This window comes from Leucoraja erinacea, chromosome 6 (genome assembly GCF_028641065.1).
Source record: "Leucoraja erinacea ecotype New England chromosome 6, Leri_hhj_1, whole genome shotgun sequence".
NCBI lineage: Eukaryota > Metazoa > Chordata > Chondrichthyes > Rajiformes > Rajidae > Leucoraja > Leucoraja erinaceus.
The window spans coordinates 71,911,792-72,145,386 of record NC_073382.1 but is presented as its reverse complement, the minus strand read 5'-3'; the positions used below and the strand labels follow the sequence as shown (position 1 = coordinate 72,145,386).

Here is a 233,595-nt window from a genome sequence, read left to right as displayed (position 1 = left end):
CAGAGCTCAGAGTGACCTCCATCTTGCAGAGACTGATTGAGGCACACCACTTCCTTGTTTTATAGTCCCTCCCCCTCCCTCCAGCAGGGGCAGCAGAGAGAATGGTGAATTTTTTTTAAATATTAATTTTTCTCTGATTTTTCCAAAGAGGATAGTTTATTGGAGTGGTTTGCAAGATTAGCATTAAGATTTACAAAGCAAACCAGTGAGAAATCACTGTTGCTCTAGATGCATAAGGATAGCAATTTGAAATGTTTAAGCTTATGAAGGATCTCATGAGTTGAAAGTGTAGATGAGTAGAAGTTGTTTACTAACCACAAGGAGGGTATTTGATCCATCGTATATCTCCATCAGCTCCCTGCAGGGCAATCCCATCAATCCCATTCTCCATTCCCATATTTCCTTGCAACCCTGTAACTTACTCGAACTCGTCTTTGATTTCTTTCACACTTACAAACACTGAGGGCACTAAGGGATACAGTAACCAATTAACAAACCAGCATGTTTTTGGGATGCGGACGGAAACACGGCATATGTGAGAAATCCACATGGACACAGGGAGAACCTGCATTCGCTGCTGCATTTTGCTGCCCATAACTAAAATGTATTCATTTATTTTGGGGATCTTGGTATTGCTGGCATCGCTAATTGCCCTTGAGAGGGTTGTAACGAGCTGCCTTTTCGAACTGCTGCAGTCCTTTTGGTGATAATATTCCCACAGTGCAGATACGGTGGGAGTTCCAGAATTTATATCCAACAAAGATGAAGGGCTGGTGATATACTTCCAAATTAGGATGTTGTCTGACTTGGAGTGAAACCTCCAGGTGGTTGTGTTCACATGTGGCCCTGTACTTCTTGTAGGTGTAGGTGTTGCTGTTGGCAGAGTCAGGTGGGTCATTGCAATACCTTTTGCAGATTGTACACTGTGAAGCTTCTTTGTGCTGGAGGAAAAGGGTATGAATTTTTAGGGTAGATGATGGGATTCCAATCATATGAATAGCTTTGGCCTCCATGGTGTCGAGGTCATTGAGAGTTACTGGAATTACCCTCAGAAGGGCACTTAGTGAATACTTCATCACACCCCTGACCTGTGTCTTGTAGACTGTGGAGAGACTGTGTAGCCTGCCTTTCGGCCAGCATTACCCAGCTTCTGACCTGCTCCGACAGCCATGATATTTAGATAGCTGTTACAGAGTTCAGTTCAAAGGATTCATGCATTCATCAGACCATTTCAAATCATTTATTGTTAATAATCCTTTTTGGACCACAAAAAGGTTAAGTAGAATACACTCTTTACAAAAAACCCCACCATTATTACCAATAAAGTCCAGCAAAAATAAATGCTATGATGATAAATATTAACAGAGATTGTTTAATGTTCAGTAGTTATTATATAAATACTTTTAAAAATTACATGACATACACATTTATATTACAATAAATAGCAATTGCATATCACAAATATTAATTTTATCGTTGAATTTCTTTGCTACATATCAGCATATTTTCTGGTGTCATCTTCCTATAGAGGAATATTCTCTCCAGTGGCAGCTGCTTAAGACTTCTACTGTCCATTGCTTCATTCAGGTTCCACATGGCAGTTATATGTGAATGATTAATTATAAAGCTATTTTTGCCAATCTAATATATTATTTAAACATTCATTTATAGCTAAATTAATTAGGTGTTAACACATTGCAAAAGGCTTATTTGCCATTAAAATACACAAAATAATCAGAATTTTTATTTTTATTTCATTTTGCCAATGATCACTTTCAAAAGAGCTATATAATTTAGAAAACATCAAACAGTAAATGTAGAGTGCAGAGCTGTTAGTTTCAAGATAAATATTTACAGAAGGTTAACCGTTATCTGTTGTAGAAACAGGAGCAAAGTCTATCATGTTGTGGAACAGTCGTTTGCCTGCTTGTCATTCCGGAATGCTCAATCGCTGAGAAATGAATGTTTATCCAGTCCAATATCATAAATACAGGCGCTTTGCAATTGTGAGCCATGCAAGAGACATATCAACAACTGCCTTTGTTCCCAAGCTAATCTCTTAATGCCACAAATCTTAACTGCAAACAATTAAAAAAAAATATTAGACCTTTACACATGTTTGCTTATAATTACACTTGCCCAAGAAGCCTTCTTGGCTGGGAAACTCTTGGCTGGACTAACGGTACAAAGTTTGCTGGAAGCAAATCACGTATCATTTTGTAAGTTTGGTTTCATGGGGAGTTAAATTTAACTTTTTACCATAAGGAGAACTATTGCTTTGAGGTATGAGCAGTTAGCTCTCATGTTTCCTTTCCAATCCCTATATTTTTTCGTGTTGCTTTATACAATTTTATCTGTAAACTTGGCAGATCATATATAACTTCTGTATCAAATATATGCTGAAATCTTTCCACAAAGGCATTTTCCTTTTCGAGCCTAAACTTCATTGCCCATAAAATAACAGTATCATCCTGACATAAATGATCAAAAGTCATTAAAAGTTCATTCAGGTATGGGTGACTGTATACAACATCAGCTGCCAATATATAATTATAATGACAAGTACCTGTGGGGAAAGTTTTGTCCAAATCTATTCCCCATTGAAGTTCTCTGACCTGCGGCAGATATTTGCTCCTCATTTTTGTATTTTGAGATATATTATATTGCAAGTTGTTCAGTAAATGTGGTAGATCTGTTGCTGTTACTTTGGAGCCTGCAAAAGTTAGGACATTTCGCAAGTAAGCAAATGCTAAATCAACAATAAAATTAAAAGATCAATTAAGCACAATTGATTATGTTCGTTATTTATGCAGGTAAGTTATGTTGTAATGTTCTACTTGTGCTACTCGAGAGTGTTTAAACTAGAGAGGCAGGGGCTAGGAACCAGAGTAGACGGTTAGAAATTGGAAGGGGACCCAAAACGTCATCCATCTTTTTTTTCCAGAGATATGGTCTGACCTGCTGATTTACTCCAGCACTGTGTCTATCTTCTATAAGATTCAAGATTGTTTTGAATTGGGAGAAGGCCAGACCTTGCATGAAGATGCTAAAATATGGAAAGATAAACTACAATGTTATTAGGCAGGAGTTCGGAAGGGTTCACTGGGAGCAATTGTTATTGGGTAAGACCACATCTGACATGTGGGAGTTGATTAAAGGCCAGTTGATCGATACTCAGATACGGTATGAACTTTGCATGACCAAAGAGGGGAACCAACATCCTGGCGGTCAGGTTTGCTAATGCTACACGGGAGGGTTTAAACTACATTGGCAGCAGGGTGGGGTCTCATACAGATCAGGGGCTGGTGAGAGATTAGGAGTTAGTATGGAGGGTGGTGTGGGAAAGGTTGGTGGACAAAATAGGCAGGTGAAAGGCGGAGAGAGAGGAAGGAGGGTTGGTTTAAACTGTACGTATTTTAATGCAAGGGGCCTGACGGGTAAGGCAGCTGAGCTCGGGGCATGGATAGGTACGAGTGACTGGGACGTTGTAGCCATGACAGAAACTTGGTCAAGGGAGGGGCAGGACTGGCAACTCAATGTTCCGGGGTACAGGAGCTTCAGGAGAAAGAGGGGTGAGGAAAAAAAGAGAAGGGGGGGGGGGGTTGCATTGTTGATTAAGGAGGATGCCACGGCAGTGGTCAGAGGTGACATTAAGGACGGTTCCTCTAGTGAGGCTTTATGGGTGGAGCTGAGGACCAAGAAAAGGGATGATCACCGTTGGGGGTGAACTACAGACCCTCAAATAGTCAACGGGAATTTGAAGAACAAATATGCCAGGAAATTGCAGACAGCTGCAGATCAAATAAGGTTGTTGTAGTAGGGGATTTGAACTTTCCCAATATTGACTGGGAAAATCATAGTGTGAAGGGTTTAGATGGGTTGCAATTCCTCATAAGTGTTCAGGAGAGTTTTCTCAAGCAGTATGTGGAGGCCCCCACAGGTGAGGGGGCAACGCTGGATCCAGTATTGGGAAATTGGGAAGGGCAAGTTAATGAAGAGTTTGTGGAGGAGCCTTTTGGGACCAGTGACCACAGTTCGATTAGGTTTAAGATAAATGTGAGGTTATCCATTTTGGTGGCAAAAACCAGGAAAACAGACTATTATCTAAATGGTGGCCGATTAGGAAAAGGGGAGATGCAGCAAGACCTGGGTGTCATAGTACACCAGTCATTGAAAGTAGGCATGCAGGTGCAGCAGGCAGTGAAGAACGCGAATGGTATGTTAGCTTTCATAGCAAAAGGATTTGAGTATAGGAGCAGGGAGGTTCTACTGCAGTTGTACAGGGTCTTGGTGAGACCACACCTGGAGTATTTTGCGTACAGTTTTGGTCTCCAAATCTGAGGAAGGACATTATTGCCATAGAGGGGGTGCAGAGAAGGTTCACCAGACTGACTCCTGGGATGTCAGGACTGTCTTATGAAGAAAGACTGGATAGACTTGGTTTATACTCTCTAGAATTTAGGAGATTGAGAGGGGATCTTATAGAAACTTACAAAATTCTTAAGGGGTTGGACAGGCTAGATGCAGGAAGATTGTTCCCGATGTTGGGGAAGTCCAGGACAAGGGGTCACAGCTTAAGGATAAGGGGGAAATCCTTTAAAACCGAGATGAGAAGAACTTTTTTCACACAGAGAGTGGTGAACCTCTGGAACTCTCTGCCACAGAGGGTAGTCGAGGCCAGTTCATTGGCTATATTTAAGAGGGAGTTGGATGTGGCCCTTGTGGCTAAGGGGATCAGAGGGTATGGAGAGAAGGCAGGTACGGGATACTGAGTTGGATGATCAGCCATGATCATATTGAATGGCGGTGCAGGCTCGAAGGGCCGAATGGCCTACTCCTGCACCTAATTTCTATGTTTCTATGTTTCTAAGGTATTTATGGATAGGGACGGAGAGGGTCCATGTGTTAAAATGCTCAACTGTTAAAAAGCGGTCAACTCTGTGTGGAGCTACAGGAGATGGGCAAGGTCATCAATGAGTATTTCTCCTCTATATTTATCGAGGAGAAAGACAGTAGGACGGAGGATCTTGAGGCAGTCAATGGAAGTGACTTGAGTGTAATCAGTGTTACGTTCAAAGACGTACTGAAGGTACTATTGTGTATGAAGATAGACAAATCTCCAGGGCCTGATCAGATATATCTGAGGACAATGCAGGAAACTGGAGAGGAAATTACGAGAGCCCTGTTTGAAATTTATGTCGTCCTTAAATACATGATTACATGAAACAATTTGTTTGTTTGTTTGGTTGTTTGTTTGTTTGTTTTTTTGCACAAAGTCCACGAGCATTGCCACTTTTCATTTCACTGCACATCTCCTATGTGTATGTGACGAATAAACTTGACTTGACTTGACTTGATGAGAAGTGCCAGAAGACTGGAGGATGGCAAATGTTGTGCCTCTTTTCAAGAAGGGCTGCAGGGAAAATGCTGGGAATATAGGCCGGTGAGCTTAACATCTGTAGTTGGAAAGTTACTGGAGAGTATTCTGAGGGATAGGTTATACAGGCATTTGGATGGGCAAGGGCCGATTGGGGATAGTTAGCATGGTTTTGTCGTGGGAGGTCGTGTTACACAAATCTGAGATTTTTTTGAAGACTTGACCAAAAAGGTCGATAAGGGCAGAGCTGTAGATGTTGTGTACATGGATTTCAGTAAGGCTTTCGACAAGGTTCCGCATGGTAGGCTGCTCTGGAAGGTTAGATCGCATGGGATTCAAGGAGAGATAGCTGAATGGATAGCAAATTGGCATCGTGGAAGGAAGCAGAGGGTGATGGTAGAAGGTTGCTTCTCAGGCTGGAGGCTTGTGACTAGTGGTGTGCCTCACGGTTCAGTGCTGGGCCCGTTATTGTTTGTCATCTTCATCAATGATTTGGATGAGAACAACTGGGCAAGATTAGCAAGTTGGCTGATGATACAAAAGTGGCTGGTTTTGCAGATAGTGAAAATGGTTGTGAAAGATTGCAGCAGGATCTTGATCAATTGGCCAGGTGGGCGGAGGAATGGTTGATGGAATTCAGAGAAATTGTGAGGTGTTGCATTTTGGGACCTCTAACAAGGGCAGGACCTACACAGTGAATGGTAGGCCTCTGGGGAATGTTATAGAGTAGAGGGATCTAGGAGAGCAGGTGCATGGTTCCTTGAAGGCCGAGTCACAGGTAGATAAGGTGGTCAAAAAGGCTTTTGGCACATTGGCCTTTATCAGTCAGAGTATTGAGTATAAAAGTTGGGAGGATATCTTGCAGTTTTATAAGACGTTGGTGAGACCGCATTAAGAATATTGTGTTCAGTTCTGGGCACCATGTTATAGAAAATATATTACCAAGCTTGAAAAGGTTCAGAGAAGATTTACAAGGATGTTGCCAGAACTAGAGAGTCTGAGCTATAGGGAGAGGTTGAGGAGGCTGGGTCTCTATTCCTTGGAGAGCAGGAGGATGAGGAGTGATCTTAAATGGTGTATAAAATCATGAGGAATAAATCAGGTAGATGCACAGAATCTCTTGCCCAGAGTAATGAGGACCAGAGGACAAATCAGGTAGATGCACACCAAGTATTAACTTTTTCACACCAAGGGTGGTAGTGTATGGTGGTGGTGGAACAAGCTGCCAGAGGGGGTAATTGAGGCTGGGACTATCCCGACATTTAAGAAACAGTTAGACAGGTACATGGATAGGACAGGTTTGGAGGGATATGGACCAAGCACAGGCAGGTGGGATTAGTGTAGCTGGGACAAGTTGGGCTGAAGTCCTGTTTCCACACCGAATAACTGACTCCATGAAAGAGATTTCAAATTTGGCCAAAAAGAAAAAGGATGCATGTTCAAGGTTTAAGAGGTTGGAATCAGATAGAACCTTTGAGGAATATAAAGAAAGGAGGCAAGAACTCATGCAGGCGATTGGAATGATCAAAAGGAGCCACAATATGGCTTTGGTGAGAGATAAATAAAATCCCAAAGCTTTTTATACCTATATTAAAAATAAGAGTGCAACAAGGGAGAAGGTAGGATCACTCAAGGATAAAGGACGGAATTTGTGCTTGGAGTTTGGATGTAGGTGAGGTATTAAACTCTAAGGAGAAGGATAGGGAAGACAGTGAGATCAGTGTGGAGAATACTAATATGCAAAGGAAGTTTGAAATTAAGAAGGAGTAGTATTGGGATTCTTGAAGAATATTAAGGTGGATAAATCCCCAGGACCTGATGGAAGGAGTCCAGGTTTATAGAGTGAGGCAAGAGCGGAGATTGTGGGTGCCTTGAAGAAGTTCTTTGGATCCTCTCTAGCTGCAGGCCCTCCCCCTTCCCAGTTCTCCCACCAATCTTACTGTCACCGACTACATTTCTATTTTTGTCCCGCCTACTCCCCTGACATCAGTTTGAAGAAGGGTCTCGACCCGAAATGTCACCCAATCTTTCTCTCCAGAGATGCTACCTGTCCCATTGAGTTACTTCAGCATTTTGTGTTTACCTTTGATTTAAACCAGCATCTGCAGTTCTTTCTTACACATCTTATAGATAAAAATGATGATGGGCATAGTTAGGATCGATAGTCAGATTATTTTTCCCAGGATGGAAAAATCAAATACTAGATGGCTTAGATCAATGGTTCTTAATCTTTTTGGCACCAGTACGTGCATATGCGAACAAAATACTGTATGTGGTATGTACCTTTGTTAGGTTCCTAAACATGGGCTCAACAGTTTGATATATTATTTGTGTCCCCTTCATGACCCCCGGCAAAGCCCCAAACGACGGGGTCACAACCCCCAGGTTAAGAACCACTTGCTTAGATTTAAGTGAGAGGTGCTAAGTTTAAAGGTGATGTGTTGGCACAGAGGGTGGTGAGTGCCTAGAATGTGCTACCGGGGGTGGTTGTTGAAGTAGATGCATTAGTGGCATTTAAAATACTTTTGGATAGGCATATGGATATGCAGGGAGTGGAGGGAAATGGGTTATGTGCAGGTATATAAGTGACGGTCTTGGCATCATGTTCAGCACAGACATTGTGGGCCAAAGGGCCTGTTCTTGTGCTGTACTGCTCTATGTTCTAACATGATAGTTGGATTCTTAACAAATCGTGTGTTATTGAAAATCATGTTGTTACGGCAATTATGTCAATAAGGGAACGGGGTTTAGGGCTTGAGAGTTTCAGACTTTCAATAACCAAGTTATTTTTCCCACAGTATTTAAAAAAATAAATGTCTTCTCAATAACAGTAAATTTAATTTTGTTGCTGCAAGCTAAAATATCAAAGGCTGCATGTTACGTTGTTTAATGTAGTATCATTGCACTAGTGTCAATAGAAGCAGACAGCAATTGTCTGCCCACAGTAATCATACACCACTATATGTGTATAGTGGCCACCCGTGGTTAAAGTAGCAGCTGTGTTCTAAGTGGTGTACGATGACTGAGGGGAGATTATATTTAAAGAGGTCTTATTTCTACTACACTGTTTAGATCCAAGACAGATCATTTTCTGCTTGGCAGTTTCCCAAGTAACCACTTTCAAGTGGTTCTCTAGTTCGTTATCAGAATCACATTTTTCACCAATTCAATCCAAGCAATGCAAATAATATCCCCTAAATGATCACTCGTGTAGTATCCAATTCATGTTATAGAAACACATATTATAGCACAGATACCTGTATGATGCAGAGGCACTTGGCTGGGTTTGAAATTCACCCTGTTCGCTGCATTTGTACATTTTGAATTGGATTATTTTACCCATCATCAAATTCAGCAAGACCCTTAATCACCTCTACCTTCATGGAAATGGTAGATATTCTCTTTATACTATAGGCTTCAATTTTAACAAACAAAAGCTATGAAACAATGCATGTAATTTCCTGCTGTGTACTAATGCCACTGAATCTATCCATTATGGGCCTGTCCCACTTACGTGTCCTTGGCACGCAAATTACGCGACCTCGTGCATGCGTTGAGCCGCGATGGTCCTGCGAAGGTCGGGCGCGATTACATGCGTACGCACAGCCGTCTGGAGCGCGTGACGTCATTTGAAGATGGACACAAAGCTGGAGTAACTCAGTGGGACTGGCAGCATCTCTGGAGAGAAGCAATGGGTGACGTTTCGTGTGGAGACTCTTCTTCAGTCTGAAAAGAAGGGTCTTGACCCAAAACGTCACCCATTGCTTCTCTCCAGAGATGCTGCCGATCCCGCTGAGTTACTCCTGCATTTTGTGTCTATCGTCATTTTTCTTGGCCCCGCTCAGGGAGTAGAAGTGGGGGCGGATCCGGACCACAACGGCCGTGAGCCCTAGGCCGAGTTCGGCGATGGTTTGCCTGCTTCTGCTGCTGTTGAAGGTGAGACGTTGCGTCGCGCCAGAGTCTTGGGCCTGTCCCACTTTGGCCGTCAGTTCCGTGACAGGCCGTTGGCGCGCGAAGATTTCGTTCACTACAAAAATTTCGGAGCCCACATTCCTCCGCGCTTCTAAGTGGGACCGGCCCCACGCGGGCATACGATGCCCATATACGCCTCAAGGACACGTAAGTGGGACCGGCCCTTAGTTGCATATTTGTTAATTTCCCCCCACAGGGTTCTGTATTCCCAACTAAATACAACCAAGCTGGACATATCACACAGTTGTTACAGAAATCTAGAGTTTGCCAGAAAAGTAGTTCTATTAGTTCGCATTAATTCTGTGACCCCTATTTACAGAACATTTTTGTTTGAGGTGCTTTTTGACGTTCTTTATAAGCTTCAGAAATTTCCTGCAGAAAATTATTTTCTCATTTGCATTAATAACAATCTGAACATGGAACCCTTAAAAACTACCTTTTATTTGTATCATTCATCTCTCACGTCATTTGTATTCCTTTGTCTCTCATTCCATGAAACCCCAGTTTAATTCCACAAACTTTAACTTACAGCCCACTCTCTACATTATACACTACTTCACGGTCACAGGAAATCTTTCACCATCGTGGTTCTCCCAAATGTCACCAGAATCTATGTATTCAAAATCCCCTTCACTGAGAACAGCATCTCTGCAATAACTCATTAAACAACATTAGCAACATATCCCAGTCTCCACCAGCGAGAAGGGCAATAGCAACAATACCATGGGAATACCATCTCCAATCCTTTCTTCAAATTTCACACAATTCTGATTCTGAATTTGACTCTGATTCCTTCATTAATAATGGGTAACAATATTGGTCCACAATGAGCCAACTGTCCTGTTATAGCCAGGACATCCCGATAATTGGGCTAAATTGGTTTGTCCCATACGGGACCGACCTTGTCCCGTATTTCACTGCTACTACTCGGGTCGAGGGGACTGTTGGGTTGGAGAGCCATGTCCGGCCCCGCCTCACCCGTCCCGACATAGTGCAGCCCATGGAGTGCAGCAGCAGCGCCTCGCCCGTGGCCCCGTCGATTGGCAGCCTGGCCAGCTGTCCGACCTTCGGACCTTCGCTTACCGCCGACACCACCGCCCCTGCTTCTCATGGTCGATCATCGGTTCATGAGTTGGATGGGTTGCCGGACTTTGTGCGTGACGTTGCGCGCCCCCGGCACCCGGGCCAAAACTCCTCAGCTGGCCCGCCGGCTGGGCTTTGTATGCAGTCCATCACCCGGGCCAACTCACCATTCACCCAGCCATGACCGAGTCGGTCAACCAATTGCCGTCGGGAATTTGTCCCTTATTTTGACCGTTTGTCCCTTATTTGTGAGTGAGAAAGTTGGCAAACATAGTTCTCATCCAAACAGTATGCCTACAAAGACCCTGCCTGAAATTTGTGGGGGGGGGATTGCATTACTTCTAGGGAGCCAGTGATTGGTATCTCAGGCATATTAGAAATGGGCATTTAATCCAATTCTCTAACTTCACTGATCTCGTGAGAGAATGGTAAAATAGATTACTTGCTCTTTTATTTTGCCCAAATGTTCCGACCTAACGTATAAAATTATTACCCTGTGCAATAATTTTAGATTCCATTCCCAAAATGATTCTCCATTTTAATTATTTTATTTTTAAAATAGAAATGGACTTTACTTACCGAGTACAGATGCAACAATTGACACCAGTCCTGTTCCTGATCCTATTTCAATTACATTTTTATCAATGATCTCCTTTGGGCTGTGTTCCAGATAATAGCACAACACCATGGCCTGTGTGATTCAGCAAACAAAGTAAGTTAGCTTATTTGGCTCTGTTTTATAACTTTTTCTAAGATTCCTAATTATATTAATGTTACCAAAGGTCCAGAAATTGGTGAAAAAATGGTTATTCTGAAATGTATTTTGCAGACTGTAGATAGAAGCTTAAAACGGACTAAAGTACCAGGCAGAAATTATCACATGGAAGATAGACACAAAATGCTGTAGTAACCCATCGGGACTGGCGGAATCTCTGGAGAGAAGGAACGGGTGACGTTTTGGGTCGAGGATATTTGGGTCACATATCTCGCATGAATATCAGCAAACAACTTAAAGCCGTATTGGTTTTAGAACTGATAAATATGCTTACTGAAGGCCACACGTATGCACCATAGCAGTCGGTGGTCTCTGTGATTTTGATTTCACATCCAGCAAAGTGAAAGATCTCCCACATTGTGTTTTTGAAAACATTTGGCACAAATCGTCTTCTCATGATTTCTGATGATATATCTTCATCTTCAAGCTTTGCTGAAGAAAATTAAAACATTTTAAACTTGGTAATAGATTAAAAGGGTCTCTGGATTTGTAGCAATTTATCCACCTATCACACAAACAGACATTAGGGGTTTTAAACAATTGCGAGAAAATCTGATACAATTTTAAAAAACACTTTCAAATTTATGATAATTTATGTTGTATAACTTTGCATATCTTTCAATAGTCATTGAATTATACAGCACATAAACAGGCTTTTCCCCCAAACTCATCCAAGTTGCCTACCTGAGGTAGTCTCATACTGTATGTCTGCATTTGCCGCATATCTCTCTAAACCAATACCATTAACATATCTGTTCAAATGTCTTGTAAACGTAATTGTACCAGATTCCACCACTTTCTCTGGCAGCTTGATCCACATACCCACCATACTCCATATGAAAAGGTTTTCCCACAGGTCCCCTTTAAGTTGTTCTGACCTCACCTTGAACCTATACCCTGCAAAAGGACTGTGACAATTCACCTACCCATGGCGCTCATGATTTTACATGCTTCTATAAGGTCATCCCCCACCTCCTATGCTCCAGAGAAAAAGTCCCACCCTATACAACCTCTCTTTAGAACTCAAGCCCTCCCATCGCAGTTACATTCTTGTGAATTCTTTCTGCACCCTTTCTAGCTTAATGGCATCCCTACAATTGCTCGGCAACCAAAACTGCACACGATACTCCAAGTGTGGTCTCACCAACATCTTGAACCATTGTAACATGACATCCCAACTCTTGTACTCGATGTCTGACTGATGAAGGCAAGTATACCAAATGCCTTCTTCACCACCCTATCTACCTGAGTCGCAACTTGTAGGGAACTGTGTACTTGTGCCCCAGGTCTGTGCTACAACACCCTCCAAGGCCCTGCCATTGACTGTGTAATTCTTGCCCTGGGTTAATTTACCAAAATGCAATACCAAGCATTTGTCCAAATTAAATTCCATCTGGCATTCCTTGGCCCACTCTTCCAATTGATCTAGATCCTGTTGTAATCTTAGAAAGCCTTCTTCACTGTCCATCACACCATCAATTTTGGTGTAATCTGTGAATTTAACCAGCTAAATCCAAATTATTATTATAGATTACAAATAACTGTGAACCCAGCATCGTTCCTTAAGACACACCATTGGTCAAAACAACTCACCCCTCCATCGAGAGAAACAAAATACTGGAGTAACTCAGCAGATCAGGCAGCATCCCTGGAGATCATGGATAAGTGACATTTCAGATTAGGACCTTTGTTCATAGAAATTTCCCAACACAAAACATTCTCCTTCCCCTACCATGGTCTGACTCCTATCGCCAATCAAATGATATATAAGATCTTTCAGCTATTAAATGCTTATTATTTGTAACACCGGCCTGCTTTGCTTTCAACATCAAGCCAAACAATATAGAACATAAAAGAATAGCATACAGAACTGAAGCAGTAGGTAACATTTAAATATCAATGGACAAACTATTAGTGATAAAAGGCAAATATTCAACCATCCATGATGGTCATTAGTGAAACACTCCAAATGTTAGACCATTATGCTTGAATGAATTACCCATTCCATTTATAACTCAGACTATTCTGTAATAGTACGTTCAATTAAAATATTGTCATTGGTTAACATACAGTAAGTACTGGAAACCTTAAATTACTACTTTTCACTTTAAGACCCACATTCATACCTTCTTTTTCTGTATTGTTCATGGCCAGAATTTCTAAATCTATGTAAATATAAAAAAAAGAGAAAATTTAAACACCTAGTTAAAATTGTCATATACTATCAAATACATACAGTATAAATACAATGTAAATTTTCAACGTTTAATTTTTTTAAGACATAAGCCCATTGTCCAAGCAAAAACAATTCCAGAAATTGAGAATTCCCATTTATTGTTGATTTGCCTGACCCTCCCAAAGACAGGCTCTCATACTTCATCGAAAGCAATAACTCGCTATCAAGCTCACTATAGAAGATTAAATTCGGTATTTTAGTAATGTGATATCTGTTAAACACTTCTCACTAACAAGGCATGCCATGATCTGTCAGCCCGAAGCAAAACCTGGCCTGCCAATTGACATCTCATCTCCCTACCCAGAGGATGCTAATTCCCATTGTTATTTTTTGAATCAGGCATACAAGTCGTAAGTGAAACCACATTTGGAGTATTGTTGGCGTTTCTAGTCACCCAGCTTTGAGAAGGATATCATTTCTATTACATTGGTGGCAAGAACAAGGCAGATTATTATCTGAATGGTTATGGTCAGTCTTAAGAAGGGTCTCGACCCGAAACGTCACCCATTCCTTCTTTACAGAGATGCTGCCTATCCCGCCGAGTTACTCCAGCATTTTGTGTCTATTAACTGAATGGTGTCAGATCAGGAAAAGGGGAGGTGCAATGAGACATGGGTGTCCTGTACATCAGTCACTGAAAGTAAGCATGCAGGTACAGCAGGCAGTGAAGAAAGCAAATGACATGTTGTCCTTCATAATGAGAGGAGTTGAATATAGGAGCAAGGAGGTCCTACCGCAGTTGTACAGGACCTGGTGAGATCACACCTGGAGTATTGTGTGCAGTTTTGGTCTCCTAATTTGAGGAAGGACATTCTTGCTATTGAGAGAGTGCAGCGTAGGCTCACCAGGTTAATTCCCAGGACTGCCATATGATGAAAGAATGGATCGACTGGGTTTGTATTCACTGGAATTTAGAAGGATGAGAGGGTATCTTAAAGAAACATAAGATTCTTAAGGGATTGGACAGGATAGGTGCAAGAAAAATGTTCCCGATGTTGGGGGAGTCCAGAACCAGGGATCAGTTTTAGAATAAGGGGTAGGCCATTTAGGACTGAGATGAGGAAAAACTTTTTCACCCAAAGAGTTGTGAATCTGAGTGGGCAGATGCATGGCAGATGCAGTTTAATGGGGATAAATGCGAGGTTATCCACTTTGATAGTAAAAACAGTAAGGCGGATTATTATCTAAATGGTGTCAAGTTGGGAAAAGGGGAAGTACAAGGGTCCTTGTTCATCAGTCAATGAAAGTAAGCATGCAGGTACAGCAGGCAGTGGAATAAAGTGAATGGCATGTTGGCCTTCATAACAAGAGGAGTTAAGTATAGAAGCAAAGAGGTCCTTCTGCAGTTGTACAGGGCCCTAGTGAGACCCCACCTGGAGTATTGTGTGCAGTTTTGGTCTCCAAATTTGAGGAAGGGCATTCTTGTTATTGAGGGAGTGCAGCGTAGGTTCACAATGTTAATTCCCAGGATGGCGGGGCTGTCATATGCTGAGAGAATGGAGCAGCTGGGCTTGTATACTCTGGAATTTAGGATGAGAGGGCATCTTATTGAAGCCAGGCACGTGCCGTCAGGGTAGGCGTGCCTACCCTGATTAAAATTATGAAATGGCAATTATTAAATATAAATAGTAAAGGCATGGGAGAATTATGCCTATCTAAGAGATCGATCTCTAAGGTAGGCATAATTCTCCGTGCCTTTCATCAGCAGCACTTGTAACACGGGAAGGTCTGTGCAGCCCACGTGCCGTCAGCGCTGCTGGAAGCCGTCAATTTCAAGCGGAGCTGAACGCAGCTGAAATTCTGCCTTTGCTGTACTGCGCATGCGCAGCGCCAGTTTCTTGGCGGGTTTTTCAAATATGGATTGCCATTATTTCAAGAGTATCTTAGGAAACAGAGTGAAGAATGGAGTTCATGTACCAATAACGTGGTAAGTATATTTCTTGGTGCTTTATGTTTTTAAATACTGTATTTCCCAAGGTGGGTGGTGAGAGCTCCTTTCACAGTGTTTGGGGAGTCTGGCCCGGGGTAAAGTTGCGGGGAGGGCAGGAGCGTTGTGAAGGAGGGGATGGTCAAAAGCAGTATAAGTCACTGGTGCTTTACGTTTTTAAATACTGTATTTCCCACGGAGAGCTCCCGCATTGTTTGGGGAGCTGGGGAGTAAAGTTGCGGGGAGGGCAGGAGCGTTGTGAAGGAGGGGATCGGGGCCAGTAACCCACATGCGACGCTCTGGGCACGGAGCCACCGCATTGTGGCGGGGAGCGAATTAGCTCGGGTGGCTGCGAGTGGCCGCCGGGACCGGACAGCCCCTTCTGCCGGTCCCCGCTCACCTCTGGCAGTGCTCTCCGTCTTAAAACCTCTCTCCTGCCGTTCGCCGGCTTCGCTCATATCAGCCGGTTCCCGCAAATCCTTAAATTCCAACTGCGCACTCAAGGGACCAATTGAAGTTACTCGGCTGTCGGAATTTAAGGATTTGCGCGAAGCGGCTGATATGAGTGAAGGGGTTTCTGGTCCTCAGCGGCCACTCGCAGCCACCCGAGCTAATTCATTCTCCAGCCACAATGCGGTGGCACCGTGCCCGGAGCGTCGTAAGTGGGTTACATATGAGCGAAGCCGGCTAGTGGCAGGTGAGAGGTGTTCAGACGGAGAGCACTGCCAGAGGTGAGCAGGCCGGCTGAAGTGGCAGCCGGTTCTGCTATCGGGTCCCGGCGGCCGGTCGCAGTCACCCGAGCTGCTTCCTTCCACGGAAGTGGCGGCCATCGTGCTGTCCGTGCCTTGAGCGCTGCGGCAGCTGTGAGTGAGTCTGACATGATCTCCGACCCCCTCCTTCTCAACACTCCTGCCCTCCCCGCATGTTTAACCCCTGGCACAGACTCTCCACATGCTGTGAAAGGAACTCTCCCGCCAATTAGACCCTTGAATTAGTTTTGTCATTCAATATGATGACAACTGATTCAACGTCCCAGTGTGCTCCCGTTTTTCCCACCATCTCTCCACCTGCCTTCATCCTCTGTCCTCCACCCATTCAGTAATTAAAAAATGAAGGAGATTTAGAAGCCTTGGGAAAATTTAATTGTGACTTATTTATATTTTTTACGGAGAGAACAATCTGCGCATGTGCGGTTTAAGATTTTTTTAAAAAGCCGGCTGACTGCCTACCTTGAGTAATTACTCACGGCATGTGCCTGATTGAAACATATAAAATTATTAAGGATTTGGACACGCTAGAGGCAGGAACTATGTTCCCGATGTTGGGGGAGTCCAGAACCAGGGGCTACAATTTAAGAATAAGGGATAAGCCATTTAGAACGGAGATGAGGAAACAATTTTTCACACAGAGAGTTGTGAGTCTGAGAAAATTCTCTGCCTCGGAGGGTGGTGGAGGCCGGTTCTCTGGATACTTTCAAGAGAGAGCTAGATAGGGCTCTTAAAGATAACAGAGTCAGGGGATATGGGGAGAAGGCAGGAACGAGGTACTGATTGTGGATGATCAGCCATGATCACATTCAATGGCGGCGCTGTCTCGAAGGGCCGAATGGCCTACTCCTGCACCTATTGTCTACAAAAATAAAATAAATAAAAAATCTGTGGAATTCTCTGCCATTGAAGGCAGTGGACGCCAATTCACTGTATGTATTCAAGAGATAATTGTATATAGCTCTTAGGGCTAATGGAATCAAGGGGTTTGAGAAAAAAGCAGGAATGGGGTACTGATTCTCGATGATCAGCCATGATCATATTGAATGGCGGTGCTGGCTCGAAGGGCTGAATGGCCTACTCCTGCACCTATTTTCTATGTTTCTATTAAGCTGGAAAGGGTGCAGAAAAGATGCACAAGGATGTTATTGGGATGGGAAGGCTTAAACTATGAGGAGAAATTGTATAGGGTGGGACTTTACTCTTGGAATGTAAGAGCCTAAGGGGTGGCCTTAACATATTTAGAGATATGTTAAATTACAAAGTGCAAAGATGAAGTAAGTCTAGAGGGCATAGGTTTAAGGTGAAAGGAGAAATGGGGCCTGAGGTGTAACCTTTTCACAAAATGAATGTTGTTAATTATGTGATCTGTAATGAGCTGCTCGAGGAAGCAGTACAGGAGGGTACAATTACAACGTTTAAAAGACACTAGACCAAGTGCAGACCCGTTGGGTCTGCTCCCCCAACGCAGCCGTTCCCTACCCATAGCCCCCACTGGAGACGTGGTCCTCCAACTCAAGCGCCTCAGGAATCAGCAGTGCGGCTGTTTTTAAATGGCGTCTTTGAGGCGAGATGCGGGCGCCAGCAGCCGTTATGGTCGCTGACGAGCAGGAGGCGACAAAATGAGTGAGTGGGGGGGGGGGTGAAGGATTTGATTAAAAATGTGTACATAAAGACGACGACATTTAATGAGTGGATACTTGGAATGAAAAGTGAAATCTCTACCGAAATGGAAAAAACCTTGGCATTTCTGGGTCGGGTGTTGGCGTAGCAACAAATCAAAGGCTGGTAGCCACAAGTCAGAAACACACACACACAGAGTTTTAAATATATACTAGACCAAGTGCAGACCCGTTGGGTCTGCTCCCCCAATGGTGTGATCCCCCAAACCAATATTCCACCATGCACCCGTCTCCTCCAATGGAACTGAAGCCGTTCCCAAAAGTAAGATTCCAGCCCTGCCCTGCCTCTAAAAAAAAATCCAATGGCACCTCCCCTGCCTGCTGCAGCAGTGAAAAGTTCAGTGTTCCTGTCTTGCAACTTTGTTTCGAAGTGTGTTGGAAGCTGACATGTAAATTGAGAAGCCTGTTTATTTTTGAAAGACTTGGGGGTGGGGGGGGGGGGGGGAGAAGGATTGGATTAAAAATGTGTACTTCAACACGACAAAATGAAATGAGGAGCGGATACTTAGAAAAAAAAGCGAAATCTCTACCGAAATGGAAAATATCTCGGAGATTGAGCGTCTGGATTGGGCGTGGCAATGAATCAAAGGAAGAAATGCAGACGGCAGCCGTACATGCAAATTAATCCATTCCGATTGGACATCTGCGAGCATCGGCCATTCCGATTGGACATCTGCGAGTATCGGGCACGAATCGAAAGGCAGGAAGGGCGCCGGTCGGCAGTCGGTCGGATGGGGCCAGAGTTTTAAATATAGACTAGACCAAGTGCAGACCCGTTGGGTCTGCTCCCCCAATGGTGTGATCCCCCCAACCCAATATTCCACCATGCACCCGTCTCCTCCAACGGAACTGAAGCCGTCCCCAAATGTAAGATTCCAGCACTCCCCTGCCTCCCTCAGCAGTGGATTTAAAAAAAATTCCAATGGCACCTACCCTGCCTGCTGCAGCAGTGAAAAGTTCAGAGTGTTACTGTCTTGCAACTTTGTTTCGAAGTGTGTTGGAAGCTGGCATGTAAATGGAGAAGCCAGTTCCTTTTTGAAATACTTAGGGGTGGGGGGGGGGGGGAGGGGGGGGAGAAGGATTTGATTAAAAACGTGTACTTCAACACGATGAAATGAAATGAGGAGCGGATACTTAGAAAGAAAAGCGAAATCTCTACCGAAATGGAAAATATCTCGGAGATTGAGCGTCTGGATTGGGCGTGGCAATGAATCAAAGGAAGAAATGCAGCCAGCAGCCGTACATGCAATTGAATCCGTTCCGATTGGACATCTGCGAGCATCGGCCATTCCGATTGGACATCTGCGAGTATCGGGCACGAATCGAAAGGCAGGAAGGGCGCCGGTCGGCAGTCGGTCGGATGGCCCCAGAGTTTTATAGAAATATAGATAGATAGATAGATAGATTTAGGCTGGTTGAGCTAGTTCCCTTCAGGGGATAAGAAGAGAGGGACAAGTATAGGCAAATGGGACTAGCTCAGGTAGACAACTTGGTCAACATGTACAGGTAGGGCTGAAGGCCTTTTATCCATGTGCTGAGGATCGGTTTGCCAGACACGGGTAGCCTGAACCCCACAATCTTGGAGAAGACACAAAGAGACTCATCAGCACCCTGTGTACCTGGTCTTCTTCTTATCGAGTCCACACACAAGATTAGAAGTTGTTCAGCACACACTTCTCAGCATCTGTATACAATGCGGTCTGCCTTGTCTCTTCTTGTGCTACTTGTGCGTGGTGGTGGAAAGGTTGGTGGAAACAGGGCCGCGACGTGAACGCTCTTTCATTGAACCTGGTGAAGAATGAGCAAGAGAACGACACCAAAGGTGTGTCACCCCCAAACCTAACCCTCTTTTTGATTATTGTAAGCAAGTGAGGAAGGAAGTGTCATTAATGGCAAAGCAGAAGCAAGAAGTTAAAGAATGGTTGGATTCCCGTTCTGGTCTTAGAGGTGGGTGACTCCCGCACAGCTAGTTCATGGTAAAAACTGGCCTCCTATATTATGTTATGCAGTGGAGATTGGGGGGGGGGTCAGTTGAATTATTGGTAGTATCACACTCCAAAATAAACAGTGTAATGGAACTGCATCTGGGAACCCAGAAGATGGAACAGTTAATGGGCCAATTCCACTGGCCATCCCTCAATACTGAGGTCTGGAACTTTTGCTGCTGATGCCCAGACTGCAGCAGATGGCATCCAACCCTCCACCTCGTAGTACCCCTGCCCACCATCGAAGTGCCCTTCGAGCGTATTGGAATAGACTAAATTGGGCAGTTTCCCAAGTCTGCCTGGGGTCATCAATATATATTTATCCTTGACTATGTGACCAGATACCTGGAGGCTGTCTCCCTGCGGAAGGCCATAAGTAAAGCCTTTGTTTAGGAGATGGTTCTCCTATTTTCCAGAGTCGGCCTCCCGAAGGACCTACTCACTGACCAGGACATCTTCTTTGGCCCCCGGGTGTCATGTGTGAGCTCCTCCGTGTTCACCAGCTACATCCCTTAGTTTACCATCGACAGACAGACGGCCTAATGGAGCCATTCACCAAACACTGAAGCACATGCTCCACAGCATCTGTATACAATGCGGTCTGCCTTGTCTCTTCTTGTGCTACTTGTGCGTGGTGGTGGAAAGGTTGGTGGAAACAGGGCCGCGACGTGAACGCTCTTTCATTGAACCTGGTGAAGAATGAGCAAGAGAACGACACCAAAGGTGTGTCACCCCCAAACCTAACCCTCTTTTTGATTATTGTAAGCAAGTGAGGAAGGAAGCGTCATTTATGGCAAAGCAGAAGCAAGAAGTTAAAGAATGGTTGGATTCCCGTTCTGGTCTTAGAGGTGGGTGACTCCCGGACAGCTAGTTCATGGTAAAAACTGGCCTCCTATATTATGTTATTGGAGATTTGGGGTGGGGATTGGGGGGGGGGGGGGGGGGGGGGGGGGTCAGTTGAATTATTGGTAGTATCACACTCCAAAATAAACAGTGTAATGGAACTGCATCTGGGAACCCAGAAGATGGAACAGTTAATAGGCCAATTCCACTGGCCATCCCTCAATACTGAGGTCTGGAACTTTTGCTGCTGATGCCCAGACTGCAGCAGATGGCATCCAACCCTCCACCTCGTAGTACCCCTGCCCACCATCGAAGTGCCCTTCGAGCATATTGGAATAGGCTAAATTGGGCAGTTTCCCAAGTCTGCCTGGGGTCATCAATATATATTTATCCTTGACTTTGTGACCAGATACCTGGAGGCTGTCTCCCTGCGGAAGGCCATAAGTAAAGCCTTTGTTTAGGAGATGGTTCTCCTATTTTCCAGAGTCGGCCTCCCGAAGGACCTACTCACTGACCAGGACATCTTCTTTGGCCCCCGGGTGTCATGTGTGAGCTCCTCCGTGTTCACCAGCTACATCCCTTAGTTTACCATCGACAGACAGACGGCCTAATGGAGCCATTCACCAAACACTGAAGCACATGGTCCATAAGGACTGAGGATGGGTACGTTCTCTTTGCTGTTAGGAGGGTTCCTGAGTCTTACACCAGATTTCCCTCGTTTGAGATTCTATAAGTGGCCACAGTCCGGGAGACTCCTTGACATTGCACAAGGAGCATAGGAGATATAAGCGCCTACACCACTCGCTGATTGAGAATGTACAACAAATGAGGAGAACATACTGGCAAAATAAGCCCAACGCAAGAAAACACACGGAGGAAGCCCAGTGAGACCAACAGATGAGCTACAACCCACCAGTCCAGCCCAGTGACCAAGTCTTGATGCTGATCCCAACTGCCAAGTGTAAGTTTCTTGCTACCTGACAGGTCCCTTGCGCCATCACAAAGCAGGTTGGGCCAGTGAACCAAAATATACAGTAGTGCGGGAGGAGGAAAAGAGAGCAGGTCTATCATGTTAAAAAAAAGTGATTAAAAAAAAAATTGTACAGAACCCCCCCCCTTGTCACAACATGGGCTGAGACATCTGAAGATGTCCAGGCCAGAGAAACCCATCATCACTGGAGACCAGCTCTATCCCCACCAGCGGAAACAGGCAGTTGAACTCGTGGACCAGTTTAAGGATGCCTCCTCGGTGTCTCCCTGGTGGACCTCTGTCATAATCCATGAGATACACACCAGCCCTGGAGTAGTTGTGTATCAGCGGCCCTACAGAGTCACAGTGGTGTGTGGTCGCACCATTGAGCAGGTGGTTGAGCAGATTAGGTTATTTGGCACAATAGAGGAATCGCACAGCCCAGGTCCAGCCCAATCGCAGTGGTCCCCAAGCCTGATGGCACATTCAGGTTCTGCAAATGATAACCAACGCCTCACCAATGTCTCATCGACTCAGGACAGCTAGCCCATGCCCTGAGTGGATGAGCTCATAGAGAGATTGGGTAAGTCATGGTATATTTCCAAATTAGACTTAACAAAAGCATTTTGGCAAGTCCCTCTGTCCCCCTCTGGTAAACAGAAAACAGTTGTTGTCAATTTGCTACACCTTATGGCAGGACACGGTCCTTCCCTTTGGCCTCCATGGTGCCCCCACCACCTTTCAGCACATGATGGACATTATCCCCCCCGCCGTTACACTGCCACCTACCCGGATTACATAGTCATCCACTGGGAGGAACACCTGCTCTGCCTCGGGTGTGCTACAGGCTTTAGGGTAGGCTGGGCTCGCAATCAACCCCAAAGTGTAACATCGGACAATCAGGGGCCAGAACCTGGGAAATCACATTGGCTGGAGCCTCCTTGAGCCTCAAGAAAAGAAATCTGTCACTGTGTTGGCAGCCCAAGTTCAAATAATCATTTCACTCAAGAACCCGAAACCTCCCGAATGAGCCACCCGCCTCCAGCTTCTGCCCCTACCTGTGGCAGAGTCCACAGAATGAGTATTGAACTTATCACCTCACACCTCGCTGATACAAGTCACTGAAGGACTGTCTGACAACTACACAGAAAGAAGCAACTGCTCCTCTGAGCGTTTATTAGCAAGCTTTAATCATTTTCCTGTTAGCATTTTAAAATATTGAAATCGCATGTCTGAATTTTGCCTTTTTCATATAAGCATCTTACTCATGATTAAATGTTCGATAGTTAATTATTTTCCTGCGCAGTTCAACGTACAACTCTTACCCTATTTATAGCACTCAGCCGCACATTCCACGCTAACCCAATACTTTTGTTGTTCTACACATGCTACTAACATACCTAAACCACAGGCTCTTTTCCTGCAGCACAGATGTCCTCCTCGTGTCTTCCTCACAAAACTTAAAAATATCAGAAGCTTCAGAGTTTGATTCAAAAGCACAATATTTGCTGGCAACTTCAGTGGAGCAGAAAACAAATTGCAGCAGCTGTAAGTTGACAATGTCATTCAATCCAATGTTATGAAGTGCCTACACTAAATATGGCAGTGGAAGCTCTTAGAAATGATCAGGTTTCCCCTGCAATAACTACACGATTAAACAAAATTTGAAATCAATTCACTGGATTAATCAGTCAGACTTTTTGTTGCAATTAAATGTCAAAGCTTATTCTTTTAAATGCTAAAATGGCAATTTTCCATTGTAATATAGTGCAAGGTTATTGAAATAGCTTGTGTGACTTGGGTAATCAGTAATAAAAATAAATCATGATGCATGAGGTAATATAAATTACACAGGACAATTTTACTTTGATGTACAGTTGGTGACCTTACATAAATCTTTGAAAGTGGCAGGACAGTAAAAGTCTGATTAAGATGTGTATAATATCACAGACTCTTTTTAAGGGTGCACAGGGGAAAAAAAACCAAGAAGGTTATGTAAAATCTTTACAAATCATTTATTGAGCTGGAGCTGAAGTATAGTCAGTTCTGGCAGAATGTTATGGTCTAGCAGAGGATGAGGTTAAAGATCTACTCAAGAATCATCAGGGATGAGAGACTGAGACTATCAGAATAATTCTGGCAGGGACTGGAAGAGCTGGACGAATTGCTTTGTAATAAATTGCTATTCCTTTATCATCTGTGGGCCTGAATCCAGACATTCTCTACCCAGCAGCAATATGCCTGTACCTTACCAGAAGGACTGTAGCAGTACATGAAGGCAGATTATCACCACCTTTTCACGGACAGTGATTCTGAAAAATGAATGTAATAAAATGTAAATGGGCTGGATGGTTTGGAGTTTGTAAAATGTGTGCAGGATAGTTTTTTTGCAGCAATACATTGAGGTACCTACTAGAGAAGGGGCAGTGCTGGACCTCCTGTTAGGAAATGAGACAGGTCAGGTGGCGGAGGTATGTGTTGGGGAACACTTTGGGTCCAGTGATCACAATACCATTAGTTTCAATATAATTATGGAGAGGGTCAGAACTGGACCTAGGGTTGAGATTTTTGATTGGAGAAAGGCTAACTTTGAGGAGATGCGAAAGGTTTTAAAAGGAGTGAATTGGAACATTTTGTTTGATGGGAAGGATGTGGAGGAGAAATGGAGGACATTTAAAGATGACATTTTAAGAGTACAGAATCTTTATGTCCCTGTTCGGTTGAAAGGAAATAGGAAAAATTGGAAAAAGCCATGGTTTTCAAGGGAAATTGGACACGGTTCGGAAAAAGAGAGAGATCTACAATAATTATAGGCAGAATGGAGTAAATGAGGTGCTTGAGGAGTATAAAGAATGTAAAAAGAATCTTAAGAAAGAAATTAGAAAAGCTAAAAGAAGATATGAGGCTGCTTTGGCAAGTAAGGTGAAAGTAAATCCAAAGGGTTTCTACAGCTATATTAATAGCAAAAGGATAATGAGGGATAAAATTGTCCATTAGAGAGTCAGAGTGAACAGCTATCTGCAGAGCCAAAAGAGATGGGGGAGATATTGAACAATTTATTTTCTTCAGTATTCACCAAGGAGAAGGATATTGAATTATGTGAGGTAAGGGAAACAAGTAGAGTAGCTATGGAAACTATGAGATTCAAAGCAGAGGAAGTAGTGACACTTTTGAAAAATATAAAAGTGGATAAGTCTCCAGGTCCTGACAGGATATTTCCTAGGACATTGAGGGAAGTTAGTGTAGAAATAGCAGGGGCTATGACAGAAATATTTCAATTGTCATTAGAAACGGGAATAGTGCCGGAGGATTGGCGTACTGCGCATGTTGTTCCATTGTTTAAAAAGGGTTCTAAGAGTAAACCTAGCAATTATAAACCTGTTAGTTTGATGTCAGTGGTGGGCAAATTAATGGAAAGGATACTTAGAGATAATATATATAAGCATCTGGATAAACAGGGTCTGATTAGGAACAGTCAACATGGATTTGTGCCTGGAAGGTCATGTTTGACTAATCTTTTTGAATTTTTTTGAAGAGGTTACTCAGGAAATTGATGAGGGTAAAGCAGTGGATGTTGTCTATATGGACTTCAGTAAGGCCTTTGACAAGGTTCCTCATGGAAGGTTGGTTAAGAAGGTTCAATTGTTCGGTTTTAATGGTGGAGTAGCAAGATGGATTCAACAGTGGCTGAGTGGGAGATGCCAGAAAGTAATGGTGGATAGCTGTTTGTCAGGTTGGAGGCCGGTGACTAGTGGGGTGCCACAGGGATCTGTGTTGGGTCCACTGTTGTTTGTCATGTACATCAATGATCTGGATGATGGTGTGGTAAATTGGATTAGTAAGTATGCAGATGATACTAAGATAGGTGGTGTTGTAGATAATTAAGTAGATTTTCAAAGTCTACAGAGAGATTTAGGCCATTTGGAAGAATGGGCTGAAAGATGGCAGATGGAGTGTAATGCTGATAAGTGTGAGGTGCTACATCTTGGCAGAACAAATCAAAATAGGACTACATGGTAAATGGTAGTGAGTTGAGGAATGCAGTTGAACAGAGGGATCTAGGAATAATTGTGCACAGTTCCCTGAAGGTGGAATCTCATGTAGATAGGGTGGTAAAGAAAGCTTTTGGTGTGCTGGCCTTTATAAATCAGAGCATTGAGTATAGTAGTTGGGATGTAATGTTAAATTTGTACAAGGCATTGGTGAGACCAATTCTGGAGTATGGTGTACAATTTTGGTCGCCTAATTATAGGAAGGATGTCAACAAAATAGAGAGAGTACAGAGGAGATTTACTAGAATGTTGCCTGGGTTTCAGCAACTAAGTTACAGGGAAAGTTGAACAAGTTGGGGCTTTATTCTTTGGAGCGCAGAAGGTTAAGGGGGGGACTTGATAGAGGTCTTTAAAATGATGAGCGGGATAGACAGAGTTGACGTGGATAAGCTTTTCCCACTGAGAGTAGGGAAGATTCAAACAAGTGGACATGATTTGAGAATTAAGGGACAGAAGTTTAGGGGTAACATGAGGGGGAACACCAGGGGGGAGAGAACTTTGGGCCACTGCTACACACCGTTCAGGAAAGGCTACAAGGCCGTTTCACTCCCTCCCCTAGGAAAATCTGACCACGCTGCTATTTTCCTGTTGCCGGAGTATAAACAGAGGATAGTTCGGGAAGCGGTAGAGACGAGGGACGTAAAGCGGTGGTCCGACCAGTCAGAGGCCATGCTGCAAGATGCACTGAGTGATGTCGACTGGAATATGTTCGAAGCAAGTTCCAGTGACGTCAGTGAGTTCGCGGAAGCAGTCATGGACTTCATCGCAACAATAACCGACAACATCGTCCCCACGGTAAGGGTAAGCACCTTTCCGAACCAAAAACCCTGGGTAGACAGATCTGTTCGTGTGGCCTTGAATGCTCGTACCGCTGCCTACAACTCGGGCTTGGCATCAGGAAACATGGACGTCTACAAGGCAGAGTCCTACCGACTGCGAAGGGCGGTGAAGGACGCAAAGAGAAGGTACAGGGACAAGATGGAGTTACAGATGGAGCAGCAGGACACCAGAAGCCTGTGGCAGGGGCTACGGATTGTAACCAACTACCGAAGCACCCCTCCCTCATCCGCATGTGCCGGCACCTCCCTAGCTGACGACCTGAACTCCTTCTACGCTCGTTTCGAGAGGGGCAACACCACTCCAGGTCTGCCGACTATCGACAATACCGACAGCGGGCTGGCTACCGAAGCTGAAGGGAGGAATATGCACACATTCTCGCTGTCCGAGCACGACGTGAGGAGGGCACTGACACGGGTGAACACAAGAAAAGCTGCAGGCCCCGATGGCATCTCGGGGCGAGTACTCAAGTCCTGTGCTACGCAGCTAGCTCCAGTGCTCACTACATTATTCAACCTCTCCCTGGACAAGTCCGTGGTCCCTGCCTGCTTCAAAAAATCCATCATTGTACCGGTACCAAAAAATGCCTCCCCAGCCTGCCTGAATGACTACCGTCCGGTGGCCCTTACCTCGGTAGTCATGAAATGCTTTGAGAGGCTGGTGAAGAATCACATCTGCGCCTTCCTCCCTCGGAACATGGACCCGTTGCAGTTTGCATACCGTCCGAACAGGTCCACGGACGATGCGGTCTCCCAGGTCTTGCACACCGCTCTCTCCCATCTGGACAGCCAGAAGGGGGGCTACGTGAGGATGCTGTTCATAGACTACAGTTCAGCCTTCAACACGATAGTCCCCACCAGACTGGCCGGGAAGCTACTGGAATTGGGGCTCAACACCTCCCTGTGTGCCTGGGTCCTGGACTTTCTCACCGCCAGGCCCCAGGTAGTCAAGATGGGAGGGAATACATCGAAGTCCCTCACCCTGAGCACAGGATCGCCCCAGGGTTGCGTCCTCAGCCCCCTATTGTACTCCCTGTACACACATGACTGTGTGGCTAGGTTCAGCTCCAATTCAATAATTAAGTTTGCTGATGACACTGTGGTGGTGGGCCTGATCTCAGACAATGATGAGAGGGCCTACCGGGAGGAGGTGGCTGATCTAGCACTCTGGTGCCAGGAGAACAGCCTCCTCTTGAACATCAAAAAAACGAAGGAGCTGACCATGGACTTTAGGAGGGCACATCATCCGAGGACGTACACTCCATTGAGTATAAATGGGGATCCTGTGGATAGGGTGAACTGTTTTAAATATCTGGGAGTCCACATCTCTGAGGATATGACATGGTCATCACACGCCTCAGCACTGGTGAGTAAGGCAAGGCAGCGCCTTTACCACCTCAGGCAATTGAGGAAATTCAGAGTGTCTCCGAGGATCCTCCAGTGCTTCTACGCAGCGGCGGTGGAAAGCATCTTGTCCGGGAACATTACCATCTGGTTCGGGAATTGTTCTGCCAAGGACAAGAAGGCTCTGCAGAGAGTAGTGCGTTCGGCCGAACGCACTATGGGAACTTCACTCACCCCCCTGCAGGAACTATACAACAGGAGGTGCAACTCCAGAGCAAACAAAATCATGAGAGACCTCCTCCACCCCTGCAACAGACTGTTCCAGCCGCTACGGTCAGGCAAACGCCTCCGTTGCAATGCAGTGAGAACGGAGAGGTTGAGAAGGAGTTTCTTCCCGGAGGCAATTCGGACTGTAAACGCCTTTCTCACCAGGGACTAACTGTACAGAACGTTTTTCCTTCTATTATTTATTATGTAAAATAATATGTGTGTTATGATTGTGTTTATAATTTGTTTGGTTGTTTTGTTGTTCCGCGAGCATTGCCACTTTCATTTCACTGCACATCTCGTATGTGTATGTGACAAATAAACTTGACTTGACTTTACTCAGAGAGTGGTAGCTGTGTGGAATGAGCTTCCAGTGGAAGTGGTGGAGGCAGGTTCGATTTTATCATTTAAAAATAAATTGGATAGGTATATGGACGGCAAAGGAATGGAGGGTTATGGTCTGAGTGCAGGTAGATGGGACTAGGGGAGAATAAGTGTTCGGCACGGACTAGATGGGCCGGGATGGCCTGTTTCCGTGCTGTAATTGTTATATGGTTATATGGTTAAAATGGAGGCTGAGTGGAAGGGGTGGTGGAGGTGGACGCAAAATAAATCTTTCTGAAGTGGGGTAGATCAAGAGCAGTTTCGCAGCATTTGTTCCACAGGGTGACCCCGCCATGAGGGGATTTGCTGGGCAAATATCTGCTCAAAACTCATCTTAAAAGTTCCATGTAACCAAATCATTTTTTGAAAGTGAAAACCAGTGGGTTTCTGAATGTTGAGTCAGGGATTGTTTTATTACTGAATATGATGGCCAGCCAAAACTTACATTCACAAGGGAGACATTTATGTTGCTCCCCGTTTCAATTACAACAAATACATTCTGAATTCCTACATGTGTTTTGCTTTGGCCACCGAGCACTGGAAAATGGTGCCCTGGACACACAGTGGGGAGTTTGTGGGATGCCATCTTGGTTAAGGAATTTGTGCAGGAATGCTCATTAGTCAGCATGCTATGGTGTTAATGGTACAATACTGTAATTATCAAATTTAATAGACTAGGCAAAGTTCTCATTTATCCTTGCACTAATAAACACAACATGAAACAGTACTCAAAGATGCCAAATTATTTACAGGTTAGTTGATTAGTTCTTTTGGCTGTGAATGAACGAGACACATTTTGGCATGTGGTAAATGGCTTTACCAGTATTGAAGTTATTTCATTGTTTATATAAAATCTTGAATCAAAATTGTTGCCAATAACTTTTCACTCACTCTCTCCAGTATGTCCTACTCTTTGTAGCTCTTTCTTTCCATTTCCCAGACATGCTCAAGAAGAAGTCCTCCCAAATATCCACATGTGGAAGTTAAAATGGTGAGTAAATGGAGATCCAGCAGGCCTAGTCCGTTTCACCGAACAGATGCTCTGCCTGCCTAGGCCCTTTACCTCCTTGTTTGCTAACCACTTTTAGCTTCCCTTTCCATACTGACCTTTCTGTTCTGGGACTTTTCCATTGCCAGAGTGAGGTCACATGCAAACTGGAGGAATAGCACCTCAGGAATAAGTGGGTAACTTACAACCCGACCAACATGTGAACTTTGAATTTTCCAGTTTTAGGTATTGTACCCTTCTCTTTCCTCCGCACCTCCCTGGGTGCACTTGCATTTCCCCTACTATCCCTCCCCTCCCTTTACCTTTCATTCTTCTCTCCTTACCCAACACCCTTTTGTCTCCTTTTCATCACCAGTCTTTGGCCAGCCATCTGCCAATCCCCACACCCTCTAACTTATGGGAGGACTTGGACTGGAGGCTGGTTTGTGCGATGGACTGGGCTGCACCCAGAACTTTTCAATTTCTTGTGGTCTTGGACAGAGTAGTTTCCATACTGAGCTGTGATACATCCGGATAGGATGCTTTCGATGATGCATTTGTAAAAATTAGTGAGAGACATTGGAGATATACTGATTTTGTTGTCAATGTGATTAGTCCAGGACAAACTATTGATAGGATGTATTTGGAGGAACTTGTAATACAACTCCATACATGTAGTACATCTTGGAATGCAAGTGACAATTTAGAATTTGGTCTGAGATGAAATTGAAGATGTCGAGCTACCACTAAATCAAGATGAAACTTGAAATGTATGAGTAGTATCTGATACCCTTGTGACATGAAATGGCACAGTGCAAATTATATTCTGTACTTTTGAACATGTTCAAGTTGCTTCGTGTTCATGTCCTCTAATTAATTACACCGTGTATATTTAACACGTTAGAAAGCATCCACATGCACAGTTGCTATTCCAAAGGTTTTCTAACGTGCCATCTTTTAATTTTAGATTAAACTACTATCAATTCACATTTTAAAGTGTTGCTTTACCTCTACAGACCTTTATGATGCAATAGCATTTATTGATCCTCAAATCAAACCAGCAAAATGGAGATGAGGAGCAGGGTTAACCGGAAGGTAGGATGGCTCTGCAAAGTGACAAATAAAGAAAAAACAAATTGTGAAAAACAGGGAACAGCAGATGCTGGTTTACACAACAACTGTAGGAGTAACTTAACGGGTCAAGCAGCACCTGTGAAGAACATGGATAAGGCATTTGCCAGAAATGCTGTCTGAACCGCTGAGATATTCCAGTACTTTATGTCTTTATTGAAAAACATTAGTTGGGTTAACTTTCATCCTTTGTAAAATTAGACATTGGTTTGTGATCACGATTGGCAGTTAGTTAAACTTATGATCAAAAAAGGGATATTAAAAAGGTACAAAATAAACCATTAAATATAAAATACATCTATTCAATTTTATTATAGTGGGGACTCGCAGGAGTCCAGCCAAAAACTAGCGGACACAATTTGTGTGCTTGAGACATGTTTTAATCGATAAGATACAGCTCCCTACTCCTCAAATGGGCACGGGCGTTGCCTGACCTTAAATACCCCCAAGGATCAACCCCGTGACCTGCGCCTCCCACACCGAGACACCAAACTCCTCCCTCCAGAGCCAAGGGTTCGCTCTGCCAGTGGTCTCCCACCAGGTGCCGCCACATGACCCCCCCATCCCCAGAACCAGTGGCACCGAAACGGACGGGACGCCGAATGAGGCGGCCAGATCGCGTAGATACGTGCCCTCACAAAGGGGACTTGCATCAATTTACTGGCGATGTGTCAGACGTCTGTCGTAAACTCCGAAATAAACGTTAGCTGGCGCTGCTGACAGGTGGACCAAGGATCTGAGACCTTGGCAAATGCGAAGGTCAGAATCAGAATCACACTGTATTCGCCAAGTATGTTTTGCAACATACGAGAAATTTCATTGTCCAGGTCAGTCATACAATTAAAACCAACAGATCAGTCAACAACACATTTTAACATGAACATCCACCACAGTGACTCCTACACATTCTTCACTCTGATGGAAGGCGAAATAAAGTTCAAGTCCTTCCTTTAGTTTTCCCGCGGTTGTGGGCCTCGAGCCTCCGTTGATGGGACGATCTTGACTCCCGTAGCTGGCAGCGTTCGGGCCCTCCGCATCGAGGCGATCAGCTCCCGCATCGGGGGGATGTCAGCTCCCCTGCGCCGGTCGATCGAACCTCGCGTCAGGGCTGGTCGAACATTCCACGACGTTGGAGCTTCCCGACAAGCCTCTCCCGAAGACTGCGACCTTTTGATGGTAAGTCCGCGGTGATCGCGATCCCAGGCAAGGGATCAGCTCCGATGTTAAGACCGCGCCCCGCGATAGGGCTCAAATTCAGTTTGAGGAGGCCTCCAGCTCCATCAATGGAAGGCCACAGAGCGCTCGGAGAATTTGATCCGAAAATTAATCACATCTCCAGCAAGGTAAGAACCTGAAAAAAAGTTTCCCCCAATTCCCCCACCCCTCCCCCTACATAATACAAACCGAAGAACATTAAAAACAAACTTTTAACACACTAAAAAATAACAATACAATGAAAAATCGATACTGCTGACAGGGCAGCCATCGCCCCGGCGCCCCTGGTGGTATTGAGGGGACTTATTTGCCATTTGCCATTGACTGACTGCTCTAGAATGGCGCCAACCGCAGTGTCCGAGGCGTCCAAGGTAAGGGCTGTTGGGGCCGTCAGCCCGCGGATGTACGAGCATTGTCGCCTGAGCCAAGGCTTATTTTGCCCCTTCAAACGCTGCCGTGGCACGCACCAAAGATGATCGGGATAGTGCGGATGCCATAAGTACGAATGGAACTGCAGTTCGCAGCAGTTAAGGGGGGGGCTCCGTTTACCAGCACGCGTGTCCACTCTGGAGGGGGGGGGAGAACGCTGACCGCCGCCCCGGTGTCCACCAAGAATCTGAGCCCCGAAAGCCGGTCCCAAACATACAGGCGATGGATCCTGCCAGCCAATGCGGTGACTATTGGCGGCCGGTACTGGTGTTTCCTGGAAATGAACATGGTTGGCGGAATTGGCGGGCCGCTGAACCCCAGCGTTGGTGGTAAAAACACATCGTTTTTCTTGGATCCTGCTCAGCCATCCTCCTCTCCTGTGCCACTTGTCTGGTTTGTGGCTCTTGTGGGCATGGGCCTCTTGTGGGCGTGGTCTTGGGTCACTGGACCTTTCAGGACGCTGAATCGATCTGGTCCAGGGATTCCAATGCACCTACTTGCTGCTGGTCGGACAGCCACAGCTTGTCGGCGCGCGCCTCTAGCCTAATCGGATCTTCAAAGCTCTCCCCCAAGAAGTCTCGCGGCAACTGCTGCAGATAGGTAAATTCAAACAGTGGGCAGGGCTTCCAGTCGCCGAGCCCGCCCATGTTGAGGGCCCGACAGGTGCGCTCCATACGGTTCGGCCATTAGATCTGGAGCAGCGGCTCCTTGAGGCCTGCGTACTTACCCATCGAGGTAAGGAACGACCCGACCGGCCGTCTGCTAATCCAGAGCGCTTACCACATAGTGGCAAGTAGGTCTCGTAGATACTCCGCGGATGTAGAACTGGGACTCGGCCTGTCGGAACTAAACCCCCGGCAGTGAGGTCCAAAATGTAGGTAGTTTCAGGGAGACTTCGTTGAGTTTGGCCTCGTAGGCGACAGTGGCGGAATGCATCTTCATACGAAAGTTGTGGACAGATGAGACGAAGATTAACTTATGTGGCAAGAGCAAAGTATGGAGGAGAGAAGGAACTGCCTAAGATCCAAAGCATACCACCTCATCTGTGAAACACGGTGGTGGGGGTGTTATGGCCTGGGCATGTATGGCTGCTTAAGGTACTGGCTCACTAATATTCATTGATGATACAACTGCTGATGGTAGTAGCATTATGAATTCTGAAGTGTATGGACACACCCTATCTGCTCAAGTTCAAACAAATGCCTCGAAAATCATTGGCCAGCGGTTCATTCTACAGCAAGACAACGATCTCGAACATACTTCCAAAGCAACAAAGGAGTTTTTCAAAGCTAAAAAATGGTCAATTCTTGAGTGGGCAAGTCAAACACACGATCTGAACCCAATTGAGCATGCTTTTTATATGCTGAAGCAAAAACTGAAGGGGACTAGGCCCCAATACAAGCATAAGCTAAAGATGGCTGCAATACAGGCCTGGCAGAGCATCTCCAGAGAAGACACCCAGCAACTGGTGATGTCCATGAATCGTAGACTTAAAGTAGTCATTGCATGCAAAGGATATGCAACAAAATACGAAACATGACTACTTTCATTTAAATTACATTGCGGTGTCCCAAACATTATGGTGCCCTTAAATGGGGGACTTAAATGGTAATTTCTACATGGTGAAACCAAAATGTATAAAAATGGCCTTTATTAAAATCTGACAATGTGCACTTTAACCACATGTGAGTTTTTCTATTACAAATCTCAAATTGTGGAATACAGAGACAAATAAACAAATGATGGGTCTGTCCCAAACATTATGGTGGGCACTGTATGTTATCGCACATTCACCTAGGCACGGAGGAACTCACACATCACAAAGAGAACATGCAATACCCTACAAACAGCAACCAAGGGCAGGATATAACCCGGTTCTCTGGCACTGCGAGGCAACTTTATCCTATGCGCCACAGTGTGGTCCGGCATAATGAATTACCAGTCCATTGCCTTAACCTCTTAGCCACTTTGCCTGTTCCATATTGCATGTGAGACAAACTTCATTATGCAAATAGCTTATTTTAGTGTCTACAAATCACAATTTTTCTCCATGAACATCTGAAAATGGTCTACTTCTATGTCATTATTAATACATCAGGCAGAGCAGCAAATCCTGATCCATTAGGATTGCCTTGAGAGCAACTGAATAAACTGTCAGCACTCCATCCATCAACATGGGTGAAGAGCCATTAAGAGTGTCTTAACCAACAAACGTTTGCAAACAGACAAGACTGCTTATAAAGGTTTTTTAATTGTTATTAGGATTGTGGGGGGGAGTGAGTTTTTGGAGAAAGGTAGGAGAAAGAGTAAGAGAGTGCATGTCAACTCCCATTGATAAGCGACTTGTAATAAAAAGATCTGAAAACAAATCTCCACAACTATTGCATTAGATTGCCAATATCCATAAAAATCAAATCAAGGAATAGATTTGTACAGCAACAGAACCAAATATTTTAATTGTATCATAACAAATTTTAATTGCATTACCCTCTGAACATCAAAAGCATTAATTTACACAGAAATTATCCATCAGGCATGGAGCAAATTGAATAACAAAGACTACTAACAGTCATAGTTTATTACCGTTACACTGCAAGAGCCAAATATTACCTCTGGCCGTTGTCACTTGCATATCAAATCTGTCAGAAGTATCAGAACCATGTTGCTTGCGTTCATCTGTGTTTTCTCTATTGCCAAACAGTTTCTATTTTCGAAAAAGATGTCCATCAACTACAGACCGATATTCCAAGTCAGTCAACATTGAAAAATTAAATTGCAGAATGTTACAAAACCTAAGAAAACCTTAGTCATTGAGTGTGTGTAAATTCAAATCAGTGGATTAGTTACAGTGCAACCCGATCTATTACTAAAATCAATTTTGGTAATTGCTCTGCCCTGCAAAAATGTATTTATCTTTTCCTGTAAACAGACGCAGCTGTGGGTTGATTTGTAGGAAGTCATTATTTTTGAGGGATACATTTAATAAATACAACACAATTTCAAAAGATATTGTCCTTTGCACATAATTCCATCGTCTGCAGGAAATGTCTTTAATCTACCCTGCATAGTAAAATGAAGTTTTTTTTGCACTCTGGTGAAGCATAATAACAGCCAATCATGTAGTAGTTTTTTAAACGATGGCATATAGCCAGAGGTTCGGGTAAATTTACAATTGTTTTTTTTAATTCAAGAATATGGCAAATGACAAATGTACGTGAATTTAATCCAACTGAGCAACTAGCGGTCTTTAAAACAATTTACCATCAGAACTTTAGTTTCTATCAGGCAAAAATTGGGATTTAACCTCAAATTAACAAGATGGATTTATATACCATGATTTATATGCCATGAAATGTTACCTGGGTGATATTTTCAATTGGCTTGAAATACAGAAATGGTTACTGGAATTGATACTTATTTTTTTAATTTTTGTTGTTGCTTTGTTTTAAGACCTTTCATCCTTTTTTTGTTGCTGCTTTGTTTTAAGACCTTTCCTTTCTTTGAAAACACAGGCTTGGCTGTCACTAGACTATCATCATTCTCTTCACTTGAGCTACTGCTGCAAGAGGCAGTTTTGTCTTCGGTTTTATCCTTTCTATCTTTCATCTGCTTTTCTGGAGATTTTTTAACAAAACTCGTGGTTTTAGGGTATTTTTTGGTGTTATATTCAAAACCACCCTCTGCAGAGTCAATTGACCTTTCAGATAGATGAAGCGATCCAATAAAACCTCCTCCGAGTGGTTGTTCTGCAGATTTCACTGGTTGCTTCCTCTTTCTGCACTTCATTTGGGAATTGCTGGATTTGCTTTTGGCTCCCAAGGCAACTTCTTGAGTGTCGTCTGAAGAGTTACTACTCCCCTCTGGTATATCAGCAGTTTCTTGTGCTTGTGTTGAAGTTTCTTCTTTCCTCAACATACAAGTCACAGCTCTGCGAAGTCTCTGGCTTTTTATTGCTTGTTTCTCATATTGTTCCACTCTGAAGAAGGTGTCAATACGTGGCTGTGACTGCAAAGGAAATTAAACGTTTTTAATAATCCAGAAAATTAAAAACTAAAATTGCAGTGGTATATGTAGGAATGCTAGAAATGGCTCCCTGAAAAAAAAATTAATATAGAAGAGAAAATGAATTAATTAAATTGGGATCTCTTGCAGAGCAGGTGGGATCTGCACAAGAAGGATGGGTTGCACTGAAACTGGAGGATTACCAATTACTTTGCAGTGAGGTTTGCAAGTGCTACTTGCTAAGGTTTCAACTAGTGTGGGAACCAAATTAATAGATGAGTGGGTGGAGTGATTGAGAAGGTGATAAGACAACATAACAAACCAACCCACCCCACCAGACAAGAGTCCTGAAGATAAAGAGGCTCAGTATGGGAATACATCTTGGACAGCTTACTGAGATGTGATTCCCAGGATTGTATTTCAGATTCAGATTCAGATTCAATTTTAATTGTCATTGTCAGTGTACAGTACAGAGATAACGAAATGCATTTTCGATATTTGGTATCATGATCTGTCAATGATACCATCATGAATTGCCGCCATGCCATGAAATGACTTTGCAGTTGGTTTTAAATGGTTGTGATTTTTTTTTAATGTCTTCAATAGTCTGGGCTATTTCAAAATATATTTAAATAGATTAAAATAAACAATGTAATTAAACATAAAATAACCTGCATTACCTATGCACACAGGGATGGCAGGATGCAATGAAATCTGATCTCAGGTTGTTTCAGGCTTTTACATTTGCAAGTGTAAGTGGGAGTCTAAAACAAGCTTGGCTGTGGGCTGGGAATGCCCCACAGTTCAGCTGTCCATCAACCTGGCTTGATCCCAATATGTCAAACATTATGGAGGAGACTACTTCAAAATGTATTTAAAAGCTGGAATGTGTGTTTCCAATGAACCCTGTGGGAACTTATGTCTCAAATTGTGGTAGAAAGTTCACAGTTGCATCCATTAAAGACCAAACAATCTACTTTGCATACAAGGCTGTCAGGCATAGGGACTCTTCCTTCAGTACTGGATTCGAAACTAGAACTCAGCGAATAAAGAACTGTAGTCAAACTCACTATGATATTCAAATCCTTTTGAGCTTCATTGAACTTGTGAAACATCTATGACAACCATGGCAAGTTCAGTGGACTTTACTGCCAAGGAAATATTTTTCAAAATATTGTCAATTGTAGGAAATATACCAGCCAATGTTCATAATCTAGCTTCTGCAAACAGCCAGATAATCTATTTTAGTGATGTTGATTGAGAGAAGAACACAAGAAATAACTTTTATATTGTTTGGATAGTTCATGGAGTCTTATATTTCCATCAGAGAAGCCATCATTTAAAATGTCATCTAAATGGCAGCACTTCTGAGAGTGTAATGATTCATCAGGACCACAGTGAACTTTTGTTCAAAGGTTTCTGGAATAAAACTGGAACCCACAAATTTCTGACCTCAAAGTGGAATCAATTGTATGTGTATTATCAATTAAACTGTAGACACCATAGGTATACCAAGGTTTACTGTATTAGCACCTAATATTACTGACCAGAATGACTTATTGGAATGAAACATTTCGTGTTCAGTCCAGACGTACCTGGTGGGCATTGAGTTGCTTCATTACAGGCAAAAGTATGTCATCAGTCTTCTTCCTAGTCCAACCAAAACGATTCTGACAAAATTTGCCAACAGTTAAAGATAATTAACAATGTTTTACAACATAAAATATATTACAAGGGTGATTGAAAACAACAAATAAATCAGACTGAACATGCTCCCCCTTCATATGAGAAAACTACAGCCTGGCAATGCCGAGCAAAGATCCTGCATTTTTCCTTAAATTTGTCAATGAGGATTATATTTATCTGTTTGTGCATAGTCGGGACTGCTGGTTTGGGTCTGTTTTCTTTGCGTTCCCTAATTAGCTGTTGAACTTAGTCGCTTAGGGATTTCTGCATCCAATTCAGATATTGTGGTGGGTCTGGAGTGACATATTGGCCAGAAGATATTCTACTCAAAAGAACACAGGAAACAAATTGATTCTTACTACAGCCTGGTCATATCATGGTCATTATTACAGGTTCTAGCCGTTTACTCCACATTTATTTAACTACTTTAATTTAAATTCCCCAGTTGCTATGGTGGGAATCTCAACCATTTTCAATACAGACCTCAAGAAATTATTTCTATATTTAGCCACCGTTCTACCGTATCCTTTACAAACAGCGGGGAAGGTATAGGAGGAAAGGTCAAGGGGTTGATGGATGTTGGTCAGTCGGCCATCGCATTTGATGTGAGCCTCTAACGTCTATGTAATGTTTTGTGATGGCTGAGACTTATGATGATTCAGTTTGTACTGGGGACTAAGGAGCATTACCAAGTAATAATTCATAGGGATGGGCAAGAACAGCTGCGGGGTGGGATGAGTTGAAAACAGACATTATCCTGTTACTGTTTCTATTCATTCTGGTACTCATTTTTTCCCAGCGGTCTCTAAGTCACAGGAGCTGGCTGAACACTATATTTCTTTTGGAAATCAGTTTTGCATGCCCAGGCCTTGGTTAAGCTATGCTTCCAATATTTTTTATCTGTACCTTGGAAAAAGAATCTAGAAACATTATATTTTTATATTTGTTTTTGCTATGCAGTTGACAAATGCAGCCTAGAAAACACTAATATAAGTACATCTAGTAAATAACGAGAATAACAAAGAAATCAAATCTGGTCAATACAAAGTGTATTAATTATACATATAAATAACCATTATACAAAAGGATATTCTCTAATCTCATCCAGGTCTGGTCTTCCCCAGGAGAGTGATCCTTTAGATTCATCTATAACTGGTTTTAGATATGCTTCTGCCACAGCTGGATTTGGAAACCCTGGGTTGATGTCCAAGTTACGCAGTTTTTTCTTCACTTTTGTATCATTAGGATTGTCTCGTAACTTTTTATTTTTCTGAGATTCAGTCCACCAATCCCTGAAAAATATTGATTGTCAAATGTTTTATACTCTTTGGCTGATGTCGCTTTTTCACAGAATGATCCCATAAATCTGGATCATATATACATTTGGATAATTAACACAATTCCATGAATTAAGGATGGGCAAAACTCCCAAGTACTGAATTCACAGCCTCACATATGCATAATGGGAATCAAATTAATTAAATTATAAAGTGACAATTAAAAATTCGTATTAAAAAGTCAATTTACTTTTGTAATTTGAAGTTTAACAATAACAATTAACCACATAAATAAAACTCTCAAGCAAGAAGCAGCCATATCATATTAGTTCAGTGCTGCCACACGATACAAATAGGAGAAAATGCAAAAGCAAACATATTTCATATAACAGATGGCATTTGTTATTATAGAATTATAGGAGTTTCTTTTAATAAATATTTGTACAATGTTCATTAAATCATTTTTTTTAATAGTGATTTATTTGCTTAATAAAAAGAGGTAGAATGCCATTTGCTGTGAATCATGAGACTACAAATAATACAGTAGGATTTTCTATCGGTGCTAGTTTACAAGATTAACATTTCCAAAAATTCCAATGAAAAGATCAAGATCAGAATGTTATTTATATCTATTACAGTCTAAGGCTGGCCGTTCAGTTGGTTCTAAGCAATTCTATTTAGCGCAGATTCAAAATCTTGTTTGTAATGAAATAGAAATAGATGATAAAATACTTGACGGAATACTTTTATGACTGTGGCCATGGATGAATAATGCCGATCGCAATGTTAATCTAGTAACCTGGAGTTTTCCAAACTAAATTTGCAGAGCTTAAGAAAAATAATTTAGAGTGCATTACTCACAAGATTAAAAATACTTAATAAATTCCACAGTGAGATAAATGTTACGTGCACAATTAAAGGAGTTAAGTTAATGGGGTCAAATGGCTTTATCACATTCTATTCTGTGCAAGTGACCAAACAAAGTAAACAGGATAAGATTTATGATAAATGATGAGCTATCCTACCGAATACGAAAAAGCGGCTCCAGTCCAGGCCCAAGGAATTCATTCAGCAGTTCCATTGCTGTTACATAACCTACACCAGGGATCCCCTCAGTGTAGTCACTGCCCAGAAAATAGGCAAGATTTATCAGCTTTCGTCTATCGAGACCTGAAACACAAGAAAGTTCACTGATGAAGAATGTAAATTATGTATTAATTAGAGATATAATCTTCACGCTAGTAACGAGGCTGAACCAACCAATTCACAAGCATGGTGCCATTTCCATCCTCAGATTGAGGTTTAGATCAACAAAAAAAATATTTCTGCTTTACTGCAGATGTCGGAAGACCAGGTGCTGGAAATATTCATTGTCAGGCAGTTTATGGGAACAAAGAAATGACAAATTCTGATGATTGATCTGCTATCCAAAATGTTAACCAGTTTCTCTCTCCAATAATGCTGCTGAGCATTTCCAGCACTTCCATTTATTTGGACTATATATCTTTGCCATCAAAGACTTTCATCTCCATTATGCTGAAGAAATGCTGTTAATGCTTCAGATCAGCTAGAGCCAAACCAGGCCTTCAACAACTCTAGATTTCATTATTCCAAAGCCCAGCTTGCCAGACCCCACTCTGTTTACTTCTGAAAACATGGGCTATTCAAAACCGTTGCCAGTACCCTAACTCGCACCAAATTTATTCCCTTTAGGATATTCATTGACTTGTGTCTCAGTTTTTAAATTCTCATTTTATTCGCAACAAATCTACCTGTTCCTCAATTTAGCTCGTATGCACCTCTAGGTGGTAATGAAAACCACACGTAGTTTAATGTCAAATTTGACTTGAGTTCTCATAAGTATTTTGGGGATATTTAAATCGCATTAAAAATCCATATCAATGTAATTGTTGGAACTACTAACCTAATGCAACTCAAAAAACACATTGCTGAATAATTTTAAAATTACAAATTTAGCTGGTTTGTGTTTAATATATCTAATCATAACAAGGTACTTTTGTTATTCTTAGTGCATTAGGTGTTTTTTGAGCAAGTCACTGTCCCAGGGTATAGTGGACACAGCAATTTAACAATAATAGTTAATTTTCTCTCTAACTCTCTCAGTTCTTCTTTGACATGAAACATTAACTGTTTATCCATCCACAAATACTACCTGCCAAATTTTACTTTATAAATTACTCATGTTTGTTTTCAGTTCACAATTCAAAAGAATCAATAATTTCTCCCAATGAATCCCTTTTCAAATAACAAGATTAATAAAGAATTACATTTCATCATACATTAATCTTCTGGAATTTTTTGAAGATGTAACTAGGAAAATGGACAAGGGAGAGCCAGTGGATGTAGTGCACCTGGACTTTCAGAAAGCATTTGATAAGGTCCCACAAAGGAGATTAGTGGGCATAATTAGGGCACATGGTATTGGGGGTAGAGTGGTGTCATGGATAGAGAAGTGGTTGGCAGACAGGAAACAAAGAGTAGGGATTAACAGGTCCTTTTCAGAATGGCAGGCAATGACTAGTGGGGTACCGCAAGGCTCTGTGCTGGGACCGCAGCTATTTACAATCTACATCAATGATTTGGATGAAGGGATTCAAAGTAACATTAGCAAATTTGCAGATGACACAGAGCTGGGTGGCAGTGTAAACTGTGAGGAGGATGTTATGAGAATGCAGGGTGACTTAAGACAGGTTGGGGGAGTGGGCAGATACATGGCAGATGAAGTTTAATGCGGATAAATGTGAGGTTATCCACTTTGGTAGCAAAAACAGGAAGGCAGATTACTATCTAAATGGTGCCAAGTTGGGAAAAGGGGAAGTACAACGGGATCTGAGGGTCCTTGTACATCAGTCTATGAAAGTAAGCATGCAGGTACAGCAGGCAGTGAAGAAAGCGAATGGCATGTTGGCCTTTATAACAAGAGGAATTGAATATAGGAGCAAGGAGGTCCTTCTGTGGTTGTATAGAGCCCTAGTGAGACCACACCTGGAGTATTGTGTGGAGTTTTGGTCCCCTAATTTGAGGAAGGACATTCTTGCTATTGAGGGAGTGCAGCGTAGGTTTACAAGGTTAATTCCTGGGATGGTGGGACTGTTATATGCTGAGAGAATGGAGCAGCTGGGTTTGTACACTCTGGAGTTTAGAAGGATGAGAGGGCATTTCATTGAAACATAAGATTGTTAAGGGCTTGGACACACTAGAGGCAAGAAACATGTTCCCGATGTTGGGGGAGTCCAGAACCAGGGGCCACAGTTTAAGAATGAGTACGTCATTTATAATGGAGACGAGGAAACACTTTTTCTTACATAGAGTGGTGAGTCTGTGGAATTCTCTGCCTCAGAGGGCGGGTGGAGGCAGGTTCTCTGGATGCTTTCAAGAGAGAGCTAGATAGGGCTATTAAAAATAGCGGAGTCAGGGGATATGGGGAGAAGGCAGGAACGGGATACTGATTGGGGATGATCAGCCATGATCACATTGAATGGCGGTGCTGGCTCGAAGGGCCAAACGGCCTACTCCTACACCTATTATCTTTTGTATTAGATAAGACTGAAGCAACATATTTCCCCGTTAGTTCCGAACACATGAAAATGGTAGATTAGTTAATCCTGCTTCACACTCACAACACTTGAGGAATCATGAACTGAATTTCCCCTACCCTCCTATCGACCACAGTCTCTCCATTTCTGCACACTTCTCTCATCATATAACAGACACAAAACTATGGCGAAAAATGTGGGCAAAAGGAGCTTATTAATTTCAGGGCCCTCGGGTAACTGAAATGTATCCTAAAGATCAAAAAGTCTAAAAGATTTTGCTCACCAAGTTGGTTATGAATATGGACGTACTGGTAATATTCCACATACTTATCTTGATTGAAGAAATTCTTATACACATGACGTGCTCCAAACAGCCATATATCACTGTCATCAGTGATGGTTCCACTAGTTTGATCAGTCAGATCCAAGTAAGCACATTGCGCTTCTGCCTCCGTGGGAGCAACAATATAAGGAATTCCAAGAAGCCGCAACAGCTCCTATAAGCAAGACCGAAACAAATCGGCGTACTCATTATTAAATTAAATCTTCACAACACATTGGCAATAGTTCAGCTCTTTACCAATTTGAAAATTTGCCATAAGAAAACCTTTCTACGTGCTGTAGAAAGTTTCTTGCATTATTTAAGCTTTAACTTTCAGCTTTACATCACTGAAGAACCCAATTGTGGGACTGGCAATTGAAATTTCTGGTGCAGTGATTTTCAGCAATGTTTTCAGATAAGTTCTGAAAACTAAGAAATCACACTGAAATGTGAAGGTTTAATTAATATATCAATGCTGACAGAAAATATTTAGCGTGTAGTATACTTTAAATTTATTGCAATTTTCTCAATTAAAAAATGAAATTAGTAGTAGGTAAATGCTTGTTTTAAGAAGGAAGATTGTATTTGATACTAGAAAATTTAACTGAAAAGCATTTTCTACATGCTCATAGAAGGTAGACAGAAAATGCTGGAGTAATTCAGCGGGTGAGGCAGCATCTCTGGAGAGAAGGAATGGGTGATGATTCAGGTCGAGACCCTTCTTCAGACTGATGTCAGGGGAGGGGGTGGGACAAAGATAGAATGGAGACAGTAAGACTAGTGGGAGAACTGGGAAGGGGAAGGGGATGGAGAGAGAAAGCAAGGGCCATCTGAAGTTAAAGAAGTCAACGTTCATACCGCTGGGATGTAAAGGGTACACCCCAGGGTATGAGCATTGACTTCTCTGCACTTCCTTCCTGGACTTCACTATTGAAATCTTTGGAATCTTAGACAAACGGCAGTTTGGGCTATACGTTTGTGCTCATCTTGTCAGTTTTTCAAAAACTGCTGATGTTTAAGCAGTGAGAAACAAGCAGTTTGCTGGTAACACGTCATATCTATGTTATTAAAAGTCTGATCATGACCACTTCCTGTTGTTCTGTATATTAATTTTAGAAAAAACGCTGCATCTTACGGCTGTGATTTTTGGCCATCTTATTCAGAGTCCCATTCCGCTGCGCAGGACAAGAGGATTTTTTCCCCATCAATGAAAAATAAAAGAGTTATTAGTGTTTAAAAAATGTTGAGATTCTCACTCCTGAAGGCCACGCCCCTTCCGGAGTGACTATAAAACCAGAAGTGCTGAGTGCCTCAGTCAGTCAAGATGGGGGAGCGAGAGGGTCACGTCTCTCAGTCTGAGCTGTGAATAACACTGAACACATGTCTACTAAACTGTGAGTGGTTTTACTGACCTTTCAGTGCCCTTAATGTGGTTTAAAAATATAGTTTGGAAATGCTGAAGCTGTGTTGCCTTTGGTTTGGAAATGTTAAAGCTGTGTTGCCTTTGGTTTGGAAATGCTAAAGCTGTGTTGCCTAATTAAAGTTGCCTTGCCTAATTAAAGTTGCCTTGCCTAATGAAATTTGCCTTGCTTAATTAAAGTTGCCCTGCCTAATTAAAGTTGCCTTGCCTTCTATATAATTAAAAGTCTAACCTTGACTACTTCCTGCTTGCCCGTTATATTGATTTTAGAAAAAAACGCTACCACGTACGGCTGTGATTTTTGTCCATCTTACTCAGAGTCCCCACCCACCCCCGCTCATCAGGTGCCGAGGATTTTTCCCGTTGATGAAAAATAAAAAAATGAGTGTTTAAAAAATGTTGAGACTCTCTCCTGTCAATCATGTCATGAAGGCCACGCCCCTTCTGGTGGGAGGGGGAGGGACTATAAAACCCAGAAGTGTGGGCGTGGCTCAGTCTCTGCAAGATGGAGGAGGGAGAGGTTACGACTCGCTGTCTTTAGTGGCCTTGCACCCTGCTTGAAATGGTATGAAACTGCACTTGAATTTGACGGCCTTGCACCATGCTTGAAGTGGTAAGAAACTGCACTTGAATTTGGTTGTGTCTTGCACCCTGCTAGAAATGGAATTTCAAGGAATAGCCGTGAGTCAACTGTCAGCCCACCAGCCGTGAGTGAGCTGCCAGCACAACAGGCTTGAGTGAATAAGTCGCCAGCCCAAGAATCTATTCAGCCCACAATGTTCATACTGGCCCTCTGGAATCCATTCGGCCCACAACACCCATACTAGCGCACCAGAAAGCCCCCCACTGGCCACCAATATTGGAATTGGTGGAGAGGTGGAATATTGCGTTGGGGGACCAGCCCTCCCGTGTGTTGCTGGGACCCAACAGGTCCCACTTCGTCTGGTTTCTTAATAAAATCTGGACCCTGGAAAATTGAACTAGATTGGATAAATCTGGAGATTGCCTGTTGTAGAAACAGGAGACATATTGCAAAACTGTAAAGATTTTAGGAGATATGAATGGCAATGAGTTACTTCAAATAACCAATGAAAAACAACACAGCATGTACGAGAAAAGTTGGTAATATTTAGCAAGTCGGGTGGAGAGTAAAAATAGTTAACTTTTCAAGTTAAGATCCTTCATATTGCAAAGAATGTATAACTGCTATATTCCAAGTTATTGTTACAAAAGCAACATCCACTGTTCAATTTACAGATAAATCACTGGTGCATCAAAGTTATTTTACCTGACTGTCCAAGTACATTTGTCCTGTGATTGTGGCTGCAACACGCTCTTGCTGTTGTTTCTGAGATTGTAGTTCAGACTGCTTTAAGAACAAGCTGTTTTCTAGTTCCTCTATATCACCCTGAAACAAGGAGGAAATATAGAATCCCAATTATATTTAATTTAATAAAGTTATTCCCAGATTGCACTACAAACTTGCGGATGATACTTAAAGTTGCTTAACAAACAATGTTTGGTCAATAAGTTGCTCCGTTTCTTAATATTTCCAGTGCATACACCAATTATGGCCAAGAACAAACAGCGACTCTGCAAATACGATACCTTTTACATTCAATTGGTAACTGGAATAGCAATGTTTGTGGAGACACAAGTGACTGCAGATGCTGGAATCGTGAGTAAAAAAAACAAATGACTGTTGAAACTAAATGGATCGAGGAGCATCCGTGGAGGGAAATGGACATCAGTCTGACAAAAAGCTCCTGTCCCAAAATCTGTCCTTTCCCCTGCACAGCTGCTGCCTGGCCTCCTGAGTTCTCCCGGCAGTTTGTTTGTTACTTAATATTTTCTGTGCATGGTCCAGATCCTACTAGAAACGGGTTGTGACCAATTTAAAGGGACTTCAGTCTAATAAAATGTTACAAATATGACATTTATTAAACTTTACCTGATTTAGTTCACTCCACTCATTTGCTGTGCTTTCTTCCATATCTGTCCATTTGGGCTGCTCTGGTTCTTCTTCCATATTTTTCTGAACCATTTTCTCAACTTCTTCTGCATGATCACTGATAACTGCCGATTGTTCCTCTTTAACTGTCTGTACAGTTTCTAAAGTCCCTTGCACATTGTCATCATCAGGCAGTAGTGTCGATTTAGTCACAGGAATCAAAGGTTTGAAGATATCGTGTGGCAAGAGCTCATTTTGCAATGGTGCTTCATTTGTGTCAATAACTTCAATAAAGCTTCCTGGACATTAAAACAAGTATCAATTTCTGGGACACAATATGGTAAAATATTTAAAAAAAAACACAATTAACTGAGGCTAATAGATTTCCCATTAATCCAACAATTGTACTCAGACAAGTGGAAAGTGATACATTTTGGGAAGTTAAACCAATGCAGGTTGTCAGGTTCCATAGTTCCAATCTATAGGAAGGATGTGATTAGCAAGAGAAGGTGCATAATAGATTGGCACGGTTATTGCCAGAGAGCTTGAGTTAGAAGAAGAGAATGGATAAGTTGGGATGTTTCTTCGGAGTGAAGGAGGCTGAAGGTTAGAAAATAACAATGCAAGGTCACTGATTATTTACCATCTTTTGCAAAATTACCCAATATATAAAACTACATTTTAGAAACAAGGTATCCCATCCTCATTGTATCACTAAATTAACCAAGCCTTTTCATCGGGATGAGCAGCAGTGTTTTATTTATGTAAATTACTACTTCAGTGATAATAGTGGCAGAAAGCAATATTTCAATTACCATGTTGTGAGATTACAGTAATATTGTATTGATAGTCCTTCTCTTCTTTCTTCCTCACATCCCTTAACAATTAATGAAGAGTCCTTACCCGAAACATCACCTATCCATTTTCTCCAGAGATGCTGCCTGACCCGTTGAATTACTCCAGCATTTGGTGTTTATCTTTGGTATAAACTAGCATCTGCAGTTCCTTTTTATTATATTTCCATAACATTTTATGTAGTTTACTTGGTTAGGAAAAAAAATTACCCTCAGAGTCACTCTGATCTTCATCCTTCGCAGAATTCTGGTTTCCAATGGATTCTTCTAGCGAGGCTCGTTTATCTTTTTCAGAAGAAAAACTCTTCAATTCCAGTTCTCCTTTTATCTGAGGAGACATTTTTATATTGTCCACAGACTGAATGCCCAGAGCGTGAGAAATTAAAGGCTGCTGTACACTTGGAATAATTCCACTGTTTGTACTGCTATTTTCTAGGAACATAACTGTTTCAAGAGGATTAATACATTGCCTGATGTTACTGTCCAAGTGCAACTCACCATCATTTTCAGTTTCCTGCACAAATTCAGAAGATTGAATATTTATCTGTTCAATTTTCTGTTTTTCAATAATCACTTGCATTATATCTCTGGTTGCATCATCATGATCTTGTTTGTTTGCACTGATGGGAGAAGATTTTGCAGCTGCAGGAAGTTTAGCTTGCATATTGCAATTTTGATCATTTCCAGATCTTATAGATTTCCTCTGAGGGGCCTTTGAACTTAATGGTAATTCAAGCAGCTCACAATCACTGTCAAATACCTCTTGATCTTCATGCTCATTATCTGAGCTTAAGCATCTGACAAGTTGTTTTGTAGTATTGCTGTATTCATTTTCTTGGTCCCTCTTTGCAATGTTTGTCACTTCAATTTCTTCTAAAGCTTGCTGGATGGCTCGATGTGTCCTTGGTGACATATTTACATTTTTGGAAGTACCACCAGCTGAATATAGAGAGCTACTGCACTCGGGTAGAAATAATTTATCTTCTCCAGACTCGAGCGCGTCATCTGAGCTGCTTTCTAACATGGCAGCTTCAATAGCCATCATTGTCCGTGGAGAAGGGCAATCATTTGCAGCAGCGTCATCATTATTCTCAGCTTTGGTTGTTGGAGGTGATGTGAGACTTGAATATTTAAAAGGCTCCCAACCAGAGTTTGAGGGTTCTTCTGTGGCAGTGGAATTAATAATTTTCTCTGGTAGATTTTGTTCATTGGTCTTTGCATCTTCACTATTTTTCAACTGGACTCCTGCAAGTTAAATTAATATTTGAAATTGTGTATGTTCTATTTAGATTTTTCTGTCAGACACATTAAAAACAATAATGCAGTCAGTTATCACCCATTAACATTATCTTTAAATAATGTCCTATATTGTTGTATAATAATGGAAACAATTTCAGCTTTCACTCCCAGCCAGTTCAACAAGCCTAATACCACCTGGCATCCAAACAATACCAATTGTGAAAAATCTCAAAGATGCTGTAACAAATATTCTGATTCACATCCCCAGATGGTGTGCCATCACAAACATTGTCAATTAAATTCTCTCCCTCAGTGGGCGGTGAAGGCAGGTTCTCTGGATGCTTTCAAGAGAGAGCTAGATAGGGCTCTTAAAAATAGCGGAGTCAGGGGATATATGGAGATGGCAGGTACGGGGTATTGATTGGGGATGATCAGCCATGATCACATTAAATGGCGGTGCTTGCTCGAAGGGCTGAATGGCCTACTCCTGCCCCCATTGTCTATTGTTTAAATCTACATGGAAATGATCCCTAAAAAGTGTACTTAAATTTGAAGTTAGTAGGTCATTGGGTAAAGACAAAAATAACACTATTGTGTGGTAGATGAATCTCTCCTGCCCTGAAAATTACACACTGGACGCTCACTCTCTTGTTAATTTGTGTTCTGATCATTTTCCTTAATAATTTTCACCTTTAATTCCATGTTGCTGTTTCAATCTTTATTTCATTTCCTGCACAATGACTTAATAAATATGTTACATTTCCTGCTTTGTTGCATGCATGAGTATCTAACCCGATTGATTAATCAGCCAGCCTGGTGCCTGCACTCTTCCTAGACTCTAGGGATTTCCTGTAGAAAGTGTTGAGATATCAAACTGACATTGAAACATAGCCTAATAAGAATTTGTGGAGTATTTATACAAAGGTAGTCAGTGAGTGTCACCCCTTCATTGCTGACAACAAAATGTGTGCTGCTGTTTGTAATTTTAATACAGATTTACAGAAATGTGAGGTGTTACATTCTGGGAAATCTAACAAGGGCAGGACCTACACGGTGATCTTAAAGAGGTATATAAAATCATGAGGAAGATCGGGTAGCTGCCCCAAGTCTCTGGCCCAGAGTAGACAGATCGAGGACAAGAGGACATAGGTTTAAGGTGAAGGGGAAAATATTTAATAGGAATCTGTGGGGTTCCTTTATCACACAAAGGGTGGTAGGGGTATGGAACAAGCTGCCAGATGAGGTAGTTGAGGCAGGGGCTATCCCAACATCTAAGAAACAGGTAGACAGGTACATAGATAGGACAGGTTTGGAGGAATACAGGCCAGGTGGGACTAGTGTATCTGAGACAGGTTTGAAGGAAGTGGGCAGGTGGGACTAGTGTATCTGAGGCATGTTGGCCAGCGTGGACAAGTTGGGCCTTAGGGCCTGTTCCCACGCCGTATCACTCTATGACTCTATGTTTCTAATTGCATATAAAAACACAATTTCTGGGACATGAATTCAGTATGCCTGATTGGATGTGTTATTTCAGTGACAAGTAATTGCACTCAGTATTCCTGGGTGGTGACTATTCTGGGGCTGACCAGACCCAAGTTTGTTTATTTCCATCCTCACGAAGCATGATAACAACCTTAATCCATTGTTCCCATTTAACTAACTGAAAGATAGCCATTGAATTGATGCTGCAACTAATTCCAATAAAGTGATGAGCTCTACAAAGATAAAATATAGAAAACCAAACAGAATGAGTTGTTAGTTTTAATTTTCTGACACCCATCTGTAATAAAATTTCACTTGATGCACCAGTAAAAAGGAGCATTTCCCACTGTCCAGTTACATCGGTACGGATAGATGTCATGCATTGGGAAGCATGTTGTTTGATTCTGGGTGTAAAGCAGTAACACGTTAACCATTAATGAAAATATCTATAATGAAAAGCCCAGATGTGCTTTTACCCAATAATTTATATAAATGTTAGTGATTCATCTATTTCACATATTAGCACTATTTGCTTTTGTATACATTTCTATGCATGTTGACACATGTATAGTTTTGCTGCAAAAAATAAGGTAGAGAATGGGAGGGGGAAGGGGATAATAAAAAGCTGACATTTCCTTATTATGTTTAAAAACATTCACTGATAAAACTGTGCAGATCCCAATTTTCTTTTATCGATGCAGTACAAAAGCAGCAAAATGTTTTTACTTGGGGAAACGATTAAAAGCTTTAATGAAAGAGCTAATTGACATCAAAATAAGTTAAATGAAACCGAACATTATTGATATGTAGGAAATCATTTGTTTAATCATATTCTCTGTACCTTTTATCAGAATGTAGTGTGAAGCATCCTCTGATACAAGCCGTCTGGTTTCCATATCCTTAATGAATCCCCCTTCATTATCACAGTCCATTTGGATTTCTCCACAGTATTGTTTGTTCATCTCTTTTTGAACACCTTGAATATGCTGGTTAAGTCTGTTGCGTTTAAGCAGGCCAGATAACTGGTACTGAGAAAAATCAGTTGACTGCTATAGAAGTAAGCACAAGATGATAAATGTGTTTAAACATTCTGATTTGAAAAATCGATATATTAATTATGTGTTAAATAATCAAGAATTATTCACTATATTTAAAGGTACTTTGTTGCAATGCATTCTGCGAGCTGGGCAACATTCTACATTTCCATGATCATCGTCTGCCTTGATCTGTCCTTTTCACACCTTACATGCTCTTTGTATGCCTTCCAAATCTGTAGTTTCCCTCTCCTCTGAAGAAGGGTCGCCACCCGAAACGTCTACCATGCCTTCTCTCCAGAGATGCTGCCTGAGTTACTCCAGCATTGCTGAGTAGTTTCAATGTAAACCATCATCCTACACTCTTATTGTTTTGGTAGGTCTGCAATCGGCATACCAAAATATTTTTTCCCCTCTTTTTCAGAAGGATAATACAGCAACCATTCTGTAAAGGCCATGTAAATGAAAAACAGTTCTCATTGTAAAATATCTATATAATTAGTAGTTAGTAGTTAGTTTAGTTCATTGTCACCAGCACCGAAGTACAGTGAAAAGCTTTTGGTGCGTGCTAACCAGTCAGCGGAAAGACTATACATGATTACAATCCATCCAGTGTACAAACACATGAGAAAGAAATAACATCTAGTACAAGATAAAAGTCCAGTAAAGTCAGATTAAAGATAGTCTTCAGTGAGGTAGATAGTAGCTCAGAACTGTTCTCTAGTTGTGGGTAGGATGGTTCAGATGTCTGATAACAGCTGGGAAGAAACTGCCCCTGAATTTGGATGTGTGCATTTTCACACTTGTGTACCTCTTGTCTGATGGGAGAGGGGAGAAGAGGGACTGACTGGGTGAGACTCATCCGTGATTATGCTGGTGGCCTTGTCGAGGCAGTGCAAAGTGTAAAAGGAGTCAATGGAAGGAGGGTTGGTTTGTGCGATTGTCTTGGCTGTGTACACAATTCTCTGCAATTTCATGCGGTCTTGGATGGCGCAGTTCCATGCTGTGAAGCATCCTGATAAAATGTTTTCCATGTCGCATCTGCCGAAATTGGTGTGAATTGCTGGGGATATTCCCAATTCCCTAAGCCTTCTAAGGAAATAGAGGCGTTGGTGTACTTCCTTGGCCATTGTTTCAATATGGGTGGTCCAGGCCAAGTTGCTGGTGATATTTCCTGTCAAGAACTTAAAACTTTCAACCATCTCATTGCCATTTAGCAGTAACATCATATCTGGATAAATTGTAAAATTGTATGAGAGTGTAGCCTCTTGGTGAGCAAGATAACTTTGTTGACCAAAAATGAAAATCTGCTGATAATATACGTTTTGCTATTGCATTTAAGTTTTGGATGCTTGTTTCTACTAGCAGTGTAAAATCCAGATCATCTAATTATTAGAAGGTGTCAATCTAAGTATTTTTGAAGAAACCCTGAACACCAAGAGCACCAAAACTATACCTTGTGCAGTGGCAGATTACTATATCGTTCAAGAGATCGCTCCGTTATGTCTCGAGCCACTTAGGAGAAAACATGGTATTAGGAGAATGTGGTTTTACGCATACGAGCTCTCCACTAGACTTTCCAAGCTTCTCGAAAGATAAATCTTCATAACACAGTCTTTTGATTAATAGTTTATTTATTGTTGAAGAAAAACAGTAAGATGCTCATCCAACCTTCTTCTTAGACTCGTACACTTTAATCTTTGTCAAACTCCAGCATATTGCTTTTTTTAAACGTTAGAAAACTCCTCATGTCTCAGCATAACTCCACATCTAGGAAAGCTCCTCATGGTCGAAGGATATTCCTTCCTACCATGTTGGCTCCAAAATTAAACTAACAAATTAACAGCTTCTCCACAAGAAACCCAGCAGCAAACACGCCTCCGACTACGTAATAAATCCCACCCACATAATTACAAGCTGGTAAAATTTAAAGGCAAATGCCATAATTTATGACACACAAAATGGCCACCACCTTGGTACATGTGGCAATAAACTAAACGGAACTGGTTCAAAAACCATGAAGAAGTCAATGGAAAGCACAGGCTGGAGAACAAAGCCACAATTTTACAATTTGGATTTCTCCAGCTTCTTTCACTGCAGGTTAGGTGTCATTAGTCTGATGCAAACATCCCTTAACAGCTGGCGTAATTTGTGTCACTGAGATTTGGTGACACACTGTAAAGATGAATGACTGAAAACCAAAACATAATATGAGCTGGGTTCAATGTAGAGTATAAATGGTTTATAGAATAATTCATATGGTTGACAGGCTTCAATTTTAAGTATAAACAAGACCAACTGGGACCCGTTGGGTCCCCGTCACACAGGATGCCTAGTCCCCCAACGCAATAATCCACCACTCACCCGTTTCCCCAACGGGAGGCCTGCTCCCCCAATGCAACCCATTCCCCAAGGCAATATTCCACCACTCACCTGTTTCCCCAACAAAATATTCCACCACTCACCCATAGTCCCCAACTGCGCAGTGGCTGCTCATTTCGTATTATTCAAAATTCAGTGTAGTGACATTAAAGTATATTTTTTAAATGCACCCTCCCTCCATGCTGCCAGGAATATACTTTCTAAAAACTTGCTGGGAGGACTGAGTGTTCCTCGATTGCAATTTTATTGTAACTTTGTTGCAAGCTGGGTCAGCAAGGATTTTAGCTGCTAAATTTGTCTTAAACTTGATTTTCTAAAGGTAAGAATTATGAATAACTTGTGAAATATAATACCAATCTGAACTAAACTTGACACAGACCACCACGGGACAATGGTGAGTAAGGTGCTGCAAACATTTTAGTGCTATAGTGTATCGTTTTGGCGTAGTTCCGGGATCACATGAAACCACACGTGTAGATAGATGTGTCCCTGTCACACGGGAGGCCTGGTCCCCCAATGCAATATTCCACCACTCGCCCATAGCCCCCACGGGAGGCCTGGTCCCCCAACGCAACCCTTCCCCAAGGCAATATTCCACTACTCACCCGTCTCCCCTACGGGAAGCCTGGTCCACCATCGCAGCCCATTCCCCAAGGCAATATTCCACCACTCACCTGTTTCCCCAACGCAACATTCCACCACTGCGCAGGGACTGCACATTTCGCCGTATCCAAAATTCAGTGTACTGTCATTTTAAAATATTTTTAAAAAGAGAGAGAGCTTTTAGGTTGCCTGGCGGGACTTTAGGTGGCTATTGGCAACCGTTAATTTTGAGCCCTGTCATGAATACGCATAGATAGAAACAAGATGAGAGTTTTAGTAATATATAGATAGATGGATAAACTAATCACTGAATAAATCTTAATGTAGCCTTTTCCTACACCATACGCACAAATAAATCAGCCTACCTGAGGCATTGGCTCCAATAAACTTCTTCGACGCTTGGCAAATTCTTTGAGATCTGTCAAGATTTCATGCCTCACTTCTGGAGGTAAACTTGCAAAGTCTTCTGAATCAATATCTACAGAATTAGGATTCTCAAAAAATTCATTCTAAAAAAGAAATTTGAAAATACAAAAAAATGATTTATTGATTATCATTTCAGTAAAGATTCAGGGAACATCTGAGTAGCCTTGACAACATATGATTTAATCAAGGAATCAGGCCTGTCTTGTAAAAAGCAGCATAAATAGTTGCATCTGCATTAACTAGTTAAGGAAACATCCTGTATAATGCTCCTACTATTTTGCAGCTTTCAAATTTTTTTTTGGTTCAGGATTAAAATATTTGAAAACATATGGAATTGGTGCTTTGTGTACGGAAATAAATTGGAGGACAGTATATGATACGGCTGGCTAACTGTTTTGGGGTCCACCAATATTTCCTCTCACCACACTTTATGATTTATCTCCTTTCTGCTAGAACACTTTTTCTGACCCACCTTTTTGGTTCTGCACTTGTCTGCATTATATCCCACCGATTATTTTCTCCTCTCATTCTTCCAATCACAGTTCTTTACAGGCCAGGTAGCTAACTAAAAAGAGAAACAGAGTTAATATTTTGGCCAAAGACCCATTGACCTGATATTAGCTCTGTTTTCATTTGTACAGATGCTGCCCAATCTATTTTCTGTTTTTAATTCAGACTGCTATCATCTGTCGTTTCTGATTTTCATTTTCTATCACACCTCTGCCCATTTTTCACTGGATATATAATTGTTTGAAAGCAAGTTTTATAATCAGTATATTACGACAAAAAAGCATAATTTATTTCTCCAAAACATGGAGCAATTGTTTCAAGGAAGATAAAGGTATCAAATCACCTGCAATAACCTTTCATTCTTCATTCGTTCTTTCCATTCCTTCTCAGCCTCTTCATCTGAGCTAAAAGTGAAGGATTACTCTGTGAGTTGTACATCAATAATACTAATAGACTAGTATCACTTTAACATTGCAAATACAAAACATAATACAAAATTAAAAAAGGGAAACTTTACTGCTGTCTCCATTGGATTGGGATGGTAAATTGCTGGATGTCTATTTGCTTACAGCCTTTCCCGATCAACTGCATCACAATGTATTGCTTTCATATTTTATGTATTCACACATTATGCATTCATAATATGGATTTCAACAATGAAACAACTACAACCAAGATAAAAAAAACTAACAAACCTGTTTTCCTCTTTCTGTTCCAAGGAAGGCAGAATAAAAATATCATCAGTTTCTCCTCTCTTCACCTGAGAGAGACTGGGAATGATGTCATCACTATTGACAAGAAAAATAGTAAGGTGGTTCTCAGAAACTAAATTCCAACAAGAATATTTTTGTTGTTAATGAAAGAAAACTTGATCTACATTTATTTACTGTTGAAATCAAAGCAATCCCAAATTTAAATGTTACTAGCCTTTTGCCTCCTGTTGCAGCTTTTAAGGCAAGCCTCTTCAGAAATGTTTTCAACAGCTTGTCTGTAGTTTTCTTTGTGTCTTTAACTGCCAGCTCCTTTCTCTTCCACCTATTTTCCTGATATAAATAATAACTTCAGTTTAACCAACATCAAGTATGTACTAATACTGAATAATTAAAGTCTCATTACAATGACCTATAATTTGGCAAGAGAACGGAAGGATTAATTGGTAAACATCAGTGTCAAAAGCATGGTCTCCATGATGTAATACAAATCTTATATCTATAATTGTTTTAATTTTTGTTATCTTCTCCAATTATAAATTCCTATTCTCACACTCATCGTGGAAAATATCCAGATAGCTGCCACCAGCAATGATAGTCCTGCAGCAATTTAGACACATCCAGCTTCTCAGCAGGAAAAGATCTTCACTCTAACCAAAGCTAAACAGTCATGAGTAAATAAATGCCAAGAATAATATGTACTGACTAAAGCAAAACGCTTGTGAAGGTCCTTTATTTTCCATAAGTGTGCTATTGTGGTGTCAGCTGATAGTGAAACCACTTATGGTCGACCATGCTTGCACACCTTCTTGTAGAAGGTTAGCACGTTCTATTCCTGTTCGCCTGTGCATTTACGAGTTTTGGCTGTTGCGTTTCGTTGGCCTGCTCGTTTTCCTTCCTCCGGTTCTGGGGGGGGGGGGGGGGGGTGGGTGGGTCCTGTGGCGTTAGCTGATAGTCGGACCACTTACGGTCAAACCCTCGTCAGTGGTTACGAGGGCTGTCACGTGACGTCATGGGTTAAGGGGAGTGTCCTGCTACATAAGCAGATATAATCTTGATATCAGGGGAGTGGACAGGTAGCTGAGCTCGAGACAACACCCTCGCTCAGCAGCAATGACAATATATTTGAGGTCCAAACTTGCATGTACGTCAACCACGTAATGTCTGAATAAAGCAACTATTTGTTCACCACGTTTGGTGCTGCTACACCATACAAGAAGGTTGAACTTGTCTTTTACTCTCTGCAATTGATGTCATGGGAGACTAAACAGCTAATATTTTAAAATAATTAGACCAACATATTATTCTTTTACAATAACATAAACACCAAATATTGCAAAATTGCATATGTAATCGATCATGTAAGAAAATCTTAGTAGATTATTTAGAAAACTTGGAAACATACTCCTACTAGGAGTGTGGTATACTTTCTGGTACACATTCCAATATTCTGTACTTTGATACAGAAGCACAAAATGAAACCTTTCCAGAAAGCAAGTTGCAGTCATCAACAGCAGTTCAAATTCAAGCATATTAAAGAACCTTCCTAAAAAACACAAGTCTTCTGAAAAGTCAAGAGCAATATTTTGACACAAAAGTATCATAGCTGATGTACTAGAACCAATGGATAGCAAAAAGTGCAATGTATCAATTTACTTCTTTATTTCAAATTTCAATACTAATTAAAATGACATACAAAGCATCAATCAAAATCAAACTATATTTATAAGGGGTGGGGTTAATGTTCCCTCTCAATACTTCTTATACACCTGCCATAAAGATACCTTACTTAAAGTTGACTAATTCTTACAGACCAATAGCAGAATAGTAGGTCATGATCACTGATAAATATTGAAATATGGTTGATTTTGTACCATAATTTCTTTCTTACGTGAAATCGAATAGGATCCTAAGTTCTGTACGTAGAAGATATTTTATGTTCAATCGTTTTGGAGAGGATTCAAAGGTATTTTATTGTCACGTGTACCAATTAAGGTAGTGATAGGATTCAATACAAGATGAAGTGAGAGTATAAATTCAATTATTTAAAATGTTTTATTAAGCTATCCAAAGTAGGTTATTAATATTAGACAATACTTACCAAAGTTTGCTTCTTCAGTAGTGGCATCTTTCCATCAAAAACAACCAATGGTCGTATTCGATAAAACAACAATTTACAAAGTCGATGGAGCAAAATCAAAAGGTGAGCATTTGGTATAGAATTACCATGGCGATCTCGTGCTCCCTTCACAGCCTGGTTTAACCAAATGCTAATATCTTGTAAAAATTGGTTAAGAAAAACTAGTAAAGCTTAAATAATATTAAATAAAATAACATTACTATTCACATTCACCTGGGAAAGCATTAATCATAGCAACACACTTCAAAAAAATAATTTAAAAAAAAATCCAACATTATCCTGAAATTCATATAGTGTAACACATACTACTTTCAAGCCTGGTTAGCTAGATCTCAAGGGAAATTATTTATATCTTATTAAAGCAGCATCACTTATTTCCTTTATTACTGAGAAAGTACACGAATTAAAATATATTTAATTTAAAATCTGCCTGTGGTTGGCTGCATATTAAACCTCCCCATCCTCTTTATATTGGTTTTCAATCCTCCATCTTTTACTTCAGAGAAGTAACGTATCTGATTTGATATTGTTTTTTTCCTTCTACTCTTTAAGGAAGAAAACCAATATCAAATCAGATGCGTTACTTCCACCTGATAATCTTACTCAAGTGAACAATTTAAGTATAAGAAATTAAAACTAAATGCATCTCATGTTTTTCATTCAGTCAACACTATAGGAAAGCTAAGTTAGATTATTATTATGGGCCATTCAGCCTGAAGAAAAGTGATTACGTATTTAACTGGTAAGTGACAGTGATTCAAGGGAGCAAAGTTGCAAATACAGCAAAAATATTATTTTTTAGCTTAGTTTAGTTTGGAGATACAACGCGGAAACAGGCCCTTCTCCCACTGGAATAAAATTGGCTCTTGCAGGACTGTTATGAAAAAAAGTTAATAAAAGAACAATTTTATTTCTGTTCCTGTTTCTTAACCCATGCACAAATGATATGGCTTTGCATTATGTAAAATTGTGACATGGGCCATTTTCTATGAATGCAACACTCTCAGCCCACAGAACATGTAGTGGGGTGGCACGGGAGACTCTCCTTACAACTCAAGTAAGGAAGTAAAGGATACCGACAGCAAGTATTTTTCCTTCAAGAGTTTCTGGTCTAGTTGGTTGTCCAGTACACTCCAACAGCTTCCACAGTCCCTGAACTCCCATAATGCTGCTTAAAGTTGTTCACGTCTCCAGGAGGTAAAAATTACAATTTATAGTTCATCATGGAAGGAAAACACTGCAACAGCAAGAGAGGTTTGTACTTGATTAGTATTCTGATAATTTTATGAGACAGTTACAAGCTTCCAGATATTCTATGTTTAATGTAGTACAGGTGCACAACCTTTTATCCGAAAGCCTTGGGACCAGACACTTTTCGTAATTCAGAATTTTTCGGTTTTCGGAATGGAAGATTTTTAGCGTAGATTTTAACGGCTGGCTCAGTGGTAGAGTGCTCGGCTCGTATCCGTAAGGTCGCGAGTTTGCGCCTCGATCCCGGCAGTTACTCGATCGCGAGTTTGAGTCTTCAATGTAGGTTTTTCTTGCAGAATAGGAGAGAATAGGGAGGGTTAGGCTGGGATCCTTCTCTGCGAGATGATCTTAGTGCGGGAGACAAGTGTAGGAGAGGTGTACTGACTGTGTGGGCAGAACTTTGGAAGTGATTGCCCACCATTCTCAAAAGCCGCTGTGTCTTCCTGTCCCTCCAACTCCAGAGGAATCCGCTCCCCGATGGGCCGCTACGGCGACAAGTGGCAGTTCGCCCACAGCCCGAGCTGCGCCCCCTCATCCGCAACCCGGGTTCCTCTGGAGTTGGAGCGGGGCTGGGCTAGAGTTGTTGCTGGCTGTGAGTCTCTGGGATCTCCATGCTTGCAGTGGGCCTGGGGGTCGGTGTCCCGATGAGAGGGCGCAGCTCGGGCTGTGGGCGAACTGCCACTTGTCGCCGTAGCGGCCAATCGGGGAGCGGCTTCTGGTGGTCCTGACGTCTCTCAGCTCCTGTCCAGGGGGATGGCCGGAGACGTCAGGACCAACAGGAACCCGCTCCCCGATGCGCTGCTACAGTGACAAGTGGCTGTTCGCCCACAGCCCGAGCTGCGCCCCCTCATCCGCAACCCGGGTTCCTCTGGAGTTGGAGCGGGGCTGGGCTAGAGTTGCTGCTGGCTGTGAGTCTATGGGATCTCCGTGCTTGCAGTCGGTGTCCCGTTGGTCCTGACGTCTCCGGTCACCCCCCTGGAATGGAGCTGAGACTGGGAACTGTACCGCCCTTGCCCCCTCCCTCTGCAACTGCAAACAACCCCACAGTTCCCAGTCTCAGCTCCTGCACAAGGGGGTCGCCGGAGACGTCACAGCCCGAGCCATCAGCTTCTGTCCCTACGGGGACAGCGCAGAGCGTGTTCCTCTGGAATTGGAGCGGGGCTGGGCTGCTGCTGGCTGTGGGTCTCTGGGTTCTCCGTGCTTGCAGTGGGCCTGGGGGTCGGTGTCCCGTTGGTCCTGACGTCTCCGGTGACTGGCACTAGCTCCGACGTGAAGACAGTGCAAAGCCCCCGCGCCGGTGCAATGCGCGGGGAGCTGGAGAGGGGAGGGAAGGGGTCACACACATGGCCGGGAAGCAGAGGGGTGTAGGTGGGGTGGAACTGAAGGGAGCGACAATTTGCTGCTGCCCGCTGAGTTAAAAAAGTTCCCACAGTGTATCGTGAGTCTACCGTGGGAACTTTTTAACTCAGCGGGCAGGTAGCAGCATATTGTCAATTATTAACCCTCCCGCGCAATATACCCTCACCTTCTCTTTTATGAATGGGGCTTTAGTTCCCCTTTCTTCGAGGACCGACCGGAGGTTCCGCTGTCACCTCTGCGGGCCGCCCTCGGTGAACGTTTTCAAGGACCTTTCTTCAAGGACTGAAAAAATGTCGCTATTCGGAGGTTTTCGTTATTTGGATCTTCGGATAAAAGGTTGTGCACCTGTAATAAATTGATCTTGAACAATTATCACATAACTATTTAAATGCATTTGGTATAGCAGACATGAAAAGTTAATTAAAAAAAATATCGCAGGTGCTTTGAGAAGTGCTTTAAAAATATGATGAACTACAATTTAAATGGCCCTATCCCCAATTTAAAAACTCACATTCTGAGCAAGCATCATTCAAAAAGATTCTTCATAAAAGTTGCTTGTTTTGTAAGCATTCATCGGCGTATTAAAAAATTGACTAGCTGGTTTGTGGGCTCTGGATAGCTCTACATTATCACCAACTGACCGTACAGGGAGCTGAATTGCAAACATTTACAATATTCTGAGCACAGATATTTTTTCTTTAATTCTTTGACAAGATGTCCATGGTCTAAACACTTTAGTAAAAGTCTCTAACCATTTACTTTGTCATGCATTGTCTGCTTGCATGTAGTAACCTCCAATGAATCTGTCAACCTTAATTAATCCCTCATCATGGTACAAATACCAAAACCCAGGAGCTCCGGAGAATCAACATTCTACAAATCAGAATATACCGTGTTTGACATGAAGATATGCAAATGCATTCATTCCAAGTGTTGGTTCCCCACACACCTGTATCATTGCAGCAGGGCACCATGCATTCCAAGCAAAAACAAAAGAAAACAGGAGGCCAGGCCATATCTGTGGAGGGATATGGACAAATGATGTTCTTGAGATTGGTCGAGTAAGGGGGAGAAAGCATGGTAAAGAGAAGTGAGGTGATGGAGTGGGAAATAAACTGGCATAAGTGGGTTCAAGTGAGCAGGATTATTTGGCAGCAGGATGAAAATGGATACAAAAGGATATAAAGGACATTTATTATCACATACACCAATTAATGTAGTGAAATTTGACTTGCCATTGCAGCACACAAATAAAGATAAGACACAACATCATTGAATTTAACAGTAAACGTAAAAAGATCCCCCCACTATGGTTCCCACTGTGGGGGAAGGCATCAAATGTCCAGCCCCGTCCCCTGTTCACCAATAGTCGGGCCTATTGAGGCCTCCGCAGTCGCCTCTATGGTAGCCCGATGCTTCAGACCCTCTCGCAGGATGGTGAAGCTCTGGTGTCGGGTGAACGCTCTCAGCGGCTTGGAATGTCTGGAGTGACCGCTTCCTCACCGGAGACCATGGCTCCCGAAGAACACGGGCCGCGCTGGTCAGAGCTCCGACTCTGGCGACCTCGTCGTGAGATCCCAGGCTCCGCGGTGTTTAAAGCTCAGCGCTGCCCGCGGCTGGAAGCTCCACAGACCGCAGCTCCGCGATGTTGGAGTCGGCGGTCTCAGCACTCCGGAGCTTACCGCACGGCGACCCGGGTAAGGCATCGCCCACTCCACCATGGTGCCTCAGCGCTGCGCCGCCACCGAAGCTGGCCGGTCCCGGCAGGAAACGCCGCTCCAGACTGTTGGTAGGCCACGAGGAAGGGGCGAAAAGCCGCATCTCCGACAAGGTAGGGACTGAGAAAAATAGTTTCCCCCCCCCCCCCCCCCCCCCCCCCCCCCCCCCATCTCATGTTAATTGAGTATATCCAGTTTGGACTGGCATTATAGACAATAGGCGCAGGAGTAGGCCATTCGACCCTTCAAGCCAGCGCCACCATTCAATGTGATCATGGCTGATCATCCACAATCAGTACCCCATTCCCGCCTTCTCTCCATATTCCTTAACTCCGCTATCCCTAAGAGTATCTAACTTTCTCTTGAAAGCATCCAGAGAACCAGCCTCCACTGCCCTCTGAGACAGAGAATTCCACACACTCACAACTCTCTGTGTGAAAAAGTTTTTCCTCATCTAGGTTCTAAATGGCTTACACTTATTCTTAAACTATGGCCCCTGTTCTGGAATCCCCCAACATTGGGAACATGTTTCCTGTCTCTAGCATGTTCAAACCTTAATAACCTTATACGTTTCAATAAGATCCCCTCTCTTCCAACTTTTCTAGAGTATGCAAGCCCAGCCGCTCCAATCTATCAACATATGACAGTCCCGCCATCCCGGGAATTAACCTTGTAAACCTGCGCTGCACTCCCTCAATAGCAAGTATGTCCTTCCTCAAGTTTGGAGAACAAAACTGCACACAATACTCCAGGTCTGGTCTCACTAGGGCCCTGTACAAATGCAGGAGGACCTCTTTGCTTCTATACTCAACTTCTCTTGCTATGAAGGCCAACATGCCATTCACCTTCTTCACTGCCTGCTGTACCAGCATGCTTACTTTCAGTGACTGATGAACAAGGAGCCCCTGATCCCGTTATACTTCCCCTTTTCCCAACTTGACACATTTAGATAATAATCTACCTGCTTTTGTCACCAAATTGGATAACCTCACATTTATTCACATTAAACAGCATCTGTCATGCATCTGCCCACTCACCCAACCTGTCCAAGTCACCCCGCATCCTCCTCACAGTTCACACTGCCACCCAGCTTTGTGTTGTCTGCAAATTTGCTAATGTTACTTTCAATCCCTTCATCCAAATCATTTATATATTGTACATAGCTGCGGTCCCAGCACCGAGCCTTGCGGTACCCCACTACTCACTGCCTGCCATTCTAAAAGGGACCCGTTAATTCCTACCCTTCGTTTCCTGTCTGCCAACCAATTTTCTATCCATGTCAGCACTCTACCCCCAATACCATGTGCTCTAATTTTGCCCACTAATCTCCTATGTGGGACCTTATCAAATGCTTTCTGAAAGTCCAGGTACACCACATCCACTGGCTCTCCGTTGTCCATTATCCTGGTTACGTCCTCAAAACATTCCAGAAGATTAGTCAAGCATGATTTCCCTTTTGTAAATTCATGCTGACTCAGACCGATCCCGCAACTGCTATCCAAATGTGCCGCTATTTCATCTTTTATTATTGACTCCAGCATCTCCACCACCGATGTCAGGCTAACTGGTCCATAATTCCCTGTTTTCTCTCTGCCGCCCTTCTTAAAAAGTGGAATAACTTTAGCTACCCTCCAATCCACAGGATCTGATCCTGAATCTATAGAACATTGGAAAATGATCACCAATGTGTCCACGATTTCTAGAGCCACTTCCTTAAGTACTCTGGGATGCAGACCATCAGGCCCTGGGGATTTATCAGCCTTCAGTCCCATCAGTCTACCCAACACCATTTCCTACTTAATGTGCAGGAGGATGCTAGGGGGCTGCAAGGTGACTTGGATAGGCTGGGTGAGTGGGCAAATGCATGGCAGATGCAGTATAATGTGGTTAAATGTGAGGTTATCCACTTTGGTGGCAAAAACAGGAAAGTAGACTATTATCTGAATGGTGGCCGATTAGGAAAAGGGGAGATGCAATGAGACCTGGGTGTCATGGTACACTAGTCATTGAAAGTAGGCATGCAGGTGCAGCAGGCAGTGAAGAAAGCGAATGGTATGTCAGCATTCATAGCCAAAAGGATTTGAGTATAGGAGCCGGGAGATTCTACTGCAGTTGTACTGGGTCTTGGTGAGACCACACCTGGAGTATTGCATACAGTTTTGGTCTCCTAATCTGAGGAAATGCATTCTTGCCATAGAGGGGGTACAGAGAAGGTTCACCAGACTGATTCCAGGGATGTCAGGACATTCATATGAAGAAAGACTGGATAGACTCGGCTTGTACTCGCTAGAATTTAGAAGATTGAGGGGGGATCTTATAGAAATTTACAAAATTCTTAAGGGGTTGGACAGGCTAGATGCAGGAAGATTGTTCCCGATATTGGGGAAGTCCAGAACAAGGGGTCACAGTTTAAGGATAAGGGGAAAATCTTTTAGGTCCTAGATGAGAAAAACATTTTTCACACAGAGAGTGGTGAATCTCTGGAATTCTCTGCCACAGAAGGTAGTTGAGGCAGTTCATTGGCTATATTTAGATATGACCCTTGTGTCTAAAGGGATCAGGGGGGTATGGAGAGAAGGCAGGTACAGGATACTGAGTTGGATGATCAGCCACGATCATATTGAATGGCGGGGCAGGCTCGAAGGGCCGAATGGCCTACTCCTGCACCTATTTTCTTTGTTTCTATGTGAATTCCATTCAGTTCCTCCAACCCTATGTCCTCTGGCCACTAGTACACCTGGGAGATTGTTTGGGTCTTCCCTAGTGAAGACAGATCAAAAGTACGTGTTCAACTCGTCTGTTATTTCCTTGTTCCCCATAATAAATTCACCCTTTTCAGTCTTCAAGGGTCCAACTTTGACCTTAACTAGTTTTTTCCTCCACATACCTAAATAATCTTTTACTATCCTCCTTTATATTCTTGGCTAGCTTACCTTCGTACCACATCTTTTCTCCCCGTATTGCCTTTTTAGTTATCTTCGGTTGCTCTTTAAAAGTTACCCAATCCTCTGGCATCCCGCTCATCTTTGCTATGTTATATTTCTTCTTTTTTATTTTTATACTTTCCCTGACTTCCCTTGTCAGCCACAATCAGCCCTTACTCCCGTTGGGATCTTTCTTCCTCTTTGGAATGAACCCATCCTGCACCTTCTGTGTTACTCCCACAAATACCTGCCATTGTTGTTCCACTGTCATCCCTGCTGGGGTATCTTTCCAATCAATTTTGGCTAACGCCTCCTTCATGGCTCTAGTCCCCTTTGCTCAACTGTAATACCGACACCTCCGATTTACCCTTCTCCCTCTCAAATTGTAGCTTTAAACTTATCATATTATGGTCACTACCTCCTAATGGCTCCTTTACCTCGAGTTCCCTTATCAAAACCGATTCATTACACAACACTAAATCCAGAATTGCCTTCTCCTTGGTAGGCTCCAGTACACGCTGCTCTAAGAATCCATCACAGAGGCATTCCACAAACTCCCTTTCTTGGGGTCCAGTTCCAACCTGATTTTCCCAATCTACCTGCATGTTGAAATCTCCCATAACAACCGAAGAATTACCTTTGCGACATGCCAATTTTAACTCTTGATTTAACTACCAACCTATATCCAGGCTACTGTTTGGGGGCCTGTAGATAACTCCCATTAGGGTCTTCTTACCCTTACAATTCATCAGTTCTATCCATACTAAATCTACATCTCCTGATTCTAAGTCGCCCCTCGCAAGGGACTGAATTTAATTCCCCAACAACAGAGCTACCCCACCGCCTCTGCCCACCTGTCTGTCTTTTCAATAGGACGTATACCCTTGAATGGTCAGTTCCCAGCCCTGGTCCTCTTGCAGCCATGTCTCTGTAATTCCCACAACATCATTCTTGCCAATTTCTAACTGAGCCTCAACCTCATCCACTTTATTTCTTATACTTTGCGCATTCATATACAACACTTTAAATTTGGTATTCACCTCCCCTCTCACAACGGTCACTACTGGCCCTGACCTTACTCTCTTATCCCTTCTCGAACATTCCTTCCCATTAATTCAGGAGTCCTTTGTAACTCTTCCTGTACTCACTTCCACTTTAACTCCATCTTTATACTCCCAATTTGTCAATCCCTCCACCCCACTATTTAGTTTAAATCCACACATGTAGCACCAGCAAACCTGCTCGTCAGAACGTCGGTCCCCCTCCAGTTAAGGTGTAACCCGTCCCTTTTGTACAGGTCACCCCTATCCCAGAAGAGATCCCAGCGGTCTATAAAGCTAAATCCTTGCTCCCTGCACCAGGGGGAAATCTAGTACAAGATGACAGAATTTTTAAATTTGGAGTTAGGCCCTTCAAGATTAAAATCAGGTAGTGTATTCTCCACATAAAAAGTGAAACAATGAAAAGACATGCTGAAATGTTTTGACAACAGATGTGAAAGTGATTTGTGTGGACAGTGATACTCCCAGGGACCAGTAGGACTGTTTCTAAGTTCCATATTATTCATTGTAAACAATTTAGGGTGAAGCTGAAAGACACAAAGTAGTCTGAACATTAGAATGGTAGGGTACAGAAGGATATTACACAGGGTCACCAGAGACTGCAAATACTGGAATCATGAGCAAAACAAAACTGATGCAGGAATTCTGCGGTGTCAAACAGGATTTGTGGAGGGAAATGGACAGAGGTTATTTTGGGTTGGAACCCTACTTCAAGATTAGAGTAAAGGAAGATAACTGGTAGGAAGAGGTGAAGTGATGGGGTGGGACAAGAGGTGGATAGTGATAGTTGGAACCAAGTAAGGGGGGGGGGGGGGGGGGGGGGGGGGGGGGGTTGATAGGTGATGGAAGAGAAGGATGGAGATGGTCATAAAGGTTAGAGGTGAAAGAGTGGAAGACAAAGGGCTGCAGATGGTAGAATCTGATAAGAAAGGAAGGCAAGGAGTTAAATGCAGAATCAGAGGGAGGGTAGATGGGATTGCGGAGGGAGGCGATATGGTTCTCACTTCTGACCCTTTGCTCCCACTCCCATCTCGAGCCTTGACACTGGATTTGGCTATCTGAAGCTTATATTATTAATATCATAACAATTTCTACCACTACTGAGCCCATGTTTTGCTTCTCTGTTCAATCCATTAATCTTTACTCTATCCTATAGCACGATTGCCTCTGTTACTTCATCTCCTGCCTCCAACAATATCGCAACTTGTCGTAAAACTGTTTTTAAAACTCAGATCGTTAGTGTTTCTGATGTTAACTAGCAGGTCAGCACTATCCTTGGCATAAACCAGCATCTGCGGCTCTTTATTTCTCCAGTGATGCTGCCTGACCCGCAGTTACTCCAGTACTTTGTGTCTATCGTGCAGGAAGGAACTGCAGATGCTAGTTTACATCACAGGTGATAGACGTAAAAAGACAGACACGTCTCGTCACCTATACCTCTCCAGAGATACTGCCTGTCCCGCTGAGTTACTCCAGCATCTTGTGCCTATCTTTCTTTGGGCCTGAAACATTAACAGGTCCATTCTGCACCGCTGCTGCTGCTCAACGTGTTGAACAATCCTCTGACATCGCTCTCCCACCGTGCCAGATGCACCTGGTCCGCTCCATGAACTTACAGATTGCCTTCTATATCGCCATATCCCCGGCAGCGACAGACAGCGGCAGTAACACGGCTTTCCCCTTCAGCAGAGCAGGAACCGCCAACATGTCGGCGGCCGGGAAACATCGACCTCAACCGGTCGCTCCGGCGCAGTACAACGTGGGCCCGGTCCCGCCCACAAGCCCGTGGCTGATTGGTCAGCCCCGCCCCGGCCCCTCCCCCCCCCCCCCAGCCAGCGGTCTATTGGCTGCGCGGGCTGTCAGTCAGGCGCGGGAATGGCCGCCGCGGGTTGAGGTGTTGATAGTTGACGGCGGCCTGGCCACCGAGCTCGAGGCGGCGGGGCTGCAGCTACAGGTACAGGTGGGGGGGGCAGCTACAGCTACAGGGGGGGGCGGGGGGGCAGCTACAGGTACAGGTGGGGGTGGGGACACCAGGTACAGGGGCGGGGCAGCACCAGGTACAGGTGGGGGCGGGGCTGCAGCTACAGGTACAGGGGGGGGGGGGGACAACAGGTGGGGGCAACAGGTGGGGGCAGCTACAGGTACAGGTGGGGGCACCAGGCGGGGCTGCAGCTACAGGTACAGGTGGGGGGGGGGGCTGCAGGTGGGGGCTACAGGTACAGGTGGGGGCGGGGGCAGCCAGGTACAGGTGGGGGCACCAGGTACAGGTGGGGGCGGGGGGCACCAGCTACAGGTGGGGGGGCGGGGGCACCAGCAATAGGCGGGGGGGTGGGGGGCAACAGGTACAGGTGGGGGGGGGGCTGCAGCTACAGGTACAGGTGGGGGCTGCGGTTACATGGTGTGGGCGGGGCTACAGATGGGGGCGGGGTACAGGTGGGGGCGGGGACAACAGGTGGGGGCGGCGGCAACAGGTGGGGGTGGGGACACCAGTACATGTGGGGGCGGGGGCTGCAGCTACAGGTACAGGTGGGGCGGGGCTGCAGCTACAGGTGGGGACACCAGGTGGGGGCTGCAGCTACAGGTACAGGTGGGGCACCAGGCTGCGGCTACAGGTACAGGTGGGGGCTGTGGCTACAGGGGAGGCGGCGGCAACAGGGGGGGGCGGGGGCGGGGGTACAGGTACAGGTGGGAGCTGCGGTTACAGGGGGGGCTGTGGGGACAGGTGCATCGCGGCAACAGGTGGGGGCGGGGACTGCATCGGCAGGCAGGTGGGGGCTACGGGGGCTGCAGTTAAGCTAGGGGGCGGGCGAGAGCGGCGGCTACATGTGGGAGAGGCGGTGGAGATTACAGTGGATTGCCATCTTGTAGGAAGGGACTGGCGCTTTATATAATCCCCCCCCCCCTCCCCCTCCCCCCATGAACCCTAACCTCGGAGAGCTTCGCCCCAAAACGCCACCCATTCCTTCTCTCCAGAGATACTGCCTGACCCGCTGAGTTACTCCAGTATTTTGTGCCTTATCTTCAGTTTAAACCGCATCTGCAGTTCCTCCATACAGGGCTGCCAACATTGGGTGAGAGTTGTGAATGAGAGATAGTGAGAGACCAAGCCCGAGGGAGTGTAGCAACCGAGGACAAGGGTGTTGGACGGGGGTGTCCCCCCTCCCATTGGTATGGAGCTTGTGCATTTTTCAGCTTGAAATTGTGCAATCTGGTGCATATTGTAGCGAGTCTTTTAACTTACTGGGAAGTTTTAACTTACTGGGAAGAGGAGCGCCGGTCCTGTGCGCTGGAGCAGAGTCGGAGTCGAGCAGAGGCCGAGCTTTGCGTGGGTTGGACGGGGACCCCGAGCGAGCGTCGTCTCGAGGACCCGAGTGAGGCTGCCGGCGGGCGTGGACCCGAGAACCCGGAGCGAGGTGGCGGGAAGGCTTCGACCCAAGGACCCGAGCGAGGCGAGTGCTGTGTGCAGGACATGCCTCTGCAGAGCTCAGCATTTTATACCAAATGTTGTTGATTTTTGTTCATTTTAATAGCAAAGTGGACTTTTTAACAAGTGAAAACGTGAATATTGTTATTTATATTGTTAGATAGAAGTTTAGGTGGACATTTTTAGCTGAATTTTAACTTCGTTTTTATTCGCGAAACTTTGCGGTATTTTTTTTAACCTTGTTTATAAAGTGGCGGGAAAAACGGCAGCCATCTTGGATTTTCATTACCACTGCGCCTGGATACAGCAGTGGTGTGGACTACAAGCAGTATTCATTGGCGGACATTGTGGGACAGCATAAAGCGGAGTGGCTTCTTGATTTCATTATTATTGATTGAATCGCTGAGATACACTGTAGTGCAACACAACTAAGTATGGCCATACTATGCAGCATCGGAAGCATACCGTTGTTATGCCTGTTTGTGAGACAACAAATTCAACCATTGGAAACAAACTCTACAGATGACCAACAAATGTTTTTTCATAGAGGGTTCTCACACTTAATCCTGAGAGAAGATTGCATGAGATACGCATCAATTTACATCAACAGTTACAGACTCTTGTCTAAACCAGCAATATGTATGACTATTGAACTGAAGCCGAAGAAACGCATTGGGTTTCTCATTACTTTGCTGTTATCTGGGGATGTTAGTCTAAACCCTGGGCCTTCAAACTGTGGGAGCTGTAATAAGCTGGTAACAAAACACAGAAGAAAACTTAATACATTCCATCATAATCTATGCATTTATGTCAAATGTACTGACGTGACTATCAAGGAATATATGAATATTACAAAGCAGAATCTTTTATGGAAATGCACAAACTGTAAACCTGAAGCATGTGGGGTGTGCAATGAGATGGTAACTAGCCAGCACAAGGGTATAGAATGCGATGGATGTCAAAGATGGATACATGTTGCATGAGGTGGAGTGGATGATGTAACATACAGCAGCTTTGAAGGGAAACATTGTGTCTGGATATGTCCAATATGTGAAATTATGAACATTTCTGATACATAGTTTAATTCATCATTTGAAAGTAATACATCAAACCTTTTTTTTATCCTGAATGATGATGATGGAGGTGACCCGTTTATTGGTAATATAACACCCCCTAAACCTCGTAGAGCTCCAAAGATAGTTAAAAACAAGTTAACAAAATGTAAAGGCTGGAACTCACTAAAAATTATGGTGGTAAATTTTCAGAGCATTAGGAATAAAACCTCTGAAGTCAAGGTACTTTTGGATCAGTATAATCCTGATATTGTACAAGGGACAGAAACTTGGATTTCACAGGACATTAATAGTGATGAGATTTTACCGGATACATATGATGTCTAACGAAGGGACAGATGGGACGGAATTCATGGTGGCATCTTAATAGCATGTAAAAAAGGTATTATTATGATTCGTAAAGAAGAGTTTGAAGTAGATAGTGAATTAATGTGGAACCAAATTGAATTGAAAGGACGACGCCCACTTTTAATAGGTACTGCTTATAAGCCCAGACATGATGACAAACAGTTTGTAAGTGAACGTGAAAATTCATTTGAGAAAATATGCAATAAAGGCAAGTGATACAATATAGCACTTTCAGGTGACTTTAATCAGCCTTATATTAATTGGGAAGACTCAATAATAGTGCAGGAGCAATCTGCATCCAAGGATACAGCTGAACTACTACTGGGGGCTGCAATGGGTTTTGGCCTGAACCAACAGGTTAATAAACCAACAAGAAGAGGTAACATTTTAGACTTGGTATTCACAAATAATACCAGTCTTGTTCAAGGTACGAAGGTGGAAGCAGGTGTGAGCGACCATGACATAGTTATTGTTCACCTGGATCTGACAGCCAAGTGGAAATGACAACCTAGGAAAAAATACTACATACGGCGGAAAGCAAACGAGGAACTGATCAATGTAGACCTGGATGCTTTACGGGATCATTATCTCTCAATGGGTAATGCTTCTATTCAGTAGGATGGGACACACAGAGTGGGACACTGTTGAAACTGTAATAAAGCAGATTATGGACAGACATATTCCAAAAAAGGCAGCAGCCAAACCAAATACCCTACCCTGGTTCACCAGACATCACCACAGACTCAGACGAAAGAAACAGAGGGCATACAATAAAGCAAAGAAGACACGAGACAAAGAAGATTGGGATTCCTTTGTAAATTGCCAGAAGGAATAAAGGAAAGCTCTGAACAAAGCCGAACAAGACTTTGTGTCAAACAACCTTACCACAGCAATGAAAGAAAACGTCAAGCAATTTTGGTCTTATATGAAACGTTTGGGTAACGGAGAGAAGGAAGTTGCAGACCTCATGGTGAACAACACAGTTGTAAGTGACGGGAAAGGGAAGGCCGAAGCACTTAATGCTCAATTCACCAGTGTATTTATGAGGGAAAACAAGTCATACATTTCATCGATGGGAACCAGTAACATACAGGATATCCCTGAACTAGTGATCTATGAGGCAGGAGTACTAACACAACCACAGAACCTAATGCCAAACAAAGCAGCAGGCCCTGATCAGTTGCCACCATGGTTTCTAAAGATGTTCACATCAAAAATAGCACCTATACTGACAGATTTATTCCAGTCCTCAATTGATTGTGGGTCACTACCACAACAGTGGAAGGAAGCAAGCATCTGCAATATTTAAGAAGGACAATAAGGCTGCGCCTGAGAATTACAGACCAGTTTCACTGACCAGTGTTACATGTAAGATCATGGAACACATCATACACTCTCACATCATGGACCATTTCGAAAAGAATGGGATACTCACAACATGGCTTCAGAGCAAAACATTCAACGGAAACACAACTTATTCAGATTCAATTATGACATTACAAGGGCATTAGATAAGGGGAAATCTATACATATGGCAATCCTGGACTTTTCAAAAGCATCCGATAAAGTTCCTCATGAAAGGCTGCTAGATTACTTTGATTACTACGGCATCAGAAATGGTCTACATAACTTTCCCAATATTTAACTGAAGGAAATAATGGATTATCGGGGCTGTAATGAAAGTGCTAATAGTCAATTCTAAAATGGAGTCGTTCTTCTACAAAAGCATGATCTAGTAGAACAAAAGAATGGCTTGGTGCCAAGCCTGATTATATTATAAAAGTAAATTATATGGAACACAATATGGAGGACAGGTTGTCTTTTCAATAAAGACATTAAGAAGGCAACCTGCGTAATAACATGTCAAGGCCATAAAGAAGCCAAGATTGAAAAAAAATAGCTGATGCTCTGGAGATAAGTAATAACTTGTCATTGGATGAGCTTGATTTGGACCCAGCTTTCCTTATATTGTGAAAGGCTACATAATCTTTCAGTCATGCCATATTCAGACTTGGTAGGAGTGTTTTATTGATAAGAAAAATGTATAATTGTGCTAACTTTCCTTTGTTCTGTGAGTGGGAGCCCGAGAAGCACTGAGTAACGTTTGTGCTCATTGCAGATCTTTAACACTCCCATCTGACGAATCAATTAAAGATTGATGAAATGATGACATTACAAGGGCATTAGACAAGGGGAAAGATTGAGAAACATGGTTTACTTTTAACAGTTTTTGTTGCTATCTGCTTTTTAAGAAACAAACTTTGACAGTGTGTTGTGACAGACAGCCTGATGCCTTGCATTTCATTTTAATATTACACTTATCCCATCCCCCTGGATATTCCGGATTAATAAATTAAGGTTTTGTCAACTAATTACAAATCAGGCTAATTACAAATCAATAACATTAGCCAACTCCGAAACACGAAGCGCTGAGCATTGGGATGCAGACATCACCGACAACTGGCCTCAGTTCCCCGCTCACATCTGGCAGTGCTCTCCTTCTGAACCAGGGGCCGCAAAGTGTTTTTGAAAGTGGGGGGCTGAGCGATTACTGATCATTGGCCTTGGGGGTACCTGGCGAGGGAGTGGAGCAACCGAGTGGGGGGAGGGTATGGGAGGGGGTGCCCCTCCTCCTACGGTAGGAACGTTTTGAAATTTGATGTATTAAAATCATGTTTTAGTGCATTGTAGAAGTATGATTTCAAGGTTTTTTGTTTGAAGTATTTTTAAGGGGTAACTTTTTCCACACAAGGAGTGGTGGGTGTATGGAACAAGCTGCCAGAGGAGGTAGTTGAGGCAGGGACTATCCCAACTTTTGAGAAACAGTTAGACTGATACATGGATAGGACAGGTTTGGAGTGAGATGGACTAAAAGCAGGTAGTGTAGCTGGGAAATGTTGGTGGGTGTGGGCAAGTTGGGACGGGCCAGTTTTCACACTGTATCACTATGACTACATTATACCACTACCATGCATGAATGCTTCAAAATCAAGTGGTCGAGTTTTATTGCCATACTAGACCAAGTGCAGGCCCGTTGGGTCTGTTCTCGCAATGCGTGGTTGCAAGGGGGGGGGGGGCGGCCTGACGTCATCGCGCAACGCCACGCGCTTGGCGTACGCCGTCAAGACGCTGCGTACGACGTCGAGACGATGCATATGGCATCTAGACGCTGCGTACGCCCATCGCGACGCTGCGTACACCCTCAATGCACCTGCAGGCCGACATTCCGTTGATGCCACCCGCCACCCGACCCGCTGGGCTGGAGAACGCCAGATAAGCCCCGGGGCTGGAGACCATCAGCAGAGCCGCGGGGCTGAAGACCGCCTGCGGAGTAACGCAGACGCGGAGCAACGGAGCGGCAGAACACCAGCGCGCACCAAGCCAGCTCGGCCCACCAGAAGCACCAACAGACGGCGACGGGTACGAAAACACCGCCGGGGACGCAGAGGTGGGTTAAAGGCCAGGTTAGAGCTAGCCCCACACAGGGCAGCGATTCCTAGCCTTTTCCTCGCCAACGTGCGCTCACTGGCAAACAAAATGGATGAACTCCGGCTAAGGATCACCTCCCACAACCGGATCAAGGATTGCAACATCTTGATCTTCACTGAAACTTGGCTCAACACTGACGTTCCTGACAGCGCCATCCAGCTATCGGGGCGTCATTTACTCCGAGCGGACAGGACATAAGACTCTGGTAAGACCAGAGGGGGGGGTCTGTGCATTTATGTAAACAAAGCATGGTGCACGGACTCCACCATCATCGAGAGTCACTGCTCAGCTAACCTTGAGTTCCTCTTGGTTAGATGCAGACCGTTCTATCTGCCCAGAGAGTTCACCTCCACTATTGTGACTGCAGCCTATATGCCTCCTGATGCTAATGCCAAGCTTGCAATGAAAGAGCTGCATACTGCCATTAGCAAACAACAGACGCACAACCCCGAGGCAGCCTTCATTGTTGCGGGTGACTTCAATCACTCCAACCTGAAGACTGTACTCCCCAAATTCCACCAACATGTATCCTTCCCCACTAGAGTAGACAAGACACTGGACAAAGTCTACACCAACATGGCTGAAGCTTACAAAGCAATCCCCCTCCCCCACCTTGGTCAGTCTGATCATGTCTCATTGTTCCTGCTCCCTAAGTACTCCCCACTCATCAGACGGGTTAAACCAACTGTAAGGACAGTTAAAGTCTGGTCAGAGGAAGCGGACTTCACACTTCAGCAGTGTTTTGGAAACACTGACTGGAAGGCGTTTGCAGCCCAGGCCACCCTTGACTCTCACACGGACATTGATTCCTACACTGGATCCCTATCAGTTTGCCTACTGCAAGAACAGGAGTACGGAGGATGCCATCTCAACGGCACTTCACTCCGCCCTCTCCCACCTCGACAACAGAGACACTTACGTAAGAATGCTGTTCATCGATTACAGCTCAGCATTCAACACCGTTATTCCATCAAAACTGATCACCAAACTCGGTAACCTGGGCATCGACCCCTCCCTCTGCAACTGGATACTGGACTTTCTAACCAACAGACCCCAGTCCGTGAGGTTAGACAAGCACACCTCTTCAACCCTCACCCTGAACACCGGCGTTCCTCAGGGCTGTGTGCTGAGCCCCCTCCTCTACTCCCTCTTCACCTATGACTGCACACCTGTACATGGTACTAACACCATCATCAAGTATGCAGATGATACAACGGTGATTGGCCTCATCAGCAACAACGATGAGCTGGCCTACAGGGAGGAGGTCCAGCACTTAGCAGCATGGTGCGCTGACAACAACCTGGCCCTTAACTCCAAGAAGACCAAGGAGCTCATTGTAGACTTCAGGAAGTCCAGAGGCGGCACGCACACCCCCATCCACATTAACGGGACAGAGGTGGAACGTGTTTCTAGCTTCAGGTTCCTGGGAGTCAACATCTCCGATGACCTCTCTTGGACCCACAATACCTCTACTCTGATCAAGAAGGCTAATCAGCGTCTCTTCTCTCCTGAGGAGACTGAAGAAGGTCCATCTGTCTCCTCAGATCCTGGTGAACTTCTACCGCTGCACCATCGAGAGCATCCTTACCAACTGCATCACAGTATGGTATGGCAACTGCTCTGTCTCCGACCGGAAGGCATTGCAGAGGGTGGTGATAATTGCCCAACGCATCACCAGTTCCACGCTCCCCTCCATTGAGTCTGTCCAAAGCAAGCGCTGTCTGCGGAGGGCGCTCAGCATCGCCAAGGACTGCTCTCACCCCAACCATGGACTGTTTACCCTCCTACCATCCAGGAGGCGCTACAGGTCTCTCCGTTGCCGAACCAGCAGGTCGAGGAACAGCTTCTTTCCGGCCGCTGTCACTCTACTCAACAACGTACCTCGGTGACTGCCAATCACCACACCCCCCCCCCCCGGACAGTTATTATTTTTTGTTCAAATCGTTTGCTATGTCGCTCTTCAAGGGAGATGCTAAATGCATTTTGTTGTCTCTGTACTGTACACTGACAATGACAATTAAAATTGAATCTGAATCTGATGCGCTGGATTTTCGGACAGTGCAAGCCCGCGGGGACGGCGAAAAGCAGCGGGGGACCAGCCGATCAGTTTCTTCCGCCAGCATGACAGAGCCGGGCGGGGGGGAATTCTCTGCCTTCTGTGGCAGAGAATTCCACAGATTCACAACTTTCTGGGTGAAGAAAGTTTGTCCTCATCTCAGTCCTAAATGGCCTACCCCTTATTCTTAAACTGTGACCCCTGGTTCTGAACTTCCCCATCACCGGGAAAAATTTTCCTGCAGTTACAGTAAGTGAAAATCTAGCAGGCCAACAGGATGCTTTCTCCAACCACCCCCAATTGAAGGCCACTATCTTCCACCACTTCTACCCAGTGCTAGCACCTACTTCCAGCAGCCCAGTCCTCCAGCCGAGCTGCAGCCTGGTCCATGCCAGTCACCTGGTCGAATTTGGCACAGAGACTCTCACGGCAGTGGCGCAACGCTTCCGACAAACACCCGGGATTCTTGCACTGAGGCTGCTCCCTGGCCGGAGCTGCAACGAGCGGCTCGCCAGCCCTGCAAACACTAGCCAGCCCCGGCTCCCCATCCACATCTGCCCCCGCATCTCCACCCCTGGCTCTCCAACACCTACGGCCCATGCAATGGATATCAGTTTTGAAATTCTCGTTGATCACAGAATTTCTCACAACAGAGTGTGAGAAAGTCTGTGATCAGCGTGAGAGCGTGACAATTTGGCGAAATGCATGATTCTCACGCTCAATGCGTGAGAGTTGGCAGCTCTGTCCCTACTCACTTAAACTCCCCCTCCCATTCCCACACTGATCTTTTTGTCCTGGGCCTCTCCACTGTCAGAGTGAGGCCCAACGCAAATTGGAGGAACAACATCTCATATTTTGCTTGGGCAGTTTACACCACAGCAGTCTGAATATTGATTCCCCTAACTTCAAGTAATCCTTGCTTTCTCTCTCCATCTCACCCTACCCTTGTTCTCTGACCAGTGTGACTGTCGATTTAATTTTATGTTTTTATGCTTCGTTGTCACCTTCCCCCAGCTAACAATGATCTATTCTACATTTTCCTTGATCTATGTCCCGTTTGATGTCTCGTTTTCACACCTTACCCTTCCATATTGCAATTTCATGTGGTCTTGGGCATAGCTGTTCCCAAATCAAGCTATGATACACCATGACAGTATGGTTTCTATGGTGCATGTGTGGGGTTTTGTAAAAGTCATTGGAGGCATGCATAATTTCCTAAGTCTCCTAAGGAAGTAGAGGCATTGGTGTGTGTGCCTTCCTGGCTGTTGCACAACAGTGTGGTTGGTGCATGACAGATCATTGGTAATGCTGTGACCTCCTCTGCATTAATGAGACTATTAATGTACATGGTAATAAAGCTACAGTTGGATCTCACTGTTATGTCCCAGCCATTCATCTATAACCCTATTTATAGGACAGAAGTCCTATGTTCCTTATATGCGGGTTAAGGGCTGGGCAGTCAGATTTTGGCAGATGACTTTAATCATATCAAAGTGAATTTGATTGTATTCCATTCTTAGCACCGCAAAGATTGTTCTTCAAAATTGCACTTTAATAATTAATGTTTTTATCTGTAATAGGGAGATCCATTATGGAGTTCCAGAATGTTGCAAACAAATCCACAAGCTATCAAAAATGTCCATGCAAGGTAATTGAAGCAGCAATTTTTCTATTTTTGTTTTGAAATTTTACTTTTTCTTCAATGGTTAAAAATGAACAACTGAATATAGTTGTGGAGAATGTCAGAAACATGGCATGAGCAAGGCACTGGCAAGGCAAGCACGGCTCTGTACAGGTATTCACTGTAACTGCTTGCGATGTAAGAGGTTGAAGAAGACTTGCTAACTCCTTTCTCTTTTTTACACACACATTTGAAAGGGAAATATACAAAATAACATTTAAACTAGGATAATACTGAGTTTAGTGCGATAAAACAGAGATCAATTATAACGCTGAATAGTACATGCTCAATGTTATGAACATTGAGATGGTGTGTATAATATTGTGTGCATTAAGAGTTCATGAAAGGTGTTTTTCTAATTCCCCTGTCCCACTTAGGAAACCTGAACGGAAACCTCTGGAGACTTTACGCCCCACCCAAGGTTTCCGTACGGTTGCAGGTGATTGCCAGAGGTTGCAGGTAGTGGAAGCAGGTAGGGAGACTAACAAAAACCTCTGGGAACCTCCAGGAACCGCACGGAAACTTTGGGTGGGGCGCAAAGTCTCCAGAGGTTTCCGTTCAGGTTTCCTAAGTGGGACAGGGGCTTTACACCACTTTTGTATTTGAGACTGTGATAGTTATAGTGATCAGTCTGAAGAAGGGTTTCGACCCAAAACGTTCCCTATTTCCTTCGCTCCAGAGATGCTGCTGCACCCGCTGAGTTTCTCCAGCATTTTTGTGTACCTAGGGATAGTTATAAATTTGGTTGGATTGCATACATGTATTTAACCTGTATCTTAACACCTGGATAATAGATAAAAACTGAAGGTCTATACTTATTCTTTTGCCCTGGAAATAGTTAAAGCGGTTTCACAATAATTTATTTGGCTATTAAACTAATAGGTTTCCATTTGACCTGGTGGAATACTGCATTAACAGATATTATGCATTACATTCTCATTCAGGCTTGTAGAAAGCAGAGGGTTGTGTACAACAGTGAACTTTAGAGCAAGCAGGACATGAAAAATATTAAAGCCTAACAATGCAGTATTGCATGAGTTGGATGCAAAAACAGTGACACTATTTCGCAGCCCATGTTAAAAATGCTGTAAAGCAAAGGGACTAAATAAATGTTCAAGATCAAATCTTGCACCATGTATAAAGCTATGTATTGGGGGCACTCGTGGACATTTTTCATCATGTTGAAAAATCTTCACGAGTCTTCCCGTGCTTACCTGCCGTTAGCGAGTCTTCCCTGTATCCTCAAATGAAGATAAACGAGCCAGTACCTTCAGCAGCCATGCATGCCCAGGACACCCCCACCACTGTGTTTCACAGATGAGGTGGAATGCTTTGGATCTTGGGCAGTTCCTTCTCTCCTCATACTTTGCTCTTGCCATAACTCTGATATGTTAATCTTTGTCCTATCTGTCCTCAAGACCCTTTTCCAGAACTGTGGTTACTATTTTAGGTACTTCTTCGCAAACTGTAACCTGGCCATCCTATTTTTGCAACTAACCAGTGGTTTGCATCTTGCAGTGTAGCCTCTGTATTTCTGTTCATAAAGTCTTCTGCGGACAGTGGTCATTGACAAATCCACACCTGACTCCTGAAGAGTGTTTCTGATCTGTCGGACAGGTGTTTTGGGGGGGGGGGGTTCATTATTATAGAGATAATTATTTTGTCATCAGCTGTGGAGGTCTTCCTTGGCCTGCCAGTCCCTTTGTGATTAGTAAGCTCACCAGTGCTCTCTTCTTAATTATGTTCCATACAGTTGATTGTGGTAAACCTAATTTTTGGTTGATGTCTCTAACAGTTTTATTCTTGTTTCTCAGTCTCATAATGGCTTCTTTGACTTTCATTGGCACAAGTTTGGTACACATGTTGATAAACAGCAATAAAAGTTTCCAAATGTGATGGAAAGACTGGAGGAAAGGCTGGAGGAAAGATGTGGGGAGGAAGAAAGGACAGGGCTCCTCATTGATCCTGTACTGATCCCCTCATTCAACCTGTAGTGATCGCCCATTCATCCTGCACAGACCCTCCAAAAGTTGGGATAGTCCCATTGAAGACACCACCAGTAGGGTATTAAAAGACAAAAATCCAAAGTAATATTTGATCCCACTTTCCCAGAAGGTTCTATTTATTAAATAAGTTATTATTAAATGATAGCTCAGTTTACTTTGGGGGATAAAATCTATTTCTAATGCATTATTTTGTTTCTAGTTACCTTTCTTGTGGAGCTGATGTCATCATCACAGCCACATACCAGGGGAGTGTGGCAGGATTTATGAAGTATCTTGGTTTGACGTCAGAAAAAGCTGACCAGCTCTTGCAGTCAGGAGTACAACTTGCCAAAGAGGCTGTTACTGCATTTCTCTCAGAATCCAGAAGTTCAGGTGCAGTATTTTCTTTTAAATTTGGCATATATTCAAGCTTGAAAGGGTTCAGAAAAGATTTACGAAGATGTTGCTAGGACAAGATGGTGTGAGCTATAGGGAGAGGTTTAGTAGGCTGGGTCTCTATTCCATGGAGCGTAGGAGGATGAGGGGAGATCTTATATAAGTATACAAAATCGTGAGAGGAATAGATTGGGTGGATGCAGAGTCTTTTACCCAGGGTAGGGGAATCGAGGACCAGAGGACATAGATTCAAGGTGAAGGGGAAAAGATTTAATAGGAATCAGAGGGGTAACTTTTTCACACACAGGGTGGTGGGTGTATGGAACAAGCTGCCAGAGGAGGTAGTTGAGGCTGGGATTATCCCATCGTTTAAGAAACAGTTGGACAGGTACATGGATAGGACAGGTTTGGAGGGTTATTGACCAAGCACAGGCAAGTGGGACTAGGGTAGCTGGGACATTGTTGGTCGGTATGGGCGAGTTGGGCCGAAGGGCCTGTTTCCACACTGTATTACTGTATGACGATATTGTATCAGTTTTTGTATCCGTTTTTAGATATGTTTTTTAATATCAAGATAATATTATACAATTGATTGTGTAGAAGTTTTGTAAATATTTTTATCAAGCTGATTAATTAAAGTTTATAAGTAAATAGGAAATACAGTTTTTAGAATAACACCTTTAAGGCCTATACAGAGTTCAGTTTTAATATCTCTTACTAAAGCAGAAATAGTAGTTCATAACACTTTATTTTTTATCAAGATGTTAAGGAGTGAAGCATTACTGGTGTCCACCCCTTGATTGTTTTACAGGATGTGAGAATTACTGGAAAAGTGAGGATTTATTCCAAAAATATATTATTCATTAAATACACTGCACTGCAATCACAACTGGCTGTAATCCTCATTCAGTGTACCATACAATTCAATAAATTCACTTGTATGCTGACATTAATGTTTCATTCCCCAAACATTTCATGAGTGAAATGTGTGAAAGATGGTTAAACAGGCCGCAGTTATTCAGTGTCCAGACGTAGGAGCACCCCATACAGTGGTCTTTTCTCACAGTCTTTATGTGTATGTACAAATCTTTGGTGCATATCCAGACTGTCCGCCGATGCCTTAGATTAGAATATGCCAGTTAGTAGCACTACACTTAATCTGCCAGTGCATCTTATTGCACTAGAAAACCAACAAGTTGCAAGCAGACTAAACGCATCCGTCCCCATGTTGACGATCTTATAGCATTTGCCATTGTTTGCAACAAGGGAATAGCCTGTAGAACACATATTTCTGTCTAATGCTGTCACCTGAGATGAATCTCCACAAAGTGCACTGCATCCCTTTGTGGACCCTTTTAGCAAAATCACAGTCCACAAGAAGGTGGATGACCATCTTATCCATACCTCTACCCAGGTTATGTCCATGTTCTGTATGAAGGATCTGACAGAAAAGGCCCTTCTCTCCACCAGCCAAGCGAGGTTGGTGCTTGTTTGGGAGTTCTGGTGCAGAGGCAGTATGCCAAATGATTTTGACAATGAGTTTCTTGGGGAAACCATTCAATAGAATCCATTGTCTCCTTCTCCCACAGGGGCCCTCCATAACATATCATGCGGATCACTGTGTCATTCATGTGATCAAAGGTGATTTTCTACAGAAATATTAGCAGTCTCGGGTGATATGGCACACTCAGGCTGAATATAAATACTCTGTGATAATGAAACACAGACACGTAGAGTATGACACATAAAGTTTGCATGCTCAAAGTAATTGATGGAGCCAAAGACAAAGATGGCTAACAGGATTAGTGTTGCATTGGTTTAATTTCCTCCACCCTCTTTTCTCTTATGACCTATACATTATAAGTGGATGATCACAATCCATTTTGGATCCAAACCAAAATGGAAAATGGTTCCAATGCCTGCCACCGAGCGGGGCATTGGCCATACCTGTGCCATATATTGCAACACGGAGTGCGCCTGCATCTGATGACCAGGTTCCTTTCTACCATTGAGAAGAAATGTTGCTCTCAGTTTCCCAACTTTTGTTTCACATTGGCTTTTCACTGCAGCCCCTTCTTACTACGTGCCGTGGTTCCGCAGAACTGGATTCCCAAACGTGTTAAGCAATTCAACGTGACAGTGAGAGGATAGATTAGACCAGTTGCCAAAAGACGTGGTCTTGCATTTGCTGGTATATTTAAACTAGTTACAGATACTGAAGAAGGGTGTTGACCCAAAATGTCACCCATTCCCTCTCTCCAGAGATGCTACCTCTTTTTGTGTCTATCCGGTTTAAACCAGCATCTGATTTAATCAGATACTGATCAATTGGCAGTCCAACAGTAGGTATGAGCAGAATATATCAACATAGCATTTGTACAGGGAGGCTTTGACTTGAGTGCCCCTGCTGCCTGGCATTGTCAACTCTTTTATGCCTGTATCCTTTCTGATGAATAGCAAAAGACTCGTTAGAACAACAAAAAGATGAAAGAGGGCAGCTTCCTAGCCAACCTAATAGCATTTACAATTGCTTTGTCCACTTGCTCAATTGCAGCTCCTGTCAAGAACAGAACTCACTATCAAAACATGGAGGGGACGGGGGACACAATTTTTGGCGGCCACGTGCGCATGCGCACGCTCATGCGCATGCGCGAGGCTTCGGAGGCTCAATCCAACGCTAAAAACGGCGATTTTAAAATCGGGATCACAAAGACTTGTTGGGGATGTCCCCCACCTCTCAAAACATGGGGGGGACGTGTCCCCTCTGGCCCCCCCGGGTTTTCCGCCCCAGCTCTTGTCAACGAACAGTAGCTGATATCTGACCTCTTTCCTCTTTTCCCTTCTGCTGAGATGAGAATAATGACGTACCTCATGAATTCTGATCTGTGACCGATGGGTAGCACTGTGGTACAACAGTTACATATCCAATTGACCTTGATATCTGGCTTACTTGGCTATTTTAAGGGGTGGTTTAAGATTCAATCACATTACCAGTTCAGAGACTCATGGTGTTCTCTTTGGGTAAATTTGTACATTTATTTCCTTGAAAGGGTAGCGGGGTCTTTTACAAGAATTGGAATTTTATGATCTGCATCAGTAATGCCGGAAATTACTTAATTGATTGAATTTGAATGCACTGCTGCCATGAGGGGATTTGATTTAAATTATCTGCAATTCATGTCACTGGATCATCAACATTGTAGTGTTGTTGCCATATTCTATACTTCACTATTTCCCATGTGATCATCTCCGGTCCAAGATGGCGGCGCGCACGGTCGCAGCGGCTCACAGCTCCCGGACTCGGTGCTCTTTTTTGTTGTTTGTGTACGTTGTGTTGTCCGTGTACGTCTTTGCAGTCGGTTCTGCGAACACCCGCTACACCCGCTACTCCCGACAGAACCTCGTGGATATCGGGGATATCGGTGACCAGCGTCAGTCTGCGGTTTCGGGTGTCTTCCATCGCAAGTATAACATCCCGGGCGACATAGCAAGACCACCGGGGTCCCCGTGGATTGTTGTCGGGTCTAGGAGGCGGCGCAGACGGAGGAGGGAGAGGAAGCAGAAGCGAGGCCGCAGGTCTGGAGCTTTGCTAAGGCTAAGGAATCGACCACACAAGCCACCTCTACCGAGCCTGTATCTCTCCAACGCCAGATCCCTGGTTCACAAAATGGATGACCTGGAAGTACAACTCGCCGGAAATCGATATGTCCGCGACTGCTGTGTTATGATCATCACCGAAACCTGGCTTCACCCGGGGATACCTGATGCTAGCATGCAGCTAGCAGGTCGCTTTCTGCTCCGCGGGGGACAGGACTATGGACTCCGGTAAGAGCAGGGGAGGGGGTCTCTGTATATACGTGCATGAGAATTGGTGCAACAACGGGACAATCATAGCCAATCATTGTTCCCCTGACCTCGAGTACATGTCTGTAAGATGCCGGCCTTTTTTTCTACCGAGAGAACTAACAGTCGTGATTGTCACGGCTGTGTATATTCCACCTGACGCCAATGTAAACAAGGCGCTCTCTCTCCTGCTGAACACCATTAACGAACAGCAGCGGGATCACCCCGAAGGTGTTCACATAATCGCAGGGGACTTTAATAAGGCCAACTTGAAGACTGTACTGCCGAAATTCTATCAACATGTCAAGTGTTCTACTAGAGGGGTGAACACGCTGGATCATGTCTACACCAATATCAAGCACGCGTATAGAGCCATCCCCCTCCCCCAACTCGGCCAGTCAGATCATCTCTCCCTCCTGCTCTCTCCAGCCTACACCCCCCTCAGATGCAGTGCCAGGCCCACCATAAGATCTGTTACAACCTGGCCTGAAAATGCACTCTCCAATCTACAGGACTGCTTTACACAGACAAACTGGGACATATTCGAACACCAGGATCTGGAAACTCTCACAGAATCGGTGCTGGACTATATCAAGTTCTGCATCGGAAATGTGACTGTAGACAAAAACATACGGGTTTTCCCAAACCAGAAACCCTGGATGTCCAGCCAGGTCCGCACACTCCTCAGAGCCCGCGATGCTGCCTTCAGGTCAGGTGACAGAGCTCTGTACAGGGCTGCTCGAGCCGATCTGAAAAGTGGTATTAAAAAAGCCAAGGCGGACCATAAGAGGAGCATAGAGTCCCACTTGTCCAGCAATAATACACGGGAGGTATGGCGGGGCATACAAGACATTACCAACTACAGAGGCTGTGCCACAAAGTCAGAAGACCTGAGTGCGCCGCTGGCAGAAAAGCTAAATTGCTTCTTCTCCCGCTTTGAAACATCACAACAGCAGCACTCACCTGCTACAGCCCTGTTTCCACCCTCACCTAGCTCCTGTACTACTCCACTCACTGTCAGGGAACACGATGTCAGACGGGTGCTCCTGGCAGTGAACCCCAAGAAGGCTACCGGCCCAGATGGAGTCCCTGGTAAGGTGCTCAAAGCGTGCGCCCCCCAGCTCACTGCCATCTTCACCAGAATTTTCAACCTCTCCCTGGCCCAGGCAGTTATTCCGTCCTGCCTAAAATCAGCCACAATCGTCCCTGTGCCGAAGAAGTCTACCATCACCAGCCTTAATGACTACCGTCCTGTGGCCCTCACTCCGGTAATCACGAAGTGCTTCGAGAGGTTGGTCCTCCAGCACATCAAGGACTATCTACCACCAGACCTCGACCCCCACCAATTCGCCTATCGCCAAAACAGTTCCACAGAAGACGCCATCACCGTAGCTCTCCACTCTGTGCTGAGCCATCTGGAGCAGGGGCAGAGCTACGTCCGGATGCTCTTTGTGGATTTTAGTTCAGCCTTTAATACAATCATTCCGGACATTCTCATTGGTAAACTGGTCACTCTCGGCCTCCCCACTGTCACATGTGCCTGGAAAAAGGATTTCCTCACCAACCGGCCCCAGACTGTGAGACTCGGCCCCCACCTCTCCTCCACTCGCAGGTTGAGTACCGGTTCCCCACAGGGCTGTGTGCTAAGCCCCCTCTTATACTGTCTCTACACTTACGACTGTAGTCCGGCCCACAACAACAACCGCATCGTCAAATTTGCTGACGACACTACTGTGGTCGGACTTATTTCGAAGGGAGACGAGGCAGCCTACAGAGAGGAAGTCCTGAAGTTGACAACCTGGTGCTCAGAAAACAATCTGGCTCTGAACACCAGGAAAACAAAAGAGCTCATTGTCGACTTCAGGAGGCACAGCACCGACTTAGCCCCCCTACACATCAACGGCGAGTGTGTGGAGAGGGTCAACACCTTCCGGTTTCTCGGCGTCCATATCGCTGCTGACATCTCCTGGACGGACAACACGACAGCGGTCATCAAGAAGGCTCAGCAGCGGCTGCACTTCCTGAGGGTCCTCAGGAGGCACAACCTGGACTCTAACCTGCTGCTGACCTTCTACCGCTCGTCCATCGAGAGCCTGCTGACATACTGCATTACAGCATGGTATGGCAGCTGCACCATGGCAGACAGGGAGAGGCTTCAGAGGGTAACCAGGACAGCGCAGAGGATCATTGGCTGCCCTCTCCCCTCCCTGATGGACATCTACACCTCCCGCTGCCTTAGCAGGGCAAAGAAGATCATCAAAGACAGCTCCCATCCTGCGTTTGGACTGTTCGACCTGCTGCCCTCTGGAAGGCGCTATAGGTGCATCAAATCCAGGACAAACAGACTCAGGAATAGTTGCTTTCCGAGAATTATATCTACTATAAATTCAAATTCACACATGCACTGACTACACCGCCCAACACGGACTTCCATCTGTATATATGTATATATGTATGTAGCGCCGCAGAATTTGTGCACCTATCCCCCCCCCATCCCCCCCATCTCCCTTCTGTTTTTTTTTTTTTCTGTTTCTTGTTTTTTGTGCTAAATTGTATGTATGCACTGAGTACGAGCAGCTTTCAGTTTCACTGTACATGTATAGTGACAATAAATGGCATATCTATATATCTATCTGAAGTACAGTTCTATCTCACCACCATTCCTCTTATCCCTTTACTATTTCTGATGAATGTCTGACATTAAATATTAGATGAGTAGAATTTTTCTCAATGCCAGAGACCTGGGTTCGATCCTGACTATGGGTGCTGTCTGTATAGAGTTTGTACATTCTCCCCATGACCTGTGTGGGTTTTCCCCGGGAGCTCTGGTTTCTTCCCACACTCCAAAGGTGTACTGGTTAGTAGGCTAATTGGCTTGGTAAAATTTGTAAATTGTCCCTAGTGTGCCAGCAAGCAGACGACAAGCCCACCAGCAGGCCCAGCTTGCCTGAGGTAGACTGAAGATGGAGTACCCCCCCCCCCCCCCACCGTGGTCCAAGGACTCGCCCGCCATGGACCGGTGATGGAGGACCCACCAGTAGGCCTGTATCGCCCACCGTGGTCACCGAACCTGGCCCCAAGCCATTGGCAATGACAGGACCCATGCCGTCGAGAGCGAGGAGGTCCGCCGAGAGCGAGGGGGACTGTCAAGAGCATAGGGGGACCCGCGCTGCAGAGAGCTATCTGATGGCGGGCAACCGAGAACAAAGGGGGGACCCGGTGGGGTTGCCATGAAAGAATGGGGACGTGGCAGGGAGGTGCCGAGAATGGGTGGGGGGACCGAGCGGGGGGCCACCTATGACCACATGCGACTTCAGGCCTGGTTTGCCGCTGTGGCCAGATACGCATGTTCGATAAACTTTATGTAACTTTGTTGGTGCCAGAATCATGGTGACTTTTGTGTGCTGTGTAGTGAGTTCTGCTGTATGATTTTACCAGGTTGTATGCAAAACAAAGCATTTCAATGTACCTAGGTACATGTGACAATAAAGTATAATTGAATCATTGGGTTGATGGGGACAAGCCTTTTAAGGAAGCAAAGGCATTGGTGTGCTTTCTTGGCCATATCTTCAATAGTTAAAGCTGGTCCAGGATATATCGGTGGTGATAATTATTCCTAAGTACTTGGTCCGCGCAGTTCCTAAACGTGCGGCCCGGGACTGGGTCAGTTCATATCTGTGGGTTCACCCTCAAGAAGGTCAATCTTGACCCGCGGCTGTGCACCTGGAACGCTGTCGGAGGCCTTTATCAAGGCTCTGCGGTCTCGATGCCTCCCAGATCGCTGCATAGAAGCCTGGGACGGTGCCCGGCCAGGGCCTCACGGGTCGGTTGGAGGAGCCGGGTCGGTGGAGCGGCAGCAGCGGTGAAGCCTCGTGACGATGGGACTTCGGCGGTGGGAGGGGAAGAACAATGGAGGGCTCAGTGCGGGGGAACCGCCATGAGGAAGGTGGGGAGAGATCAATGGATGAACCGGCATGGGAGGACTGCCGTGAGAGAGGTGGGGGGAACAATGGACAATTGAAACCCCTGTGTTGGGGAACTGCTATCGGAGGGGGGACAACAAAAGGAGGAGCCGGCGTGCTATTTGTATACATTTGGTATGCAATCAAAGAATTTCACTGTCCCTGGTCACATGTGACAAAGTATTCCATTCCATTTAACTTCTGCAACAGTGACCCTGGGAAAAGGGAAAAGTATAATACATTAATTTCTTCAGAGAGGGCCACACTATCACCATCGATGCTGCCTGACTTCACTATGCAGCCAATTATAGTATTCGGGCTTAACAGTAAACATGAGTAAATTATTTGATTACCATGTGTGTCATAACCCAGGCATAATCTTGTCCTAATTCAACATTAGCATATAGACTTTAGAAAGAGTTACAAATTAACAGTGAGGAATATAAATCTTGGCCATGTCCTTCCTAGCCCAGCAGGCGTGTTGATTTTAGAACTTTGATCACCTGACTGTTTGTGGACAACTAACGCCACACCAGTGGAGAACTTCCTGAGCAATATGTCTACGCTAGTCAGAGATTAAAATGTACTTATCTTTCAAATACACTTTTTTTTAGGTTTTATAATGCATTTAATTCAGTTTGCTTATGTTAGATTATTAACAACTGACCAAAATATTTTGTTATTTTTTTAAAGAGAGAGCAATGCCCCTCGTTGCAGGCTCCATTGGTCCTTATGGAGCTTCTTTGCAGGATGGTTCTGAATATTCGGGTGACTATGTTGATCAGATGACTAAAGAGGTATGGAGCAAATTGTGCATTATTTTGTTTCAATGACTTAGCAAGTACTTGATTTGTTTAGTATCTTATCCAGTAGATACCATTGCAGGACATATGCTCATAAAATTATTTTGATTCTTGCTCACCACGTTACCTCTTCTGTTAATTTTTATTTTCATTGAGCCCACAAATGCATTAATCTATGAATTTAATGTACTCATTGACTGAATATCATAGTTCTCTGGCACGGAGAATTCCAAAGATTCACGGACTACTGAATAAGACATTTCACCTTAGTTTTAAATTTAACTCCTTCTCCCGAAATTGTCTCAAACTAAGATCTCTGTAGTTCTTAAACATCTGATGAAGGAATAAATATGATTGTACTTTACCATGAGTGCTTGAGAATTCTGTTGGATAATGGCAGCTTGTGAAATCACATTTGGGAAGGGACCTGATATAGCTCTACAGCAAGTGATTCACTTTTAATACCCTCTTAATAAGCAAAATCCAGTCTTCAGAATGTCCCCCATGTCCAGTTACTTTTTTTTACAGAACATTTTCTGGTGTGGACAGATTCTTAAATGATTTTGTGTGTAACTTTCAGCATGGAAGGGGCCACTGTGAAAATGTAAAAGTCTTAGCTGTGAAGAAGAATTGCATTATTTTTGCCAGTTGTATAATCCTGAAGATGTTTGGCTGTGCTTCTGAAATTACATTTGATCTACAACATTGGGGCAATGGCTAGACTTGTATTTTTAGGTTTCAACTGGAGAGGGAAATTAATGTGCTGATAATTCGACTTTAGAAATAGAAATACAACCCACCTTTGTGTTGTATTTCTCACATCTGTGCAATTAATGAATTATTTCTGAATTCTGAAGTGCATCCACAATTATTCAGCATATATGTAATTTGAAAGCAGCAAGATATCACAAAAACGTGAATTAATTTATGATACCTTTGGTGGTTTTGTTTGTGGAACGAGTATTGCTCACAGTTCTCCACTTCACAGTTCCATCTCCACCAACCACACCCATTCCATTGGCACTTTCCCAATACAACTGCAGACACACCCTGACTTACACAACAGTTGACTTACATAAACTTGCACTTATGTAAACAATTCTGGCAGTTTGTGATTTACACAAAACTGTACGATCACTCAAGTTTACATTGGAAGCAAGCTGGCAGTGGCACGGTGCTTATCCAGAAAGTGCGCACTGCAGAACGTGTCCCAATGGTGTGACGGAACTAAAGCCGGCAACGCTTGCCCAGGAGGCTGCATGCCACAGAAAGTGTCCTAGCTGCAGCCGGACGATGCTGAGACAGTTAATACTCGCAGGGGCGGACACAAAATGCTGGAGTAACTGAGCGGCATCTCTGGAGAACGAGGATAGATAACATTTTGGGTCGAGTCCCTGTTTCAGACACTGGGTTATTTTGGGCAAGGGATGGGGATGGTGACTCCAACTTGCGTAAAATCTGACTTACGTAAGGGTTCATAAGACGTTACCCTTTCGAAAGTTGGGGAGTGCCTCTACTGTCTTTCAGGAAGCCAAATACAGGCACTCCTCGACTTACGCAATAGGCAAGAGTTACGATTAGTTCACGTAATAATACATAAACTCGCACATATAAGTAATTCTTTAAGCCCTATGTTTTATATCCAAGTTGCGCATCTCAGTAGCAATGCGCTACTGCCATCATATGCAGCAGTTTCTGCAAGCCAGATAATTTCCCGTGGATGCTCCCACATGGTCACTGCGTTGTAGCTTCAGCATGGTCTCCACGTCAGTCCTCCTATGTGGTCTCCACGTCGGAGCTCCCACCTGATTTCTGCAACGAATAGTAATTCTACACATTCTGATTAGCACTTCTGTTTCCGACTTGCGAAACATCTGATTCATGCAAGGGTCTCCAAGACGTAACAGCATCTGTAGTCCGCTGTGATTCATTTGCAGTTCTTCCAATCTTCCTAAACAGTATATCACCCGGCCCACTCTTAGTTTAGTTTACTTTAGTTTAGTTTATTTTTGTACAGTGAAAAGTTTTTTTTTTCTCTCTATCAGAGATGTTACTTTTATCCCAGCCACCTTCTTTCACATCCTCTTTGCAACTTAATTGAATGAATGAATGAATGAATGAATGAATGAATGAATGAATGCATGGATGATTGAATGCATGAATGAATGAGTGGATGAATAAGTTTATTGGCCAAGTATTCTCATACAAGGAATTTGCCTTGGTGCTCCTCCCGCAAGTGCCAACATGACATACAGTGACAGTTGGGAATGACACATAAAACATTAAAAATTAATAATAAAACATTATTGATTAAACATGTGAATTAAATAAAATACCAGAGCAAAAGGAGGCTACAGATTTTTTGTTATTGAGTGGAGCTACTCCTCGTGGAAAAAAGCTGTTTTTATGTTTGGCTGTGGCAGCTTTGACAGTCTAACTGTTTCTTTCCCAGTTTTGATAAAGGGTCTTCAACTTGAAACATTCAATTATTCTGTAATTTATTTGAGGTCTCGACTGGTTCCTATCAATTGCTTTGAGTCTCATTGGGAAAAAAATGAGTCATTGGAAAAAAAATATTCCAATTCATAAATTTGCTTTGGTGGTTTATTCTGTGTTCTTCCATGGTGTGGTGGTTTAACTTGCATTTATTAGACTTGTGTAGCAGGTTACAATTGTATAACTAGGATCTTGAAGTATTAGTTCACAGGCTTTAATTTGCTAACATAAAATTTGGTAAAGTTGCACCAAGTTTGGAGAAGATCAATCTTTTAATTGTGATGCTTTAAAAACATTTTTAGCCCTAATAAATGTGATATATAAATATTTAATGAGAATTAAGATATGGCATAGTCTTTTCTGATTTACACTCATGATAGCATTAATACTGTGTATGTTTTAATAAAATCAACCAGAATAATGTACAAAAAAAGTTTAAAATGTAATAATTTTGTAACTCCACAGATACTTATCCTTAATATTAGAATTAGAATTACCTTTATTGTCATTCAGACCTTACGGTCTGAACGAAATTTCGTGCCTGCAGTCATACATACAATAATAAACAACAATAAACACAAATTAACATCCACCACAGTGAGTCCTCCAAGCACCTCCTCACTGTGGTGGAGGCAAAAATCTTAGGGCTGCAGTCTCTTCCCTCCTCTTCTCCCTCTGCGCTGAGGCGATACCCCACCGGGCGATGGTACAAACAGTCCCGCGGCTCACCGTACCCCGCAAATGGGCTGGCTCAAACACCGCGGCCCGGGGTGGTTCGAAGCTGCCGCCCTCCAGCCCAGCGGACGCAGCCGCCGGCCCGCGGCTGAACCCTGGACTCAGGTCACCGCCGCCAGAACGCTGTCCCAGCCACCGGAGCACCGTTCCAGCCCCGAGCCGGATCGCCCTCACGTGAGTGCCGTTCCTCCCTCGAGCTGGGCCGCTCCGACGGGAGCGCCATTCCACCCTCGAGCTGGGCCGCTCCGACGGGAGCGCCGCGGGACTGTTTAATATGTTAATATGTTTGATTTATGTTTGAAATGCTGCATAATCTTTTTGGCTTGTTACAGGAATGAAAGACTTGGCATCGACCTCAGATGCAGTCCTTAATAACAGCAGGAGCGGATCTCATTGCTATGGAAACAATTCCCAGTCAGAAGGAAGGAGAAGCTATGGTGGAACTTCTTAGAGAATTCCCAAACACTAAAGGCTGGCTGTCATTTTCCTGCAAGGTATTTAATCAAAGTTGAATAATAATTAGCATTTTTTAATTGATTTGTAAATCAATCAAGATTTAGTTTTATAATCAGACTTAACCTGCTTTGAGTTATGTCAAACCGGTCAGGGATTAAGCTGAAAGATTTGAGACTGTTAACAATTTAGCATGTTGAGCTATTGCAGAACAGCAATAAATAAATAAACTGGAGGGTGGCACAGTGGCGGAGCCAATGGGGCTACTGTCTCACAGCTCCAGTAATCAGTGCTGGACCTCTTGAGCTGTCTGTGGAGTTTACATGTTCTTCCTGTAACTGTGTAGTTTCCACTGGGTGAACTTGCTTCATCTCTCTCCCTCACGAAATGGGTTGGGAGGTTAATTGGCCACTTCAAATTGTTTCCACTGTGGAGATGAGTGGAAGAATCTGGGAGGAATGATGAGAAGGGGGGTTGGGTAGGACAGGATGAAATGGGTTGGGATGGGATTGGTGTATTGTGTACTTGATGGGCTGTTGAGCTGCTGCTGTGCGATATCTCTCTATCACTCTGTGAGTGTGAGCTTTATTCAAAATTCGTTCATTTTGAGTTTGTCAAAGAGTCACAGTCATACAACATAGAAACAGGCTCTTCAGCCCAACTCGTCCATACCACCCAAGATGCCCCATCTAAGCTATTTATCATTTATCTTTGCTCGCATTTAGTTTCCCACTCAACCTTTTCTATCCATGTACCTGTCCAAATGTCATTAAGAAAATGGTATTAGACTTGCCTCAACTACTTCCTCTTTTTACACTAACACAAAGTATTGACAGTGGGAGACTTCATAGATACTGAAAATCGTGGGGCCTGGCAGAATTGAAAGCTTCATGTTTGTCAGCAGTGGAATTTGTGATGCAATCTGAATTTGTTGAGATTTTACCCATTTCCGTGTGCCTGGTGTTATGCACCATTTCCCCTTTCCCCTCCAATGAACATTTTCCAAATTCAATTCGGCTTTATTAGTCATATATCGGTTAACACAGGGTCAACGGTACAATGATATGTGTTTGACAAGACAACGGGTCACCTCAGCAATAATATAACATGGATAAAATAAGATAAAAATGGCATTGGTAAGGTAAAAAGACAATAATAAAATAATCATTATATATGATGTGAAATGTGTTTATGAGTTCAGAAGCCTGATGGTCTGATGGTAAAAACTGTTCTTAAGTCATGTGGTACGTGCAGCCATGCTCTTGTATCGTCTGCCTGACGGTAACAAGGAGAACAGTCTGTGTGCTGGGTGGCTGTGGTCCTTGATGGCGGCGCGACTCACCCGTTGCAGCGGCCCCTATCGTCTGTCTTTTTTTAATTTTTTGTCTAGTTAAATGTAGTGTTTGGTGTTTTTTAATAGTGTTTTTAAATGTGTATATGTGGGGGGCAGGGGGAAACTATTTAAAATCTCTTCCCTGTCTGGGAGAACCGACCTTTTCCCTGTCGGGTCTCTGTTGTCGTTGGGGCCTAGCACCGTGGAGCGGCCTCCAACCTGAACGACCCGGGGGCTCGGGAGACTGCGGATCTGCGGACTACTCACCATCGTGGGGCTGGCCGGCCTCGGAGCGTGGGGAGCGGTGGTGACTCGCTGCTGCGACTCGACTCCTGGGGCTTGGAGGTTCCAGCAACGCAGCCGCAGGTCCGGTGGACTGGGACATCGGGAGCTCGCGGGTCTGGGTGGAGAGACCGCTTCCCGGAGCTCCCGCAACGCGACTTCTCCAGCCTGTGTCGCGGGGTTGGAACGACCCGGACAGGGACCGTACATCACCAGGCGCGGCTTCATGGCCGTGGGACTCACCATCGCCCGTGGGGGTTCCAACCTTGTACTTTCAGACCGGGAGCGGGGCCGTAAATCGCCCCGCGCGGCCTAAAATGGCCATGGGACTTATCATCACCCGCCTGGGGCTTGGACATCGGGAGAGAAATTGAGAGCAGGGGAGAGAAAAGACTTTGCCTTCCATCACAGTGGGTTCACTGTGATGGATGCTCTTGTGAATTTAATTGTGTGTATGTCTGTAGGACATTGTCTTTGTTTGTATGGCTGTGTAAACAAAATTTCGTTTGAGTCTCACTGGGGCTCAAATGACAATAAATTTGTATTGTATTGTATTGTATTGATGATGCTGTGTGCCTTCCGCAGGCACCGCCGTTGGAAAATGTCCTGAATGGCCGGGAGACAGTTGCCAGTGATGTCAGGGCTCTCACTTAATTTTTTTTCCCTGTTGCCAGCCGGGCAACCTAGGCAGGTTTTTAGGCTGCCAAACGACAGTTTACGTAGTCATTTAAGACGGCTCGCATGACGCGTGCAATAATGTGCTCAGACGAAGTGCGTAGTTACCAGTCGGAATTATACAATGAAGCATTCACATAGTATTTCTGCTTGAAATAAAGTCACAAAACATATTCACCAATCAAGACATGATATATAACACAATGACTTGCAGTTAAATTATAATACAGTATCTCAACTCTTTTTACACATTTTAATTAATGCAATTTCTAATAGTTCTTTCCACTTCCAAACTAAAATGTGGTTGGATTATTCAGCGTATGATCAACCTGTGTCAATAAATCCTGGATCATGGTAACATATATGCTTAACCATGCACACTACAGATTGATACAAGCGTGTTTTCTGTGAAGGGCCGAAAATTACCATCACATAGCCATAGCATGGGTCGTTATTGCTATTGGTACAGAAACACTCTCGCTTCCCATATAATTTATCCACAACAAAATATACAGGTTGCAAGGAAATTTCTAAAGGCATTTTATGACAATAACTGTTAAAACCGACTATATCCATCTGACAGGTTAAACATTACACTAACAGACAAGAGATGGTCAAAGGACATAACTGTAGCAAATGTTCTTTTGGTAATATGTTTAAAGGTGTCAAAACGGTACATTACCGGACATTCAGATTAGATGTATGTGCTGTGAACAGCAATGAAGATACCCAGTTTGTACGCACCAGATTTAAAACAAATTATTGATAAATGTTGTTTCCATCATTCCCACTTCAGAATTAACGTTAAAATTTCAACTGAAATATCTCCTGACCAAATTTGTGATGTATATGTCCGACTGTAGAAGTGAAACCTGGATAAATCCAACGTGGATAAATACTGTATTTATCCTGGATAAATAACTACAGTACTGATAATCCATATTAAGAGCATTGATTTGCCGTTAAAATGAATTCTGTAATAACGTGTCAACGGTAGCAGTGACAATCGAACACTGCGGTTTTAATGTTTCACGTGTTCACAATATAATTAATCCATCTTTATGGACTAAAACAAAGAATAACATTGGGAATTAAAACACATTTGATTTCATTCCGTTATCAAACATAGTCAATGTTCGCTCTGAAGACATTTCTAGCACAATAGGGTAGTGGGGGGGTGGGGGGGGGGGGGTGGGAGTGCTGGGGTGGGGCGCATGGATAGATGGGGGGGGGGGTTGTTGAGAAGGCAATCGTTGCGGAATGGGTGGATTGAGGCAGGTGAATTAGTGCATGTTGGTTGGAGTAGGTAAAATTGTGATGGGAGAGTACGGGGGATGTCAGTGGTGTTGAATGGGGGGGTTCAGTACGGGATGGATGGGGGTAGACAAAAGTGCTGGTGAAACTCAGCAGGTGAGGCAGCATCTATGGAGCGAAGGAAATAGGCAACGTTTTGGGTTGAGACCCTTCTTCAGACTGTTTCCCCCATTCTTCTTGAATGGGAAGATCGGTACAGGATGGATGGGGGGAGGTGGGTCAGTACAGTGTGGATCGCAGGGTCTGTGCAGGATGAATGGGGATCACTACAGGATGAATGAGAGGAAGGTGCAGGGTAAATGGAGGGTGGGTCAGTGCGGGATGAATGCGTGGATTAGTACAGGATGGATGGAGGAGAAGTACAGGATGGATGGGAGGGGGGGTAAGTACAGGATGAATTGGGGGACCAGTGTAGGATGGATGGGGGGGGTGGCAGTAGAATCAATGCGAGGTGGATAGGCTGATCAGCGCAGGATGAATAGATGGGGGGGTAGATGAGGAGGGGAGCACAGGGGATGTCAGTGAGGACTGAATAGAGGCGGGAATGGGGATCAGTGCGGGATGGAGAGGAGGGGTCCAAGGATAAGGGGGGAAGGGTGGAGGGTGCGTACAAGAGAGAGAGAGAGAGAGAGAGAGAGGGGGGGGCGAGGTGGGGAGGAAGGAAGGTCAGTGTTCCTCGGACAACATCGCCCCGCTGCCTTGGCCGTTGGGATTTCCTCGCCACCGCCTCCCTCCTCCGCCAGCCAACAGCAAGTTGCGGGGCCGAGCAGTACAGCTCAAAGATCCCATAGCTATAGAATCTTTGGTGCAGCTGCTTCAGAAGGGTCGGAGCGAATGACGGGCCCCGCACAGCGGCAGCAGCGGCCGTGACAGCGGCTCCATCTCCACCTCCTCCCTGATAGCGGGGGCTGCTTGCAAATCCGCTAGCGGCGCTTTCGAAACAAACCCTCCCGCACGCCGACACCAACGCCTCCCCCTGCCTCCCTCCTTCCGGCCTCAGCGTGCAGGAGGGTTTGGTTTGAAAGCGCTGTTAGCAGATTTGCAAGCAGCAGCCCTTATCAGGTCGGGCGGGGGGCGGGAGGAGGAGGAGTTGGAACCGCTTTCGTGGCCACTGCTGCCGCTGTTCGGGACCCGTCATTCGCTCTGACCCTTCGTCACACCGCATCTAGTATATTTGCCCCGCACGACAACTGTCGCCGACGCGAAACGTCGCGTTCCTTTCTCCAGAGATGCTGCCTGACCCGCGAAGTTACTCCAGTTTTTTGTGTTTATCTTCGGTATAAACCAATTTGCCAAGCCGGGCAAAATGACTCGCCGTTTAGGTTGCCCGGCGGCACTTTGGGTGGTCAGTGGCACCCGGGCAACCGCTAATTTCGAGTCCTGATCTCTTTAGTTTTGCTGACATTGAGGGAGAGGTTATTTTCCTGGCACCAGCTGTTTAGTGCCTTTACCTCCTCTCTGTAGGCGTCTCATTGTTGTCTGTGATGAGGCCCAGGATGGTCGTGTCGTCAGCAAACTTTAGGATGATGTTTGAGCACAGCAGTACAGTCGTGCGTGAACAGGGAGTACAGGAGAGGACTGAGCACACAGCCCTGTGGTGTGCCTGTGTTGAGGATCAGTGAGGAAGAGATATGGCTACCAATTCTCACCAGCTGGGGCCTGCCCGTCAGGAAGTCGAGTATCCAGCCGCAGATGGAGGTCTCCAGTCCAAGACCAAGGAGTTTGGGGAGGAATTTTGAGAGAATGAGTGTTGAATGCCGAGCTGTAGTCAATGAAGAGCATTCTCACATATGTATTTCCTTTGTCCAGGTGGGTGAGCGCAGTGTGTGTTGCCATGGCGATGACATCGTCAGTGGCCCTGATTGGTCGATAATGTTTGGGACAAAGACCCATCATTGATTTATTTTCTGGGAACAAATGTTCTTGGAATACTAATTGTCATTAAGAGATTATTTTATGAAGTTTAGTTTACACAATACAATTGAGGAACCTCCGTGCAGGTCCTGTCTATTTTACTGGAAAGAACAGGCTAAAAGATAGATTATCCATCTCATTTTAGATCTACTTTGAGAAGTCACCCTCCACATTGCAGGTGCACCACACACCCATGCACACATCACAAGAAGAAGCTGCCTCTCTGTTCTGTCGACCTGATTAAGATTTGTTAAACCTCATGAGAAGATAATAAGTCAGGTGAGATCAGTCAAAGCTGGTGGTGACACGATAGACTAAACTGTCTCTTCCTTGCTGTAACCATTCTATGATTCTGTGAAATATTGACTTCACAGTGGGTTGTATTGTGCTGCACCTGGTAGAAAGCTGATGGTGGGATCAAGATGAGATGGTTGACTTTTCAACTTTCCTGACTTCACCTTTCGGTTCATGAGATCTTCTGATGGCCTTGTATTTTCATGCACATGAAGTGTGCACTCATAAAGGTTCAGATGGAGCACTATGGACTCTCAGTGCAAAATGAAGCAGGAGGGTAGGGAATGGTTTGAAAAATTAACATTGTGGGACCAGGAGGGAGTTTTGGATTGTACAACAATAATGCGATTACTGTGTGAACTTTCATTCTCCATATTATAGGTCCTTCCCATGCATTCCTTCCCCACCCCTTACCTCCGTCACATAAAAACCTACCTTTCTGCAAGCTGTTTTAGTCTCTGGACTATTATTTTCGATATGGATTTTGACAGTGAAATTTCTTACCGTAATTTTCTTCCTACTTTGCAGGATGAACAATGTATTTCCCATGGAGAAAGGTTTGCTGATGCTGTGAAATCTGTGATCAAATCTGATCAGCTGGTGGCCGTAGGATTAAACTGCTGCCCTCCCGATATAGTTAGTTCGCTCCTTGCTACTGTTGAACAAAATAAGCGTCCAAAAGGAGGATGGATTGTATATCCAAATAGCGGAGAAAAATGGAACCCGAATACATAGTGCGTCATTTACATCAACAAATGTCAAACTGGTTTATTTTGTACAAATAAAATTGCAATGTATAACATCTTACCCCTTTAGTAGGAAATGAAAGTAACATCCCTCCATAAAAATTCAGTCAGACTTTATGTCCTCTTCGAAAAGATAGACTATTTGTGCTAGTTGCAAGTTCTTGCATAATGTAGCGTGAAATTTATAATTGATCCTTTTTCAAACCGTTAGCTTTTGGCTTTAGCCGTGCTTGGCTCTTGTATAAATTGATGAAATAGATAGAAATACTTCACTGGGATTTATACTTGCATGGCCATATTGGGTTTTTTTAAGCCACATTTACAGTTATGATTCATATCAGGAAGAATATAATGATAATTTGGGAAAATTAGGTCATGAAAAGGTGAACAGTGATTTTCTCAAAATGTTTTGCTATATCAATATAATATAAATTATTCTTAAATTTGCAATTTCAAATTATTTTCATTTTTCAAAACCAGCTGGGGAAGTGGTCAAGTCAAAAGTCAATTTGCAGAGCTTGCATTGGAATGGAAAGAACTTGGTGCTAAATGGATTGGTAAGTTTTTAGAAACCTGAGTTGTCTGACAGAGATCAAGAAGACATCAACTAGAAAATAATGACTAATTCCTAAGTAAGTTTTCCACGAAAGATATTCTATTCAAGTTTAATTAACACCTGAAGAACTGATGCGATACTGAGAATCATTTTGCATCACTCAAAATAGTTGAAAAATATATTGAGAATATGATAAAATAAATTTTAATTGCAGACATGGTGATTTGCTTTTAGCTAATTGCACATTAAATACTCACTTTAATACTCTTACAACAAGACCAAAATATAAACTACATGAGTACAGGTTGCTCTCCTATAACATTTGCTTCAAAAAATTGAATTGGATAGTGTGATTGATGATTCACGATTATAACACAATGTCTATCCTTATCTCACAAGGTCTATCCTAATTAGGCATTATCGTCTTCTCAGAACACAAGTCTGTCAGTGTCACCACAAAGTCTCCATTCGAGTCCCAGCTATCTTCTCCCTTGCTTCCCAAAACATCTTAAGGAGAGATCTCATCAGGACCAGCAGATGTATTCACTCTGATGCGTTCAAAGACATGTAACACTAACTCTATACTGACTTGCTGCAGACTATACCCCTCCCTATTATCCAATGTTTCCCAACCTTACCATTTTTGCTTCACTGAAATAGCTTGTCTTGAGTTATTACATTTATTTTCAAAGATTCCCACTTGTTAGGTATAATTGTAACTGCAAGCATCATCTCCAATCTATTTTTGCCAGATCTTCTCTTATGCCATTGAAATCAGCCTTCTCATAATTTAGGACCAAAACTTGAGGACCAACTGTATTTCTTTCCATAATTACCTTGAAACATGAAGAATTATGGTCACTATATCCAAAGCGTAGCCCACTAACTCTTCCACCACTTATCCAGTTTAATTTCCTAAAATTGAGTATAGCTCCGTCTTTAGTAGGACTACATTTTGTTGCAAACACTTTTCTTAGATGGACTTAATTCCATCGCAGCCCCTTGCACTAAGGCAATTCCATTCACTATGGGAAAGTTAAACTCCCACACTAATCATTTTTCTGCATTTTGTTTATAAAAATGTTTTTCTAACTCCAGCTGACGATTTGGAGGCCTCTGGTTTAACCCCTCTCTTACTTTCTATCTATTTGATCTCTGGATGAAACGACCAGGATATCCACCCTTAAATCCACCCTGCTGTGGTGTTCTCCCTAATCGCAGGAGCGAATAGCCTGCCTCTTTTCCCAGAACATTCAGCTCTGTCCCTCCCTCAACCATGTTTTGTGTGTTTGTATTATCATAATTCCAAGAACCGATCCATGTTCTAAGCTTATCCAATTTATTAATAAGGCTCCCTACGTTAAACTAAATGCAGTTGAGCCTGTTGGCCCTCCCTTGCTCCCTAATCTGTCTGGTCTGCCTAGTGAGCATACTTGATTTAAACTCTACATATAAATTAATCGCCCCACCTGCTCCACCTCCCACTGGCTCCAAAGTAGTTTAAACCCTCCGGAGAAGGATGAACAAGCCTCCCTGAAACTATATTAATTCGCTTTCAGTACAACTAATCCTACTTGCACTGGTCCTACCTGCATCATCTTTTTGGCGATGTGTTCATCTCCCCTGTCCTCTTTCTCCCTTTATAGCACACTGTGCAGGATATAATCCCCAAAATTACTGTCATTAGGGTTCTGATTTTCAACTGGTTGCCTAACTCCTCAAATTCAATATGCAAGGCTGCGTCACTTTTTCTACATTGTCATAAATGTCATTATGAGCTGTTCTTCATCCCCTTTCAGAATCTTCTGAAGCATATTGAGACCTTGGCACCTTGACCTTGGCACCACAGGGGCCGCAGGAATGCTTTATCGGGGCCACAGAAATAATGCCTGTCTGGTCTAATTTAACCACTTGCTTTTCATATCTGAAAGTGGTTGTACAAACAAGCATGTTTTCTCCATAATTTCCTTCATTTTAATGATCAAAAGGTTATTTGAACCAAAAGGTTGTGGCTTAAAGTTTTATTTCCTTTCACAAAATAAACTTTACTTAGAATAAAAAACTATACAAAATAAAAACTGCTCATACATTCTCGGTGTATACACTTTCAATAGTGTCATACACAGTAGTCTAGGACTTGAGCCCAAGCATTGGGATATTTCTATGCATTAGTAAAGAATGTGCACTATTGAAGATGTCACTTTTAAAATAAGTCAATGCTATGTCTATATGGAAGATTTAAAAGAGACTTGGCTTTTTTGAATAATTCTCTAAAAATGTTCTAATGTCCTGTCATCACTTTTACCCTGTCTCCCTGACAGACTAATTAGTTAGTCAGCTCATTGTTTGCTCTGCTTATTTTTGTCAACTGTAAATGCAAATTGGCTGGCTGCATAGCATTAACTGCATTTCAAAAGTAAATGTTTGGTAGATAATATATATAATTGCAAAATCATTCTTTGTCTGTTTTCTGGATGTGGTTAATGGGCTTTCATTAACTCAAGTCACCTCTGGTACCGTACATTATTCTTTGTGATTTCAACTGAGTGCTGAGTCGCGAGACTGCAAGTGCATCACAGCCATTCCCCAAGACCGATCACACTTGTGAACTTTCAGTGGGGAGTGTTGAGGAATGGATACTCTAATCATTTGTCTTGCTCTCCGAGGAAGCCAGCTGCAGCACCTTTGCCAATGCATTGACAGTGATTAGATCAGTGGTTCTTAACCTGGGGGTCGAGACCCCCATGGGGGGAGGGGGGGCTTTCGGGGCTCTACAGGGGGACATGAAGAGGTCATAAATAACATATCCATTTGAGCCCATTTTTAGGAACCTAACAAAGCTACATACCACATTGACTTCTCTAATTTCAGGTAGACCCTGCTTTCTCCTCCCCTTCTCAGCTTTCCCTCAGCCCACTGTATCCACCTCTTCCTTTCTTCTTCCCGCCCTCCCCCCACCCTCACATCAGTCTGAAGAAGGGTCTCTACCCGAAAAGTTGCCTATTTCCTTTGCTCCAGATGATGCCTCACCCGCTGAGTTTCTCCAGCATTTTTGTCTACCTTCGATTTTCCAGCATTTGCAGTTCCTTCTTATACATACCACATACAACATTTTGTTCGTGTATGTGCGTACGAATGCCAAAAAGGTTAAGAACCACTGGATTAGATTGTACAAGCATAGGCAAACAAGTGACTAACCTTGAGTTGAGGCATTAGGGTCCCTAAAAGCAGTACAAGACAAACACAATTAAGCATTCTCCACCTCCAGCACGTTCAAGTTTAAAGTACATCAAAATTTAGGAGAACCAGTCAATCACTCTTGCCTACTCTGCAGTCCAATAAGATCACATCTGATCATTTAACTTGGTGCCATCTTCCTACACTAACCTTGTATCGCTTGATTCCGATTGTAAACTGGACCATATTGATCTTAAAAAAGTATTTTATACCATCTAACATAATGGTGTGTTTATCTAGTTGACTAATGTTAGAATCTATGCTTCAATAATATTGGCGAACAAACATTACTAATTGTATTATTTTAATAAACATTTATAGGTGGATGTTGTCGAATTACTCCAGTTGATATAGCTGAACTACGATGCGTGTTGAAACCAAATTTGAAGCTTAAATGAGGTTCAAATAATGCCAAGAATGTAAATACCACTATCTTTCAATGCCTTTATCAACTATTATAAATGTTGTTAAATACTATATAAAAATGTATAAAAACCTAATAAATAATACATTGGCGTGTTTACATTTTTATTTAACTTCATGCTCTAATTTCCAGGTTGTTTGGGAGTAACCAAAAAACAATAGTTTTTAAAGTAATCTGCAGTATTCCAATTGATTACTTCCCATACTGTGAAGATAACTGGATCAAACTGATGGATGTTGTTATTATGGCAATGTTAGTATAAAATAGACTAAATCAGTAGTTGGCTGGAATGGAATACTTTATTATCACATGTGACAAGGCACAGCGAAATTCTTTACTTGCAAACCCAATTAACGGCGCTGACAAAGTTATAAAAGTATCCCACGCCGGCTACTCCTTTGTTCTCCTCTTCGCCCCCCCCCCCCCCACCAACCACGGTGGTTCCCTCACAGCATGTCCTCCATTGGCCTTATTTTGTTTTTCTTTCATTTATGGTTTGTCAAATAACCAATTTACAAATTAAATGTTCTCTTCTGCGCACAAAACAGTTTTCAACATTGTCAATGCCATTGTTCACACCGTGACTAAATTACAGTATAGATCATATTTACACTGCAATCAAGAATACACATACTGAATACATGAGAAGAGCACTTTATTAATTTTAAAATGTAATCTCTTAAAAAAGAGATGATTATGTTTCTTTACAATGGTTTCTAAATTTCATCTTTACTTTAAAAAAAAACTACTCAAAATTTGAAACAAGAGATTACATTAATAATCCCTTAATGTGCTTATGTTGATTTTAATATCTACCTTTATGCAGCAGCACAACAAACAGGCCGATTCCATCACATTTTATTTAATTTATAAATAGTTTTCCACTGCACCTCTGACAGTACTTTTATCAATGTCACTTTCTGTTGATCACACAATCTTTTAACACCAACTGCAATTCTTAATCTAAATCATGCTCAAATCATTGTCCAACTATACATACCAAAAGCATATTGTATTTACACCATTACATTTATTCAATGCTCTCTTTATCTGTCTCACTTTCAGGAGAGCCACAATCTCTGTATTCATAAGGGCTTGAAATGTGGTTCCATTCAGATGCTTGCTGAAATCCTTCACTTTTATTCTTATCATTCATTGATGGGTCTCGATGATCATTTAAAACTCTTTCCAAACCAGTGGCAGAGTTACTGGCTTTACATTCCAATACCTTTGAACGTGGTTCACATCTGAAGTTTCCAATGTTCATCATCCAAGTGCTTAATTTTTGCCAGTTCAGTTTTTGGAAAGCAATTATGCAATGTAAGTTTCCGCCGACCTAATTGGAGACCACAAACAATGATTATCTATCATTATTTGGCTTTGGCAATTAACCTAATTATGTTGATTTCATCCTGCAGAGGTGTGCCAATTGTGAATAATACCAAAATATACACACCAAATTGATCCAGCAGAAAAAGGAACAGTGCACAATTTCAAATGCAATTTTTTTAAATTGCTTGGTAATGTGGAGATGAACAGTATTTAGAGCACTGCACAGAGGTCAGTGGCCTGGACTTTGCTGGTACTACCTTTATTCATAGAAGTGCCAGCAAATGGCTGAACAAATATTTTGGTTAATTCTGCCTGTGGATTCTGTATGCAGCCCAATGTTGGCACTTATGTGAATGGTGATTTTACTGCTGCAAGAAAGCAAGCTAAAAATAAGGTTAAAATATTTTTAAATTAAGTGTTTGAATGACTTGTTTATCTTACATTGTTGATAAATGACAGTTTAAAAATTCGTTTTTTTAAACCACGTTTAAGAATGACAAGCTTTAACAGATTGTAAAGCTCGGGGTTGGGGGCGATAGCTTTGCTGTGTGTAAAATATTCCATGGAATTATAGACTGCAATTGTTCTGGGCCCCCGTTTGATCTATTATAGCATCTGGGGCTCCAGCTCCACGAGAATTATTTGCTTTACTTCTGTTATTACTGAAAATCTTCAATTAATTCAATATATTCAAGTAATTGAATACATTTCACAGATACCAATCCTGCATGCACTCACCTGAACCATCAAGGGCTAGGCACTGTCAAATGGGACAAATTACAAGGGACGATTTACAAAAGCCAATGAACATACTAGGACATTTTGTAGAATTCTAATCTCCGGGTGGCACCGTACAATGGCAACAGTCTGTCTCGTCCTTTTCTTTGTTGTACTTAGTATGTTGTTAAATGTATGTTTTAGTGTATTATGTGGGGGAAAACTTTTGAATCTCTTTCCTTGACGGAGATACGATTTGTTTCCGTATCGTATCTCTATGCTGCGGCCTAACATAGAGGAGCTGGCAGCCTCTTGCTAGGAATCGGCTTTGGGAGCTCTAACCGCATGGGCTTTGACCTCCCGGGTCACGGGGACTTCGATCACCCCGACTGCGAATAACGAGGAAAGAAGATAAGACTTTATTGCCTTCCATCACAATGAGGAATGTGTTGGAGCCGCTGTGGTGGATGTTCATGTTAACTTTTATGTAGTGGTGTGTCTTGTTGCTTTGTCCTGGTATGACTGTATGGTAAATCAAATTTCACTGTACCTTAAATGGTACACGTGACAATCAAGGACCATTGAACCATTAGTTTGGTGCACATTAAAATTCCGAGCATATATACAAAACTATGAAAAATTTGTTTATCACAATACTCATGAATTCTTAAAAAGTGGCACATGAGACATTTTCTTTAATACCTTTTTGGTTTTTCTGTATTGTATACCCTTTTCAGGATGTCGAATATCAAGGTATTCAGGATTCTGTGTGTTGAGATCAGTCACTATGTCTGTCCACCTGAAGTTATCAGTAATAAACATTGTATTTGTGCAAGCATAATTATTTAAATCCTTAATAATTCATAATAAGTACAAAATCAGTCATTTGTTAAAACAATTTATCACTTTGCAAATTATTTCAATGCATTAACTGAACGTTTCAGATAACTAGTCTCCAACCATCCAAGGAACAAAATTAATGACAAAGCTTATCTTAAACCAATTGAGTAACCAGATTAATTTAAACTAATGTTCTCTCTCAATAATTATACACCATCCAACAATCTTAAAATATCCATATGATTCCTTTGGAATTTAAAAAAATCTTTGATATTTTTACAGGACCTCAACATGTCGGGCGGCGCGACCGACGTCGCAGCGGCCTCTGCAGTCTGTCTGTCTTTTTAATGTTTTTGTCCCGTTGAGGGTATAGTTTGCATTGGGTTTTTAAATGTGTATGTGTGGGGGGCGGGTGGGGGAAACTTTTAAATCTCTTCCCTGCACGGGGACCCGACTCCGTTGTCGTTGGGGCCTAGCACCGTGGAGCAGCCTCCAACCGGAACGCCTTGGGGGCTCAAGTCACGGTGCCTGCGGAGCTGCGGACTACTTACCATCGTGGAGCAGGCCGGCTTCGGAGCGTGGAGAGTTCGGAGCGTGGAGAGCTGCGGTGGCGCGCGGCTTCGACCCGACTCCGGTGGATGGTGACACCGGGAGCTCGCGGGTCCCCGGTGGGAGACTGCTTTACGGGGCACCGGCAACGGCGACTTCTCCCGTCCGAATTGCGGGGTTGAAAGTGACCTGGAGCGGGGCCTTACATCGCCCGGCGCGGCTTTAAATGGCCGCGGACTTGCTAGCGCCCGCCGGGGGCTCCGACATCGGGACCTGGAGCGGGGCCTTACATCGCCCGGCGCGGCTTTAAATGACCGCGGACGTGCTAGCGTCCGCCGGGGGCGTTGACTTTGACATCGGGAGAAGAATGAAGAGCAGGGGAGAGACAAGACTTTGCCTTCCATCACAGTGAGGAGGAGATTCACTGTGATGGATGTTTGTGTAAATTGTGTTGGTGTGTGTCTTGGTTCTTTTCTTGTATGACTGCAAAAACCAAATTTCGTTTGAACCTCATGTGAGGTTGATAAATGGTATTGTACTGTATTGTCCCAAATACTCTACAAAAATACAGATCTATTTGATGATTTGTGACATAAGTAAAACAACACCAAATTGGCGGTTTGCAGGATGCAACATGCAATAATGTGATAATCAGATTATCACTTAGACCTTACATTTGGACAAAATTAGACTTGTCTTAATTGACAAACCAGAATTATTTGCTAGAATATGGTCTCCATTTATCGATTTTCTGAAAGGGTAAATTGGTCCAGCACGGAGGGAGGCCTGACTGAAACTTGAATCCAGGATTAGATGAATAGTTACGTTTTAAAATCTACGGACCTATCTCCAAAGTTGTATTATTGGTAATTTATTCTATTTTTAAAAATTTTTTTTCCTTTCTTTCTATCTATAAAAAAAATAAACAAATAGAAGCTGTTAATATGTAATTAATAAACGAGGACCCCAGCTATTGAGATAGCTGAGATCCCAGCTATTAACAATATGTAATTGATAAATAAAATGTGTTTTGATTACGATATGTATATACTTCTAATAAAAATATTATATTAAAAATAAAGTACATCTGAAAGCAGCATTCATAGCCCAATGCCTTGTCTGCAAGCCTTAATTGATATCCTGTATGTCTACATGATTATGTTTGAGGTAAGAAAGCAATTTTACAAAGCATCCTGGATTTCGACTGTTATTAATAATTCCTCCCAGAAATCAAAAGATACTATTTAGTCAGTCTGAATGAATGAGCTCCTCCAAATCCAACAACAGTCTGAGTCATACACCTCAGAGACAGGTCCTTCAGTCTACTACATCCATGCTGACCATCTAGCACCCATTGTTTTACCTTCTCCAATTTCCCTAAATTCCATGACTAACCGACACAATTGGGGCAATTTACAGTTGCCAATGAACATATCAGCCTGCATGCCTTTAGGACATGGAGAATTCAAAAATTATCCATTAGCAAATTTTATTACGACCAGAAAAGTTAAATTTAGTGCATTGTAATTTGTTTTGGTTATTTTCTTGTTTGTATCAGTGCCACCTACGCCGCTGACAAAGTTACAAAGTATGCCGGCTCCTCCTTCGTTCTCTCCCCCCCCCCTCCCAATATTTTTGGCCCTCCTAATAGACCAAAGGAGCATCATACATACAGTACCACGGTGTTTGTTTCCGTGCTTTTTTACTCTATGGTTTGGACACATTACGTTTTTCTCTCTCATAGATGTGTGTGATGAAGTATTTTTGGAAATTAATTTGGAAATGAATTAATGATACAGTAATATTTACAATCCCACAAAATTTAAACTTGTAGATAGAAGTAAACAAATAACACTTGATTAAAAAAAGAAATGCTGTAATTACTCAGGCAACATTTATGGAAAGAAAAATACATTTAACCTGCAGGTTTACTTTTCACTTGGTGACCCAGAAGTGTCACCTATGCATGATTAACAATATATTGTTTAAACATTAAACTTACTTTTTACAGTGTATGGCTGGATGTTTCTTACTTGGTTCACCTATTAGGATCCAAAATTCCATTTCCTCAAGTGGGAGTTTGCCTCTGTTATTAAAGAACAAAAAACAGCCAAACTCAACGTGTTACCAGATATAATATAATTTTTACTGGTATCTAACGGTCTAATGATGAAGGCATACAAATAACAATTATATAAAATATAAGAACACATTATTAATATGAACATTTTGAATAGACTAGAAGAGCAACCTTTATGGCATAAAGAGATACGACACAATAGAACTTTATCTATCCCAGGAGGAAAATTGATCTGCTAACAGTTATAAAAACACAGCATACACTAAACACAAAATACATGAAATTAAAGTGACGAGTGGAAAGGCTTGGTGGATGTGCAAGATGGTGGGGGGGGGGGGGGGGGGGGGGGGAGTCACTCAGTCTAACCCACAACATGTATAATATTTCACATTAAACAGAGAAGCATATAATCAATTGAAGGCAATTTCATATCACCAAATTTGTACAAGATCCCAGTGATCCCAGACAAGGCACACTGACATTCTTTGCTTGCAACCCAAGGTATACAAATAGCAGCCACCTACGCCGCTGACAAAGTTACAAAGTATGCCGGCTCCTCCTTCGTTCTCTCCCCCCCCTCCCCAATATTGTTTTTGGCCCTCCTAATAGACCAAAGGATGCATCATAGGTTTAGCAGGATTTTATCAGGAGTGAAATGTCACAATTCAAAGGGTTTGTTTCCGTGCTTTTTTACTCTATGGTTTGGACACATTACGTTCTTTCTCTCTCCATAGATGTGTGTGACCTGCCAAATGTTTTCAGGATTCTTTGTTTTATATTCCAGATTCTTCCCTGTCATTCCAGAAATTCAACCTTGAAATTTCTTGTATGGATTTGTACATTTAACATTTTATTTTGCATCAGATGCACATCAAATAATTCCCAATTCAATAATGCTTGGAATTTGAACGGCATTGACTTGAAGACCTTTGTCTTGGGGCCCTCAGTGGATAATATGGTATTCCCAGAGTGGGGAACGAGGGAGGGCTGGAGGTACGTAAATATTCGGTTCCCAGCCTTTTCACAGCCAGCTGCATTAGTCGACTTCCTATCCATGCAGCTCCCCAACATGCTACCATCCACAATCTTTCCATTCCCTGGAAACCTTTCTCGTAAAACCGAGAGCTAGCACCAAAGTATTTTGATATGCCAAAATATATGTATTCATTGGTTCATTCCTGGATTTTAATACAATAATTTTGTTTTCAACTGTTGGTGAAAGATCTTAACTGAAAATATTTATTTGTTCACTAATCTTAAATATCAATGATAAACAGGATAAACCAGGATCTGTGATAAACCAGAAAATGCAGGAAATACTTAGCAGCTTGGGCAGCATCAATGAAGGAAGAAACAGTGTTAGAGATGCAAAATTCTACAGATACCAAAATCTTGACCAAAATACAAAGTGCTGGAAGAACTCAGTGAGTCAGGCAGCAAAAGGGCAGAGCATGGACAAGTGACATTTTTGGCCAGGGCCCTTGAATCAGTGTTAATATTTCTAGCCAATGGCCACACATATGCATGCAACTTTCACCTGAGATATAGGTAAAAAAATGTTTTATAAAGTTGTGGGGAATGCTGGTGGTGAGAATAATGTAATATAGAAACTTTGTATGCTAAACTGTTCTCAGTGTGTATATACAAAAAAAAAAAGAAATTGTCCTTTTCTTCTGATAATCCAACTTTGAAATGTATTTTAACGTGTATTGACAAATAATCAGAGACAAAGCAATGTTGAGTTATACATACCGAAATGCTTTGGATGCCTTTAAAGGAGTAGCCTCAAATCCAATGGGACAGAAATAATGATTCTGGCAATGATATATAAAGGCCATAGATTCACCTTTCAAGCCTTGAGTTAACTTCAGTAAGGCGCCTTCAGCTGCAATATAGATATAAATCAGAATTTAATAATATCAGATGATTCCATTAACATTCTGATAAATTAAAGCGTAATAATAAATGTTCAGGAAAAAATGCCATGTGAACTGAGAGGTACTGAACACAGGTGTCACCTGAAATTTAAAAAAAAAAAAAGAGACTAATGGAAATATCCATCAGATCAGGCAGCATCTGTAGAGAGAAAAGTACTTCAAATTGATGAGCTCAAAAGAATTGGTTATTTCTGACACAAACTGAAAAGGCTCGTTACCCGAAGCATTTGAATTCAAACTCAAGTCATGAGGCCTGCAATATTCAAAGACAGAAGATAAAATGCTATTTATTGAGTTTATATTGGGTTTGCTGGAATACTATAGAGGGGCAGAGACGAGTGGTCAGAATGGTAGTGGGATGGAAAACTAAACTAATAGGCAACTGAAAACTCAGGGTCACGCTTGCTAACTGAAAGGAGGTGTTCTCCATTCGCTCCCATACTATCTGCTGCATTCACATTTGCTTGGGCTTCACCCTTTCAAAATATATTCCCTTTGTTCTCTCCATCCCTCCTGCTTCTGCAAAAGCTGCATTCTCGATTTTTCTAGATGTGGTAACTGGTTATCAAACACATATATTAATCCTGTTTCTTTCCCTACAGATTCTGTCTGACCCATTATTTCCACAATTTTTCTGTTTTCATTTCAGGTTTCCAGTATCTATAGGATTTTAGTTTTCACTGCTGATGAAAACAGCACAAAGTGGAAATTGTTTTCTGTGTCATCAAATTGTTCAAAAAAGCATTTAAACAAATGCTTAGTTTTACAGATATGCAGGACATTCGCATGTACACATTTTAAAAGTTCAGGACATTGCAGTAAATAACAGACTAATGTATATTTTAATACAGCAAGAAAATGTTTAAATTACCAGTTTCTCCAGCTGTTCTGTTTTTCCCATGGGGTTTATACAGAACATAGGAACAGCCTCTCATATGAAAATGTTCATTAAGCTGTCTAAACCATCTATTAAAATACAGAGGAAAAATAAGAGTTAAATAAGTAATCGTTCAATTGAAACTACCTTAATTTTATTTTGGTACATCTTTCAGGCCAATTACAGTGTTAACATTTGTTGGAATTGACTAGAAAGACTGTAGAGGTTATTTTCTTGATGTTTTTAAATGGGAAATTCCAACCACTCAGTAAAATCGTATTGTGCTGTGTATATTACGATCTGAGACAACTGCTCTAAGTAAAACTATTTAATATTTCCTACAGAATAACAATTTTTACACTTTGTGTGGAAGTAGAAACGGTAACCGATCATCGAAGATAGACACAAAATGCTGGAGTAGCTCAGCGGGACAGACAGCATCTCTGGAGAGAAGGAATGTGACGTTTCGGGTCGATAACTTTTTTCGAAGCTGCCGAAGCGAAATACGAGGTGCTGTTCCTCCAATTTGTGCTGGGCCTCACTCTGACAATGGAGGAGGCCCAGGACAGAAAGGTCATTGTGGGAATGGGAGGGGTTAAAGTGTTTAGCAACTAGAATATCAGGTAGGTTTAGGTGGACTGAGCGCAGGTGTTTAGCGAAACAATCGGCAAGCCTGCGCGTGGTCTTGCTGATATCCAGGAGTCTACACCTGGAACAGCGGATACAGTAAATGAGGTTGGAGGAGATGCAAGTGAACCTCTGCCTCACCTGAAAAGACTGTCGGGGTCCTTGAACGGAATCAAGGGGGAGGTATAGGGACAGGTGTTGCATCTCCTGCTGTTGCAGGGGAAGGTACCTGGGGAGGAGGTGGCTTGGGTGGGAAGGGACGAGTTGACCAGGGAGTTGCGGATGGGACGGTCTCTGCGGAAAGCGGAAAGGGGTGGAGATGGGAAACAATTTATTTGTTTCATCCCTATAAAATTTAAATTACTATTTTAAACTCTTTGATCATATAATTTCCTATCGTGGGCCAATCTGACACAGATTGAGCACAGTGTCAGTTATGAAAATGTGCTTACTTACAGATTCTTGTTTAGAAGGAGACAATTAAAATGTAAAAATTGAAATATGGAATCATAGTAATTTTACAAATTTACACTTTGCATCAAGCCACATCGCAAAAGCTGTTGCTGATATCATACTAATATATTCTGATGGACAAAATTATTTGGTTTAGTCTATTATTGTCACGTGTACCAAGTTACAGTGAAAACCTTTTGTTTATGTGCTATCCAGTCAAAGAAAAGTTCTTAATTCTATTTAACTCTATTTCCTAACAGCAAAATCCTTGACATAACATAACCTTTGACAATATAATTCTGTTTTGATGATATAACAACACCAGCATCAAAACAAATGCAGTTCCATTTATAAATATCAAGGATTTATCTTGTGGCAAAGTCCCCAAATCCCATTAGCACTTACTGCTGTTAGACAATCTCAGTGGAATTCAGATTTCCTGTCCTTAACCAGTCTTGCACACATGCACCTCTAAATCAAAAGTTATGGGGCTGTGCTTTACCGCCCTCTGAAAGAATCTAACAAACCACTCAGTTGCTCAAACTGCTCATCTGTTGAGTATCGTACAGATTGTAACAGTTCGAGAAGCTGACCGTTACCTTTTTAAGGTCAGTTAGGGATGAGCAATAAAGCTGAACTTGCCAGCAATACCCATACCCCATGCATTTAAAATGAAACATTGCCCATGCCAGATGTCCCTTTGCCTGCAAACAACCTCTCTCAATCAAAACCTTTGCAAGTTCCACCCAACATTTTCAATATTTGCCTTGCCCCAATTTAGGATTTTATTTTGTATGTCCTATCTTTTCCCAGAACAGTGGTGTGAATAACACCCATGTAAACAAGTGATGTTTCAACAATCAGCTAGTTTATTTGCTTCAGTGCTAATGCAAGTAGTTGGCCCACTTTCTATGTGTTACCTCATTAGTGTCGCATTTCCCGTAAAGGGGCCAAATCTGATTTCTTCAAAGGGCTGGCGGAAACCCAAAATATGTAAAGCCTCTTCCTGGGTAATTGGTGGAAGACTGTGACAAACATAACATTTCCATAATATTAATCAACAAGTCCATTTTAGAAATCAGTATTGCATATCTTTTTGAAAACTGCTTTTTTTGTGCAGCAATAAAACAGACATTATTATTTAAAATAGGATCACAGCACGTCCATTCCGAAAAGATGATTATTAACAGAAATCCTAATCTGTTTTAAGAAATACAGACATTCTTCATCCTCAGACGGACTGGGGTACAGATTATGATATCTGGATGTATTGGATACAATAAAGATAAATATGCCCTTTAATGTACTAAATGCATTAACAGACATTAAACAAATATATTTAAACTTTAATATAAATTCTGGTTGCTGTGCCTTTCTTTACTACGTTGTGACTATAAAATGGGTGATCAGTTTCCAGAAGTGTTACATGGCTCCTCACTATGTGATGTCTCAGCTGCTATTTTAATAGAGAGTAGCTGTTTCTTTGTACAGCTGTACCTTGTGATTTCATCAGCTTGTAAATATTAATACATTAGGAAGTAATGTGAAGGCTGTTCCTTGTTCACATCCATCTATGCACATTCAATGTCCCAAATTATTTTGGTACTGTTCGTAGCCTCTGGGGAAAAATAGTAAAAATGGGATCTGGGACCGGCCTTGAGAGTATACAGATCCACAATAGCCAATTGTCCGTTTGGAATGAAATACAAAACTAAATTAACAGAACTTTTCAAAAATGTGTATATTTTGAGAATTTGGTTATGATGTTTTCTCAAAAGGCATTGGAGAACCCTGAATGGATAATGTCCTACTTTTGCTGGAGAGATGAACTGGACAGAGAAGCAATGGAGAAGTGGACTAATGAATCACAATGGAAATACAATTCCTTTGGATTGTCAGGAAGGAAAGAACAATATATTTTAATGCCACCATTAGGGGGCTTGAACAATTATTATCTATGATAGTGTCTACTAGTACTTTTTCCAATCTTGTGTATGGCTGCTCACAATAAAGGCTTTTAAAAAAATATATCTGATAGGACAAATGTGAATTGTGGAATCTCTTTACTGAAGAGTCAGAAGAATGGTAAGAACTTTAGACTTTATTACAGCTATTTTCACAAACAACTGCCAAAATAGGATAGAAATGTAGGCAATTTTGCACTGGCACTATTTTTTCCACAAGATAACAGAATTATCTGTGCAGCATCATCATTTGAAATTTATCATCACATAATTGGTATATAACCTGGATATGTAAATTGCTCATTTCTAAGCTTCCCCCCAGTCTAGTTTCAGTAAAAACACTGAATCAAGCACTGAAACAACTACATTTTATTTTAACAAAAGCGCATCACAGGTCAATTACTGTACCTATCCCACCGCGGGTTCGATCCTCATGTCTGTCTGTTCAAGCCATCTAGGCCTCGCTCAGACAGAGACACTCCAGAAGTTCACGCAGTCCCAAGCGCTCTCCCAGAAGATCGACGCTGAACCTCGTGGCAGCGGACTTTTACATGTCCCGGGACCTCGAGGTGCCGAACCACATGGGGGTGGTCTCATAATAACCCAATTACAGATATCGATTAACCCCATACATAACAGACATTGCCCTAACACAATAATACAATAGCTCAATACGTTGTATTCAAAACAGACTTCGTAAGGAAGCCAACTTAGAAACATTTACCCTGATCTACAGGAATCCCAGACAACCTCATCCAATCAATACTCGGCAAACTCTGCAACATTATTTACAATTATTTACAAAGTATATGTCTGGTTTGCAGCCATCTAATCCATTCTATGCATTTTGCACCTAATTGATAGGGTTTTCAGATGTTCTCATTCTTTGCTTGCAAATTGTATCCAAGCTCCAGAAACACTGGCACATCTTTGCAGCTTGTCCCAGCTCTGCAGAGAGCAACTCTAAATTGACCAAATCTCCCAGCAGCCCTGAAGCTTTTACCCATTTTGAAGTCCTACATGTTGACCTATTCAGAGGCCTGGATATAACTCCAATCAGGGTATTTTTACACTTGCAGTTTTTTTAAACTCCATCTACAAGGATTCTACATCTTCTGATCCTATGTAGTTTTTTTCCCCATTTTCTTCTTACATAATCAAAAAAATATTTTGCAATTCACCCCATTTCTGGCCACACTTCTTCGCCGCTGGCCACCATCATGCTGATAATCAGTGTACCCTATAAACAAATATGACTGATCAACGGAGACGCATGGATCTGCCGATGCTGAAATCTTGAGCCAAACACAAAGTACTGGAGGAACTCAATGTTTCAGGCAATATCTGTGGAGGAAATGGACCTCTTCGGAATCTGAAGAAAGGTCACAACCTAAAACATCGCCTACCCATTTCCTCCACAGATTTTGCCTAAACCGCTGAGTTCCTCCAGCACTTTGTGGCCGATCAATAGTGAATTTGAGCATTTTCAAAGTAAAATGAATGAAAACAATTACTGCACGGTTGCTGTTCCCAGCACAGAATTATAATTGGTTAAAAAATATTTTCCTGGTTGGCATTCGTAAAAAGGATTTTTTTCCATTTTTTATAAATGTTTGGTTAAAACTGGAAATTGCAAGCCCTCATTATAAACTACTTCCATAAACTGATACAATTTTTAATGCTGCAAAAGGAAATAAAAGGAGAACAACAATTTACTTCAGGAAATAAGTAACTACACCTTCCTGATCCACAGGTACTATAGAGATAGTTCCAGCATGAAACCAAAGAGGATATTCCACATGAAGTCTTGTATTGTGGACGACTGATGCAATACCTGGAATAGGACAAGATAGAGAAAAAGTAAAAATTAGTATGTCAGTATTCTAGTACCTGTTGTTTTAAAATGTGTGATTGGGCAATAATGTCTTCTAACAATAAATTAAAGTGATTACCGTATTTCCCGGCAATGAAGAAGCACCTGCGTCAAAGACGCACCCCTATTTTGAGTTGCTAAATTTTGAAAAAAGGCTGGCGGGACATAGAATTTCTCACACAAAAAAAAATAAAATAAATAAAGTAGCAATTCAATTTGCCCAAGGCTTCCAGATCTCCTCCATTCTGAATGGGTGAGGGGTGGAGGGATAATGAGAATTTCAAAACTAACACCAACTGCTTCAGTGCGCGTCGTTGACAAGGTAGCATCATTATTTTTCTCTCTGTTATTCTCACTTGACCGACAACCGCCACACATCTCCAAAGCATGTCCCCATGCAAATTTACATTGAAAGATACGGACCGGGCAGTGAATACCATGCAGTGTCACTCAGCACAGCAAGTGAGGCCATGTCCATGATATCTGGGTACCAATGCTCAGCGCTTCGTGTTTCGGAGTTGGCTAAAGTTATTGATTTGTAATCAGTTGACAAATCCTTAATTTATTAATTTGGAATATCCAGGGGAATGGGAAAAATGTAATATTAAAATGACATGCAAGATGTCAGACTGTCTGTCACAACATATTTCCTTGCGAGTCGCAGGACTAGCTGCAGTTCCCAGGTTGCCTGCCCCTGGACTGGCTGTTGCTCCCAGGTCGCCTGCCCCGGGACTGGCTGTAGCGCCCAAGTCGCCTGCGAGCCCTGGGTCTAGCTGCAGTTCCGCTGTCCGGTCCTGGCGGCCGCTCGCAGCCACCCGAGCTACTGAGTGAAGTTGCTGGCATGATCCCCGACCCCCTCCTTCTCAACGTTCCTGCCGTCCCTGCAACTTTACCATGGCGGCGGGCCAGATTCCCCACATGCAGTGGAAGGAACACTCTCCCCCAGCAGTGCTATCCTTTTACAGCCGCTGTACTGAGGGATAGCCAAGTCTATCTTTCTTGGCTAACAATCTAACCTTTGGCCTCCAAGACGCAGGTAAATTTTCAGGTGTTAGTTTAGGGTAAAAATAGCGTATTCATTGCCGGGAAATACGGTAGATATAAAAGTACGATACACAAATTTAATGGGTGTAGTCCCGATCTCCCAATCTACCTAGGTTTATTTGTACGTCGTGATATCTCTCTTGTCCAATGCCCCATCACCCCTCTTGCCTCTTTGCGCCCCTCTAGGTAATCTCACAGCCACCAGTCACCCACTTTAGGAACCACTGTTCTGGAGCATAGGTACAAGCAGCTTAATTTCTCATCATAGATCAAGCATCTTGTCCCCTCCCGAATTCCAATAATCATTTTGGTAAACCTTTATTGCATTCCTGCAATTCTCTACCAATTTATTTTCCTGTCTGCGACAAAATTAGAGTGACAATACGCACTTCTCCATGGATTGTCACCTTGTCGTGGTGGAGAAGCTTGTGTGGACCCGAGATCCTGAGAGCGATGCCGTCTGGAGCTATGCTCCTGGTAGGGCCACCCATGGCGGTAAGGTCGATGGGGAGGTCTCTGACAAAGAGCAATCCAACCAAGACCTCAACAGTGGAACAGGCAGAGGACGATGCCTGACCTTAGTGAAACGTCACAAAAGCTGGGAAGGCGAATGAAGGCTGCAGCTGAAAAGGGTCTCTGGTCGTCTTGGACTCCATGCCACTGGATCCTGACCCAGATCTATCAAGGACTCTGGGATGGCTGTCTGTGCACCAGTCTCCCCACGTTAAACAAAGTCAAGCACAGGCGTCCTCCATATAGGGAATAGCATCCTGGAGACACCCATGGTCAGCCATGACCGAAGGGGGCCTAAGAAATACCCACATGCTTGTGACACAAAGAACTGCAGATGCTGGAATCTTACGCAAAACACAAAGGGTTGGAGGAACTGAACCGCTGAGTTTTTTCAGCACCAAGTATTTTGACAGATTATGCCATTTTTATGTAGCAGTCATGCGCACAACATATATATCTATACATATACCATACAGTATAAAGAGAATATTTCTTCACTTTATCAGGAAATAGACTGAAGTTATTTAGTCACAAAATGCTGGAGTAACCCAGTGGCTTCCTTCTCTCCAGAGGTGCTGTCTGTCCCTCTGAGTTACTCCAGCATTTTGTGTCCATCTTCGATTTAAACCAGCATCTGATTCTTTCCTACACATTATGTTATTTAGTGATATTCATTCAAATTTTTAAACTGCACAATTTTTTCTAATAGTGGTTGTGTTGAAGAACGTAATTTAAATTCAATTTAATAATGTTGCTACAAACTAACACAAAATTGGAATAGATCAATTGTTTTTTGATATTCATAAGCATATTTTCTTGAAACTACTTGCATTTATATTGAAAAGCAAAACAAAAAGGCTGACAATGTGATACAAAAAATTCTGGAAATATTCAACAGGCTAGGCAGCGCCCATACAAAGAGGAACAAACAGGATTCATGTTTCAGGTTGATTACCTTGCATTATATTCAAATGTTAAAGATCAAATGTGTTTTAAGTGGCAAAAGGGGAGAAATGGTAAAAGAATATCGGTAACAGGCTGGAGACCGAGATACCAAATGAAGAACATGCTGGTGGAGACTCGAAATTCTGTGAGTGCTTGAAGGCTTGTTAAATCTCACTACCTGTCTAGGGAAGATGAACATATTTATATAATGCTTTCATTATAGTACAACATCCCAAAGTTTAGGTAAAGATAAACCTTAATTTCTATTGTAATCAGGCAAGCATTGGTGCAGCAACAATGTCAATTATGCTTGCAAATCCGTGGAAATCAAAATTTACAGAAGAAATAGATTAAAATACTGACCACCTCCGAAGATCCAAAACCTTGCGCTGTTTCATTTCTTCCAGAACTGTATATGAAGAAGAATCTTTTTTTTCATTGTGCTTCTGCTGCGGTTTAATCTTTTTTGTATTTTGCTGCTTCAAGCTGCCTGGAAATATATATGTAAAAAACACTTTATGGTCTGCCATAAATTGATTGGAGCGAATTTAAGAGACTAGCATTCTCAAAGCTACAGCCATATGTGCATTCAACAGCTACTGAGCAAGTGCTAGGAAGTGACATTAAAATGAAAATCATGCATAGAATACAAATGAAGGGCATGCAAACTAAATACCAATTATTTTTCAACAGTTGTAAACTTATCTTACAAATTAGACTTTTCAAGCAATTAAATTATCGAAATGCAGAGCTCATAACATCATTTCATTCATTCAGTGTCACTGAAAGTATAATTTAACGAACTTCTCATTGAAAACATGAATAAGAAAATCTTGCAGCAAGAATGCAATACATGTCAGAATTTATGGCAGGATATATAGCAGGCAAGGATAACTAAAAAAACTACTTACAGAATAACAAACAGAGGGTGAAAGATACTCAAAATTAATTATGTTCGGCTTTCCACAGATGCTACTTGATTTGGTATGTGTGTCAAGCATGTTTGAACTTTAAATCTATGTCCCCTAACTTTAAACCCTTTGACTAAGGGAAAGAGAGTAAATGGGAAGGAGCTATCCAAGCGTTATTTTATCTACCTCATAATTTTATACCTCAACTAAATTGCTCCTTTTCTGCCTCTTTTCAAACAAAAAGTCCTGTTTTACGCAACCTTTCCTTGAGGGTACAATTTGCCAATCCTTCCAATTTCTTAAACATTCTTTGCACCCTCTCCAAAATGAAAAAACGTATTTACTGTAATATGGTGACTATAACTGTAGACCACATTAAAATTGTAGACCGCCTTTAACAAGTCTTATTCACAGATCTGCAGAATCTCCACGCGCTGTGTGTTGACTTAAGGGAAACACTTTTTAACCCTTACTGACCTATTTTGCTCCCTTTAAGGATCTGTGCACAAGCATACCTAGGTCCCTTTGTTCAACACCACTCCATATCCTCCCATGTATTGTATATTCTCTTATTGCACCTTTCCAAATGCATTAATAGAAAACTATAAACATTTATATATTAGGGACAGTAAATCAAAGTGCTTTAACAAAACAATTTCTAGTGAAAGCGGACTGTACTGCCATACATTTTCTTATATCAGCGGATGGGAACATTTAGTCCATTGAGTTTATGCTGGTTCTCAGAACATTCCAATCAGTCTCATTCATTCATTTATTTCCCTATAACCAATTGTCTCTTGCTTGCTAATCAAAGCCCGATTCTCCTGCTACTGACATAAGGAGTAATTGCTAGAAGCGAATAATTATGGTCATTAATAACCTCGTGGCACATTTTTCAGAAGTGGGAGGAAACCAGGACATGCAGGGGATATTAGATTAATTTATGGTCATATATGCCAGGTTGCAATGGAATTCCTTTTTTATATGAAGCTCAGAGTAAACAGTATAAATTGTAATGATAGATACCACAAAAATAATGACCAATGCAAACCAGCAAAATGGTGCAAAGATTGCAATGCAATCTAAAGTAGTGCAAAAGATATTAAAGTGCAAGAACAGAATAACCAAATGAAGGACGAGTTAAGAGTAAGAGTACATGGCAGCACCTCCGGGAAGAGATGTGAAAGAGGTGAATGGTTCAGGAGTCGGTTAGCAGCATCGTGGCACAGCAGTAGCGCTACTGCCTTACAGCGCAAAAGACCCGGGTTCAATCCTGACTACGAGTGCTGTGTGTATGGAGTTTGTACATTCGTGACCTGCATGGGTTTTCTCAGAGATCTTCGGTTTCCTCCAACATTAGTGAGTCCTTAGTGTGTGTAGGATAGTGTTAGTGCTCGCAGATCGCTGGTCGGTGTGGACTAGATGGGCCTGTTTCTGCGCTGTATCTCTAAACTAGTGGGGAAGAAGACATTCTTAAGTCTGATGTCATGGCTTTCGAGCTCGTGTATCATCTCCCAGAAGGTAAAAGAGAGAAAAGGGAATAGCCAAAATCCGTGATGATACTTTCAGCATTTCAGATGCAAAGCCTTTGATGGATTGGGCTGTGTTCACTACTCTGCAGGTGTTGGGCGATTATAAACAGAGCAATCCACTTAGCAACAACGCTCCAAGTGCCACTTTATATGTTGCTCATCTTGAGCACACGAGTTTTGTTCAAGAAGGAACTGAAATGCTGGAACAATCGAAGGTAGACAAAAATGTTGGAGAAACTCAGTGGGTGAGGCAGCATCATAGATGCTGCCTCACCCACTGATTTTCTCCAGCATTTTTGTCTACCTTTGAGCACAAGAGGATCATTTTAACATTAAAACAAATTAAAAACAAGCAGCATTAAGATAGCTGTAGTAATCATAGTTATTTCACTCAAAATAGTAACTTTTTAGATAAACATTAGCAAATTAACCTCGACATAAATTTGCATTTTTATTTGCATGGTGAAGTAAAACCAAAGAACTTTTGAATAGCTGATAGCCTGTCACGTGGAAGTAACCTCACGTAGAGATCGTTCCAAAGTGTTTTAGGATGTACTGGAACAAAACTAGTCATCATTCATCCAGTTCTTTAATTATTCAAATCTATCTTTCATTCATCCAGTTTTAGGTTGCCGTTGCTTAACTGACAGAAAGGTAGATGGATGAAATGCCTATGAAGTAGGCTGCCTTGATGCTGTTAAGCTTCCATCTTGGGGATCTTCTTTAGTAGTTATATATCTTAGCCAGAATGTCTACCATCCTTCAGCTGCATAATGTATACACATTAGTATACCACTTAGTAAAGTATCCTTTATGGATACAGACAGCAAAATAGGTCATTGTGCAGCCGGCATTCACCACCTGTGAATATGCGGCACACTGACCCACACTCACATTCATAGACACAGCTATTTATTATGTCCGACACGAGGAAAGTATTCTACAAGAAATTGAATTGAGGTCATTTTTGGCAAAATTATATTATTTGGCAAATATCTTGTTCCATTGATGTTGGATATAGAACAATGAAATATCTAAATTATTAGGAGTATAATTTAAAATAGAACTTTACTTCAATTTAGAATCTGTTGATGCTTTCAGAACACCTTTCATTCCACTGTACAAAATTAATTGATTTGCCTCATCACTAGCCCAGTTTTGCAGTCAGTGATCACAATTATAATAAAGCAGACAGAGGGATACTGAAGTTTGGCAACGCCATTCTTTTTGCAGTCTCCTCTCCAATTAGGTAATGTGAAATAGACCCGAGCCATCTTATACTTTGGTCAATTTGCTTGAATTGCTTGGACTTGATTTTCCAAATTTTAAAATGTTATCCAAGGATTTGCAAATCCTGAGCATCTCCACAATAACAGTTTAATTATTTTCATGCAATCAAGATCAGAGATGAGTGGTTTTACAAAGGAATAACAGATCAGTTTGTTGGTTCATAATTTATGGTGTGAATGAGATGCTGTGATATTTTGTTGGGTTGAACAAATTAATAATAGTTTAAGGAAATTAATAATAATTTGAAATCACCCACGAATAAAGGAAACAAATGAAAAGAAAACCAATTGTTATTGATAAATTATCAGCAAACTGGATAGTGGAATGTTTGAAACTAGTCAACCTGTTAAAGGCAATGTTGGAAAAAGTATGAATTCTTCCAACATCCCAACAATAAAATTAGAATTAGCAATTATAGTCTGCCAGATTAAAAAAAACATAAATCTCACGCACAAATGACAAGAAAACAAAAAAAAGAATAATGTGAAACATTATAATAATAAAATGCAAACGGAATGCTGTTTTGAAAATAATTCGACATTCTATTAATTAAAAGGTCTTTCAAAATTAATATCTCCAGCTTTATATTGGTTGCAATGCTGTGTATTAGTTGAAAACCCCTACTCAACACAGTAAGTTAGTTAGTTACTTTTTGTGACATTTTCTCACCTGTTCTACTTTTCAATTTAGATGTTACTATATTAAAATCTGATGTATCTATCTCCCAGGCAAGCAGCTGTTTCCCATGGCTGACAGGCATAGCAACCTTTTCTGCATTACCTCTGTGGGTTACATCTGGAGGATCAACTTGAAGTTCTACATAACTAGAATTGTGTTCTGGAGAATCTACTGAAGAAGTTCCATCCTGTATCGGAGCAGGTTCACTGGAAGCTCGTGGTGTACTGGCAATAATGGTGGCTTTGTTCAGCAAACCATAATCCGAACAGACATTGTAAAACACTTCTCGTGCCCGGACCACAGGAAACATCCATGATCCATGTCCTGTGGCATTGGGATTTAGGCCGAATTCTGGAGCACCGTAACAGGAAAACAAATTGGAACTAGAAACTCCTGGTGGGTCACCAGCTGCAAGCTCATCAAGAACATTGATACTCCTTATGTTTCCAGTTGGCTTTGGTAGTTGATATTCACTAGAATTGGGCATTGAATGATGCCAATAGGAGTTGGGTCTTTGGTAGATGGAAATTGGCTTTCTTAAACAACAGCAATCAACCAGATGATTATGTCTATACTTGGTGCATTTCATTTCAATGTAATCATCCTTCAAAAGCGATGGAACCTAAAATATGTAACAAGAATTCATTTTAAAATACAACAAAGGCACCAAAACTATATTAAAACATATATCTATAGTATACCTACGACTGAATCAATTCTATTTTTGCGTAAGGCTTTGCTATTCATTTACTCTGGGCATCCACGTAAATTTCTAGTCCTGGATTTTGCAATATAGGAAAAGTTAACCTTCACCAGGATGACATTGTGAAGATGACAGTAACTTCAGGATTCCATGTGTATATTATTTAATGTGAAATCCCTAAATTGCTATCCAAGATTCAACATTTTTTCATAAATAAAAACAAGAAAGTAGAAGCAGAGGCCATCATGCTTTTCAAGTCCACCGTGTCATTTAAAATGGTAATAACTGCTCAATGCTGATCTCAATTCTTCTTCTCTGCCAATTATTCATTATTTCTTGATCGATCATATTCACCTCCGCTTTAAATACTTCTAATAATGCAGATTCTCACATCCGCCATGGCAGTGAATTTGAGATTCATCACTCTCAGAGAATGGACTTCTATGCACCTCAGTTTTAAATTACCAATATTATAGGGTTTTTTATTTGAAAATGTATTAAATAAATGACATTTTCATCAATTAATTGATTCCTTTAACTATTGTAAAGAAAGCAGAATAAATCTGACATAACTACAAATGATGCAGCTTTCTCCGGAATAGTTAAGGGAAATCAGTGATTTGATGAAAATTTCAAGCATTAATAAATCCTGCAAGGTTCAGAAGTGTCTGTAAAAAAAAATCATTGTTCATTTGGAATCATTCAGAGAGATGGTACAAGAGGATCTGATTGTCAGTTTCTAAAATCACTAAAAATATATCCTCCCAAATTATTTTGCACAAAATATTGTGTTCAGAATACCATGTGGTGAAAATATGGAAAGCACTACCGTGCACTACAATGGTAGTGGAGGCAAATACAATTGTATCTAAAAGAAAATGGACACGTTTCAGAAGGAACTTACATGGCTCTGGAATCAGAATAGGATCAGGACAAAATGTGTAGGAAGATACACACAAAATATTGGAGTAACTCAGCGGCTCAGGCATCTTTGGGGAGAAGGAATGGGTGACGCTTCGGGTCAAGACCCTTCTTCAGAGAGTACAGACTGGATTGGCCAAATAACTTCCTTAGATGTTGTAATTATTTATTGTTTTTTTTTTTACTGTGAATGGTTAATAATATCTGAAAAAATCCTCTAACCATCTCCTTACCAGAGTGAGCTATCATAAGTCTTAAATATTAAATTCTGCAATCATTTCTCCTATAAAATAACAATAAGCTCCATCTGTTTTTCTAATTAATTTGGAATTTAACAATGAAACACAAATATATTCACAAAAGCAGGTGGAAAGAGAAACATCATTAACATTTCAGGTCCAGAAATTCATTCTACAGATGCTTGCCTGACCTACTGAGTTATTTCAAGCATTTCCAGCTTTCATACTTCTTTTCGCAGTAGCTTTTTGGGCAGCAGTTACATGTGGACCCTCCCTTTGCCAAAATCATGTTACTACCACAACAGTGAGAGAAGAAATGACCCTTAACGACTTATAAATTGCACTATAAACCGTCCCTCGGGCACTTGGCGATTTCAGAGTTAATCCACACCGTCCTTCTCCACCATTGCTCCTACATTATCCCCTCCTCCTCCCATTTTCTGCAATCTCCTTAAATTGCTATTTAATACCTACCTCCAAACCAGCTTCAGATCGGCAGTCCTAGCATATTTATATGGCTCAGTGTCAAGTTTTATTTGGCGATGTTCCTGCGGCAGCTTCCTTCCCCCCCGAGAGGACGAAATTGTTATATTCCGTGCAATCTTGTCCCCGACCTGACACTTTCACTTCTTTGACCAACTAGCGCCCACCGCAGGCCCCGGGCGTTATTGGGAGCAAAGATCTTAGAGCGGAGATCTTCGATTGGGAGCGTTAACACCAAGGATCACACAGCGGAGCTTTTTTTGTGTGTCGGGCCGGAAAGTGTCCCTGTCCTCATGTTACCTCCGCCCGCCTCTTCCGACTCGGCAGCTCCAACCAACCGCCAGCAGAGTCAGAACAAAACACGGTGTGTCAGACCAGACCCAGCCTGGGTGCTGGCAGTAATAGCAAATATCTTATATTGCTATCGGATCTTTGGTAATAGTGCACGGATTAATGTAGCTGCCTCCGCTCAGTCCTTTGCAATCTCCCCCCCCCCTCCCTTTCCCACACTGACCTTCCTGTCAGAGTCAGGCCCAACGCAAATTGGAGGAAAATCACCTCATATTCATATTTCGCTTGGGCAGCTTACAACCCAGTGGTATGAATATTGATTTATCTAACTTCAAGTAAACCTTGCATACCCCCTCCTCTCTCTGTCCTCCCCCCCCACCCTGGTCGTTGTAGTAGTTTCACCGAAGATAGACATAAAATGCTGGAGTAACTCAGTGAGACAGGCAGCACCTCTGGAGAGAAGGAATGGGCGACATTTCGGGCCAAGACCCTTCTTCAGACCTGACCCGAAATGTCACCTATTCCTTCTCCCCAGAGATGTCCCGCTGTTACCCCAGCATTTTTTGTGTCTATCCTCTGTGTAAACCAGCATCTATAGTTCCTTCTGACACATACTAGTTTAATTGTTCCTGGTGAGTTTCATTGTCATCCTGGTAATTTCATTTTCTGTATAGCTCGTTTACATCTATCCCACAGCTAACAATGGAGCATTTCCGTTATAGAAACATAGAAGTTAGGTGCAGGAGTAGGCCATTTGGCCCTTCGACGTTATCAACATTACTTTTGCATATCTTTCATTCATTTGTTCTATACCTCTCTACATCACCGTCCATATCTTTTGTTTCCCTTTCCCCTGACCCGAAACGTCTCCCATTCTTTTCTCCAGAGATAGACAATAGGTGCAGGAGTAGGCCATTCGGCCCTTCAAGCCAGCACCGCCATTCAATGTGATCATGGCTGATCATCCACGTGGCTGATGCTGTCTGACCCGCTGAGTTACTCCAGCATTTTGTGTCTATCTATAATGTAGCTGCAAGGTTAACAGGATGGTGCAGCCTTCTTCCCCGCCACTTTGCTGTGCACCGCTGAGGTGGAGCCACGCAAGGCCCTGGCCTAGCCGAGGTGAACAGGACACAAACTAAATGTGTAGAAAGGAATTGCAGATGCTGGTTTACCCCGAAGATAGACACAAAATGCTGGAGTAACCAGCGGGACAGGCAGCATCTCTGGCGTGTGGGCCACGGCTGGGGACATATCGGAAACGTTCCCCCACACCCCACTGTTTGACAGTAATTCCGTCCTCACTGTATGTAACATTCGCACAATGAAGATAAGTTTCTAAGTGTTTAAGAAGGAACTGCAGGTGTTGGAAAATCAAAGGTAGACAAAAGTGCTGGAGAAACTCGGCGGGTGCAGCAGCATCTATGGAGTTAAGATAAGTTTCTACTCGGTTGCCAAACACTTTAACTCCCCCTCTCATTCCCACAATGACCTTTCTGTCCTGGGTCTCCTCCAAAGTCCAAGTGAGGTCCAACGTATATTGGAGGCACAACACCTCATATTTAGCTTGGGCATTTTACACCCCAGCGGTATGAATATTGATTTCTCTAACCAAGTAGCCCTTGCATCTCCTCTCCCATCCCTCCCCCACCCTAGTTCTCCAACCAGTCTGACTGTGCCCTTGATTACATTTTATCTCTGTATGCTTCATTGTTAATTCCCCCAGCAAAATGATCTATTCCACATTTTCACCTTTGTTCCCTTTGATCTGCCATTTTCACACCTTACCCTTCATTATCTCCCGCTGAGTTACTCCAGCATTTTGTTTCTATTAGGATTTTGTGTTTAATCCCTACCTTTGGTTTCTTATCAATTAAACTACATTTCCCAGCATGCACCGCCCACGGCCAGCCCGTCCAATCAGGCACATACGAAACGTCATCGCGCTGCGCCGACAGAGCCTGGGATCTGATCACAATGGATGTTTGCAGAAGGCGTCTGGTCGGCAGTATGAACCAGGGAAAGAATAGGCTACAAAACTTTGATGGTGTCATTTAAAGGAGATTAAAATGTTAAATTAGTGGCTGAACCTATAAAGTGTATTTATAATTTGTTTCATATGTTGAACCATTTTCCTACTTCATTGCAAACAGTACATCAATACTTATTTTACAATGCCAGAGAAATGGTTATTTTGCATTTTTCTTGTTATAATAACGAATCGTACAATTGAAAGTATAACCAAAATAAGTCCAAAGCGATGTTTAGTCTGGGGTCCAGGTTTGGATGCAGAAAAAGTCCTTCCAGCTCGCTTTTTCTATATTCAGGCTGTTGCAGAAGACAATGTCAAGTAAGTAGAGCATGTTTTACATTTTTTTTAACCTGTAAAGCAGCTTTGTGTTTAGGCTGCACGGTGACAATTGGGTTCCAGCGATGAAACATGAAAGAATGAAGAAGGTGACGTGTCTAGACTTAATTTTTGGAAATAAGCCAGAACAATTTAAGTAACAGATACAGGTCTTTTGAGATTGAAGTCAGTACAGTCAATTTCAGTGAGATGATGGCAAATGTAGCTCAAGTAAACTGGAATCAAAGTTTGACAGAGAAAAATGTAATTGAAGAATTGGAGGCCTTTAAAGTGATAGAAACAAGGAACTGCAAATGCTGGTCGACATAAAAAGACACAAAGTGATGGAGTAATTCAGCAGGTCAAGGAGCACCTCTAGGATAGGTGATCTTTCCAGTCCTGATCTGAAATGTCACTGATATAGGTTCTCTAGAGATGCTGTCTGAGTCGCTGAGTTGCGCCTGTGCTTTGTCCTTTTTTTGTCTTTAAAGTGATGATTTTTTCTATGTACATTCCCATAAAGCAGAGAATTGGGAAATTAAAGCTCGACTTCCATGGATGCCAAAAAAGATGAAGACCAAACTCAATTTACAGAGTGTGGAGAATCACTGATACTCTATACCATGGAGGATTATTAGGAGTATTCAAAGAGGAAAAAAAAACATTTTTGAAAGATCAAGGAATTGAGGACTATGGGGAACTGGCACAGAAGAGTTGATGAGGCTGAAGCACCTCAGCCATGTTTACATTGAATAGCAAGGCAAATATTAATTGTAATGAAGCCCACTGTTGTTATTTTTGTATGTTCAAAAATAAAGCCATAAAAGATGCATCCCAGGCTAATTTGCTTTTTTTGTTGTGAGAGAAATCGGACTGATTAGAAGTTAAAATTACTCTCAAAGACAATAGGGCACGTCTGAACTCCTAACTGAATACTTTGCTCTTTGCATGGAGCTTCATCACAAAATAAATGTGATTAGGAGTTGATTAAGTTATAGTTGATAAAGAAGCACTAGAGTAATAAATCATCTGCTCTAAATGGGATAATATCTAAGTTGTTTGTGGAATGAGAGGAGGAATTAGCAGAGGCTCTGGATATAATAATTTAAATACATTTAATCATTTTAAAATAACTTTAAGTACAAGGCTGTACCTGAGGACTGCAAAATTGTTTTAAAAACATGTTGTGATGATAAGCCAAATGAATGTCAGTAAGTCACTTTAACCAATATGGTTGGATAGTTTTAGAAACAGTAATCAGGAATATTGAAATTAGCAGTCCTTTGTACACGTGTGGACTGATTAGAAAATGGTTGTATAAATATGTTGACGACCATTTTAAGTTGCTAGTTTTTTTTTAACAAAGTAACCAAGAGATTGGTGTTTATTATGACAAATCATTTGGTATAATGTGACAATAGAAACAAAATTTAAAGCTGTGGAATAAAAAAAGGTCTGACGTAGCATGGATAGACAATCAGCTATGGAACAAGAAAAAAATGGGGGTGAAAGGTTATCTGTAAGTTACTATTGTAAGTATCTGGTGAAATTCCTCAGGGGTTGGTACGAGGGTCTCTGTTGTTCACAGTATGTATTCATGATTTGGACTTTGGTGTACAGTGAACAATTTTCAAACTGGCAGATGACAAATTTGGGGGCACAGTGAAGAATGAAGCCGATGGTGTAGACTTCAAGGAGATTTATACAGGCTGGTAGATTGAGCCCCTTAGGTGGCAGGTGAAATCCAATGGTGAAAAGAGGTAATCAAAATTTGAAAACACCATTCTAAAAGATGCAAGAATCCAAGACCTATGGGTTTTTATGGATGATTTAGTAAAGGTGATGAAACAAGTTGAGGAAAATGGTTAAGATATAAGCTTTGTACATAGCACCGTACAGACTAGTAGCAAATAAGTCATAAAGTAGTTATCTGAAACATTAGTGTAGCCATAGCTGGAGTATTATGTCTATTGTACAAGGTATGAAGGCATTTGAAGTGATACGGAATAAATTTACCAAAATCATTTCGGGGATGAGGGGCTTAAACTACAAGGGTAGACTGGAGAAACTGGAGTTGTTCTCCTTGGAGCATAGGAGTCGTGCAGCAGTCTGATTAATTAAATTCATGAAAGGCATAGATGGGTGGAGAGAGGATCAGGGGTTATAGGGGGTTATAGAATGAATATGATTAGTAAAATAACCAAAATTGATACGAGGATGAAAATATTTATGCATTAAGTCATTAGGGTCTGGAATGTTTTGTCAGAGATGGAAATAGAGGCAGATTTGATTGTAGTCTTCAAATGGAACTGGGCATGTAGCTAAAAGGAAGGCATTTGCAGGTAGCACGGTGGTGTGGAGAACATGTGCGGGTGGGACATGTCTAGCTGGAATGCGCGTTCAGTGACAGTACAGACTTGACCAGCTCATGGCTTCAGCTCCGATCATTCTGTGAGTTGTAAAACATATATCACAACCCTTTCACAGTGTCCTAAACTGCAATATGATCAGTAAAATGGCTTTTGAAGTGTAGTCATTACCTGATGCAGAAAATATGGATTGACAAGTTCACTAAATCACCGTGATAGTTATTGATTAGATAATGTTTTTGTGATGTTTATTGAGAGATAAATATTGACCAGACCACTAAAGTTAATGCCCCTGCTCTTTAAAATAATGCAATGGAATCATTTGGGTCCACTTAAGAGAACAGATTTGGTTTCAGAAGGAAACTCTGCAGAATGCAATTATACAACTATGCCCTAAGATACATTAAGTAATATAATTTCATAGTTGTGCAATAAAATGTTCAACAATATACCACTGCTGTGAAAAGAACTGTAATACCCATCTACTGAATAAAAATAGTCACACCTGCGGATTAGACTATTTTCTCTTGCGTTTCAAAGACCATGAACCCATTATGTGAATTGACATGATTTTTTACATCTGCATGAGATTGTTCTCATCTGACAATCCAACATCCGAATTTTTAGAAATCAGAGTGGTAGCTTTCTCATTAGCTGGAATGTGAGCCAAGAATCCAGGGTGCAAGCAGAGTTTGTGGTCAGAGTCAGGGGGGCTAGTGGTGTGGCTGGAGCCAGTGTTGTGGTTTGTAATTGCCGTCCAGGTGACTGTAATATGGGTAGGTTTGCAGTTGGAGCCAGGTATGTTTTTATATTTCCTACTCCTTTTAAACTCCATCGTTCCCTGGAAGATTGATTATATTACAGTGTTTAGTTTGGTTGAGAGATCAGCATGGAAATGGGCTTTTCGGCCCACAGAGTCCGCACCGACCAGCGATCCCCGCACATGAACACTGTCCTACACACACAAGGCACAATTTTACATTCATACCAAGTCAATTAACCTACAAATCTGTATGTCTCTGGAGTGTGGGAGTTAACCGAAGATCTCGGAGAAAACCCATGCGGTCACAGGGGAAACATACAAACTCCGTACAGACAGCACCCGTAGTCAGGATCGAACACGGGTCTCCGGCGCTGAAAGGCAGCAACTCTTCCGCTGTGCCACCATGCCGCCCTCAGTGTAACATGTAACATATAAAAATACAGAGAATATAGAGAAATGCGAGGTGTTGAGTTTTGGGACGTCTAACTAAGGCAGGACCTACACAATGAATGATAGGTCTCTGGGTAGTTTTGTAGAGCAGAGGGATCGATGATTGCAGGTGCATGGTTCCTTGAAGGTGGAGTCGCAGGTAGATGAGGTGGTCAAAAAGGATTTTGGCACGTTGAGTATAGAAGTTGGGAGGTCATTTTGCAGTTGTATAAGACATTGGTGAGAACGCATTTAGAGTATTGTGTTCAGTTCTGGGCACCATGTTATAGGAAATATATTGTCAAGCTTGACTGGGACTACAGGGTCTGAGCTATAGGGAGAGGTTGAGTTGGCTGGGTCTCTATTCCTTGGAGCGCAGGAAGATGAGGGGTGATCTTATAGAGGTGTATAAAATCACGAGAGGAATAGATCTGGTAGTTGCACAGAATTTCTTGCCCAGAGTAGGTGAAATCAAGGACCAGAGGACATAGGTTCAAGGTGAAGGGGAAAAGATTTAATAGGAATCCGAGGAGTAACTTTTTCACACAAAGGGTGGTGGATGTATGGAACAAGCTGCCAGAGGAGGTGGTTGAGGCTGGGACTATCCCAATGTTTAAGAAAGAGTTAGATAGGTACATGAATAGGACAAGTTTGGAGGGATATGGACCAAGCGCAGGCAGGTGGGACTATTGTAGCTTGGAAATGTTGGCCGGTGTGGGCAAGTTGGGCCGAGGGGCATGTTTCCACACTGTATCACTCTATGACTAAATTCTATTTCTAACTCTTAAGTTTGTTAAACTGGGGTTCACAATTTTCAGGGAGATTGCTTTAAATTTTCAGCCCTTCATTTTTAAAGGTAAAATAGAAAGTACACTTTACAAAGAGACATAGCAATATTATTTTCTGAAGATTGACACAAAATGTTGTAGTAATTCAGCGGGTCAGACAGCATCTCTGAAGAAAAGTAATGGGTGATGTTTTGTGTCGAGACCCTTCTTCAGATTGAAGAAGGGTCGCGACCCGAAACATCACCTATTCGTTTTCTCCAGAGATGCAGCCTGACCCGCTGAGTTACTCCAGCTTTTTGTGTCTATCTTCAGTTTGAACCTGTATCTGCAGTTCCTTCCTGCACAATGTTATTTTCTGTATTAGTTTCAGATATTATCCACTGGTAGCACCTTTGCCTGAGTCGGAAGTTTCCAATTTCAGGAGCAACTATGGAAACCTAAATTGATTGCAGTTCCAGCAGCGAATAAATTGAACACCATCCAGGATTAAATAGCATGCTTGTTTGGCATCCACTTTAATCATACACTTCACACCCAATGTATTGTGGCTGCATTGTATACAAGATGCACTGCAGGAACTTTCCAAGGCTTGTTCAATAGCACCTCCAAAATCTAGCACCTAGAAGGACAAAGACAACAGACGCATGGGAATGCCACAACCTCTTAAGTTTCCCAAATGTCACGCAAGTATCTTGATTAAGCAATGTACAGTGCCCTCCATAATGTTTGGGACAAAGGCTCATCATTTATTTATTTGCTTCTGTACTCCACAATTTGAGATTTGTAATAGAAAAAAATCACATGTGGTTAAAGTACACATTGTTAGATTTTATTAAAGGGTATTTTTATACATTTTGGTTTCACCATGTAGAAATTACAGCTGTGTTTATACATAGTCCCCCCATTTCAGGACATCATACTGTTTGGGACACATGGCTTCAGAGGTGTTTGTAATTGCTCAGGTGTGTTTAATTGCCTCCTTAATACAGGTATAAGAGAGCTCTCAGCACCTGATTTTTCCTTCAGTCTTTCCATCATCATTGGAACATTTTATTGCTGTTTATCAACATGAGGACCAAAGTTGTGCCAATGAAAGTCAAAGAAGCCATTATGAGACTGAGAAATAAGAATAAAACTGTTAGAGACATCAGGCTTACCAAAATCAACTGTTTGGAACATCATTAAGAAGAAATAGATCACTGGCGAATTTACTAATCGCAAAGTGACTGGCCTCCACAGCTGATGACAGAATTCTCTCTATAATAACGAAAAATCCCCAAACACCTGTCCGACAGATCAGAAACACTCTTCAGGAGTCGGGTATGGATTTGTCAATCACTGTCCGCAGAAGGCTTCATGAACAGAAATACAGAGGCTACACTGCAAGATGCAAACCACTGGTTAGCTGCAAAAATAGATGGCCAGGTAATAGTTTGCCAAGAAGTAACCATATAACCATATAACAATTACAGCACGGAAACAGGCCATCTCGGCCCTACAAGTCCGTGCCGAACAACTTTTTTTCCCCTTAGTCCCACCTGCCTGCACTCATACCATAACCCAAACCGAAGTACTTAAAAGAGCAACCACAGTTCTGGAGAAAGGTCTTGTGGACAGACGAGACGAAGATGAACATATCAGAGTGATGGCAAGAATGAAGTATGGAGCTGCCCAAGATCTAAAGCATACCACCTCATCTGTGAAACAAGGTGGTGGGGGTGTTCTGGCCTGGGCATATATGGCTGCTGAAGGTACTGGCTCACTTATCGTCATTGATGATACAACAGCTGATAGTAGCATAATGAATTCTGAAGTGTATAGGCACATCAGGCAGGTGCCGTGGGTAATTACTCAGGCAGGGTAGGCAGTCAGTCAGCTTTAAAAAAAACCTTAAACCGCACATGCGCAGATTGTTCTCTCCGTAAAAAATTAAAATAAGTAACAATTTAATTTTCCCAAGGCTTCTAAATCTCCTTCATTTTTTATTTACTGAATGGGTGGGGGATGGAGGATGAAGGCAGGTAGAGAGATGGTGGGAAAAACGGGAGCACATGAGCGAAGCCAGCGAGCGGCAGGTGAGAGGTGTTCAGACGGAGGGCACTGCTAGAGGTGAGCACACCGCTGGACAAGTTGAATCAGTTGTCATCTTATTGAATGACAATACTAACTCAAGTCCAATTGGAGGGAGAGTTCCTTTCACAGCGTGTGGAGAGACTGTGCCAGGGATTAAAGATGCGGGGAGGGCGGGAGTGTTGAGAAGGAGGGAGTCGGAGATCATGTCAGTAACTCTCTCACTCACCGCTGCTGCAGCGCTCGGGGCACGGACGGCAGAACTGACCGCCACTTCTGGAGAAGGAAGCAGCTCGAGTGACTGCGAGCGGCCGCCGGGACCTGACAGCAGAACTGGCTGCCACTTCAGCGCCTTCTGCTGGCCCGCTCACCTCTAGCAGTGCCCTCCGTCTGAACACCTCTCACCTGCCGCTCGCCGGCTTCGCTCATATCAGCCGTTTCCCGCAAATCCTTAAATTCTGACAGCCGAGTAACCTCAATGGGTCCCTTGAGAGCGCAGTCGAAATTTAAGGATTTGCGGGAAGTGGCAGACATGAGTGAGGCCGGCGAGCGGCAGGAGAGAGGTTTTCAGACGGAGAGCACTGCCTGAGGTGAGCGGGGACCGGCATAAGGGGCTGTCCGGTCCCGGCGGCCACTCGCAGCCACCCGAGCTAATTCACTCCCCCGCCTCATTGCGGTGGCTCCGTGCCCAGAACGTCGCAGCAAGTGGGTTACTGGCCCAGATCCCGTCCTTCACAACGCTCCTGCCCTCCCCGCAAATTTACCCCAGGCCAGACTCCCCAAACACTGTGAAAGGAGCTTCCCCCACCCCAGGAAATACATTATTTAAAAACATAAAGCACCAAGAAATATACTTACCACGTTATTGGTACAAAAACTCCATTCTTCACTCTTTGTTTCCTAAGATACTCTTTAAAATAATGACGATCCATATTTGAAAAACCCGCCAAGAAACTAGTGCTGCGCATGCGCAGTAGGCTGCTGCTCCTGCGCAATGCTGCAAAGGCAGAATTTCAGCTGCCTTTAGCCCCGCCTGTCATTAACGGCTTGAAGCAGTGCTGACGGCACGTGGGCTGCACAGACCTTCACGTGTCACAAGTGCTGCGGTTGAAAGGCACGGAGAGTTATACCTACCTAAGAGATCGATCTCTTGGATAGGCATAATTCTCCCATGCTTTTACTATTTATATTTAATAATTGCCATTTCATAATTTTAGTCAGAGTAGGCAGTGCCTACCTTGCCTACCCTGACGGCACATGCCTGAGAAACATCCTATCTGCTCAAGTTCAAACAAATGCCTCAAAACTCACTGGCCGGCAGTTCATTCTACAGCAAGACAATGATCCCAAACATACTGCTAAAGCAACAATGGAGTTCAAAGCTAAAACATTGTCAATTCTTGAGTGGCCAAGTCAATCACCTGATCTGAACCCAATTGAGCTTGCAATTTATATGCTGAAGAGAAAACTAAAGGGGACTAGCCCCCAAAACAAGTGTAAGCTAAAGATGGCTGCAATAAAGATGGCTATGATACACCAGAGAAGACACCCAGCAACTGATGATGTCCATGAATCGCTGACTTCAAGCAGTCATTGCATGCAAAGGATATGGAACAAAATACTAAACATGACTACTTTCATTTACATGGCGTTGCTGGGTCCCAAACATTATGGTGCTCTGAAATGGGGGGGACTATGTATAAACACTGCTGTAATTTCTACATGGTGAAACCAAAATGTTTAAAAATGGCCTTTATTAAAATCTGACTATGTGCACTTTAACCACATGTGATTTTTTTCTATAACATCTCAAATTGTGGAGTACAGAAGCAAATAAATAAATTATGGTCTTTGTCCCAAACATTATGGAGGGCACTGTAATGTTTTTGCATCCTTATTGTAGAATTAAATTACCAGTTAAGTTTAGTTTAGAGATACAGAGTAGAAATAGGCCCTTCGCCCCACCGAGTTCATGCCGACCAGCATCCCAGCACACTAACTATCCTACACATACTAGGGACAATTAAATATTTACCAAAGGCCTGTACGTCTTTGGAGTGTGGAGGAAACCGGAGCACCTGGAGAAAACCCACGCAAGTCATGGGGAGAATGTACAAACCCCGTACAAACAGCACCTATGGTCAGAATTGAACCAGTGTCTCTGAAGTTGTAAGGCAGCAACTCTATTGCTGCGCCTCTGTGCAGTTCTTGTAAATCTGACCCAATAGATTTTTGGGGAACAAAGAGTTTGGTTCAAATTTTGATCAAATGGTTTCTATTTCATCTGTAATAACAATGAAAGAATTTGAGAAGTGTTTCATTATTACCATGTTTTGACTTTACCTCTCTCCACCCTTCTATGTCTTTCATGAATTTAATTAATGAAGACAATAGCAGTCTACAAATGTATCCGCATTTTCCACATGTATTTTTAATAACTATATTCTCGTAAGAACGTTCAGTTACAAGTAGCATTATTTCCTCTAATTTATTGATGACCAATTTGCATCAAGTGCATTGTAATGACTGGTCATATGGTGTGAAAAAGTCTCGACCCAAAACGTCACCCATTCCTTCTCTCCAGATATGCTGCCTGAATTACTCCAGCTTTTTGTGTCTATCTTCGGTTTAAACCAGCATCTGCAGTTCCTTCTTACACATATGGTGTGGACATTGTTATTCACACCATATAGTCTCTGTTAAAATACCACAGTGTAGAATAGATTGATTTGTTATTGCAATTGTTAAAACAAGTATTGACAGTAGGACCACTCTCATTTTAGGGGTCAGCTAATTAGCCAAGGCCTCTAGATGTTTTAAAATTTATTGTGTTAGAATTTTGTATAATTTAATCAAGTGTGCAATATAGAGGGTGATTGCCCACATGTGATCATCATCAGTGATGAAATATATGCATTTGCACAAATAAAATGTTTTGAAAAAATCTTACTGTAAAGTTCAGGATATTTAAATGGAACTGCTGTTTTGATATAGTAATATTTGGCTGTTTAAAACCTATACAAGCCCAGCTAATTCATTATGTATGTCTAACCAAACATGTTTATAAACTTTTGCATTGTTACCTGTGTGACTTATTCTCCTTTCCCTGTAGTTTTACCTCTTCACCAGGTGAAAACATATTTACAGTGAACATGAATTCCCCGGGTGAGGAATTCACTCGCATTTGGGTGCAAGTATTGGACCGGAAGGATGGATCTTTCCTTGTCAGATACAGAATGTATTCAAGCTACAGGGATCTAGTCATTGAGATTAAATTCCAAGATGCACATGTTGCTCAGTCACCATATTTTTTAAAAGGTACTTTAAGTTTATTATATAATTATGGAACACCACAATGGTATAACATGCCAGTACACAAACCTTTAAATGAAACGTCATAACATGTTTGAGAAATTATGATAGAGATGAGCCATGTGTGGATCCAGTCATTTGACCATTGCCAGCTTTAGCACAGTAATGGGCCCGTCCCACTTGGGCGACTTTTTAGGTGACTGCAGGGGACTATGCGGTCGCCACATGTTTGCGGGTGGTTGCCAGGGAGTAGCCTTCATGGTCATGAGGTGTTCCCGCATTCTGGGAACTAGTCGCGGCCTCATTATGGTCGCCGCAAAATTTTCAGCATGTTGAAAAATTAGCGGGACCAGAATGAAGCCGCCAGGAGAGTAGTGAGAATTCTCGTGCCGTAGATGGGTCGCCAGGAGGTCCGTAGGTTGCCAGGAGGTCGAAGGTTCTCGTAGGTTGTTGCCGGTGCTGGCTCATTTCATTCCATTGGCTCATTGGGGGAAAATCAAATGTGAGCAGTAGTTTTCAGAAACAAGGATAACTGACCAGTAATGTTAATGTACGCTGAGCATCACAGCCGTGTATCTTTTGCTTCTTAAAAGTTGCCTTCACTCCTTCTCCCCCCCTCTTTTGAAGGACATGCGTGACCCTTCCCGTACACTGCTTTCACCGTCTTGTGAAGAAAGTGAATGGCATGTTGGCCTTCATAACAAGAGGAGAACTAAACTTGAATAACAAAATGTAATTGGTAGAATTTTTCTTAAAATTGTCAACCTTATTTAATGCTATATTTGCTTTACTTCAATCATTTGCTGCTCAGATTTTAAATTGTTTCAATTTTATTTGTGAGGTATTGGTAAATAAATGTTTCCCTTCCAGGTCCTGTGTACCATGAGTCCTGTAATTGTCCACAAGAAGATGGAACCAAGTGGTACAGGGACATGCAGTGTCCCCTGTCTTTTCCACAGATTCAAAGAGATTTGTCCCATTTTCCTTTTGTGGATCCAGAGCGCAATGCTATAGAAATTGCAAAAAGATTTGGCCAAAGACAAAGTTTGTGCCATTACACAATAAAAGATAATAAGGTATTTTTAATTGATTTTTATCTGCATATTTAACAGTGATACCAAATATGTAGGAAGGAACTGCAGATGCTGGTTTAAACCGAAGATAGACACAAAATGCTGGAATAATTCAGCGGTGGTACAGGCATCATCTCTGGAGAGAAGGAATGGGTGACGTTTTGGGTCGAGACCTTTCATACCAAATATACACTTATTAGAGAATTTGAGAAGGAGGTTTAAGTTTAAACAGTAATATAATGCACTCTATTGATTAGACAACTATTGATCAGAAAATGCCCACGTGCTGAACGTCACATGGAGACAACTGTCAATAGTTTTAATGTGATAAATACCTGATGCAAACAATTAAGCTGAGACAGTTAATCTCTAAATTGAACCAGAACTCAGTAAATAAATTGCATTTGCTGATTACGAGGATGCTCTCCCCCATTGAATTTTTATGATCTTTTACATTGAAAAATGCTGAATTTAGAGATCTAAATGGCATTCATAAGACAAATTAGTTTTAATTAACAGAAATAATGATTTATGAAATAATGTTTATTTATCTCACACCAGAGAGATTGGTATGTCTCTCCAGTGAATCAGACTCAAATTTTAGAACTGAACGGTATTGACTATGAAACAGAAAGTGTAAGATAGAATTGTTAATTCGTTGTGTTAAGTCTCGAATGGAAAGCAAAATAATAATTAGTTTAAGAAAGGGAGAGAACAGATGTATAAAGACAAAGGGCTTGAAATGTGGCATGTAAAATGGCACAATGCAGAACCACGGGACCTACAGCAGTCTTCATGCACAAAAACCTTTCTTCCAAGAGCTCCACCACTGCAGAGCAAATGAATTAGACAGGGGATTGTGGGGAAGGGCAGGGCTAATAATAAATAGGCTGATGCTCGGGTTGGGGGTGGTCTTGCCTATGGTATTTCAGGCAGAATTAGAAGCTCATGTCAAGTCACAGCTGATGAAGAGTTATCAAGGTTCAACCGGATGAGCATTTGGGGTCGGGCTGAACAAGTGGTGGGCTGGAGGATAGAGAGATAATCAAGTAAATGCCTGAGGATGTAGGTTGCTAGTGGCAATGATAGGCAAATGACAAGAAAACCATTTGTCTACTTTCAAGGACACTTTGATTTCCCAATACCAATTTAGATGTGGGGAGACCCTCTTTATTTAATGCCAAACTTTGTTTCGGCTCTCCACTTAAGGTCTGCAAAAGTTAAACCAACCCCTGATGTTTTCAGTCTCGGGTGTACACAATATTTTTTGTAGGTGAAGCCAAAATCAGCATTGAACTCAGTGGCAGCACTTTGCATGCCTCCCAGTCTTGCACATTATCTTTTTTTAATCAAAAATATTTAATTGTGTATCGCACAAAAGCAGTGCTTAAATAATGTGCTTTCTGTGGCAAAGAATTTAAAAAATAGCTAAATTAAAAAATAAAGTGTATAACAATTTAAATCTGAAGGGATGAGTATTCATACTGCTAAGTGCTAATTTTTAATGCCAGTGAGTGTTAAAATTTGGCAATCTACACTGAAGCGGATGTGCCTTAATTTATGAGTTCATACTGTGCACTGCATTTGGTAAGAGAATTAGAAGGCATCTATCTGCAAGATATGGAGGAGCTGCACATGTCTGGCAACAGCTCCTGGAGATTCTGATTTATGTCTACATTGGAGTCAATCGTAGTTGGTGGCCAACCTGAGCATAAATAATAGACCACCTCAGGCTCACTGTTATTTTGCCAGTGAGTTCAATCACATTGAAATTTGTGTCTAAAAGCTCAGTAGTCATGATTATTAAAATAGAAAATATACTGGATACGCAGGACTACCTATCTGGGATTTTCCATATTTAAATGGAAATTCATCCCAATTTTGATATGCATTGCCTATATTTTCACTAAATGGCTGAGGGAGTAGGGCCAACCTCGATATTTATTCCAGTTATTTAGCCACACCATTTACAGTGACTTTAGAAGCCATATGATCAAGACTATGTCTTCATGCTTGCATTACTCCACAACCGCTCAGTTAACATCTCCCAGGATCGTATACATTCCATTCACTTACACCCCCTCCAGTCACTCTTCCAAATTTTATGTTGTCCAACTTATTTGCACATGACAATCAGCCCATCCCACCGACTAGTCCAGTGAGGTTTCTTTGAACTGCTTCCAATGCATTAATGTCCACCCTTAAATAAGGAGATCAATACTGTACTCAGCACTCCAGACAATATCCAATATTATTGAAGCATGCTTCATTTACTAGGTCTTTGCCAATTCATAGTACCTCTAAATCAGTGGTTCCCAACCTTTTTTTGGCCATGCCCCACCTAATCATCTCTAAACTCCTGATGCCCCCATGTGGTGATATATAATTCTTATCATTTTTCTTTGAACTGCTTCAAAAGAACATGCAATAATAAGGTTCTCCCATGACCTCGCGCGCTTCGTGCGACATGAAGAGCGATGGCTCGGTGATTATGTAATAACTACACAATAAAGACCTTTTTTACCCCAAAAAAAATATTTACTCAAAATAACATCTGAAACATAAACTACATATGTTTACCTGATGGAAAATCCAAAAAAAAAAATCGAAAATTTGGACCAAGACCTCCTCAGTTGCATTCAATTGCCCCCCTTAAAAATGAAATTGCCCACCTGTGGGGCGTACGCCCCACGTTGGGAACCCCTGCTCTAAATCCCTTTATGTCCTCTTTGTTTTATTTTCCTATCCAACTTTGTGTCAATTGCAAATGTTGTTTTAGTTCATTTATCTGAGAATTTAATTTTGTTTCGAGACACAGTGTGAAAAAGGCCCTTCGACCCACCATATCCACGTCGACCAGCTATCTCCGTACATTAGCACTATCCTACAAACTGGGGACAATTTACAATTTTACCAAAGCCAATTAACCTACAAGCCTGTATGTCTTTGGAGTGTGGGAGGAAACCGGAACACCCAGAGAACACCCATGTGGCCAAAGGGAGAACGTACAATCACAGTCCAGACTGCACCCATAAGTCGGGATCAATCCCGGGTCTGAAAGGCAACTTATCAAATACCTTTTAGAACTCCAAGTATGGTATATTCACTGATTTCCTTTCATCCACAGCAAATATTACTTATTCAAAGAAAGCCACTAAAATGATTAAGCTGCAAAATATATCAAGAAAAATATGGCAGCAACCACTTGAGCGACATGATATTTAAACCTCAATCCTCTCGGTACTGCAGATAATTCCTTGTTCTGTCTTTAAAACAGATTGATCCTATACATGCTATATGCATGCTGATCTCACTGTAACCTTTATATCTTAAAAAAAATGTTTAAAATATAATTGCATACCTTTTGGTCACTCTAGCATGTCTCGGCTGCCTTTTTAGAAATACTCAGAGCAGATTTCAACAGCACCAGTTAATAGAAAAGCTTTCCAGAAACACATGTTCAGCTAGATATTAATTGAATGCTTTTCAAAAAAAGCAAGATTTCAAGGACCAGTAATTCATCTTGTACTGTAAACTGGCCAGCCACATAAACGCCATGTTCACAAATCCATGGTTACAGAGGCTGGATAATTTGCCGGGAATGATTCGCCTCGTAACACCCCAACACCGTGCCACCATCTGTAAGGCACAAGTCCTGAATATGGTGGAAAATCTGTTGTCACTTACATGAGTACATTGCAACAACTCTAAAAGTTAGACATCTTACAACATTCCCTAAACCAACCTCAATTAGAACTAGGAAGTACCATCACTTGCAGATTGCTGTCATATTGGACACTATTGAGACCTCTGTTGTATTACCTCCATCTTGCACACCATATTGACTTAGAAATGTGTCTACTACAGCAGCAGTTCTGAATACCATCACCCAAAGCACTGCGGTGGTTCAAGAGGATGGGCAACCACCAGCTCTTCAAGCAAAACTGAGTAATGTAGGAACTCAGCAGTTCAAGCAGCATCTGTGGGGGGAATGAACAGGTGAGGTTTTTTGGTCAGGACCATTTTTGAGTTTAAAGAAGGTTCCTGTCTCAAAACGTTTGTCCATTCCCCCCACAGTTGCTGCCTGACCTGCTGAGTTCCACCAGCATTTTGTGTTTTGCTTAAGATTCCAGCACCAGCAGTTCCTTGTCTTTATGATTAAATTGGCATATTACAAAAGTCCACAATATAGCCAAAACAAGTAATTTCCGTGTATGCAGCAAAGTAACAAAATATTCCATATGATATCATTTAAAAAAGCAGCAAGATTGCAACAAAATTTAGCATTGCTCATTTATTCCATTACCAACAGTAAACAAAAGAAAAGACAAATTAATAGAACAGATGCAAATGAACATTAACTCTTTAAATGCATCATAAAGTTACAGGTTGCACTCATTACTTCATTCAAAAAGAAACAACTTGTATTCAGTACTTACTGCATGCTAACTAGTTCAAAGTAATTTAACAACATTTAAAAGCAGAACAATTGCCCCATTCATGGACAATAGTTTTAAGAAACCTGATTAGAAACTAGATTGAAAAGATTACTGTTATACGAGCTCTTATGGGATGGAGTTTTAAGTACACGAGGTAACTGAAAGTGCTGTAATCAACATTTAAGGAAAGAAATGTAAATGCAGGAAGCTGAATATTCAAAAGGCATGCGTGCAGTGGTCATTATCATCTAGCACATTTCAAAGCTTGTAATACAAGTTAAATTTAATGACATTTAATTTTCATGTTAACCATTTTAGGTTTATGTAAAAACATTTGGAGAACATGTTGGCTTTCGGATTTTCATGGATTCCATTTTGTTGTCTCTGACTCGGAAGGTAAGTAGTTTTACTTGTGTTTAGGTTTTACAAATAATATATTCTTAAACAATATTACAATTTGAATGTGGTATTCTGTTGTTGCACAGTTGCCTCTGTGTCAGAAAATTGTAGGTTCAAGTCTAACTCCAGAAACACTAATGAAGTTGTCAAGGACTGCTGCAATGCCAGGTGGGCCATCCTTCAGGTAAAAACTAAACGCTCTCATGGTGAAATCAATAAAAATGCATGACACTGGTAGAAGAAGAATTGGGTAATTCTATGGATGTCCTAATCATACTTATCCTTCAATCCCCATCCTGCTATGAAATATTGTGTTCCCTACATCAATAAGTTCAAAAGGCAAAGGATTAGAATTAGATCATTTGGCTCATCAAATCAACTCCACCATTCAATCATTGCTTATCTATCCTTCCCTCTCAACCCCACTCACAGTTGTCTGTGGCAATGAATTCCACAGATCTACCACTATCTGACTAAAGAAATCCCTCATCATCTCCTTTCTAAAGGTATGTCACTTTATTCTGAGGTTGTACCCTTTGGTCCTAGACTCTTCACTACTGAAGCATCCTGTCCACATCCACTCTATCCAGCCCTTTTACAATTTGGTAAGTTTAATTGCGGTCCCCTCATCCTTCTAAACTTCTAAGGAGCAGTGTCGTCAAACGCTCATCATACGTTAACCCTATCACCCCCAGGATCATTCTCGTAAACCTTTTCTGGACCCTCTCCAACGCCAGCACGTCTATCCGCAGACTTGAGTTCAAAATTGCTCACAATACTCCAAATGTGAAGTACTTCTGATGTCTTGGGATGTGAAAGGCATTCTATAACCATATTACCTATGTTTTGGCCAGATTTCTATTGTCCTTAGTGAAATATAGAATGCAGATTTCATTTTTATTTTACTTGGAAATTAATTACTCAGTATGTTAATTAATGATGCTAATCAGTTGTGCTCAGTATTAACAGTCGTTTTTTTTTCCTGTGCTTGCATGGATACTAATATTATCTTGGTATCTCAAATTGGCCTTTTGAGATTTTTCTGTTCCTGTCTGTGCTCATACCCAATTGAGAACAATTTGGCTGTAGAATGATTGTGCGACTAAGTTCATAAGTCCATGTCATAAGAGCAGAATTAGACCTTCTCCCCATAACACTTGATATCCTAAAGGGCCTGTCCCACTTGGCCATCATTTGCGCGCCATTTACGCGACCTCGTTGTCGCGTTGAGACGCACGGGTAGCGTATGGGAGGCGCGGGACGGTCGCATGGAGAACGCGGAAGGGTATGGAGTTGTGCGCGGTATTACGCGGCGCTCCAGGATTTTGTAGTGCACAAAATCTTCGCGTGCCTCCGGCGTGACTTATCGCGTACGCGCGCAGACGTCCTGACCTCGTACGTGCAGTACTATAGTGTACGAAACAACTATCATGAATATCTTGATTGTACATGCTTTTCATGGTGGAATGTAGGTGCATTTTGCGAAGGAGTTTGAAATCAGAAAGTCCCCAAAGACTAGGTCATCTCTATTGTCATTTACCTGTATACATGTAGGTGACATATTGCGGTAGGCAGATCTGCGACGTTTGATGCTGATGATGATTCATTAAAAGTTGCGAATATTCAGACACTTGACATTCTTTTATAGAGTTTAAAACATTTTGTTCAACAGGTAGCTGCACCGATAATTGAGTTTGCAGCGCAAGGTTCAATGTTAATGCAAGGTCAGGGAATCAAAGAACAATATTCGGTATTTTGCTTATACGCTGAGTCGGCTCTGATTATTTTACCTATTTATTTATTTTTTGTTCCAGCTTCACTCACAACGTGTCAAGTTCTCGTCATTTCGAACCCCCATCCCACACCCCCAAGGGAACGCACAAAAGTCACTTAATTAATAGGTGTTTAGCCATTTCCTCAGTGCGGGGTACCATCCGCAATACAGCGATTGAAACCAATACCATTTGTACTGAGCATGGAGCAAACATGTATATTCCGTGGGGGTTGGGGGGTGGGTGGGGGGGGGATGCATTAAACAACTTTCCACTGGGTATTCAAATAACGTCACGCGCTCCAGACGGCTGTGCTGACGCATGAAGACGCGCGCCACAGTCACGCGTCAGTCACCACCAGCCTGTCGCGTAAATGACGGCCAAGTGGGACAGGCCCTTTACTAATTAAGTGTCTGTCAATCTCCGCCTTAAAAATACCCAATGTCTTGACCTCCACAGCAGTCTGGCAATGAATTTCACAGATTCATCGACCTCTAACTAAAGATATTCCTCAACTCCCCTCTAAAGTTTGTCCTTTTATTCTGAAGGAATAGCAGGTATTTGCGAGCACGTGAAGAAATTGTGTTGAACCTTGCCTCACAAAATCTTTCCTGAGAATAAATTGAGGATGTATATTTGTCTAAAAGCTGAATATCCAGTTATGGTCAGAAGAGGTCACTGTTGCTGTACAGCATTAGGTACTCTAATGCAAATTCATAGTGCAACTTCACTCGCCTTCTGAGAAATTAATGTGTAGTAACTTCAGATGCTGGTTTACGGCGAAGATAGACACAAAAATCTGCAGTAACTCTCTGTACCTTTTCATGTCTCTCGTTTCCTTTTCACCAACTCTGTCTGAAGAAGGGTCTCGACCCAAAACGTCACCTATTCCTCTACTCCAGAGATGCTGCCTGACTTGCTGAGTTACTGCAGCTTTTTGTGTCTGTCTTCTAAGAAATTAAGATGGTCACATTAATAAATTGAATAAATTGCCATCACAAAATACAAAGATATGATGGGCCTTCTGATTTAGTATTTCTGTTTCTCTTGTTATAATTCCATTAGATATTGAGACACTAATTTACATTTGTATCCTGCATTTAATGTATCTTAAGACACTTCATGAAAGTGTAATCAAACAAAGGTTGCATCAAAAGTGGAGACTGAAAGCTTGATGAAATAGCTGACAGAGGAAAGGAAAGCGGAATTGAAGATAAATAAGGACCACAAAGAAGACTAATTTTAAGGTTGAGGCATTGGGGACAAATGCTGGTTGTCAGGTAACGGGTGTAATGGGGAGAGAAGATGAATGAGTGAAAATTGCTGCAAGGTAGAAAACCAGCAAACAAGGTTTTAGATGAACTTGTCGATGGAAGGAAGCTGAAACCCTTGGGTCTGAATGTAATAAATGCAAGGTGGGAATGTTCAATAACAGTAGCAGGGCGGCACAGGGACGCTGATAGAAGAGTTGCTGGCACAGCGACAGAAACCCGGTGTTGATCCTGACCTAAGGTGCTGTCTGTGTGGGGTTTGCACATTCTCTCTGTGACGGCGTGAGTTGCCTCAGGGTACTCCAGTCTCCTCCCACATTCTGAAGATATGCAGATTTTATGGGTTAATTGGGCAGTTACCTCGTATATAAATTGACATAGAACTGAGGGTGATCGATGGTCCAAGTGAACTAGGTGGATTAGATAAACTGTTTCCATGTTGTGTCTCTAAACTAAAATAAACTCATCTGATAAGTGGTTGAGGCGGGAAATGTTAAAAGATTTGAATCTGATTTGATGATAGGAAGAATGCATGGTCTGAATCTCAAGTCAGACTAAAATAGGATGTTAAATTATGTACAAGAAGGAACTGCAGATGCTGGTTTAAACCGAAGATAGACTCAAAAAAGCTGGAGTAACAACAGGATAGACAACATCTCTGGAGAGAAGGAATGGGTGACGTTTCAGATTCAGATTCAGATTCAAATAACCTTCTTCAGGCTGGTTGGGGATAAGGGAAACGAGAGATATAGATGGTGATGTGGAGAGATAAAGAACAATGATTGAAAGTTATGCAAAAAATAACAACGATAAAGGAAACAGGAAAAAATAAGCTGTTTGTAGGGTGAAAATAAGAAGCTAGTGCGACTTGGGTGGGGGAGGGATTGAGAGAGAGAGGGAATGCCGGGGTTATCCGAGGTGAGAGAAATCAATATTTATACCGCTGTCCAAGCGAAATATGAGATGCTGTTTCTCCAATTTGTGTTTAGCCCCACTCTGGCATTGGAGGAGACCGAAGACAGACAGGTTTGTGTAGGAATGGGAAGGAGAATTAAAGTGTCCAGCAACCGTGAGATCAGATTGGTTCAGGCACGCTGAACGAAGGTGTTCCGCGAAACGATCGCCCAGTCTGCGTTTGGTCTCGCCGTTGTATAAGAGTTCACATCTTGAACAATGGATACAGTAGATGAGGTTGGAGAAGGTGCAAGTGAACCTCTGCCTAACCTGAAAGGACTGTCGGGGTCCCTGGACAGATTATGTACACAGGTTCAGCCAGCAAGAAAGAGAGGGAAAAGTTTAGGAGAGAGCCCTGAGAGTCTGAAAATGCCATGACATGGAGGTTCAGGGACAAATCATTCTCAGAACAGATGCCAATGGAATTGGGTGGCAAGTCATCAGAGATGAAGCATATTTTAGGAAGTATTTTGCAAATGACCCAATCTGATGAGAGAGCCCCTGTGAGATATTGTGGCTGAAGGGCAGCCCAGAAACAAGAGGAGACATTTACATGGAAGGAACAATATGAGAAAGTCAAGAGTGTTTAATTGCCACATGTACTGGCAATAGAACAATGAAAGTCTTACTTGTTGCAGCTTAACTGGTCCATTAATGTAATTACCCAAACAAATATACAATGATCAATAACACAACATATTTATTAGGAATAATGGAAGGTAACAAAACCAAAGTCCATTGTGCAACCAAACCAGTGTCCACATAAAATCATTGCTGAGGTACTTAATGTTTTGCAGTGTTCAAGAGCCTGATGTTTGCTGGGAAGAAACTGTTCTGCAAACTGGATGTCATGGTTTTCAGGCTGCTGTTCCACCTTCCCGGTAGTAGAAGCGAGATGAAAGCAGACCATGGTTATGTGGTCCCATCAATGGTTGGGCGTTAAATACCCTTGATGGACCAGACAATATTTACCACTCTCTGCTGCCTCCTTAGTTCCTAGGCTTAGTTACTGAACCTAGCTGTGATGCAACCAGTCTGTATGCTTCCCATCGTACACCTTCAGAAGTATGATGATAGAGTATTCGGCAACATAACAAATTTCCTCAAACTTCTTAGAAAGTAGAGGCATTGATAAGCTTACTTTGTGCTTGCATCAATGTGCTTAGCCCAGAACAGATCTTCAAAGATATACACACGTGAGAATTTGAAGCTATTGTCTCACAGGTCAGTGACATTAGAATGGAAAGGGCAAAGTGCGAATGGAATCATCAAAGATGATGAATTGCTCCAAGTGGAGACTGAGGAAGGGAAAAAAGAGAGGCTGTCTACATGCCACATGATTTATCTGGACTCTGTAACTAATAAAATATTTTTTTTCCAAGTTCTCATACAGATTAAGATCAAATTACTTGAATTGAGATTATATTGACATCCATCACAGAACAATGCATGAGGCACTCTAGCATTTTTGAGAAATAATGGCACGTGTTTTTTGTTGAAGATATTTTTCTAATGCTGTATCTTTTCAAATTCTCATGGATTAGGTGCTTGATAAAATGTTACTGGATTTGTAGGCATCTCAAGGCTATGAGCTCAGTCCCCAGTGCTATTCTCTCTATACCCATAATTATGGAGCCAGACAGCCTTTTTTTAATTTACCAATGATACCACCGTTGTTAGACGAATGAGTCTGAGTTTTGGAGGGAGTTTAATAATCTGATTAAAATGGAGCCGGAATAAAAGTCTTGCTTCAACATTGGCAAGTCAACATTTAGTGTTGACTTCAGGTAGGGAAAGCCAGGGATCCCTGAACCTCTCTCAATGACGGGATGATGATGGGGAGAGTCAACATCTTCAAGTTCCTGAACATGCATAACAAATGTCATAGGTCAAGCATGTTGCTGTCATCACAATGAACCCTCATGGACTTCAGTTTTGCACTATTATGATTACTTAGTATTCCTGATTATTAACATTGTTTTCTTGATTATTATATATATATTGGTGCATTAATGGACCTGTTCAGCTGCAGCAAATACGACATTTAATGTTCATTTGCCAATTAAAAAACACTCTAGACTTTCTCTTGACACAAAAGATCACTGCTACATACTGATTTGTCAATAAGACTTCGGTGCAGTGTGTTCATGCTGAGGTATTTTGCTTTTAGGTGAAATTACACGATGTAGAATTCTTCGTAAATCTTGGAGACTGGCCTTTAGAAAAGAGAAAAGTGACTGAAAAGCTTCATCCTATTTTCTCTTGGTGTGGATCAGAAAATACAAGAGATATTGTCATGCCAACATACGACATTACCGATTCAGTTCTGGAAACTATGGGACGGTAAGACATAATTTAATTTTTAAATTTTGTATTTCTTAAAATGTCTTTATCCCAGTAGTGCATCGTGCTGGAGCTATCACAATTTTTACTATTTTAATTTTAATTGATGAATGTGTAAATAAATTACAATATCCAATAATAAAGATGTGAAGAAAAAACATATTCAGCAGCATTTCTCTGTTGCCTGGCTGCCCAAGTAATTCAAGTCTAGTTGAGTTTATTGTCATATGCACGTATGGAGAGGTGCAGGTACAATGAAAATGTTGCTTGCAGCAGCATCACAGGCACATGGACTCAACGTACAAAAATATAAATCATACATAATTTACATAAATTCTATTTTTTTTTTAAGTGCTGGGGTGAATAACTCTGCGGGTCAGGCAGCAAGTGTGTAGAAAATGGAGTGACGACGTTTTGGGTCGAGTCTCTTCTTGTCTGAAGATGGGTCCCAACCTAAAACGTACTTATCCATTTCCTCCACAGATACTGCCTGACCTGCTGAGTTACTCCAGCACTTTGTGTTTTGCTCAAGATTCCAGATCTGCAGTTCCTTGTGTCTCCATAAATCCTGCAAGACTGAAAACTGAAGAGTTGTACAAGACTGTACAAAAACAAGACATTAGTACACAAAGACACAATTAGGAAGTAAGTCCAGGTAGTGCGTAGTATTCTGTTGGTGGAAGGTGGTGATGCTTTATAGATGCTGTTATCATGAGGCAGCACTTCACTTCAATACATTTATGATGGCGAAGGCTGTTCTCAATTGAACCAAAAAACAAAATTATACTATACACTATATTTCATTCATAGTCAATTATTAAAGAGGTAATAATGGGGCATTTGGATAGCAGTAAAAGGATTAGTCCAAGTCAACATGGATTTATGAAAGGGAAATCTTCTGGATTTTTTTGAGGATGTGACAAGTAAAATGGATGAAGGGGAGCCAGTGGATGTTGTGTATCTAGACTTTCAGAAAGCCTTTGATAAGGTCCCGCACGGGAGACTGGTGACTAAAATTAGAGCACATGGTATTGGGGGTAGGGTGGTGACATGGATAGAAAATTGGTTGGCAGACAGGAAGCAAAGAGGAGGAGTGAACGGGTCCTTTTCAGAATGGCAGGCAGTGGCGAGTGGAGTGCCGCAAGGCTCGGTGTTGGGGCCGCAACTGTTTACCATATATTAATGATTTGGAAGAGGGAATTAGGAGCAAAACTAGCAAGTTTGAGGATGACACAAAGCTGGGTGGCAGTGTGAACTGTGAAGAGGATGTTAGGAGGTTGCAGGGTGACCTGGAAAGGTTGAGTAAGTGGGCATATACATGGCAGATGCAGTATAATATAGATAAATGTGAGGTTATCCACTTTGGCGGCAAAAAACAATGGGGCAGATTATTATCTCAATGGGTTTAAGAAGAAACTGCAGATGCTGGAAAATCGAAGCTACACAAAAATGCTGGAGAAACTCAGTGGGTGTTACACAAAAATGCTGGAGGAATGCTGAGTTTCTCCATTATCTCAATGGGGTTAAATAAGGGGGAGGTGCAGCGAGACCTGGGTGTCCTTGTACACCAGTCACTGGAAGTTGAAGTGCAGGTACAGCAGGCAGTGAAGAAAACTAATGGAATGTTGGCCTTCATAACAAGAGGATTTCAGTATAGGAGTAAAGAGGTTCTTCTGCAGTTGTATCGGGCTCTGGTAAGACCACATCTGGAGTATTGTGTACAGTTTTGGTCTTCTAATTTGAGGAAGGACATCCTTGTGATTGAAGCAGTGCAGTGTAGGATCATGAGATTGATCCCTGGGATGGAGGACTGTCATATAAGGAAAGATTGAAAAGAAGGCTTATATTCACTGGAGTTTAGAAGGATGAGGGGGGGATCTTATAGAAACATATAAAATTATAAAAGGACTGGACAAGCTAGATGCAGGAAAAATGTTACCAATGTTGGGCGAATCCAGAACCATGGGCTACAGTCTTAGAATAAAGGGGAGGCCATTGGGGAGACTGAGGTGAGAAACTTTTTCACCCAGAGAGTTGTGAATTTATGGAATTCCCTGCCACAGAGTGCAGTGGAGGCCAACTCACTGGATGGATTTAAGAGAGCTCTAGGGGCTAGTGGAATCAAGGGATATGGGGAGAAAGCAGGCACGGGTTATTGATTGGGGACGGTCAGCCATGATCACAATGAATGGTGGTGCTGGCTCGAAGGGCCGAATGGCCTCCTCCTGCACCTATTTTTTATGTTTCTATATACTCATGATGGTGATCATAATATGTGCAAATTAAGCAAGGAGCATCCCCTCGGCTATTTTTCAATGATTCATGTTCCATTTGCTGTCCAGAAAATCTGAATGTAAATAATGGCTTTAATTCTGCTGTTTTAATGAAGATGATACTGTGAAAGTTTGCCATTATTACACTGAATCTTTGGGATTTTGTGGATGTTGTTTCCATTAGCTGGTGATCATACAGCCTCCATCACACACTGAACTAGTACAGCCTTCTCTGACATAATCAAAGTTAAACTATTTAAACTGATGTGAGTGTAAGATTTTGAAGAGTGTAAGAGAATAAAGTAAAATTATTATCCTTTCTTACCCGAGATCCAAGTGAATTCTAATGAAATACCAGGATATAACTACTTCTGGATAAACATTAATAACTTTTTTAAAAAAAACTTAATTTTATTTGTTTCAAATAAATGTATTAAAAGTACTAGATTCGTAAAATATATTTAATTTTTTTAAACTTTTGGTGCCGATATCTAATCTGTAGCTTTATCTTTAAGCCATTCATCATCAACATCATATTTTTTATGCAGCATTTTTCTTTGATATCATACCTGCGATGTCCCTTGGATCATTTGGTTTAATTTTGTGTAGTAAATATCACAAGTAGAGTTTTACTATTTTGCGTATCTGTCTTGTTTTATAAAATCTTTCTTGTGACATCTGTGAGACCTTCAAGCTGGACTCACAGTTTTATCTTTTTTCCTTTTAAAGAGCAATAATAGCATGTTGTATCTATTAATATGTACATAGAATATCCCCACTGTTGTTCTGAACTGATTCCTTCCAGATTTTGCATTTCTCGTAGTCTGGCCTTGATGCCATTTGCTTCTTGCCAAATATTTACTCTCCAGTATTTATCTAGTAGAGTTGTTGAGCATTGGTTAGACTTGCTTGTATAAGTAGTAAGGTGTACATCACTTCAATAAACTTTTTTCTTTTGGTTAGAGTTGCAAAGATATAGAGATATGGCACAGAAACAGGTGCTTTGGCCCATCAAGTCCATGTCTGCCATCAAGTGCCTATAATTTTTTCACTAACCCAGAACAAAACCAACAATACTAGAAGAATTTAGCCAGTCAAGCAAATCTTTGGAGTGAGAAGCAGTTAATGTTTCAGGTCGAAGAATCTTCAACTGAAGTGAGAAAGAGAGAATGAAAATTAGTGTAAGTAACAGAGGAGATCGGGATGGGCAATAATGGAATGAAGATTGTGTGTAATGGGTTAAAATTATGTACATTTTTTATGGTTAGAATATTGTCACATGTACCGAGGCACGGTGAAAAGCTTTTGTTGCATGCTATCCAGTCAGCATAAAGACAATAAATGATTAGTATCGAGCTATTCACAGTGTACATTTGTATTTTCTGGCCTGCCCAGCATATCCCAACTAGTTAGACTGTACGACACCCATATTTCATAATATAAGTACCATGTTAGACAGGCATAAGAGCTTAACTGTCCATGTAATGACTGTCCATTGAGGGGCAGAGTCCGGTGGGGACTCCCCTCAAAAAAAGGGATGGATATCACCTCAGGGGGCCACATAAGTGGCAAGGGTGGGTTTTTTTGTTTAAAGATAGGTACGATCACTACTCAAGAGTCGAGTATTTGTCATATGTACCGAAAACAGAAAAGTGAAATTCTTACGTGCAGCACCACACGGGTTTTTAAACACGCCACTCAACAGAAAACATTTAAAATAAAATAACAAAAAAGTTGAATAAAGCTTAAAAAAAAACCTTCTTCTTGCGTGTGGTGTGCACAGCCTAAAGTTGTAAATCAACTTGTTCTATTTGATCTTGTTTGTGCACATCCGGTTGATTGCATTAGTTGAAACAGGGTGGACCATGTGAAGGTTGCAATCTCCCACCCCACCTAAAAAAATAATATAGTGTAAAACAAAACAAAGCCCAATGTCCTGAGTGTAACCAAGCCAGTTCGTAGTTCGAAGTTTAGTTGGACCTCCAAGTTTAGCTGGATTATGACTATAGACTGAGAATTTCTGAAGACTTTTTGCACAGTTTTTGTTTTGTACATATATTTTGTTCTGAATAAAGTTTATTTTTGAGGAAAAATGGCTGTCTATTGTTTTGCTCTATCATAGACTCTCTCTTTACTTCACCGATTCCATTTCCACCATCTCTATTGCTTAGACTAACTTTACTTTCTTCGCAGTCTGATAGTCATACAGCACGGGTACAGGCCCTTTGGCCCAGCTTGCCCATGCCGAACAAGGTGCCCCATCTACACTAGCCTTATCTGCCTGCGTTTGGCCCATATCCTCCTAAACCTTTCCTATCCATTACCTGTACCTGATTAAGGATCTTTGACATGAAATGCTAACAGTTTCTGTTTCCAAATCTGCTGCTGGACTGGCTGAGTTTTTGCAGCATTTCTGTTCTTATATTTGTTTTTGCACCCATTTTATTTATAGCACATTCCCACAATATCCTTTCCCGGGTTCTACAACTTGTCTGTACATAAGGGACAATTTACACAAGTCAAATGGAGTAATTGAGTTGTACAGTACAGAAATGTGCCCTTCAGCCCACCACATTATCGCTGATCTTTTTGCCGAACTAAACATATCCTTCTGTGCCTTGCCCATTTAAGCGTCTGCCCAACTGCCTCGTAAATGTCGTCATTATATCTGATTTCACCACATACTCTAACAATGCATTTCAGATCTCAATCACTTTCTATAAAAAAACGTAAAGCCCCCGAGTTATGTCCCTGTCCCACTTTCCCGAGTTACTCACATACTCTCCCGATTTTTCCCCTTGATTCGAACAAGGGGAATGTTGGGTAATGTTGGTAGCGAGCCCGTAGGAGTCCGTAGATGTTTCGTAGCAGCTCGTAATGCCAGCCATAGGAACTCTGGGCTTGAGGTAACTCGGGACGTTTTCTCAGCATGTTGAAAAATGTCCACGAGTTTAAAAAATAGCCCCGAGTACCTACGAACGGCTATTACTGCAATTCTCCGAGTCCGAATCAAGGGGAAAACTCGGGAGAGTTCGTGAGTAACTCGGGAAAGTGAGACAGGGCCTTAACACTCTGACTCGCTTTAAAACTCTTTCCTCCCACCTTAAACTAATGTCCTCTTGTCTTTGCTACCCCCCAACAATGTGGAAAAAGATTTTGATTATCTATCATTTCAGGTCTCTCATAATCTTAAATACTTCTCCAAGCGACGTCTCTCCTATCATTGCTCCAGGAAAACAAGGATGGCCTTTCCAGACTCTGCCTAATGTTGTGGACAAAGACCCATCATTTATTTATTTGCCTCTGAACTCCACAATTTGAGATTTGTAATAGAAACAAAATCACATATGGATAAAGTGCACATTGTCAGATTTTATTAAAGAGTATTTTGATACATTTTGGTTTCACCATGTAGACATTACAGCTGTGTTTATACATAGTCACCCCCCATTTCAAGTCAAGTCAAGTTTATTCGTCACATACACATACGAGATGTGAAATGAAAAGTGGCAATGCTCGTGGACTTTGTGCAAAAAACAAACAAACAACTACAAACAGAATGGAACAGAATCACATATTCTTTTACATATTACCTATTGTGGGAGGAAGGATAAAGGGGAAAAAACAGCAATTAAAAAAAAAAACCAGTAGAATGGTACAGTAAAGTTAGTCCCTGGTGAGGTAGGAGTTTACAGTCCTAATGGCCTCTGGGACGAAACTCCTTCTCAACCTCTCCGTTCTCACAGCATGGCAACGGAGGCGTTTGCCTGACCGTAGTAGCTGGAACAGTCCGTTGCAGGGGTGGAAGGGGTCTTCCATGATCTTATTGGCTCTGGAGTTGCACCTTCTGATGTATAGTTCCTGCCGAGGGGCGAGTGAAGTTCCCATAGTGCATTTGGCCGAATGCACTACTCTCTGCAGAGCCTTCTTGTCCTGGGCAGAGCAGTTCCCAAACCAAATTGTGATATTTCTGGACAAGATGTTTTTCAGGGCACCATCATGTTTGGGACACATGACTTCACATGTGTTTGCAATTGCTCAGGTGTGTTTAATTGCCTCCTCAATGCAGGTACAAGACAGCTCTCAGCACCTAGTCTTCCCTCCAGTCTTTCCATCACCTTTGGAAACTTTTATTGCTGTTTATCAACATGAGGAGCAAAGTTGTGCCAATGAAAGTCAAAGAAGCCATTATGAGTGAGAAACAAGAGTAAAACTGTTGGAGACATCAGCCAAACCTTAGGCTTACCAAAATCAACTGTTTGGAACATCATTAAGAAGAAAGAGAGTTCTGGTGAGCTTACTAATCGCAAAGGGACTGGCAGGCCAAGGAAGTCCTCCACAGCTGATGACAAAAGAATTCTCTCTATAATAGTGACCCCCCCCAAAAAACACCTGTCTGACAGATCAGAAACACTCTTCAGGAGTCAGGTGTGGATTTGTCAATGACCACTGTCCGCAGAAGACTTAATGAACAGAAATACAGAGGCTACACTGCAAGATGCAAACCACTGGTTAGCTGCGAAAAAAGGACGGCCAGGTTACAGTTTGCAAAGAAGAACTTAAAAGAGCAACCACTTCTCAAAAAAGGTCTTGTGGGCAGATGAGGCGAAGATGAACTTGTATCAGAATGATGGCAAGAGCTTAGTATGGAGGAGAGAAAGAATTACCCAAGATCCAAAGCGTACCACCTCATCAGAGTGGTGAATCTCTGGAACTCTGCCACAGAGGGTAGTTGAGGCCAGTTCATTGGCTATATTTCAGAGGGAGTTAGATGTGGCCCTTGTGGCTAAGGGGATCGGGGGTATGGAGAGAAGGCAGGTACGGGATACTGAGTTGGATGATCAGCCATGATCATATTGAATGGCGGTGCAGGCTCGAAGGGCCGAATGGCCTACTCCTGCACCTAATTTCTATGTTTCTATCTGTGAAACGGTGGTGGGGGTGTTATGGCCTAGGTATGTATGGCTGCTGAAGGTACTGGCTCACTTATCTTCATGACGAATTCTGAAGTGTACAGACACATCCTATCTGCTCAGGTTCAAACAAATGCCTTGAAACTCATTGGCCAGCGGTTCATTCTACAGCAAGACAATGATCACAAACATACTGCTAAAGCAACACAAAAGATTTTTTCAAAGCTAAATAAAGGTCAATTCGTGAGTGGCCATGTCAATCACCCGATCTGAACCCAATTGAGCATGCCTTGTGTATGCTGCAGAGAAAACTGAAGAGTACAAACCCCCAAAACAAGCATAAACTAAAGATGGCTGCAATACAGACCTGGCAGAGCATCACCAGAGAAGCCACCCAGCAACTGGTAATGTCCATGAATCGCAGTCATTGCATGCAAACGATATGGCCTTTATTGAAATCAGACAATGTGCGTTTAACCACATGTGATATTTTTCTATTCCAAACCTCAAATTGTGGAGTACGGAGGCAAATAAATAAATGATGGGTCTTTGTCCCAAACATTATGGAGGGCACTGTATAACTTATGCTCTCCAACCCAGGCAACAACCTGGTGAATTTCCTCCACACTCTCTCCTATGCAGCCACCTCTTTCCCATAATCTGCTGACCAAATCTGACATTATACTCCCATATATAACCCATCAATTTATATTAATTAGATTAATTTGTGACGTAATTGTCTTACCATTTAAAACACAATTTAGGCACTGTATATGGTAAATTTGTGGAAACTATATAATGCTACGAGACTGAGATAATTAGTGAAATTTATTCTTCAGGGAACGGGGGTTCCCCTCCCCTACTATAGATGAGGCTCTCACCAGGGTCTCTTCCATACCCCGTAACACTGCTCTCTCTCCCCATCCTCCCACTCGTAACAAGGGCAGAGTCCCCCTAGTCCTCACCTTTCACCCCACTAGCCGTCACATAGAACAAATAATCCTCCGTCATTTCCGCCACCTCCAATGTGACCCCACCACTCGCCACATCTTCCCATCTCCCCCCCTCTGCTTTCCGCAAAGACCGCTCCCTCCGTAACTCCCTGGTCAATTCTTCCCTTCCCTCCCGCACCACCCCCTCCCTGGGCACTTTCCCTTGCAACCGCAAGAGATGCTACACTTGTCGCTTTACCTCCCCCCTCGACTCCATTCAAGGACCCAAGTAGTCGTTCCAGGTGTGACAGAGGTTCACCTGCATCTCCTCCAACCTCATCTATTGCATCCGCTGCTCTAGATGTCAGCTGATCTACATCAGTGAGACCAAGCGTAGGCTTGGCGATCGTTTCGCCGAACACCTCCGCTCGGTCCGCATTAACCAACCTGATCTCCCGGTGGCTCAGCACTTCAACTCCTCCTCCCATTCCAAATCTGACCTCTCTGTCCTGGGTCTCCTCCATGGCCAGAGTGAGCACCACCGGAAATTGGAGGAGCAGCACCTCATATTCCACTTGGGCAGTCTGCACCCTAGCGGCATAAACATTGAATTCTCCAATTTCCGGTAGCCCTTGATGTCTCCTCCCCTTCTCAGCTCTCTCTCAGCCCTCGGGCTCCTCCTCTTCCTTTTTCCTTTCTTCTCCCCATCCCCCCCCCCCATCCCCCACCCCCCCCCCACCCCACCCTACATCAGTCTGAAGAAGGGTTTCAGCCCGAAACATTGCCTATTTCCTTCGCTCCATAGGTGCTGCTGCACCCACTGAGTTTCTCCAGCACTTTTGTCTACCTTCGATTTCCCAGCATCTGCAGTTAAATAATTAGTGAAACTGGTGGTTCTTAAACTTCATGTGGTCTTATTATCATCTTATTAAAGCATTCTCTAGCAATTTTTAAATGTTACTGAAATACTATGTTTTATTGTTCTTTGGCATTGAAAGAATAAATAACATGACCTGATGTGTATTGCAAAATTGTAGCAGCTGATTCATTCCATTTCTCATAAACGCAAATGGTTAATCACGATATGCGTACATAAAGCTAGTCACATTTGAACATTAATCCCTGTATTTTGATTAAGCAACAAGGTATTTCAGAACCATGCCTCGTTATCTTCATAGCTTTTGCTTGGTAATGCAGTTCAATTTAATTTGTTTGTGCCGTCCTGTTGCCAAGGGATTTTATCACCATTTACCTTACAGATGGTAGAAGTTCTGACCTGATAGTGATGGGTACTTCACTCTGCCATTCAGTATGTCAACTATATAGACTTTAATTGGAGTAGGTGATCATTATTGTAGTTATATATATTTATTGGGTTTTACAGTCATATTTGCTTTTGCAACGATAAAAATCACTACTAAATGAAAAAATAACAAAGGTAGCATACTGCAATTGCTAGGATTCTGAAATAAAAGACGCAAATGCAAAATACACTCAGCAGTACAGCCAGAGAATGTCAGTGAAATGCGAAATAATGTTAACATCCTCAGGTTGTTAGTTCAGTGACAGGAACGGAATGAGGTGGGGTAGTAAGAAAGAACAAAAGGGAATGTTTAATGTATGTGGAATTTAATGATTAACGTACAAAAATGATGTTGGTGTGAAGCAAAGGGGGTGAGGTAAGTAAAGTGAATTTAGGTAAACCATAAATAATAACCGTATGCCATTCAAATAATTTGGTTTGGAGAAGTTGAGTCTGGAAGCTTACCAGTACGTGTAATACATTCATTATTGTTCTTGAATTAATGTTCAGCTTCATAGGAATCATAAGGAGGCTGAGGACAGAGAGGTCCAAGGGGGAGAGGGGTGCAAGTTAAGGCCCTGTCCCACTTTCCCGAGTTACTCATGAACTCTCCCGAGTTTTTCCCCTGATTCGAACTCAGGGAATGTCGGTAGCGAGCTCGTAGGAGCCCGTAGATGTTTCGTAGCGGCCCGCAATGCCAGCCAAAAGAACTCGGGGCATCGGGTAAGTCGGGCTGTTTTTTCCAACATGTTGGAAAATGTCCACGAGTAAAAAAAAATAGCCCCGAGCACCTATGAACGGCTATTACCGTAATTCTCCGAGTTCGAATCAAGAGGAAAAACTCGGGAATAAAGGGCCTGTCCCACTGTACGAGTTTACCCAAGAGCTCTCCCGAGTTTAAAAAAAAAATCAAACTCGTGGTAAGTACGCAGAATGTACGTAGTGGGTATGTCGGAGCTCGGGACATCTCTTAGCGGCTTGTAACGCTAACCGCAGGTACTTGGGAAACGCGGTAAGCTCGTGAAGTTTTTTCAACACGTTGAAATATGTCCACGAGAGCCCCGAGTACCTATGAGTGGCTATTACCGTAATTCTCCAAGTTCGAATCAGGGGAAACTCGGGAGAACTCTTGAATTACCTCGTACAGTGGGACAGGCCCTTAACACTGGAAAATGGGTCAGGGCCTTTGATTTGATCCCTACCAAGGGGAGATGTGAACAACGCAAGCAGTACAATTACCGAAAGAAATACAAATACATGTTGACTCATTAGGAACTGTAAAGTTATGGGGAAGGAGGAGAGGGGAAATGTTACATCTCCAGCAGTTACACAGTAAATTCCTGTGAGATGTTCTATGATGAGTGTGATTGAAGAAAGATATTTGTGGAGTGGAAAATATATATTGTTCAGAAATCAACAGACAACAGCTTTGGTGTAATAACAGGGCAACACCGTGGCGTAGTGGTAAAGTTGCTGCCTCACAGCACCAGACACCCAGATTTGATCCTGACTATGGGTGCTGCCTGTACGGAGTTTGCACGTTCTCCCTGTGACTGTATGGGTTTTCTTCGGGTGCCCCAGTTTCCTCCCACATTCCATGGACATGCAGTTCGTAGGTTAATTCGGTAAAATTGTCCCTCGTGTGTGTGTGTGTGTGTGTGTGTGTGTGTGTGTGTGTGTGTGTGTGTGTGTGTGTGTGTGTGTGTGTGTGTGTGTGTGTGTGTGTGTGTGTGTGTGTGTGTGTGTGTGTGTGTGTGTGTGTGTGTGTGTGTGTGTCCCCCCCCCCCCCCCCCCCCCCCCCCCCCCCCCCCGCGCGCGCCCCGCCCAAAGGGCACATTTCCATGCTGTATGTCCAAGCTAAAGTAACCAGTTTGTGAAATTTAAACTATTTTCTTGGAACAAGACAATGTTACGCTACGCAGTGTAGAAATTGAAAGATATACGTTAAGATGTGTTCATAGTGTAGACTGAGCAGGCCTCCAAATGTTGCATTCACGATGTGGCGTACTGATGAGATGCCCCTGCACAATCGATGACCTTTCCTCCACAAGCAAATGAAGTGGGAAATAGAAGGGAGGTGAATTATAAATCATAAGAAGCACAGTTGCCAGAGATAGGAATTCAGTAGTTGGGAGATGTATTAAGAAATTAGTGGCAGTGGGAGGGATGAATGGGGTTAGTGAGAGGGGCACAACTAATGGATATATTAGATTTAAGTGACAAAGGATTGGTTGTTGTACGGCTGCTGATGGATTGCAAAATTTGGGAACAGAGATGGCCGGTGGTTGGAGTGTGTGGGAGTTACCAGCTTCATATCCCTGGGCAATAGTATCCTAGTTGACTTGTCTTGAGCCCAGCACATAGATGGATTCGCAAAAAAGGTGCGACATTGCCTCTATTTTGTATGTCTCTGAATTCTCTAACAAACCTCTAAAGAAGTACACCAAAAAATATCCTGCCTGGTTGCATCATGACCTAGTATGGCAAGTCCAATGCACAGGAAGGCAAGAGGCTGCAGAGTGTAGGAGATTTAGCCTAGTTCTTCACGGGCACAACTCTCTCCCCATTGAAAACATTTACATGAGGCACAGCCTCACGAAGGCGGCATCTATTCTCAAGGATCCCCACAATCTGGCTCATACTCTCTTCTCACTGCTATCATTGGGCAGGAGGTGCAGAAGCCTGAATACCCACAACACCAGGCTCAGAACAGCTACTTTTGTACAACTATCAGCTTTGTGAACCAACTTGCACAACCCTTGTGCTATCTCACCAACAAAACACCTCTGGCTCTATCATGGACTTGTTTTTTTGTTAATTATGTTTTTGTACTAATGTCTTGATTTTTGCCGTCTATCTTTTAGAAATGTAATGTGTAATTTATGTGTCATACCTTTTTGTGTGTTTGTCTGAGCTTCTGATGTTGCTGCAAGCAAGATTCTCAGTGTTCCTGTGCCTTGCTGTACTTGGGCACAGGGCAGTAAACGTGACTTGATTTGCCTTGACTTGTCCTTGGAGGGGCAAATTGTTGTGGGCAACTGAAGGTCACATAGCTGATGGGAAAGCTGTGCTGTGTAAGTTTTGTACATTATTATATTGAATGTGTTATAATGACTTCTTACTGGAGTACCAGGTAAAATATGGAGTGAAAAAAAGGAAAATTTATTTCACTGATGTATTTGGCCTTAAGCTTGCTTTGCCCTCTTGTGTATCACGATATCTCCTTGTATCTTAAATTAATTTTTAAAGCATTAATTTTATTGTCTCCCTCCTTTATATTAAAGTACTCTATGTTTATTATATATATTTTTAATTCCTATTGCTTGATTTCCTCAGAGTAAGTCTGGATATGACATCAGTTCAGGCCAATACAGGCCCTTCTTGGGAAAACAAAAATGATACTGCATTTTGGCGAGGACGAGACAGCCGAAGAGAGCGCTTGGAACTTGTAAAACTCGGTATCAAGCACCCTGATTTAATTGATGCTGCATTCACAAATTTTTTCTTTTTTCCCCATAACGAGAGCCTTTATGGTCCAATTGTAAAGCACGTGTCATTTTTTGACTTTTTCCAGGTATGTGGATGTTCTTTCAACACGTTACCCAATTTAATACTAAAATGTACTGTCATACATGTTGAAATTATTTTGCTTGCAACGCAATTGCATTTTGTTAAGTTATACTAGGTCAGGACTTGCAGAGTAAATTGCAGAGTGATGTCGAACCGTGAGTCCTAGGAGTACTTGTTCATAATTGCCTTAAAGTTGCGAAACAAGTAGACAGAGTGGTGAAGAAGGCATTTGTCATGCTTGCTTTCATTTATCGGGCATTGAGTACAGTAGTATGCTATGTTGGTACTGTACAGGTCAGGACATATTTTGAGTATTATGTCTTGTTCTGGTTGCCCAGATATGGGACGGCTGTCATTAAACTGGAAAGGATGTATAAACAAAATCCACGATGTTACTGTGTCTGGAGGGCTTGAGTTTCTTATAGAAACTTACAAAATTCTTAAGGGGCTGGACAGGCTAGATGCAGGAAGATTGTTCCCGATGTTAGGGAAGTCCAGGACAAGGGGTCACAGCTTAAGGATAAGGGGGAAATCCTTTAAAACCGAGATGAGAAGAACTTTTTTCACACAGAGAGTGGTGAATCTCTGGAACTCTCTGCCACAGAGGGTAGTTGAGGCCAGTTCATTGGCTATATTTAAGAGGGAGGTAGATGTGGCCCTTGTGGCTAAGGGGATCAGGGGGTATGGAGAGAAGGCAGGTACGGGATACTGAGTTGGATGATCAGCCATGATCATATTGAATGGCGGCGCAGGCTCGAAGGGCCGAATGGCCTACTCCTTCACCTAATTTCTATGTTTCTATGTTTCTACAAAGAGAGGCTGGATCGGCTGGGACTTTTTCCTGGAGCTTAGGGGGTTGAGGAGACCTTATAGAGTTATATAAAATTGTAGGATGGATGGTCATAGTTTTTTTCCGAGGGTAGGAGAGTCTGAAACTAGAGGTGATAGATTTAAGGTGCGAGGCAACTTGTTCACACAGAGTGTGGCGGGTATATAGAATGAGCTGACAAGAGGTAGCTGTAGAGCCAGGTGCAATTATAAAGCTTAAAAGACTTTTGGACTGGTACATGGATGGGAAAGGTGTGGAGGGATATGGGCCAACCAGAGCAAAATGGGACGAGCTTGGATAGACATCTTGGTTGATGTGAATGAGTGGTTCTGGGGCCCATTCCCATACTGTACGAGTCTGACTCCAAATGCCATTTCAAAGTCCGTATATCTCACATCGATTGCATTTAATTTATTAACCTTCTCAACTACTTCTTCAAAATACTTATGTCATTATTTAAAGATATTTTTTCTTTAATAAATCCATGCCTAATCTCCTTTATTAATCACACTTGCCCATATGACTGCTAATACCATTATCATGTTTAAACATTACTCCATCACTGTAGTTAAACTGACTAGCCTTTAGTGCTGGATTTATCTTTATACCTTTAAAAAAAAATAAAATTGGAATAACATTTACCTTGGGATAACATTAACATTTACCTATATCAGATAACATTTACCTATATCAGTCAACAAGGATTTGTGCCTGGAAGGTCATGTTTGACTAATCTTCTTGAATTTTTTGAAGAGTTACTAGGGAAATTGACGAGGGTAAAGCAGTGGATGTTGTCTATATGGACTTTAGTAAGGCCTTTGACAAGGTTCCTCATGGGAGGTTGGTTAAGAAGGTTCAACTGTTGGGTATAAATGCAGGAATAGCAAGATGGATTCAACAGTGGCTGAATGGGAGAAGTCAGAGGGTAATGGTGGATGGCTGTTTATCGGGTGGGAGGCAGGTGACTAGTGGGGTGCCTCAGGGATCGGTGTTGGGTCCTTTGTTGTTTGTCATGTACATCAATGATCTGGATGAAGGTGTGGTAAATTGGATTAGTAAGTATGCAGATGATACCAAGGTAGGGGGTGGTGTGGATAATGAAGAGGATTTCCAAAGTCTACAGAGTGATTTAGGCCATTTGGAAAAATGGGCTGAAAGATGGCAGATGGAGTTTAATGCTGATAAATGTGAGGTGCTACACCTTGGCAGGACAAATCAAAATAGGACGTACATGGTAATAGGTAGGGAATTGAAGAATACAGTTGAACAGAGGGATCTGGAAATAACCGTACATAGTTCCTTGAAGGTGGAATCTCATATAGATAGGGTGATAAAGAAAGCTTTTGGTATGCTAGCCTTTATAAATCAGAGCATTGAGTATAGAAGCTGGGATGTAATGTTAAAATTGTACAAGGCATTGGTGAGACCAAATCTGGAGAGTATGGTGTACAATTTTGGTCGCCCAATTATAGGAAGGATGTCAACAAAATAGAGAGAGTACAGAGGAGATTTACTAGAATGTTGCCTGGGTTTCAACAACTAAGTTACAGAGATAGGTTGAATAAGTTAGGTCTTTATTCTCTGGAGCGTAGAAGGTTAAGGGGGAACTTGAAGGAGGTCTTTAAAATGATGAGAGGGATAGACAGAGTTGATGTGGACAAGCTTTTCCCTTTGAGAATAGGGAAGATTCAAACAAGAGGACATGACTTCAGAATTAAGGGACAGAAGTTTAGGGGTAACATGAGGGGGAACTTCTTTACTCAGAGAGTGGTAGTGGTGTGGAATGAGCTTCCAGTGGAAGTGGTGGAGGCAGGTTCGTTGGTATCATTTAAAAATAAATTGGATAGGCACATGGATGAGAAGGGAATGGAGGGTTATGGTATGAGTGCAGGCAGGTGGGACTAAGGGAAAAAAAGTTGTTCAGCACGGACTTGTAGGTCTGAGATGGCCTGTTTCCGTGCTGTAATTGTTATATGGTTATATATCCAGAACTCATGCACTCCATTCCTTCCCCCATCCCCCTATATATCCATAAATGATTGGAAAATTATAGCCAATTTTCATTGAACTCCACCCTTAATTTCTTCAGGAATCCAGTTTGTACAATTTGCCTTTATAGTGCCTTCTCTTTATTAATTTATAGCCAAAATGCCATTTGCTGAAACTCCAGGGTTATCTTCCTCCTTGGCAAAGACAGATGTACTGAGTTAGTTATTCACTTGGCCATGTCCTCTGTCTTCAGGAGTAGATATACTTTTGTCCCTAAACAGCCCCACCTCTCTATACCATACATTTATTGTATCAGCCTGAACATGTCTGAATCAGTTAGATGGATGACCTGAACCATCATCTATCCATGTTCTCCAGCGATGCTGCCTGACCATGAGTTACTCTGGTATTTTGTGTCTTTGGTAAACCAGCATCTGCAGTTCTTTGTTTCTACATTTATTGTTGACTTGTATATAAAAGATGCTTGGAATCCCTTAAGGTTGTCTCCAGATTTCTCGCATACTGCGCCTTTCATTTTGCTTTCTTTCTTTTCTCCCAGTCCTTTGTATAATCAGCGACATAAAAACACAAAATGGAATAGCATTTAGCAGGTCAGGCATCACTTATGGATAGGGGGACAAGAGATAATGTTTCAAGTTAATTACCCTTATTCAGAACTTCAAAATGCTGAAGATGTTGAGCAAATGCAGGGCAGGGAAAGCTGGATGGGGAGGAAAGAAGAAAGGGGAGGATTTGGCAAGGAGAGAATCAATGCAATTGGCTAACAATGCAATAAAATAGGACAAGGAAAATCGATGCATGTTTGGGAGCAGTAAATGTTAATCGCTTAATCATTGTCAAAATCACTCATCTGATTTGTCAAACTCATTTTTAAGTCCAGAAAGCTGTAAAATTCCTAATCAAAACCCTTTAAGCTTTCTTAAATTATTTGAGGTGGCCGAGGGTAATGTAAAATGGAGAATTAACAAAATAACTAAAATGAACTGCATTTCGCATTTAGGCCAGTTCCTTTTTTTTCCAGCCAAACATTGGGTAATGATTTTGCAATTGCATTTAATGGATTTCTGCATTTAGATTTTTTTTCTCTCTTGTCTCATTGCTGCTTACCTTATCAGTGCTCATCATCCTTTTGGTCATTTAAGCTGCTGATTCATCGAATCTCGCATGAACCCTGTTGTTTTTTCCTCTTCTATCCTACTTTCCTCACATCTGCATTTGCTTAAAACGTTAATGTCTCTAATTTCAGTCCCGATGAAAGGTTATTATCTTGAAAAATGATTATTTCTTTCTTCACAAATGCTGTCTAATTGCTTGAATGTATGCTCCACTTTGTGTTTAGTATTGAGGCAAGCATGATCAACAATTTTATTTTCCAAGAATGTGTTACTTTATGCATAACTAGTTATCGGATCGATAACACAATAGGGTTGATCAATTGCAGAAAATAATCTTATTGTCAATAACCTTAAGGCCACAATCCCCAAAATGACCTTGAGCATCATCCTTATGAAGTTACATTTTATACCTGTATTTATAGGGTAATAAACCACAGGCTTACTTTTATAGACATTTGAAACTACACACCTCAAAAACCTTGAAGTTTGCTGACATTACAGATGTAATAAAATTTCAAGTTGAGATGTGAAATTCTGAAGTGCCTATTGACTTCAGGGTTCGAATAAAAAGTTCTCCACATGAGGCACTGGGAGTTGGGGAAAAACTTTGCTTACCTCATTAATGTATAGATGACAATCACGGTCTTAACTTTGGCAACAGTCCATTTTTTAACTGACACTCAGTTTAAATTGAAGCTTTTTCTGAAAATCAAGTTTGCTCAAGTTGGTCAATTTCCTTTTGATACTAAAAACCATTGGGAGTTAAAGGTATAAAATTGAACTATTGCTCTGCTAAGAAAATTATGCTCTATATAAGTTAGCATGCAAGTATGGTGAGCAATTTGAAAGATGGAGGCTATTTTTATTCCAAGAGGTTTATAATATAAGAGCTGAACTAAATATTGCTGAAATGACTTTGTGGATTTTGTAAGGTATCAACAAAAGTGCAATGTACAGTTTTAGTCTCCCATAATCAAGAAGGCTATATTTGTCTTGCAGAGATGATAACCAATGCTCACTAAATAGATTCCTGGGTTGACAGAGCCAGGTAGTGAGAAGAGATTAACAGAATAAGTTTAGATCTAAATGAACTGCTTACAATTTTGAGCGTTTGACAAAGGAGGGTGGTGAATTTGTGGAATTCTTTGCCACAGACGGCTGTGGAGGCCAAATCAATGGATATTTTTAAGGCAGAGATAGATAGATTCTTGATTAGTATGGGTGTCAGAGGTTATGGGGAAGAAGGCAGGATAATGGGGTTAGGAACGAGAGATAGATCAGCCATGATTGAATGGCAGAGTAGACTTGATGGGCAGAATTGCCGAAGTCTGCTCCTATCACATGACCTTATGACATGCCAAGAGGACAGTTCCCTGGCTGGAGAGCCATAAACTAGGAGTTATACTCTCAGAATAAGGGGATGGCAATCTAGTACTGGAAGGTGGAGTATTTTTTTCATTTAGAAGTTTAGAACTTTAGAATTCTGTCATTACATTCAAGACTGGTAATAATGTCTTTGGGAATTAAGGAAGAAGGAATTTTTTTGTGAACAAGTGGAGTTGATTGTTTAAGTTCAGTTGCGATCCTATTGGGAAGAACAAGTTTGAAGAACTGTGTGGATAAATACCCTATTTCCAATCTTATTATCTTCTATCCCACCTTTAAGGACTACCAAAGGCAACTGCAGTTAACAAGCTTAAGTTCCTAATATTTAGCATAGAGATAATAATTAATAGAATGCACAAGAATATTTAAGAAGTTCATGATGTTAAGCATTATAGCATTATAAATATTCACCCACATATACATAGAAAAGTGTTCCAGGTATCAGTAAACCAGAACTGGTGCATTTGGGGCATATCATCCCATTTGTAATTGTTTGATTCTGCTGTAAATATTTTATGTCACTGCTGATAATTTGACTTTTTAAATTCAACATCTGATAGCATGGTATTAAATAAGCAGAACCACCACAATGCATCTACCTTTTAGTCAAAAATAATGTATGTCATTTTAAAAATTATCTTTGTGCACATTATATGAAATCTGTTGAACATTGTATTTTTGTAGTATAAATATCAAATCAACATTGATGGGACAGTGGCAGCCTACAGAATGCCTTACTTGCTAGCAGGAGACAGTGTCATTCTAAAGCAAAATTCAGTCTACTATGAACACTTCTACAATGATCTGACACCATGGGAGCATTACATTCCATTTAAAAGTGATTTAAGTGATCTTCTGGATAAAATTCAGTGGGCAAAATCTCATGATGAGAAGGTAGGTATATGTTCTATTTTCCCTATTCATAGGTAATAATTGGATATTTTTATTTTGATTTTCGGATTTGCATGTATTGAATTATTTAAGTACCATAGATGTAAAGCTCACTGGTCTATAATTTGCTTGTTCACCTTAGCTTTCTGCAAGGGACCGAATAGAAACATAGAAAATAGGTGCATGAGTAGGCCATTCGGCCCTTCGAGCCTGCACCACCATTCAATATGATCATGGCTGATCATCCAACTCAGTATCCCTTACCTGCCTTCTCTCCATACCCCTTGATCCCTTTAGCCACAAGGGCCACATCTAACTCCCTCTTAAATATAGCCAATGAACTGGCCTCAACTACCTTCTGTGGCAGAGAATTCCACAGATTCACCACTCTCTGTGTGAAAAATGTTTTTCTTATCTCGGTCCTAAAAGATTTCCCCCATTATCCTTAAACTGTGACCCCTTGTTCTGGACTTCCCCAACATCGGGAACAATCTTCCTGCATCTAGTCTGTCCAACCCCTTAAGAATTTTGTAAGTTTCTATAAGATCCCCCCCTCAAACTTCTAAATTCTAGCGAGTACAAGCCAAGTCTATCCAGTCTTTCTTCATATGAAAGTCCTGACATCCCAGGAATCAGTCTGGTGAACCTTCTCTGTACTCCCTCTATGGCAAGAATGTCTTTCCTCAGATTAGGAGACCAAAACTGTACGCAATACTCCAGGTGGGGTCTCACCAAGACCCTGTACAACTACAGTAGAACCTCCCTGCTCCTATACTCAAATCCTTTTGCTATGAATGCTAACATATCATTTGCTTTCTTCACTACCTGCTGCACCTGCATGCCTACTTTCAATGACTGGTGTACCATGACACCCAGGTCTCGTTGCACCTCCTCCTTGATCTCAACATGCTCTAGAACAACAAAATACCTCTCACTGATCTCACTATTTTCCTGTCCTTCACCATGGTGAATACCGATGCAATGTGCACATTTAATAGCTCGCCCATTTCCCCAGACCTCAGGCATAAATTCTCTTGTTTGCCCTTGTGCGGTTATAACCTTTCCCCAGCTATTTTGTTTTATTTTAAAGTATGTATAAAATGCAATGTTGATTTTCCTCAATCCTACTCGCCAAGGACTTTTTATTACCTCTTGTAGGCCACCAGATTCCCTGTTTAAATTATTTTCTGCTTAATTTTTATACCTCAAGGATCCAGTCCTAAACCGTACACATGCTCTTTATTTACTTTTGGATTGGACTTCTACATACGGTTGGACTATCTACATTAGTTGGACTATTTACATACTCTTTCAAGAATCCCTCCTGAATGCACCTAACAAATTCTGCTCCGTTTGAGTCTCTGGCACAAAGGAAGTCCCAGTCAGATTAAATCTAGAATTAATTTTAGATTTATCCGCTGTAATTTTCTGCAACAGTGCAATAGTGAACATTAAATAAGTAAACTTTTAAGTTACTTCAAATCTGGATATGTAATAATCAAGAACACTCTGTAATGGAACATGCTCAACCTTCTGCAAATTAATCTAATCTAAATTGATAAATAAAATAAAAAGTTAGTTGCTAAGACAGTATGAAGATGCCCATTAACATCTACTATTATTTTTTTATTCTATAAGATTTTTATTGTTGCCTGTTTCACAATTTATGCACTTTAACTATGAAAGGGTAATCTATGACTGAAGAATTGTGCTTGTGTAATGGCCGGTTCTCACGGTGCGACCTGACGCAAGATGTCACCAGAGTGAAGTGGTCGAGCACGAGTTCCGCACGATATAACGGGGGGTAGATAAAGAGTTCACACGGTACTCGGCAATTCTGTCATTTGTGCGAGTGACTTGTCCGTCTCCCGATCTTTCCCGTGAACATCGTGGACTGTAGTGTAGTTAATCACGTGGCACAAATGATGTCACTTTTTTTCACACACTATATAAATATCCTCCGTTCGTAGAATTGGCTCATTTGCAGACATGCCTATACAAAGTTGGTTCGAGTACAGGCTGGTTGTTATTTTATTGGTTATTAATTTATTTTATGGCTCTTAGAGACATGATTCCTACTTCAAACAAAGAGGGTGTAAAAGCTGTCTGCCACTACTTTTACATTGCAGCTGCAGAGAACAGACAGACTTATAAGATAAATTAAAGGTAACTGCAAAAACTGCACTTTTACATCTGTAGCATTGTATGTTTTTAAATCATGGATAACATTAAATTGTTCTCCTGTACATAGAAACATAGAAATTAGGTGCAGGTGTAGGCCATTCGGCCCTTCGAGCCTGCACTGCCATTCAATATGATCATGGCTGATCATCCAACTCAGTATCCCGTACCTGCCTTCACTCCATACCTTCTGATCCCCTTGGCCACAAGGGCCACATCTAACTCCCTCTTAAATATAGCCAATGAACTGGCCTCAACTACCCTCTGTGGCAGAGTTCCAGAGATTCACCACTCTCTGTGTGAAAAAAGTTCTCCTCATCTCGGTTTTAAAAGGATTTCCCCCTTATCCTTAAGCTGTGACCCCTTGTCCTGGACTTCCCCAACATCGGGAACAATCTTCCTGCATCTAGCCTGTCCAACCCCTTAAGAATTTTGTAAGTTTCTATAAGATCCCCTCTCAATCTCCTAAATTCTAGAGAGTATAAACCAAGTCTATCCAGTCTTTCTTCATAAGACAGTCCTGACATCCCAGGAATCAGTCTGGTGAACCTTCTCTGCACTCCCTCTATGGCAATAATGTTCTTATTCAGATTTGGAGACCAAACCTGTATGCAATACTCCAGGTGTGGTCTCACCAAGACCCTGTACAACTGCAGTAGAACCTCCCTGCTCCTATACTCAAATCCTTTTGCTATGAAAGCCAACATACCATTCGCTTTCTTTACTGCCTGCTGCACCTGCATGCCTACCTTCAATGACTGGTGTACCATGACACCCAGATCTCGCTGCATCTCCCCCTTTCCCAATCGGCCACCATTTAGATAATAGTCTGCTTTCCCGTTTTTGCCACCAAAATGGATAACCTCACATTTATCCTCATTATACTGCATTTGCCAAACATCTGCCCACTCACCCAACCTATCCAAGTCACCTTGCAGTCTCCTAGCATCCTCCTCACAGCTAACACAACACTGCCCCCCAGCTTAGTGTCATCCGCAAACTTGGAGATATTGCCTTCAATTCCCTCATCCAGATCATTAATATATATTGTAAATAGCTGGTGTCCCAGCACTGAGCCTTGCGGTACACCACTAGTCACTGCCTGCCATTGTGAAAAGGACCCGTTTACTCCTACGCTTTGCTTCCTGTTTGCCAGCCAGTTCTCTATCCACATCAATACTGAACCCCCAATGCCGTGTGCTTTAAGTTTGTATACTAATCTCTTATGTGGGACCTTGTCGAAAGCCTTCTGGAAGTCCAGATACACCACACCCACTGGTTCTCCCCTATCCACGTTACTAGTTACATCCTCGAAAAATTCTATAAGATTCGTCAGACATGATTTACCTTTCGTAAATCCATGCTGACTTTGTCCAATGATTTCACCACTTTCCAAATGTGCTGCTATCCCATCTTTAATAACTGACTCTAGCAGTTTCCCCACTACTGATGTTAGACTAACTGGTCTGTAATTCCCCGTTTTCTCTCTCCCTCCCTTCTTAAAAAGTGGGGTTACGTTTGCTACCCGCCAATCCTCTGGAACTACTCCAGAATCTAAAGAGTTTTGAAAGATTATTACTAATGCATCCACTATTTCTGGAGCTACTTCATTAAGTACTCTGGGATGCAGCCTATTTGGCCCTGGGGATTTATCGGCCTTTAATCCATTCAATTTACCCAACACCACTTCCCGACTAACCTGGATTTCACTCAATTCCTCCAACTCCTTTGACCCGCGGGCCCCTGCTATTTCCGGCAGATTATTTATGTCTTCCTTTGCGAAGACGGAACCAAAGTAGTTATTCAATTGGTCCGCCATATCCTTGTTCCCCATGATCAACTCACCTGTTTCTGACTGCAAGGGACCTACATTTGTTTTAACTAATCTCTTTCTTTTCACATATCTATAAAAACTTTTGCAGTCAGTTTTTATGTTCCCTGCCAGTTTTCTTTCATAATCCATTTTTCCTTTCCTAATTAAGCCCTTCGTCCTCCTCTGCTGGTCTCTGAATTTCTCCCAGTCCTCCGGTATGCTGCCTTTTCTGGCTAATTTGTACGCATCATCCTTCGCTTTGATACTATCCCTGAATTCCCTTGTTATCAACGGATGCACTACCTTCCCTGATTTATTCTTTTGCCAAGCTGGGATGAACAATTTTTGTAGTTCATCCATGCAGTCTTTAAATGTCTTCCATTGCATATCCACCGTCAACCCTTTTAGAATTAATTGCCAGTCAATCTTGGCCAATTCACGTCTCATACCCTCAAAGTAACCTTTCTTTAAGTTCAAAACCATTGTTTCTGAATTAACAATGTCACTCTCCATCCTAATGAAGAACTCAACCATATTATGGTCACTCTAGCCCAAGGGGCCACGCACAACAAGACTACTAACTAACCCTTCCTCATTACTCAATACCCAGTCTAAAATAGCCAGCTCTCTTGTTGGTTCCTCTACATGTTGATTTAGATAACTATCCCGCATACATTCCAAGAAATCCTCTTCCTCAGCACCCCTGCCAATTTGATTCACCCAATCTATATGTAGATTTAAGTCACCCATTATAACTGCTTTGCCTTTGTCGCACGCATTTCTAATTTCCTGTTTGATACCATCTCCAACTTCACTACTACTGTTAGGTGGCCTATACACAACACCCACCAGCGTTTTCTGCCCCTTAGTGTTTCTAAGCTAAACATAAACGAATATATTGTTATAGATACTCACATGAGCACCCGGGATACTCCGCAGCCTTTGTCTCCAGCAGGTTGCGCTTTCTCTCCCTATTTCTATAATCCTCTCTGGATTTGTCATAGAGAATCTCATTGCATTGGTACCACTCCACCAGTTCCCCCTCTTGTTCCCTGTTGAAGTTATATGGCCTTACCTTCTGCCATCTTCCCTTTATGTTATCGTCTGCTGAGGCTATTGGGGAGGCAACAGCTACTGGGGAGGCAATCTCAAATCCACCTTGATCACCCTCTCCCTGCTCCAAAGAGCCCACAGGCAGTGGTATCTCTGGCATCTCCTCTTGCCTCTCCACCTGTCTCTCTTGCTGAGTCTCCTCCTTATTTACCTGCATGGCTAAAAACTTTCTGACTTTCTTTGACCCCTCTCTTTGCGCTTTTCTGAGAGGCATCTCTGCAAGTCTTACTGTGAAAAAGATTCTCAAACAATGACAATTAGGTGGGACGTCCTCGATGGACACATGGTCCATTGGTGATATTGAGACCACCTTTTTTACTCACCTTATGTCCCCTCTGTCAAGCTACCGGGTTTACCGTTCGCAGGAGTTCCCACGGTACCCGCAAGAGTCATTACGGATATCGCACTGGCATCTGCGTTCATACAATGTTGCAACGCTCACCAAAAAGTGCTCGTCACTCTTGGAGAAATTCAAAAATGTGGTCCACGAATGCCGTACTGTTATCGCAGAAGGGTCCCATGATGTTAAACTCTTGTTAAGTCTTGCATCAGGTCGCACCGTGAGAAAGCCCTTTAAGGTTAGTATAGATAAATAGGGTTTTTTTTAATGAATGATTGTATTTCTGTGTGTTCACGTTGAGACCATCAAAATTGATTGCAGGATACTTTGTCGGGGCTCACCAATTATTTCTGCGATCATAATTCCTCGGATGAAAGTGCAGATATTGGCAAGATTGAATGCTTTCTTTGGAAATGTATTTATTTTGTTGTTGTTTTGCTTCATTTATTTCAAAGGCCAAAATGATTGCAAAAGCTGGACAAGACTATGCTAGGAACAATCTTGTGGCAAATCACATCTTCTGTTATTATTTTAAACTCTTCCAGGTAAGTAGAAACTTTTAAGGCCCCAGCAATTTCCTCTCATCCCTCTCTAAATAATGTATGATAGATCCCACCAGGCTCTAGGTACTTATTCACCTTGACATTCTACAAGGAACAGAATCCACCTCCACAAACGTTAAACTTTAGTACACTTTGTTTCCATCACTTAATAGATTTTTGTTTAAAAAATTGAGGATGCCAATTTTATTAGAACATGGCAAGAGTATCATGAGAATGGAAGAAAGAGAAACAGGATTAAGCCATTTTCTCTCTCATGTCTGCTCCACCATGCAATAAGATCAACGCTGGTCTGTTATCTCAGCACCACATCTCTGCATCCATCATTCATCCCTTGGTTCCCAACATATCTAAAATCTATTGATCCATATTTGAATACAATAACTACTGAGCCTCCACAGCTTTGTTAGGTGGAAATTCCAAAAATTCACTGCCCTTTCGTTTCTGCTCTGAATGACTACCCCTTATTTCAATTTTGATGATAAGATCGCGATGAAGGAGATATTTAAGAAGGAACTGCAAATGCTGGAAAATCGAAGGTACACAAAAATGCTGGAGAAACTCAGCGGGAGCAGCAGCATCTATGGAGCGAAGGAAATAGGCGACGTTTCGGGCCGAAACCCTTCTTCAGACTGATGGGGGTTGGGGGCGGGGGGGGCAGGGAGAAGAAAGGAAAAAGGAGGAGGAGCCCGAAGGCTGGGGGATGGGAGGAGTCAGCCCGAGGGCTGAGGAAGGGGAGGAGACAGCAAGGGCTAACAAAATTGGGAGAATTCAATGTTCATACCCCCAGGATGCAGACTCCCCAGGCGGAATATGAGGTGCTGTTCCTCCAATTTCCGGTGTTGCTCGCTCTGGCCATGGAGGAGACCCAGGACAGTGAGGTCGGATATGGAGTGGGAGGGGGAGTTGAAGTGCTGAGCCACCGGGAGGTCAGGTTGATTACAGAGGTGTTCGGTGAAACGATCGCCCAGCCTCCGCTTGGTTTCACCGATGTAGATCTGCTGACATCTAGAGCAGCAGATGAAATAGTTGAGGTTGGAGGAGATGCAGGTGAACCTCTGTCGCACCTGGAACGACTGCTTGGGTCCTTGAATGGCGTCGAGGGGGGAGGTAAAGGGACAAGTGTTGCATCTCTTGCGGTTGCAATGGAAAGTGCCCGGGGAGGGGGTGGTACGGGAGGGAAGGGAAGAATTGACAAGGGAGTTACGAAGGGAGCGGTCTTTGCGGAAGGCAGACATGGGGGGAGATGGGAAGATGTGGCGAGTGGTGAGGTCACGTTGGAGGTGGCGAAACTGACGGAGGATTACTTATTGTATGTGACGGCTGGTGGGGGTGAAAGGTGAGGACTAGGTGGACTCTGCCCTTGTTACGAGTAGGGGGGGGTGGGGAGAGAGAGCAGTGTTGTGGGGTATGGAAGAGACCCTGGTGCAAGCCTCATCTATGGTGGAGGAGGGAAACCCCTGTTCCCTGAAAAATGAGGACATTTCAGATGCCTTGGTGTGGAACGCCTCATCCTGGGAGCAGATGCGGCGTAGACGGAGGAATTGGAAGTAGGGGATGGAGTTTGTTTATAACAAATGAGAACAGAACAATTTAGGAAAATGCTAATGAAAAGGTTAGCCATTTCAAGGGTTGTGAGATTGCTCATACCTCACTTCATCAGCTTTAATTAATAATGGATCTCCCCTTCCCTCCTTTTTCCCTCCCCTCCTCCTCTCTTCAGATTTAATGACTCTTCTCCAGTTGTGAAGTTCCTTGAAAACATTGTTAGGACAGCGATACAAGTGCAAAGTGTTAAGAGTGCAGCAATCTTTTTTTCCCCACTGTATGGGAATTGTTATTTCACTGGTAGTTCTGATCGTTTTTTGGTGGGAAATGCCATAGCAAGAGATAGAGGGGAAAAATGAAAGCAATTGGCAAAGGAAAAAGAATGGCCATGTTTGCTTCGTAGTGAAAGCATCTGAGTTTCAGCAACTTGTTGCTCATTTTCTTACAAATGGAAGAGCAAAGAAGATTTTCCCCTCAGGTGAATTGAATTGAGATCGATTAAATCAGATAATAATGGTCAACTATTATCATCAAAATATCAAAGCACTTCTGCAATCAGTGACTCAGCCCTTTGTCATTCCTGCATCTTGAGTGTTATTGGCTGCAGGTATCCTGCACTTTTGTGTCATATTCTCATTTTTATAATCTTGTACCATTCATTGCACAGCTTTCTCTGAAATAGAATTAAATTACAACATGCTATATTTTATTGTACTCTCTTTAATGTCGTGAGAAGCTCTATGCAATTTACTTATACATTTTTTTCTAAATTACAGCACAAAAGATCATTATCAATATTTCTTTGTTATCAGCTCCTTATCTGCAGATGCCTCTTTATCAGCATTTTATAGCTTTGTGACCCTTGTTGAACTTTGGAATTTCATAACTTAGTGGACTGCCACCACATACTTCGACAGTAGCTGTTAGATTATATGAGGATAACATTTGAATTGAAGGACTCTTGAATAGCTTACTCTTGGAAAATGGAAAACATTGCTTCAAATTGGCTTTGCCAGAAGGGCACAAAGCATTAAAACTAGCCCTGTATGCTACTGGTGTTCAGATGACAGTAGCCACTATTATATTTATCTTTGATGATAACAATTTATGCAATGCCTGGGACTTCACCTACCTGTTATCAGAAGTGGAATTGGGGAACTCTGCTGAATTCAATTGGATGGTTTAATGCAGGAATAATTCTTTCTCAATTGAGTCAAAATATATATCGTACTTTTAAAAAAATGTATTTGATTTGTTCCTTGATAGTCATTTTCTATTGAACTGAGGCCCAAATCTTTACTCCCTGAAATATTTGGGTTAGCATGGTCAAGATAAACTGACTATCACATAATGTATTTTCTTCCCCAGAGGTAAATAAAAAATGCCCATTATTTAACCTTAATACCCATGTTAAATGATTGTTTTGCACTTGTTCACATATAACAATCTACATATGATTACTTATAACATGTACTTTGATTAAAAAAAAGTCACTGTCTGTTGACACTTAGCGTAAAAATTTGTGAAAATTCACCGTTACGCTGTGAATTAAAAACAATTGGTTGGATGGTCTCATGCCAGAGATGTTACTGTCGTCCCACTATAGATGTTATTTTTTTATTGCCATGTGTACGTAAGTTAGTTATTTCCAGAGTGCAATATGATTGGAACAATTTTCAAGTTCAATTGCACAGTTCTGGAGACTTGACTTGGTACGCAATATCATGAATAATACTTGTGGCACTGACACAAATTCCACATTAGATGTACATTGAATGAGGATGTTCCTGAAGCAATGCTCTTTCAGACCCTGCACTCTTTGAGTAAATTCCGATCTGGGATTAGGAATCCCAATCCATTAAATACCTTTCCGACCGCAGCAGTACTAAACCCTCCAAACTCATCCTCTTGACTTTTCTCAACCTTCGATACAACTACAACTACACCACTGGTGAAAGCCCTGACTCATCCTGTGCCCCCCTGTCTCCTGGTCCACCATAGTCTTTTTATCTATTGGCAACTAACCCTTCAAGAACTGAGGATTACACTTGGTATTGAGTCTCTGGTTTGGAAATTCATCGTCAACATATCTTTAACTTTTAACATTACCATTTTATAACCAACATTCTCAGTCTTCCTTATATACATTCTTGTGCAAATTAATTGAAACACGCTCACTCTTGGATATAATACGTCGATGCACATGTAACAGGGTTACCTATTATTCATTAGCATTGCACCATTATGTCTTGTCTATTATATGTCCACCACGGCTCTTTATCAAGTCTTTGACACAATTTGACATTGAATTGACCAGATTCTGACATTTTTAACCTCAATACTACAGCTGAATTATGGTCTGAATGAGCTTAATTGTCATGGTGCAGTACAATTAACCACAAAGATGGGCAGATGGAGCAATATGGGGGAAGGTGATGCGTCTTGATAATTTGGGGGGGGGGGGGGATATAGAAGCTGTGAACTTGTGTGTGTACTGGTCGGAGTGTGAAAGGTTCCTAGTGGGAGTAGTTTACTTGAACTTGGAAAATTCAATATTCATCTCATTGGGCTGTAAGCAACCAAAGCGGAATATGAGGTGGAGTCCGTCTAGTTTGCGCTGGCCTCACTGTGCCAGTGGAGAAGACTAAATCCAATAAACCATGTGCTTGTGAATCTATGCCTGGAAGGGCTGCTTAGGTCTGTGTATAGTATTTGGCGGGGGGGGGAGGGGGAGGGGGGGGGGGGGGGGGTATTGGGACAGGTTGCACCTCTGGAGATACAAGGAACTGCAGATGCTGGAGTCTTGAGCAAAATTCGGAGTGTTTTAACGCCCTGTCCCACAGTACGAGTTCATTTCAAGAGCTCTCCCGAGTTTGCCCCGATTTGAACTCTGAGATTTACGGTAATGGCCACTCGTCAGTACTCGGGGCTCCCGTAGACATTTTTCAACGTTGAAAAATCTTCCCGTGCTTACCTGCCATTAGCGAGTCTTCCCAAGTACCTGCCGTTAGCGTTATGAGCCGCTAAGAGACGTCCCCGAGCTCCGATGTACCAGCTACGTTCATTCTCCGTGCTTACCACGAGTTTGATTGTTGTTTAACTCGTGAGAGCTCTTGGAATGAAATCGTCCGGTGGGACAGGGCATTAGTGTAACTATCCTATTCTGTCTGGGGAAATCTGGGGTGAGAGCAGGTGTGTGGAAATTGGAGGAAATAGGGTGTCTCCATTTAAAATTTTCTCCTTTATTTTCAATTAACGGACAACCCAACTCCTCATTCAATACTGTAGCATGGTACACTACTTGTGCATCCAACTGTTGATTCTTCATCATACCCAAATGTAATCACTCCACTATTAGTATTCATGCTTTACCTGTTTCTTTCTTCAACATGGTTCTTAAACGCTATGACTCTGATAAAGATTTTGATTATCTTTGATAGAATGGCTTTACATTTTAGTAATAATACTCCTAAAAGGTATCTTGGAATATTATTTCTCTATTAAAAGTGATACATAAGAACAATATGATTTTGTTATGTAAAACATTACTAGCACATTTTATGCCTATGATGTTTTTTTAAACAGGAGTATGCTGCTCTTCAAGTGAACGAACCTAAGATTAGGGACAGCATGGAACTGGTGGACCATCCAAACGATGAACTGTTCCCTTGTGTGTGTCATAGAACAAAGGTATAGTCCTAATGTGGTTTAAAAAAAAAAAGTTTTTTTGAAATGTGCCAACAGTTTCAGAATAGACTAAATATTGGAGAACTTTAATCTAAGAACTAGGGAAATTCAAGTTTGAACTGTCCACGACATTGAACAGAGTGATGTCATTCCTTACTGTCTCTTCTTTACGCTCCATGTGCTATTTCAATGTGACTTTTCCTACCAATTATTAAACTAGAGTGAGAATCTTTAACAATGGCATAATCTCTTTTGTCACCACCGATTGCCAACTCCTCTAGGAGTTGCCCCTTTCAAAGCCCACAATTATGAGAAACGTAGTCAGAATCTTTCTCCCAGAATGAAAATGTCAAATACTAACATGCATAGATTTAAGGTGAGAAAATGAAGGTTTAAAGAAGGCAAGTTTTTTTGACAGAGAGGTCGGTGTCTGGGACAAGCTGCCAGGGAAGGCGACGGAAGCAGGTATGACAGCAACATTTTTACACACACATGTACGGACAGGAATTAGTTTAATTTGGCATCATTGTTTGCATAGACATCTTGAACTAAAGAGTTTGTTTCTGTGCTATGCAATTTTCTGTGCTATGTTCCAATAGGTTTCTATATATATGCCATTTGGTTCATTCCTCACCTTGTCACCAATTCACTACGTTCAGGCTCCTCCATATTATAATATGCCTATTTGTCATCAGTAGGCATGAGCCAGCATTTTTCTTTGACTGGGTGAGGGAAGCTCTGAGAAGTAGTTCCACATCTGTGTCACTCCCACTGCTCTACACAAAGTGGCTTCTATAGTGACTTCCTTCATGCAAACATTAGCATCTGTGGCCACGGTCTGGAAACAACGGCAAATCCCACATCCACTGACATTTGGATTAATTTAGAAAGCCTTCCTTATTTACAGGTCCCCAAATGGTTATGACCACCTACCAAGATATTATTTGTATGCTTTGTTCTTCCAGTCTGATTTATCATGCTATCCATTCCCTTCCCTCCCACAGTTTCCACCAGTGGGAATTGAACTTAAGTTTATATCTACAATCTAAACGTTTCTTAACCTGTCTGCCTTAACCCTTCCCTAGCTCTAAATGACTTCTCAAAACTGCCTATCTAACTGCTTTAATCAGCTTTCCCTACATCTCTCATTGTGTCTTTAGGCTGTTTACTGTCTCACTGATATTATGTGACTATGACATTGTCATCGTTTTTTAGGATAATTTATAACAAGACTTTGTCTTCCTGTTACCAATAATTCTTTAGTTCTACTTCTTGTAGACAGATGTGTCTGCAAGGGGTCTGGCTGCTACTCTTTATTCTCTCCAGTTGTTCATAATTAATCAAAGTAGACCCAATTTGGAAGCTTTATCCTTCAGGATTATGTCAACGCATGCAGTGGTGGCGATGCAAAGCCACATGAACTCCCCCATGTAGAGAATATTTAGTCCCCATTCACCCTCGCTACTTTTCCTCCAAATGAAGAATACAGTGAAAACGGAAACCAGGTATTTCTGATTCACTGCCGTAATATAACATACTAGCTGCTACTCGTCAACTGCACAATTGTCATTCAACGTGTGATTGATGATAATTCTGCTTAATACAAATAATTCATAGAATCAAAAAATCTGTCAGCTCCCCACTCATGCTCTATATAACTCAATTATCTGCATATTCATGTGTCCATTTAAAAATCTCTCAAATGACACTATCTTGTCTGGTCTGCGGAATTCTCTGCCTCGGAGGGCAGTGGAGGCAGGTTCTTTGGATGCTTCAAAGAGAGAGCTAGATAGGGCTCTTAAAAATAGCGGAGCCAGGGGATATGGGGAGAAGGCAGGAACGGGATACTGATTGGGGATGACCAGCCATGATCACATTGAATGGTGGTGCTAGCTTGAAGGCCCGAATGGCCTACTCCTGCACCTATTGTCTATTTTGATCACCACCACTGACAAGAGGTTCCAGGTACTACTACTCTGGGACATACTTCCCGGCACATCATCTTTAAACTTTCTCCCTCTGATCTTGTAGCTATGCAATTTTGCATTTAATATTTCTACCCTAGGAAAAAGATTCTGACTGTGTATCCTTCAGATGAAAGGGGAAACGTGACGTATTCCATCATGTTTACTGAAAGTTGTCTAATTGTATCTGTGGTGTACCACCATCTCTTTGTATAAACCATTCTAAATTCCTTTGTAGTTTTCCCAGGTATTCAGAATATTTATTCTAGCTATTGCCTCTTTTATCTGTTTAAGTACAAAAAAAATCTACTATTCATTCCAAACTTGCTTTAATTTCTTCATTCATCAACGGAACCCAGGCATTATTTATATGATATTTTTCCTAGCAAGAAAATATTTGATTTGTATATTTTTTCCAACTTTAGTTTAAATATTTCCAATTTTTTTTTGCCAAATGTCTTTGCATTTAATTTGGTTTGGGAAAGTGCATAATGATTACTGCTTCTCAAATGCTGCCATAGTTTTGGTCACATCTGTTCTAATTCATTAAATAGCAACAATATAATTATTGCTTTTCCTTTGATGTGAGAGTGATGCTCTTCTTACAAAGGACTTTTTCCACCATGGCTTTGGATCTAAAATTTTAAAGAACATTAATTATTTTTACCAATTAATGAAGAACCCTAAAATGCTCTACATAATTTTATTTTCAGTCACGAGATGAACTTTGACCAAAAATGTGAAGAAGAGAACACTACAACAACGTGTTTATGCAAGACATTGGATTTCAGTTCAGTTTAACGGCATCAATATTCATTTATTAGTATGCAATTCTGGAAAATCCCAACAATCCTGTTCCGGCTGTTGTTCACGCATCCACTGATGAAAAGGATTTGATGGTCTATTGTAAAAAAGATATACCTCATAATTGCCACAAAACTGCTATTCGGCTGCATAAAATACTTGTTTGTTCATCTTTAGCCACCAAAAGAGATTTCTGAAAAAAAAAGATGTGCGCTATTTCAAACATAATAATTTAAGACACATGCAAATGCTTAGGTATTAAATACATGAGTATACCAGGAAAGGTTAATAGATTGGAAGACTAAAGCTTATTAACGGCAGTGCGATTCTATTTTATTTCCAGAGGTCTGTTTGTAATAGGTTGCAATGTTGTCCATGCACAATTACATTTGAAATAGACACCTGGAGGGTTGGCACTAAATCACTATTTATTTGGTTGAATCAGCTTCAAATAAATCATGTGAGAATAAGAGCAATATGCAATTGTGCACATTCTCAGTTTTTCTTAAGTGGCACATTTTAGAAAATTTCCAGTATGTTGATGGCAAGCACAATTGAACAATGAATTATGTAACCATTGGTGCTTTTACAATATTGTCAAAATATTTGATCTGAAGTAGTTAGCTGATTATTAATCTTTTTTTAAATAAAAGCATAATTTCCTGTTTGTTTGCATCATCAATTATTATCTCAATATATGTATTTACATTTAAATCTTGATCAATTATGAAATATTATAAAATAAAATGGCATATATATTTAACAAATCAGTTACATGTTGTAAGGTGGCTTTTAAAGCTAGTTATGATATCCTAAACTTTAAAGTTTCAAAGCCAAAATAAACAATGTTTGTACAAACAAAAGCATTTCTAGGATAGTAACAATTATACATGTAATTTGAAGTCGAGTTCAGACTTAAGGGGCTGTCCCACTTGGGCAACCTAATTGGCGAATTTAGAAGAGTTTGAAAAATGACATGTTGAAGATCTCCTTCGACCATGTGGAAGACCTCCTTCCACCTCCTTCAACTATGTTGAAGACCAGCTTCGACTAGCTTTGGGAAAATTGGACACCGAATAGTGGAGTGTGAAGACGACCTCCTTCGACCTCCCATTGACTATGATGAAGACTACCTTCGACCACCTTCGACTACCCTCGATTACCTACAACTAACATGCCGACCTACTACGGCCTACTTCGATCTACTACGACTAAACCTACGAGTAAAAAAAGTATCGATTTTTTTCCATGGCGACCTTTTTTTACTCGTGGGCATTTTTTATCATATTGAAAAATACGCCGCGGCCTCGAGTACGCGGCGACCACTCTCGAGCATGAAGGAGAGTTACGAAGACCTCCTACGACCTTGTGTCGACCATGCTGCGAGTATGAGTCGAGGGCAGACTCGCCAGAACTCGCGGATTAGGTAGCCCAAGTGGGACAGGCTCTTTATGTGCAGATAATTGTAATTCCTTGGATCATCGTAGAAAATGGTTAAATAAAATGAAAAACCGAAAACACTTGAAATACTCAGCAGGTCTGGTACTGTTCAGTGGGGGAAGACATTTGAAAACTTTGCTTCTGTCTCTGCAACTGCTGACTGACCCTTTATCGCTACCATTTTCTGGTTTAGTTTCAGATTTAAGATAGAATTAAATTAGGTGGAGTAGAGTTTGGTGGGGCAGGAGCAGGCAAAAACAATGATTCAGCCAGGCCAGTCCTGCTTGTGGATTTTGTGAAGGAGATAGAAATAGACAGTAGAGGATTGGGCAAGGTAACGGGGCCAGTTGGTTTGTAGTACAGGTACGTTTGTGTGGAATATTGATTAATCAACCAGGCCAATGTGTGCAGCAATGTATCCAGCTGTTAACTTTGAAGACAGAATCTAATGAAGGTAGAGAACGGAGATTTGGACCTTGGGAGAAGTTTGAAGGAGGCGGCTGCTGTTGTGAGTTCGGGACACCCGGAAGTTCGGTTTTACTGAATGCTTTGCAGAATTTAACTCGGCTGTCCTTTAAATTTAAAAACAAAACATACAGTTTTAGGGTTAATAGTTTTACAAACAAGATGCAACAAATTCTAAATGAAGACAGAAAATAACATGAACAATTAATAAATAAATGGAAGCCAAACTCGGCAAAAGTGTAAGCATTGAACACGACTAGCGTAAAACCCAGATCCAGACACCAAACTATACCTAAACAATTCCCAACCTTCCAAAATAGCAAGCAAAATGTTAAACAATTAGTAAATATAACAATGCATGACAAACGAGTTACACATTGGAAATCACGGAAGAGGCAGCGCTCTCTGTTTAATTCATTTTTGGGAGATAATTGACGTCTGGTTTGGCAAATTGTGTTGCGCTTGAAGGTGCGTGGGTGGGTGGGCGGCTACTCTAGTATCTGGCGCTGACCTGGACCAGAGCGCGGTTACAATGGCGGAGGTTAAGGTTTTGTGCTCGTACGAAACGGTGTGCACCTTCATTGCTCTCGACACATGAATGCTTTGAGCCATTTCCTCTGCTCTCTTATATTGCTGCATTGTTAGTAACGTTTCAAACATGGGGTGGGAGAAAGAGGAGGGGTGGGGAGAGAAGATGACCAAGGAGAGGGGGAGAAGAGAAGAGGGGTGGAAAAGAAAATGAGGTGGAGGAGAAGAGGGGGTGGGGAAAGAAGAGGAGAAGGAAGGAGGAAAAGAAGAGGAGGTGTATCATCTTTATTCATAAGGTTTCAGGGTTGGTGTTAACATAGTGTCCACTGCAGCAGCCACCCATACTGATGGCTCCAAGATAAGTGATGGAGGATTTGAATTCAGTCTACTGACCAAGCGACATTGACAACTAAATTCCTCATTCAATGTTGTGTACTTTTGGACAATATTGCAGGATTGTAGACCAGGTCAATTACGGATGATACCAGGAATTGTTACTGGATAAAGTACGTCTGTTCGGATAATTTGGGAATGCTCAGTTTTGGTACACTACATGATTTTAGCTGGTAACTAGAAGACCAAGTGCGGACCCGTTGGGTCCGTGCCCCCAACACAATATTCCACTCCCTCTTCAGTCCCAATTCCTGTCCTCCATCATCCTCCCTCCACCAACACCCCTCTGCTTCCTCCCCTCACCCCCTCCATCCCTTCCTCTCACTTCCCCTCCCCATTACATCACCACCCATCTTCCTACCCTTACCCTCCATTCCCCCTCATCCCCCAGCACTCCCACCCCCTCATCTTCTCCCTCCCTTCTTTCTCCTCTCCTCATTCCCTCCACCACTCCCTCCCTCACCTCTCCCACCCTCTCCTTTCCCCTACCCTCAATCACTCCCTCCCTAGCCCCCTGCTCTCCTGCTATCCCCATCCTCCCTCACTCCTCACCTGCCCCCTATCCCACCCCCCACTCTTCCTCCTCGCCTCCCCAATATTTCGATGTAAACCACTGCTGGCCTCATTTTCTCCACCATGTCGGCAATGAAGGAATGGGCCAAGCAGTCTGGAGCCGCTTGCGGGAGAGGCCGAGGCTGTGGTTTGGAGCTGCGGGAGAGGGAGGGAAAGGCCGAAGCTGTGCAGGGGGAGGGAAAGGCTGAGGCTGTGCTGGGGGGGGCTCAATCGGCCCCATGTGGGAGTGGCGTGGGTGCTCAACACCCCCATCCCCCCCCAATTTTTTTTTGTAAATGAAATCTTTCTCCTATTCCACCCACCCACAATGAAAACCACAATGATTTTTTGTAGATGAAACTTCCTCCTAAGAATTTGATTAAAACTGATTTTTTTTTTAAAGAGCAATTTTTAAAAATGTAAATGAGATCCCATTGTGATATAATTGTGGGGTGGAACAATGCTGTTGGGCAGTTTATGTAAATGAGATCCCATTGTGATGTCATATGCTGCTAACGGCAAGTTGTTTAATTATTTAAGTTTAAAATGTCAATCACGTAAAATATACCATCAATCTGAACAAAACTTGATACAACACACCACCGGTGGGTAAGGTGGGCCAAAAATTGTAGCGCTATCGTGTACCGTTTTGACGTAATTCAGGACATCACAAATAGACAAGACAGACAGACAGACATAAAAACAAACAAGATTTAGTAATAGGTAGATAGATAGCTTTCTTTCATTCTTTCTTTCTTTTAGATTATTGGCATAGCTGCTTGTAGTGGTGAATGTATATTCCATATCAACCACTGGAAATGTCGCCACTATGAATTTCTTAGTTTATGTGATCAAGATGATGTATTTTTTTTCTCAACACTCAGTTGACATAAACACGAGTTGTATAACAGTCAAGTATCCAAGCAATTTTGCAGGGAAAGGAGCCATTCCCCATTGTGTTTTAAGAAAGAATTGTAGATGCTGGTTAAAATCAAAGGTAGACACAAAAAGCTGGAGTAACTCAGCGGGATCAGCAGCAACCCTGGAGAGAAGGAATGGGCGACGTCCTGTGGGTGTCGACCCAAAACATTCCTTCGCTCCAGAGATGCCGCCTGTCCCGCTGAGTTACTCCAGCTTCTTGTGTCTACCTGCCATTCCCCATTATATCGCTAAACCACACAATGGTTGCAGTATGGAAAAAGGTTATGCCAGTTCTATCTAGGAGCCTCCATCCATTCCTTCTCCCCATTCTCCACAACGCTGAAAATTCTTTCCCTTCAGGTACTTGTCCAGCACATGTGAGGAACACTGCAATTGAATGAGAACTCCAGGCTCTAAGCATTTGATCTAAACAACCTTAATGGCTTTTTTGCCAGTCCTCTTTAAACTGCTTCCCCAGTTCTTGAAACCTCCTTCAATGAAAACATTGTTTATATTAATGACAATGATATGGATTTTTCTGCCAGATAAATAATTACCTAATTTGCATGCAGTGATCCAGAAGATTGGAGTGAATCATCTGATGCATATCCGTACGTTATTTCTCTCTGTACTGGCAGCCAGGCAGAATATTTTGAATGGAAAAAACACCAAACACATTTTTTGAAAAGCCAAAGTTGGTGTTCAATAGTGGAGCTGGAATAAAATCTTTCTATTTCACTATTTTAAGGTAAATGCAGTAAATAGCATTATTTTAAGACTGTTTTGAATCAAGTACATCATTAGTTTTCGTGTATGTCAGATATTATTGTAGTATTGCATATAATAATTTTATGTGTTGATTTTTTAGGTTAAATTGAAAATACCATTTGAAAGAAAATATCTGGATGCCATCTACACAATTCCAAATGTTAGTTTCACACATGGAGTGATCCTTAATCATGGTGCAAGTGGAGACATGAACTTCCATCAGCTGGTATCCTTGACAGAATTTCTTGCATCTAATGGGATACTGTGCCTTAGGTTCACTTGCAAAGGCCCCAATTTGGTCTATAGAATCAGAGCTTATAGGGCGGTTGTGGTAAGAGAATTATCGTATTTTACTGCTTAAAAATGAATTCTGACAAATTTAGCTTTCAGTGCTTTTTTTTCATTGATTTAATATTTCATAGACCTAATGCATAATCCGACCTCATTATTTGAGTGAGAAACATAATGAAATGTAGCTTGGGGGAGGTGAACATTACCACTATCCCATTTCTGTCCATGCAATGTTTATTGTGCATTTTGGAGTGGTCACTTGAAATTATCAAGGATTGAGACTCTGGGTGAGTTTTCCAATCTTAAACTAGATATGTTGACACCCGTTCCAGGTGAAGTTAGCAAACTCAGTCCGACGGATTTTTAATTGGAACAACTGGTTTGCATGGTTAGATCAATGAGCCAATGAATCGGTTTGTACAAAATGTTTCTAAAGTCACAAGTTTGTCTCACTTTATAAAATAACGCAATTTTTTACAATAATTATTGTAGGAATATTTAAAATCTTCAAAAGAATATAAAGTGAAAAGCTGGTTTCTTGGGGGTAAGTGAAACCTTTGTTGGTAAGCCTGTTCATTGTAATTATTGATTCTATCTTTTTTGAACTATTTAATGATCAGAATTATGGATGTGTAATAAATCTTTTTTTATGTAGGTCGTTCCATGGGGTCTAGAGCTGCTGCCTGTATTGTTAAACAATGCAAGGATACCGGAGATGAAGCATTTGTGCAAGGTCTCATTTGTCTGTCCTTTCCTCTGCACCCTGCAAAGCAACACAGTAAACTACGATCAGAGGATCTGCTTCATGTACGCCATCCAATCCTTCTGGTTTCTGGATCAGCAGATGAAATGTGTGACAAGGTGAATCAAACTATTTCTCTAACAAATAGATGTAGTGAATGATAACCAGATGAATGATAATTTGATGCCTATAGTTATTTTTATGAAATTAAAAAAAGATATATATTCCTAAAATAAGTAATCATTTCTCAGTATGATACAACATACAAAAGCATTATGCAGAAACTGGGTAAATAAATTGGGAGTGGCTGTTATTAAACCCACATGGAGGAGTTTGAAGGCCAGCTGGTCAGAATGTAGGATCAAGCTGTTCCTGAGAGAAAAGACAGACAGGGATGGAAGGTTCAGAATGAGAGATAGACAAAAAACTCAGCGGGATAGGCAGCATCTCTGGAGGGAAGGAATGGGTGACGTTTCGGGTCAAGACCCTTCTGATTTAATCCAGCATCTGCAGTTCTTTCCTGCTCAGAATGAGGGATGTTGCATATTTCATCAAAAGATAAAGGAAGCTTATATGTCGTGTAGGATACTGAAATCAGACTAAGCTCTTGAGTACAAAGGAAATGGGGAAGAGGAAACTGAAATAGGGAGTCAGGAGGGCCAAAAGGAGCCAAGAAATATGCTTGGCTACTAGAATTGAAGAGAATCCCAAAGCATTTTATGCATTCATTAAAAACAAGAGGGTAACGAGGGGATGGACAGGATTATTCAAAGACAAAGGAAGTCATTTGCGCTGTTACGAAATAAACACTGGATTGGTATTCACCAAGTGGAAGTACATGGAGCATGAGATCAGCGAGGGGTATGCGGATATTCTCGGGCATATTGAATGAGGGAGAAAATACTTTTGGATCTCTTGAGAAACATTAAGGTGGATATGACCCCTGACAAGATCTATCCCAAGTTATTGCGAGGGGCCTTGACAGCAATCCTTGTATCCTCTATATCCTTAGGTGAGGTGTAGAGAAACAGAGGATAATTAGTGCAGTTCCTGTGTTTAAGAAAGATAATAGGGACAAGTCAGGAAATTATAGACCAGTGACTCTTGCACCAGTGGTAGGCAAATTGTTAAGAGAGATTCTGAAATATATAATGTACTCACAGCATACACAGTGGGGATAGTCAACATGCGTTTGTGTGGGCAAAGTCATGTGTTATTAACTCGTTTGAGCTTTTTTGTGGTGTGATATAGATGAGTGATGTGATAAAGGCAGTGGATGTCGTATATGTAGACTTAAGTAAAGCATTCAATAAGAGCCCTCATGATAGGCTCATCCAGAAAGTGAAGGCACATGGGATCCCAGGTGACTTGGTGAAGCCTTCCAGAAGTGCCGCGGCTGCAGACACGTTTCGGAGGTCCAGAGGTTGTATGGAGTTGCTGTGGGTCGCACTCTTAGCCATAATCTGAACACAAAGAGATCTTTCGGCTTGGTAATGAATACGACATATTGAACAGAATGTTATTGTAAATAAAGCATTTCATATATTAGTTATATATATTATATTAATATATTAAATCATATATTAAATTAAAGGAACTTGAAAAGCAAAGTAAAATTGTATGCGTTTCAATAAGTCATTAAAATGGATGACTGAATGGTCTCTGGCCGAAACATCACTTCTCTCCAGAGATGCTGCCTGTCCTGCTGTGTTACTCCAGCATTTTGTGTCTATCTTCGGTATAAACCAGCACCTGCAGTTCCTTCCTACACAAGCCATTAAAATAGTTTGGTAACTATTTTGAAAAACACAATATTGTTTTCATTTGATTCATTGTCTTATTCATGTCTGCGTAATGTACACAGATTTATTTAATAATCCCAAAATTATTTGAACATATAGAATTTATTGGAAAGCATATTGAAGAAAATTCCAGTGGCTACCAGAGTATACTGGGTCGAAGGAGCTGGCCATGCAATGGAAGTTAAAGGACAAATAACAGAAAACATCATGGCTGAGATCAATGCTGAAGTCCTTTCATGGATTAAGAAAATTCTTTAAGAAGAATCAAGTCTCCATGGGTGTTTATAGACAAAATTTGGTTTGTAACATAATTATGATGAATATTTTGAGCGAGTGAATAAACCCAATTCAAAATGTTGGACAGGTTTTACTTTAATATTCATTGTTACTTGGTAAGTTAACGCAGGCAGCTCCAAGAATAGATGTTAAAGAAAACTTTTAAGACTTCAACAAGCTGGCATTAGTGAAAATGTTTAATTTACTTTGTTATGGATACACATAGTTTAGGCCCTCAACTTCATGAATGAATGAATGAGTGAATGGATGGATGAGTGAGTAAATGAATGAGTGAATGGATGAGTGAATGTACAGCCTCCAAATCTAATTTTTTCACATAAAAGGGTGCAATTAGATTAATTAAAGTCCATACAGATTCATTTTCATAAATTCAGACTTTAGATCTTACCTTTCAGTTCCAGTTGATTCCTGGCACATTCTTCAGACTTCTTAACGCTTTTCTCACTAAATTCAATTACCCTGCTGCAAGTTTCCATGACATGTATTCCACAGAACAACAAAGAGCCTTCATCGGAATCTCCAGTAAAACGCATCAGTAGTAGCACTCTCAGCCATGATGTGTGCTCCCTGCCTAGTTAGCCTGAAACAAAGCGCGTGATTGGCCAACTGGCGTCCGATCCAATGTTAAACGAGCTTTGATTGGACTAAAAATACCCGACAATTTTCCGTTTTTACTCTAATTTAATAAAAAATGTGCAAGTTTTGTTCTTGACGAGTTTCAGGGATGATTTATATATTTTTTTACAAAATATGTGAACATTTCATGTAGTTCCATGAGTTGGGTCATGAAACTGCACAAAAAAGCTCCTCGGCCCACAGCCTATTGCTGGGTATTTTGAACTCTGTTTTATTTCCAATCCCCAGCATTTTGCATCACCATTTAAAATATACAATTAACAGTAATTAAAAGTAGACCATAGTCTAGAGACATAAAGCTGTACATAGGCTTGCTCCCACCTTGTCTATGCCAAACGTGTTGCCCTACAAGGCCAGTCCCATACCCTTGCATTTGGCCCAAAGCCCTTTAAATCCTTCTTTTTAAAAAAAACAGTCTAAATATCCTTTAAAACGTAACTATCCCAAATTATCCCAAAGTACGGATCCAACGCCATTATTAAGTTTGCTGACGATACCACGGTAGTAGGACTGATCAGCGACAACGATGAGTCAGCCTACAGGGATGAGATCCAGCACCTGACCACCTGGTGTGCCGACAATAACCTCATCCTCAACTCCAAAAAGACGAAGGAGATTATTGTCGACTTCAGGCAGACCAGAGGAGGCAGTCATACCGCCATCCATATCAACGGGACTGAGGTGGAGCGCGTCTCCAGCTATAAATTCCTCGGAGTGCATATCTCGGAGGACTTGTCCTGGTCCCTCAACACCTCCAAGCTGATCAAAAAGGCACAGCAGCGCCTTTACTTCCTTAGGAGGCTCAAGAAAGCCCACCTGTCCCCCCAGATCCTGACCAACCTTTACCGCTGTACCATAGAGAGTATCCTGACCACCTGCTTCACGGTATGGTACAGCAGCTGCACTGCTGCGGACAGGAAAGCACTACAACGGGTGGTGAAAACCGCGCAGCACATCATCGGTGCCCCGCTCCCTGCCATGGATGCCCTCCACCGAAAACGGTGTCTGAGGCGGGCTGGGAAGATCATCAAAGACCCCTCACACCCCAACCATGGACTGTTTGCCCTCCTCCCATCAGGGAGGCGGTACAGGAGCCTCAGGTCACGTACCAGCAGGATGAGGAAAAGCTTCTATAACAACACAATCACACTGCTGAACTCGGAGTCCCGACGATAGACTTCTCTGGTCCCTCCGTCCCCCTGTGTTTAATCATTCTGTATTTCCTGATTATTCTGTATCTTCTCTCTTTCTATTTTTTTTTCTTGTTTTTTTCTCTTTATGTACAACTACTACGGACTGACGCAAAACTGCATTTCGTTGTACTGATACTTGTATTTTGTGCGATGACATTAAAGTTGAATTGAATTGAATTGAATTCAAATTTATTGTCACATGCACCAATTGGTGGTGATATTTGAGTTACCATGTACCAATACATTTAAAAGAACACAACACAATTAAAAGAATGATAGAACTTAACATAAACATCTGCTTTTATAGCTTCCTTTGACAACTAATTTCAGATCCAAACTACCATCTGAAAGAAAAAAGTTGCCCCTGAGGTCCCTCTTAAATCTCTCACCATAATCCTTTGCCCTTTAGTTTTAGAATTCTCCACCCTGGGCAAACGTTTGAGAGAGTCCCTCATGATCTTGTACACCTCAATAAGCTCATCCCTGGGTCTTCGAAAGGCAAACTGCTAGAGGAACTTAGTGGGTCAGGCAGCTTTTGTAGAGTGAAATGGACAGACGACATTTCCGGTTGGGACCCTTCAAACATCCTCTGTCCTCCATAGAAGCTGTCTGATTCGCTGAGCATCTCCACGGGTTCTTTTTTTAATGAGGCCCACGTTGGGCCCATTTACTGACACATTGTACTTTGGATCTCCAGATGAAAGCGAAGACAGCTGGGGCAACTGCTGCAACGCAGGATGTATGTACTAGACTGCACCTGTGCTATGTACAGCAACAAGGACAGCACGTCCCACCTCATGGCCAACTCTTCCCAGTGGTATGGTGGGAAACAGTGCAAACTCCATCTTTAAGTTCGCCAACGATACCACTGTTGTTGGACGAATTACAGATGACCATGAGTATAGAAGCATGGATCGATCGAATGACCAAATGGTGCCAGTACAGCAACCTGGGTCTCAATGTCAGTAAGACCAAGGAACTGATTATGGACTTTGGACGAGGAAGGATTAAGACCCACAAACCTGTCTACATCAATAGGACGATGGTGGAGATTCAAAAACTTAAAATTCCTAGGCGTGCATATTTCTGAAGATCACACTTATTTCACACCTGCCATTGGGAAGAATATATAGGAGTGTGAAAAGGTGCAGGTTCTGGAACAGTTTCTTCCCTGCAACTACCACAACCTCAAAATAATCTCTGAACTACATGGACTTGGGGGCATTGGTTTTCTCTTTTTGCACTATTATTGTTTATTTGTTTTTATATGTCTGTATTTTATATATATATTATTATATATAAACTATTATTGTTTTTATGTGTAAAACAAATAAACAATAATAGTGCAAAAGGGCAACACTAATGCCAAGTCTATGTAGTTCAGAGCTTATTTTGAGGTTGTAGTGTTTGTGTGTGTGTGTATGTATGTGTGTGTGTATATATATATATACACACACACACATACTGAACATTTTCTTCTCGTTTATTATATTGTTTACAGAGTACTCTCTCCAGAGATGCTGCCTGTCTCGCTGAGTTACTCCAGTATTGTTAGTCTATCTACAGTGTTTACATATTCTGTTGTGCTGCTGGAAGCATGAATGTCATTGTTCTATCCGGGACATATGACAATAAAACACCCTTGACTATGTGAGTTCGGTATTCCAAAAAACGCAATGAATCATAGGATTTATCAAAGGTCACTCGCTATAAAGAAAAAGCGAACAAAGCGTTGACTGTATAAACTGTGTATACATTTTTATCTTTATTCATGATTTATGTGTAAAAATATATTTAATCTGAGGTACGGTGGTGCCAGTTCGGGGAGAGCGGGCTTTAACAGCGAGATAGAGGGGGCAGATGCGAGTGTGAGAAGGGGGAGCGGGAGAGAGACTGGACTGGCGGGGAGACATTCTCGGCAGGTGCGCGCACACAGACCTGTGCCTAATCCGCAGCCAGGATCGAAGCCAGGTCCCCAGCGCTGCCAAACCGCCACTGGACCGTAGTTACCACCCCCCCCCCCCCCCCCCCCCCCCGAGTTTCCCATCCCCGTCTGGGGGGTGGCCGGAGACGTCCGGTCCGATGGGATACCGGCCCGGAGAAGCGGCCCCCACCCACCGGGCCAACTGACAACCCCGGACCGACGAGACAGCGGCCCGGAAGAGCAGAGGCCCACAGCCAGCGCGCAAAGAAGCACCAACCCCAGCTCTTCTTCTTGTGTATGATGTGCGCAGCCTAAAGTTGTAGGACAACTTGTTCTATTTGATCTTATTTGATTGTGCAAGCCGGGTTGATTGCAATCGTCGAAACAGGGCGGACCACGTGAAGGTTGCAATCTTCCACCCCAACCCAGCCTGTTCCGCCAGGCCAACCAACAGCCCAGAGCCAGCGCAGAGAAGAAGCGCCAACTCCAGCCCAACCTCGCTCCAACTTCCGAGGAACCCGCTCCCCGATGGGATGGGGACCGCCAGCCGCACCCGCTACCCCACCCAGTGGCCGCCAGCCAACCCCCTGGGGCCGCCACCGCTCCAGGACGGCGTCCCAGCTGCTGGCCAAGCCAGCTGGACAGGCAAAGCCGAGCTGGAGCCAGCGCCTCGCCCTCGCGCCGGCTGCAAGTCCGTGGCCACCACCGATCCAGGCCTGCGCCAGCGCTATCTCCTCGCACTGGCTGTAAGCCCAGAGCCACCCAGGACAGGGGATGGGACACCCGGGAGGGGAGGGGACGATGACCCAGCAGCAATTCAACAGTGCCCACAGCGCCGGAGACCCGACCCTGACCAAGGACGAAACGCAGGCCTGCACACAACGCAGTACCACAGCTGCCGAGAATGTTTATAGCGAGTGACCTATGACCTGGGCATGCGCAGTCGGAATACCGAACTCGCTTATTGTAAAGGGCGCTTCCTCAGTGCCGGAGAGCAGTTGCAATCAAAGATCCTGTAGCGGAGCTATAAGATCTTTGGTTGCAACTCGACAGTCCCGAGGGGAGGCGGGTGGAATCTTGCTTGAAGCTTCTTGTGCAGGAGGTGCAGCTGCACCCACCCCTTTTGCCTGGTTGGACGAGACGCCCGGTTGCAGCCGCGGTCTCTTCCTGCAGTGGAACATGGCGGCGGGGGGCTGGAACGCGACGGAGGTTTGGAACGCGGTCGACATTCCATTCCCGGGCTCTACTTCCCTCACCGTCGCGTGCACCGACCTAGGTATGAGCGGACCCCGGTGGCGTGTAGCCCACACGCTGCAGATAGCACCGACACACTCACAGCCGGCACCATGCAGCCCACACGCTGCAAATGTCACCTCCCCACTCACTGCCCGACCTGGGTATGAGCCAAAGATGATCTTTGGTATGAGCGGACCCCTACGCCGTGCAATTTACCAAGATGTTTGGTCCACACGCTGCAGACTGCACCGCCCCCCACTCACTGCCCGGCGCCGTGCAGCTCACACGCTGCAAATCAAAGATGATAGAGCTTTGCTGCAAATAGCACCATCCAACCTTGCTTATGCTCAGTAATCGGAACCACGTAAAAACACACGTGCTTAATGTAAAAAAAACACGAGAAGCTTAAAAAAAAATCAGAAAGTGCAGAGCAGAAACAGTTCTGCACTAAATACAAGCAGAACAAGCCCCCCCTCCCCCCCTAAATTACCCCAAATATAGTTGAGCGCATTTCTTTCCATTGATAACATCCTAATATATACATGTGCAGTTTATTCCAAACCAAATCTTGTGTCAAGTCTTGACAGAATTATTTTCTGTACAAAAGCCTCCATTGTATCTGCTTCCACCACCACCCCTGTTTGTCTGACATTGTTCAGTACTCGGTCATAGATGCAGTGTGGAAACAGACAGACCCTTCAGCCCAACTTGCCCACATCGGCCAACAATGTCCCAGCTACACTAATCCCACTTGCCTGTGCTTGGTGCATTTCGCTCCAAGCCTGTCCAATCCGTGTACCTGTCTGACTGTTTCTTTAACAATGGGATAGTCCCAGCCTTAACTACCTCCTCTGGCAGCTTGTTCCATACACCCACCACCCTTTGTGTGGAAAAAGTTACCCCTCGGATTCCTTTTAAATCTTTTCCCCTTCACCTTGAACCTATGTCGTCTGGTCCTCGATTCTCCTACTCAGGGCAAGAGACTCCGTGCATCTACCCGTTCTATTCCTCCCATGATTTTGTACAACTCAATAAGATCACCCCTCATCCTCCAAGGAATAGAGACCCAGCCTACTCAACCTATAGCTCACACCCTCTAATCCTGGCAACATCCTCGTAAATCTTTTTTGAACCCTTTCAAGCTTGACAATATCTTTCCTATAACGTGCCTAGAACTAAACACAATATTCTAAATGCGGCCTCACCAACGCCTTATACAACTGCAACATGACCTCCCAACTTCTATACTCAATACTCTGACTGATGAAGGCCAAAGTGCCAAAAGCCTTTTTACCACCGTATATATCTGTGACTCGACCTTCAAGGAACCATGCACCTGCACTCTGATCCCTCTGCTCCACAACACTACCCATACGCGTACCATTTACTGTGTAGGTCCTGCCAAAAGATCCTATAGCAAGCAAGATAGCCCAATCAACGAGAAAGACGTAGTATGGTCATGGGCAGATTCATGGGTAATCTTTGGCACCATTTCTGTAACCAGCTTCTGTCTCCGCCATCTTTGTCTGCCATAGCTGAGCAAAGATGCTAGTAAGGAGACGGAAGCCGGTTACGGAAACATCCTCATAAAAATCAAAGATCTTTGGTAAAAATCTTCTCCTCATTTTCTCTCTGCCTCTCTGCCCCTTTAAAGGGACTCACTGACGAGGGTGTGGGGGGGGGGGGGGGGGGGGCGGAATTGGGAGGGCATGAGTGCCGAAGCTGAGAACAGACGGCCCTTTGGTTTCTTCCCCCATCATGCTCACTGCCCGGCTTCCAAACTTTGGTGGGGGTCGGGCTTGTACCCTAGTTCTTACCTAGATATTGAGCATCGATTTCGCTCATCAGAGAAACGTTCCTCTGGAGATCAAAAGGCAGAGACTCGATTGAATCCAGATAGTCCTCCACATAGTTCACAGCGTGCAGCTGCTCCCCGTTCGCAGGTCTTAGCATCTTGCAAGCTACATTTGTTATTTGTTGGGGCAGAAGGGGTGGGAAGCTGGCGGACTTTCCGTGGGCTACACTCGCTCAGTCGGTCAGTGCAAGCCTCAGCCTCTCACTCTCGCTCACTCTGCCTTTATCTTTTTGTGGAAAAAATAAACAACCAATATTGAAAAGGCGCAGCGGAGACAGAAAGAGGGAAGCGTAGATTGGAAAGGTCTCCCCTTTTACACAGCCGTGTGGGCACAGCCCCTTTTCCCTCAGTGCCCCCTCTCCACCCTTGCACAGTCCGATCCCAATCCCGAGGCTTTGAATCCAAAAAAGAAAATTAACAGAATTATAATTTATTAACATATTAATCATTAACAGAAAATAACAGAATTATGAATCTAACACTATAACACACACACAAACTGTTCCCCCACAACGCTGATTACACTGCGAGAGGGATATACAGTCGGGTTGGGTTGGGTTTACTGAAATGGCCGATGAAAAGGCTGATGTTCCGCTCCGTTGCCAGCCCATTGGTTTTAGCAGGAGTGCACTATCTTGCTTGCTATAGGATCTTTGTCCTGCCCAAAGATCTTATAGCGGAGCAAGATGGGCTACTCCTGCGAAATGCAATGGGCTGACGTGTAGTATGCTATGGAGGGGATCCTGGGCATTTTTCCACGCCCATTTTAGTAACCTGAGCCTACCTGATCCGACCCGACTCGCAGTGTAATCAATGTTGCGGGGCAACAGTTTGTGTGGGTTAGATTCATAAATCTGTCAGTTCATACTTCTTGTCAAGAATAAAATTTGACTCTGGTAATTGTCTTTTTTAATGTTTTTTAAATCATTTCTTTTTAAATGGCTCACAAACAGTGTTTGAGTTGATTTTGTAGTAACCGGAACCGACCCGACTCGCAGGGTAATTGACATTGCGGGGGAACTTTTTGTGTGTGATATAGGGTTAGATTCATAATTCTGTTAATTCTTGTTAAAGAATAAAATGTTTATAAACACACATACATGAAAATTATATAAATGTATATAATCATATAACACACACAATTATATTCTGATCCAATAATGAACTTTATTTCAGACTAGACACGGGACATTAAATAAGAAACATTGTAAATAAGAAACATTGTAAACCTCCCCGCAACTTCACACACACTAGGCCTTATCCCCTCTCCCGCTGCCCCGGGCCCCACACTCCCTCTCCCGCTGCCCCGGGCCGCGCACTCCCTCTCCCGCTGCCCCGGACCCCACACTCCCTCTCCCGCTGCCCCGGACCCCACACTCCCTCTCCCCGCTGCGGATCCAATCTTTGGCCGGAAGCAAGATGGCGGAGCAAGATGGCGGCACAAGATGGCGGAGGCAGGTTGCTAAAATGAGTCATAAAATCGCCCATGAATCCGCCCATGAGCGTACTACACGTTTGCGTGAGAGTAACCCATCTTGCTTCGCTATAAGATCTTTGGTCCTGCCCTTGTTAGACGTCCCAAAATGCAACACCTCACACTTCTCTGTATTAAATTCCAACAACCATTCCTCAGCCCACCTGGCCAATCGATCCGGATCCTGTTGCAATCTTTCACAACCATCTTCACTATTTGCAAAACCACTCACTTTTGTATCATCAGCAAACTTGCTAATTTGCCCAGTATGTTCTCATCCAAATCATTGATGTAGATGACTAACAGTAACGGGCCCAACACCGAACCCTGAGGCACACCACTAGTCACAGGCCTTCAGTCCGAGAAACAACCTTCCACCATCATCCTCTGCTTCCTTCCATGGAGCCAATTTGCTATCCATTCAGCTATCTCTCCTTCGATCCCATGTAATCTAACCTTCCAGAGCAGCCTACCATGTGGAACCTTGTTGAATGCGTGACTGAAATCCATGTACACAACATCTACAACTCTGCCCTCATCGACCTTTTTGGTCACATCTTCAAAAAAATCAATCAGATTTGTGAGACACGACCTCCCACGTACAAAACCATGCTGACTATCAGCCCTTGCCCATCCGAATGCTTGTATAACCTATCCCTCTGAATACTCTAGTAACTTTCCAACTACAGATGTTAAGCTCACCGGCCTATAGTTCCCAGCATTTTCCCTGCAGCCTTTTTTGAAAAGGCACAACATTTGCCACCTCTCCTGTATTTAAGGATGACTCGTAAATTTCAACCAGGGTTCCCGCAATTTCCTTTCTAGTTTCCTGCAATGTCTTCGGTTATATACACTTGAAGGTTGTACTGTGCCTGCTTGGATGTTGCTCTAACCTCCCATTCCTCTCAAATTTACCGTTATATTAGATTATTACTAATTTTTCAACATAGCAACTTGTCTTTGTACGAGACCTGCACACTTTAAATGAAAATACCGACCAATGAAGAAGGGTTTTGTCCCGAAACGTTGCATTTTTCCTTCGCTCCATAGATGCTGCCGCACCCGCTGAGTTTCTCCAGCACTTTTGTTTACCAAATGAAAATACAACATCCTTGTTTTAAAACAGTTGTATAGAGTGAATGGTTTCTGGTTACCATTTGTAAGGCATACTCAAAACATGGCATGAATGCTGTTGATAATGTTTGTTAGTGGAAAGAGTAAGTGATGAGCTAGTTTTACACTTTTTTGGGCTCGTGTTTTGAAGAATTTTAGTTTAGTTTAGAGATAGATAGTGATTGGAAAAAAAGCCCTTTGGCCCACCAAGTCAATGTCGACCATTGATCACACGTTCACCCGAGATCCATGTTATTTATTCACTTTCACGTACACTTCCTACACACTAGGGACAATTTATAGAAGCCAATTAACCTACAAACCCGTCCGCCTTTGGGATTTGGAGAGAATCATACCAAAGTAGTAGAGATTATTCTTACATGTGTAGGAAGGAACTGCAGATGCTGGTTTAAACCGAAGATGGACACAAAAAGCTGGAGTACCTAAGTGGGTCAGACAGCATCTCTGGAGAAAAGGAATAGGTGACATTTTGAGTCTGAAGAAGGGTCCTGACCCAAAACGTTTCCTAGTCCTTTTCTCCAGAGACTCTGACTCGCTGAGTTACTCCAGCTATTTGTGTCTATATCTATTCCTATCTTTTGGGTAGTTTATTTCATTTAACACTGTACATTAATCTGTGTTTGACTGTTTCTACATAATATTCAGTCTGAGGTTTTTAAATAAGAGTATCATCTGACTGATATTTAAGTTTATTTAAGGTGATTTGTGTCAAGTCCTAGAAACATTTCAAATTTAAATGTGTTGTGACAGAATCACACTGTGTTTTATTCCAGACAGCTGCATAATCGACCTACATAAGGCCTGTGAAAATGCCATCAGAGTATTAACTGATAAATCCCTTACAGTGGAGCTGCTTGTCCTGCATTCTATTATATATACTTTCCACAACAGGCTGTACCGGCACAAACCTTATCTTGTAATAAAGCAGGTTAGTATCCTTGCAGAGATTTGTGATAACTTTCAATCAACGACATGATTGCCGGAGTGTAGTTTTTCAATCAAATTAGCTACATTATATTGAAAACTATTTTACTGTTAACCACCATTCAAGGATGGTTTTTTTACTTAAGGGAAAAGACAGAGCAATGCACAAAATTCAGTTTTGAGGTGTGTGCAGCAGAAGCTCTCACGTCGCATTTATTTCTATTAATTCTACATGGTCCTCGTAGAGTCTGTTCTCACCTTCTCCATCATGGTCTGGTTTGGCTCAGCCACCAAGCACGACACCTGGAGGCAGCGAATCGTCCGATCAGCTGAGAAGGTTATTGGCTGCAACCTTCCCTCCATTGATGAACTGTACACTGCAAGGACCAGGAAGCGAGCGGGCAAGATCATCTCTGACCCCTCTCACCCTGGCCACAAACTCTTTGAATCACTTCCCTCTGGAAGGCGACTCCGGATTGTCAAAGCTGCCACAGCCAGACATAAAAACAGTTTTTATCCACGAGTAGTTGTTCTACTCAACAGCCAAAAATCTGTAGCCTCCCTTTGATCTGGTATTTTGTAGGTTCACATGCTTGATCAATGGTGTTTTATCATTAATGCTTTATTATTATTAATGTTTAGTGTTTTCTGAGTCATTCGTAAGTGTCACTGTATGTCATGTTGTTACTTGTGGGCGGAGCACCAAGGCAAATTCCTTGTATGTGAATACTAGGCCAATAAACTTACTCACTTACTTACAATGAATACAATGAATTTATGAAATTACTTTTAATTTTATCTACCCTCAATAGGTTGAACAATGTGCAAAACGTTTCCAAAAAATGCAACTTAAACATTCTATTCAAAGCCTGATCAACACATGCTCAAGGTAAACTTAGCAACAAATGTAAAAGTACACTTTATTCTAATGAATTGCATTGTAACTTTGATTTTTTATTTTAAGTGTCACCAGAAAGCGTAGGATGGTAACCAATTGCCCAAAACGGGTCCCCAACCAGCCAGTCTTGGAGTGGATGTCACTGAAAGTATTGGGAGGCAGTAAGCTGATACTGCGGTTGATGGATATGTGCTCCAAAGCATTTCTGTATCCTTGAGTATGGCGATACCCTCCATTCCCCACTGTCTACATGTGTTGCACTGTCTTACTCTGATGTGCTATTTGCCTTTATAATAAAACCATCTCTCAGCAGTTACAGATACAGAGACACAGGGTGGAAACAGGCCCTTTGGCCCACTGAGTGCACGCCGACCAGTGATCCCCGTACACCAGCGCTATCCTACACACTAGGGACAATTTACAATCATTACCGAAGCCAATTAACCTACAAACATGTGCATGTTTGGAACATGGGAGCACCCAGGGAAAACCCGTAGTCGGGGGAATGTCCAAACTTCGTACAGACAGCAACCGTAGTAAGGATCAAATCCGGATCTCAGGTGCTATAAGTCGCCAACTCTATCGCTGCACCACCGTTCCGTCCGTTTGTTATCGTCTGCTGGCAGAGCTGCTGCCTTAAATCGCCAGAAACTCGGATTCGATCCTGACCCCGGATGCTGTTTGTATGGAGTTTCCACATTCTCCCTGTGACATAGGTTTCCTCTGAGTGCTCCGGTTTCCTCCACACATCCCAAAGACATCAGGGTTTGAAGGTTAATTGGCCTCTGTAAATTGCCCCTGGTGTGCAAGGAGTGGATGTGAAAGTGGGATAACAGAAGTGGTGTGCATAGGTGATCAATGGTTGGCATGGAGTTGATGGGCCCAAAGGGGCTGTTTCCGTGCAGCATTGTTCAATCAAGATCAATTATTTAGAAGTGTAGCTTTGTTATGTGTTTTCGACAGTTAAACAAAGTGCATCATTGCAGAGTATTTAATCATGTGGACTTTAGATATTGTTTATTTTTTAGTACTGTTCCTATTTGAGTGAATTAAGTTCCCTATTTAATCTCTGGAAATATTTTGAATGTAGCAAATTGATAGCTATTCTAAAATGCTGCTGAACTGTATTTGATGCTGGCGTATTTTTGACTCTCAGCCAAAAGTGGATAGTGAGGCACAAAGTGAACCCCTGTTCTTCAAACTGTGTTACTGGATTGTAGAAATAAAGAACTGCAGATGCTGTTTGATGTGTGTATATATATGTGTGTGTGTGTGTGTACTTGTGAGTATGTGTATATATACACAGAACTTTTTTTCCTCTCGTTTATCATATTGTTTACAGTGTACTATGTTTGTATATTCTGTTGTGCTGCAGCAAGTAAGAATTTCACTGTTCTATCTGGGACATAGAAACATAGAAATTAGGTGCAGGAGTAGGCCATTCGGCCCTTCGAGCCTGCACCGCCATTCAATATGATCATGGCTGATCATCCAACTCAGTATCCCGTACCTGCCTTCTCTCCATACCCTCTGATTCCCTTAGCCACAAGGGCCACATCTAACTCCCTCTTAAATATAGCCAATGAACTGGCCTCGACTACCCTCTGCGGCAGAGAGTTCCAGAGATTCACCACTCTCTGTGTGAAAAAAGTTCTTTTCATCTCGGTTTTAAAGGATTTCCCCCTTATCCTTAAGCTGTGACCCCTTGTCCTGGACTTCCCCAACATCCTTTTGCTATGAAAGCTAACATACCATTCGCTTTCTTCACTGCCTGCTGCACCTGCATGCCTACTTTCAATGACTGATGTACCATGACACCCAGGTCTCGCTGCATCTCCCCTTTAACTAGTCGGCCACCATTTAGATAATAGTCTGCTTACCTGTTTTTGCCACCAATATGGATAACCTCACATTTATCCACATTATACTGCATCTGCCAAACATTTTCCCACTCACCCAGCCTATCCAAGTCACCTTGCAGTCTCCTAGCATCCTCCTCACAGCTAACACTGCCCCCCAGCTTAGTGTCATCCGCAAACTTGGAGATATTGCCTTCAATTCCCTCATCCAGATCATTAATATATATTGTAAATAGCTGGGGTCCCAGCACTGAGCCTTGCGGTACACCACTAGTCACTGCCTGCCATTGTGAAAAGGACCCGTTTACTCCTACTCTTTGCTTCCTGTTTGCCAGCCAGTTCTCTATCCACATCAATACTGAACCCCCAATGCCGTGTACTTTAAGTTTGTATACTAATCTCTTATGTGGGACCTTGTCGAAAGCCTTCTGGAAGTCCAGATACACCACATCCACTGGTTCTCCCCATCCACGCTACTAGTTACATCCTCGAAAAATTCTATAAGATTCGTCAGACATGATTTACCTTTTGTAAATCCATGCTGACTTTGTCCAATGATTTCACCACTTTCCAAATGTGCTGCTATCCCATTTTTAATAACTGACTCTAGCAGTTTCCCCACTACCGATGTTAGACTAACTGGTCTGTAATTCTCCGTTTTCTCTCTCCCTCCCTTCTTAAAAAGTGGGGTTACGTTTGCTACCCGCCAATCCTCAGGAACTACTCCAGAATCTAAAGAGTTTTGAAAGATTATTACTAATGCATCCACTATTTCTGGAGCTACTTCCTTAAGTACTCTGGGATGCAACCTATCTGGCCCTGGGGATTTATCGGCCTTTAATCCATTCAGTTTACCCAACACTACTTCCCGGCTAACCTGGATTTCACTCAATTCCTCCAACTCCTTTGACCCGTGGTCCCCTGCTATTTCCGGCAAATTATTTATGTCTTCCTTAGTGAAGACGGAACCAAAGTAGTTATTCAATTGGTCCGCCATATCCTTGTTCCCCATGATCAACTCACCTGTTTCTGACTGCAAGGGACCTATATTTGTTTTAATTAATCTCTTTCTTTGACATATGACACTTAAACACTCTTGACTCTTAACAGTTCAAACTTGTCCAATTTCCATGTGCTCTTCAGACCGGAAGAAGGGTCCCAACCCGAAACGTCACCTATGCATTTTATCCAGAGATGTTGCATGACCCGCTGAATTACTCCAGCACTTTGTGTCTATCTTGTGTTATTGGACTGTTGGCCTCCATCCATGAGAACTAAACCTCTCTCTCCTCCCACTTTTTCAATCCGGATGAAAGGATCCAGCCCGAAACGCCAACCTATTGCACTCCGCAGATGCTGCTCGACTTGCTGAGGTCATTCAGCAGATTGTTTTGTTGCTCCATATTGCGGCATCTGCACAATTTTGTGTCTCTATTTAATGTCTTATTTGGGAGTACTGGCATTGAAATAGTCGACTGTTAGCCTGGAGATATAGCGTGGAAACCAAGTCCATGCTGAACATCAATCACCCGTACACTAGTTCTATGTCATCCTACGCGTCCTACTATCCCACGCGGTCACAGGGAGAACGTACAAACTCCTCACAGACAGCACTCATAGTCAGGATCAAACTCACCTCTTTGGTATTGTGAGGCTCTACTGCTGTGCCACTGTGCCACTGTGCCACACCAAGCAACTCAACCCATTTTAGATTTTTATTTTAAAAGCACTGCAATGGGACTTGAAACTACAGCCTTCTGACTCGGGTGGGAGTGTCCCTAATAGTTGGTAGAAAGCTACCACATTGAAGTGAATTCTCTGATGTCAAGTTAAAACATTTCTGAATTGCTGATTACCTTAATTCTAACATATTGCAGTTTGGCCTCTCAGTTTCTTCGATATGGAAGGTATATAATCCTAAATGTGGTTACAATGGGAATGCTTAGCAGACTGTGGTAAGTCAAGAATTAATTTGATGGAAATGTTATTTATAGTTGCTGACTTGCAGTAAATATTTTAATGAAACATTTGCAGCAAATATTTTACAATTGTCTTTTGCTTTTTTCTAGGTTCCTGTTTAAAAGAATCTTAATATATCTCGAAGTTTTATATGACAAGCTGGTCGTGGCAATAGATAAAGTATCTAAAATTCAACCTTTGCCTTTTATGAAGGACTTTTCCTTCCCTGGTAGCATCAAGCAGTGGCTTGGTCTTTCCAGTATTAAAGGAACACTGGATAAATTGCCAGGTCGTCTTTCTCGGAAAACTAGAGTACTTTTGGAAAAGCCAAGTTTACTTGATAAGTTGTTCTCTGAAGAAGAAGAAGCGTTACTGTTGTCGGATGGTCATGGTATACAATTGGATGGAAATTACAACTTTGATCCTAAGATCAACAGTCGGCTCCTGGATATTGGCGTTCCTGTACAGGGTAAAAGACTCTGTAAAATTGGTGAGCCTTTGTTTATATCAATCACAGTTAATTGTTGGGTTATTTTAGGTAGCCAAAAGTGCTGGAGAAACTCAGTGGGTACGGCAGCATCTATGGAGCGAAGGAAATAGGCAACGTTTCGGGCCGAAACTCTTCTTCAGCAGTTTTTTATCTGTCTAGTAATACCGAAACTAAGGGTTTTGTCGGCTGTTGTGATGTTTTTCACAATTGGTTGCTTTTGGCTTTTACGATTTTTTTTGCAAGAATTAATTTTGTTGGTATTGAATTGAACGACTGATTCTGTTTACATTAAAGGAACTGACGGACAGTTTGGATTTAAAATGAAGTCTCTACAGGCTCAGAGTCGCAACTTTTTTACGGTCAGTATGCTTCCTTAGCTGCTGTAGCGGCACGGTGGTGCAGCGGTAGAGTTACTGCTTTACAGCGCTTGCAGTGCCAGAGACCCGGGTTCAATCCCGACTACAGGTGCTGTCCGAATATAGTTTGTACGTTCTCAATGTGACCGCATGGGTTTTCTCAAAGATCTTTCGTGTTCTCCCACACTCCAAAGATGTACAGGTTTGTAGGTCAATTGGCTTGGTTAAGGTGTAAATTGCCCCTAATGTGTGTAGGATAGTGCTGGTATACGGGGATTGCTGGTTGGTGCAAACTTGGCGGGACTGAAAGGCCTGTTTCCGGGTTGCATCTGTAAACTAAACTAAACTAAAGATACATCAAAAATACATGTATCACCATTGGTGTTACATGTTGTTTTTCCTTTTTATATTAAAAAGAGCATTCTGTTTTACTAGAACCAGAACTCTGAGGGAGAATATAGCTGCAAAAGAAAGAAGAAGAATGAACGTGTCCCACTGAATGAGTTTTTGGAGAAGATTACTGCAGCACAGTCATTCAGTGTACTGTCTCATGAGCTCAAGACAATATTCCGTTGGTTCAGGCAAAGGAAACTAAAGCATGAGCGCTGCTATTTTGGAAATCTTTATCAGAAATGTCACAAATTGAAGATGGTGGAATGTCTTGGTTACAGGTCTGTATAATCAATGTGAAGGATTCAGAGCGGATTACATTGAAATCTTGTTGTAGGGGCAAGGAACTACAAATGCTGTTTACAAAAAAAGTACACAAAGTGCTAGAATAACAGCGGTCAGGCATCATCTCTGGAGAACATGGATAGGTGATGTTTGTGGTTGGGAACCTTCTTCAGACTGATGGTAGTGAAAGGGGTGGGAGAGGAAGTCTGAAAGGGAGGTGGGGAGGGACAACAAAATCTGGCAAGTGATACAGGTGAAGAGAAAAGGGGGAGGGGGGTTGATTGGCAGATACAGTAGTTGGACAAAGATGAAAATATAATAAAATGTGAGGTAAGGAGTTAATGATGGAAGAGGCATGAAATGTATAGCCTGCAGAAGGCATATACTAGGTGGAAGGGGACAGGAGGAAGGTGAAAGGAAGAATAGGGTGCGCATGCAGGTGGGGCACAGGGAAGGGAGGGTGAATAAATTAAGATTAGTATAAATGGGTGTGTGATGAATGGCATGGATTCAATGTGCTGATGAGCCTGTTTCCATGTTGTATAACTGAAAAACACTTTCAAGCTGGAGAAGGTTTGCTCGTCATGATTTATGATTTGTAACCTTCCTCATGTCAGCATTTTATCTATTAATCAATATCTTGTCGTAGTGCTGGAGTGGGGGAAGAAAGAATATGGAGGCAAATTAATTGGTGAACCACTTGCATTGAAAGTTGGCCTTTTGCAGCATTTGACTGCTGTTTATAATCGATGTGCACCCATCCTTCCTCGATGCTTGCTCTCATACTCTCACCCAGCTTGCACTTCACCGCTTTGCAATGTAGCCACTTGTGACCTTTCACAACTGAGTTGCAGACCATTTTGCAGAGTGCAGGTGAAAATAATTAATTTAATTTACAAATGTATTTCAGCTCACTTGGTTCAGACTTATCCATTGGTGCAAGTGATTTGTCAAGGTTTAATACAGTTTATTTATTTTTACTATTCAGTTTTCCAAAGAAGATCAAGTTTATAAAATCTTCTGTCTGCAAATATCTCACGAAAAAGTTCCATACACTCCAACGAGACAAAATATTCAACTATCGTTTGAGCAGAACAACCCTTCTACGGAAGCATAAAATAAGGAACAAGAGGCAGTTAAAGTTGTGCAAAATACAGTCAAGGAGAAATAAGTCATTGCTGAAAAAATACCGAAGAACTAGACTTACAGCAAAGAAAAGGAACAGAAAATTGCATACAATCCCACATTTTGATATTGATGAGCAAGCTTCTGTAAAGAGACAAAGTGTTACCACGGACATGTCTGCTGAACCTGTGGGAGATATTGGTCCAGATCACAGTCTGAAGAATGTGCCACATCCACCAAGAACAGAATCTCCAGCCATGCTAAATGTAGATGATATTGATGATATTTTTGCATCAATTGGTGTATAGTTTATAAGTTACTATAAATGATTTCCAAAGCAGAATATCGGAAGCAAACCTTGAAGTGCGATCACCGTGCAATGCAGTTAAAAATGAAATGGTTATTATACTTGTGCCACTTTAATTATTCTTGTTACAACAAACCTGGCTGCTCCAAGAAATTCCTATCTGGAAATGTCTCCTCTTAATGTGTATTTGCAATGATAAAGGACTTTTATTTTAACAAAATGTAACGTTCTCAATGTTTGTTTCCTGAATGTTACTATTATAAGTTTATATTGCAGCACTTTCAAGACTAAGAATGTCAAAATTATTTGAAAACCATTTCAGTGACTACTGTAAATCACTGGCTTGGTTTAAACATTTGACCAATATGGAAGGTTGCCATCAATAGTTTATTCTGACATCTTCAGCAAAAACACAATACAAAATGAACCATAATTTACTTTACACCACAATGTTTTTTGTTTGATTTAGTTACTGTACAATATTTCACACAGTACAAAAATGAACCATAATTTACTTTCCATCACAAATATATTAGTTTGATTTCGTTACTGTACAGTATTTCACACAGTACAAATTATGGTCCATATTTCACACAGTACAAAATGGACCTTAATTTACTTTCCACCACAACTATTCTAGTTTGATTTAGTTACTGTACAGTATTTCATATTTAATTATTAATCCTTGCATTTAACTACAAGAGTATGGTGCATGTTAAATGATACTCTCCACACTGTTGAACTTCTTGGAAAAGGCTACCATTACCCAGCAGTGAGCAGTCATGGTTCAGGACTGGTGTAAAGATAGTTCTTGCATCAGAGACCTTATCTGTTAAGTGTAAGACTAGCTATGTCAGTTATCCTGTCATTGGCAGCTTTTTACACAACACATAATTCTTTCCTTTTACTCACTTCCTACATTTATAGTTCAAGAATTGATTATTTAATACCAAAGTTGAAACATAGACTTTGTGATTTTTGGTTTCCCTCATTGTGCTGTTTCTTATTCTCCCCTTTGGTCAAATGTTGCTGTTAGCTTTAATATCAAGAGAAGTTGTTGATTTTTCCAAATAGGTTTGGTCTGTGGACAGCAAGATCATAATATTTTGTATTCCAGTAATTATGCATAGTTATGCTTTTATATATCTAACAAAATGCAAAGGGGACAGTGGTAATTTATTCTTCCAGTCTTTACTCCTTTCCCCAATTTCACAGTTTTACATTATAACTTTTATAACATATAGATGCTTGTGAAGAAATCAAATAGAATTAGGATGACTGAGCAGGAGATGAGAATGGGTGATGCTTGTGGAACCTCATTCCATTACATGGGGCCATCCTTTCAGAGCCATTTCCATAAGATATTTCATTTTCCATCATTCTTGGATATAGCAATAGCAAGGGATAAACTTGAAGGAGGAAATTTGAGTTAACTATCAATCTTAAGGATGTGCAGATTGTTCTTTCTAAAAGTATTCTCTGCATTAGTATCTGTAAGTAATCTCTGCATTATTATCTGTAATGACCATGGCAATAAGTATGTTATCAAATGTACACATTAAGCAAAATCCCTACAGGTTGGTACCTGCGTCCAAGACTTCTCTTGGTGGCTTTTCTTCTGCAGGGAGCCCTCTCTTCAAGAAGCCATTTTTTAATTTATCTTCTATGTGGGAGGGCCCAATGGGTATTTTTTCATCTGTTTGAAATCCTCCGTTTGTAAAAGCAGAGAACGTGACTGTGTTTTCTTCATCTTTACCTTGTCCATCAGAGTCACCTCTACATCTCCTGCCATACCACTTGTAGAATTGATAAGCTGAGTGGAATATATAACATGTTAAAATTTTCACTTCTGAAATTGTGAAAATGGGCAATACTGTAGTTAGTTTCTTCTGACTACAAACCACATTTAATGAGGCAAACTCTGCCAAGGCTCAAGCCATCATCAAGCAGGATTGGAAGTGAAGTCAAAGAAGAAATGATGTTTGTTTTAAATCTGAAATGTTAACTCTTTCTCTTTCACGATGCTGTGTAACCTGTTGAGTGTTTTGATTTTTTTTCAAATTTTATTTCAAATTTTCGGTGTTATGTTTTCAAATGTTCAGCATTGTCTGAATTGTATTTTACGGATGGTCTGAATGGAGGTGGAAGCCAAAGAGGTTTGAGAAAATTCCTGCAGAACGGGCCAGACAATGATGTGTGAAATGTTTGAGGATGCATTAACGGCAGGTGCAAATGGACTGTGAGGTTTCAGGTAGTGGACAGGCTATAAATAGAATTTCATTTAAGACATGGTGCTACTGAGATCCAGTATAGATGAGCAAACGAACTGAAACCCATCTCCAATGGGAGTGGACCAATAGGAGGGATAAGCAAACAGGCCCAGGTTCAGTGGAGCTTGATTTGGGTGTTATATTTCTGAACAATAATGGATCTGGGTGTGGGTGAGATTACGGGAATGCTTTGCTAGGCAGAGATTCTTGCTGCTTTACCTCCTATTTATCAGCGTTGAATTAAATAGCATACTCCGGTGCTTATACATACTTCATTCATTTAATTACTAAATTCAGGATCCAGCGATTTTCCCAGATCTAAAGTATTTTTATTTCCCTTTTCCAGTGTACTCACACCCAGACCAATAACCAGTAATTTAGTTTAGTTTAGAGATACCGCATGGACCAGAACCCTCGAGTCCATGCTGACCATCAAAATGCCTGTTCACACTATTTCTATGTTATCCCACTTTTGCATCCACTCCCTACACACTGGGGACAATGTACAGAGGCTAATTAACCTACAAACCTGCACGCCTTTAGGATGTGGGAGGAAATATAGCTAATGTAATTTTCTATTTCTCCAGAGTAACTTGTATCACATTTACATTCCCGGTTTTGTGTTTTAACCCAGGTCCCCATGTGAATAATAATGTTACACCCATGAAGTCTCAGATTTACTAAGATTTATCATTCATATATGTCGGAGAGATCAGTTTCCCTTCTACTGCTTCTGATGTGTTTGTTTCATTATAAGCATAGGATTAGATGTAAATTGTAAATTGCACTTGACAATAATCTACAAACCCCTGCTGCACTACATGCAGTTGGTATATTTTATAAATCTTCAATGCCAATCTCTTATTCTTTTCCCACTCGCTCCCTTCATATGTAATGTAAATAATCACATCTTCGCAATGCAATGGCCTCACTAGCCTGTGTTATCTCTAGTGCCACTTGTGATTACCTGTCCCCCACTAGTTTTAACTCTTGTCAATAGTCGGCATGAAGCCAAAGAAAAAACTAAAAAAACTTACCTCCAATCATTATAGCTGCAAACGATATTTGAAACACACTGTAGATAAGTGGAAAGGTGAACATGAGTACAAGCTGATCGGGTGTAAAAGAGAGCTGGACTATGGTTGTGCAGAGCTGAGTATTCTGCGCACCGGTTTCCAAAGCTACAGTACGACATCTGCAAGATAGGAAAAAAATTAAATTAAAGATTCTAGGCCAATGATGCACTACATTGCATGGTCTTTTTATGTCATTGGGAAATGTGTTAGGGTACTACATAGAGTTAGGTAATCACAAGTTATTGTAGGATTCATTTAGGAAGGTAGATTTTCAGTTCAAACGTTTTTGTAAAAGTGGAGAGGGAGGGGAGGGGGTGGTATGAGGGGTAGAGATGCGGTAGAGAGTGGGAAACCTACCAAATGCAGAAACATTTAGAACAAGTGGCATTGGTTTAGGGTAAGAAGTAAAATGTATAGAGGGTATTTGAGGAAGACTGTTTTCACCCAGAGACCGGTTGGAATCTGGAGAGTATTTGAGAGTGAATGGACTTAAAACTCTCACGATATTTAAGTAACTAATTGCATATGTACTTGAATTGCCAAATAGAAGGCTATCGGACCAAGTGCTGGTAAATGGATTCGTACAGATGGGGGGTACATGATGGTCAACATGGACACGCTGGTTAAAGTGCTTGGTTGTGTGATTTATGTTTTCTATGACGGGATATATTTTAAAAATCGCTTTATTGAATATAAATTAAAAGCAAATGGGAACTATATACTGATTTCCACGCACTACCTAAAGCTTACACGAGTGTTGCAATAGTAACAGGTGACTAGTGCTGTAAGTACATATTGCGTCAAAATACAAACCACTAAATGAGATTGATTACTGGACTGATAGTAGTTATAGTGTGAATTGGTAATTTATAAGCATCCTAATCAGATGAAATGATGTGACCTCAGTACTGGGCAATATTACATCCACTGAAGAATTGAGAGAAATTCATCATTGAACGCCATCTAAAAACCCTTCAATTTCTGGTTTATGTTTTTGGGTTTGGCTTTGATAGTGGAATCTCTTATTAATTCACATTTTATCTCATGAAATAAAATCGGAATTATTAGAAATAAGAATCTGGAAGTTTAAAAAAAATCAACATATTGAATCCATGCCTTCAGAATTAATAGATGATCCAAGTCATGGTCCTAACTCTTTAAAAAATATATGGGCTGCTAAACATATTGCTCGGAGCAACGAAAGGGGAAGAAGGAGGAGATACACGTATCAAAAGCAACTGTAAAGGGATGTTTGCTGGGTGTCGATGATCAAATAATGACCTTGTTTAGAAACACCTGCACTTCCAAAAGTTTAATGATGAACCTTTGCTCAAAATGTTCATGGCTAAACTAAGTGTTCTTGGAATTTGTGTAGTAAGCTGGGATTGGTGGTGCTGAAAACAGTACTCAGTCGGGAATTATTTTGAGATGGACTGAAATTGGAAGTGAACTCAGAGTAAATGTGTTACTGTTTAGACACAACTGATAACTCTGACAACAACCTGGCTGCTTAACACCCGGCTTGAGATCTAACTATTCCTTTGGTTTATGTTTCATTCGCAAGAAGAAGAAGACGCTGTAAATTGAATTTAAACCTCCACCATCTTTGGAAGAAGAACAAACACGACCTGGCTTCCAAAGTAACAAAGCACTTAGTTGGTATTAATTCATAGATTTCAAGATCACATATGTCATATCCTGTTCTTTCAATAAACAAGAAGCAATCTGTGACTAGGGTCTCATCAGAACGAAATAAATGGAAATTAAGGCACTATCACTGCCATCTCTTAAATTGATGCTAATATAAATGGTTAAAAGTATGATTTTGCTGAACACAATCAATTGGCAGGCATAATTTTCACAACATGTGGACAGGACAATGTAAAATGAAATTCAATGCAGATGAGCATAGCAGAAATTATTGACACATGAAGTAAAATAGACAATCTCATCAGATTCTTCAAGTTAAAATTTGAGAAAAGGAATAAGAAACATTGTAGTCCGAATGTATTACTATTAGTTTCAACCTACTTAATTCTATTCAAATTCTACTCAAAAGCAAATAAATATTTTCAAGAAATTTCCAGGCAAATTACCTGAGAATAAATCTGGACTCAATTAAGAAACAGGTGGACGATGTATAGAATGAATTGTAGCATATTTCTTAAACATAAATTATTCTTATAATCTGTAAATTAGGTAATTTGTAATCTGTAAATTGGCGCAGAGGGAGAACAAGGATGGAAGAGAGAGAAACTTTAAGACATTTGCCTTCCATCACAGTGAGGAGGTGCCTGGTGAACTCACTGGTGGATGTTAAATTTGTGTTTATTGTGTGTTTTTGATATTTATTATATGTATGACTGCAAAAATTTTGTTCAGACCAAAAGGCCTGAATGACAATAAAGGATAATTCAATTCAATTCAATTCAATTCAATTATATGTGTGACTGACAGAGGCTTGAATGAAATCATCGATAGGGTTTGTATACAGCTCGGACAAAAAGAATATAAAGAAAAGGGTGAACGGTTATCAATGGACAATGTGGACTCTAGTCATGGCTTGTTTCCATGTTGTATCTTTCAATCAACCAATCAATTAGAGGGAAACGGTAGGCAAATGCTGGGAAACATTATTTGTATTGTGCAGTTGTATAGGGCTCTGGTGAGACCACATCTGGAGTATTGTGTACAGTTTTGGTCTCCTAATTTGAGGAAGGACATCCTTGTGATTGAGGCGGGTTCACGAGATTGATCCCTGGGATGGTGGGACTGTCATATGAGGCAAGATTGAAAAGACTAGGCTTGTATTCACTGGTGTTTAGAAGGATGAGAGGGAATCTTATAGAAACATATAAAATTATAAAGGGACTGGACAAGCTAGATGCAGGAAAAATGTTCCCAATGTTGGCTGTCCAGAACCAGGGGCCACAGTCTTAGAATAAAGGGGAGGTCATTTAAGACTGAGGTGAGAAAAAACTTTTTCACCCAGAGAGTTCTGAATTTATGGAATTCCCTGCCACAGAGGGCAGTGGAGGCCAAATCACTGGATGGATTTAAGAGAGAGTTGAATAGAGCTCTAGGGGCTAGTGGAGTCAAGGGATATGGGGAGAAGGCAGGCATGGGTTATTGATAGGGGACGATCAGCCATGATCACACTGAATGGCGGTGCTGGCTCGAAGGGCCAAATGGCCTCCTCCTGCACCTATTTTCTATGTTTCTATGGAATCAAAATTAAAATGAGATACAGAGAACATACTTGACAAGAAAAGGTTTGGACCTTCTGTATCTTTCCTATATCCATTTTCATTTCTTTTGGTTTAATGTCAAGCCAGATATGACAATCATCAAATTTTGAAAAGTGAACAATCAATTCCTAAATATTCTAACTTCAAAACAAGTAGTGCTATGAGGTAGGAGTTAGCTGCATCAAATCTGACACAAATGTAGAAACATAGAAACATAGAAATTAGGTGCAGGAGTAGGCCATTCGGCCCTTCGAGCCTGCACCGCCATTCAATATGATCATGGCTGATCATCCAACTCAGTATCCCGTACCTGCCTTCTCTCCATACCCCCTAATCCCCTTAGCACATCTAACTCCCTCTTAAATATAGCCAATGAACTGGCCTCAACTACCCTCTGTGGCAGAGAGTTCCAGAGATTCACCACTCTCTGTGTGAAAAAAGTTCTTCTCATCTCGGTTTTAAAGGATTTCCCCCTTATCCTTAAGCTGTGACCCCTTGTCCTGGACTTCCCTAACATCGGGAACAATCTTCCTGCATCTAGCCTGTCCAACCCCTTAAGAATTTTGTAAGTTTCTATAAGATCCCCTCTCAATCTCCTAAATTCTAGAGAGTATAAACCAAGTCTATCCAGCCTTTCTTCATAAGACAGTCCTGACATCCCAGGAATCAGTCTGGTGAACCGTCTCTGCACTCCCTCTATGGCAATAATGTCCTTCCTCAGATTTGGAGACCAAAACTGTACGCAATACTCCAGGTGTGGTCTTTACAGTGTGGTGGCTCCTAAGGGTCATGCCATTATACTGCCGAACCCCTCGGCACAGGAGTGGTGCAGTCCGGAGGCGGCCCTCAGCCGGAGGGTTTAAAAGGCAGGGTTTGGGTGCCATCTTCCTCTGGTTTCGTCTTCCCTTCAACCGGGAGGAATACAATAAAGGTGCTTCTCAAAACACTGGACTTCGTGCCTCCTTTCGAGACCCACGCACCACAACAGATTATTTTATTTTGTTAGATTATCCCCCAGCATTATTTATTCGTATCATGCTGCTTTAATGTCTCTTATGCATCTGCTAATTATTCTTCCGAAATAATTATTGCAGCCACCATTCCTGTCTACAAGTCCATGTGACATCTTGGCTTTCTCATTACTTGGTGATATGCCTGTTTTTATACTACTTTTCAACTCTGTTCAAGAATATGTCACAAATATCAATTGCTTGTTCTCAATGCATTTTCTTCCAGATCGTTTTGTTTTTGTCTCTCCTAGAGATGGCTTGTGAATGATCAGCATGCAATGTTTGATCAATAATCTTACAAAGTTTTAGTACCTAAACCAAGGCAGACCAGCAACTCGAGCCAAAATAAATCCTAGGGAATAACCAATAGCTGGAAAGATCGTTCCAATGATCCACAAGGAAGAAGATGTTGCCCAGGATCCTTTGTACAGCAAGGCACCAGTAACAGCTATGCCGACTATGAGTATTGCGCCAGTAATGGAACCAATCTAGGAGAATAGATTATTTTTAAATTAGGAGACTAAAGCAGAAAAATATACACATTTAAAAATATGAGCAATTAATTTCCAAATGCTCCATCACATTGAGATTAGGAGGTATGGGGGATAGGAGAGGGAATTGCAATAATATATCATTCAAATGCAAACTATCTTACATTGAAAAAATGATAGTTAACATGGAATCCAATGGTTGACATTTTCTTAAATTGTACATGTAAGCAATTTTTAATGATAATATAAAGGATTATTGACGTTTTATATTGATAACTAATAATCCGTAAAAATGTGCATTATTGTTCTTAATTAGAAGCCCCTCCTAGAAGTTTTCAAATAAACGGTAACAGAACAAAAGTAATAATACAAATAATTATCTGATGTATTGACTTGGGAGAAATTGTCTGCCAAAAGCATATTGGTAATTTGGACATGCAGTTCCTTCTTAAACATTTTGTCTACCTTTGGTAGTTTGGACAAGTGTTTCGTGCCCCTAAACCATGTGTGTCTGAACTTTTGAACTGCGAATAATAAAAGTTGGATTATTAGCCTATACAGTATTTGACAACATTACAAAACTTTGGTTGAAAATACTTGGAACACAGGTCAATGTTTCACTGGTTCAATCCTCCAAATTTCATGCTCGTCTCTGGTTTTCCAGATTTGATCCAGTAACTTTTTACTTTTTGTGCAATTGTCGAAATATAGGGTAAGACTTTGCCTTGAAAATAAGTGTGTGATTGATACTTGATGCAACTAGTTCAGGTTAGTTTATTGTCACATGTACCGAGATACAGTAAAAAGCTTTTGTTGCGTGCTAACCAGTCAGCAGAAAGACATTGCATGATTACAATCGATCCATTTACAGTATAGATATATGATAAGGGATATATGATAAGATACATGATAATTAAAGTGCAGGGAGCCAACACCTTGTGAGGAAGGGAAGGATGTTGTGCTTTTCACATTAACTTTGATCAAAGATGGGCAGAGCCCAAAGTAAACAATTTTAGTCTTGAAAGACTAGTTTTAGTTATTTCACATGCATTACACCAGAAAATCCTCCCTCTATAACTTCATGGCAAGAAATCTCATCATGTACATATCAATAGTTAAAATATTTTGGTTTTTCAAATAGAATGATGTGACATAATGCAATATTGTGGGGCAGAATAATTTAACAAATTGATCTCAATTTTCTATTGTAATTGGCAGAAAATTGAAATAAATACAGTGAATGATAGTTTATTCTGTTTCTCTGTTCTTTACATTGGGAGAATCCCCACAAAATTACTGAACATAAGAAGATATTTATACATAGATGGAAGATTAAAAGGAAGTTCATATCATCAAAGACCCATACCATCCTGGCCACGCTCTCAGCTTGCTGATGCTACTGGGAAGTAGGTACAGGAGCCTGAGAACCATGACATCCAGGTACAAGAACAGCTTCTTCCCACCAAACAGGCTCTTAAAGCGCACTGCACAACCCTACCTCAGCAACGATCTACTGTGGGCTTTGTTTTGGTTGTACTATCTACTTTGGTTTGCATTTTTATGGTCTGGTTACCTAATATTACCAATAAATTATTGTATTAGTAACTGTTGTGTATTTGGTGGTTTTGTTGTTACATTATTGACCCTATGAAGCTGCAGCAAATAAGAATTTAATTGTTCCTGGTGCACATGACATTGAAGCACACTTGATAAGACCCTTGGAGCCAAGAAGCCTAATCTGTTCCTAAATGCCCTCGGCACCTAGAGTGGCCATATTCCTAATTATTTTCTGCAGCTTTGGCAAAGCATTGGTCGAAATTCTGAACAAAACCACATCCATGTTTACATTGGTTCTCCAACTGAAATAGTTTGCTCCGTTCACTGACAGCTAAATAAATATTACAAACACCACATAGATTCAACACTCTCTTCAATGTTTTAAAAGGTATTTGTTTAATAGTACTTACCTTCAATATTATTTTGGCCTTTTTTGGCCACTTGTAGTTCACATAAATTCCAACAGCAACAGGGATTAGGAGACTTGCCAGGGTAATACCTGAAGTACATAATATGCAGCTTTAGTCAGTACCCATAACTGAACATGTTAACATATAAACTTCAATCTTGACAACTACAGTGCAACTCATACCTATGCTGTCATAAGGGATCTGGATGATATCCGAGTCTACCCAAGTTCTCGTGTAAAGGAAGAGGCAAAGAGGCATCATTCCCATCCCCAGCACTGTGGAGCATGTGGTCATGCTTATGCTGAAAGAAAATTATTTTCAAATAAATATAGAAAGGAATATTGCACAGTAAAATAAATTCTTATGGCTTGAAAAGTAGCATATGATCAAAACGGTGCAATTTATTTTATTTGGATGGAATTGCTAACCTTGTAAGGTAAGTGTAGCTAAATTGTTTATTTATTTCATTTAGTTTCCCTTTAGTCTCACTTTTAAATTATTTTTTAATAATTGAAGGGATTTAAGTAAATTTATTTATATAGCTGATTTGATAAAATAATTCTTATTATATCTAGAATTATGTAAATTTATTTGATCATTAAATTTTTCTGATTAAAAACAGTTAAATAAGGTCTGTGAGACTGGCGAGCTGTTAAAAGATTGCCTTTTTTTTTTGAGAAACGCTGGCATTTATGGCATGATGCCGGCCACAGGATGTCCTTGGAATCCAGACTTCCAGGTGGATTTATCCCATGGAGCGGCAAACGTAAGCTTATGAGCGCAGTGACAGACTATATGAAGTACAATCCAGCTTATCAAAGGGAGTCAGGCTTGCATATGGCATTTATGGCATATTGCAGCAATAAAATTGCATCTATTATTAAGCATTTTAATTGTTGGTGATACATTAAATGATTGAGGTGCTCTTTAATCATTGCCAATTCAGTAATTGGTGACTTTGTAACACTTTATAAGCTTTTTGATTTTATTTGTAGATTATAAAACATTTTGCAAATTTTCTCCATCACAAAAAAACGATATCACCCCTATTGTATATGTCTTATGAATTGGTCACTGATTTAAAATAATATTTCTTTCATTACGGTATCAAATATTTGTTCAGTTGTACTGACAATGGAAAGTCCCTAGTGGCTGATGGGTCTATCCTAGATTATTGAGTGGAAATTGTTGAGACCTTCTTGAGGATTTTGTATCCTTTTATCCACAGATGAGAGAATAGTCAATGTTGTTCCTCTGCTCAAGAAGGGTAATTGGGACAAGCAAGAAATGACTGGCCGATGGGCCTCATGTCTATGGCAGTAGATTCTTGGAAGAAGATTCTTAGGGATAAGATCTACTCTCATCTAGAAAAGCAGGGACTAATTAGGAATAGTCAGCATGGTATTGTGCAGGGAAAATGATGTTGTACAGAACTTGAGTATTTTGTGGTGGTAACAAAGATGAATCATGAGGGTAGATGTTGTCTACATCTACTTTAGTAGAGCTTTAGATGCAGTATTTTTTATTGGAGGCTGATTCAGAAGATGATGGCGCGTGGAATCCATGGAAACTTGATAGATTGGCTTGGTCTAGATGGCAGAGAGTAGTGGTGAAGAGATTCATTCTGAGAGCTCTGTGATCAGTGGTATTCCGCAAAGATCAATGCTGAGGCTGCTTTTATTTGTAATGCCTATAAATTATTTGGATGTAAACATAGGCGGGCTGCTTCGTAAATTTGTAGAAGAATGGGTGGAGCTGTGGATAGAGGGGACGGTAGTCAAAGGATTTGCAAGGGCATAGATCAGTTGAGAATGCAGAAAGAACAATGGCAGATGGAGTTTAATCCAGACAAGTGTGAGGTGTTGTGGTTTGGTGATCAAATGTAAGATGAAAATATGCAATAAATGAGCATTGAGGTTCTTAAAGTGCTAGTCCATAGCTCCTTGGAAGTGGACAGGTAGTTTGGATAAAGGGCAGATGGCATACGTTCCTTTGTCTGCTGGGGCATGGAGTATAACAGTTGGGAGGTGATGTTGCAGCTGTGTAAAGCATTGGTTTGGCCACATTTAGGTTGTTGAGCGCAGTTCTGGTTGATGCCTGACATGGAACATTTGGAGGTATTGGAGGGTGCAGAAGAGGTACACCAGGATATTGCTTGCATTTGCTATAAGGCAAGATTGGACTTTGTTTGGATTGCTTTTCCTGGATTTCAGATGCTAGGGGTGACGTGATTGAACCAAATAAAATTATGAGAGGCATAAAGGGTAGATAGAGCCTTTATCCTAAGGTTGAAATGTCTAATACCCTCGGGCATAACTGCAAGGTGAGAGGTTGAAAGATTAAAGGATGTAAAAATTGAGAAAAGGCAATAGCTTAGCAATGGAATGAAAGTCGTAAGTACATTCATAAGAATGTAGAATGCAGTGGCCCCAAAATCATGGATGTGGAATCTACTGGGAGAGTTTTTGACAGGAAATAAAGTTTTAAAGAGATATTTAATGGTAAGAATCCGTTAGAAAAAATTAAGGGCTACCTTTGTAACTTGCTTCCTCAACAAAAAAACTAGAATTATTGCTCATAAAAACCCTACTATTTTAATGATTGTCCAATCTACAATCTCATGTTTAGATTTAGAAAATTGAGACTCTATTCCAATGCACTGCCATGGTTAGCTGAATGGAAAGCACGGGATGATCACAAGAACACAGGAAATTAGCAGAAGTAGGTTGCTCAGTCCCTCGAGACTGTCCCACCTTTCAAAATGATAATGGCTGATTCATGTTGACTATTATTCAGATTCAGATTCAGATTCAGATTCAATTTTAATTGTCATTGTCAGTGTACAGTACAGAGACAACGAAATGCATTTAGCATCTCCCTTGAAGAGCGACATAGCAAACGATTTGAATTTAAAAAAAAAAAAAAAAAAAAGTGTCCGGGGGGGGGGGGTTTGGTGGTGATTGGCAGTCACCGAGGTACGTTGTTTAGTAGAGTGACAGCCGCCGGAAAGAAGCTGTTCCTCGACCTGCTGGTTCGGCAACGGAGAGACCTGTAGCGCCTCCTCTTCTCAGCCAGTTCCTTGTGACCTTCAATTCAATTGATCTTTCATGTCGTTTTCTTTTGACCTGGCCTCCAACACCCTCAGGGACAGAGAATTGCAGAGATTTACTGCCCTCTGAGAGAAGCGATTTCTAAGCACTTCAATGTTTAGTGAGCAGCCCTTCATTTTGCAGCTGCACCCTCTTGTTTGTGACTCTCCCACTCATGACCGCCATGTCATCCTCCCAGTTCAAGATAATTCAAAAGAAGCTAAGAGCATCCCTACTGTTGACTCATATCTTGTATACACTGCTCTAAAATCTGATGATGTTGATGTCAGATAGGTACGGCCCTGAACCTGGCTATAGATAATCATTAATGCTAACTGGGATTATGCATGAAAGATGGTGAAAGCTGAGAGCATACTAACTCGTATTAATGCCAGAGTGAGTTAGAACCTTTGGCAGAAAACTAAAACAAGGAGGATTCTCATACATTAAAATAAGCTATGGTGATTTTATATTGATGCAACTATGAATTTCATGCAGAAATCACATTACAACCAAAATAATTTAAGTTTTACTATCTCAATAAGAATTAAGTATTTTTACATAAGCTATGGTATCATGTTAATTTTAGAAAAAATTTGCTGACCCTTCAATGCACCTCATCAATGTTTTAATGCACATCTCCGCTATAAAGATGAGTAATTCATATGATGGACGGGGGTTAATGTGGAATAGAATGATTCGGATGCAAGATTATCAACTGCACACAGTCTTTGCACAGACCTTTTTGGTTATTTCCAATCAAAATTGGATCATTGTGTACAAGATTCCGTAATTCTGTCTACAGCATTCCTTTTGTGGTCATTATGTATAACTGGCTCACACATATATGGAAAAATGATAGAGTGGACAGACTGATTGGGGTTTCCTGTGTCCATCAGCCTTGTGAATTTGTAGAAAATCATGGATTGCTGTGTATAGCAGAACATTTTAGCTGATGAGTTTTATTCCACATGGTAGAAAAGACTGCAATCAATGTAACGGATATTAATTTGCACTATTTTAATCATTACCAAAGGGTAACAAAATCATCAATAGCTTTGGACCTTTTAGGAATTTTGTTCTTATAATGAATCTCTAACCATTTACAATTCCTACTATCTCAGATGCAGTAAACCTTGCATTGTTTAGTTTTAGACCATAAAAAGCAAAATATTTGCTATTATGAAAATGTCTGCATTTGATAAAACATGTGACAATCCAATGGATTACAGAAGCATTGTTAAACTTACAAAATGAACTGGACATAATAAGATCAGAATGAAGTTGGCCTACCTTAAATCCATGTCTCCATCCATCCAGTAGGACATAATGTTTGAACCTGTTCCGCCAGGACAGCATCCCATTATCAACACAGCAACTGCTTGAATAGGGTGAATGTTGAAGGCTGCCGATAGTGCAAAGGCTGTGAGGGGCATTATACCAAACTGACAAAGGAAGCCCACACATATACCCCACGGTCTCTTAATATGGCCCCAGAGTTTTGTTGCTTCAACAGTGCAGCCCATGGAGAACATAACCAAAGCCAAGAGGATTGTCAGCACAGAACTTAAAATTAAGTTCAAAAACTTGTTAAAATTGTCAATTGGCATCAGGCAACTTGTGTCGTTACAATTGGTGGCATTTTCAGGACAGAATGAATAAGTCATTGCTGGGCTTCTCACAGCCTCCATAGTCACAATTTATCCGGTCTTCGCAGTTTCACAGCACTAGTTGATCCCAATAGTTGATCCTAATCAAATGTAAATTGTTACGAGAGAGAACGGAATGTGGGAGCTGGGCGAAAACCTGTTCATTATATTCTATAGAAAGAGAAAGAAATGAATGTGCATTACCTTTTAATATAGTTAGACAGCAATAAAAAAACACAATAAACACCTACTCATATTTTATTGGTTTGATCATTGGAAATATAAAGAAAGGGTGTCATCGGTGTAAGGGTGAGATGGTAGTATCAATTCTCTCGAATGCCACATTTTAGCTGTCAAAGCTTTGTACACTTAGTTTAGTGAAAGTACTGCAAAGATATTGTAATAAAGACTCTAGAGCCTACAGATCCTGTCATCTAGAGCAAAAAAAAAAAGAACTCAGCAGATTAGGCAACATCTGGAGGGGGCGCTGTCCTGTGCACGGCTGCCCAGCCAGCAGCTGTCTGTCTCTTCATCTTTTTATTTTTTATTTTAGTTTAGTTAAGTGTTTTTTGGAGGTCTAGACTTTTTTTTTGGGTGGGGGGGGGGGGGGGGAAGGGGGAAACTACCTTTCAGGGTCCCTACCTGGTCATAGAGGCAGCTTTTCTCCGGGCTGCATCTTCGACCCGTCCTCGCGGCCTACCAGCGGGCCTGGAGCGGCGTTTCCTGTCGGGGGACTGCCCAGAACCACGGCTTTCGGCGGCGGCACAGCGCTGGAGCGCTATCGCGGAGTGGGCGATGCCTTGCCTGGGTCGCCGCGTTGGAGCTCCGGTGAGCTGAGACCGCCGGGTAAAACATCGCGGAGCTGCGGGTCTGTGGAGCGACCAGCTGCGGGCGGCGGCGCTGAACTTAACATCGGGAGCCTGGGATCTCGCGACGAGATCGCCAGTTGTGGAGCTCCAACCGGCGCGGCCTTGTCGGCTTCGGAAGCCGCGGCCTCCAGTGCGGAAGCGGCCGTTCCAGGGTTCCCAGGCCGCTGGGAGGACTCTCCCGATGCCGGAGCAACATCACCTGGCGAGAACGGCCTGGAACATCGGGCCTCCGTAGAGGCAACTGTGGAGGCCTCAATGGGCCCGACTATGGGTGAACTGGGGTTGGGGACTGGACTTTGTGCCTTCCCTCATGGTGGGAGCCATTGTGGGGGGATGTTCTATGTGTTTAAGACTCTCATTGGTGTTATGTCTGTATTCTTTTTTTGTGTGCTGCAAAATGGCAAAAAGCATTTCACTTCACTACACCTGGGTGTATGTGAATGTGACTAATAAAATACCTTTGATACCTTTGATCTATGTGGGCAGACGGATGGTCATTTCTGGTTGAGACCCTGCATTAGGATAATATTTTAATACATTAATATAGATTTTTTAACAAATGTGTTCCAGCATAAATGTTCGCTTTTCTACTAATGTCTGCAATACCTGGGAAAATACCAGATATACAGCAGACTATATATTTCAGATTAGATCATAAATGGAGAGAATACATATGAAAATGTGTAACCTGACAGTTAGAATTAAATTTCATTACCTAAGCGTCATATAAACTATTGCTTGAGTCAAAACAATGATGTGCCTTGAGTATGTAAGGATATACCTTAGATTAGGAATTCATTTTACTGCATTACCTAAAGAATGTGAGCAATAAACACAAGATGCTGGAATAACTCGATGGGTCAGGCAGCATCTCTGGAGGGAATGGATAAGCACATTTCAGGTCCCAACCCAAAACGTCATCTGACCACTCCATCTATAAACACTGCTTGATCAATAGGATTACCCCAGCACTTTATAATTTCCTCAAGTTCCCAGCATCTGCAGTTCCTTGTGACTCCATCTAAACCAAAGGTTCCCAAACCTGGGTAAATTTACTCTCAGGGGGGTAAATTTTGACTACCCAGGGGGTAAATTTGTTGATTCTGGGTTTGTACGTATTTTTTCTCATTGACTGACTGCGTTTGGCTCTGGTATACCGGTATCCGTTCATCATTAGTTGTTCATAAATAAGTGAAATAACATTGTTATGTGCTATTAAAGTTGCCAGGGGTAAACGGGACGAAAAAGGTTGGGAACCCCTGATCTAAACAATATAGTTCAATTGAGTGAAGTATTGATTCTGAGCCTGATGCTGACTAGATGAGCTTAGACCAGAAGCTTTTCACTTCTCAGAACAAAGGTGATTTCTTAAAATCATTGCTCCTCTAGCAATAGAATGGCAACAGCATAGAAGGTGGCCAACTGGTTCTTCAATTACTGCTGGACCCACTCCCCATTCTTTTCCTGTAGCCTTGTAATTCTTTTCAGGTAAAAGCCTTGTTTTTAAAAGCCACAAGTGAATTAGCTTCCCCATCCTGTCAGATAATGCATGCAAGATGCTGGATATTATCTGCCAAAAAACCCCCCTCAAATCATCCATCTTATCTTTACACATAGAACTTAGAACAGTACAGTACAGGAACAGGCCTCCCATCCTACAAAGTCCAAGTCAAACATAATAATAATAATAATAATAATAATAATAATAATAATAATAATAATAATAATAATAATAATAATAATAAATGTATTTGTGTAGCACATTTAAAAACAACTCACGTTGACCAAAGTCAACCAGACCAGATACATCAGTGTAGGTACTAATTTGATACACACAACGGTAGACAGACCTAACAATACATACATAAACTGTTTACAGCACTCCCTCAGAGGGGCTCATAAACGCTAGGGAGTAGAAATAAGTTTTGAGCCTTGACTTAAAGGAGTCGATGGTAGGGGAAGTTCTGATGAGGAGCGGGATGCTATTCCACAGTCCAGATGCTGCAAACGCAAAAGGGCGGTCATCCCTGAGCTTAAACCTAGACCGCGGGATAGTCAGTAGCCCCAAGTCGGCCGACCTGAGGGACCTGGAGGTAGAATGGTGGGTTGGAAGATTTTTGATATAGGGGGTTGCAAGCCCGTTAAGGGCTTTGTATACGTATAAGAGGAGCTTGAAGTTGATTCTGTACCGTACTGGGTGATGTGGTCCCTTTTACGGGTACCCGTCAGAAGTCAGTGCCAGTGTAGGCAGTTGCAGTAGTCAAGGTGGGAGAAGATGAATGCGTGGATGATTTTTTCAAGGTCGTCAATTTTGAGGAATGATTTGATTTTAGCTATGGTATGAAGCTGGAAGAAACTAGCTTTTACCACAGAGTTGACTTTAATGCGGAGTCAAATATCATGCCAAAGTTTTTGACGTGCGGCTTGACTAAGGAGGTTAGGCTTCCAAGTCTGCTTGTTATCGTTTTGATGGTTGGAGGGGCCAAGTAGGATGACCTCAGACTTGCTCTCGTTAAGTTGGAGGAAGTTCTGAGGCTTCCAACATTTTAAGTAATCAAGGCAGTGCATGAGGCTGTTTAAATTAGACCGGTTGTTGGGTTCAGGGGGAGATAGAGCTGTGTATCATCTGCATAGCATTGGAAAGAAATGCCATGCCTTTGAATGAGTTGGCCGAGGGGGGGCATGTAGAGAGAGAAGACAATGGGGCCTAGGATGGAGCTTGTGGAACCCCGCAGAAAAGGCTAGCTGGAAAATAGAAAGAATTGCATATGTTAGTAGAGAAACTACTATTTTTAGGTAGGAAACGAACCAGCTCAGGTCAGCGCCATCAACACCAACCCCGTACCGGAGACGGTCAATTAGGATGGTATAGTCCACTGTATCAAACGCTGTGCTGAGGTCGAGCAGGAGCAGGATTGCACAGTTGCTGGAGTCGATGGCGAGAAGGAGGTCGTTGTGTACCTTCAACAAGGCTGACTCTGTGCTGTGGGAAGCCCTGAAACCTGATTGAAAACTTTTCAGGATGGAATTTTGGTGAAGATAAGACATTAGTTGGTCTAGAATTACCTTTTCAAGGAATTTTGAGAGGAAAGGCAGTTTGGAAATAGGTCTGTAGTTACTGGGGAAGGTGGGGTCGTTATTAGTGAAACCTGCAGCAAGGGGAGGATATTTATTAACATTTATTAAAAACAATCCTAATTTAGTACAGTGAAAATATTATGTTTTGGTAATGTATTTACATATCTTAAAATGTTGTTAGAGAAATGTTACTTGTCTTTAGGTGTTATCTGTCATATCTCTTCATCTGCATGGTGTAATCAGCACCACGTTCTGATCATTGCTTGATGTAGATTTATCAGCTGACTTCATCTGAGTTCAATTGCCAAAAGATAAAGCTAATGGGGCACTAAAGTAATAACCGAACAATGTACGAGCACCTGAAATGAGGAAATGTCCTTCAATCTGATTATAGAATTTACAGCATGGAAAGAGACCACTCGTTCCATTATATTCATGCTGACAAGCATTTGGTCCACCTTCCCATTCCAGCTCTTGGTCTATAGCCTTGAGGTTTACAGCTTAACAATGGCCCAATCAGAATTGTTTTACTACAATAAGTGTTTCTGCCTTATGAAGTGAATCACTGAATGTCACTTGTGGCTGATTTTTTTTTCTCAACTCCCCTCCAATTATACTACCGTGGACTTGAAATCTATCTCCTCTAATTATTCATATCTCTGCTCAAGAGTCCAGTGCTTTTTCTTAATTTTATTTATCCCTCTTATGATATTACACACCTATTAATTCTCTCTTCAGCCTTTATGCTTCTGAAAGAAACAAATGCAGCCTGGTCAATCTGCCACCATATCCGCTCTAATGCTGTCTCATTCACCTGACTGTGGTGACCAGAATTGCACACAACACTTATCTGTGATCGATTTTTTGATTTATACAATTCCATTGCAACTCCTGGAGTTTTGTGTTGTCTGCCTGAACTGATAAAGGAAGGTTTCCCTCATATCTTTGAAACTAACTTATCTGTCTTATAAGTATATATCTCTGCCTGTGAATTCCAAGGCCAACCTTTGCCACAGTTACCATCTGCACCCTATCATTTATTTACCAACTTTCATTGCCTCTACCCACACAAGCTCACACTTCCACACTTCGCCAGGTTGATCTCCATTTAGTACTTCCTGGACCAACCTATTTTCCTTCATTATCTTCCCGTTGCTGCAGGTTTCATAACAAGAGGATTTCAGTATAGGGGTAAAGAGGTTCTTCTGCAGTTGTATTGGGCTCTGGTGAGACCACATCTGGAGTATTGTGTACAGTTTTGGTCACCTAATTTGAGGAAGGACATCCTTGTGATTGAGGCAGTGCAGCGTAGGTTCACGAGATTGATCCCTGGGATGCCGGAGCTGTCATATGAGGAAAGATTGAAAAGACTAGGCTTGTATTCACTGGAGTTTAGAAAGACGAGGGGCGATCTTACAGAAACATATAAAATTATAAAAGGAGTGGACAAGCTAGATGCAGGAAAAATGTTCCCAATGTTGGGCGAGTCCAGAACCAGGGGCCACAGTCTTAGAATAAAGTGGGGGTAATTTAAGACTGAGGTGAGAAAAAACGTTTTCACCCAGAGAGTTGTGAATTTATGGAATTCCCTGCCACAAGGGCAGTGGAGGCCAAATCACTGGATGGATTTAAGAGAGAGTTAGATAGAGCTCTAGGGGCTAGTGGAGTCAAGGGATATGGGGAGAAGGCAGGGTTATTGATAGGGGACGATCAGCCATGATCACAATGAATGGCGGTGCTGGCTCAAAGGGCCGAATGCCCTCCTCCTGTACCTATTTTTTATGTTTCTATATACTCATGATGGTTCTATGTTTCACTAATAATGACAAACACAATGTTTGCATTCTATTTCCATGATATTTGAAGAACATAGGATATACATCTACAGTATTTTAGTGTTAATTACATGTACATGAAAACATAGGGAATAGGGGAAGGGTCGGTTGTTTGGTCCATCATTCTACCTCAAGAACATTTATTTCTCCAAACATATGTCCCTTATTCCGTTACTATCCAGATTACATGGAAGATTAGAGGACTGTTTCCAGCAGAAACAAAAACGATTGTTCCTCTGTGACCTTTATTGATACCATCATTCTCATTCACTTTTTCAATCTCAACATCTTGGACGTCTTCAATAACCAGAAGCCAAATTGTGGCCGCCATAGCAAATTCCACATAGCTACAAAAAGTGAGGAACTCTGCAATGGTCATTTAGCTTCTAATCTTTTAGTGCCTTTTCATTGTTACAAGAATCACAAAGCCTTCCAAAGGACAACAACTGTGCATAGTTGCAACCACAATACTGTTCCAGAGTTTCTACTCTCTTGGCAGATATGCCTGCAGTTTGGTTCACTGTTTGCCTCTGCAGCATGTACTATTTGTGGATTCACTACACTAACTTATGTGTGTTGCTTCAAGTATGTTCTTGTGTGCTTCTCACTGGCAACACGGTGGACAGCTTAATTGTAATCAATATACTGTCTTTCCACTGACTGAAGAGCACACAACAACAAAGCTTTTCAATGTATCTTAGTGCCAGTGACAAAAAACGACACTAACAAAAAGACGATAACAACAACATTAGGAGAACATCAATTTTCAACTCTACCTCACGCATCATCTGCTACTCTTTCATTTTAGTGCGATTTCTTCCTCTTTGCACAATAAATGCGACTTTGGCAGCATTGACATGTCCGTGGAATTAATGGAAACCACCATAAATCTATTACAATGTCAAAGAGATTACAGATTGCAGTCAGATCCGGCAGAAATAAAATCCAAGCCTGGACTTCTGAGAATAATGTACAGATACCAGTAAAGATATTTGATATCTGCTCAGTACACAGCACAGCTGGAACGGAAGACCACTGAAAATTAACTTCTTGATTGCGGATCAGTGTCACATGTAACCCATTGGACTGTAAAGATTGTGCATCACTGGTTACAGTGCAGGGGATGTAGACTCCTGCGTCCTTTGAATGTTGCTAGTGAGATTAGTCATACTTTCTTTAAAACTCTTAAGATAAAATGCTGGCAAAATTCTTCCTTGGTTTGTTAATCCTGGCATTTTCAACACTTTCTATTTATATTTTAGACTTCCAGCATCCATTTTTCACTATTTAATTTCTGTCTCACTGTAGTTACATGTATCTCCAAAAAAGTTGCCTCGCAATACCTGAAGTTGCATAGCAGTACCTGAGGCTGCATAGCAGTACCTGAAGTTGCATAGCAGTACCTGAGGCTGCAGCATTGGCGAAATAGCTTCACATATATCCAGCAGGTGGCTCCAAATAATTAAATACCTTTCTCACATTTGGAAAATGCAATACAAGTGTTATGTTTAAACAGAAGAGGACAATTCATTACAGTTCTTTTTATTTTAAGAATGAGTATGAAGAAAATCTTGCATTTATATTTTGCCTTTTATTTTGCCTCAGCGTGTCATAATAATTGACAGACAACCACATACTTTTAAAATGTAATCACTTCTGCGATGTTAGAAACATGACCGCTGACTTGAGCATAACTTCCCACAATAATCTTAAGACGAATAAGCGATTCATCAATTTTAGCTTGGCTGAAGGGTAAATGTCAAGTTTATAGTTTCAGTATAGTTTATAATTTAGAGATGCATCGCGGAAACAGGCCCTTTAGCCCGCCGAGTCCGCATCGACCAGCGATCCCCACACATTAATACTGTCCTACGCACACTAGGAACAATTGACAAATACACCAAACAAATTAACCTACATATCTGTATGTCTTTGGAGTGTAGGAGGAAACTGAAGATCTCAGAGAAAACCCACAAGGTCAGGGGGAGAACGTTCAAACTCCGTACAGACAGCACCCATAGTCGGGATCAAACCTGGGTCTTAGGCACTGCAAGCGCTGCAAGGCAGCAACTCTACTACTGCGCCACCATGCCATGTTACAGAGAGAATTTTACAAAATGTTATTTAACTCTTTCACATGTTACATAAAACATAAAACACAGGACAATACAACATAGCGATAAGCCATTCGGCCCACAATCTCCACGTCGAACATGATGCCAAGTTAAACTAATCTCCCTCAGCCTGATTGTGATCCATATTCATCTATTCCTTGCATATCAATGTGCATATCTAGGAGCCTATTAAACTCCTGCCTCCAAATCAGGATGGGATGTAATGTTAAAATTGTACAAGGCATTGGTGAGGCCAATTCTGGAGTATGGTGTACAATTTTGGTCGCCTAATTAAAGGAAGGATGTCAACAAAATAGAGAGCGTACAGAGGAGATTTACTAGAATGTTGCCTGGGTTTCAGCAACTAAGTTACAGAGAAAGGTTGAACAAGTTAGGGCTTTATTCTTTGGAGCGCAGAAGGTTAAGGGGGGACTTGATAGAGGTTTTTAAAATGATGAGAGGGATAGACAGAGTTGACGTGGAAAAGCTTTTCCCACTGAGAGTAGGGAAGATTCAAACAAGGGGACATGACGAGAATTAAGGGACTGAACTTTAGGGGTAACATGAGGGGGAACTTCTTTACTCAGAGAGTGGTAGCTGTGTGG

The 233,595-nt window shown here is 42.0% G+C and overlaps 8 protein-coding genes across 14 annotated transcripts; 4 read left to right on the top strand and 4 right to left on the bottom strand.

Moving 5' to 3' along the window:
* Positions 1-1,228: 1,228 nt before the first annotated feature.
* On the bottom strand, positions 1,229-25,837 carry LOC129698306 (putative methyltransferase-like protein 21E). 2 transcript variants are annotated; one of them, XM_055637381.1, is made up of 6 exons: positions 23,018-23,036; positions 13,334-13,372; positions 12,801-12,855; positions 11,482-11,639; positions 11,012-11,123; positions 1,229-2,713 (listed from the first exon to the last, which is right to left on the bottom strand). In XM_055637381.1, the coding sequence occupies exons 4-6, from the start codon at positions 11,602-11,604 to the stop codon at positions 2,301-2,303; spliced, it is 648 nt and encodes a 215-aa protein (XP_055493356.1). In that variant the 5' UTR covers positions 11,605-11,639; positions 12,801-12,855; positions 13,334-13,372; positions 23,018-23,036; the 3' UTR covers positions 1,229-2,300. The 2 variants fall into 2 exon arrangements, with proteins under 2 accessions (XP_055493356.1, XP_055493355.1); XM_055637380.1 differs by lacking the exon at positions 12,801-12,855 and having other exon boundaries at positions 23,018-25,837.
* Positions 25,838-33,935: 8,098 nt separating this feature from the next.
* ercc5 (excision repair cross-complementation group 5) lies at positions 33,936-67,934 on the bottom strand. The gene is made up of 16 exons (XM_055637375.1): positions 67,788-67,934; positions 58,935-59,095; positions 57,820-57,995; positions 55,936-56,051; positions 55,704-55,796; positions 55,352-55,412; positions 54,438-54,581; positions 50,895-51,102; positions 47,543-48,577; positions 46,479-46,777; positions 45,816-45,935; positions 43,069-43,282; positions 40,254-40,398; positions 39,033-39,243; positions 37,861-37,935; positions 33,936-36,268 (listed from the first exon to the last, which is right to left on the bottom strand). The coding sequence occupies exons 2-16, from the start codon at positions 59,020-59,022 to the stop codon at positions 35,678-35,680; spliced, it is 3,576 nt and encodes a 1,191-aa protein (XP_055493350.1). The 5' UTR covers positions 59,023-59,095; positions 67,788-67,934; the 3' UTR covers positions 33,936-35,677.
* An 808-nt stretch (positions 67,935-68,742) lies between these two features.
* On the top strand, positions 68,743-103,775 carry zgc:172121 (uncharacterized protein LOC337599 homolog). The gene is given in 8 exon segments (XM_055637379.1): positions 68,743-68,752; positions 78,142-78,209; positions 80,448-80,620; positions 89,122-89,225; positions 92,795-92,956; positions 99,256-99,461; positions 99,954-100,030; positions 103,588-103,775. Coding segments are annotated over 7 exon segments (843 nt in total). The 5' UTR covers positions 68,743-68,752; positions 78,142-78,165; the 3' UTR covers positions 103,665-103,775.
* A 553-nt stretch (positions 103,776-104,328) lies between these two features.
* On the bottom strand, positions 104,329-126,486 carry LOC129698304 (basic immunoglobulin-like variable motif-containing protein). 2 transcript variants are annotated; one of them, XM_055637377.1, is made up of 10 exons: positions 126,190-126,486; positions 123,955-124,474; positions 119,805-119,931; positions 116,805-116,900; positions 114,023-114,127; positions 112,017-112,111; positions 110,961-111,093; positions 109,131-109,214; positions 106,442-106,538; positions 104,329-105,026 (listed from the first exon to the last, which is right to left on the bottom strand). In XM_055637377.1, exons 2-10 carry the CDS (start codon positions 124,439-124,441, stop codon positions 104,721-104,723), a joined length of 1,530 nt encoding a protein of 509 aa, XP_055493352.1. In that variant the 5' UTR covers positions 124,442-124,474; positions 126,190-126,486; the 3' UTR covers positions 104,329-104,720. The 2 variants fall into 2 exon arrangements, with proteins under 2 accessions (XP_055493352.1, XP_055493351.1); XM_055637376.1 differs by having other exon boundaries at positions 123,844-124,474; positions 126,190-126,485.
* A 1,942-nt stretch (positions 126,487-128,428) lies between these two features.
* poglut2 (protein O-glucosyltransferase 2) lies at positions 128,429-184,717 on the top strand. Of its 2 annotated transcripts, XM_055637369.1 has the most exons (10): positions 128,429-128,839; positions 138,368-138,573; positions 139,438-139,643; positions 144,398-144,475; positions 150,646-150,818; positions 163,576-163,813; positions 169,834-170,043; positions 175,943-176,032; positions 181,181-181,285; positions 183,960-184,717. In XM_055637369.1, exons 1-10 carry the CDS (start codon positions 128,664-128,666, stop codon positions 183,975-183,977), a joined length of 1,500 nt encoding a protein of 499 aa, XP_055493344.1. In that variant the 5' UTR covers positions 128,429-128,663; the 3' UTR covers positions 183,978-184,717. The 2 variants fall into 2 exon arrangements, with proteins under 2 accessions (XP_055493344.1, XP_055493345.1); XM_055637370.1 differs by lacking the exons at positions 138,368-138,573; positions 139,438-139,643.
* Positions 184,718-185,859: 1,142 nt separating this feature from the next.
* tex30 (testis expressed 30) lies at positions 185,860-192,310 on the top strand. Of its 4 annotated transcripts, none has more exons than XM_055637371.1 (5): positions 185,860-185,998; positions 189,218-189,448; positions 189,901-189,952; positions 190,064-190,269; positions 192,052-192,310. In XM_055637371.1, exons 1-5 carry the CDS (start codon positions 185,939-185,941, stop codon positions 192,208-192,210), a joined length of 708 nt encoding a protein of 235 aa, XP_055493346.1. In that variant the 5' UTR covers positions 185,860-185,938; the 3' UTR covers positions 192,211-192,310. The 4 variants fall into 4 exon arrangements, with proteins under 4 accessions (XP_055493346.1, XP_055493347.1, XP_055493349.1 ...); XM_055637372.1 differs by lacking the exon at positions 185,860-185,998 and adding an exon at positions 186,436-186,523; XM_055637374.1 differs by lacking the exon at positions 185,860-185,998 and adding an exon at positions 186,577-186,595.
* A 4,792-nt stretch (positions 192,311-197,102) lies between these two features.
* On the top strand, positions 197,103-210,514 carry nepro (nucleolus and neural progenitor protein). The gene is made up of 9 exons (XM_055637367.1): positions 197,103-197,278; positions 202,475-202,629; positions 203,438-203,514; positions 203,590-203,730; positions 207,260-207,337; positions 207,452-207,831; positions 208,126-208,190; positions 208,623-208,858; positions 209,851-210,514. The coding sequence occupies exons 1-9, from the start codon at positions 197,182-197,184 to the stop codon at positions 210,293-210,295; spliced, it is 1,674 nt and encodes a 557-aa protein (XP_055493342.1). The 5' UTR covers positions 197,103-197,181; the 3' UTR covers positions 210,296-210,514.
* A 554-nt stretch (positions 210,515-211,068) lies between these two features.
* Positions 211,069-225,277, bottom strand: slc10a2 (solute carrier family 10 member 2). Its single transcript, XM_055637368.1, has 6 exons — positions 224,739-225,277; positions 220,539-220,657; positions 220,357-220,445; positions 218,211-218,386; positions 213,602-213,759; positions 211,069-212,107 (listed from the first exon to the last, which is right to left on the bottom strand). Exons 1-6 carry the CDS (start codon positions 225,134-225,136, stop codon positions 211,866-211,868), a joined length of 1,182 nt encoding a protein of 393 aa, XP_055493343.1. The 5' UTR covers positions 225,137-225,277; the 3' UTR covers positions 211,069-211,865.
* Positions 225,278-233,595: the final 8,318 nt, after the last annotated feature.

What these genes read in the sequence shown, in the direction of transcription:
- slc10a2 (XM_055637368.1), bottom strand. Translation starts at nt 225,136, where the DNA reads ATGGAGGCTGTGAGAAGCCCAGCAATGACTTATTCATTCTGTCCTGAA. An exon ending in GATCCCTTATGACAGCATAG is followed by an intron (nt 220,446 to 220,538) that starts GTATGAGTTGCA and finishes TATGTACTTCAG; the next exon opens with GTATTACCCTGGCAAGTCTC. An exon ending in TGCAGCTATAATGATTGGAG is followed by an intron (nt 212,108 to 213,601) that starts GTAAGTTTTTTT and finishes TATTCCACTCAG; the next exon opens with CTTATCAATTCTACAAGTGG.
- ercc5 (XM_055637375.1), bottom strand. Translation starts at nt 59,022, where the DNA reads ATGGGAGTTCAGGGACTGTGGAAGCTGTTGGAGTGTACTGGACAACCA. An exon ending in TACTGAAGAAGCAAACTTTG is followed by an intron (nt 56,052 to 57,819) that starts GTAAGTATTGTC and finishes TATTTATATCAG; the next exon opens with GAAAATAGGTGGAAGAGAAA. An exon ending in AAATGTACTTGGACAGTCAG is followed by an intron (nt 43,283 to 45,815) that starts GTAAAATAACTT and finishes TCTTGCTTATAG; the next exon opens with GAGCTGTTGCGGCTTCTTGG.
- LOC129698306 (XM_055637380.1), bottom strand. Translation starts at nt 23,183, where the DNA reads ATGACATTGTCAACTTACAGCTGCTGCAATTTGTTTTCTGCTCCACTG. An exon ending in GAAAAGAGCCTGTGGTTTAG is followed by an intron (nt 13,373 to 23,017) that starts GTATGTTAGTAG and finishes ATATTTACATAG; the next exon opens with ATTTAGAAATTCTGGCCATG. An exon ending in GAACAATACAGAAAAAGAAG is followed by an intron (nt 11,640 to 13,333) that starts GTATGAATGTGG and finishes AATTTTCTTCAG; the next exon opens with CAAAGCTTGAAGATGAAGAT.
- poglut2 (XM_055637369.1), top strand. Translation starts at nt 128,664, where the DNA reads ATGCCAGAGAAATGGTTATTTTGCATTTTTCTTGTTATAATAACGAAT. An exon ending in GTTGCAGAAGACAATGTCAA is followed by an intron (nt 128,840 to 138,367) that starts GTAAGTAGAGCA and finishes CTTTCCCTGTAG; the next exon opens with TTTTACCTCTTCACCAGGTG. An exon ending in CATTTTTTGACTTTTTCCAG is followed by an intron (nt 163,814 to 169,833) that starts GTATGTGGATGT and finishes GTATTTTTGTAG; the next exon opens with TATAAATATCAAATCAACAT.
- LOC129698304 (XM_055637376.1), bottom strand. Translation starts at nt 124,441, where the DNA reads ATGAAATGCACCAAGTATAGACATAATCATCTGGTTGATTGCTGTTGT. An exon ending in AAGGCATCCAAAGCATTTCG is followed by an intron (nt 109,215 to 110,960) that starts GTATGTATAACT and finishes CTTTAATAACAG; the next exon opens with AGGCAAACTCCCACTTGAGG. An exon ending in AATACAGAAAAACCAAAAAG is followed by an intron (nt 105,027 to 106,441) that starts GTATTAAAGAAA and finishes GTCTCCAATTAG; the next exon opens with GTCGGCGGAAACTTACATTG.
- nepro (XM_055637367.1), top strand. Translation starts at nt 197,182, where the DNA reads ATGGCGGCGGGGGGCTGGAACGCGACGGAGGTTTGGAACGCGGTCGAC. An exon ending in ATGTGCTCCAAAGCATTTCT is followed by an intron (nt 203,731 to 207,259) that starts GTATCCTTGAGT and finishes AACATATTGCAG; the next exon opens with TTTGGCCTCTCAGTTTCTTC. An exon ending in AGAGTCGCAACTTTTTTACG is followed by an intron (nt 208,191 to 208,622) that starts GTCAGTATGCTT and finishes CTGTTTTACTAG; the next exon opens with AACCAGAACTCTGAGGGAGA.
- tex30 (XM_055637371.1), top strand. Translation starts at nt 185,939, where the DNA reads ATGAAGGTAGAGAACGGAGATTTGGACCTTGGGAGAAGTTTGAAGGAG. An exon ending in GAGCTTATAGGGCGGTTGTG is followed by an intron (nt 189,449 to 189,900) that starts GTAAGAGAATTA and finishes TAATTATTGTAG; the next exon opens with GAATATTTAAAATCTTCAAA. An exon ending in CAGATGAAATGTGTGACAAG is followed by an intron (nt 190,270 to 192,051) that starts GTGAATCAAACT and finishes TTGAACATATAG; the next exon opens with AATTTATTGGAAAGCATATT.